General features: G+C 35.5%; 17 protein-coding genes across 25 annotated transcripts in view; 8 read left to right on the top strand and 9 right to left on the bottom strand.

Moving 5' to 3' along the window:
• LOC127799429 (phytyl ester synthase 2, chloroplastic-like) overlaps positions 1-9,312 on the bottom strand; it is a 15,244-nt gene extending 5,932 nt beyond the window's left edge. For 4 of the 5 annotated variants that reach the window (XR_008022624.1, XM_052333455.1, XM_052333456.1 and 1 more), the window contains exons 1-11: positions 8,673-9,312; positions 8,271-8,322; positions 8,062-8,117; positions 6,810-6,968; positions 6,599-6,703; positions 5,712-5,818; positions 5,229-5,350; positions 3,969-4,077; positions 2,752-2,882; positions 1,589-1,958; positions 1,024-1,137 (exon numbers count right to left, since the gene is read on the bottom strand). Coding sequence is in view for 4 of the 5 variants with exons in the window: in XM_052333455.1 (XP_052189415.1) it covers positions 1,024-1,137; positions 1,589-1,958; positions 2,752-2,882; positions 3,969-4,077; positions 5,229-5,350; positions 5,712-5,818; positions 6,599-6,703; positions 6,810-6,968; positions 8,062-8,117; positions 8,271-8,322; positions 8,673-9,081 (1,734 nt within the window). In the remaining variant the exon portion in view is untranslated. The remainder of the gene's footprint in view (positions 1-1,023; positions 1,138-1,588; positions 1,959-2,751; positions 2,883-3,968; positions 4,078-5,228; positions 5,351-5,711; positions 5,819-6,598; positions 6,704-6,809; positions 6,969-8,061; positions 8,118-8,270; positions 8,323-8,672) is intronic. The other variant, XM_052333458.1, reaches the window with a different exon arrangement.
• Positions 9,313-22,229: 12,917 nt separating this feature from the next.
• LOC127799440 (CASP-like protein 1F2) lies at positions 22,230-24,012 on the top strand. The gene is made up of 3 exons (XM_052333473.1): positions 22,230-22,574; positions 22,667-22,790; positions 23,535-24,012. Exons 1-3 carry the CDS (start codon positions 22,339-22,341, stop codon positions 23,790-23,792), a joined length of 618 nt encoding a protein of 205 aa, XP_052189433.1. The 5' UTR covers positions 22,230-22,338; the 3' UTR covers positions 23,793-24,012.
• A 580-nt stretch (positions 24,013-24,592) lies between these two features.
• Positions 24,593-30,028, bottom strand: LOC127799433 (zinc finger protein CONSTANS-LIKE 14-like). Its single transcript, XM_052333465.1, has 4 exons — positions 29,003-30,028; positions 27,724-27,927; positions 25,320-25,567; positions 24,593-25,067 (listed from the first exon to the last, which is right to left on the bottom strand). The coding sequence occupies exons 1-4, from the start codon at positions 29,807-29,809 to the stop codon at positions 24,953-24,955; spliced, it is 1,374 nt and encodes a 457-aa protein (XP_052189425.1). The 5' UTR covers positions 29,810-30,028; the 3' UTR covers positions 24,593-24,952.
• Positions 30,029-37,217: 7,189 nt separating this feature from the next.
• On the bottom strand, positions 37,218-42,541 carry LOC127799441 (uncharacterized). Of its 2 annotated transcripts, none has more exons than XR_008022625.1 (5): positions 42,076-42,541; positions 39,050-39,148; positions 38,827-38,935; positions 38,488-38,686; positions 37,218-37,636 (listed from the first exon to the last, which is right to left on the bottom strand). XR_008022625.1 is itself a non-coding variant. In XM_052333474.1 (5 exons), exons 1-5 carry the CDS (start codon positions 42,264-42,266, stop codon positions 37,517-37,519), a joined length of 597 nt encoding a protein of 198 aa, XP_052189434.1. In that variant the 5' UTR covers positions 42,267-42,528; the 3' UTR covers positions 37,218-37,516. The 2 variants fall into 2 exon arrangements, 1 of the variants encoding a protein (XP_052189434.1); XM_052333474.1 differs by having other exon boundaries at positions 38,609-38,686; positions 42,076-42,528.
• Positions 42,542-44,827: 2,286 nt separating this feature from the next.
• On the bottom strand, positions 44,828-46,313 carry LOC127799442 (NAC domain-containing protein 83-like). The gene is made up of 3 exons (XM_052333475.1): positions 45,988-46,313; positions 45,538-45,812; positions 44,828-45,315 (listed from the first exon to the last, which is right to left on the bottom strand). Exons 1-3 carry the CDS (start codon positions 46,178-46,180, stop codon positions 45,232-45,234), a joined length of 552 nt encoding a protein of 183 aa, XP_052189435.1. The 5' UTR covers positions 46,181-46,313; the 3' UTR covers positions 44,828-45,231.
• A 648-nt stretch (positions 46,314-46,961) lies between these two features.
• On the bottom strand, positions 46,962-65,266 carry LOC127799434 (probable protein S-acyltransferase 7). Its single transcript, XM_052333466.1, has 5 exons — positions 64,866-65,266; positions 63,431-63,613; positions 59,099-59,392; positions 48,033-48,266; positions 46,962-47,887 (listed from the first exon to the last, which is right to left on the bottom strand). The coding sequence occupies exons 1-5, from the start codon at positions 64,962-64,964 to the stop codon at positions 47,366-47,368; spliced, it is 1,332 nt and encodes a 443-aa protein (XP_052189426.1). The 5' UTR covers positions 64,965-65,266; the 3' UTR covers positions 46,962-47,365.
• A 2,128-nt stretch (positions 65,267-67,394) lies between these two features.
• LOC127799432 (uncharacterized) lies at positions 67,395-75,290 on the bottom strand. Its single transcript, XM_052333464.1, has 7 exons — positions 74,931-75,290; positions 71,543-71,705; positions 69,950-70,150; positions 69,628-69,873; positions 68,401-68,548; positions 67,945-68,173; positions 67,395-67,864 (listed from the first exon to the last, which is right to left on the bottom strand). The coding sequence occupies exons 1-7, from the start codon at positions 75,214-75,216 to the stop codon at positions 67,527-67,529; spliced, it is 1,611 nt and encodes a 536-aa protein (XP_052189424.1). The 5' UTR covers positions 75,217-75,290; the 3' UTR covers positions 67,395-67,526.
• A 3,056-nt stretch (positions 75,291-78,346) lies between these two features.
• On the bottom strand, positions 78,347-80,800 carry LOC127800411 (exocyst complex component EXO70B1-like). Its single transcript, XM_052335002.1, has one exon. The coding sequence runs from the start codon at positions 80,423-80,425 to the stop codon at positions 78,482-78,484; it is 1,944 nt and encodes a 647-aa protein (XP_052190962.1). The 5' UTR covers positions 80,426-80,800; the 3' UTR covers positions 78,347-78,481.
• Positions 80,801-93,062: 12,262 nt separating this feature from the next.
• On the top strand, positions 93,063-116,585 carry LOC127799050 (uncharacterized). Of its 4 annotated transcripts, none has more exons than XM_052332755.1 (8): positions 93,063-93,354; positions 100,088-100,187; positions 102,541-102,788; positions 107,553-107,672; positions 107,767-107,923; positions 109,389-109,522; positions 109,626-109,661; positions 115,539-116,585. In XM_052332755.1, the coding sequence occupies exons 2-8, from the start codon at positions 100,112-100,114 to the stop codon at positions 116,307-116,309; spliced, it is 1,542 nt and encodes a 513-aa protein (XP_052188715.1). In that variant the 5' UTR covers positions 93,063-93,354; positions 100,088-100,111; the 3' UTR covers positions 116,310-116,585. The 4 variants fall into 4 exon arrangements, with proteins under 4 accessions (XP_052188715.1, XP_052188716.1, XP_052188714.1 ...); XM_052332756.1 differs by having other exon boundaries at positions 100,051-100,187; XM_052332754.1 differs by lacking the exon at positions 93,063-93,354 and adding an exon at positions 99,560-99,844.
• A 4,402-nt stretch (positions 116,586-120,987) lies between these two features.
• On the top strand, positions 120,988-122,076 carry LOC127800258 (glutaredoxin-C1-like). The gene has a single exon (XM_052334769.1). It carries the CDS (start codon positions 121,166-121,168, stop codon positions 121,550-121,552), a length of 387 nt encoding a protein of 128 aa, XP_052190729.1. The 5' UTR covers positions 120,988-121,165; the 3' UTR covers positions 121,553-122,076.
• Positions 122,077-132,865: 10,789 nt separating this feature from the next.
• Positions 132,866-183,420, top strand: LOC127799370 (membrane-anchored ubiquitin-fold protein 4). Its single transcript, XM_052333353.1, has 4 exons — positions 132,866-133,030; positions 133,163-133,350; positions 161,538-161,708; positions 183,045-183,420. The coding sequence occupies exons 2-4, from the start codon at positions 133,221-133,223 to the stop codon at positions 183,098-183,100; spliced, it is 357 nt and encodes a 118-aa protein (XP_052189313.1). The 5' UTR covers positions 132,866-133,030; positions 133,163-133,220; the 3' UTR covers positions 183,101-183,420.
• Positions 183,421-193,833: 10,413 nt separating this feature from the next.
• LOC127800290 (uncharacterized) lies at positions 193,834-194,912 on the top strand. The gene is made up of 2 exons (XM_052334816.1): positions 193,834-194,409; positions 194,496-194,912. Exons 1-2 carry the CDS (start codon positions 194,238-194,240, stop codon positions 194,831-194,833), a joined length of 510 nt encoding a protein of 169 aa, XP_052190776.1. The 5' UTR covers positions 193,834-194,237; the 3' UTR covers positions 194,834-194,912.
• Positions 194,913-196,110: 1,198 nt separating this feature from the next.
• LOC127800288 (actin-related protein 2) lies at positions 196,111-221,502 on the bottom strand. The gene is made up of 15 exons (XM_052334815.1): positions 221,294-221,502; positions 220,662-220,772; positions 216,644-216,778; positions 216,442-216,513; positions 216,259-216,337; positions 215,992-216,041; positions 207,312-207,415; positions 207,145-207,213; positions 207,002-207,065; positions 205,706-205,774; positions 204,729-204,812; positions 204,066-204,124; positions 202,879-202,945; positions 196,868-196,951; positions 196,111-196,583 (listed from the first exon to the last, which is right to left on the bottom strand). Exons 1-15 carry the CDS (start codon positions 221,333-221,335, stop codon positions 196,503-196,505), a joined length of 1,170 nt encoding a protein of 389 aa, XP_052190775.1. The 5' UTR covers positions 221,336-221,502; the 3' UTR covers positions 196,111-196,502.
• A 6,054-nt stretch (positions 221,503-227,556) lies between these two features.
• LOC127800807 (60S ribosomal protein L7a-2-like) lies at positions 227,557-230,772 on the top strand. The gene is made up of 7 exons (XM_052335635.1): positions 227,557-227,676; positions 227,793-227,840; positions 227,933-228,134; positions 229,805-229,974; positions 230,074-230,202; positions 230,290-230,382; positions 230,482-230,772. The coding sequence occupies exons 1-7, from the start codon at positions 227,674-227,676 to the stop codon at positions 230,611-230,613; spliced, it is 777 nt and encodes a 258-aa protein (XP_052191595.1). The 5' UTR covers positions 227,557-227,673; the 3' UTR covers positions 230,614-230,772.
• Positions 230,773-233,510: 2,738 nt separating this feature from the next.
• Positions 233,511-234,398, bottom strand: LOC127800243 (transcription factor TCP20-like). The gene has a single exon (XM_052334751.1). The coding sequence runs from the start codon at positions 234,307-234,309 to the stop codon at positions 233,614-233,616; it is 696 nt and encodes a 231-aa protein (XP_052190711.1). The 5' UTR covers positions 234,310-234,398; the 3' UTR covers positions 233,511-233,613.
• Positions 234,399-245,895: 11,497 nt separating this feature from the next.
• Positions 245,896-250,813, top strand: LOC127799839 (protein LAZY 1-like). Its single transcript, XM_052334054.1, has 6 exons — positions 245,896-246,059; positions 246,148-246,211; positions 247,844-247,937; positions 248,398-249,149; positions 249,814-250,066; positions 250,413-250,813. The coding sequence occupies exons 1-6, from the start codon at positions 245,896-245,898 to the stop codon at positions 250,430-250,432; spliced, it is 1,347 nt and encodes a 448-aa protein (XP_052190014.1). The 3' UTR covers positions 250,433-250,813.
• Positions 250,814-270,929: 20,116 nt separating this feature from the next.
• On the top strand, positions 270,930-274,306 carry LOC127800308 (probable WRKY transcription factor 45). Its single transcript, XM_052334851.1, has 2 exons — positions 270,930-271,410; positions 273,604-274,306. The coding sequence occupies exons 1-2, from the start codon at positions 271,013-271,015 to the stop codon at positions 273,782-273,784; spliced, it is 579 nt and encodes a 192-aa protein (XP_052190811.1). The 5' UTR covers positions 270,930-271,012; the 3' UTR covers positions 273,785-274,306.
• Positions 274,307-288,358: the final 14,052 nt, after the last annotated feature.

The following is a 288,358-nucleotide window of genomic DNA, read 5'->3' as shown; positions in this document are numbered from 1 at the left end:
ACCGAAATAAAGCATGGATATTCAGTTCATTTCTGGTAATAGTCTATTAAAATACTGAGTCAAGGAAAGGTGAAAGGACAAGGGAACCTCAAGGAAGTTCTCCCCACTGCCCCACCCCAAGGGAGAAAAAGGAAAATAGACAAGATTTGGGATGAGGACCATTCAAAAAATAGAAAACAAAACTTTTCTTTAACTTTGTCAATAATCCTTCAAAATGTAAATGAATTTTTGAAAATCTGAGATTTGCTGCTTCTTCTTGGTTGTGTATGATTTTTCTTGATGAAATAATAGGAAACTTTCTCAAGTTTAATCAGAAGTATCTTCTGAGTTTTCCAAGAGTCCAAGACAGGCATACAATAATCCATTTCAGAAATTAAAAGAGTACATTTATTTAATTTTTCATCCTACATTCTTAGTAGGAGCTTTAGGTTCGATTATGTTTCCTTGCACTTTATTTGTTTCGTGATTTCTATCTTCTCTGATTCATAACTTCAAATTTATTTCTTATTTTCTCCATTAGTTGAACATTTACCAATTAAAATATGTTCGACAATAAAGAAAGATGCAAAAGACATGTATTTTGTTTATGTGTTCAGTCTATCAACAAATCACTTGGCCAATTATCACTAATAAACAATGAATGTTCTTGTCTCACTAACCTATCAAAAAATTAGCCAATGTTTTTTATTTTAGGTTGGTGTACTTACTTGAGCTGCACATATATACATTTTGTCAGATATATACATTATTGAAATTGATGAACTTCTTCCAGTTCTAATTCTTCCACACTTTTATTGCCAAAAATTAAGATACCTCGTGCCAATGATCCACAACTAAAACTCAATCCACTAGTAGGCAATTTGTGGTCTACTGATTAAGAATGGAGACCTACCATGGAAACTAAAAAAAAAAAAAAAATGAAAGCCAAGCTGTTGTATGAAATGGAAGCTAACTATTTGTACCAAAAGCACCAATTAAGTTTCTCTAACTATTTGTACCAAAAGCACCAATTAAGTTTCTTACCTCACCAAAATCATCTTCTCCAACAACACCAAAAGGTACAATTGTTGCTCCAAATCTGGCTGCCATCCTGACAAATTCAGACCGTTCTGGCCAGAATAGTTTGTATTCCTCACCCTGTTAAATATGAAGAGGAGTATTAGAGATCTAAAATAAAGTTCAAACATACAAATTAACTAACCATGTCTACATACCATAAATGTGTAGACAGGTAAGCACCTAATTTCTTTTTCTATGATAGGAGTCAAAGAACTTTTGGAAAAAGAAAATGAGAATAATCAAATTGATAAGATATAGTGCAGAGCTCATTATAAAGTTACTACTATTTTCCCTGATATTTTTGTTCCTTCAAACTTTGAACAAAAAACGAAGGCTACTATCCAGATGGGCAGTTTACTACTATAACCTTCTCAAGTGATAACACTATCCCATGAAGCAAGCAGGTGAAGAACCAAAGGATGGTATCACATACACAAACTAGTTGTAAATCTACCATCATAAAACGGACAAACTTGGATTTCCAAAAAAGGAAACATCAATAAAGGCAGTAAGACCACTAAAACATTACCTTGCGATGAAGAGCCTCACGAACACCTCCTGGATATAACAGTACATGAGACTTCGAAGAAAGAAGTTTATAGAAGTTAGTTGCTGACACAGGAACTGCTCCCATAATTCTAACGGCATCAAATGTTGATATATCAGGTAAGTTCCCATCTCTCAACCTCTTAAACAGCATTGGATGTGCTATCCCTCGTACAACCATGTTTCTTTCAGACCAGAATCTGGATATAAAAGGAACCACTTCGAACCCCAGTAACATGTGATAGCCAATAAACAAGACTGGTCCATTTGAAGGAATCCCTGAAAGGCCCAATGCAATATTCCCATCCTCTAAAGTTGAGAGCATGACTGGGGAAGTAGCCACCTCAATCCATCTAATCCATCACAATTATGAGGCAGTATTAAATCAACTGTCAATGTTATCACACCAGAGCACAGGTTCAACCTCCAAAGAGAAAAGTTAGGCCAACTATTATGTTAAGTATAATCATCACTCGGGAAAATCAAATTTCATCCACATCTGAATAATGATATCCACTGACAAGATTCCTAAAGTTCAATTCACAAGAATTTAAAAAAAAAAGAAAAAAGATAAGCATTAAAAAAAAAAAGAAACATAAGAAAACTTAATTCAACCAGCACTTTCAGTTTTAAATCAGAACATAAACTTAATGTTTTAGTTCCTTCAACAACATTTATGTATAAGATAAATCCCAAATAGCATATCTCATTCTTATAAGCACGCAATGATAGTCATTGATATACAAGTGGTATACCCAGAATCCCATAATAATAATACCACAACATTAATCTGATTAGAGATTGATTCAGATGTAACCGAGGAATATCAAATTTCATCCACATGTGAATAAGGATCCCATTGCCAGGATTCTCCACATACAAGTCTTGTGAACTCAAGACAAAAGGATAACCATTTAAAAAAAAAAGCATAAGAAAATACAAGTTAGCTCTTTCATTTCTTAATCAGAATGTAAACTAAATGTTTTAGCTCATCGAAAAACATGGACACAACATAAATCCCAAATAGCACATTCCATTCTCATGAGCATGTAGTGAGTCATTCATAGACAAGTCAGTAATCCAGAATCCCTATCATATTCATAGCATAACATAGTTTAAGTAGAGATTGCTTCAGAGATAACATACCTGCATGAATCCTGCAATTTTCTGAATTCAGAAGGGCTTGGTGGCAAGTAATCTGAGACATAGTCTAGGAACCTAGAACGACGATAGAAACTAGCACCCTTTATGACAGTCACTAGATCAATGTTATCTTCCTATTATATAAGGGAGAACAGTATATATCAACAACGAATTTGTAGGATGGAAAAATGGTCAAAGAGTAATTATAGTGAAAAATTAAAGCACAACTAAAAGAAACTATATAGTGCATGAAGCTGCATGTAACATATTCAAAGACAAGACAATGTTTGATTTGTACTTAATAGAAAAGCTAATTTACAACAGTAGCTTTGAATAATAGAAGCAATTATTCAAATGGACAAGATAAATAGATCAGGCAAATTGCTAGCGTGTATTTGCATGTAGCAGTGTGTTGTACAAACTTCAATAATCTCTCTCTCTCTCTCTCTCTCTCTCTCACACACACACACACACGCACAGCTATTTTTACTTGTTCAGTGCATGAATTTCTTCACTGTCTTGACACCTGACAAAAAAAAAGTTGAAGCTTGACAATATGTTTTACACTAATATCACAAATTGCAACTTTCTTGACCCCCTTAAAGTGTTTCATATATCTTTCCCTTCATGGAAACGTTCAACGCATTTCCCAGTATACACGAAAGTGCTATGATGTGATTGAAGACTTGGTACTTGTTAGCATACAAGGCAGTACAATGGATGGGCACTAAAACACTATCACAATGTCGAATAAAAGGCAAGCACACACCATGTAAAAATATAATTTCAAGCAATATATGCAACAATTGTCACTGCATCTTGCACATTGCTCTAGGAGGATTGAACATCTGAGACCTGAAGCTATGAGAATATATACTCTTGAAATAAAGATCCAAGGGGTTGCAAGATAAAAATGGCCCTTTGGGAAGTTATATACTAGAAGCAATAAATAGAACATCCATAAATGTGAGAATTAATACCATAATTTCTAGATTATTACTTACTATTGTTATTTTCCTTTACTAGTACAAAGTATGATGACTTCCTAGGATCATTAATGAAGGTAAACATATCATTTGGTATTAATCGACATGTGTCTCATGTTGCCTTTTTTTCTCATTCACCGTTTCCCCTTGGATTTTCTTATATAAATAAATTCAACATGGAAGGCAACCCAGAGTGTTCTCAAGGGGGGTGGGGTGAAGAAAGGGAGGTCATACCAAGAATAGTGCATGCTCGCTGTTGTCAAACTTGCGGATCTCACATTTTGGGAGAATATGAAGAAGTCTTTCACTTTCTTCATGACTTGGTAGTAGCTGATCCTTTCCACTGGCAGGATAAAAAACACATAACGTACAACAAAATATTTAGACAATTTCAAGAAAAAAATGAGAAAAAGTTATCTCTATTTTCAAGTTAGCTTTAGAAAATTCTCTAACTTAAGAGAACAAGGAGAGGCCTCTATACAATTGATTACACCAGGTAACACTTTCAGAGAATTGACATGCACCACAAACACATTAGTGTTATCTTAGAAGATATATAGCTCATTTTTCTTTCACCCTTTTAGTACGCAATATATAGCTGATAACAAGCCCATATGCAAACAGTTGTACTAGGTGCCTAATGAATAAAAAATCAAACATACAATATACCATTCAATAAATGAATAATAGTTCAAACAGTTGAAGCAGACAGTATGCTATTTTTAAGAAGTTGAAAAGGATCTAGTTTTACACTTGTGAATTTAATGCTCGAGCCTGGAAACAAAGTTCTATTCAATGTTCAATATTAGTAACCTAATCAAATTCTCGTCTCTAGATTCCAAGCAGAGGACGCAGTTGTTTGATAGAAAGCCAACTCTGAGGTCACTTTTCCAGGGCAATTACACAGATTAGAACTGCAGTAAATAAAGAGTTACTTCTTTTTTATTAAAAGAAAATATTGGACTTCAAAGAAAATCATAAATTTATTTAGCAGTAGACTTAAGGAGCTGAAAGGACGGTTAAAGTTTTAATCATTTTTTCCAAACATTTTTATATATTTCTATCATTTTATTGCTTTTCTTATATTTTTAAAATGGTTCAAAATATTTATATTTTCAAACTAACTGAAACAATACATTGCAAAATAATTTTGATCTCTGCAAGTAGCAATGTTCATGCCAAAAACAACTAAAAACGTCCTATCACTCTTCTAGTATCATCTTTTTAAGCACAAGTTCCAAACCTTCTCTGTTATAATACTATATATTGGGTCACTGATTTTTCTATGTATACAACCATATGTTTGTAATAGAAAACCCTATAAATTGATCACACAATTTGATAAATGGAAACTAGAAACCAACCAAATGATCTAAACATCATACAGGATTTTTCTCAAAGTTTGCACATGCAAAATGGACAATGACCTTCAGACAGAAAGATTTTACACCCTACATCATTTGAATAAAGCTGGAAATCCTAGCAAGGGGTAACCTGGAAAGAATTAATGTCTGCGCTTTCACAGCATGGAGACGTGAATTTGTATATGTTGCACCTGACCTAAGCATCTGAAACTTCCAAAGCAGCGTTTCTCCTGGCAAAACATCAGCAAGGACCTGTGACATCAACATCATCTCAATTAGCATACTGCACTGTATAAGAAATAAGTAGTATCAAGATAAAAGAAGTTGCATAAATATTGAACAGAAGCAGGCTACAGATTTCCTGCATTCATTATTCTGAGGGCAAAGCAAAAGTGAGTATTTCATCCATGTTGACAATAAGCACTCTTGATCCCAACAGATTTCTAATGGACATTTTTCCAATTTCATAAAATTTAAAAGAGCCATGAAAGGAGATGCCAAGAACAGTGTCCTTGTAGTGACCAAGAAAATGACAAGCTCCCTTCAGACCTTTGAACTAGAAGAAAAAATGCATCAGCAACCACTATATTAACATGCAAACATCGGATCTTACAGAAAGATAAGATGTTAATGCTACGACATCCTGTGATAGCTCTCCAACTGTTTGTTGCAGAGGAAGACCTTTCTCCATTGTAGCTGCCATCATATTCAGAGAGATGCCTACATGCAATAATTTCTTATTTCACTCTGAAATTATTCTGCACACCTAAATTACAAAAAGACATTCCTGCTTTAACCACTTTAAATAACTTTTAACTCTAAAGGGAGTGATGGAATGTGTGGTTTGCATTTAGTTCCTACAATCTATTTTCATCAGAAATAACAATGGCCTTTTGTTTTAGCATAAACCCTGCAGAGGTAAAAATTTATTTAGGTTATCAATGAATTTCTAGGATTAAAAGGATCAGAGAGCCAAGGCAGTCAGGGTTCATACGGCATAATGCCACTTTCCTACATTTTTAGTAAAACTTCTTAATATTGGTGCATCCATGCATGGAAGCCAAGGTAGGGCAATGAAAGCTTCAGCTTCGAGAGGTTCATCAATAGTTGATTTAGGTCTCACATCATTGTTCGAACATTTCTAATATGATAAAGCCGAATATGGTGAAACTTGAGTTAATTTCTGGCATTTTCTTTAGCTAAACCTCAGCAAGCTTGCATTTTGTGCTTCTACAGTACAGAGAAGAAAAAAGAAATACTTGCATAGTTTATTAATATTAGCATGGTCAATTAACTCTATCACAATCTTCCTAATACTGAATCATATATGCTAAAAATTAGGCAGTTTCAGACCATCCAATCTTCTGTGTGTTGAGTTTTAATCGGTACTTAAAAGGTTACAGTGAGCAGCTAGTAAAGGTGAAAGGAGATAAATTAACAAAAAAACAATAATAATAAAAATAAAGGTGAATGTGGTTATCACAAATAAGAAAAGTGAACCTGTCATTGAACTCAGTATATAGGGGATAATAAGATGCAATTGTTTGGGCATGATTTCCACAAAAGGTGTCAGTGCTTGCAGCTGCGACTTATTGAATGATGTAGCTGTCAAAGAAGCATTATGGAAAAGAAAATGGAAGTTTAAGACGTTATTATTTATCAGAGTGAATTTCAGAGCTCCACATGAAGACATGAAAAACAAGATTTTAACCTGGATTTGACAAAATCAATATGAGATCAATATCAGGGTTGTGAGCAGCAACAGCCAGTGCAAGGCATCCTCCAATAGATTCTCCAACAAGATATATAGGTCTGTCTGGTGAATAGTAATTCCCTAACCTCACTGTTCTCTCAACCAGCTTCACCAGTTCTAAATGATATGAAGTAGAATTAAATGACATGATTAGTATTTATGAAAGCATACCAAATAACCAAATGTACATAATAGGCAATTCAAGGTTTCTTAAAACAACAGATGTCCAAATCTGATTGATTAAAGAGATTTATGTGCCAAAAAAAGTCTCTCCTATGATTCTTCAAAACAAATATATATATTATATATATCTGCATCTCAGTCTTCTGATGAAATAATCTAAAATATCAAACAGGTACTAGAGAAAACTTTTCAAGAAATATGGTCCATACATGCAATATAATTTACTATATCACTAAAATTCTCTGGACATCATAACCAATCTAAGATAAATTGTCAAGAACTTAAAAAGTCACCTAAAATGATTTGCTCATGAATCTTTCTCCCTGTCCTCCATTGACAACATTCCCTTCCACAACTATCTAGCTGATATTTAAATGACCATACAATCACTTTAGTGATGCATGCCTTTTATTCAATATCTCTATCACTCCCACCCTCCTCCATCTCTTCTTATACATGCAAATGTATACTGAGTTTATCTCTCCATCATACATGATTCCTTACTTCTAGGTTCTGAACAATAGTAAAAAATGCATATAAATATTGTCATATAATGAATTGCTGCATTATATTATAATTAAACCCTAAATTATTTTAAGGATTTTGGCTCAATGAGTTTAATAATATATTTCAATATTGCAAAACTTTAAATAAAAATCAGTTAATTTTAGATGCGCATATCATAGGTTCACTTCCAATAAGAAGTTATGGACAGCGTTGGTCTAGGTATCTACAGCCATCTTTTTGGCCTCTTACAGCTCAGTTAATGTAGATAATTCAATGCTGCGCTTTTGAGCTCAACAAATTTTCCCAGGGACAGAGAGACAGGACATGCAACATTCAAATAGTGAAATACTTTGGAAAACCACTTATGCGGCTATGCCCATGCTATGTACATTGTATCTACTATAGTCTATACTATAAGTCTATAATAATGAACCCTAACCCTCTTTTGGGCTTTTTGATATTTGAAGAGCAAAAACAGAACACTGAAGGTAAAAGACTAAATAAAGATAAAGAGAATTACCTTTAAATGGTGTTCGATCCATAATGGGAACGTGCAAGCACCATGTTTCAAAAATCCTTCAAACATGAATTAAATACCATAATTAATTGTATTAACAAAATGATACATCAATTAAGATGAACAGTGATAAATGACAGTTATTTAACAACACTTTCCAATATTAACATTGGTACTGAACAGAATCCAAACGAGCAGAGTGCAAATATTACTTCCCAAGTCTTTGATGATGCAAAAAAAGTCCAAGTCCCGTACCATCAATCCCTGCCAATTCAGATTAAACATAACAATGCAAAAGAGTATTGAACAATCTGAATCACATTAGCAAGACCAGTTAATAAAAGGGCGCCTTGGTTAGCAATTTCGGTACTTGTTTTGGAGGGAAACAAGTTGTTTTCCTTCTACTCCATTTCTTCTTATTTTTCCTTTGTCCAAAGACTCCAAACTTCAAAGCTCCAAACAATTAAACAAATAATAATAACTAACCGATTTCCTTTCACCGATGAGTTGCTCAATTTTTTTTTTGCTTGATATACTCTTATTTTCTTTCGTATGCGACAAGTAGGAACCGTGGGGTCAATATACAGGGGAAATGTCCTAAGAAAGAAACTGACCAGGTAAATACAGCAATAGAGGAGAGTTGTTCGACGGCGGCCCGCATTCTAACGGCGAAAACCACCGCGGCGGCCCACAGTCGTTCGATCTGATCATCTCCACCGACATATCAAAGTAATCCTTCAAACTCGCGCACTCCGCATCCGATAACGCCACCGAGCCATCGCCACGTTGAACAACAGGCTGGACTTCAGACTTCATCTCGAACCTTCCACTCCTGGAGCCATTCCTCGATTCGGTCGGCGACGGAACGGATGGCCGGGCCGCAGTCGAACCTGAGGCCGGCACCTTAGCTGCCGGCTTGATTGTAGCAGTGGTGGTGGTCCGCCAGTGGCGAAGGGGTGGAAACCACGGAGCCGCCGAGGCTCCTGCGCCAGCAGCCGCCATGGAGACGAAGTCTAAGCGCATTCAATAAGTGGCCAAACCTGACCGATATCGTTTGTTTTCCCCCTTTCTAGTCCGACTATATCAATGCCTTTCAATGTGACGCAAAGCGGGCCATAATTTGGAGTTGGAAGATTCAGAGGAAAGAAACGGAAAGGATTTCAGTTCAGTAGAATGGACATGGAGAGGAAGAAGACGGAGAAGGTCAAGGACTCGTGGTGGCCGACTGGCTGGTGGGCCTTAACGGAAGTTGGACTTCCGTTCGTCTATTCATTGATTCAATCATTGGACCTTTTTCTACTCCTTACTGAATAATTTTTCACGGATTTTACTGTTCATAATTATATTTTATTAAAATTTAATATTACTAAAATAAAATAAAATAAAAAATTTATTTTTTCACTTTATTTACAGCCACAAATTTGTTCTTCTCCATTCATCATTGTCAAAAACTCTAGTCATTAACTTACTTTCTTAACAACAGCCACAAAGGTTATTAGTTGTCAAGGAAAAAGAAAATAAGGAGATCGACAACCATGAGGACGATGATGAGCAGAAGACTGAGATGCAACATATATAGAGAAGACGACAACAAGAACCACCATAGCAGTTGTCGGTGGCTGTCATGAACTTGTTCCAATATGACTCCATGGAAACATTCGAATCCCAGGGTTCGAATGTATCCTCGAACCCTAGGTTTCAAACACTATGAAGGCATCCCCAAATCTTGGGATTCGGATGCTTTCATGCATCCCCACGTTGTGAAAGCATCCCCAAACCCTATGGTTTGTAGCGTCCTCGAACACCAAAGTTTGGGGACATATATGTATATACATATATGTGTGTGCACATGTGAATGCACACTAACTTACACATATAACTTGCCCTCATATAGAATATAATATATGACTTACATATATAACTTGTGCACTAACTTACACGTAACTTTACAGAATATAATATAACTTACACACATAACTTGTCGAATATATATGCATAACTTGTCAGAATATAATATATGTAAATTAGGAATTATGCCTCTCGAACCATGGGGTTTAGGAGCGCTTTCATGACGTCTGAACCTCGAGGTTCGAAGGAATGCATTAGAACCCTAGAGTTCGGGGATGCATTCACGTGTCCGAACCCTAGGATTCAAACGTGTTCATGGCGTCAGGATTGGGACGCATTCAACACGACGGTCGCTATGGTGGCTGTTGTGTCGCTGTCGTCTTCTCCATGTAAGTCCCGGCCTGACAGTTCATGTTCCATTTTGGCCGACGCCTCTCAATCTTCTACTTGTTGTCCTGGGTCATCATTATACGTCGTTCGTTATCGCGATGGCTGTCAATTCCATCACTTCCTTCTTCCTTTACAATCGATAGCTTTTGTGGCTGTTGTTAAGGAAACAAGTCGACAACTAAAGCAGTTGGCGATGATGAACGAAGAAGAACAGATCGTGACTGCAAATAAAGGGCAAAAATGGGTTTTCTCTCTACTTTATTTTAGTGATATTAAATTTTAGTAAAATGTAGTTGTGGAGAGCAAAACACATGTAAATAGAATTTCCTTAATTTTTTGTTATGTGTTTTTTTTTTTGTTGCATATGTGTGTTTTGATGTGAAAATTTTGGTGGAACTTATATCAAGTGCATATTTGGCCAACCCCAAGCCTAAAAAAAAAAATGAAAGGTAAAATAAACAAAACTTATTATTTGGAATCATGATTTACATTTGGGTTCTTTATTGTGTTTAACATTGAGTCTTTGATTTGGAATTAACAATATCTTATAAAACAAGATTAAGCATATTTGGGTTTTTATGATCGTTGTAATACATGTTCTTTACGAAGTCGTGTAAGTTGTGTGACTAGGCATGAAAGATAAATGCAATGCTTTTCTTGTAATTGTTCCTTTGAGCTAGGCCTAAACAGGGTTTAAGTAAATACAGAGAATAATGCTGAGCGAGATGGAGCATAAAATGCACTCATTTGACAATTCAAAAAAAAAAAATGAATGAAAAAACGAGATGGAACATAAAATGCACTCGTTAAATATATATATATATATAATAAAAAAAGAACCCCTAATTTGCTACATTTGTTTGTAATAGTGAGAATGGATTATTACAAGAATGAGTGTTGCATTATTCAATTGTGCTAGGTACATGACAAAACATGATTGAGTTTAGAATTTTGTATAAATTCTTGAGCTAGGAAATGTGAGTACGCTCAATTTCTCTTTATTTGCTATTGTTGTATTCTTCATTGAGGATTTAGACGTGGACATAACAAAAAGCTTTGAATGTGATGAATAATTCTAAATACATGTTTTGTTCTTTTGAGTATGAAATTCCTCTGCTTTGCTTGAGGACAAGCAAAAGGATAAGTGTAGGGGTATTTGATAGGGTTTAATTGTATGCATATTTTTATTTATTTTTTATCTTAACTTTGTGTATGATTTTTCCTACATATAATGTGTGATTATATGGATTTTACATCATTTTAATCTCTTTTTGTAAGAACTCAGTAAAGATATTATTTCGAAGATTTGGGCGTGAAAAGAAAAGAAAAAGAAATATTATAAAGATAATTTCAAAATTAATATTTTAATGTAAACAAAAATAAATAAATATTTTATATAATTATTATTATTATAATATAATCAAAGTTATTATAATTAATAGTATATTAGATATTAGATATTATACTATATATTAAATTATAATATTTATATATATGTATTATATTATATATATTATCTTATATTATTTATATATATAATATTATTTATTTCTATATAATATGGTGGCAGTGGCGTGAGATTGAAAAATTTGGACTAGGGCTGCGACATTCATCTTATATATATATATATATATATTCTATATAATATAGCAGAACAGATTTTGAATTGTCTAAAATGTATAGACATTTCGATAGTTGAGATCAATTTCTGATACATTGATGGCTGGGATTAAAAGTTTTTCCGCCCAAAGTCAGGCAACCATCGTTCACCCACAGAGCAACCACATACACTCGGCTATATACACAGGCACACACTCACATACATCTATATACACACTCATAACGCAATCGCCCACACACAATCGACTATCTCTTTATATATACAGAGAGCAAGTAGTGGGCGAGGGAGTTGAAGGCCGAACGGTGGCCGGTGGCAGACGATATAGTGGCTGGGTGCGACGATCGGAGGCGCGGCCGATGGTGGTCGGACCATGCAACAGCAGGGTCGAACGGCGATGACGGTCCGTGCTGCGCAAGGTCGAACAGAGATGGTGGCCCGCGAAGGCGAACGACTGATGGCGATGGTGAGACGGCGACTGAGGACAACTGGCGAAGACGACGTTGGCCAAGGCGACGGCCGGCGAAGGCTGCGCAGGCTATGGCTGGTGCTATGTGTTGTGTTGCAGGCAGAAGAATCGGAAGAAAGCAGATGAACAGAGGAGGAAAAAATAAAAGAAAAATGTATTTTTTAATTAATACATTGTTGTGCACGAACTCCAAATTAATACGTTGCGTTGCTGTGCACGGAATGTATTTTTTATGTGTATTTTTATAGGTGCATGTTCCATTAATTTAATGTATTTTTTATGTGTGTATGTATATTTATAGTTGTATTCTCTTTGTGTATGTATGTTAATTTATTGGATTAATTAAATATATTTTTTTGTGTATGTATATATATTTTTTGTGTGTAACTGTCAATTAAAATTTTTGATAGAATATGTTGAGTTATGATTTATTAATTAATAAAAAATTAAATTTATCATTTAGGATGATTGTAAAAAATTAAAATTAATCTTATTTTTTGATTTCTTATTTTAAAATGTTACTATATTCTATAGAATTTTTCGTAATTATCTGTCATCATATATTTTAAAAACTTCAAACCCCAAACCAAACAAATCCTTTGCCCATAAACCCTCCTTACCCAACAAAAAAATATTCAATTATGTAACCAAAAAAAATAGAGGAATCGTTCTATCAATCAAATTTTATGATGAAATATGTTAGTGATGAAACAAAAAAAATGAGTATAGCATTGAGTTCAACTATGATTTATTATTTAATAAAAAATTAAATTTATCATATAGGACGATTGTAAATAACTAAAAATAATCTCTTCATAAAATAAAGATAAAATTAAATTTAAAAAAACCCTCATAATTTCTATAGGACAATTCATCTATTTTTTGATTTCTTATTTCAAATTTAAAATGTCATTATTTTATGTTAAAAATAACATTATTATTATAATTATCATCTATATAGTAAAGCAGAAGAATATTTAAAAATATGTAAAATATTTCAGAGACACATTTCAATAGCTGAGATGAATTTTAAATATATATCAATGGTTGAGATTAACTGAGATAATGATGTTCCCACCCATTCACTCCCCCACTCATTGCATCTCTCTCTTCCTTTGTCTTTTTCTCTCTCAGAGATCCACTCACCCACCCCTCATTCTCACAAACCCACCCACCCATGCCATCGGCAGGTGCAACGGCGGTGGGGGAAAGGGAGGGCCAGTTGTGGGTGGGGGGCCAATGGGTGCGACAACCACTCATTACCTTACTCTCTCTCCCTCTCTCTTTCTCTCTCGTAGACCCACCCACCCGTGCCATCGGCAAGTGCGACGACAGTGGGGGGAAAAGAGGGTCGATAGCGGGCGAGGGGCCGGTGAGTGTGATGGCAGTGAAGGAGACGGGAGGGATGACAGCATGTGGGGGGCCGACGGGTGCGACGACCACTCACTCCCTTATTCATTGCCTCTTTCTCCCCCTTTGTTGCACCATCTCTCCTATTCCATCACTCATTGCCTCTCTCCCTCTCCATCTCTTTTTTTTTTTTTTTTCTCTCACAAATCCACCCTACCCATGTCATTGACGGGTACGACAACGTGATGGGGGGAAGGGAGGGTTTACAGGTGGGTGGGGGGTCGGCGAATGAGGGTGAGGCATTACGAGGGATGGCGGGGGGCGATAGAGGTCCAAGATGACTCATGGGCCCCCGACCGGCCGCTGTCGGGGGCTCCAAGGGTCCTTGGCGACAATTGGTATGTATTGTTTGATATTTAATTTTTAATTTAATGTATTCAGATTGTAGAATACTTACTAATGTGCTTTATTATATGAATTTAGTAATTTTTTATTATAAAATGTTAACAAATCTATAATAATTTTAATTTCTGTATTTTGTTCGGTATTTACAACTTTTTTTTACAATATTAATGAATATTATTATATTTTTATTTTAATATTATTTATATCGTGATTTCAAGCATAGATATACGTTAGTATAATAATAATAATAATAATAATAATAATAAAGGCACTTGGAGAAAGGAATGAAGGGTAGCGGCCGTGCAACTTCTATATATATATATATATAGATAGATAGATAGATAAAGAGATTAAAAAAGAATTATGCTAGATGTACAATCATTTTGTATATCTTGGACTATATAAAGGGGTATTATGACTAAAATACCCTGCGCTTCATGCGCCTCTATGCGCCTCATAAGGGACTTTTTTATCATTGGTACACCTTTATGTAGCCCAAGGAGTACACAAAGGTGTACTAATAGCATTTTCCATTAAAAATGGGACTTGGAATGCTAGGAAGAGACTTGGGCGACAGAGGACGCAAGGAGTGAAAACAAGGCATTGAAAAGGAGAAATTGAGAAGCCAAGCGCACGGAATAGAAGAAGGCGGACGCAAGACCGCTGGAGCAGCAAGCACCCAGATTCGTTAGTTCATAATAGCGTTTGTTAAAATAAATAAAATAAGATTTATTAAAATAATTTATTTGCAAGGTCTAAGATAATTTATCCAAAGAGTAAAAAGATAAATTTATCTAAAAAGTTCAAGATAAGAAGTTATATGACTTTTTTTCAGATAAATTTAACAAATACAATAAAAAATAATTTTATCCAAAATATTTTTCATATCTCATTTTTTCAGCCTATATATTAATTAACAAACATTACCTACATAAAAAAGTAAATACAAAATCTAAATCCTTAAATTGAAAACAAAAAACATGCATCCGACCAATTGGTGGCTTTATACTAGGAGTGGGATTAGACTTGATTGTTCATAGGTTGAAAGAACCTTGGAGAAAGGGATGGATATGGATGATGTTGCCCATAAGAAACTCCCTATCATTGGTTACGAAAATGTTGCTATTAGTACCCAACAAAGCAATAATTTCATGTATTTGGGTTAATCTACTCCCAGCTGAATGCAAGTCTATTTAATTGCATCTTACCCCAAGCTTGCTTGAGAGTAAGGGAAAAGGACACTTCATTAATCATTGATTGAATTTCTATGTTTAATATTCAATAATTACTGTTCCCTTGATTCAATTGCCGTTAAGTACTTTGCTGCCTATTTCATCCCCAATTTCTTTTCTTCTTTTGTTTTTTTTCCTCTTTCTTTTAATTTTTATGCGATCTTAAATCTATTCTTCGATGCCACGAATTTAAAAATCACCCTCAACTAGTAGTTTTATTGGATAAGAACTATTGATATTACAAATGATGTATCGCAATTAACTATCAACTTGTTATGCCTAAAAAAATAGGCCCATGCCCATAGATAGGCCCAAAAACCTATCAAGAAAAAAAATCTATATAAACAAGTCACAGAAATATAAATGATTGAAAAATAGATATTGGTGAAAACTATCCTAAGTGATTGAGAGATTTAAAAGAAAGGCTCGTGAGAAACTTACTCACGAGAGACTTGCAAGAGACCTGTGCAAGACCCACGAGAAACTTACTCGTGAGAGACTTGCTTGCGAGAAACCCACGAGAAACTTGCTTGCGAGAGACTTGGCAGAGGAAACTGTATGGCTAAAGGGCTGGTGAGATTACCCAAGGACTAGCTAGTATGACTGAGTGGCAGAAGCCAAGACTAAGTAACCTCACTCGGGAGCCTCTCTTCATGCCATCGAGAGACTCTCCCAGAAATTCATAAGTCACTCGATAACTACTATTTAGAAGACCCTCATGCTTCGATATCCTTGCCTATAAATCTGAAAAGAGCTTGAAATGTCCGTCGAAAATTATGGTTCTACATCCACCTATTAGTCTTCTTTCTCCCCCCCCCCCAATAAATAGTAGACTCTTTCTCTAGCAAATGATACGTTCATTACTCTAGTCACACTACTTCTTATATTTAGGGCACGAGATTGACTTAAGCATTGAAAGGTCCACAGGTGAGGCTCACCTGGCCCCCTGACTGATTTCTTTCTTGCAGATCACTTGCAGATTGATCACTCGTAAACTTCTCAAGATATTCTCCTATACAAAAAAATTTATTATTATATTAGACAATAATAGATTAAAAAAAAATTTAAAATTAGCTTATGTCATATTAAAATATATGTTTTTTAACCTAATAACAACATTAAGAATGAGAGTAATTGAGCACGACGCATCCCAAGTCAATAAGTTTGTGAAAAATTAGAATATATCACTTTAGTCCCATAAATCTAAAAGTCACAAATATCTTAACAAAAGATTTTTAATTACCATACCAACCATAACACGAATAATTTTTCTTTTCGTGATTTTTAAAAAATAAGTCACGTAATTTATTATTTGAATTTTTTTAAGTAAATTTATCTCTTTCGTTTTAGATAAATTTATCTTAATTATTATAAATAAAAAAATAATGCATGTGTCTTTCAGTATATTCAAAAAAATTAATAAATAATTTGATAAAAATCTTAAAATACTTCCTACATTTATTCGGATTATTTCATATTTTAATGTAAAAAAATATTATAAATTTATCTTAATATAAATTTATCTTATTATTTTAATAAACGTTACCTAACTATAATAAATTTAGCCCACAAAGTAGATGCTATTTAGTATTTTTTCAATACTTGAACCTGTCGTCCGGTCCTCTCTATGGTTATTTGGGTTAGGCACCCTGCCTGACAAACTTTAATTTTCTCCATAATTAACTTTGTAAACTAAATAAGAGAAAGTCTTTGGTCAATAAGAGAAAGTGTTCTTATGTGGCACTAAAAACCTTTTGGCAAGATTGATTCTATTGGTATAATTTTTGACGTTCTAGTAAGTAATGACATTTAGAGAAAATAATAATAAATTTATAATCAAATGATTTTACGTGTAAGATAGGGTCCTTATATATAAATTGAAGGGGGTGAAATATTTAAAGTTATTTTTAAGATTTATTGGGATGATCGAGATTTTTTTTTAAGATTTTTGAGTCTAACTATTATCAGGTATTTGGAGTTACTCTCTAAATTTGTTTGACTTCTCAAGAGGTTTTTTTTTTTAATTCTTAATTTTGAGTATTATCAAATACCGAAATCTAAAATTTGAATTTAAATTCAAACAGATCTAATAGATGTATTTAAGATCTTCCTAGTTTAAGATTTAGGTTGATCTATTAGATTTAGATATAGATTAGATAACGCAACTCTATATTTTTTGTCTTTTAAATACTCTCGGATCGATAGTTTTAATAAAAACAATTTTGACAACATACAATTTAATTTTGCAATGATATATGCATGTATTGGCAGAGGTGAGCATTCGGTCGATTGAGTTATTAAATTGATCGAATTGTTCAAACTGAATAGATCAAATTTGTGTCAAAAACTAGATCAAGCTGATCAAATAGATTCTCAAATCGAACAGACTAAAAAACTCAAAAAAACTGAACCAAAGTGAAAAAACCAAAAAAACTTAAATAACAAAATACAAAAACGTCGTTTTTTATATTTTAGTTAGTTTGATTTTTTTTATCATGGAGACCAAATTAAACTTAAATAATCGAAATTGTCAAACTTAAAAACTAAATCAAACCAAATTACAATTTGAACTGAATCGAACTAACAATTTTGACTTATTCAATTTGATTATTTGATTTAATTAAAATATTTCTGAGATTACCACCCTTATGCGGTTCTCTGCCGCTTATGCCCTTAATTTTGACAGAGAAGCTAAATCGTAAATGGGCCTTTGACTTTTACCTAAATTAAGTATTGAACTCATCACTTATTAATATTAATCCCAACATATTACTTATTCGTTACTTGATCTATGTTTCGAGGACTAATTAAAATATCCCTCATCCCTAAGAACTGCCCTACGTACTGAGGATTCCATTATTTTAATTTAATTAAAATATTGCTGATTCGTAACCAGTAGTTGGATTAAATTAGAGAACTGCCAATGGAATTGACATTGCTTATTAGTTATTATATAAAAAATATATTTTCTTTTCTTCCAAGTAACCAGACGACGGACGGAGATAGAAACCGATGGATGGATGGATCCTCCATTGATTATTAATTTTTCTTCCGCTTTCCCCTTCTTTGTGGATAAACCAACTCCACCTCAGATCCTTCATCTGTTGATTCTATTTTTAATTCTATATCCCACTTTTAAATCATAATAATTTGATTTTTATGAATTATAATTCAAACCCACAATATTTCTTTTTGATTTTTATAATTTTGAGTATTGAAAACTTTGATTTTTACGGACACGAAAACATCGACACGACACAACATGACACGAATGTAAAATATAGTAAAAATCAAAACAAAATAAGACACACCGATACAGCATGGCATGACACGAATGTAAAATATAGTAAAAGTCAAAACAAAATAGGACACATCGACATAATTATATATACAAATGATTATCTTATTATTATTTTTATATAATTATAAAAAAATATAATTTATCATTCTAATGCTCAAGATATGTCTCTAAGTCAATGTTTGGAAGGTAATCGAGAATTGACATCACAAATATTAACACTTATATGAATGTATAATTCTAATGCTTAGGAACGAGTATGATTGGGAGTTAGATTTTTCGATCAAGATTTCCTTTGGCACTTATGCATAGTTGTATAGTTTTACTTTTCTTGTTTCTTTATTTGGAGAAAGTTTTTGTTCTCTTATTTAGTTTTTTTTCTATTTTAATCTTTCATTGTGATGCTTGGGGTATATCTTGGCATAAAGCTATAGTCGCTCTTGTAATTTTTTTGTTTAATAAAATTCTTATTTATAGAAAAAGAAATTATTATGAAGTATTATTAATTTTTAGTAAAAATTAGACGTGTTACTATAATAAGATAAATATTTAATATATTATTATTGTTGCTTAAAGAATTAAAAATATATGTTAATATATTTTTAATATTTAATTAGAGAATAATGAAATTTAAGCAGAAATCTCATTAATATTTAATTAGAATTCATTAAAATTTAAAGTTGCTTTAAATTATCTAAATTTAAGTTAAAAGTAAAATGAACTAAGATATTTAATAAAAATATATGAGCTAGGTTACATGAAAATTGGAAAACAGATACCATACGAAGTAGAAATGAAAAAAATGACATTTTTAAAAATGTAAGAAATAAAAACACAAAGAAATACATAAATAAAAAAAATAGAGGAATCTTTTCGTAAATATAATTTTTTAATATAAAAATTATAAAAAATAATTAATTCAATCTAAAAAAACATAAATTCAATAATGTATTCCAGATAATTTTGAGTTAGAGATGGAATTTTTTCTGTATGTGTTATACATATTTCTCACACCACTTCTTATGGGCTAGATTCAGTCTAATAGATTGACTCAATCGTCTAAAGCTAGTAGGCTCAGCCGAGCTCGTCAGGACAAGCTCATACATCGCTTAAATCTGATCTTAAATTGCGAAACCGATCGAGCTCACAGCAAGGCTTCCACCAAGCTCTTAGCGATATGCTCAACAAGCTCCCAGTAATGCTTCAAAATTGCTGACCTAACAGATCAACTCCCTGGTTAAACTGGATTCCTAGTAATACGGAGTCCACTCCCGATTTCATGGAAATGATAAGGACATGTTATCCCCCATGATATCATCCACTTTTATATTTTATACAACTGTAAACACTCCTCACTATAAATAGGGGTCAAAAACACCATTGTAAGAGAGAGAAAACACTAATAATACCATAATGTTACTATGCTGGAATAACTAGAGAACAATCATGGAGTAAGCATCGTTCTGGTCGAATCACGTAAAAATTCCTCGCGTACGTTATATTCTGTTCCTCCTCCTTGCATTTTGGGCTTATTTACTCATTGCGGACATATGAATCACGGTCGGCTAATCTTGAACGTCGACAATATGTAACTTTTCAACGATAGAAATGTACTTTTAAATTAGGAACGTGTTTTTGATATTTTTTTGAATATTATAAAACAATCTCAAAATATTTTAAAAATTAAAAAAAATAGTGTATAAACATTTTTTTTTGTTAATGTTTCTCAACATTTTGGGAACTCCCAAATAACACCCACAAGGTGTTTTAGTGTACCATAGTATATTAGTAATATTAATCATTGTCTTATTGTAAATTTTAGAATAACTTATTAATTAGTATAAATACATCTCATTTCATAATATTTATAAATAAAAATATTATTTAAATATTTAAACTTAAGTTTATGGTAACACTTTATATTAATATAATATTTTATATCGTACATGAATATAAAATATCAATATTTAAATAGGATTTGGTAACACAAAGGAGGGGGGGAGGGTCAGGCATGAGTGAGCAGACAAGGACAGGAGATGAGGGCCGGAGGGTCAGCCGTGAGTGAGCAGACAAGGACGGGTGACTGAGTGTGAGTGTGAGTGGACATGTTAACGCAGACGAGGGAAGCGAAGGGAAGCTTCGAGTGGTAAGCGAGGAGTTGTTTGAAAACGTAAAGGAAGCAAATCACCACAAGTTTTTACTTTGAAAGAGTGATTGTTCTTGACTATGACCGATTTGAAATGTGAAAAAAAAAAAAAATATGGTTGTTGAGGGTAATTTTGTCCTTTAAGTTTAATGAAATTTATTTGAAATTTTTACTTAATTTCAATAAAATTTGATTTAATTATATAACTTTTTTTTATATACTGTGTTTGAGTCAAATATATAGATTCAATAACTTAATTTCACCTTCTTGAGATAGATCAAGATAACGTAAGTGGTTCTCCGCATAAGATTCAGGTGCTAGGTATGTTAAAGTTTCGTATTCGAATAATGAACAATGCATGTGCATTAATTGTTGCTAATTGAGAGGACATGGTATGAGTTCTGATTCAAACTTACTTGATCTGGTCCCGCTTACTCGTGTGGGTCTAATTTGTGATTTATTGGGAGAATGTGACTGATCCTCACTAAAGATATTGTACAAGCTTCCTCAATTTCTACATTATAACAAAAATTATAATTAATTTTATGGATGGTTAGATGGAGAATGTGGGTAATGGCCGTCTTTACGTCACCTTATATGTGTATTTTTATTCTTATTTTCACATTTTTGTAATTATATTTTTAAAATATTTTTTTAATCTCAATATTTTACATTCATAGGGTATGGATTCCTTTATTTAATCTTTTATATTTGTAAGATAAGATATATGTGACGGACCTATCTCTGCCACTTTATCTATATTCAATTGATATTTTAAATTTTTTTAATGCATTCTCTATAAATATTTTTTGATTTCGAAATCCTCTTCATTGAGTGAGTAATATTCATTCCCATCTTTTCTTGATTTGATATTAATTATATTTAAAAATTAATTAAATTCAAATAAAAAAAATAAACATTTATATCAAACCAATTTAATATATCAAAATATATATAGAGAGTTATGTTCTGTTGTTCGCGTTGGATTTGCTTAACACAAACGAACAGAGATGGAGTCTACACCTATATTGCATGGAAACGAAAACGTGAAAACGAATATTTTTTTAAAAAGAAAGGCATAAATAGGTTCTGAAATAAGAATAGGAAACGTTTCAAAAACGTTTCCGAAATCAAGAAACGGTTCTTATAAGATGTTTCCGTACAATATAGGTCCACATTACCCATGCCAGTGGACAAGATAATATTTTCTTATATATATATATGTATTATTAATTCATATATATAATAATATATTCTCATTAATCATATTAATTAATTGGATTTAATTCTCTAATCTACCCTAAACCGATTATAAGCTATCAAAATCAAAATTGTTGATTATATTTCTAAAACCGTAATTATCACATTAAATTTCCGATAATTATGGCCGGAATTGGAATTGGAATTGGAATCCAAGTCCAGCGGAAATAGGCACAGAATCCTATATGAATCGACGGTCGCCTTCTCGCAATCCATTCTTCGCCTTCTGCTTCTCCCTCCCCCTCCAGAGCTGTTTGTACAGTAATGGCGTCCAAGACCACGAGCAGCGACAGGAACTCCTTCTCCTCCTTCAAGATCGGAACTCCGGTAATGTCCTGCCAAGCGCTGCACGGCCCCTTCGAGGTCGTCCAGGTCGTGCTCAGGCTTCTCGCCGTCGTCCTCTCAGCCGCGGCGATCGCCATCATGCTCAAGAGCCGGCAGTCTATACTGATCTTCGGGATCGAATTTGATGCTCGTTATAACTATTCGTCGGCGTTCAAGTAAGTGATCTGATTTTCACTCTAATTACACAATCGCATCGCATTCGACCGCACAAAGCTTTCTAGTGACATGCCTAGGGATCGTTTATCAGGTTCTTGGTCGGCGTGGACGTTGCGGCGTGCTTTTGTTCGGTGCTTTCACTCATCCTCGTGCTGCTGAGCAGCTCTTCGGAATCGAAGAAAACCAACTATTTCTCCGTGTTTTTGCATGATCTGGTAATCGATCGGAACCTTCTCGTTCTTGCACAAATACTACGGAAAATATTATTCGTATACAATTCATCTAGTAAGTACAGAATGGTTTGCCCAAGATATTTTTATAATTATAAACCTATTTTAATGAATTTCTGTTCTTTCTCAAAATATGGATATAAGGAATTATATAAATTTTATATGGATTAATCTGTTTGTATACTGCAAATTCATACAAAATTTTGGTATAAAAATTTATTAATTTAGAAGCGGAACTGGGATCCTATGAATATGAATAGACTACATCATTGTGCAACATAACAATTTCAGCATAAAAATTATATGTAACAATTAGTTTGTACAGCATCATCTTGTTTGCAACAGATTTTATGGCATGGTATAGGGTTTATTCTCTCTATACAATCAAGGTTTAAATTTTTTTTGGGCCAAACTCATACTATTGTAGATAGACTTTGAAATTTAACCATATTAAATAATTTATATCATTACGTTAAGGTTCTTATCGTTACCCAAAAAAGCTTATGGCCATGACGACTGCTAATGCATCAAAATCACAAACTGAAAACCAAGAATTCATTAGAATGACTCTGCCACCACCATATTACCACTACACTAAGACTTTTTGTGCACGAATACCATTTTGAGTTTTGACTCAATTGTGTTTGGGTAGTGACGATCTGATCTAGTGACGATCAGAAGCCATGTTGTTTATGGGTTTTAACCGGGATGAATTATATGTTGTTTCAGGTCATAACCCTGCTGGTGATGGCGGGATGCGCGGCGGCGACGGCCATCGGGATGGTGGGGCAGTACGGGCAAAACGCGTCCGGCTGGATGCCAATCTGTGATCGGGTGGGCAAATTCTGCCACAAAGCCACAGCCTCTGTCGCGTTGTCTTTCACGGTGTTGTTCTGCTACTTGGCTCTCACAGTCACGTCTGTCTGCAAGCTCAAGTCCTCTCCCACCCCAACAGCGGTGAATTTACAGGAAACCACTCCTTTTTAGGAGGAGATGCTTTTTAAGTTCTTTCTTCTTCTTCTTCTTCTTCTTCTTCTTCTTCTTCATGTAGATTATGAATTTGCAGCACTTCTGTCTCTCCCTTTCTACGCAGTTATGAACGTAGGCGTGTTTTTGCTTTAGGCTTCTTTATCTTATGGTTTTCGTTAGTTTTTGTAGATATGTGACGAATTCCAAAATTTTATTTGCGAAAGATGATATTCCTTCAGCCTGTTCAGTTCTCTTTTAAGTAAATTTGAAAGGAACAAGTGCAGCTAGCTTTGAAATACATAGTCTGATGATAACTCCTCCGAATCCGATGACAGAGCTCAATTCACATGTGAATCCATGTTCTAAATAGAAATAGAATGGCGTTTATGGCCGGATTTATTTGACAATTATTAATAACCCAACCAAAACAAAAAGGCGCATTTATTTGTCAAATATGATATCTCGAAATGCAATATATACAATTGAGACTATTATTTATTAATTTCCTTTTAACTTTCAATATAATATATATATATATATATATTTTAAAGTGTTACTCAAATCAGATCCTTAGACTTGACGGTCAAATATATATATATATATATATATTTTAAGATGGACAAAACCCAATGTCAAATTAAATCTAAAAAATTTAAACTAAAAATATTTTTCCTTCTTTCCTATAGCACACATCATAATTCCAATTCCCAAACGTATTGTTAAAGAAGTACCAGGACAGATCATCCACGATTAATAGCATTCATAAAGTGTTCAACATATGCTCTAATAATTTAAAAGAAACAACCAAACAGGGCACGGACAAAAGGACATCGCATCTCCAACGTCTTTCCATTATTACTGAACAGATCCATCCACGTATGAAGCCATCTTTTTTATCCATCCATCCCTCCCCCCCATGATCCAAAAACCCAACAGAAAATGACAAAAAAAATAAAATAAAATTGTACCATTCTGATTACTGCTGACGAAATAACAGATCAAGAAAATCAATACTCGGAAATACTACGTAGGAACTATGTACAAGTTTACAAGCAGAGGCAGCCCCAAAGAGAAAATTCTAAATGAACAACCACCGAGTATCTTAGCTACCTCAGCTATAACTCTTTGTTGGCATAATGCACGCATAGAGCTCAAGGTGGGCAACACCTGGAATAACTTCAGCAGCTGTTTTTAATTTCAGGCATTTCGCTTGCTTTCACGAATCGGCCCTTCACTCGCTTTCTACTGTCGGCTCTGGCCTTCCTCGACTCGTATCGGATATGCTTATCAAATCTGTCCATTATTCAAAACCAAGATTTTGTAAACACCGGCAACCATCTACCTCGATAAAGCAACCAAAACTATCTGATCATTCTGTTCATATCCTACCACCATGTATGTGTGTGTGTGTGTGTGGTTCTGATATCTTTACGGTCTATTTTATATTTTAGTTGTTCCAATTTTTTGCAATACGTCAATTGTTAGTCTGTGCCTTCTAATATTAGCCAGAAGAAACAAAAAGGAAATGAGAAAAGGGAAACATGCCTTCGAGATTTCTTTTTCTCTTGGTACCGCCTCATTGCGTTGCCTCTATTCTGTGCCATCAGCTCCATGTCAATGTTGTTGGGTACTGCCATTTGTCCAGCTCCAGACAGAAGATGATGTTCTTCAAACTGCATGCTGCTGATGTTGTTGTATGTATTCAGTTCATACAAACTAGATTCTGGCATAAGTACACTTCTGCATTGTCCTTCAGCCGGTCCACAGCTTGATGGCAGGCGCTTTGACTGATTCTGCAATGAGTCAAACCAAGCTTATTGAGAACTAGGGCAACCTAAGAAAACTACATAAATTGAAAGGTCCAATACTTTGAATATAATTGTATTAGATATTGTGAAAGGAACTCAGATCTACACGCCCATAAAAGCTCATTTCTTAGAGTGGCAGAAGAAGAACACAAAAGAAAATTAGACATGAAAAATTGCAATCAATTCATCCTTCAACCACAGATATGTTCTTCGTATCTATAACTGTTGGATTCTCCCTGGTCTTCATACTCTACATGAGAGAGATGTAACTTCTTCATATCACCATAGGCAGCTAGAGCTTGAGAATATTTGCCGATCTTGACCACATCAATATTGTATAACCACATTTTACATTTAGACAACAGAGTGGCATCCAACTAGGAAGTTGTTGCCTTCTAAGTTCAAAATCTTCGCTAGACTGAAAGACTTATTGCTTTGTGTAAACTGAATAGATGTAAGGCATAATATAAGTTCAGTAAACTCCAATGGTAATTTATAACAAATTATGCCACCTAAGAACCAATAAGAGCATGCTAAACTATGCTATGAATGGGGATTATTAGAACATGTATTTTGCAAACATCAAACTACATTGCTTCCAGAAAAAACATAATAATGAAAGTTGTTGGCCTTTAATATTGACACATCTATACAAAAGAAGAATACTTGTACAGGACAATTGATCATTTCAAGCAGGTTGCTCTCACCAACAAATATTTTATTATGGAACAATTTATAGAATGTAACATAACTGTCATTTACTTCTATCTTATCCCCCAGGGACAGGACATACGAGAAAAATATGATGAATAGGATTAAAAAACTTTCTGATGGGTAAAAACTGAACTGAACCCATAGTGCCCCAAACAAATCTCTCAATGTTCTCCCAAGTTCCAATGAAGTAAGTAGTCAAGGTAGAACTTTACCAATGTCTCACCAAAAAACTTAATGACATTCAGGTCCATGGTTAATAACAAAGTTCAACACGTCGTCATCTTTATTGGCACGCCTCTAGGTTAAGAACCGATTGCATCTGCTTTACTATCCACCACAAAGAAGAAATTTTTTCCCTTTTTGAAATCCAGGAACTACCCTTAAGAATTCCCATGTTAGAGGTGCCTAGATGAAAGCAAAATGCCCCAACCAAGTTCTGTCCTAAACAGAAAAACACATCACATTTTTTCCAACTTCAGAACTTGTGCAGATACCAAATTCATATTAAACAACTTCAATACCATAATGATTATAACATGCTCCAAAATCTCAACAGAATGTTTGTTATAGGATTCTTTCTCTCCTAAAATATTCATAGTTGATGATTACTGCTAGGTAATAACACTAGCATCAGCACTTTTGCAGATGTTATAGATGTTATGTTGCCAGTATAAAAATCCTTTTCCATCTTGCTAGAGGTGATATTTTCATTTTGAAAATCCATAATTCCATATCCAACCAATGAGATCGCATCCAAATTGAAAGCTGAATCATGAATTCAACATAGCGTCAAATCACGAACACAGCAGCTCCAACATTTTATACGCTTATATCTCTACTTCTATTTCTTGTGCTTCTTAAAATCGTACTATCTGTGTTATACTTCTCTATCAAACATCTTTAAATACAACTAGAGCATTCTGTCTCGCATTTCCTTTCTTTTCCCTGTTTTCCGTCTGTTCTCAAGTCGACTTTTTTTCATTACAGCCTCCTCTTCGCTTTCCTTATTACTGTAACATAAAAAAGAGTGGCCTTATCTCAAAATTAACTTTAAGTTAAATGAAATTGGTCCTTCATTGTCTCAAAGCACTCAAAATTCTGTGTATCATTTATGTTATATAGTTTACGAAAACATCTACTTGTATACCACAATTTATGACTAAACTTCTGGTCCATCTTTTGGCTCTTCCCCGAAATAAGTGTTATGGTTCAAATAGACATTCAAAAGTACTGCTTCATAGAAGTGCACATACTGAACAGAACAGCTATCAAGAGATATCAAGTAGCAAGCAGAATGATGAGCAAGCTATAGTACTCAATTGTCTAACTATAAAACTTCTGTATAGTTTACATATTATTTTGAGGTAATGAAAAATTATACCCATCAACTTAGCAGGAAAAAATGTAAGGCAGTTTCTACAGCTGACCTTTTGTGATGGCATGCCCTCATAAGTTGTAGAGAAATTAATGTCAAGCATATCTTCTAATATTTCTGTTGCTGCCAAAGAAGTTCTGTTGATAATGTCATCATAGGTCTCAATCAAAAAGCCAGAATTCTCTGGATCAAACTCAATCTTCAACCAGTCAGATTCTTCACAATCCCTTGATCTTCCTGAATGAAAATCCCAAATCTGCAGGCCATAAATGGAGGTCACTGAGCGTGCATCTTTATGTCGATGTTATGCTATTCTAGGTATGAACCCATTTCTATAGCTCTATAACAATAAAGTGGATAAGAAGTTCATGAACCTTAACTCCTTTTAACTAAGCAAATACTTATTATCGAAAAATAAGCTTCTAATAATTTTCATGCAGAAAGTTAAGTATGCAGCAATATGTCTTGGTCCAAAATATGAATGATTCCTTAATATTGATCTTTTAGAAGTCAAAAAAGTCAATTGAAAAAGAAAATCACAACTTCTTCCAATAACTCCAACCAAATGGTCAAAAAAATAGTCCAGCAGTTCTGGAACATGTTTGTCTGACTAAAAATGCATAAACTGGAAACCCATGCAATGCCTTTTCAACGTGGAAACCAATCTAGCATGCTGTATCAACAGCATAATATCATTCCTCTGTACAAGATCAGCCAAAAATATGATTAATAAAGGCAGCTCTGAAAACCCTAGTGCATGAGGCTGCCCTTTGCGAGAGTCAGCCTTTCCCTTGCTTTTTTGCAAAGAGGTTGTTTCCACAACTCAAATATGTGATATTCTAGTCACAAAGGGGCAATACTAACATTGCCACGATGGGTTGCCTCAAGAAATGTGATAAGTACCTAATTAAAAGTTCCTCATAGGCAAGAGCAGACACTGGTCTCTCCAGTCTGCACAACTACAAAATTAATCAGTAGAATTTTAATTCTGGTGCAGCTTCAGACCATGTGATGCAGAACCCAAAAGAAGAATCACATGAATAAACTAAAACTCAATCACTAATTAGAATCATGTTCTCCAAATATACTTTCTTTTATGCCCTTCATCACCGGGTAGTCAGATTTTCACTCAGCTTTAGAACTGGTTGCAGGCACAGTATATACAAATAGCTTATGGACGCTATGAACCAAACCGTGTATTATCTTCTTACCGTTGCTGCTGAAACTGGTGAGACGAAACTAGTGTTCGAATTTATCATAATAGAAGCTCTTCAAGAAATTGAAAACGCAAACAAACGAACAATTTATGCAAATCACGAAATTTAGTATACCTGCCGCGCTTGATATGTGGTATTACAGTTCCACATGTTATCAACTTCGGTGACACAAGCGCTCTCTCTGGAATCCATAGGTGTTGGCAACATAAGCAGAGACGTAAAAGGGGTTTGCTGTTGCTGCAGCAATTCCCTATCGTCCCCTTTATCAAATTCAAGACTCGCCAAATTCCCATGCTGGCCGGATCGATTCGGCGTCTTTGGTCCCAGTTCAGCCCCATCTCCATCCGCCCTGACCATCATTTGCCTCTTCGCCAACTCCACCAGCTGCATATACACCACGTTCTTGTACTTCCTGTAACACGACTTCCTCAGCTTCGACGTCCCCGGAATGTCAAAGCTCGGAACGGTGTCAAAACCAGGGCCCTCCTTGGGTATCGCCATCAAATCCTGAAAATCCAAGGCCGCGGAATACTCACCCGAATCCACCGATTTGAGAGGCTCCAAATCAAATCCCCAAGCAGAAGCGAGCTCGCCGGCCGACGGACATCCCGAGAACCCTTCCACCGGCACGCGGTCGTGCAAAGCCGAGACTGCGCAGCTCCCATGGGAGTCCCAATCGCATTCGCTGCACAGCACGACATTGTCCGTGGAACATCGGACCGAAACCACCTCCGATCTGCAATTGTCGCAGATCTGAGCGCGGACGTGCTTGAGAGAGAGCGCGTTCGCGGAGTGGACGTGCTGGTCGCAGAACAAACAGAGCTTCGCCGAATCCGCCTTACAGTACAGCACAGCAGCTTTCTCGTTGCAGAAATCGCACGTCTGCATCTCCGACGCCACCGATCTCGAGCAATTATCCATCTCCCCGAACAATTTCTCCTTCCACACAGCCGTATACGCGAATATATATAAATATAATATCGATGTGAAGTGAGTTGAAAACCCTAACAACAAAAGCTAAGTCCGAGATCGTAATTCGAGTGGCGGAACACGACAAGAAAAGCTTTTCATCAACAAGTCCGATGAGAGAGAGAGAGAGAGAGAGCACAAACAAAGTCACTTTTTTCAGTAATTCATCGATCTATACCTGTCTGCATCACAGAGAGATAGATATACATATATATATAGCTCTCTCCGGAGGTTGGTGGGGCCCACACCACACGTAATTCACAAGAACGTGATTATCGACACTTTTTGCCATCCTGGCATGCCCGCCCGCCCGGTTCATGCCCCGGTTCGGTTACCCTCCTCTTCTACCCGGTTTCCGTTAACTTACCGTCATTTGAAGAATGAACGTTAACTAGCAGCTTTGCACGTGGTCGTTTATAACCATTTTTTTGTATATTCCATTACATAATAATTACTTTAATTTATATTACATTTATATTATTTAACACATTTATCAATTATCCTAAGGAGTAGAATCGTAATTTTACTTCACCCACGTTTAAGATTGTTTGGCAGTTAAACTTCTTGTTTGGCGATCCCGATTCATATGCCCGTACATCCCGTAATATTATTTTCACGTGCTTTTTAATAGGAGAAAAAAAATAAGAACATTTTCACGTGCTAGCCAACACATGTATTTTATGCGGCAATCTATATCTAGATATAATGTTCTATTTTTGGAGCCAACTTTTTAGGCTTCAGCTCCCTGTTATTTTGGGCCACCTAACTACCCAAAATGGCACGTTCTTTTTACCATGTTGAGACCCTCTTTGTACGCGCGCCATTTTGAGATCTTGAAGCTGGGTGTTAGAAATATCTCTAAGAGGAGAGATTCTCTAGAATCTTCACCAATTATTCTAAGATTTTTTGTTATTATATATATTAAGTATTTCAAAATCTTTAATGATATATATATGTGTGTGTTTAATTTTACTAGCTAGGGGTTGAATTTTGATATCATGAATTTATTTTTTTTAATATGTGAATGTGTTCATTGTTTCACTTGCCACGTCGTGATTTGATAGGATGCAAGGGAGAATGATAAGAATAGAGTGTTTAAGATAGCGTGACTGATCGACGATCTCTAAATAATAGATATTTATACAATAATAACCAAATATTTAGGAGATACATAGATGTTAATGTGTCACGGAACGACCCAACTCCAGAAGATCGCAAGAGATCTCTGGCAAATGGCTAACATGGCTCATAGGCCAAGATAGGAGACCGCAAAGGGTCTTTGCAAAAGGCACCCTCGTAGCTTAGGGCAATCCCTAGGCCCCCAACAGCTTGGCTAGGCGGCCCTGCACATCCCTAGTCATAAGTTGGTTGCAACCTCAAAAGTGGTCTTCTCATTCAACAGGGTAATATCACTGCCAAAGCATTTCCCTGAATATAGGGACTCACGTAACATACAAACCAAATAATTGCGACATTCGAAAATTCATCTAGGAAAAGGATAGACAACCATTCCTAAATAATTTTATCCCCAAAAAGAGAAAAATAAACATCATTTATAAGAATGTTAATCTTAACTAGATTAGAAAAAGTCAATATAAACGTTATTTATAAAAGTCTTAATTCTGAACTATTTTGAATTATTCAATATTTCTCTATAAATAAACATGCACTCATTCTCGAAAATATATGTCTCTAATAATGGTATAAATACTCCTATCGAGCTTTTATCACTTTCAGTATCTAATTTAAATATCGAAATATTTGCATGGAGATCTTCTTGTGCCATTTGATTGTTTTCTTACTGACAGACTAAGGTAGCTTAACAGTGACGTTTTTCGTTAAATAAATTTATTTTTATATTTTCACAATAAAAATTATAATGTTTGAGAGAGATAAAATTTCAATTCAAGTTAAGAGTGAGTTGTAATGTATAAGAAAATGGACAGTTCTTTTGTTTTCCTTTTCTTTTCTCACAAAAATTTTTTAGGATAAAATCATGTAAAATTAGTGATATGCCTCTTTGAATTAAAATAGACAATACTTGATACAAAATGTAGACGTCTTTTTCATATAGAGAAATAACTCTAAATGTTCACACTAAGAATAATGAGAAGACTCAAACCCATATCATATTTGTCTAAAGGTGTTCATTCGATTTAAAGTAGACAAAAACCAAAATTGCAAGATTTTGTGAACACAACACTAAATAAAGAGATTGATTTGGTCTAACCTAAATTAGTTGGGTTTAGAAAAGTCTAAGCGAATTATTTTCCCCTCTCGTCGGTGCAAATGCCACTTTTATTTATTTTGTGCATATATACACGAGAATAGGGAATTCGGGAAATTGGGAGAATATTATTAATGTTTCATATTTTATTTTTTTATTTTATTTTATTTTTATCATTCGATTTTGGTCTAAAAGTGAGATCGAACGAGACTAAACCAATGACCAATTCTTCAATCTTTTCATATTGAATCGATTCAATCTTTGGATTGAACTAAATTTTTTTGTCCAATCCAATTCGATTTTTCAATTCAAACCAAAATATCAGCACTACAAAGTATTGGTGAAGTATAAAATAAGTCACTTCATTTTTAATTAGAGATCCAATTAATTATTATACTTTAAAACCAATCATATAAGGTATTATGTTTTTAGATTTAAGGTCAAATTAGCCATTGTGCTTTAAAAATGCCAAATTGCAACTAAGCCTGGTTTTTCATATCTAGATTTAGGGTTTGATTTGGGTGTTTAGAACTGTATGGGGTCAATCATTTCACTCAGTAAAATATAATTGATGAAGCCCCAAATTACAAATCACAGAATTATAAATTACAATAATCAAATTTACTAAAGATTTATGAGACCTGAATCTTACCACAGAACAGCCTATAAGTATAAAAATGCTGTAGTCATGTTGTTTTGTAAAAGATAGATCAATGACCAACTTAACGAACAATTATAATTTTATTTTTTAGATTGATTACATATTAGTATATATTAATATACTTTTTGTTAGCATTGTGAAATATTATTTTGTAGTATATATTTGTGTTATTGTCAAGATACAATATTAAATTTATAATTATGGGAGAGTTTTTAGTCTCCGAAAGACCTACAAAACAAAAAACAATTAGAGGGTCATGGCGTTTTGACGGGATCCCCTCGTGCCTAAGTTAAATTTATCAAAAATCAAAAGAAAAATAAAATAATGTATTTTATATGTATATTATTTTTCGCATACGTGAAGACTAGGGACTCATCCTTTATTTCAATTGATAGATGGGAGATGGGGAGACTATTTACATCTTTCGGGATAATTTATTTTATTTTTCAAATTATTAGCATGATTTTATGAGGAGGGGTCTCCAAGAGACCTTCAAGTCTTTTTATTTTGCCCTAGAAGGTAAGTCAATTGAGGAGGGCCTCTTTTATCAAAAAAATCTCCTAAGTCCTTTTTGGGTTTTTATGTCGTCTCTTAAGAAATCATGTTAAGAGTTATTATTAATGATAGTGTCATCAGTTATGTGACGTATTTTCGTTAGAAGATATTAAGAAGATTATGTGTCATTATTTTCCTTGTTTAGCACATCCTTCGATGAAAATGAGACATATAATTGATGATACTGTCATCGGTCATAATTCTTAATATTATTCATTATAATATTTTTTATTTTTTAAAAATCATATCATTTTTTTGTGTAGACATGAGATGTTAAACTTAGAGAAGGAACACATGGTAATTAAATGACACATAGAAGTCACCCATACCAAGGATCTGGAAATTATCTAGAAATTCAATCAATTTGACAAAAGATTCAACAAACTTTGCTGGCTCTTTCATGACAAGACCTTACCATAAAGTTAAAGTCAATTCAAAGCCAAAAGGGAGATGGATTGGCATTTCAAACATAACATATCACTCTCTGTCTCTTTCTCACGGCCCTGTAAGGGTCAAGCAAGCAATCTTTTAGATAGATTCCAAAGCACGGAGTATGTGAGAGAAAAATACCATATTTATGATCAAAACTGTAACTAAGAATATAAGCCACCTAACAATTACAAATTTTATAATACAATCGCTTAATATATACGGATGTGCGTTAATAATTAAAAAATATAATATTTAATTCTTAAAGTATAAAACATTAATAATTGATATTTAAATTATTAAAAAATATTATTTTAAATTTTTGTCCTGATAGTGAGTTAGTGCGTGCAAACATGCACCTGTTTCTGCGAATGAACGATATCTTAATAAGACATTTTAGATTATACTTAATATATAAATATAGTATTTGGTCTCTTAATAATTAAAAAATATATATATTTGATCCAGCAACAATTAAAAAAAATTGACATTTAGTCCCTAAGGAAAAAGACCAAATTTAATTATAAAAAACCTAAATTTTATACCAGACCTAAAAATATTCAAAAATAACTTAAGTTTCATAAAAAATCTAAAAATTTCATAAAAAATGCCTAAAGATTATAAAAAAAAAAAAAAGCTAAATTTCGTAACAAGACCAAAAAATTTCAAAAAGTGACCTAAATTTTATTTAAAAAAAAAACTAAAAATAACCACAAGAGTCCTAAATAAAACGTATCAAAATGAAATTTAGGTCTTTTATGAAATATAAAATGAAATTTAGGTTTTTTATTTTTTTTTTGTCTTTTAATAAAATTTGTAGGTCTTTTTTGAATATTTATAGGTCTTCTTTATGAAATTTGTAGGTGAAATTTAGGTCTTCTTTTGAATATTTTAAAGTCATTTTTATGAAATTTTTTGGTATTTTTATAAAATTTAGCTCTTTTTAAATATTTTTTAGTTTTTTATGAAATTTTTAGGTATTTCAAAGAAATTTGTAGATTTTTTATTAAATTTATGCTTTTTTATTATTTTTAGGTATTTTATGATATTTTTAGGTTTTTTTTATTAAATTTAAGTCATTTTTATTATATTTGATCTTTTTTTAGAGATCAAATATTAATTTTTTTAATTATTTAGAGACCAAATGTTATGTATTAAGCTTAATTTAATATATCTCACTTTTTTTATATGACACATCATCTTATATGACATAGACAACTAACTCGTTTACTTTCAGTTACAATAACTTAAAATTATAATTTTAATAATTAAAATATTAAATTTTTACATTTTACATTTTAAAATTAAATATCATATTTTTTTAATTATTAAAATAGTACCGTTTGTATTAAGTCACGATTGATGAGGCAGACCGACACATTGCAGTAGTCGCATTCGGGGCATTAACGAAGGAGCAGCTGCAGCTATCAGATGAGCTGGGCTATGGGCGTCCACCTTTCGAACGGGTTGAAAGGTCACACAATCTCAAGGTCTCAGAGCAACTTGCCCCGACTCTGCCAGACAGTCTGAACGCCGATAGCCATTTTCTTCTTCTTCTTTCTTTGAAAATCTAATCTCTCGCCGGCCCATCATTTAGAGAGAGAGAGGGAATATATTCTTCTGGATAGAGAAAGAGAGAAGACTTTAATGTTATGGGTAGCTGAAAAAGGCAAGTGCAGAATAGGGATGGGAAGAAAGCAAAATATACATACGGATGGGTGGGAGGCAAGCCATTATTAGGAACCTATTGGCTATTTTGGGATGGCTATAAATGGAGTGTGTGGGTGTGGGCGGAGGAAGGAGGCAACAGCCCTTGTTTTCAAATGAAGAGGAAGTGAGGCCATACATGAAGAGAAAGAGCCTTCGTTTGGTAGCCAAGGATGATTTGCCTGCAGCTCCTCCACCCCCAATGGGATTTAATTTCCTGCTGCCAGGGGGGCGGCGGTTGGATTGGATCCCTTGGTCGTCTGGTTTCAGGCAGTCTCCTTGGCTAACTTGACAGCCTCTTCTCTTTCATGCTTGGCCTTCTCTTTCATCCCATCCATCCCAATTATCCTTCTAATTTACAATAAAAGAGAGTCCTTCACGATGTTCTTCTTTTTGGGTCACCGGTCATTCACCGCCAAACATCTGTTTGGTTACATTACACCCAACTGCTCTCTCTAGCTAGCTAGCTACATGGTCACTCAATATACTAAACGACACACATTGCAGCTGCTTTTAGTCACCCATTGTTCTTTCTTTCTTTCTTTTGTCCCCCCCAAAACTTACTACTATTATTACGCCTTCTTTCCTACTTTCACACACACACACACACACACATATATGGTATGGTCTAATGGGTATGAAATCGTATTTTCATGCACGGGCTAGAATATTCTGCGCACTGATATAAATACATATACATATATATGTGCTATTATTGAGTTCAATCTCTCAACAGGGAAATCATGCTAGAAGACTTGATCGGCCATTAGTTGGGATTTTTAGAAAAAAAAAAATACAAAAAGAAAAGAGAAATTCAGTTTCTGAATCGGATTTGGTATCGAGCACCGGAGTGATAATCCCATTCCCATCAATAATCAAGGTTTCTAAAAAGGGCCCTGATGGAGAGAAGCCAATCAGTCTGGGGACGGTGGCCGGTGTTGGAGAAGATGACCGGGAAATATCTAGTAAGTCCGGCATTGCATAATAAGTCCCAAGTCTTAATTCGTCGGTAAAGGATTCCATTGGACGTGAGATTTAGGAGTGAAGTCTGTTCGGATTTCACAAATTGAGAAAAGAAAATGAATAATACATAAAAGAGTGAAAGATACTATATGCTTTACAAGTTACATTGCGTATATTTAAAGTTTACTTAGCTCACAATAATAACTACAACTTAACTCATATTTTAAGGAAGGTATGGAATGGTGAGATAAGTTTTAAATTGATTGATTAATATTAGAAACATGATGATGATGATGATGTGTCATCCCATCCAATTCTCCAAACTAAACCAATCATTGGGAAATCCATTTCACAAGTAAGAGATTGTAGAAATTTTAACAATAAAATTACTAAAATAAGTATTAATAAAATACTTATAATAAAAAAGAAAAACCTACCTTCTCAACACAAGGCCAATGAGGCCTTCTATGTTTGTTGTTTAAAGAAAAATCCCCACACTTCTTTTTATTTATTTTACAAACTCTAAATAACCACCACCCGCCAACCATTACTGGGGTGGGCCTACTGATCATTTCTGGTTATCAATCCAATCATTTGGGGCATAAAGCCTACCCTACCAAAAATAATATCAAACAATACCAATTTTCCGCGCACAAAATTATGGCATGCGACCAATAAGATAAAAGTTTAAATTATGAAAAAACACCCTCTTTCCAACACAAGCTTGTCATGTAGGTTAGGTAGAACCTTGGCATTTGAAATGGTCCAAAAGGCGATCATCCAGTGGCCATAATCTCATTCGACCAAAGCAAAAACAATAAATGAAGTTTATACTGTTACTGATCTGATGTCATGTCACTACTCACAAAACTAGAGATGGAGTTTCAACAGCAGCTTAAGGTGTTAAACTTAGTTCATGGCGTGCAAAACCTGTCCAAATAACTCTTATATCATCTCATTTGTAACTGCCGGCAACCTAGTAGAAGAATCCATAAAAAAAAGTCCTGGACCAAATAAGGAAACAAGAAAGCTACTGGGAACAAAGGCATCCAATTGCGAACCTACTGGGGAAGCTGTCATGGGGGAAGAGGGGGGGGGGGGGTTACTTTCTATGTCACTACCGCTTCTTTTTGCTTCCTTTTGCAGCGCCGGATTTTGATGGTGTTGCAACCAGGTATATGAACAAAGTGACAATGGAGATCACAGAGATCAAGGACCCGTACTTTGCAAATAACCTCTGCAGATTAGCATAAGCAGAGAGGATAAGAAAGTATGCAAATAGAAAAAGGGCATGGAGGATAAAACCAAAAAGTTACAACAGCAAAAGAAACAAACAGAAAGGGAGAGGAAGATTCCGGGGCAGTTCAAATGATTAATCTTTTCCTCGTTTGGGCAAAGGATCAATGGTGAGTCCACCCTTACTCCACTTACAACAAGAAACTTTAAATCCCACCGGGTAGATCAAACATATGAAATCTAAATTGTCATTCATCTTTATCCATAATTACATTCTCTCTAAAATTATATGTATCAATTGTACTTTAGGGTTTTCCACCAGTTTTCATTGGTTTTTCTCTATTTCTTCTATATAAACTTCACCCATTTCAACCACTCTTCTCAAGGTGCGTACATAGGTTTTCATCAATTCATATTAGATGTTCAAATCACCATAAATACATTTCGTGGATCTTATCTTCAATAGGCAAAATTCCAAGCATATTGATAATATCATTTCTGATTTTGTATTTTCTTGTACGGTCACATCCACCTTAACACATTCAACTGAGTTATATTTCTAACATGCTAATACATAATTGCCAGCTATTTTGTGCCATACAACAGAGCTGATCGTATCATTGTCCAGTAAAACTTCCTTTTTAGCTTTGAAGGTATTTTACATGTAAAAAACTGAAAAGAACTTTTTTACTTTTAGTCATCCTGTAGCCATATATATGTAGATGTTATAAATAATTTATGACAAGTGGCATATATCACTCCTAATATGTTCAATGCAAGTATAAGCAATGTAACAAGAAAAATGAAAACAGTAGTAGTAAAGTAATATGTTGTTACAAGACCAAGATGTACCTTTGCCTGAGACAATTTGGCAACCATGAACCACAAGGAACGATGCCATGAAACATAAGAGCACGCTTAGTAAACATGGAATAGCCAAAGAAATTGATTGATAGATCTATTGCTGTGAGACCCTTACCAGCTCAAGTTTCTTTTCTGGAGGTGTATCAGCAAGGATGTCTAGTGGCAAAATTGGAGTCGAATAAGCCTCCTGAAAATGACAGGAAAAAGATCATATATCATTAACATCAAACACACACACACACAGCCCATAACTTTTCATTTCACACACACATATATGTATGCATATATATAATTTCCAATATACATGAAATGGTAAGTATGACAAACCTGTAGAGCAGCCTTTGTGGGGACACGAAATTTGATAACCGCTGGTGCACCATAAAATAGGCCTTGTACTTTGGATTCCAATTCAAAAGCATGCGATACAAGAGCCCCACTGCAAATTATAGAGGTACCATGATAGAAGATATAGAAACTAATCTAACAAAGTGAGAAAACAAGTCTACTTCTTAGGGAGGAAACGGGAGCCTACTTCAAGAGCAACACTTACGTGTCAAGCCTTTCCCATGACATTGAGGTGTTTCCACTCACAATGTCAAAAACATCATTGGACCAGCTATCATCAGTAAGGCTTACATCATATGCAGTCCTAAAGGCAAGGAAGCACAAAAGTAAGACAGCAGAATCTAGCAAAGAAACTAAGATATTCTGGCCAACAAAAGTAACAATACCAAATATCAATAAATCTAGCATAGGATAGCTAACCATGCTTTCATTCCACAAGGTAACAATTTATCATGAGCTGATATATCAAATGGGTACCACCAGATTTTTGGCACACTCACAGATTAATGACTGTTGAGAATGATTGACCATGTCAAATACTGGCTACAAGAACTAATGTTTACATTCTCCTAGAAATAATAAAATTTACTGATAGCTAATAACATCATTATTCAAAACTCAAAGATCTGTAAGCAAGAGCAATGCTAGTGGCACATGACTAAATAGTAGCATATTTACCATTGCTTGCTACAAACTTTAAACATGCATCAGATTTTTTTTTGTTCTTCTTTTTCCCGTTATAGAAGGGATTAGCTTCCCCTTGCATAATATATGAGTGGAGAACTACTGATGCAAATGGATTCACCTTGCTAACCGTGTGTGAGACAAGCAAGTGGAAGAAGAACTCAATCTACTAAAAGTGATGCTTTTCCTAGTTACACATGTTCCACCACTGAGATAAAGACTCATGATTGTTATTGTAATAGAAAGATAAAGATGCCATTGATGAATGACAATACTGGTACATGGAAGTAATTGCCCGGATTTGACAATGATAGGAAAGGGAGAAAAGGCAACCTCACTGATGGGAAGAAGTGGGCAAAAAATACAAGGGCAATAAGTGTCAGGATCTGCACTTAGCGAGGGGTGAAGATGGTGAGTAAAGCAGTGGCATTGGTTAGGAAGGACAGGGAGATCCAGTCCACTGAATTAGTTAGAAGACTTCTTAAGAAGCAATGCCATTGGATTAGCTACTGCCCCAGGCTTGCTTGATTCCATCAGGTGATGCAGTAACCATGTTCCACAAGAATGGAAAAAGCGATAGAGGTTGCCAGACCTTGTTCTTACCCAACCAAGGCAGCTCCTCCTATGCCAATTTTCTGCCCTCATATTCTGTTAAAGGCGCAGTATCATCCAACTCCTGGGAAAGGAGTTTGGCGGAGGTGGGAGACAGCTCTATGGGAATTGGGGTCCATGGAATAAGAAAGGAGACAAGTTGTCAGGGACGGATTGGACAATGGGTGGCAGAAACTGGCTGGGGATTTCTTGCCCAGGGGCTGTTGTGAAGAAGAAGTGAAGCAAGGAGTTGGATGGTGGAAGAATGGGGGGTTAGCAGAGGAGTAAGGGATTGGGCGGTAGGCTTTGGGTGTGCAGTGCCGTTGGGGAAGGTGGGGGAGAAAACAGATTTGAATTAAAGGATATTTTGTTCATTTAACAGTTCTCTAATTTGTTTCACTTTTGGTTGATGGTGGAAGGCCAACAGGCACCACTGCACATCCTCACCAGGAAGCAACTGTTGGACAATGATGGAGGAAACAACTGTGCAAAGCTTTCCTCCAGCGGCAAACAGCTTTGGAAAGATTAACTAGTTCTCCAAGAAAGTTCACCAAACATTTTTGACAGCTACTAGGTCAAAGCCAAAAGTGGAAAATGATGAAGTAAAGCAATCTTTAAATTAAATTTCATTTATGTGTAAACTTAACAACAAACACCCAGTTAAATTTAATTATTAACTAGACAGCTTAAATGCATCGCATTAGCAAAACCACTTAATTCTTCATTTGCCTTGAATATCAGATGATTATCATGCTAAGAATAAAACTTGCCTTCAAGTTTTAAGAAAATGCAAGTCATAGCAATACTTATTACTCTGCATTAACTTTATTATCAAGCAAAAAACTTTATATGTGTTATTAAAGATGCGTCATTGATGGGAAAAAAACATGTCTTGGGATTTTTTTATGGTGATACCATGCCTTCTCTAATTACAATTAGAAGGATTGACACCAAACCCTTACCTCTTTCCCTTGATGGATGAACTCACAAAACACATTCAATAAAGCCTAAATACTAAACTTGAATTCAGGAGAGACACCACAGAATTTAAGTAAATAAAAAATTGATATATGACATGAAGATTAATAAAAATATGATAATGAACTATGCCATGGTGAGCCTTGAACATCAAGATATTCTTAGAAAATATCAGTTTAGAAATCTTGGATTAACTATTCAAAAAGAATGGAAGATTACGGAGGAAGTTACTCCCAAAAAAGAATACAAAATGATTAAGATGGAGAAATGACAACATTTTTCCAATCATAAAAACCCTTTAAAACTAAAAGGAAACTTCTATTGGCAATTATAAGACCATCTTTACGATATAACATGGATCATTGGCAGTTAATTACCAAGATGAGCCATATAAGAAAAGACCAAATTAGAAATAAAATTATACGTGACAAAGTTAGGGTGATGTTATTGAAGATAAGATGAACCAGATGCAACTAATATGATTTGAACATCTAAAAAGAAGACTGAGAATTAAAGAAATTTATAGGATGAGTTGGAGAAAAATCGAAGGAAACTTAATATCTGAGAGCATAGAATATAGCGGTGTTACATAGAATTCATGTAACCAATCCAGCTGAAGGAATTAAATCCTGTGATGGTGATAATAACGATATAGGCGAAGAACTGCCGTTTACAAATAATAAATTAAATAAACGCTCACAATTTGACACAAGCTTTGCAACCACTTGAAATCGAACGGTTCTGAGTATAAATCAAAAATAAAAACTAAGGTTTCAAATTAGTATACTGTTTAAATCCAAGTAACGAAACAGAGCGTACATAATTACACTATAAATCAAGAGTCAAAGGCCATCAACGCACAAGCTTCCACATATAGAACTAAACTTAGGTCTACAACGAGATCTCCAAGAGAACCTGAGCCGATCTACAGATGATCGGGAAAAATCAAGAAGAATGGAAATAGTAGGGGAAACATACACAGATCCTTGGTTGTAGATGTCGACGGCGACGGAAACGCGTTCGACGCCGGACTTGAGCCTGGTGAGAGTGGCCTTCTTGTGAGCGACGATGAAAGGGGAGGCGGAGCTAGCGAACGTCCAGGAAGAAGAGACGAGGAAGAGAGTTAAGAGAATGGAGAGGACGCATCTCGAGATCTGGAGATTCTCCATTGTTGGATGGATGGCACAGAGATCTGCCGCTCAGGCCGATGATATTTTGTTGGGGGCGCTGGACAGATTCGGCCACGAAGAAGAAGAATCAGAACTCGTTCTTGACCGGAAGGATCGATTAGGGCTCAGACCATAGTTAACTTCGTTTGAATTCTGACTTCTTCTGAAGCTCTAAAACGATGTCGTTGCCACGAGACATTGGGCTGGCCCGGTGGTAGCTAGTGCAGTTTGGTTATTGTATTTGTAGCTCATTTTTCTTTAATTTCATTAATAACTCCCTCTTAAATAAAGCCTAATACATATGAGTAGCCTCTAGGACATAGCTCCACTAGGAAAGAAAGAATCTTATGGAGTGATGCTCTGGGGCTCTCAAATTTTTACTTCGAACTCTAGTCAGGGAAAAAAGTTTAGCAGTCATAATAATTTTAAAAGTTGAAAATCGTTTATCGTCCTCACGTTTGTAGCGGGGTTAACGATCGAATTGGTCGCTGAGTTCTTTAATTTACATCTTTTGTTGATATCGTGGGGTCAAACAATGGGAAGCATTTATGTTAACAAAAAAAAAAAAGTACAAATGAGTAAAATAAAATTATATTCAAATAAAATTAAAATATTTTTTAAACTAACATGATCAAAATAAACTTAAGAAACATTCTAAGATTTTTATCAAATTATTTATTAAATTTTTTGAAATGCACTAAAGAATATATGCGTTATTTTTTTTATTTATAATATCTAAGATATGCTTATTTAGAGAGAAAAAGATATAGCATATCTAAAAAACGTCTTATAAGAAGTTACCTAACTTTTTTTTTTCAAAAATCATCAGATAAATTTAATAAATACATTGAAAAAATAAAAATTTGAAGTACTTTTTATATTTTACCCTTCCCAATTTATATGTTATTTAATAAACACTACCTTAGATAATATCATTCATAGTATTATGTTAAATGTGTTTGTAGGACTATTTATAATATTTTTGTGAGTCCATAAGAATATTTGAGATATGTGAATTTTTTAGAAATGATAATTAAATTAGAATAGGATGATCTTATATATAATGAGTGATGATAATAAGGTTAGTATTTCGTTAATTTTATTATGTAGAGCAAATAAAATATGTTGTCCGAAAACAACTCAACATGGTGAATTATGTATTATTAAATTTTAAGAATTTTTATCCTCTTTATATTTAAGATAAAATTTAAGATTCATTAGTTTTATATTTTATACTAATCCTTAATTAGCAATTAATTTTTTCTCAGGTCCGATTATTAAAACATTTACAAGGTAGTGTTTGTTAAAATAAATAAAATAAGATTGGAATACTCTCTGAATTAAGATATAGAATGATCAAGATAAAATTAGAAAATATTTCAAGATTTTTATTAAACTATTTGGTAAATTTTTTATAATGTACTGAAAGATATTCTTATCTCATGTATTATTATCCTCATGTATTATTATTTATCCTCATGAATTATTATTAATTTTTATTATTTATCCTCATGTAGATTTTTATTAATTTTTTATCTTCATGTATTATTATTTTTTATCTGTAAGGTACAAGATATTCTTATCTCGAGAGTGGAAATCTGAAAAATATTAGATAAAAATTATGTAATTTATTTTTTAAGGATCACTATATAAGTTTAACAACCACATTATAAAGGATAAAAGTTTGAAATATTTTTCATATCTTATCTTTTTCGATCTATATCTTAATTAACAAGCACTACCTTAATAAAAAAAATTTAAGTATCGAATTTTTGAATAATTGCACTAAAACCTTAAAATTTTTAATAATCATCTGTTAAGCTCATTTTTTACTATTGTTCTTCAAAAATTAACTTCCCAAAATGTTTGAAAAAGTTCTTGATAATTACCTTAGCACCCTAAACTTTCAATAATTGATACACCAAAATTATAACCATTTTAGATAATCCCACTAGTATCATTATTTTTAATTTATTCACCAATCACATTTATTTCAACTATTCTTCTCATAAATTAATGTTCTAAAATTCCGTAAAATTTTCAAGTGTTACACTCACATCCACTAAAAAGAATTTCGTTATCAAAATTAAATTTTTATTAATTATCGAGCCATCTATTTAACAAGTTTTTCTTGAAACTAACAACTAAAAATAATTTTAAGATATTACACTCGCATTTCCTAAAAATAATTTTGTCCTTACAATTCATTTTTGTTAATCTTTGAGGTACCATTTAATAAATTTTTTATAAAAAATTAACACTCCAAAATTTTTATAAAATTTTGAGTGTTACGTCATCTAACGACTTAAAGTTACACAACTATGTGGTTGAGCGAATGACGAATCGATATTAGATTATAGGGCTATTATATTTTATGTGATTATCATGAGTAAACATTTGATTGATGTGATAAAGATTATTTAAAACATAGATAATATTATTTTTTATGTAGATTATATTGTGTCAACCCTTGCAAGGGAAAAAAAAACTGTTATCAAGCAATATTTTAAGTTTTTATTTAGAGAAACACAAAAATTGAAAAAGGAAGAATGAAAGCTATATGATAAAGACCATTTTGCATTCATAGGGTGTCAATCTTATACACCTACAAAGTCTTAATTATTCTAATTTTGCAACTAGCTAGGGATCTGTATTAGTTGAGAGAGAGAGAGAGAGACTTAATTTTGATGATGATCATCTCCCAACTCTCATTGGTGACAGAACTAACAAGTGGTAGGGGTACAGAAGAAGTGGGGGAAAAGGGAAGAGAAACTACTACTGGGGCATGCAGGGACTGGTCTTAAAGGAAGAAGAAGAAGAAAGAAGAAGAAGAAGAAGAAGACTCATCAGGGACTTCACTTGAACATGACGATGATTGATGAAGCGCCTGTCAGCCTCAGCCTCACTGCTTTCTGCCACCATGTTAATATTAATTCTGCTGCTTTTCTCCAATGGCCTGTTTGTCTTAGCCCCCTTTATTCTTTCTGGGTTTCATTCTCCTCTGATATGTTCCACAAACGACCCACTCTTCTCTCTCTCCCCCAGATTTCTGCATGCACACCATCACACACACACACACACACAAATAAAGAAAATGTTTATTATATGTTGATATTTTCTTCAATTATATGTTTCTTCTAATTTCAAATATGAATCTTTATGTTTATTTTAGGCGTAAAAATTAGCAAAAAAAAATGAACTGCGGAGAGAATGAAAACATTAAACATGCAGAGCGGGGGGATCCATATAAAGGGTGAAGAAGACGCCGTACCTGAGATGATGATGAGTTGACGGTGGTTTCAGAGCCCAGAAGAAGGCGGTATTCATGCATGACCCACTGAGTTGTTGACTCGCGAGGTTGCCTCCCATGGCCATGGCGGAAAACCAGTGTTTTTCTGATCCCAAGCACCGCTTGCTGCTGCTTGCTCATAATATACTTCTCTTTGCCGACGGCTTTCCAGTGACCACAGCCCGTAGTAGTTCCCCTGCATCTGTTTGCATCCCATCTTCTTCTGCTGAAAAAGTACCTTTTCTCCCTCGGATCACCTGAGGGTAGGCACAACAACCATCAAGAACAAGAAGAGAGAGGACAGATGGACAGAGAGAATGAACTGAATTTTGTGAAAGATGGAACCAAATTAACTGAAAACTATGCGTTCGGCATTCGGTTTCAGGCCCCCAAGGAAGGAAACACAAGGATTAATGAACATTAATTAATAACCTGAGAGGTCCCAGGGATCGGTGTTGAAAACATCGTCGGCCTCGGGGATGACGGAAGCCGGCAGCGGAAGAGAATGGAACTTCGGCTTCAGGTAGCGAACCACGAGCTCTTCGTCGGTGGGACGGAAACGGAAGCCAACCGGCAGTTTGACTTCGCCATTTCCGGCGACGACGATCCGCTTCTCCGTAAACATCGATCGATCCAGATAGTAAGCTCGCTCGATTGAGTCTAGGGTTCGAAGAGGAAGGTGAGAGGGTGGAAGAGGGAAGGGTACTTATAGTGAGGGGAAGAGAGAGAGAGAGAGAGAGAGAGAAGGACTGAAGATGGCAGCTGCTTGCAGTGGGGGAAAGCGCTAAGAAGGGGGTTTGGGTTTGTTGTTGACTCTGGCGGGAACTAAACGAGTAAGAAAGAGGAAGGGGATCCATCTGGTTGCCAACGGGCAGGGAGGGACAGCCTGGTCAATGAGCACGCGGTCAAATTTACGCCGCGTGGCTTTGTCATTTCCTCGCCGGTCAATATTGCACGTTGCCTTGTGCCCGTGTCTCCGTTTGAATAACTGTAACGATGCTTTCAATTATTTTAGTACGGCTGAGTGCTGTTCCTGGCTGACTGACTTCAACCCAAATTCTTATTATATCTTGCAAAGAGGCTCACAAATAAATATAAAACACACAATTTTATCGAATTAACCGAAATTAGTTAGACCCAATGAAACACGAGGGATGAATAACTTTAAGTTACCCTGCGTCAACTGCAGGACTGGTCTTTATGAAATTAATCAATTTGATGATAGCATTATCTTAAGTCTATTGGTTCTTAAATCCCACTTGAGTTTGGCCAACAACCATATAAATGTATCTTGTATGGAGCAGAAGATTTAAACTTGAGACCTCTTTTAACTTAATTTTAATTCAGATTTTTAAAAGCAAAAGAACAAGTAAACTGACTCACCAAACAGACCCTAGGAACAATAGTAAGTAGTTCCACACTAGTTCTTTATTAAGATAGCAATCCAAGCTGGTTAGTGTACAAGGCAGCTTGGCAAATTCCCATTGCAGAGAGAGAGAGAGAGAGAGAGCACATAGACACTAAAATGACATCACAAATGCAATACACATGGGGGGGAAAAGAAAGCAACTCTCTCGCAGAACACCCACACCCAACACCCAATACATACCAATTTCCTTTCCTAACAATAATAAGAGCACAAAATGACCAAACCAATACTTGCAATACCCTATCAAAGCAAGTCCCAACACAGTGCATAAAAGCATAAGTAATTTGTGGAAGTTAGAATCAGCAAAGCATCAGACCTCGAATAACCATATCCTGCTTCAAACTCAGCACACTAGCTGCCTTCCCTTCACTTCCTCTTCTCTTATCTGTTGGTTGTCAAGCTCCCACTTGTGCCCCCAGTGCCGCCTGTACGGTTCTGCTCTCCGGCCCTCGAGGCCAAAGAAAGAACTTCCGGTGACATTTCCCAGCTTCCACTTTTCCTGCCCCAGCTTGACCGCCTTGGATGTATCCCGGCACGATCTGCCTCCTCTACCGTAGTCCTTATATCAGGAGAGGCTTCAACCAGACCACCACCACTCTTAAGATCGAGGCCGTCATTGCTGCCTAGTTGCCCTTCACAATGATCTAACTCGGTCCCGAGATCTCCCCAAACAGCTTTCCGGCCCATTTCTATGTCCTCCACTCCTTTCCCCATGCTTGGGCTCACAAAACCCCCGCTCACTGGTCGAGCTTGTATGCCTGGTTCCCTTGGCACCTTTGCCCTGAAATTGTTCTTCGAAGGTGGGATACTGCTGCAGAATATTTCCTTGAAATTCTGCATCACACCTTTGTTATAGGGGTTGGCTCGCCGATCATACCGATATCTGAAATTCTCGTAAGTAGTCTGCAAAGGCAAGGCACAAGTGATGTTCTTTTCATGCCTAAAGGGACTAATGTCAAGAACTAAAACTTATTGGTCAAATCAGAGATGAGCCCTGAAATTTAAAAGATAAAAAGAACACAAAGAAAAGAGGAGAAAAAGATCTCACTTGATTTGTGCTAATGAGATATAAATGGAAGGCAGTAAGGCCACCCACAAACCACACTGATATGAAGGTGTAGATTATTAGCACAATGGAAGCAGGGGTCTTAACCATAGCTTTCCAAATAGTTGCCTCCTCCAAATCCATAATCCTCTTAATATAAACCCAGCAAAAGCTAAAAACATATATACACAGCAGAGTTGTTGAGAACACAAACATGAAGAAGAATCGATAATTCCGCTGCAAGAACAAGGTTCAAAGTCAGATATCCAAATTTATTGAGTGTCCACAAAAAACAGAAAGTTCATCAACTAGCATGATCATTCTGGTGAAGAAAACAAGTGAAAAATCACTTGGCCATAACCCAAAAAAAAAAAAAACAAACCTCCATCCTGCTTTTAAGAATGTGACAATTGAGATAAGGATCTGTGGCAATGAAATGCTCTTCAGGTAAAGAAGCATGAGAATCTCAGAAGTAATATTGAGATGAAAGCCTGGGATTTAAGTCACTTCAACCAAAATAAAGAGAAGCTCAAATCTACCAAATTCCATTATTTCATGAATATGATGGGGCATAACCCTCTTAGCAATGCCTAAATGAAGTGAAAAATGAGGTAGGGCTGCTGCATTGACAGCCAAATGCAGTGTCAAATCTGCAAGGGTGCTTGCATTTTCATAGACCAATGGGTAAAGAAGTTGTCTAGGATCATAGGTCAAGAATTGGGTCGAGAATACTGGGACTTTGACAAAAGAATTTATGGAAGCGGTGGATGTTATCATTAGGAGAAAAATTAAGATTGTGTATTCAAGAGAAAAGATGGGTTGAAGAAAAGGCTAAAATGTTGGCATAGATAAGATATAAACTTTGGTACTCAAGAAAAGATGGTGCAAAGAATGGAGTGATGATTATTATGGATAATACTTTAAAGGGTGGGGTAGCAGATGTGAAGAGAATAGGAGACAAGATTATTGCTGCGGAAGTCATTCTAGGAGAAAAGATTAGGAATATTGTTAGTACATATAGACAGCAAGTTGGCATAGAAAAAGAAATAAAGACAATTTTGAAAAGATTCAGAAGGATTGATACAACGAATACCTAGAAGAGAGAAGATCATCATAGGAGGTAACTTAAATGGTCATATAAGAAAGGAATGGGAATTGGGTGGTACATGCAGTTCGTGGATTTGGAGAAAGAAATAATTTTGCTATGACATGAGCAACTCATAGCTAATTCCAGGTTTAAGAAGCAAGGCAAACACTCGTTCGCATAAAAATAACTTATCAACTACTCAAATAAACTATTTTCTTATGAGACAAGAGAACCACTTATATATTGGGAAAATGCCTAACCACTGAACATGGGTTTATGGTTACATCCATATCAAAAAGTAGATAATGAGGATTTTGCAATTACAATTGGATGGCATTAAGGATCAGCATTATTCCCTTACTTTTTTGCTCTTGTTATGAATGACCTCACAAACACATCCAAGAAGAAACTTTTTGCAATTACAATTGGATGGCATTAAGGATCAGCATTATTCCCTTACTTTTTTGCTCTTGTTATGAATGACCTCACAAACACATCCAAGAATAAACTTTTTGGTGTACTCTATTTGCACATCATACTGTCTTGGTAAATGAGATAAAAAGAAAAAGCATGAATAATAAACTTGAATTATGGAGAAATGCCTTCAGATCCAAAGGTTTTAAACTGAGTAGGGTGAAGTTGAGTAGACAAACTTACCGGAAAAAGAAAATGATTCTGTAAAATGTAAGCTCAGTAAAAATACAAATGAGGATGATATTATTGTGAAACTTGGAAATCAAATTATTAAAAAAAAAAGATTAATTTTGATATATTGGATCAGGTGTTCAAAAAGAGGGAATATTATGGAAAATATTACTTGTAGACTAAAGACAAGATAATTAAAGTGGAGATTTTATGCAATCTTAAGATTCTTTTAAAGTTAAACATAAAATTTATCAAATAACTACAAGACCATCTTCATTGTAAGGCTCAAAATGTTGGACAATTAAGTGCTAATATCTGCAAAATACAAGTGTAATTGAGATAAAAAAGATAAGGTAGATGCACAATCATACAAAAAGGACAATAAGAAACAAATTCATACACAATAAGGTAGGAGTTTAATCTATTGAAAAAAAGGAGAGAGAGTCGCAATTAAGATGGTTTGACCACATGAGAACATAACTGATATAATCACATGAGCACATGTGAGTCAGGCAGATGAAGAGGAAATCTATACCAAATGAGAGAGAGGAAGGCAAAAAGAAAAAGAAAAAACTCAGTGGGAAACCATTAGGCATGACATAGGATATAATGGCCCTTATAGAGGATATGGCCATGGATAGAAATAACTGAAAAGATCTAGAATACATTTAGCTGACCACACCTAGTGAGATTTAAGACTTATGATTATTGTTGTTGTATTTTGACACATTTTGACTTAATATCAATTTTGCATAATCTTTTCAAGGTAAAACACATGCCCAAAACATAGATTAGCTCATATTTTATCATGAAAACTATTCTGCATCTCCACTGCAAATTTTCAAGTATCCCCTGCCAGTCCAGATTATTAAAATACATATGTAACTTCATTTTCTAAAACATATTTTAGCATGAAAATTATTTGTGTTGAGTTTGTCTCGAGTTTGAGCGATAGAAGATCAGTTAAGTATTGGTGATTTATTGGATGGAAGATTTAGAACAATTAGGTTTCAAATTCAAAGTGTAATTTACATAGTTTTTGGGGTCTAATTGTAATATCCCAATGTCGGTTAGTTTCATCGGGGTGTCCACCCTTTCTATAAATAAGAGGGCAGGGGGCAGTCAAGAGAATCAATGGGAGTTCTCAATTTCATTTGTGATCAAGTGCTGTGTCATTCTTGAGAAAGAAAGGTTAAGTGATAAGGATTTAGTTCTTGTGTATTCTTGAGAGAATGAGGGTTTTGTACTCGGGGATATAAATGAAGGAGAGAGCTTGATGTACTGATCAAATTTCCAAAAGAACAAAGATTGCTCTGTGGGTGTTGGACTGCAGCATTCCGAACCAAGATAAATCTCGATTTCTTTGTGGTTTGATCTTTTTCATTTATTGTTCTTGTATATTCTTCTGTTATATCTGGTTGTTCTTACTGTTTTTCTAATTTCGTGAGTGTGCAAGGATTTGTGTGGAGTATTCTTCTCGTTGTTCCTGGTTTGTAAGTCCTAACAACAACAAATTGAAAAGGACACCACCATATCAAACAATGGCTAGCTCATCTTTCCAAAACAAACCCCCCCCCCCCAAAAAAAATAAAAACAGACAGCCACCAACTTACATTCTACTCCCCCTCAGCCTAAAACCCAACCCACCCAATCCCATCAATCTCACCAAGATCTGCAACCCCACGCCTATCCATCATCCCCGTACCACTGCCACCACCTCCCCCCCCACCTCCACACAATAAGAAAAGAAAAGAAAAAGAAAAACAGTTTTGGCTCCCATATCTTGATTAACAAGGCTGATGGTGCAACCAGTAGCCCCCAGCCCATCCAACAATCTCTCTCAGGCCAAAAACTCTTGGCACCCACTGCCACTCTTCACTGACCTTGTCCAACCCATTATGGTCATTTGTCTTTCATACCCAGAATAGATCACAGGAGGTTCAAACTCAAGTCGCCTGCTTGTTGGGCTAGGTTTCTGATAGGATACCAGATAGCAAGTTCAACAGCAATCAATATCAATGGTTTTTCAATAATTTGCAGCAAGGAAAATAAGAACAATAGGGCATTCGAGAAGCCCCAACTCTCCAATAATCTCCTACAAAATTCCACACCCCTCTCTCACTCTCTCTTATTTATACCCCATCCTACTCAGCATAACTGCCTCTGGCAGCACATGCTGGTTCGTTACAACAAACCAGCTATTTCCCCTACTATCCTCCACCCATTTTACCTTCTAGCCCCTGCTCCTTGTGCCGCCTTTGGTAGGTCCAATGGTGGCCTATCATTACCCCCCCCCCCCCCCCCCCCCGGCGCTCACTTTCACCTTGTCCTCAAGGTGGAAATCTGGAAATTGTTGCTGAAGAAGGTGAACTGGTTCCCATGTTGCTTCTAAAGGGGGCAGCCCCTTCCATTGAATTAAAACCTCCCTGCCTTGTAGATTACTTCCTGCTCCCGATCGAACCCCCAGAACTGCCTCGGGTTCCACCAACAGCTCCAAATCTGCACTCAGCTGGCTGGAAACTTGCACACTAGCCCTCAACGCCCCTCTGGCCTCGCGTAATTGGGACACGTGGAAGACGGGGGTGGATGTTGCAATGGGAGGGCAGTGTTAATTTGTAAGCAACCGGTCCTACCTCCTTTTCCACTTCAAATGGACCATAAAATCGAGGCGCCAATTTCTCATTGGAGCGACCAGCCAGCGATTTTCTACGATATGGCCGTAATTTCAAATAAACCAAGTCCCCCACTTTGAAGTTTACCTCTCTTCTCTTCATGTCAGCACCTCTCTTCATTGCTGATTGAGCCCTCAGCAATTGAATCTTCAAGTCATCCAAAATCTCATCCCGTTCAACTAATTGCCGCTCCACCATGGACACTGGCGTGGTACCTCCTTCAAACCTCACCAAGGCTAGAGGTTCTCTGCCATACACCACTTGAAAATGGGTCATCCTTGCAGCTATGTGGGTAGGATGTGTTGTACCATAGTTTAGCCCAAGGCAGCCACATGGACCAAGATTTCGGTTGAGAGGAAGCAAAACAATGCAAATATGTTTCCAAGGTCCGATTCAGCACCTCTGTTTGCCCATCAGTTTGTGGGTGATAGGCGGTGCTTCGATGTAGTTTAGTACCTTGGAGGCGGAACAATTCCTACCAAAATCGGCTCATGAAAATTTTGTCCCTATCCGATACAATGGACCTTGGGAGGCCATGTAACCTTACGATCTCCTTAACAAAATTTCCAGCCACTTCCCCGGCAGTAAATGGATGTTTCAGCCCGATAAAGTGCCCATATTTACTTAGTCGATCTACTACAACCAATATTGAATCTATTTTGCCCGACCTAGGTAACCCCTCAATAAAGTCCATAGCTATATCTTCCTAAACTTGGTTAGGGATGGGGAGAGGCTGCAGCAATCCCCCAGGTGTTAAAGCTGAAAATTTGTTCTGTTGGCAAGTAGCACAACTACTCACATAGTTGTGAATATCCTTCTTCATCCCTTGCCAATAAACACTAGCCGCCACTCGCTTGTAAGTCTTCAAGAACCCTGAATGCCCCCCGAGACTACCATCATGTCCCTCATGTAAAATCAATGGAATGAGAGATGACCCTTTCGGTATGTACAACCTCCCTTTGTATAGCAGTTGGCTGCCCATCCACTGAAAGTTGGGTTGGGAAGTAGGATCAGTGTGTAGATCCTTGATAATTTGCTGCACCCTGACATCTGCTCCTACTTCACGGGCCAATTGATCCAGTTGGATTACTTGTGGGATTGTCAAAGCCATGAAGGCTGCTGTATGGTTGATGCGTGATAACCCATCAGCGGCCTTGTTCTCCAAACCCGGCCTATAATGAATTTCAAATTGAAATCCCATTAGTTTCACCATCCATCTCTGATATTCGGGGCTTACCAACCGCTGTTCCATCAAGTATTTGAGGCTCTTTTGGTCAATCCAAACCTCAAATTTCCTTCCCAAAAGATAATGTCCCCATTTATGCACCGCAAAGACTATGGCCATCAATTCCCGCTCATAAACTGATTTTGTTCTCCCTAGTTGATTGAAAGCTTGACTGAAATAGGCAATGGGTCGGTGATTCTGCATTAAAAGAGCCCCCATGCCCTCCCCCGAGGCATCCGCCTCTACCACAAAAGGTTTATCAAAATCCGGCATAGCGAGCACGGGCAAGGAAACCATCTTCGCCTTAAGCTGTTGGAAAGCTTGCTCGGCTGCCACATCCCAATAGAAATTATTCTTCCTCAACCGTTCAGTTAAGGGCCTTGCCATCTTGCCATAGTCTTTCACAAAGCGCCGATAATACCCCGTGAGCCCCAAGAATCCTCTCAATTCCTTCATTGTTGTAGGAGTAGGCCACTCTTCCATCGCTTGCACCTTAGCGTGATCAGCTAATACACCATGTTGAGAAATGATGTGGCCTAAGTATTCAACCTTCGGCTGCCCAAACAAGCACTTTTTCCTGTTAGCAAGTAGCTGATTTTCTGCCAACACTTTTAAAACACAACGTAAGTGCTTTGCGTGTTGCTCTAAACTCTTACTATACACCAATATATCATCAAAAAAAACCAATACAAAGCGCCTTAAATACTCCCTGAAGATATCATTCATTAGTGATTGAAAGGTTGCGAGCGCATTTGTCAATCCGAACGGCATAACTAGGAACTCGTAGTGGCCCTCATGTGTCTAGAAAGCTGTTTTTGGAACATCTCCCTCCTTGACCCTAATCTGATGGTAACCAGATTTTAGATCCAGCTAGGAGAAAACCACAGCCCCATGCAGCTCGTCCAGCAACTCCTCAATCATAGGTATAGGGAATTTGTCGGGAATGGTGACCTTGTTCAAAACCCTATAGTCGACACAAAACCGCCACCCTCCATCTTTCTTCTTAACCAACAACACCGGGCTAGAGAATGGACTGCAACTTGGCTGCACAATCCCAGCTCCCAACATCTCGCCCACCAGGTTTTCAATCTCATTTTTTTGCGTGTAAGGATAACAGTAAGGTCTCACATGCACGGGTGTTGTTCCTGGAATCAAGTTAATAGCATGGTCTCTTTTTCTGCATGGAGGCAGCCCTTCCGGATTGGAAAATACCCCTTCAAACTCTTCCAGCACTCCTTGCAACAACCTTGGGATTACCCTCTGCTTTTCTTCAAATTTTGCGGTAATGGCGCCCAACTCCAGCAACATCCCCTCCCCACTTCCCTTAAAAGCTTTCAGCATGGCCTTCAAAGACACCATGGTTTTACTTAAGCTTGGATCGCCTTGCAGTGTTACTGCCATACCCCCCACTCGAAACTTCATTGTTAAAGTTTTCCAATCCACAACCATTTTCCCAACTGCGGCTAACCACTTCATTACTAAGATAACATCCGAGCTACCCAGCTCTAAAGGCAAAAAATCCTCCACAATTTGTAGGTTTTGTAGGTGCAACTTCACCCCCTTGCAAATGCCAGCCCCTTGCACTGCCATTCCCGTCCCCATAATCACCCCATACCCGGTCGTTTCTGTTCTTGGCATCCCCAATCGCTGCACCAACTCAGCTGCTATAAAATTATGTGTCGCTCCTCCATCAATGAATACTACCACTGGCTGCCCTTCAATGTCCCCTTGCAACTTCATGGTTTGTGGTGTTGTCAATCCCACAACTAAATTCATTGAGAGTTCAATGACCTCGCTGCCTTGCCCCGCTTCTTCTTCCCTCCCTTCCCCTGTTTCAGCCTCGACTACTTCCTCTTCCATCTCTTCATCATAAATCATCATAACTTGTAGCTCCCAATTCTTACACCGGTGGCCAATAGAGTATTTCTCATCACATCGGAAACATAGACCCTTCTCTCTTTTAGATTTCCACTCAGCCTCGCTGAGTCGTTTAAAAGGAACATTGCTGCCACTCCCAGCCACTGGCAGCTTGTTGCTCGCCTGGCTAACAACTCTCGAATGAGGAGTCGGGCTTCTTGATTGTATGAGAGGGGGTCGAAGAACGTTGGTTATAGAATGGGTAGAGAAACTACCCCTTGCTGACCCAAACGTCCTACTGCAGCTGAGCATGGCTGCATTCTTATCCTCGATGCATTGAGCTGTCGACATGATCCGATCCAACCCCCTTGGTTGCAGTAGCCTAATCTCAGCCCGTATTTCCGGCTTAAGGCCATTAATGAAATGGCCTTCCAGGAACGCCTCAGAAACTTCCAACACTGGCACGGCCAAAGTCTCTAACATCAACCGGTAATCCTTGACAGTCCCTTCTTGTCAGAGAGCCAAGAACCTCTCCTCTAGTGACCCCTCTTGGGTTGGGCGGAATCGGTTGAGGATACCTTGCTTGAGCCCCTCCCAACTGCGAATTCCCCTGCGCCTAGACTCCCACTGGAACCACGCGAGGGCCCCTGCCTCGAAGCACAACGCGGCGGACTCGATCTTCTCATCATCGGACAGTTGGTTGACCGTGAAGTACCTCTCAGCCCGAAAAATCCAGTCATCCGGATTGTCTCCCTCGAAGGTCGGCATCTCCAGCCGCCGACCTCTCTCGTCTTGCCTCCATCTGGCACTCGGGCCCCCCTCCATTCTTCGGTTCATGCCAACTCCAGGGGTCACTTCAGAATCTGGGGTAAACTCCGTTGGCCATTCGCCCTCATGGGTCTTCGCTTTCCTCTCCCGTTCCTATTCATCCCATCTTGTTCGCATGATGGCGAACTATTCGAGCATCTCCGCGACATTCCAGTCTATGGCTTGAATCTCTCCCCTCAACGTATCGACCTTCTCCTCCAGATCCCCCACTCTCTCGCTCAAGTTTACCATGGTGATCGGCAACTGCTCTGATACCAAATTGATAGGATACCAGATAGCAAGTTCAACAGCAATCAATATCAATGGTTTTTCAATAATTTGCAGCAAGGAAAATAAGAACAATAGGGCATTCGAGAAGCCCCAACTCTCCAATAATCTCCTACAAAATTCCACACCCCTCTCTCACTCTCTTTCTCTTATTTATACCCCATCCTACTCAGCATAACTGCCTCTGGCAGCACATGCTGGTTTGTTACAACAAACCAGCTATTTCCCCTACTATCCTCCACCCATTTTACCTTCTAGCCCCTGCTCCTTGTGCCGCCTTTGGTAGGTCCAATGGACCAAGGGCCTATCAGTTTCCATAGGGAAGGGCTTACAATCGTGCCAAAGTAAGGCTACTAAATTAAATATTTGCTTAGAAGACTAATGGGATACAGAGTAAAGCAGAGAAAATGAAAAAAGATTGGGTATAAAGGCCTCATGAATGGGTCAGATGAAAAGCAATTAACAAGCACAATCTAAGTTCCAAAGTAAATAGGCACTTCAAACTTTTGCTTGGATCAACATGCAATTAACATTGACCCAAGTGGCAACCATGGTTGAAGGAGAAGGAGGTGACTATACAGTGACATAAACTTGATGTAGAAATATATGTCTAAATGAATTATACATATTTAGATTTTTAGTGAGAATATTTATTTACGGGAAGTTATTTATGTTCTAGTGATGAAGTTATTTTTGTGGGGGAAATTAAGAGAATTTACATATGTTATAGTGGGAAAGTTATTTGTGCATGGGAAGTTCTTTTTTTATTAAGGTAGAACACGTGAAGGGCATTTCTGGGAATTGAAAAATTCTGACAGACCTTCATTGGATAGTAACACCAAAAAGTGGGCTTGCTTTTATATCAGAAGACGTATACAAAGAGATATATATATATCTATATATATATATGGGGAGAGAGAGAGAGAGAGAGAGAGAGAAACCAATTCTACTGTTTTTGTAGTGAGTTATAGCTTCACAAACCTATCTTCCTAGTAATTTTGCACTCACACTTTTTCCCTCTTCATTTTTGCTATTTTTCTACATAACCCATCAGCAATAAGACATTCAGATGCACAAACTACTATCTCTTTTAACATTTCCTTCTGTTTGATAAGGTTTTAAGGTTTCAAGGCTGAGTTTTATGATGAAGTAATGGCATGTTGGTTCTAATGATTAGTTCTTGGATGGATATCTGGCAACCAATGGTTTGGGTTGATCCATATTGAGTTGGTTAGAGTAGGATATGTTGCTTTGTAATGTAATTCAAGTGAAGAATGTGGGAGCAGAGCAGGGTTATGGTGGCAGTGTTACCAATGGCAGAGATGGCTCAGGGAGGTGGCAGGTTTTGTTAGAGAGTTGGAGAAGATAAGGGAGAAAAGGGGGATTTGTGGTGATGTGTTGTGTTCATGTTATATCCAACTTTCTAGAGTAGAAAGATTGTAGAAGCAATGGTGGACAATGGACATAATTAGATTGAGAGTTAATAACTAAAAAAATAACTCAATTAAGAAGTCATAAATAAAGTTAATCAATTTGATTATAAGAACTAAAAAACAGCTTTAATTGATTGTGAAGTATTACATACCTAATTAATTAATCGTATATTCATTATTCAAGGAAGATTTGGAAATAGGAGAAATTCCAGCTTAATTTAGTCAACAAAATATGACAACTAAAGGAACTGTGGCAGGACAAGTGTATATGTTACTAAAAGTTCAAACAATGGGAGATTACATAATTTATGGAACATGGGCAGCAGGGACTTGCTCTGGCAACTGTATGGAGGTTATGGTAATTTATCAAAAACGAGATATCAAAGGTTAAACACTGATTGATCTCAATTCAGAAATAAAGGTATGATAACAATACATCTAAAGTAATTAGGTATGACAGCTATATACCAAAACCATTTTCTTCTGAAAATTAATTACTGAGGACTCATTGTCAAGATTGAAGGAATGCAGGGACAATTAAAGTGTTAAACACTGATTGATCCTTGCGATTATGGATTCAGCTTAGAGATAGCTTATGCAGCAGAGGAAAGTATGGTAAGAATTTAAAAAGAGGCATAATGATGGACTCATTAAGACAAAAAAAGACAAAATAGCTATTCCTACAAGTACTATAACATCCAGGATCGATTTTCTACAGAATAAGAAAGAGAATGCAGTAAGTGGGGCTTTATGATCAATTTATTCCAAATCAGCATTGCATTTCTCTGCTTGTGTTGGACAAACAAGCTCCGGCCTTTGGTGTGCATTGATTCATATACTTACTCCTTTTGATATTTGTTGAAAAGGAAAAGAAAATAAAAGAAAGGAGAAGAAAAAGTTTAGAATCATATTCAAGATTATTGGCCTGATCCAAACCAATCAATCCAGTTCAAAGCCAATTTTGTCAGAGATTAAAAAAAAGACAGATAGCAAAAACGCATGATGATCAGACAACATTGTATGGTAAAATAAATTTGAAAGAATGTATTTCTTACCAGACCAATACACTGTCCAACCCAAGGGCAGTGGTGATCAAAACGTTCAACACAATTGTTGCAGATTGAACAATGAGAGCAACGGGGTGGTCTATATAGCATGCAGGTATCGCAATACTTAATTTTCACGGTAATCCCATTCACCTCTACTTCTTTGATGCGAGGCAGGCGCACCTGTGGAGTCTGCCCACCAGTATCTGCACTTCCATCATAGCCATCTGGTTCTGGAGGATGTGCATTTCGAGGAATGATCCCTGGATCTCTTCCAGATGTTAGCAGGAGAAGCACTACAACCTGAAAATCCCGACACAATTACCAGCTTAAAGTTCAACATTTTTCTTTTTTCTTTTTTTTTTTGTTTGGGATAAATCAGGTTATAAGTTCAATACTCCAGGCAGAAAGAACATTTTCCAACTTTTTAGATCAATTGTCTAGCAAAACATTTTGAATGTTAGTCACAAACTCACAGGTAAACTTTTTTCCAGTGGTTATTCTCGTGACCAAAAGGTTGTAAGCAAGACCCCACATACTCTCTATCAAGGAGTGTTTTAACATTTAACTGACCATGCACTATCCAATACCAAATCCAATTGATGCTCACTGGCCGCCCTTGATTTGGAAATTATGCCCGTGCTTCAGTGTGAATGATTATCATGCTATTTGGTCTTTCTGTCATCCCTCCAAAAAATGGCCAATTTTGGCCTAAGGAAGAAGCAGCCTCAATTTGGAAGTGGAATAAGTAAAGGACAGTGTAATGTCTCCCAAAAGAATGGTAACTAAAACCTTGATAATAAGACATACTAGTAAGTAGTAACCACGTCCAGCATGATAACTTCACACTTTGAAGCAGCCAACCGGCCCACTATCCCTGAGGTATTGAAAACTGACCATAATCTCCTGCCAATAATATAATGTGACTGTCGTAAGTATAGAGTAATTATTATGTGCTTTGCATGAGTAGACGACCCAAAAGTCCTTCCAAAAGTTGAGGGCCCGAACCTACCAAAATGTTATCTTGAGGAAGCAAATTCCTCAGGCAATACTTAGGGCAATGCAGTCTAGATGAGGATCTGAAGGGAATTTCACTAAGCCATTTAGCCTACTAGAAACTTCAAAAAACCAAGGAAGCTGGTTTTTATAAACAAACAGCATACAACAGAAATGCCATGTCATAGCTTAAAATCCTGGCTACACCCCTTACAAAACTCACAGCCATTACAACCTCCTGAGTTGTATTGCAGTTACTTAAGCAAGCTCCTCAAACAAATAACATTTCTAGATTGAACCTAATTTCAATCATGAGAAAACCTAAATACTTCCTAACGTATGTCCTGACAGTCATACTAAATAAAAGATTGGCTCAGTGAATCTGCGAATGGTGATTGGGAGGAGACTTGTCATGCTAAGGCATTCAGCCAGCACTCTGAACTGATAATTTGCCACACTAGTCATAATAATTAAAAATCATTAAATGATCAAAACAAAGTTAAAACACTCTTATAATAGGCAATCACTCTCCAAAGCTTTGTTAAAATACAATAATAGAAACACTAATCACTAATCACTAATCAACATCCAACATCTCAAAAAACAACCAACAATAAAAGAAAATAAAAGCAAAAGAAGCATAAATTGGACAAAGAAAATTCAGTAGGAACACATTAAAGTACAAACAAAATTATTAAAGTACATTACAACATCAAAAACCTTAATCCAAGCATCTCTATACATGGTTATATATCCTGTAAGATCATTATATCTCATGTCATATCCAAGAGTGTCCCACTAAGGTTTCTTTCATCTTGGTCAACCTCTTCTACTACAAACTTGTTCCATTTCATCCATTTTCCCCACGAGCTCATCTATTGGTCTTCTTCTTACATATTGAAAACATGTTAATTGTACCTCATACATCTTGTGTTCAGTAAGCACCACTTCAACTTTATTGCATGTAATCTCGCTTTTAATTTTGTTTCATTTTGTATGGCCACACATCCACCAATATTCCCATTTCAGTTACACTAATATTTTGCACATTCTAGTACTTAACTATCAAACATTCTATACCATACAACAAAAATGATCATGTAGTCCTCTAATAATTTTTTCTTTACTTCAAAGAAATTTTACAATTTTATCTTGCTTCTATGAATAGCATTCTCAATAATCTCTCCTTTCTGAATACTTGATATAAGATAACACTTCTATCTCAACTGCATTTTGGTACCCCTATTGCACCTTAGGTCCTTGTCCAATTTAAAGCATATTATATATAGAAATTAAATTGGACAAGAACCCAAGGTGCAACAATATGCACAAAAATGCAGTAATGAGTGGTGGGGATGGTGAGCTCTAAAATATAGGCAATAGACTTGATTGCTGTTTAAGAGCACAAAAAGTTTAACCAAACTTAGGCAGGAAGTGGACGAGACAAAGAGGAAGTGATGGAAGGCAATGAAGAGGAGAGACAAAAAGGGGGAGAGACAAAGAAGAGAGATGAGAGAAGGCATTTTGCACATATATCTAAAACAAGCTTCAAATATTTATTTTTTGCCCCTAGCGTTGTCCAGATCTCACCTGATTGCCAGACACACATGCCCCTAGCATTTCCAAAAGTTAGAAAGAGAAAAGACACACATCAAATGATATGTCGGACACATCCAATACACGTTGAACACAAAGTCAACATCCTAAGAAAAAAGACTATGGCGCTGTTTAGTTGTGGAAAACAAAAAATTACTCCACAGGAAACGGAAAACTATAAAATTTGTTCAACAACAACATATCCAGCCTTTATCCCACTATGTGGGGTCGGCTACATGAATTCTAGACTTCCATGTATTTCTGTCTTTTGTCATATTTTCATTTAGATCCATACACTTCATATCAAACTTTAATGTCTCTCCCAAAGTCTTCTTGGATCTGTCTCTACCTCTTTTTTTGACTAATTGTTTCATTTCATCAACTCTCCTCGCAGGAACGTCTCTTAGTCTCCTTCTCACATGACCAAACCATCTTAGTCTAGTCTCTCTCATCTTCTACTCGATTGGCACTACTCCTACCTTATTACGAATAACTTCATTTCTAATTTTATCCTTTCTTGTATGGCCGCATATCTATCTTAACATCCTCATCTCCGCTACACTCGTCTTTTGCTCATACCGGTATTTAACTACCCAACATTCTAAGCCATACAGCAAGACTGGTCTTATAACTGTCCTATAGAATTTTCCTTTCAATTTTAATGGGATTTTACCATCACATAACACCCTCGATGCATTTCTCCATTTTAGCCAACCTGCCTTAATTCTATGTGCGACATCCTCGTGAATTTCTCCATCTTTTTGAATCACTGATCCCAAATATCGAAAATGGTCTTTTCTTTGTAAGATTTGGTCTTCCAATTTTATTATAACATCATCCACTCTTGCATTCTTACTAAATTTACAAATTTTGTTCAAATACAAATATTATCCAAAATTAAGTAAACTAGGAAAACTACTAAAACAAGTTTTATAACTTTTCCTTGTTAATTTGGAGATTTGGAAAATGTGGTTTTCCACAAATCATCTTCATCTCATTCTCTAACACAAATTACATAAAAAAAAAAAACAAAACATCTTCCTTTTCTGAACATATTTTCTAATTTTCTAGATTGGAAATTAGTTTTTGTATTTCTGAACATTTGAATTTGTTCTCCAAATTTTATATAGAAAATAAAAACTAGAGATTCTATAGAAGATTGGAGAAAGAAAACTCGAAATCATTTTCCACAACTAAACAACCCACTATGCCTCTCAGTTCATAACCAACTCAATCAAAATTCAATTGTCATAATAAAATACCTCGGCATAAAGATTTCAATAACCAATAAATCTAAATCTAATATTACTATATAAGACAAATTTCTAGTCACAATATAAATACATAGAGCGTCTCAAACAGCAACCGGTAATCAAAATTTTTAATAGGAATGTTAGTTTTAACAGTACATCAATGAATTTGAAATTCAAGATCTTTTATTGCTAAGCAACATTGCCAACTTCTCCAGTCCCAACTAACCGGCTGATCCAACAAGAAGACATAGACAAAATGATTCTCACCTCCCATGACAAAATGATAAGCACTGTGAATGGACCTTTTGGCTGTCAAAATTTATTTCTACCTTGTATGAATAAAACAACCAAAGAGAACTGAGATACAATAGATGTATTATATGATGTCAACAACAATACACGTTCACAGATATAAGAGACGGAAAGTGATTCTCTAATAAACTTGCAAAAATTATTGCATTTACATAGGTGGTTGAGAAAGGAGGAGAGAACTTACATAAATGGTGAAAACAACAGCTACAACCATAACTGATGCCCCCAAATAGTGTGAGAAATCATCCATCAATTTTCTAGCAACAAAGATGCAAAAAATTGTGACAGGAGCAACAATGAGGAATATTGTGAGAACCAGTGACCTTACATCCGGTCCAAATATAAAACGCCCTTGAAGGAAAAATATCTGCAACCACACAAGTATAAATAATCAATTTCCTAAAATGAAACCATTCAAATATTGAAAGCCAAGTACATTGATAGTCCCTGTAATTTATGCTTCATTGCACTCTCATCTTTAAAAATCCTATTCCACCAATTTTGTCCTCTAATTTTCAGAAATATGAACAATCAATCAATCAACAATAGACATGAAGAAACTGGAAATAATTAAATTCACACTGCAGAGAGCACAAGGAACAAAATTGCAAAATCACTTGCATCTAAGATAACTTTAACAAGTAGAGGTATATCAACCCAGTTCTATCTACCCCCCCAAGACCAGCACACATCTCCTCAACATCACCCTACCATCAAATTCTAGCACCTTTCTATCACCTCCACCCCTCTTCTTCACCACAATACAGAAGAGTACTTCTCATTAACCACACCACCCAACAACAAAATTACCCCACTCCCTGTTCTACTCCACCACCCTCCACCCAACAACAAAATTACACCCCTCCCTCTTCTACTCCACCACCCTCCAACCTCTAACATCAAATCGAGTAATTCTCTATGAGACCTATTTTCTCCTACCTCCCCCAGCCCACCCACTTTCACCATGCCATCACACACAACCTCTATGATGTCGTCCCACAGGTGCAGTGGTAGAGATGGTGCTTCATCCATGTTAAGGGGTCTTAGTGATGAAACTGAGACAAATTAACCATCAGTGCTAAATGTGAGATTAAGTGGTAAGTTTAGCGTCCAGCCAGGATATTTACTCCAAAAATCCACCACATTGTTCGCACTGTTCCAGGAAAGCCGTTTTAATAGTTTCTTCAGTGGCTTGTTTTATGAAAACAACCTCACGTAATAGGAACCAGCAAATAGATTAATTGGGACCGCCTCAATTGGTTTTACCACATCCAACTAAAAAACGAAGCACTGACCGATTGCAAGCTCTAGCACACTTAGGCGAAAAAAGTGCAAATACACACAACATTATATAAATGCTACAGTCAGCCTCAGCTAAACCCTAATGGGAAAGTTCCTTGCGAATACATACCCGCTTCCGTTGTTTAAAGCTAAAAGAATGGAAGAGAAAAAGTTAAAAGACTGAAAAAACACGATTTCCGTAAATGTTTATGGTTTGACGACAGAACATACGAAAAGCAATTACCAAAAAGACTTGTCCTAGCCATCAACCGGACAAAACGGCAAGTAAGTACGCGAGTGAAACGAAACCCTAAAAGCAGACGCATCGAGTAACTCACATTGCTGCCTTTCCACGTCTGGTAAATCCGCAAATCATCCGACCCGCCGGTGGATCCGCCAATCGGATCGGAGCGCTTCGGAGGAGGAACGACGTACATCTCCGGGGAGCCTTCTCTCTCAACTCGAGATCTCGAATATACACTGAAGTGCACTGAGTGGACAAGAAGTACAAATACAGACGCCGATGGCTCAAAAGCCTAAAACGATCAAATCAAGGTTGTTTCAGGTTTGAACTCTTCGGTGATGCAATAAGCCGGAAGTAGGTCAGATTCCGGTGAGTCGCCGGCGGCGAGAGCACAACTGGTAGCTGGAATTTGGGCGACAAGCCATGAGAGGGATGGACGTGTGGAGAGAGGGAGTAAGGAGTGTTACTTTCCCTTTCGGTGGACACAGAGATTCTATTCTCCCCGCTTGGTGCAGCTTTACAGGATGTGAAAGCGACGTGGCGGGATGTGATTGGACAGCCAGTGACGAGACCAGATGGGGTTGGGTGGGGGTGTGGACAGCCTGCTTTTTTCTTTCTTTGTGTCCATCTGAGAAAATGACCCGACTGCCACGTGGCAAGATTCAACTTGACCAATTAATCACTTTTAATTTGTTTCTTTAGATTTACTTTGGCTTTTATCTTGAGGGCAAAGATTTTCTCCTTTCTCAATTTTTATTACTTAATTTTTAACTAAAAAAAGGTTTTAAAAAATTGTATTCTGCCCCCATGAGGGTAAGGCTAATTAAAAAAAAAAGTATTTTATAAATATGAGATTTATTTTAATTGTAATTATTTTTTACTAAATTGATTTTAACATTTTTTTTAAAAATTTGTTCTCCACATATTTTATTTTTTTATCTAATTTAAATATTAAATAATTATTATAAGGATGTCTCGAATGGTCTATTTTATATTAAATTACATGTCAATTCGAGTGATAATTGATGAGGATGATGGAGATCGGACCACCAACAAATCAAACTTAATAAATTATTATCTATCACTATACCTATGCTTTTTTAAAAATTCTTTTATGACATTTAAATTTAATTTTTTTTTTTGAATATTTCTCTATCTCTTTTAATTTATATGCTATCTTTTTAGGATCCTCTCACGGGGTCCATGTTTTAGAATAATGATGTAAAACAATAATTTAACACAAGATAATCTATTAATTATGTATTAAGTATCATATGTTAATGAAGAAGAAATCACTCCTCGCGGCGGTACAAAAATATGTTCAGAAGGGACAATCTCACGAAAGTACAAATTAAGGGTGAGTTGTGAATAAAAATAAAGAAATTCAAAATAAAATTGTACGATAATGATCGGTACTTAAAACATAACTATTTTTTTTATCATATCACATACATTGATTAGGGGTGTTCAAAAAAATTGATAAATCGTGAAAGTCGATATAACCAAACCACACCACACTGCACAATTTTTTAAGAAGGGTGATCCGGTAGGGTTTAAGAAATTCTCAAATCGTGTGATTTGAGAATTTCTCCATTCGGTTTGAATCGAATTGTTCGAGTATAATGTAATAATAAAAAAATTATAAAATAATTTATTTTAGTTCATAATATTTATATACATAAACCAAAATAGATTGTGTATATATAATTGAACAATCTTATTATATATATAATCTGAACCAAAACATATTGTTTATATACAATCTTTTATTTATTTTAGTTAATGGGTTAAATGGTTGATGAACAAAATTATGAAATTGTGGAAACCGCACCACAAAAATGGATAAATTAATATTTTGGATGTTTTGAAAAAATCGCACCGAACCGCACCACATTTTGCGGTGCAATTTCCATGCACCTCACAGTCTGATTTTATAGAAAAATCGCACAAATGATTTGCCGTACACAAAATGTCAAAAACTGACCAAATCGAACCGTAAACACCCCTAATAGTGATTAAGAATACCATATTTCTTGGCTTCAACACAAAAGGAAAAAAAAATGGGAGGGGTGGGGGGAAGAATAAACAAATTTGGAAGAGGGTGGAACACAAAACAGTTGACTGCAATGCAAATAGACTGCTATCATTTCCATAAGGCTGCTGGATGGGGGATGCATATGAACATCAAAAGGGATTAATCCCATTTGCCTATCACAATAGGAATGGGATTAAGCCATACAATGATGTGTTGGTTAAGTCTGCTCTGTAGCTTCAACAAACAGAGAAAAGTCGTCATGTTGATGGAACATCAAACAAATATCAATTAACTCGTTGGAGGACTCCTTCGATAATAAATGAAGAATAATGAACACATTTTCCAGAAGTTGGAAGCCCAAGAGAAGATCTTACAGGGGGGGGGGATAGTGTAGTCTCAATCTTCCTCGTGAAGGAAACAATAAACGACAAAACATCACATCCACGACTTTTGATACTTTATGTTTTTTACACACTGTGAAGAAAAAAAGTAAGATGATGGAAGAGAATTGAAGGATTTAATTTCTCTCCCTAAATCCCTTGATATTGATGATGGAGAAGAATTGTACGTTAATTTGATTTCCTGATGGAGCAGAAAGAAGAACAAACTCTTATTTATAGGTTTAGATATAGTCTTTGGTCAAAACTTATAAAGAGTTGTATAAATAATTCTTACACAGAGGCCCTTACAACGTGTAAATCGACGTGCAAGCTACAACTCCTATATTAGTGGAACAGTCCTTATGACGTTTTTCCTAGAGAGGCAGAACGAATGGAGGTAGTCGTCATCAGATGTGCCGAAACCAGAGAGTTGGATGCCATATGCTTGCATCCTCTTAACATCTCGCTTAATAGGGGACTGCCAAAGCCCATCCCACCAAGCAGGCGGGAGCAATGGGGTGAAAGCACATTGATTCGACTGGTTGTGGCAGCTTAAAGGACCGGCAAATCTATTCCATACGTGTCCCCAACCGACCTGGTTTCCTAGACCTTCTGAGAGCAAAGGACTGTGGAAGCTGCTGAAGAAGGAAAAACTCCAACTGGCAGAAGAATTCTCCTCTAAAAATTGAAATAAGAAGCGTCAAGAAACAAAACTACTTTTTGGATGGAACAAACTGAGATAGAGGCAGAGATAATACCAAGTTTGCATGCTGCAGCGAGTGCTGAAACTAGTTGAGCATAGGTGGTTCCTACACGCCTGTGAGCCCCTGAAACGACAGCATGTTTTGCACGAGCCGCAAGAAAGAAGTCAACAAATGCAACCCATCTTGGAGCTGGGCCCCAATCCTTAACTCTAAAATCTATGTTGTTCCCTGCACCCGCGCCAGAAATATTTCCTTTGAAGAGTTCATAATCAAAATGAAGGACCTGGATACACCAAAAAACGGATAGAAACATTTCGACATATCAAAACAAAAGTGAAGATTTTCATCTCAGAAGTTAGAAGTCATTCTGAAGATAGGTGAGAAAATTGTAAGATGGCTAATATGCTAATTTGGAATTCTCCTAAATTTTGGCATTCTTAAGTGATATAAACACGAAATTTATCTTTTTAGACATGCAACATACTTGACGATATGAAGCCCTATCATTACCTCTGCAAATTCACTTATATTCTGTGAGAATTCCTTTATAAAAGAAGGGGTATCTGAAACCAAAACCACCTTGGGTTTGGATTCCAATTGCAGATTTTCCATGGCTTTTCTGAGGCAATTTAATGCTGCTTGCGCTGTTCTCAAAGACCTGAAACAACAAACAGAAGAGCTAGTCTCATCGGTTTAAATTCCAATATATTCTTCAGTATGCATGTCTAAACATAGAATCTTAGTCAAATATTGACCGAATCATGCTAATAGACTAAAATCTAAGTCGTGAAATCCTAATTTTGAGAGACAGTCAATTTGGTATTCAAATTTTAGAAGCATATATTAATTGAGGATTCTAGTTTTTCATATTGAAGTCCCATATATTTATAACCCAACTATTTATTAGGCTTGTGGCATGACAATTTGTCAATATGAAATAAAGCCTCAACATATACAATCAACCCATGTTGATGTTGATCTATTAGAATGCATTGCAGCTGCATTATCCAGGATTGTTACCAACAAAAGGAGTGAGAAGACCCGGTACCTCATAAAGATAAAATTCACATGCACTTGCCACATGCCTTGATGACGGATAGAGCAAAGTGGGGCGCGGGGGGTTATGCCCACCCATTACCCCTGCCTTTTCTCGGTGCACTTTGGACACCCATTTTCTTTATTTAGTAATTTGATATTTTTAGCTTACTTTTAGAATTATAAAGAAATAAAATATTTAAATAATTTAAAGTGCTAAGGAAATTTATTTCAAAATAAATCTCTTTTTTTTTTTTCCCTTAACCTTTGTTTTTATGCATTTTCTATATTAAAAAATGTGATGATAACTCGTAATCTTAAGATTTCTAATTAACTTCTTCCTGAGCTTAATGCAGCCCATTGTTTACCAATCCCTATGAAATGTGTGTTTTCCCTTTCTTTATTATTATTATTTCATGTAAGGATGATAGAAGAGAAAAACATTCTCAAGAAATATATACTTCAAAAAGCTTAGCACAATGATTTATTAATTCAAAAATGACAAGAAGAAAGACATATAGATCTCTAATTTTTTTCTTCCCAACCTTTATAAAGAGCACTAGTCCTTCCAAAAAATGGATGTCTATATCTGTTAGTGATATTAATAAGTACAATGAATAAATGCATTAAGAGAAAACAAACAACGTCCTCTTCTACTGACCTCAACATAGTTGAGCAACAATGCATTGTTTATTAACATACCTGTTCATAAGCATTCGCATGTGCAATGAAATATCAGGATTGACCCCATCACCAAGAACCCAGTTCACAGCCTCTTTAACATTTTCCGAGGGAGCTATTAGAACTTTCATCAGCTCTCCAAATGTGTTGGGCCTATGTTGAAGATTTTCAGGCTGCCCAAATAGATCAGTAGCAGCATTCCTCATTTCACTGTGTATATTTTTCAAGAAAAATTGAGCTGCCACAGCATCTGTTGTGTTTTGCAACCTACCACAGTATGTTTCAGTGATTATTTCAGGTATTTCTAAGTACGAGCTAAGAACTTCTATTCTTCTCAGTTTACCATATGATAGGTTGTTCCCACTCCTTCCAGTTGCTACAAAGAACACTTGTTCGGGCTGGCTTTTGGAAATCATCAATCCTTATCACAAGATGCCTTCCATATTTAGTCAGACAGCCTTTCTGCCTCCATAGATGCTTGATTTCTTCCAGTGTAAAGGAAACATTGCTATAAGAAATGTAATCCTGGAAAGGATACTTTCCCCTGCAATTTTTCAATGAAGTAATGATTGAAACCAATAAAGCAGCAGTTTGACAGTAAATTTGTATTATTACTTCTCATCTAACCTAATTTATTTCTTGATGAGGACATTGAAGAACAGTGCCAGGAAAAGTTTAATAATGCAGACATCACCAAAAAAAAAAAAAACTCCTATATATCCATAGGGATGTTCATGTCACCAAAAAATTCTGAAGAATACAAAATAACAGGAGATCTTCCAAAGCTGAAAGCATACTGCCAATACAATGCCTTGTCAAGCCACCAGTAGCCAGTTAGCCTACTTTATGGCGTGTCCTGAACAAATACACAGAACATCTAAGCAAATGACTTACAAGTTTGCATTCCATAATTAACCCACTGTTCTAGTTCTTCATCCACTTCACAGATTTCACTGTACCAAAAAAAAAAAAAAAAAACATATATTGTGGTGCCTGGCATTACATTGGGCCTGTTTGTTGCAGCTTAAAAGCTACAACTTTTAGCTTCTAGCTTCAAAAAAGTGGATATGTAGTGTTTGTTTTAGCTTTTAGAATTCTAACTTATACCTTCTACTAGCTTTTAGAAGGGGTAAAAGCTGGCTTTTTCAAAACTGGGGTACCCCAGCTTTTACAACTTCTGATTAAACAGTTACATTTTTTTGATAATTTTGCCCTGTTTTTAACAAAGAATTACTCTTTTGTCTACACAATCAAGGGTCTCTCTTCTCCACCGCCATCTCCATTTTCAAATCTCTTCTTCTCACTCGCCATCTCCCTTTCTCTTTATACACTAATTAATTTTTTTATAACACTTAAAACTTATACATATACACTAATTAATTTTTAAATTATCATTCTATAACTATTAAGGGTATTATGGACAATTATACAAAAATAAGTTATTTTACAGCTTATGGTATCAAACACCACAACTGTTTAACTACAACTTCTGAGAAGTTATAACAAACAAGTTCACAACTTATTCTAAGTTTTAGAAGCTATAATCTAAGAAGTTAGAAACTATAATTTCTTTAATTAAGCTGCAACAAACGGGGCCATTATGGGGAGGTTTCATTTGTACACAATCTTCCCTTCATTTTTTTTTTTGCAAAGAGGCCACTTCCACATCTCAAACCCATGACCTTCTAGTCCACAAAGGAGCAACCATACTATTGCTACCAAGGTTTGATCTGTAACAAACAATATTATAATAATTTCATGAAAAGAACAAAAAAAACTACACAAGTTGGTAATTTCTTGCTAAGCCACAAAATGGTTTTCCTGAAGATTAGATATCTTAAAATAAGAGAAGATTAAAGTTGCTATTTGTTGTTTATTTTTCTAAATCGGATGTATCAAAACATAAACAGAAAGGCTTGAGAGAGAACCAATATGCCTGGATTGCCCAATTATGAGAGACCGATTCAACATTATACTCAATGCAGCAGCAGTTAATATCTTGTACATTTCATTCCCAAAACCCGCCTCTGATGCTTTCCCTAGGACAAAACCATGTCTGCAGAACTGGTCCGGAGGAAGGTCCCGAACTCTAGCAGCACCTGCAATAAGAATCATTAGTGTAAGAATATAGTTCATTATCTCCCATTAAATTGTGACATAATAACCCTTAGCTCATGAATTATGACAGGTCTTAGCCTATTCTTAGTCCACAACCCACCTCTTTCAGACTCTACTCTCTTCTCTATGCATCACAAGCGCCTAATTACACACAGATTACTCCCCAATGGTAGCCTCCCCTTTATCAATCTTTATCAAAACAATAACAATTTGTATGGTATTTATATTAACGTGTCAAGAACAATGCACTCTTCATTCACTCTTTCCCAATGAAAAGTCATTCTCAGCAATAGCTCCTTTCTGTGGTTTATGTTTGGCATCAACTAAATACTCTACAAAGTAATGAAGACGAAATCTCAAAATGGATTGAACTTGAAACGTGTTACATACACGGAGGGTAATGGTCTCGTGGACATGTTCACTGCTTCTGGGTTGAAGCAAGCGTAGGTCTTGGGTTAGGCATTCCCACTCACCTTAAAGGATAAGTCCTCTCTAGTACATGCAGCTGGCAATAGCTAAAACTGGATTGGAGCTTCAGTAGCCTGAAGGAAGCCCCTACTTAATGGAAGAAGAGAACAAAAAATGGAAAATCATTCAACATCATCAAAGGATGAAACTCAAAAATGAGAAACCAACATTTGAGACTTAAATAATTTTGAGAAATATCCTGCAATCATTTAGTTCACCAAAACCCTCTCTAGAAACACCAAGCATTGGTACCTACAAAGAACTTCAATATAAGATGTCAATGTCTAATATCTTGCAACGATAATCCTGCATTCCCCAACAACAGAAGCAAGTATCGGAGATGGCCACTTACTAATTGCTCAAAGGAGAGGGAGAAGGGAGAGGAGGGCACCACCAAGACTATTGGATTAGAGGAGGAGAGGACATGACAAGAAGCTGGAGAATTTCTGAATGAGGAACTGTTTTTTCCCTGATTTTGCTCAATTTTCCCTTACACAAATTATTGTTGTAGAGGTCTCAAGAATCAAGATGTAAACAACAGAAGTACTTAGAAGTGAGGACACGACCTGCATGATGCTGCACAAGGGGCTTTTTGGCTGCAATTGTAAACAGGGATATAAGGGTGAACGTGTGTGTTGTGAGACTTGAATGAAGATTACAGAGATCTCTACTTCTCAAATCTTCTTCTTCTTCTTCTCTTCTCACTAAACCCTGAGGGGTGATCACTGCCATCTCAGTGAAGCCATATCAACTCGGTGCTCTCGCTGAGGGAGATCCAACTTCTGACCAACATTCTGACAACATGGCTGAAAGTACCAGATCGGAGGCAGCAGAATCTAGAAAATAGACTCAGATGATCATGGAGAAGAAGGTAACCCAGCAATGTATCAAGATGAAGGAATCAATTCTAACAGAGGTGCAACCACGTCAAGCTACAACTGAGAATCGAATTCTCGTGGAAGTTCAGAATATGGCAGGCCACAACTGAAAACTGGGTGATCCAACTACAGATGCAGGTGCAAGAGAGTTTTGCATTGCTCTTTGAACACATCTACCAGAACAAAATTCAACCAAATACATCCAACTCCAGATCCCAATTGAGGGCGGAATGCCCCAGATTTGATGGTGTGGACATTTTGGATTGGCTCTTCAAGATCCACGAGTATTTTGAATTCTATGCAATTCCTGATACTCTGAAATTGGATCTAGTATCTCTACATGTTGATGGACCAGCTGCTAGTTGGTTTCAATGGATGCAGTACTGTAACTTGTTAAGTACCTGGGGTGTTTTTGAAACCTCAATTTTAACTAGATTTGGCCATACTGCTTATGATGATCCGAAGGATGCACTATCAAAACTAATTCAAACCCATGGTGTATTAGACCATCAAACAAAAAATTTGAGACTCTATCCACCAAAGTAGTGGGATTGCCAACTGATTTTCTAATTAGCTGCTTTATAGATGGATTGAAGCCTGATATACAGAGAGAGGTTGTTGCCCACCATAACATGGCTTTTGGCTTGGCAAGGCTCCATGAGAATTCAATCCCCTAAGGCACAGCCTATTCGAACTACGATCACCACCAGCCCCTCCATTTTAGGTCCCCCTCCTTCAGCTCCTAAGCCAGCACCACAAATACCAACCCCAAGGGCAAACCCCACCTGTTCCCTGCCTATAAGAAAGCTTACATCTAAGGATGTGAGAATTAAGAGGGAAAAGGGGCTATGCTACAATTGTGAAGAGAAATACACCGCTGGCCACAGATGCAAGGCAAGAAACATGTTTCTGATGGGGGAAGAACTAGAAGAAGATGATGAACTAGAGCAGGACCCTGAGACTGTCCATGAACAGCAACAGGACTCTTCAACCAACATCACCCCTGAAATCAGCAACCATGCTCTAGAGGGGCAATCCAATCCAAATCAGCTATCAGATTAGCTGGAACAGTAAATGGGCATTCTATTCAAATTTTAATTGTTTGTGGCAGCACCCACAACTTTATGCATAATCACACAGCCATAAGGTTAGGCCTCAAATAGAGAAATGCAAATCTTTTATGGTCACCATTGGTAATGGGGATCATCTCCATTGTGAGCATAGGTGTGATCAGATTCCTCTCCTAATTGAGCAGGTGTCCACCACCTTGAACTGCTATGTCTTGCAATAAAAGGGGCTGATCTGTAGCTTGAAATGCTAGGGGAAATAATCATGAACTTTAAGGCTTCAACTATCAGATTCTGGTGGGCAGGCACAGAGGTGAAATTTCAAGGAGGAACTAGAATTAAGGACCAACCATGGGAAGAAGACAACCCCAGAAAATGGAACACCATGGGGATATCTCAGAATTGTATCACCTAATAGAGAGCACCCAATCTCTAGACTCACAATGGGGAACAGCGCGGAAAGAATTAAAGGAGATTATTGGATAATACCACCAGGTCTATGAAGAGCCCCGAGGACTACCCCCCTTCAGAAAAATCATCATCAAATACCACTGGAGCCTGCTCAACTGGGATAGATAAGCTGGTTCAAGACATGCTGGAGCAAGAGATAATTCAACCTAGCACAACACAAGTCCTTTCTCCTCACCTGTTCTTCTTGTTAAGAAGAAGGATGGATCATGGAGGTTCTGTATAGATTGAAGGAACTATCCAGAAATAAGCCAACAGGCAAATGCACGCTAAAAATAAATAAAACCAGCAAGAAATGGAATCATTGCAGGCAAGTAAACAGTACCATTGAGAGCGAAGTGCCGATGTATTATTCTTCTGACTCTGAGACTTTCCCCCCAGAATCCGCCGCCAAAGGCTTCGCCCATTTCTTCGACGGTGGCGCATCCTTTGGCTCTGGAGGCCTCGACCTTTTCCTTGAGAACGGAGGGCAAATCCTCGGCCGATGGCGGAGGATCGACGGACCTCAGAGTGAGGACGACGAGGCCAACGCCGGTACAAAATGCACACGCCATCAGGAATCCATGTCGTATCGACGACAGTCGTCTTCTTCGCGATCCGGCGGATCTCATCTCATCCTGCTTCTTTATCCCACCGTGCAGCAAACGAACTTTTGTTTGTCGGTCCAGCTTGTTTAGAGCTTACACGCCAGATTTAGAATACATCTGCCTGTGCGTGTGCTATTAATAAACCAATTTAACCGTCTAACCATTCTCTGCCACGTGTTATTGCAATAATTTTTCTTAAAAAAATAAACATAAATGTAAAAAGTAAGTTTGATAAATAATCTTTACAAAGTAACACAGCACATTTCGAATACATCTCCAGATGTGTTTGATTTTTATGTTTGCAATCCGTTTGACTCAATCTATTGGATTTATCCTCTCAGGTGAAATAATACTTTTTTTGGATTTATCCTCTCACTTTTTTTATCCTCTCAGTTATACTTTTTTTTGGTTATGTTTAAATTTAATTATAATAAAAGTGTTGTGTCTTATGCAGGAGATCAAAAAAAAGTTTAAAAGTTTAAAATAATTTTATAGACTAAAAGATATAAATTTTTTCGTACTTGGGCCCTCACGCAATGCGTAAACTCGATAATTTTGAGATCTAAAAATTTATCCGAGAAGATAAATATTATCTATAAGAGATAAATATTATTCGGAAGAATTTTAATCTTAACAAAGTTATTGTCGACGTTTGGAATTGGTCGACCGTGATTCGTTGGCCTGCACTGGTGTAATGAATCTGAGAGAAAGAAATGGGGTTATCTGGTCTGGTTTGTTGACCCGCCGATTGGTCGGTCCTTGCAAAATACTCCGATACTCAAATCAGTAAGTAAGTAAGGAGATGCAGAGTATCAGTAAGTTGGCAGGAAAAAACTTACAATGGTTATGGGGAAAGCTGGCTGATATATAAGAGAAAGAGATGTCTTCCTGCATGTATTGTATGTCTGCAGGTGATGGGACATAATATTCGGCGCCGGTAGAAACACTCATGCAGCAGCAAGGTGCCGACGGGACCTTCATCAATATGGATGAGATCCGTCATTAATGAAGATGAGATCTAAGGTGGGTGCACGAAAGTCTAGAAATGGTTGTAATGATGCTGTTGCAAGGGGCCAGGATAAAATTGACATAAGCCAATCAAATGAGCCGAGAGGACAGGGCGAGGTTGGGCCAGAATGGCCCAACTGAGACAGCCCCTAGCCCATTAATATTCTCTAGCGTATGACATTCTCGTTATGCGAGCTAATCAGTTAGGTTGGCAAATTACAAGAGTCACTAGGAGTTAGCTCGAAGTGTAGTTGGGAGCTCGCTCGTATAAAGCCCGCTTGGTCCTACGATTTGAGCTCAGGCTCCAACAATATGCGAGCTCGCTTCGAAGAACTCAGTTTGGGGTCTATTGGGCTTTATGCGATTGGGTGGACCTGTTGGATTGAGCCTAGCCCATAAGAAGTAGAGCGGGAAATACTCGTAATAGTTATGAAAGGTTGTGTTATGGAAAATTTATGAACCACTTCTTATGAACTAGATTTTACCGAGTAGGTCAGCCCAACCTCCCGAAGCCCAATGGGCCTAAGGCAGATGACACCTCAACAAGATCACAGATTGTTGAAACCCGAGCTCTGATAGCGAGAGTAAGCGAGCTCCTAGCAAGGCCTTTAGTTTGCTGGCTAATCTGATCAACTCGCAGGACAAAAATGTAGCGTAATAATCGAAGGCAATGTCCGTCTGCCTTATCTAAAGCAAACCAAATCCCCGATAATGCGGAATCTATTCTTAATTTTATGGAACTGATAAGAACATATTATCCCCATAATATTGTTTTTCCATATTTAGAAACCATTCAAATTATAAACACCCCACTCTATAAATAGGGGTCGAAAAAATATTATATGGGCATGATCAATTACATATTGTTACTCTGCCGAAATTACCAGAGAACAGTCGTAAACTAGGCATCATTCTGGCCAAACCACGTAAAAACTCTCTTGCGTATCGTTTGTTATTGGTGCTAGTTGTTTATTCTCCTTGCATTCGTGTTCATTTTATATGTGCATGCCAACGGATCACGATCGACCAATTCTGAACATCAACAAGTTAAAATAGACATAATAATTATAATCAATAATTAAAAAAAATCAAGATAGACGTTATCTATGAGAATTATAATCCTAACATAGTTAAGAAAAGTCAAAATAGATATCGTCTATAAAAAATTCTAATTTTAGCAGGATTAAGATTAATCGAGATAAATGTTATTTGTAATAATTCTAATATTGAATTACTTAGGATTACTCAATACTCCTCTATAAATAGATAGATATTTATTATAAAAATGATACGTCTCTAATACTGGTTTTAATATAGTATTCGTAATTTTCAGTGTCTAACTTAAATATCAAAATATTTGTGCGAGAACCATCTCGTGCGACAACGTTTTCTATTAAATAAATATATTATTGCATTTCAATAAGAACACAAAGTTTGAGAGAAATTTAAAGAATGGTAAACTCAGAAACTATTAAAAAATAAAAATATAACATCTACCTTGTTTTTACATTTTAGATCCAATTTTTTAATTTTATCAATTGCATCATTAAAGTTGTTATTTAGTTTTAATTCTAACCTATCATTAAAGGTTTAGTATTAATTAACTTATTACTTCATTGAAAGTTCGTTAAAAAGTCCAAATCTTGGTTACAAAATTATAAATAATTTATAGAGTAAAAAGAATAATTTTTTTTTCACTTTTTATTAACACTTTTAAAAGGAATTTTTGGATTCTCAAGAAGCCAAAGCTAATGGTAAACAGTTTTTAATATTTTTATACTAAAAATTTTATAAATTTTTAATAAACAAGTTAAAAAAAAATCCATAAAATTAAGCTTACTATTTATCTTAAATCAAACCAAACAAATTCTAATTGTTGATCTGATAAACCAACGTGACAGACATATAACATCAAATATACGAGCAATTATGGACATAAGCTTGGCTTTTCATTAATTAAAAATATAACATGTATGATCAAGACAGCCTGAATTAGTTACTTATAAAATGCCACAAACACGTCCCTAATTCTTTCCATATAAAATAGAACTTAATTTGCTATTTCAGAATTCTAAAGAGAAAAAAGAGTACCTAGTCATGACTCATGATAGCTAGTCCAGTAAGCTAGCTAGCTAGGTATCCCAGCAAGGCAACGATCCAAGATCATCAATTAATCAAAGGCCGTTTGCTTGGTATATATGCACGTCTCTTAATTCACCCCCCTATTCCTTCTGTTCCGTTCGATCGAGTTCAATTTAATTATATATATGTGTGTGCATGGCTATGGCTTCTTCTTCCCAGTGGACGCTGCATTCCCGTCAAACAGATTCTCAATGGATGTCTCTATATCTTCAGGCTGGTGCTTAACGTACTTCTCCGTTTGTCTCCCCGGCGTGAAGGTCTGGCTGAACCTCGCCAAGAACGACCGGTATGCCGGAATCACCACCGATGATATCGAAACCCGCAGCTCCGACTGGAGCTGGTTGTCGCTCACCACCCATGTGCTTTGCGTCTTGTGAATCTCCTCGAACATGGCATTGAAGCTCTTAAACCTCTCCTTCAGCACCGGCTTCACCACCTTCCCGTTCACGCTCAATCCCTCCGGGTTCAGGCAATTCAGAGGCCTTCCCCACGTCTCCCGCACGTAGTTCTTGTGGTACTGTCGCAGATCCGACGACATCTTCCTCGTCCAGTTGTCTCCCATCAACTTGCTTATCTCCGGCAACCTCTTCATCTTCTGCATCACGTATCTCCCGTTGTTCATCATGAATATCAAGCTCAGCGAAGTGTCCTTGTACTGCTTCGATTTCTCTTCCAGGTTCGTATGCAGCAAATCCATCACTTTGTGAATCTGTATGGCGAAGGGCGGCGGCTTTGCCGTCTGATCGGCGTTGGAGTTCTGGCCGCCGCCGGCTCGTGCTGCGTTGTGTTCATAGTCCGATCCACCGACAGAGTCCGCTCGCTGGATCGTTTGGTGCTCTCGGAAGACTTGGTCTAGGGTTTCTCTGTACTCGAATGCGTATTGCAGATAATTCATGGTGTAGCTAGTCATCGGGTGAACGGCGCCGCCGGGCACAGGAGTCTTCCCGGTGTAGGCCTTGATCGAGTTTTCGAGCTCGCAGAACATGAGAACTATGGCCTCTCCGAGTTGGCTACAAATCAACAAAGCTTCAGATTTGAGCTCGTTCACGCTTTCTTCATGGCGTAAATTACCCGTGGCTGAAATTACATCTCGCAAGGTCTCATATATATCGAGAAACTTGAACAGCTTCTCCGAGGAACGCTTCGTCATCGCCACTGCTTCGGCAAAGTTGAGAAGCTGGATCATGACACTCCACGAGAGGTTGCCGAACAGGCGGTCGGCAACCGGCGTCCTGTCGGAGAACACCGCCTCCGAGAGCTTGTGTTCGCCGGGGAATATGACGGCGACATACTGCTTGATCAATTTGTTCCAGGATGCGATTTCTCTCTCCAATGGTTCCCATTGCATCTTCTGAACGTCATCGATACTCAACTTGTCAAACCCTAGCTTATGCACCGTGTTTTCCAATACAGTCCTCCTCGCCACAATGTAAACAAGAAAACACTCTGTTTCGAACCCTGCGCTTAGCATTGCCTTCGCTAATTTGTTCAGATTCAAAATAACCTCCTCCGAGTATCCTGGAAAATTGTTGTCACCGGCAGAGCCGGATTCCTCCGGCAAGGGTGGATCTCCTTCCTGATTCGAGTTGGACGACGACTGCTTCGTCTTGGATTCATGGTTGAGATCAAAATCAAGAAGCTTTGGATCTTCAAGGAGCGACCTGAATTCGTCTTGCAAGTACGACATTGATCGTTGCAGAATGCAGCCAATTCGATTGATCCACGGAGCGAACTTCGATTCCAACGAAAACTTCGCGAGCGAATTCAAAAGCTTCCATACTCGATCCACAGCATCCAAGAAGGAAGAGGAGTTCTCCTCCGGGAACCGACTCCATTTCACCGAAACACAACTTTCAATCTTCGCTTCAACGAGAACCGCAAACTGCTCCACGCATTCAGGAACATCCGGTTCTCCTCCGCTTGAGCTCGACACCGCCAAGATGAATCGATCTATCTCTTGACAGACTCGGCCGTAATCAGGCGGAGGATGAGACTCTTCCAAATCCACTTCAGCCCTAGGCCCCTCTTCGTCGATCTCGGGCTCCGCACTAGTCTTTGCTTCCGGCCGATCATCTTGATCCATAGTCAAATCGTCTGTAGTGGCGCCATCGTTCTCTTGGCTCTCTCCGTCGTAGAGATTCTTCTTCGATTGAGACTAATCCGGCTCGCTACCTCGATCCTGGTAATGGTGACGATCGCCGTCGTGTCTGATATTTTCTTGTCGGACAAAACTGCGGGATATTTCAGGAGGATGTTTGTCTTTCTCCTCATCCACCATTGTTGAGAATCAATCTAGATTCTTGGTACGTAATCCTGAACCTGCTGTTCGAAGCATCGAGAGATGAATCGATTCCTAGCTCCTTACATTTTTTTTTTCTATGTATCTTCGTCTTCCTTTGAGTTTCTTCAGATTGAAATGGTCGTTGGAAGAAAAAGACTTGCTTGGAGGGAATGAAACGCGGAGCCTTCTTCCTGGTTCAGAGAGGAGTTCGTTCAATCCGCCAGCTGTCGGGAGCGACCGTTTGCGGGGTCTACGACGCCGTTTTGTACATTAATTTTTTATAATGCGGAAATTAATGTCTTTGTCTCGTTTTTATATGTTAATTAATTTTGGGAAGAAGATTTTACAAAAATAAAAAAAAGGTAGAAATATAGTTTTTTTATATTTGTGATAGATTAGTTTTCAACAGCTCATTTATATCAAAAGAGCTTGTCATTATCCAACCACAATATAAATAGAAACACAAGAAAAATTCTAGAAAGCTCAATGAATTTATCGATCGAGTTATCAAAAAAAGACAAAAAAACGATTTTGCCCCCACACCCTGTTCTCTCATTTCCTCTCTTATGGATTGTCCTGCCCCTATTCTCTTGACTCCCCTGTCATGGTCATCACCTCGTCGCTTGCATTGACTGTTGGTGATCAGGGGAGGCAACGACGGCAGAGAGGCGACAAAGATGAGGCAAGACAACGGCAACGAGGCGCGGAGACGAGGCAAGGCGAGGGCAGCAACGAGGCGACGACCATGACAAATGAGACAAGAGAGCAGAGACAGTGACTTTCTTTGCAAATTTACAAAGTGAACAGAGATAAGATCGTCTTTTTATCCTCTATGTGAGAGGCTCAATAAATCCATCAGGCCTTATAAAACAAATAAGAAAGATAACACCAATTTAAATATCTTATAAAACAAATCAGAAAGATAACACCAATTTAAATATCAAAGAAGAGAGTGACATTGTCATCATCGTCTAACGTGATGTCATCTTCACAATCATGGTGTTGACGGCAACACCAGCCTAACGTTCAAGCATGTGAAATAGAACAAAGATGTCTGACGGCCATGCTTGTCACTAATGATAATGAGGGGTGGTCAAGTATGTAAGAAAAAATTAAAATACTGTAAGAGTAATACGAAAATACTGCAAAAGTAAAACGAGAGTATTGCAAGAGTAATATGGGAGCACCGCAATAATAAAATAGGAACATTGCAACGATAAAATCAAAGCATCACAAAAGTAAAATTGGAGTGCAGACAAAAACAATTCCAAAACAATAATTTGGTAGTACCGTAAGAATAAAATAGGAATATCAACAAATAAAATGAGAGCATCAGAAAATTAAAATAGAGTTACGATAAGACTAAAATAAGAATATTGAAATATTAAAATGGGAGCACTACAAAACTAAAATATTAGTATTGTAATAGGAAAATAAGAGCACCTTAAGACTAAAATAGAAATATCGCAAGATTAAAATAAGAGTGCTATAAGATTAAAAAAAGGGATGCCATAAGACTGAAATAAGAGCACTAAAGGATGAAAAGGTTAAAGGGATATCCAATCCCCTGACCATTCACCATTTAATCATTTTGTCTCTTTCAACTTAAACAAAAATTTATTAGTCTCCTTAACTTTTAATTTTGAACCGGATAAATACTTGGGTCAGCACACGTATTATACACGCAATTGAGATGCGTGCAACACCATCATATTCTTCTTCTTCTTCTTCTTTTTCCTTTCTTGTCGCCAACGACCTTTCGCTCGTTGCCTCTCTTTCGTTCTCACTCTCTATATGTCGGTGGTTTCTAGTGGCCTGGGAGGCGTCGACCGGGGTCGGGGGGCCGTCGATCGCAGCGGCTGGCCGTGGGGCGGGCAGATCTGGGCCAACGGCGTGGGAGATAAACGGTCGGTCGCTCGTTTACCTTCCTTGTGTGGGTGGTCGGTGAGGGCGTCGGGGGGAGGGGGTGCAGTGCAGGGGTCAATCTGGGTCAAGGGGGCGGCGATGGCATCGATTGGGGTCGAGGGGGCCGACGATGGCATCTATTGGGGTCTGAAGGGCTAGTAGGCAGCGACACTATGGCGTAAGAGGTCGATCCAGCAGCTAAGAGGTGGGTAGGCGGTTGTCTTCCTTTTCTGTCGTCGACGATTGTCTTCCACCTCTGTTGTTTTAGGCGACTATCCGCCGCTGACTCTCTTCCTCTCTTGCAGATCTAGACACGTGGCATGCTCTCATTGGCTTGGTTAAAGTGGGGCCCATGTCAAACCGCGTGTGTAACTCACACGCAATGCTTGCTGCACTAAGGTATGTAACTATTACAAAATTAGTAGTTGAGGTACATAATAGGTTTAAAATTGAAAGTTGAGGGAGCTAATAGGTCTTTGTTTAAGTTAAGGGAGCAAAATGGTTAAATGATGAAAGGTGAGCAGGCTAGATATGCCTTTAGCTGGATAAAAATGGTAGTATTGCAAAACTAAAATGGGAGCACCATAAGTGTAAAATAAGAGCACCACAAGACTAAAATAAAAGTATTACAAAAGTAGCTCTCATGGCATAGGTCAAGTGGTTTGATGAGTAATATGTCGGTGTCAATTCGGTAGGTTATGAGTTCGTCACCACTTTACGCAAGGGCTAAAGGTCTAACCTGTAATTTATCTCCCCTGACATAATCAATGACACGAGCATTGAAGGCCATGCAAAGACGATCGTCCCAAGTATTACAATAGTAAAATGAATGCAGTACAAGCTAAAAAAAAGAGCATTACAAAACTAAAATGGTAACGCTCTGATAGTAAAATAGGAATATTGTAAGTCTAAAATAGAAGTATCATAAGATTAAAATAGATGCACTACAAAAGTAATGGGAACGCATCACAAAATTAAAATGAAGGCTCAATAAGAATAAAATGGTAGCATCGAAAAAAGACTAAAACGAGAGCACTATAATAGTAAAATCAAAACACCACGAGAATAAAACAAAGGCATTGCAACTTGCAAGATTAAAACACGAGCACCATATGACTAGAACAGGACACCGTAAGATCAAAACATAAGCACTCCAACAGTAACATGGGAGCATAGCAATAGTAAAATGGAGCGCCACAAGAGTAAATTAAGAGCACTCTTAAAGTAAAATTAGAGCTACGCAAGTGTAAAATGAGAGCACATCATAACTAAAGTAAAAGTGACATATAAATGCCCTCGGGTCATAGGTTAACTGACAAAGGAAGAATTACTGGGTATTATTCTTTGGGCTCTTAGGTTCCATGTTCGAGTTATGGCTAGAGAAAAAAGCTTAGCAGCCAGGAGCTATCATGAAAATTGAAAAAATACTAGACTGTCCTCGCGTCAGCGAAAAAATACTAGGAATAGAAACTGGTTGCTGGTTTCCCGATTTATATTTCCTGCTGAAATCGTGGGGCCAAACAATAAGGGACACTCGTGATAGTGCGTTAATAAAAAAAAAATACACATAACTAAAAGGGGACCATCACAAAAATAAAATGAGAGTACTACAAAATAATTAAAAGAGAGAGAGAGAGTACTGTAACAATAAAAATAGGAATATTGTTATAGTAATATGGCAACACTGCAAGTGTAAAATCATAACATAACAAAGACTTAAATAAAAACATTTCAGGGGACAAATAAGAGCAGTGCAATATTAAAATTGAAGCACTGCAAGACAAAAATAATACATATTATATTTGTGTAGTTACACGCTAATGCATATTAGCAAATATTATACATCTTATGATATATAATGTATTATTATATATGAATGCTAATATTCTATATGTACAATATTATCATCATATAATAGTAAGGCTAAATATTAACTCAATAAAATTATTTTGACTTAAAAAATATGATGTAATAAATGAACATTTACTGAAAGTAAGGTGTATTTACTGAATTTTAAATATTGCCATTAAACCCTTAAAAGGTAGCACAGACGCTCCATTGCATGCGTTTGGGAATTTTTTGATATCGTAAAATTGTGAGTTTGATTTTTTTTTTTTTTTTGTACAAAATTGCATAATCGCATATGTTTGTCTTAAGGTAGGCTCCAGATTTCGATTCGTGGCCAAATTATCTCTACACCTAAATCGTGGTTAAGACAGATTCTGAGTTTTAAAAAAAATAAGACGATTTAAGCAAAAAACGATTTGTGATCAAAATCCTCTAATTTTCTACGTTATCTAAAAAAAAAAATACCATTAAGGCACAAGATAATCTACATTTATTGCCAATTAGTAATATGATGCAATAAATACACATATTCTAATATATTTTTCTATTAGGGCTCGAGATAAGCTACATATTTTTATGCATTAACACTTTATATTAGTTGCAAGTAAATTAAAAGCTTTTTTTTTTTTTTACCTGAACACTTCATGTTAGTTAAGGTATGGTAAATATATTTTATTTTTAAATAATGTACATTTATCATGCTTTACTTTCAATCACAAAATACTCTTATTAATTGATAAAATCTTATAGACACGATACATTAATTATCAACAAATAAAATTATTTGAATAAAGGTTCAAATTGGCTTTCTAATTATTTCAATTATGTCCATTGAGTTCAAAATTAAGTTTCCGACTTGATAAATCCAATCCTTTTATTTATAGGCCTATTGAGGCCAATTTTTGTTTGATTTCCATGTGTTACTTACATGCCCTAAATATAGGGCGTAAGAACGAGGGACATTTCTAGAAAATGAAAATAAATCAATGTGGTTGTTGGGATTGACCTTGGAATTGTTGGATAAGATTAATTCCAATGACGCAAAAGGGACTTGACCTTATTATTCTTTAAATATTAATAAAATGGCAAATTTATATTGTTATTTAAATTACAATATAATTTAAATTAAACATGTATCTTTTAGTATAATAAGGAGTGGATATTATTCTTAAGTATTGAGAATTTGAGTAACGATTAATCTCTAGTTTGTTATGCTATAAACAAATTCATAGCTATGGAATTCATGATTTTGATATTAACAACTCGTAAAGACTAGCATATCGTCTTTCTCATTGTTCAGTATGAGATACTGAAGATGAATGTTGGTGAGTTTCGTACCATTTTATATGAGATATGGAAGGAATATGAGTAGGTACTCATTACATGAACGAGTTCACTAAATGAGACTGTTAACATTGAACCACATGAGTTTTTGCTCATTGATCAATGATTCAATATTAGCTGCGAGTGCAACTAATCCTTAGACTTGAGATGACATAGATGTATGTGCATTGGTGAATTAGGATATCAACGATACTATATAATTGTTATAATCATAAATGATTATACGTATCTATGTGTCTAATTCAGTGATGCATGCAGTATGTGTGCATCAGATATGGAATATATCACCTCGAGGTTTGCGAAGAATATATCTTATGCGATCCGATAATCATTTGACGATAAATCTTTAGTCAATGTAATATGACGATGGAATGTGTGTTCCATAAGTTGTGTTATATTAGTTAATAATGATTTTGGATTTGGTCATATTATGATATTAAAAGATTTGACTTATTTACCGTGATTTCGTATTTTGTCGGGATATAGGATAATAGAGGAATCATATTGCACAGAAGTGAAGTAATAGGTTCACTACACCCGCTTCAAATTTAATTGGGTAGTTAATTAATCATGACATAATCATTCATGATTTACTATAATTAATAATAGATTATTTGCCTTGCTAATTTAATTGTGAATTCATAAAGTCCAACCCAAATAAGAAATCACTTTAAAGAAAAGAAAGATAAATTAGTAATTAACTTTGGCATATTTATTTATTAGATAAATAATAATAATAACATAATTTATTATGAATAAAATTATTAAGATTATTCATAATTGAATTGGCTTTAATGTTGTCATTTTAAGCGTGGCCTAATAGTACTTAGGGTTTCCATGTGGATTCCTATAAATAGAACCATAAACCATTAATAAAAAACAAGAGATCAATAAGAAATTTTGTAAAAAAAATGTGTACTTCTTCTCTCGAGATGATATTAGATTAAATATGGTTTCGGGTAGACTGACTCGGCATACTACGCATAGAGAATTTTACAACGGGTGACCTAATAGTGCAATCAAATTTCGTCAATAAGTATTCTTCCATTTTATTATTCGTTTTGTAAATTGTAAAATCTGAAAAACGTGATACCTGTAAAATCAATTTTTTTATTTTGCTGTTCATGATCATATATAATTCTAACAAGAAAATATACAATAAATGTAAGAAGTTAGGGTTATTGACAAAAGATTCAAGATAGGGATGAATTTAGAGTTTTGTTTCACTGAGTATATTGGAGAATGCATTATCCCATTTTTTAAATAATTAAATATAAAAATTCAATCGCAAGTTAGACCAAAATTTAGTACAATCACGTCATGGAAATGAGGTATGCCTCACTTTTATGTATTGTGATGTTAGGCATATGCCTTTCTTGTTGCTTTATTCTTTTATTTTATTTTTTCTTGAAGTTTAAGGCATGGGGTCTAGATTTTTTTTTTATCATTTTCTTGTGTGAAAATGATTTTATTTAACGATATTGAAAGGTATAGTTTATATGAAAAAATGGGTTGTAAGAGGTGTAAAATATGTTGGGTGTGAAGATTTCTATGTATGGCATAAAAATGTTGGTTGATTATGTGGTAAGAGCGAGATCTAAAAAATGGAGAACCCATTTATGTGGTCCTCCTGTTTGTTGGAATAGTGCTATAATTGCATTTTTTTGTCATTACTTTTTACATTTATTTATTTATTTTTATTTTTAATTGTCATTTTGCATTGGTGTAATTGACGGGATGAGAAAGAATGTGAGTGTGACAATTAGGTTTTTTCATGGGGGAATGTTTGTTCGGAATCCTCACATTTCATATGTAAGAGAATGGATAAAAGATTTCAATGTTAATGATATTGAGAAACTCAACAACATCATATTAAACATGATTAGACAGATTGTGTTACGGGCTTTTTTTGAACCATTTTGGGCTATTGATTGAACTGTTGTGGGTTAGGAATAACCCAATGATTGAGCCCAACCTTTCGAAGCCCAACGAACCTAAGGTCGAAAACATCTCAGCGAGATTGCATAATTGTTAAAGTACGAGCTCTAACTGTGATAGTAAGCGATTTCTCAGCGACGTTTCTAACTCGCTAGCCAACTCGATCAACTCGTAAAAAGAACCATAAAGCAGGATAATTGGAGATAATGTCCACCTGTCTTGTCCGTTGTAAATTAGGTCCCATATGGTGTGTAACGTTTTCTCCTGATTTTATGAAAATAATAAGGACACATTGTCCCCCACGATGTGGCCTACTGTTTTGAACTTCGTGTAAGTTATAAATACCTCACACTATAAATAGGGGGTCAAAAATCATTGTACAGACATATAAAAAAATTGCATATTGTTACTTTGTCAAAATTACCAGAGAATAGTCATGGACTAGGCACAATTCTGGCCGAACCACGTAAAAACTCTTGTATATTGTCTGATTTATAGTGCCATTACTTTCTTCTCATCGAGAGCGGGATAATTCTACCAAGACAGGCTGACGAATCACAATCGACCAATTCTAAACGTCGACAGATTAGTTATGCATAAAAAGTATGAGTTTATTGGTTGCCGGATGGGAAATACATTGCACATCAACTGAGAATAGTTTAAGACGATAATACAATTTATTACGTGGTCAAAGTGAGAAAGGTCAATGACATATTGGAGTTTGTTTTTGGAACATTACATCGATACACCTAATATTGCCTTCAGTAGTTTAAATATGGAATTCAACCTTATATATGTTAATGAATATAGTGTAATACTTGGTATTATATGGTATTGAAATAAATAAATTTTGATTATTTTGTCAGGATCTCGGGTGGTTCAGGAAACCCAAGAGTCAATTTCGAGTAATTAATTAATAAAATTACCGAACTGGCGGTTGGGAGTGCCTCGGGACTTGGATGTCCAAGGAAGAGAGCAAGGGATTGGTGAGCGTCTCGAGATGAGGATGATGACGCTGGAAGCGGTCCGATTGAGAATAATTTTTGAAATAAATTCTGTGTAAGCCCGAGTGGGTACCAATACCGAATAGTCGTAGAAGACCTCCTAGAAGCTGAGCGGACCCTAGGGGTGGTTCAGTTTTTTGAGTAAGGCAACCCTTAAGTGTTTTCAGGTCAAATTAAGGTCCCGTGCAGGCGTAGAGACAAAATTGGCTTTATCGAGTAAAAGTCAATTATTAATTTTGGAGAATTAAGATTTTGGTGGCTTTAGGGATAATTAATTAAAATCTTGGGAGGGTCCAAGTATAATTATTAGAATTCCCAAGTGCAATTGTCAAAAACCCTCAAGTGAGATTATGAGGAAATTGAGGGGCTAATGTGTAATATGTATAAATATATACATATATATGTACTGTGGGCGTGATGGAGCTTCCAGGAAGCTTCATTTGTCTCTGAAAATTGAAATGGCTGAGAGAGCAGAGAGAATAGAGGAGATTGAGAGGTTGTGAGAGCTCGAGAGAGAGCTTTGCCAAGAAATAGGGAGTCGGGTCGAGAGAGTGAGAGCATGAGAGAGAAAGAGAGAGTGAGATGGGGGAGAAGGTCGCTCGGCCATGGCAACAGTTTCCATGGCCGACGATGAAGCAGCGACGGCGGGGCAGCTGCAGTGAGCTGGGCTACGGTGGAGGCTGAAGCGACCGGTGGTGGCTGCGTGAGTAGCAACTGAGGCGATGGCCGGTGTCGGCAAAAGTTTCAGCAGTCGGAAATGGCCGCTGGTTGCAGCGGAGGCTGGTCGCGCGCAGGCGGTGGCGTGTGATAATGTTGGCCGCGGTGATGGCGACCAATGGCGGCGGAGGCGGGGCCGACAACAGCGGCTCGAGCAGCAGCAACAACCGGCGGACCAGGCGGCGGTGGGCAGTGGCTATACGCGGCAGCCCTGAGCGCGCGCAATGAAGAAGAATAACAGGGGTGCGCGGGAGAAGAATGAAGAAGTAAGAGGAAAAAAGGAAAATAAAAAGAAAAAGAAAAGAAAAATAAAAAATAAAAGGAAAATGAAAATGGGAGGAAAAATGTTAGAAAATTCCAAAACTTCCAGAAAAATTAGGGAAAGTTCTGGAAATTAATTTGGGGCCCGAGGAGCGTGCTAGAGGCCGAGAATGAGATTTGGGCGCAAGATTTGCAGCCAACGAGGCAACGCCGGGTGAGCATTTTCCCTATGTCTTCTCCAGAATTAATCGAGGTAAATTGAGTTAATAATTTCCTAGTTATTTTCATTAAATGAGATAATAAATGGTGTCATATTAGTTGGATTGAACCCTCGGTAGGGGTGATTGGAAATTGTTGTCGGGTGAGTTTTGCGATGTGTGGTGAAGTTGTGGGCATTGGTTTAATGTCGGATGTTAATGGAGTTGGGTTTGTGTGTATTTGCCTCTAGGTTCGACCGGGAATGCAGTGATTTTAGAAGAGCTCGGAGTTCGGGCTGGCGTTCATGCCGAGGCAAAGACTAGGTTTCGATCCAGGTAAGGGACGGTCCCATGTGGAAGTGGCCATGCAAGTTGGTAAATGTGTTTGATAATATTTTTATATTGCATTTGCATGTAGTGGTGAACATTTGCGTGATGCGAGATCTAGTGGACCTGTGGCCATATGAAGGACTAGTGTTGTGGGGGCTGATAGGTTGATGCCTCAAACCTTGGTGGGTTGTAAGGATAAGTGGGTCTAGCCTCATTTTCATGCATTTGGCATACATAAACATGGTTGTATTCATATTTACATGCATTGCACCTTTATTGAGTCTTTATGACTCATGAGGTTTTACCTCATGTGTAGATGTTGCAAGTCCAGATGCAAGCAGGGATGGCGTCGGGAGGCTATTGTGGCAACTAGTTGCGTTGCTTGAGTTGTGTATTTTATTATCTCTTGTACGTAGCCATGTGGTGTTATGTATGTATGCCCTTGTGAGTAAATTTATGTGTTGTTGAGCGTTAAATGTATTTAATTGTTGTAAACATCATAGTGTGATAAATGATTGTGAGATGGTTCGTTGTATATGGTTTAGTTGGAGAAGCCGAGTTTCGGACCGAGTAAATATCAGTAAGGTATGTTCTCATAAATCCTCAATGCTCAGCGAAGTGTTTGTATGCTAGCTTTGTGCCTGGGTCACCTCTGGCTTGCTATGGGGCGAGCTAAAGAAAGATGAAGCTCACTCGGGTTTCGGGTCTTGGTCCGTTGGATTTTTCTGTTTGAGTTGGGACCGATTCCTGAGTGGAGCAAAGGGAATGACGAAGCCTAGTTCCCACATAGGGCGTTTCCTGTTGAAACATAGTCCAACCCTTCAATTGTGATTCATTGGGTGAGTAATCCGGTCGATTATTTACCGGTGGCGCCTGTAAATGGGAGCGGGTCGTTACATATACTGATGAAGATAATGAACATTACATTGATATATTTAATTGTTGAAAATTTTGTGTTTTAATTTTATGAAAAATAGTTTTGGGTAAATATAAGTGTGAAAATATTTTTTAAATTTGGTCCGTTGATGATGCTAAAACTGTTTGAAATATTCTTAAGGGTGATAAATTTTTAATCGATTATAATATAATTGAGTATTTTATCAAAATATATGAATATTAATCGAGTAAACTATTTGTGAAAATCTTGTGAGCATATGAAAGCTTTTTGAAGAAAAATCAAATAGTAAGTTTGGAAAGTAATCTAAGTAATGCTCAACTTATTTTCAAATTAATCGATTTCACACACACGTGTATATATATATATACACACACAATTGAGTAAAAATGGGATATAGTTGAGTATCAAAATTCTTATACTTGAGTATGTTATGAAATTTTATATCATCTTAAATTTAATTAAGTCAGATATTTCAGTAATTGAGTAATAATTTTTCGTACTCGGGTGAATCTAGTTTTGTAGTTGAGTATATTTCTTTAAAAAATCTGAGCATCATTTTACTTGAGTATATAAATTATACAATCGAGTAAAGATGAGTTGAAAGCTGGCTAAGTTTTTTGACTTAAGTTTAATCGAGTAAATTTAGTTTTGTAATTGAGTGAAAAATGCAAGTTTTGGAGGCTCAAAAGTTAGTCAAGTAATGACTTAGTCATACTTGAGTAAACTTAAAACTTAGTAAGTATGGGCATATTTCAAAAAATATAGTCGTTGAATACATTTAATGTTGTTAGTTTCATTTTTCAGTTCATTAAATGCATTTCAGATAACTTGGACTTACTTTTGTGAATTAATACCAGCTATTTAATGCTCATAGAGACAAAAAAAGACATTTCACATTTGTGACTCAATCAAAACATTCAAATTATCAATTGCCATGTCAATTAACATTAAATGCAGTAAATCTATAGAAAACTGTGTGGAATACGGAAGAAAAAAAGAAAAAACAACACCACACTAAATACTCACGAGAGCTTGAGCAAGTACTAAAAAATTTATCAAAAACTTTTTGCTTAACATGAGCTTATCTACATTATCTTTCTAAGATATTCAAATAGATAAAGTCTCGTAACTTAATTATTTTTAAACTTTTTTTTGTTTAATAAAATATCTGCAATCCCTGTTTTATCTACACTATCTTTATAGTTTTATTTTAATTCAATTATTTGAGTTTTATTTAAAAAATGGTGAAAAAGTTTAATTCATCGTTTTTAAGCTAACAAAGTTATCAATCTAATATTGCCCCCAATAGTTGATACACCTAATTTAGTGATAAAGAAAAACAATAATATTTTTGCAAACAAATACCATTGAATAGTTGAATATTCTATCTTAATTGCTAATATTTCAAAATACTATCTTGGTGTCTTTATACCATAATGGCAATACCTAGCATGCCTCTTATAGTTGAAGTTAGGTTGACCGATATTTCAGCATCGTCATGATGCAATGGAAACATTTGAAGCCAATCTTGTCGGTGAGTCCATCAATTCTATGATATTTGATTTTGGGTGGAAGACGAGAAAAGTTATAATTTTTATTTTATGATATCATTAAATAAAGAGAAATTTTTTTATTTGTTTTTAGGAATAGCAAAGCGTGTAAGTCACATACAAGAATCAGACCAAAATTAGACTTAATAGACTTGTAAAATAAAATGATTGGGTTTATTAAGTTGAAAACTTAATTTTAGGCTCAATAAATATAATTGAAATACGTGGAGGGCCCTTAGACCTTTGTTTAAAATTATTTTGTAACTAAAAAAGATGTCCTAATTTATCTAAAAATAAGATATATTTATTATACTTTTAACTGTTGTGATTAGCATTATCAGAAAAAAAAAGTGAGAGACTGATCGGGAAAGTGTAATTTAGGTATAAATGAGGGGCGATGAGTGTAAATTGGTGAATCCAAAATTGGCCACACGTACACGTAGCGTGAGGGAAGCGAAGGCGAAGGTTAAGGCTAAGCGGCAACATTAGGAAACGCGACGACAAGACCAGTCGTCTCCTTCACTTCCTTCCTTCCTTCCAGCCAGCCATAGTAGCAGCCGCTCGTCTCTCTCTCTTGCCCTTTCGCTGCCTCAAAACTTACTTCCCGCTGTTTCTCTTCTTCGATTCTCACAACCAATCCCTTCCGTGTGTGTGTTTAAATTCGCCATTCCGAACACCTGTGCTCCCGACGATTTATGAGGAAACCCAGCGAGCATTCTCCGCGTCTTTCTTGAGAAAGGTTTTCCGTTTAATCTCTGCTATTTGTAGCTATTCTGGTCTTAAATTTTAGGTTTTGCTGCAAACCCCTTTGTTTTTTTGTGTTATCGTTTTTTGCTGCATGTTCTTGCAATGCGAATTAGGGCTTTCGCTTAAATCAGGGAAAATTACATAATCAGGAGTCGGAATCTCGTAGTTTTTTTCTTGGTGATGTTCTGTATGAAGATTCTTTTGCTGCCTTCATGTGTAGTTTCCTTGGCGGAAAACACTGTCCCCCCCCCCCCCCCCCCCCGGGGGGGGCTGCCCCTCCCCCTTTTCCATTCATCGTACACTGTCTGGAATGGCAGGATTTCATGGAATTTAGAATTGAAAATAGAATTTACTGCTTTTGCAGTGAATGGAATTCAAAATGGGAATTCATAGGAAAATAAAGGGCCTTTTAATCCTATGAAATATGGTTGGATTTTATGCTAAACGGATTTTTTGAAACTTGATTATTTTTGTTTCCCACGTTACTCTTTATTTTTCCTTACGTTACCGTTGAAGGCTGGCCACACATGAACGCATGGAATAATAAGATACTTATATTCTTAAATTGTGGGTGCTGTACATCATTTATAAGATGTATATGGCTAAATATTTTCAGTAACCCCCGAGGTCTATTTTTATTATGTAGTCTCTTACTAGATAATAACTACTCTTAAGCTCCTATATTACAGTCATGATGAATAAGATTGCAGTTGCACTCGATAGATTTACTGTTGTGGTCCAGCAAGCTAGATGATGTGTTTATTTTTGAAAATAACGTGGGGAGTTGACATGGAATTCTACTTTTTGTTTTCTATTCTGAAGTCAAATTCCAGTGGACTTGTTTCCAAGCATAGCATTAAGGAGGCAATGCTTTGATTCTGAAAGATGTAGAGCGTCTCTCTAAGGACTAGGTTTCTTTTCTTTTTCCCCGTTTAACTCCTAACTTGGTTAATTCGCTTTATTTGATTCAGAACTTTGGCCTGTTAATTCAGAGCCAAAGATTAACTGTTGATGCATAACATTGAATGATGTGAAGTTTGAGCAAGTAAAGAACTAATATGAATCTGTTTCCTTTTGACCTTAATCTCGCACATTTTTCAGTGTGTTTTTCCATGTGAATCTATTTGGGATTATGGACAAGGTAACAACACCTTGTAAAAGACTTTGGATTGGTTGGGAGGTTTGGATGAAAAGAAGTGGGGAGGGCTTTCCATGTTTTCTGCGAAGCTCTACAGGGAAGGATTGTCTAAAAGGGCTGCTGGAAAAGAAATGGTTTGGCTGCTGGAAAAGAAATGGTTTGCTCCCTTATGAGGGCAGATCGGACGGGAGGGGGGAAGAAAGAATTTTTTTTTACCAAACCACATTATTTTATATGCCTTGATGAACGGGAGAGTTACTTTTCAAATCTGAGCGAGTTTTACTTGTTTAACGAAGTTATAATTTACCGTGATTCTGAAGCATAGCTTAAACTATGAAGTTGTGTTAACGCTATGTTTGGAGTTGTGTTTTCTGATATCAGCTTGAAGCTAAGATATAGAAACAGTTTTTGGATGCTAGACTTAAACCTCTGAATGGTGCTTCAAAACATTGAAATATATTGGTTGTATAAATAAGCAAAAACCACATGGTTTTGGGACATAACTTTCTCAACAATAAGTTTTTAGAGGGTACTCATCAGGGGAAAAAAAAAAGAAAGTCTTGGGAATACCATAATTTTGCCTTTTTGAACATTTCTTTAAGCTATGTAGTTACCAAGGCTGGAATAGTAGATTAATTTGGAAAGAGAGTGAGTGTTACTTAATATGTTCTTAGGGATTGATTTCTGTTCCTTCTATGTGTCCCGGCCATCATATTTTCCTTATTTTAGAAAACAGCATTGAGTTTTTACTTTGGAGGATTTCTGCTTCCACATATATGTGCAAATAACCTAGCCTTTGGTATGACCATAATTGCAAGCACTTTTGCTAAGTTGTACTTTCTTGTTTGTGCATTCTTAACCTTAAAATTATTACCAATGTTGGAAACCTAGGTTGTTATGCACCTAATAAAAACCTTTGTTCTTTAATTTCCTTCTTTTGCAACAATTGCTTTCCATTCCTTCTTTATCTACCTAGTGGTGGACCTTTTACTCTTTTATATACTAAAGCATATGTTTTCTGTTTAATGACAAGATTTTGAGATTCTTTGGTTCTTGAAATGGTGGGCTCATTTCATGAAACTCATGTTTTTATGTTTTCTTTGTAATTTATTTATCTCACGCTTTTGGGACTTGTTTCAAACTTTTATATGGTCTTAATGGCATTCTCTTCATAATTTTGCAAGCTTGTTTTTTTTTTTTAAATATTTTTTTCTGTTTTGCTTTTTCCCTGATAAGTGGAAGGATTTTTGCAAGCTCATGAGGCATCATTACACGCTTTGTTATGATTTAATACATTTGCAAATTGGCAAAATTTATGGTTTGATTAATTAGAATTAGTATTTTGTGCTGCTAAAACATGTCTTTCCATGTGCTTGAGAGCCTTAGAATTTCATTGACCTTGAGTGCCTTAGAGACTGTTATGACTTGGTTCTTTTTAATCCTTTTGTGTTCTCACATTTGGGCTTTTTCAAACCTTGATGACCGGTAAGCAATAAGCAATAAAAAACTTGGGCTATCACATGTTTCTTGTAGCATTGCAATATTTTTCAAGTTTATGTTTTAGATTCTAGGATATGATAGATGTTTGCTCCATGTTTTAGAACCTAACAAATAATCAATAGTTGCACAAAAAGATAAATAATTGTAGTATTTTACTCTTTCCAAGTATTGTTCTCTCATTCATTGTTCTCTCTCCAGTGTATCTAACTCATATACTCCCTAAATTTCAGGTTTTGTTCATTTGTGATATTGTGACATTGTTTGGTCATTATCCAAATGTTACTTGCCTTGTTGTTGGGGTGGAATCAGTTGCATCTCACAACTTGCCATAATAGACTTTGAGGCTTCTTGCACTTTCTTAGTCATATGATAATTGTTGCGTTATGCTGAGAATATTGCTATTCTTCTTTCTAGTCAAGAATGGCTATGATCATCACTGGCCGAATATGATCTTCATGATTTCTCATTAGTGGTTACTACTGTCACCAATAACCAATTTATGTTGATTATCTATAAAATACTCCTCAACTCTGTCCAGTGCAGGCTTCTAGTAAATATTCCAACAACAACAACAACAACATATCCAGCCTTTATCCCACTATGTGGGGTCGGCTACATGAATTTTAGACTTCCATGTATTTCTGTCTTTTGTCATATCCTCATTTAGATCCATATATTTCATATCAAATTTTAATGTCTCTCCCAAAGTCTTTTTATGTCTATCTCTACCTCTTTTTGTGACTAATTGTTCCATTTCATCAACTCTCCTCACAGGGGCGTCTCTTAGTCTCCTTCTCACATGACCAAACCATCTTAGTCTAGTCTCTCTCATCTTCTCCTCGATTGGCACTACTCCTACCTTATTACGAATAACTTCATTTCTAATTTTATCCTTTCTTGTATGTCCGCACATCCATCTTAACATCCTCATCTCCGCTACACTCGTCTTTTGCTCATGCTGGTATTTGACTGCGCAACATTCTGAGCCATACAGCAAGACTGGTCTTATAGCTGTCTTATAAAATTTTCCTTTCAATTTTAATGGGATTTTACCATCACATAACACCCTCGATGCATTTCTCCATTTTAGCCAACCTGCCTTAATTCTATGTGCGACATCCTCGTGGATTTCTCCATCTTTTTGAATCACTGATCCCAAATATTGAAAATGGTCTTTTCTTTGTAAGATTTGGTCTTTTAATTTTATTATAACATCATCCACTCTTGCATTTTTACTAAATTTGCATTCCATATATTCTGTTTTCTTTCTACTTAATTTAAATCCCTTAGATTCTAAATTGTTTCTCCACAACTCAAGCTTAGTGTTCACTCCTTCTTTTATTTCATCTACCAACACTATGTCGTTTGCAAATAGCATACACCATGGCACATCTGTCTGAATATTTTTAGTGAGTTCATCCATTACTAGGGCAAATAAGTATGGACTTAGTGCAAAACCTTGATGCAGTCCTATTGTAGTTGTAAATGGTTCAGTATCCCCTCCGCATGTTCTGACCCTTGTCTCTACACCATGATACATGTCCTTAAGGGCTTGTATATAGGCTATTTTGACTCATTTCTTCTCTAAAACCCTCCATAATACTTCTCTAGGGACTCTATCATAGGCCTTTTCTAGATCTATAAACACCATATGTAGGTCCTTCTGATGATCTCGATACCTTTCCATTAGACGCCTCAATAAATATATAGCTTCCATTGTTGACCTACCAGGCATGAAACCAAACTGATTTTCTGACACCTTTGTTTCCTTTCTGAGCCTCTGCTCTATTACTCTCTCCCAGAGTTTCATGGTATGACTCATTAACTTAATTCCTCTATAATTTTCACAATTTTGAACATCTGATTTGTTCTTGTATATAGGAACCAAAGTACTCTTCCTCCACTCATCTGACATCTTTTTTGATTTAAGGATGGCGTTAAATAGTTGCGTTAGCCAAGAGATGCCCTCTTCTCCCATGCATTTCCATGCTTCTATTGGTATATTATCTGGTCCCACTGCCTTATGATTTTTCATCTTTTTTAAAGCTTGCCTTATTTCATTTGAACTTATGCGTCGATAGAATGTGTAGCTCACATTCCCTTCGGAGTTACTAAGATGTCCCAACCTAACCCTTGTGTCACCACCATCATTGAATAATTTTGTGAAATACTCATTCCATCTCTCCTTAATCGCTCCCTCATTTACTAAAACATTTTGATTGTCATCTTTTATGCATTTCACTTGATTTAAATCCCGTGTTTTTCTTTCTCTTGCTTTAGCTAATTTATATATATTCCTTTCTTCATCTTTTGTATCAAGTCGTTTATATAGATTCTCATATGCTTTTGACATTGCTTCACTAACAGCTCTTTTTGCTGTCTTTTTTGCTTCTTTATAATTTTTTTGATTTTCTTCATTGTTGCATTAATATACCGCCTTATAGCAAGTTTTCTTATTTTTAATTTTCAATTGTACCTTTTCATTCCACCACCAAGACTCCTTAAGGTTAGGGGCTCTACCATTTGTCTCTCCAAGGACTACCTTTGCCGTGCTTCTCAGAGCATTAGCCATTTCTTTCCACATTTGGTTTGTCTGTCTTTCTCCATTCCATTCCCTTCTATCCCTTAATTTTTCTTTGAAGATTAGTTCTTTCTCCCCTTTTAAATTCCACCACCTGATTCTTGGATTTTGTTTTATGTGATTTTTTCTCTTCCAATTTCTTACTTGGATGTCAAGTACTAGAAGTCTATGTTGAGTAGTCAAACACTCTCCCGGTATCACCTTACAATTCCTACAACATAACCGATCCTCTTGTCTCATGAGGAAGTAATCTATTTGGGTGCTTGAGATGATATTTTTATATGTGATTAAGTGTTCGTCCCGTTTTTTGAACCTAGTATTGGTTATAATGAGCCCATATGCCATAGCAAAATCTAGGATAGATTTACCCTCATTATTAATTTCCCCGAATCCATACCCTCCATGTACCTCTCTATATCCGTTTCCGTCTCTACCCACGTGCCCATTTAAGTTACCTCCTATAATCACTTTCTCTCATCTTGGTATCATTTGTATGAGTCCCTGTAGGTCCTCCCAGAATTTTGCTTTTATCCCATCACCTAACCTCGCTTGTGGTGCATATGTACTAAAGATATTCATAGTCATTCCTCCTAGACTAATCTTCACCATAATAATCCCATCCCCTATTCTCTTTACATCCACTACCTCATCTATTAAGCTTTTATCCATAATAATTCCCACTCCATTTTTCGCTGGATCAGTTCCTGTGTACCATATTTTATATCCAGCTTCTGATAAAGTTTTTGCTTTTTTCCCTACCCATCTCGTCTCTTGAAGGCACATAATATTAATTTTTCTTCTAATCATCACATCCACCACTTCCATAGCTTTGCCTGTTAATGTTCCTATGTTCTATGACCCAATCCTTAATCTATGATTTTGTTTTTGGCCTTGACTTTGGATTTGATTTTGTTTTTGACCTTGACTTTGAATTTGATTTTGTTTTTGATTTTGATTTTGATTTTGATTTTGGACTAGCTTCTTTACCCACATCCGTCCAAGCAAATGCGGGAACCCTTGCTCATTTATCACTACATCCGGGCGCCGATGCAGCGGCCCTAGCTCACTTGTCACTACACGGGGGCAGTGTAGCGCGTCGCTATGAAGGGTTACGCCCACGCCCAAACGATTTTTCATAATTTGTCTAGAGTTCATGTTTTGGATCCGACTAAGTTTTACGTTGGCTATCGGCTACCTAACACAACCCTCCTCCTTTATCCGGGCTTGGGACCGGCAGTGGATAACATCCCCAGGCGGAGTTTGGTAAATATTCCATTGACTTAAATTTTTATTGACAGGGTATTTTTTTATTGTGAAGCACATGTATTTTGTTGCTGCAACGGACTCTTGTTTGTGGTTCTGTTTGATGTGATAAGCATGTCTAGTCTTGCGTTAAATTATATCTACTTCTCTGTCATTACTAGGTGCTTGATCCATTTTAATTTGGTTCTATACCTTCTCTTGTAAAGGTTACTTGTTCAAAAAGTCTGCCCTGTGTTCTATTAGGTGGGCGGACTTTTATCTCAAACAATGGGCAGCACATTTAATCCGCAGATTCTGGTGGACAAGCTGGCAAAGCTCAATGGCTCACAGCAGAGCATTGAGAGTATCCTTTTATCTGGATTGCTGTTTTTCTTCATTAAATTTCTTAGTTATTTTCACTTCTATGGGGTAATTTTTGTTTTTATGTCTGAATTTCCATTGAGAACTAAGTTTGGCATCATGATTTACTGCCAGAAGCTTTTAATTAATAAAAAAACTAAGTTTTAGGTCATGTTTCATTACTTCTAAGAGAAGGTTGATTTTTGCAATCGAATGTTTTCTACTTTGAAGGTTCATGTAATTCTTGCTTTCATTAGTTTATTTGTTGTATTAATTTTTTCTTTTCATAAAAAAATAATGAAACTGGATACAGGTTTAGTTGTCATTCACTCCCCTAGGCTTCTTGGACTATTAATTCATAACTGGTTTATGTTGTTCACTTCAACATTTGTATCCTAAGACCCATGTGCACATGTATGAAGATGTCATATAGCGTCTGACATTGACACTCACCGGATACCTCTAAATGTTTATGACACACTTGCCTCAACTTGGTCCATTTATTTTTAATATTTTTTTTGTCACTGAGCACTTTATGGACACTTGGGGGACTTCAATGTGCATTACATGGTTTTGTGTATTTATCACTTAATCAAAGTAAAACTGCATTTTATGTTCAAAAAATTAAGTTGATAATTGTTTCAAAATAATATTATTATAAATTTTATCTATCAGTCCTCACTTCTTTGAACTTTTTTATTTCAATAATTTTGAATTCTGAAACTTTTTATGAATAGAGTATCTCTAAAAAGCATATTAAACTTCTCTAAAAAGAATTTTGAATTTTTGAAAATTCACAACCATATTTTTCTCACCAGATGTTTAACATCATAGATTACTTCTAATATTTTAAAACAGAAATAATGCTGAAAATATATTGGCAAATAAAGTAGTTGTAAATGGGAAGGATCATAAGGTTAAATATGTTCTCAAAGGCGCGCGAGCAAAGCACTGTGCTTGGGATGCTACCTAGACGCACGAGGCATGGTTGAAGGCGCATGACTTGTATATATAAGTGTATTAAGACCTCATTTCTTGTTCATTTGTCATCTTAGATATTATTTCTTTTTGATTTGATTGCATATTCTTATATATCAGCGAGAGGCAAACCTACAGTGTAAGGTAGAGGTTTGCCGAATGCCCCACTCTCTGGGATCATTTGGTAGTGATGTTCACTCGCTAGAGAACTATTCATGTCTGCGTTTCTGCTTCATTTTTGTTTCTGTCTTCTAATTTCTTCAGCAATTTAGAGAAAACTAATTCTATGTTGACTGTCCTACTCTAATTTTTTTTCTCTCTCTTCTAATTTCTGTTGCTAAGAAACAAATGTTTTCATTGTGTGATCTACTATTTTTTTTTCTCTCTCTTCAAATTCTTTTGCAATTTGAAAGAAACTAATTGTTTTTCTATAACTTTTTTGTGTTGTGTGTTTTGTTGTAATTTTTTTATTTCTTCTAATTGCAAAAGAAATTAGAAGAAACTAAATGTTTCCTGTAATTGTTTTTAACAGTGTATTTTGCTATAATTTTTTCTTTCCTCTAGTCTCTTTTGAAGTTAGAAGAAACTAATTGTTTTTTTTGCGATTATATTAGTTGTTATTATAAGGTTGGTTAGTTGTCATTTATGATTTTATGAGTTTGCATCTACCTCCTTATAGGTACATATTGAAAAGAATAGTATATAAATATTTTATAAGCATTTTGAATAAATGTGTGCCTCATGTGTCCAAGGCTCACGCTTCACCTTGCCCTTTTGTCTAGGCCCCAAGCACTAATTTGCATCTCAGTGTGCCTTGCACCTTTGACAACTATGATATAGATAGAAAAAAATAAAATTGTAAGTAAATAGAATAAAACAAAATTATTTAGAATTATTTGTGGGTCAAGACTCCTATACCCGTCCCTGGTCCGGTATTTTTTTCATCCGTACCTACCCTAACACCATCGGGGAAAATTTTATGTTCACCTGCCCATTTGAGGCGGGTATCCATTGCCATCCCTAATGAGTCTGTTCCTGTGGTCATATCTGTACTTCTCAGTTCTCACCTAATTCTTGTCAAATAGATATTTAGTTGTTTAGATTTACATTAATCTAGTTCTTACATATTTGGGCTTCCTTTTTATCTAATGGCATTGTCCACTATTATGATGCTTCTAAAAGCTTTGATTTTGATAGTACTGAAAAGTACAGGCAGCTTACAATTTTTTGTTAATTTTATTCAGTAATTTGCCACATTAATTCTTCATTTATGTTATTTGGAATATTCTTGAACTATTCTGTCAGTTGTTCCCATCTCATATAATTTATGCCTAATGATTAAGATGCTGTGCCTAGGTGATATCCTTAACACAATTAAGCTCTTTCACACTGGTGTATTTTTCATATGAACAAGGCAAAACAAGTCGTGGAGACATGGGAGAGACAATTCCATTGCTCCCCACGTGAGCAGCGATTGGCTTTTTTGTATCTGGCAAATGACATTCTTCAGAATAGTAGGCGAAAGGGTTCGGAGTTTGTTGGTGAGTTTTGGAAGGTTCTTCCAGGTGCACTTCATGATGTAATTGAGAATGGAGATGATACTGGAAGGAATGCTGCACTACGGCTGGTATTTTGGACTAGCGCATCATGCTTCTTTAGTATTTTCATACATGTTTGGTCTGAAAATATGTACGTTTTAAAGGATTTGTAGGTTCTTTCAGATTTCCAAACTGTGTGTGTAAATGAAAATTCACGTTAGAGATGCTAGATTCAAAGGCTTATTGCAGGCGAAACCAGTGTTTAAAAATGGTGGTTAAGTGCAAAGCGCAGCTTGCTTTAGGGCTTATTGTGTGTGAATCTTAGCAACTTTAGCTGAGCATGATTAAAGAACCCTTCGGAAATACACTTGTTTTTTTTTTATCAGTCAATATAAATGGTTGGATTTATTTAAATTTTTGCAGATGTGGCTTGAATGGAAACCTTACCAAAAAAAGCTGTTTAAGATCTGATAAAATTGTATATACATTTAAAAAAAAAAAAAAAAAAAGAAGACTTGACTGTATTTACCAAGCGAAAAGTATTGATTTGTAATTAGGTGTAAATTAGGGATTGCTAATATATTCTTAATTGTTGTAAACTAGAGATTGATGATTGATTCCTAATTGCTTTAAATTATGGATTGTTGATTGATTGTAAATTAGGGATTGATTGTTTGGGAATTGTTGTAAATTAGGTGTTGTGTCATTTGTATTAGATTAGGATAGATGTGTAAACGGGAACATTGTTTTGCAACATTTGTATGTTATATTTGTCTGTTGTAAAGTTAGATGTGTAATACTTCTAGAAGGACTGTTTTCTAGAAGGATGACTAACCGGTTAAGTTAGTTATTTCCAGTCAGTTGGCCAGTTAGTTATCTCTTTGTAAATCACGGCCCTATAGCTTATAAATAGGGATCATGGGATAAGGGTATGGTCATCAGCGTTGTGCGCTTCATTTCGAGAAGGGTTATTTTCGGTTTCTATCTTGTGTTTGGGATTGAGCAAGAGGTTGAGAGGAAGGCTGGGTATAGTCTTGTCATCTCGGAATTCTGCTAGCTTTTAGGGTATATGGGCCGGGTAGAATTAAGGTTCTCTTTGTAATCGTCTTGAAGGGTTTTCAAGATAGTGGATTGGAGGTGCATTAGCAATCTGGACGTAGGTTTCATTCTGAGATCGAACCAGGATAAATTTCTCTGTGTTCTTGTTGTTTCTTTTATTCTCTTGTGTGTTTCATATATCGGTTGTGTTCTTGGGTGCGAGAGTGATTAAGGTGAGCTATTGAGTTGAGGAAATCTGTGGGAGTCCTGTGTTCATCTCTAACATTAGGGATTGATTGATTGGGCATGGGTGTAAATTAGGGATGATTTTTTTTCCTTATGCTTTTTTAATGATTGTACGAACTTGTAAACATATATAAAATATAAATGAAAAATGGTATCTCATCATTTGTTAAATTTGCAACCCTCATTCTTATTTAGCTTTTTTTAATGATTGTTTTTTAATAGTTTATATGTTTTATGCTTACAATTTTTTTTTCTCTTTATTCATTTATGTGTGCTTTGCTTCACACTTAAGCTCTGTAGACCTTCTGCGCTTAGCGCTTTTGAAAACACTGGGTGAAACTTCATGAGCATAAGAATATGAGCACGAAGAAGGGTGAGCAAACCAAAATTAGTCAAAATTGTGATGTAATTTGTGCAAGCCCTGGATGATTGTGAATTGGCCCAGCAGCTTAAATTTACTGTTTTATGGTGTAGCACTAGTTCTGCTAATAAATTTTTCTCAACTGCAGTATTACTTTAAATTGAAGTGTGACTACTTTACTGGTTTGTTATGGACACATATTAATGAGTTCCCTGCATTGTACAATAATATTATAAGAAATGAGAATATTCTCGTGAGAACACTCATCAGTTTGACTGCATTCCTCCGAAAAATAGACTTGAATATTTTCTTACAAAAAAAAGAGTTCAGAAAACTTTTTTCTTCCGTGTTGTATTGTTAAAGGGATTTCTAATTCATTGTGATATTATTTTGTAAAGAATATGCAGTTGCAGAACTTTTTTATAATTCATGTCAAATGATGTTATTCTCAAGATTACACTGATGGATGGGTTTAGTGTTTTGCAAGTCCTTATCACTATAATGTGTATATGTAAATTGCTCACCCTATGTCTTACCATGATTTGAAACTCTGTTGATCCATTACTTTTCACAAGCATATTGGTGGTTGTTGCTAAGAATTCCATCATCCCTCTTGTTTGGGCACATGTGTACATGTTTAATGCATTAGGCTTTTCTTTTTTTGTTGATTTTGAACTGATATGAGTAACTAATAGCAAGTTATAAACCATCATGTCAAAAGCAATCTTCATTAGGTTGGATATGTTTATGGGCTTGAATCAGTGATTTATTTGCATTGTGTTTCTTTTAACATAATACTGTTGAATTAGCAATGTTCATTGCATTTGATGTTGTTTTCTCAAACTATTGAGATATGACTTGTTAAGAAAGATATATTTAGGTAGATATCTTGAATTTTTCATTTGACTGCACTCCCCTGCTAAAGAGACTTGAATTTTTCGAGTTAAGAGAACTTTTATGTTCCATGTTGTTATTGTTAAAGGAAATTCTAATTTATTGTGATATTATTTTGTAAAGAATATGCACTTGCAGAACTTTTTTATAATTCATGTCGAATGATGTTAATCTCGAGACTAGACTGATGGTTGGGTTTAGTGTTTTGCAAATCCTTTTCATTATGATGTGTATAGTTAAATTGCTTATCCTATGTCTTACCATGATTTGAAACTCTGTTGGGCCATTATAGTTCCTTTTCACTGGCATATTGGTGTTTGTTGCCAAGAATTCTGACATCCCTCTTGTTTGGGCATATATGCACATGTTTAATGCATTAAGCTTTTCAACTTTTGTTTATTTTGAGCTGATATGAGTAACTAATAGCAAGTTATAAACCATCATGTCAAAACTAATCTTCATTAGCTTCGGTTTATGTTTATGGGCTTTCATTGGTTATTTATTTGCATTGTGTTGCTTTTAACATAATACTTTTGAATTAGCAATGTCCATTGCTTTTCTTTTCTCAAACCATTGAGGTATGACTTGTTAAGAAAGATAAATTAGGTTGGTATCTGAAATTTTTCCTTTGATAAAGATATGTGTTTCCAGGCAGAGGTGTTGTGATTTGCATATGACATAGTGTTGATGGATGAGACAAAAAAAAGAGGATATTATGAGATGTAAATGTTTTAAGTTAATTAGAGGGAAAATGGTATATATGATATGTAAGTCTTGTAAAAGTATAATTGTGGATGATGTTAACGATAAAACTGGAAGAGTGGAAGATCAAGTTATTCCAAGAAAGTATCAGTTCAGATATTTTGGATCAATCATGCAAAAAAATGGGGAGATTAATGTAGTTGTTACCGTAGAATTAATGCAAGATGATTAAAATGAAAGAGTGCATCCAATGTTTCATATGATGTAAGATTTCATTAAAGCTAAAAGGAAAATTTTATAAAACAACTGTAAAACTAGCTTTGTTATATGGCATAGAATGTTGTGCCCCAAAGCATTGATATGTGCAAACTATGAGTGTGATGGAGATGAGAATGCTAAGATGTATGGGTAGACATAGAAAAAAGAGAATTAGAAATGAAATTATTTGTAATAAGGTTGGAGTGGCTTCTATTAAAGATAAGATGTGTGAGACACAATTGAAGATGGCTTAGTTGTGTGAGAAGACCAAGTATTTATCTAAAGAGAGAACAAGAGTAGGTGGAATCATGGAATGGAATAGGTATTTATCTAGAGGTAGAGGAAGACCAAGAAAAACTTGGTGAGACATTTAGGTATAATATTAGTTATATTGGCCTTCCAGAAGATAAGGCTATAGATAGAAATGATTGGAGAGTTAGAATTCATGTAGCCGGCCCCATATAACGGGACAAAGGCTTGGTACATTGTAGTAGGAGTCCCTCTTTCAGTTTGGCCTTATGGATCAGAAAGGATTGTGGATGTTTGCAAAAAAGAAGGTGAGTGTTTTAACCTAAAACTTTTAGGTCTGGGTCTGAGATGCTGCATTGAAAGGTTGTAACTGACTAGCATTTCTGGCCAGTTAGTTTAAACTAGTTTACTTCACCCGGACAACTGGATCATCTGGACATGTTCTAGAAACAAAGTAGTTTCTGATTTTTATTTGAAATGTTTTCCAGATCTGACAGTTGATGGCCAGTCAGTTTATCATGTAAATAATTGTTTATTTTGGTACCACAGAATTTGGCGAAGTATCTCTCATCAAAGTACTGAAAGCAGAAATCATGAACTGTATCTTGTTAATGATGTTGTTGGATGGATGTGCAAGTAAAAGGACATGACTTGTACAAGTCCTAGTAGGGGACAAATGTGCTTCAATTTTTTTTTCTAAAGGGATGCAGGGTATTCTGAAATGAATTGGTAGTATACTATGTTCTTCCCCTCATCACATCCCAAATTTTGCTTTGGCACATGTGCTTGTGCATCCCTGTGCTTGTCTGCATACTCTTAGTAGCAAAGGTAAGGTTGCTTCTTTGTGACTGGAAAGTCACAGGTTTGAGTTGTGGAAAAAACCTCTTTGCAAAGCATGGGTAAGGTTGTGTAAAAAAGCAATCCTCCTCCAACACCCCCCCCCCCTCCCAAAGTGGGGAACCTTGTGCACTAGGGACAGTAGTTTTGTTTTATTTGTATTCAGACTCTTTACTCTTACTTCCTCTATGGCTTGTCAGGCTTTGAAATTGTTTATCTGAAACTTTGAGTGAAATATTATTTACATTGAGTTTCATTTTACATCCAGATCACTATTTGGGAGGAAAGAAAGGTTTTTGGTTCTCGAGGGCAGATTCTCAAGGAGGAGCTTTTGGGAAGGCACGTGGACAATAATAATAGAAATGGAAAGAATTCAGGATTGAGATTGGTATCTAGTTTCCATTCTTAGGTGAATTGTTTTTATGGTTGTTCTTCATATTTTGAGGATACTAACATTTGGCATCCTCGATTCTTTTGAACAGAGACATTCTGCTGGAAATGCATTGGATAAAATAGTTTCAGGTTATCATGCAGTTTATGGTGGGCAACTGGATGAAGATGCTATATTGGGAAAATGTACAAATGCTATTAGCTGTATTCAGAAAGTGGACAAGGAAATTGGTGGTGATATTAATTCTGGTATGTTTTTCATGCTGACTGTTGGTAAAGTGCAGAGTTCCCTATTGCTTATATGTGGATAATATGGTATCCGAAAATGCTTCAGAGCATTCCTTTTCCAATATCCTTCTCAATCTGTAATTTCTTTGTTGTTATTTTTCCCATTTGTTCCTCCAGAGGAATTCCTTGTGCCCTTTGCATATTAAAATAACTGAAGGTGTAATATGTGCTATATTGTATATTGCCTTCGAATAATGTGCTGTACAAATTCATACCATTTTCACCATATGTAATGAAAAATTGAAACCTTGTGGCATGTGCACTTAACTAAATTTATAAAAATGTGATATTAAGTTGGATGGACAATGGTAATTTCATGTCTGTTTATGTTTACTTATTTTACACATGATTGTGTGTTGGAGCATCAGAGATCTAATTCTCATTTTCAAGGACACAGCCAAGTTTCATGCATCTTAATTTTTTTTTCCATTTATATTGAACACACGTCTCTCATGTTTTAAGTGTCTGACATGTGTACTTCATAAATTTGGAAAACTGTTCTACAGAAGAGCTGTATGTTTCTGCTGTGAGTGCCTTTTGATGGATGATCCTAATTAATGCCATTTAATTTGAGAAAAATTGCAATGAACATATTATCTGAATTATTGGTTTTTCCTTCTTTTTTTTCGTCTCAAGAATCAATTTAATGTGATTGATGGACTTCCTTTACTGAATATCATCATCTTCATCGTTTTTTTGGTTGATGACCAAAATGATATTGTCACAACCCCAAGGATCCCCAAAGGCTATGTCATTATAATAGTAGTTAGTTTACATGCATTACACAATAATTGTAATTTTCCTTTCTTTTCTGTTATAGATAACTGCCCTTAGCTATAGGCAGTTAGGCATATCGTTTGTACTGCACATGGGTGCATGTGGGAGGCTGCTAGGCTATTTATAAGCCACAGCTGAGGATGAGAAGGCATGTTTGAATTGATGAATGAATTCTCTCACAATCTCCCTCCAATTTCCCTCTGATCCCTCTCTCTCCTGATCTTTCTGATTTCCCTCTCCTTGCTGTTCTTTCTGTATTCCTCCCCATTTCTTGCTGCCTTTTCCTCCCTCTACGTCTAATTCCCCCTCGGATTTCTCTCAATTTCCTATCAAAACACTAGGTACATGACAGATATTTGGGAATGGAAACATGATTATAATCTTCCAGTCGAGATTGAATTCCTGAGTTTATGTATGACTTGTTGCTTGAAATCATATTGGTGTTTGGCCGAGTCCATGGGTTTCTGGTCCTGTTCAGTATGACCCCAATTTACTTTTGGTAAATTCTTCCCCTTTCAGAGTACCTCCAGTGCCTGTATTTGCTAAATCTTATTGAGCTCCCCCTCCCTCTCTCATCATCATCATCATGAATTCGGCCTCCCTCCCTCCCTCTCTCTAATCTTTGTCGTCATCATCATGAATTGGGCAGGGAACCACAACAGTTCTGTGGAGGAACTTCAAGGGCAGCATGCTATATTGACGGACTGTATTGAACAGATGGCAGCAGTTGAATCATCAAAAGCCATTCTTGTGTCCCATCTGAAGGAAGCTCTTCAGGAGCAGGTTGGCTGGCAAGCATATCTTATTTAAGCAAGTGTTCTAGCTTATTTTTCCTTATCACTTGTTCCTTCTGTTTTGTGATGAAAGCTGTCTTTTTTTTTTTCAGGAGTTTAAGCTGGATCAAATCCGCAATCAGTTACAGGTGATTCTGTTGCCCCTTGGATTACCCCTAACTTTTAGATTGTATTTTAATTTTATACATAGTTATTCTTCTTGGTTTTTGGTTCAACTGGATTTAGATGCACATGAGATTTTGTTACAGTATCTATAAAATAGAAGAAACCAGGTTTAGCATTTCTTGATGTTTGAATGTACATGGAGACCCAGGAAACTGGCAAAAGATGTCCCTTTGCGAAGACCAAAACATAAAATTAGCTAGGTAGTATTGCTTTATGGATTTGATAATTAGCTTGAGAAGATGAGATTTAGCTATGAGATCCATCTGTGATTTATGCGCAAAGAGAAACAAGAGATGGCAGGATTTTGTGTGTGCATGTGTGTTTGAATAGGCACATGATCCATTGAATAAAAAAAACCAAAAAAGGGTGAACCCTGTACAGAAGAACCAAAAAGACCTTCCAAGCTACTTGCTTATAGGAGAAAATCACCCAAAAGGAAAAAGAAAAAGAATTTAAAGCAAATGGACATCCATGCACAACCACTAAAAAGGGGGAACTAGAACAGTCACCTTAATACTGTGGATTTGTCTCTCTATGCACTTAAAAGCCTGTGTTATTCTCCTTCCACATAAATCACATCATACAAAAAGTATGGTTATCTTGCTTCGTCTCAGCCTTCAATTAAGGTAAGCTTGGCCACAGGAACAAAGGACCTCTAAAATATTTGTTGTCCCACTAAACACCAAAAATAAGAAAAAGCTCCTAGACCCAGCCATTGTACAGTGAGAGAGGGGGGGGGGGGGGGGGGGAACCAGTGGTTTGTGGATTTCCCATCCTTTTTGCACAAAAAGCTGCAATCCAAAACCATAACCTAATCAGATGGAAACAATCTTCTAGATTAAGCTGCCTGAAGTAGTAATGCACCTTTTCACTTTGAGTGGAAATATACTTAAATCTGACTTGGCCTTTAATTAAGCATTGGTCAATCATAAAACAGGTGAAATCTAATGAAAGGAGAGAAATTGTGTGAAATAATTTGGATTGGTAGCTTACCTGAAAAAAAGGGATAATTACACTAACCTCCCTTGAGGTTCAGTGAAACTACACATGGTTTCTCTGTGTTTTGGGAAATTACAATTATCTCCCTTGACATTGGTAACTTGAAACACTTGCTCCAATGCCCCCCTGCTAGTTAATTGCTGTTAATTTTTTGAAAATATCTAAAATGCCCTTGTCTCTCTTACTTATCTCTATCTCTCCCTCCCTCCGTCTTTCATCTTCATAGGCCATCAGCGATAACACTGCTGCCCATCAATGAAGACCCCGGTTGCCATCTCTGTCCCTAGTCTCTCTTCTTTTTTTCTTTTTTTTCCCCTTTTTGGCTCTAATCACCAATTTGAACCCCATCAGATTGCGTGATATATGTACATCTTTATAAACAAATATATTTACTTGTTAAAATCTTTATATATTTTTATTTATACTTATATGCATTTTTTATTATTGATATTTTAGAAACATATGTATATTTATATTAAAATATAATTTCTGTAATTAAACAATAAATTTTCTGTCAGTATATATATTTAGTTCATATTTGTATTTTAAAAAATATATATTTTAGTTTATTGTTTCATGTTTGTAATTAAAATATATTTTATGTAAGAGAGGAGAGAGAAAAAGGGGAGAGAGAGATGTTAGAGGAAGGGGATAGTGTAAAAATCAGGGGCAAAATGATCAATTTACACAAGTTAACAGCAGGAGAGGTTCTTGTAATTTTCACAAATATAGGGGTACCATGTGTAACTTCACTAAACTTCAGGGGGAGATCAGTGTAATTATCTCCCCTCCCCATACCCAAAAAAAAAAAAAAAAACACTGAACCATTAAACTTCAATAACTGGATTGATCCAAGACAGGAAGGAAATGCAGTGAAATGTGATATTTCAGCATGATGACCAGACTCATTGAACTGCAGAACTGTAGAACCAGTCAAATATAGTACAGTGAACTGTTGATTGAGTACACACTTCTGAATGAACTACCTTGAATGATGCCAAACTCATGAAGATTGAAAATTTGAAGTCAGTGAAGAGAGAAGAGAAGAAGAGACCTAGAGATTAGGTAAAATAAGTAGCCAAGGGGTTGAAATAAGAGTGAAACTGAGAAAGATGGTAGCAGACATGAGAATTCCAGAAAACAGACAATTATAGTGGGAGAGAATAATGGATAAAACAGCCAACTAGAATTTCCAATATGTAACCTAAGAACTTTCCTCCAAAAAATCCCCTCAGATTTATAGTTGCTAAGAATTTATTCAGCCAACCAGAATTTCCAATATGTAACCTAAGAACCTTCCTCCAAAAAATCCCCTCAGATTTATAGTTGCTAATAATTCATTCATCTATCTATCTTTCTTGCTTTGGTGTCACCGTTCTATGGGTCAAAGTGTTTTCTGCTCATCTGTCCTTAAGTAGTGTATACAGATATCCCCACAACATAGGCGCTAAATGAAGTAATTTGAGGTAGACAAAATAACCTAATTTATTCGAAGCAGAATTAATTAAAATGTTTCTAAGAGTTTTAACTGCATCTAAGACTTGCTAAGAAAGACCAGTGCAAATACATTGAATGCTCATGTATCATTGTAAAAAAACTAGTTTTTTTTTTTTGTTTTTGAGATGCAGTGTTGTGTGAGAGATACAACTTGAAATGTGTTGTAAAATCAAATTGATTTGTTGGCCACATACTCCTGTTCCCCAAAGAAAGATGTTAACGAGATTCAAATGTGGTGGGAACCAGTGATGTGGTGGGATTAAGGTTTGTGATAATGATGATGCTCAAAGCATCCCTGTACTAGGCGCCAGTGATGTGGCGGGATTAAAGCCTGTGATAATAATGATGATGATGCTCAAAGCCTTAAACCATCCGTAAGACTTTCAGGGATGCTCAGCGTCCCTCTTAACTGTTAAGCAACCCTGTTCCAGCACTATGTACATGTATAAAATATACATGTACATTATGGTTTTAAAATGAAGTTTATGCGCAATATATACATATATATCATTTATATACATGTAATCCTACAGAGGTGCTCAGTGTCCCTGTAAATGTTAATATCCCTGTTCCTGCACTATATGCATATAAATATATTATGGTTTGAAAATGAAATTTATGCACTGTATATACATACAAAGATATGTGTAGTGGTTTGGAGATGAAATTGTGGCTGGATACAAAGTCCATAGCATCTTTGTAATTTTATGGTCAAGGAATCTTGTGAAAAAACAAAATGAATTATCACTATATTGTATTTGAATTTTGATGGAAAAAACAAAAGTGAAGATTATCATTATATTGTATTCGAATTTTGATAGAAAAGACAACTGTAGACAAAGAATGATTTTCAATGTATTGTATTTGAATTTTGATAGAAAACTTATTTTGCAAACAAGAGCTAAGGGCCTATTTACTTGTGTAAAACTAGAGTAGTTTTTTAGAAAATATCTCTACAGAGATAGAAAATTGGAAATTGTGCTCAAAATAGTTTTATTTTTCTAAATTGGAGAATAGAAAACAAATTTTTTGTTTCTAAAATTATATAAGACTTTAGAAAACATCTTAAAGATGTTATCTAGGGAAAACACACCTGCTCACCACACCTTCCTCTCCTCTTCCCTGCTGCCCTCTACCACTGCGATAGTGAGCACAACTGCTCTCTTCTCTTGCCGTCTTCATACCTGCCCCTGCGACGGTGAGCACCACCGACCCCTTCTTCCCCGCTGCCCTTTCCTTTTCCTCTTCTTTTGCCTTCCTCATCCCTCGACCAACACCACTGCTCCTCCCTGTGCCACTGCAATGGCCATAGCTCCTCTCTTCATCAAGCCACCCTGACCATTCATCTCTTCCCTTGCCATCGATCTCTACATCCCTTTTTCTGCATGATTTTGAACACATTCTCTCATTTTCTAAAGTCAAATTAGTTTTATATTTAATAGAAATGAACATGTTTTCCATTTTTCTCTGATTTTTTGTAGAAATGGAATCATGAAAAGTGAAAATAGAGATGAAATTGGAGATTGAAAACAGAAAATATTCTCCACAAGTAAACATGCCCAAATTTTTTCTTATTTTGTATTTCTTTGGTACAACTTAATTTTTATTTTACATTTATTTGTTTCATATTTTACATTTTGTATTTTTTTAATATGAGTTACAATTTTCCTTTTTATCATTTGTGATAGTTTGTTATGCTTCTATAATTTCATTTTGTATAGGAAAGTTTTATATATTTTTGTATTATATATTATTAATTCATTATAATGACGTACCTGAAATGGGACCTTGGTACCATCCTTTACCATTGATAGATTGGATAGAGTGTCTACATATATTCATTTTGAAGTTGGTGGAAATAGTTTTTTTTTTGTGCAAAACACGGTTAAGACTATATGCAAAACTCTCCCCTACTTTTGCAAACAGGGAGTTTCGTGCACTAGGGGTATCCATTTTAAAACAAACTAGTAATAACCCCCCCAACCACAAACGACAACACACAGAGAAAAAAAAACAATGGTGATGAAGGCAGAAAATGAAAACTGGGACAGACCCTTAAGCACTTACTTTACTTGTTGGGTATTAAATACTGGTGGGAGGTTGAAAGCATGCATATAGTTTAAGAAATCATGTGTCTCAAATTCTTTACTGTGATGCATTTCCCTATTGCATGTATTATGATACAACAAACAGATCATATCATAAGCACAAAAGTTGAAGAACACTAGGATCTGTGAATGATATTACCCTACTCTCTTGCAGTGTTATGGAGTTCATCTTTGTTGGTGTGCTTGATATTATTACTTTTAGGGATAATTAGAAAAACTTGCCTAAGGTTTGTTATAATATTCACTCTCTATTAAACTTCATATCAAAGCCTACTTGAAAGCGTGTTTAACTTAACACTACCTAAGGTGTGGATTCCCATTCTCTTTCACTAATCTTGCTAGCAGCTCTAAAATCACATTTATGACCTGTGTGCTATTTTATTTAGTTTTTTTTCATGGATTTTTCTTAGTCTAAACTAGTTTTTGGTTTATAATGACATTTTTCCATTTGAGACAGTTCTAAAAGTATCCTCATAGTTGAATTTTTTATACCTAAAACCACTTAAAATGAATTTTTACTAACTTTACCAGCATTTTTTTCTATTCTTGAAAAATGTGGACTATTTTACCAAAATTTTCTCCATGAAGATCTTGACCTTATGTAGGTCTCTATTTGGTTGAAAATGGTCCACCTAGGTTTCTATAAGGGTACAGTAATGTCGCGACCCTAGGGGTGAATCAGTAAATGGTCGTTAATAACTACTTGTATGTGCCATTAGTTGCTAACTAGATGGGGGTTAAGTGGTTAGGGAATTAGCTTACTGTTTTGGCTGTTATGTTTGTTAGCTGTTATATTGTTAGAATGTTGTTATGGTTGTTGGAGGCTCTATAAGAGACCTACAGCAGTATGAGGAAGTAGGATTGGAGAATAATACAAAAGTCTCTCATTTCTGTCTCTCTCTCTCTCTCTCTCGTTCTCTCTTTCATTCCCTCTCATTCTCTCTTTTTCCCCTCCCTCTTTCTATCTATCTTCCTACATTCATTTCTTTCTCGGAATTCAATCGGAATTCCCTCAATTGTCCAGCCCATAATCTGAGGGCTTGACAAGTAAGTTTAATAGAAAGTGAATATTTTGACACACTTGGGCAGGTTTATGTAACAGCCCTTATTTTTATGGGGCACAGGTTGTGGGTTGTTAAAAATACGTAGCATTCTGTTCAAAGATATATCAATCAATTTGACTGAAACTGATGAATCTTATCCCACGTGCTCTTGCTTCCATGTTTGTTGTCTCAGGCAGCTCAGTCCCAGTCAGAACAGGCAGAAAATTTGTGTAGGCAGTTACACAATGACAATGTGCAGTTAAGAGCTGAACATGTTATGAAAGAAACTAATACGTCCAAAGCGCCCCACAGTTTTCTGACAGGCAGTGGAGAACAATCAGCTCCAGTAATGTATACGCGGCAGGTGTCTTTTGCTGAGAAGTCTGGAGATGATCCCAAAGCTGCAGCAGCTGCCGTGGCTGCTAAGCTTACTGCATCGACATCTTCAGCTCAGATGCTGACTTATGTCCTCTCTTCTCTAGCATCCGAGGGAGTCATAGGCAGTAGGATGAAAGAATCTCCCAGTGATTATCCTTCTGAAAAGCGAACTAAGCTAGAGAATGACCATCCATCTTATGTTCCGCCGCAGAATCCTCAATTACCACCTTATCCGCATCCTGATTCACTGCAGGCCAGTGTACCGGTAACAACACAAGAATTGGCTGCAAATGAACAACCACCTCCCCCGTCCTCTCCTCCGCCCCTGCCGCCACTACCACCTCCCATGCAGCCATATCCTGTGCCTCAATTCCCCCAGACCGTGGGATCAATGAATGTGCCCTATGGCTACGGCCCAACCCAACAGCAGCCCCTGCCAATTCCTGGCTATTCCCCTGTAGCCCCCATGAACGGTGTTTCTCCCTTCGCTGCTCCTTCAAATCCCTACCAAACTTTTCAAGGATCCGAAGGCGGTTTCTACAGCCAGCCGTCATCCGTGCCAATGGCACCAATATCTCGGCAGTGAAATTATGGGTCTTGTTTGGTGTCCAAGTAGCTAGAGGTCTTCTAGAGATGGAATTTAAAGGCAACCTGGAGAATGTGGAGTTTTTTTTTTTTTTAGCCTGGAAGCCCAAATGCTTGTATGATGCAGTTGTGGCACTTGATAACCCTCATATAAGTAGATTTTGCACATGGTAAGTAAATGCTTGTAACCATATTTACATTATGTTGGAAATTGATGTAGCTCAAAACAGTTTTAGTGGGAGGTTGAATATGAGAAATTTAACTATGTTTATCTGGATTTGGGTAATGAATTGATGTGGGATTTGTTTGTGGCACTAGAGTATCTTTTCCTCAATTGTTTGCATTATATAGCTGAATGCCTTGACGGGTAGCAATAGCTTGGTCTAGTAGTAGTAGTCAAGCGTTGGAAGCTATTGCGTCGTCCAAATCACTATCTTAATGATAATGATTATGGATGCAATGTAAGGGCATTTTAGTCGTTTCCTTGCATTGAGCTATGCATCCGTCTTGAAAATTGGGATGCAATGTCATTATTCTTAACAGAATTATTTGTTCATTTTTCATCAAAATGTTGTGTGTACAGCCTCTCTGTGTTGGTGTCTTCTACTTGTAAGAACAATAATGGGATGACTGCGGATGTTTTGTTTATGGCTATGGATAAGGTCCATGAGTGATGAGTGTGCCTGCTGAGTGAGGGAAGCTAAGTTGAGACATTAGAAGAAATGAATGGAAAGTATGGAAAGAGCAGCGATTACTGATTAATTAAATAATCAATGTTGCTAAAAAGGTGAAGAAGAGGCGCCCCATTAATCCGACATCATCTGCTTGCCACGTGCCCGTGGGGGGGGGGGGGGGACAGATGAGAAGACAAAGTTCACCCACTTTAATCACCAACCCAACCCCACCCATGTCATTTTTAAATTCCAAACTGCTTTTTACACTTATTATTACGTAATAAATAATCAAGTTTCATTCAATATTTATCAATAAATTATTATGTCTGACAACAATATATTATTAGAGTAATGCTAACAGTCTCGTCATCTACTCTTTCTATTCCTGTCGGTCACCTCATCATAATGAGGTTCATTCTGGATAAAAAAAAAGAAGTTGAATTATTAAAAAATTTAAAGGATAGAAGTGACCCAATGATGGTGAGATCGTAGCATGAGAGAGAGAGAGAGAGTAAGAGAGAATGGAGGGAAGGGCTAACGTCAGCCGGGAGAAGGGGCGGGGGGGGACAAAGGCTGAGAAAAGCCGTCATGATGTCGTAGCAGCACAGCACGGCCTCCTTCTACAGCTTCAGGCTTGGCCTTGCCGGCTGGGATCAAAAAGCTAAAGCTAGCGGAGCCGCGCGCTCTCTCTGCTGCTGCTGCTGCTGCTATATATATAAAATAATATATATATAGATATCACATACATGAAGCATCATCAAGATATCCTCGTATCTATCTATCCATCTATCCAAAAGATACACTTTATGCGCTCACCCGTACATAATAAAATAATGTACCGTTTGTTGTTAAAACGGGTAGGGTGAACGCATAAATACACGTTTGTATTTTGATAAAGAAAAAAATTTATGATATCTTAACCTTTTAAAATATTTCATTAGATATTTCTATTTTTAAAAAGTAAAATTATTAAATTTTTTAAATTTATATTAAATTAAATTTACTTTTCTACTTTATCAAAAATATCTGATGTCACTCAAATTTATTTAAAAAGTATTTAATAATTTTACTTATTAAATATTTTTTAAAAAATTTAAAGTGTCATGGAATATTATTTGATAAAGTATAGGAATATATTTAATTTAATATAAATTAAAAAAATTAATAATTCTATTTTTTTAAAGTGGAGATGTTTAATAGGATGTTTTAAAAGTTTGAGACATCACAAGATTTTTTTTGCTAAAGTACAGGGATGTATTTATATCTTCACACAAATGAGTAAGATAAGGTTAAAATATTTTTTAAATTAAGATATAGAATGATCAAGATAAACTTGGAAAGTATTCTAAAATTTTTATCAAATTGTTTGTTAAATTTTTTAGAATACACTGAAGAACATATGTGTCATTTTTTTTATCTATAAAGTTTAAAATAGAGATAAGCATATATGAAAAATGTTAGATAAAAAATCACGTGATTTTTTTTCTGAAACTCTCCGAATAAGTTTAACAAATACATTAAAATGGATAAAAGTTTAAAATATTTTTTATATTCTATCTTTTTCTATTTATATCTTAATTAACAAATACTACGTAAATCAACTAAAAAACTTGGCAAACTACGACACTTATTGATATTGTATTTGATGAATTATTTAATAATTGAAAAATGCTACTTTGTTCGAACGAGAGTGATTGAAGACGCCAAATGAAAAAAATATCCTCGCCCAATTTACAGATTCGCCATTATTGCCTTTTGTCACATTCTCTCTTATATGCCACGGCCACCTTCAGCAAGCTCTGCCTTGCTTCATTATCGCCCCGGTACAGCACCTCGTGCAATCGTCGTTGCATCTTGTTGCCGTCTGTTACAGCGCCTTGCATGATTGTCGTTGCATCTTATCGTCGTATCGTCACAGTGTCTCACGCCGACTGCTATTGTTGTCTCTGGTCAGACTTCATCCTGGATGAAAGCCCAAACTTATCTTATTCGTAACGTTGATGAAGTTTGATCGGATTTCATGAAACCCGAGCTTCTCTCGTCCACGATAGCTTGATGATCGGACTTTATCGATGATGAAGTCTAACGGTGAAGTTCGATTTAGTCATTGAGCTTATCATTTCGTCGGTATAAATAATATGGTCCTTAATAATTTATGTTTTGCTGACAATATTTAAATTTAACAAAAATCTAGTCATAATGTACAATTCTTAATTGAACCTCCACCATAGAGTTTGTATAATCAATCAATCAACGTAAAGATCTCGCAATTAAGAGTTCAGAATCTCAATTTCCAATGCAACTCAACTGAGTTTGGCAATTTTCTTAATTATTTGCACTAAAAGCTTACTTTCTTTGTCGAGGTTTATTAAAATCGCCTTCGTACGCACTGGTTACGCGGCGTCCGTACTGTCACGGGCCGGCCCGCCGGCCACCTGCTCACGTGCCATTGGCCAGAACTTTGTCCCCCCAAAATTTCGAAACTGCCCCTCAAAATAATTTCAATCTGGTCCTCTACTTGAAATTATTTGTTATAGACTTTTGGAGCAATAAATTGCTCCTTTTTTAACACAATACTTTTTAAAATTGTAACATTGTGAGTAATGTTAGAGATGAATAAACGGTCATATGATAATTCATATGAATTATATAGTTATTTGTAGAGATAGATATGGGGGAATTAATGGACAATAAGTCACGTGATGTGAATAGAAATGCAGATGATTGCATGATTGTCTAGAAATAATGTAATACTGACAATTTTGTGTACCTATATATATATAAGTTGATATTTGGTCCGAGACTAGTATGGGTTGAAGGTCAATTCAGTTTTTCTCTGAACAAGTCCCTAGTTACTTGAGATAGATGAAAGGACATTTAACAGATTTTATTTTTTATATTTTAAGTAAATGTGTAGTGTCAATTATACAATTTATATGACCTATCACATCATTGCTATTCATCTCTACTAGAGGTGAATAACATTACTTAAAACATTTTTCATCGAGTAAAAATGTTTGCAATTTTTAAAAACTAAAAAAGTGTTTATAATTTTTAAAAAAGGTAATGCTAATAAATACTAATAAATGAATATTATTTTTAAATAAGATGCATTTATTATATCTTATTTTTGAAGTTGAAATAATTGTATAGACTCGTTCAATAGTTCAAGATATAATGTATTTTTTATTTAAAAATAAAGTATATTTAATGAGATTTAAAATTACTCTTATTTTAGGGCAATGATTATCATTTTTTTTAATATGGTTGATAATTTATAAAAAAAAATATTTATAACTAATATTAAAATTAAATGTCAAAATTAAATTTCAGCCTAATATTAGTGAAGTAAAGAAAGAAAGAAGCAAAATCAACCCTGCATTCGATTCAGATCTGATCGTACTCGTGGGAAGATATAAAGGCAGATGGCACGAGCCGCCTCGTCGGTGTTCGCCGGCTTTTTGCGGCGCCATGTTCCTCCTCTCGCCGGCACCATTATTCACCGGCGACATCCATCCATCCATCTCTCTCTCTCTCTCTCTCTCTCTCAACTTCAACGCAACAGCCTTTAGCCAGCATGCGTACTGTGTCCCCGCGCGACTCCTGATTCTCTTTCTCTGCCGCTCGTACCTCCTTTATTATATATATATATAAACTCACTATTAATAACCCTCTTAACTTCACTAAATTTAGAATTAAGATGATATAATAAGTGAATGCAATAATGTGCAGACAACAGGACAGGATAAAGCATCGTCTCCCCGACAATACTGTTCTCATGCACAGACCAACTCTGTTAATCTTTCATCACTTTAGAATTATTATATTTTAAAGTCAAGTTATATATGTCGTCATTAATGGCTACCTCCTAGTTGACGTCAACTTTACTTGTTTCGTGTCAGTATTTAATTAATGGGTCTTGTCCCAATTTTTGGCTCACGATAATAATTAAAATGAATTATGTTAATTACCACTCATGGGAAAACTAAAATGCGATTTATTGTTTGGTAATTGGACTTTTTTTTGTTGAGATAATCTGATGCTGACGTGCTGTGGCGTATTGGGATCCTCTTGCTTGTCTCTCTTCTATAAATACCATGCAGCCCCGCCGAGAGTCTCCGCAGTAGTAGTTCATATATCTACATACACATCGTTATAGATCTTTGTCTAAATTGAAGCCCGGATGGACATGCACTGCCAGACGACGCGGCCTTGGGGAGCCTATTTCCCGGCGAGATCAAGCGGCGGCGAGGACCCGGTGGAGCGAATAGAGAGGCTGGCGGCCGAGAACGCGGTGGTGATATTCAGCCAGAGCACGTGCTGCATGTGCCACGCCGTGAAGCGGCTGTTCTGCGGCATGGGCGTGAACCCCACCGTGTACGAGCTGGACGAAGACCCCCGAGGCCAGGAACTGGAGACGGCGCTCATGCTGCTCCTCGGCGGAGCCTCCTCCTTGCCGGTGGTGTTCGTGGGCGGTAAACTGGTCGGAGCCATGGACCGAGTCATGGCCTCCCACATCAACGGCTCCCTCGTGCCGCTCCTCAAAGAAGCCGGCGCTCTCTGGCTCTAACTACGACTACTTCGCTTTCTAATTCATATATATATAATAATTAGATATAGGCATAGTTACCCCAGAGGAACAAGAGAGGAGGAGTGCTTTATTGAGTTTTTTTTTAGTTGTTTTCGTATGGTTCTCTTCTCTTCCATCGCTCCTCGGTTGTTGCTTAATTTGTTTTAACCAGTACTCTACTCTGATATAATATTGTGCTCTCCTCTTCTCCTCCCCCCATCTGTATAGAGAGCTAAACAGGGATGATGAATGATGTGTTTTAACTTAATTAGCGTTGCAGAGAAGTCGTTGCTTCGCCATTGTCGGTGGCTTTGTTTCTTCCAACTTTTTCGCAGCTACGTGGAAGGAGAAGAGGAGGGACGATGTAGAAGAGAAGAAGGGGAATGCCACGTAAACCGTATAAAGTTACAACTATCAAAAATCATCGTACATATTATATTATGAGCTTTGCTGTTCATCCAGTGCCCATGTTGACATGCTAATTTGGGCCTGGAGTCCACAAATAAATAATGTTGTAATTTTAATTTAATAAATCCATAATACCCTAAACTTAGATCAAAAATGTTTTTCTGTCGGCCTCGGGAAAGGGGGTGGGGCTCACGCCGATCCCATGCCTTCTCTTTGAATTTGTCTGTACCGAGCAAATGTTATGTTGAGGTATGTATTGTAAGGATATGGAGAATTTTTTATGTTTTTCAAATGTCAAGAAAAATCCACCCTAAAATAGGTCAAGAATTTCATTTTCGATTTTTTTTTCAACATGCTTACACGAAGTTATGTTCTAATTAAGATATGTTCTAATTAAGAAAGGAAATAATGTTAATTATTAGTACATCTTTGTGTACACCTTGAGTTATATGAAGGTCAATATTTTTGTAAATACTATTCAATACAATGATATTACATTTAGAAAAATTTCACTAATCGAGAAAAATGTTGCTCTTTAGACTAATTCTTAGCTTTGTAAATGTCAAAAAATTCCAACCCGAATATCGGGGAATTTCGTGAGGTTTGCGTTTGTTCACTTGTATTTTAAATTTCAGGATAAAACGTTATGAGATGGTTTTACAAACACTGTAATTGGTGTAGTGATAAGTAATGTGTAATAATATTAACATTATATAAGTCTATATCGCGAGTCATGAAATTTTATATATTTATAAGAATTTTTTTAAATTGTATCTAATAGAGGAAAGGTTAGTGTAAATTTTAGAACTATGAAGGGCACATGTAGTAATTTTATTATAATCATGGTTAAAATGTATTTATTATAATGACTAACGTGACTATTGATATAAAAATATGGTGGTTTATTTGGCAAGTTTTAAAATATAATAACTAAATTAGTTCCAAATTGAAAAATAAAAAAACTTATTTATTTATTTTAAAATTACAATAACTCATTGAGGACAGTGTTTGCAGATCTCCTATTTTATTATTTTATTAAATGTTAATTATTAAATATTAAAATGTATACAATTTACTAAAACCCTAATAAATTTGAGAACAGAGAGAAATGGGCTTGGTGAATGGGATTTTGCCTTGACCCAACCAACTCCAATTGGCCCAACTCTTCTTCTCTTCCCATGGAGAGGGAAGCTTAGTAGCTATTTAGCAAATTTCTATCTTTAATTTTTATTCTTATAAAAAATTTTAAAAAATATGTTTAGATGTTAGAAATTAAAAAATATATATATATCATTTTTTAATATAAAAAATTAAAACATTATTATAAAAATAAATAAATATATATATTTAATTTCCTTCCTATAATTATATTAGAGAAAAAGAATCATAATTAGCATGGTATTGTTGCCTTCCACACGATACCATTTTAAGTTCATAAATTATTTTAAGCTTTTGAGGTTTTTTAATCTTTTAGTGATCTTTTGGCCCACGACACATTAATAAGAGTAGTTGTAATTTCTTATATTTATTTTTAAGCCAAATCCCGAGGGCATGGAGTATGTTTTTTCCTAAATTATTTTGTTTTGGATTATTTTTCACCTTGATTATTTTTAAGAATTAATTAAACAACTAAAAATATTGGCAATAAGGGTCATAAAATAAAATAGTTTAAAATTGCTTTTAGAAACTTCAGTGGGCTTACTAGCATCAGTTTATCCTAATCTCATATATGTAGGCTAGGGTTTGGTAGAAGAGTGCACCTCCCTAACACCATCAGTAAATACATTAAGCAAATATAGGCCCCTCTCTACATACCCTAAACATTTAGGGCTCTAAATATTTGAACTCAGTCATTCTGATAATTTCACTAGGGCCCAAAAACAATATCAAACCCTTAACACGGCCATCTAAAAGGCCATTTGATTATAATTTCAATTTTAATTCTTTATTTCAAATATTAGATTGCATGCACTTGTTAGATTAAAAACGACTCTCTCTTGAGTGTAAAAGATGGTGGCTCTATGTTTAAATATAACGACTCTCCCTTACCATATGTTTTATATGAGTTTGAAGAAGAAAAAAAAGGAAGAACACTATTATTAAATAACTCCTAATATGGGTTATTTTAGAATGATTTTTACATGATTAGTATATTGAACCCCATTGAAATAAAAGATAGAATAAAGTACTCATTGTATATATATTGAGCACAAAAGATCTAAAGAGAATGATTCAATTGTGAATTTTGAATATTGTATAATATAATTGATGAGAATAAATGAATGGAGATTGTGTTAAGCTATTTAAGACAAGTTTTTAGTGGTAATAAAATATGAAATGTGGACAAAGCTAAATATAAAATAATAGATACTTCAAAAATGTTATTTAGACAATTAAATTTAACATTATATCTTATATTAATGTTTTGTACATTTACATTGATAAAACATAAAATATAAGATATTAATATAAAATATTATTACAAGTATCAAACTTAACTGTTAAAAAAACATTTTAGTAGATATTTAAAACAAGCTATCTTCTTAATTAGCTCTCATTGTTCTCGAGGGCATGGTCAGATTGCAATTAAAATATTTTCTTAAATGTTACCATTATTAGTTTCCCTATCTTCCACTTCTAATCATATCTTTTAATCATTACTCGTTATTATATAAACAATGATACAACCTATTTTTTTAAATTAAAGAATGGTCATTTTTTTAATGTACTTTTATGTTTATTTTATAAAAATATTATTTTTATAATCTGAATATGTAATTTTTCAATTACAGAAACATTGTTGCTTAGATACAACAATAGAATTTATTTGTTGGGAAAATCATTTTCATGCCATCAAAATGCTACAAGAGAAAAGTCGATTAAAGGGTATAGGTCATTTCTTCCACAAACACTTTGATACTCAACTTAGATTTATGAGAATGCTAAAGAATTTGCAGAACTCTTGAATTAGTATTAGAGGTATACATTTTCTAAATATGGGCTCACTTATTTATTAGGGAATTTGAGGGTTTGTGATAAACATTCCTAATAATTTGAGGTCGACTAGTATTTAGACTCTAAAGATTTTTAGAGTTATTTTGTTTGTTTGCCCCCATAGAGAACTCTTCTGAGAGATTTTAAGGTCTCCCAGATACCCTTTTTGCAATAGTCTACCAAAACTCTCTTGGGAAACCCTCGGCTTGGAGGGTGTCTTGGGATCTTTTGGGCTGAAACTCTTCTTTTGGCTCTTTTGCTTTATATTCAACTTCTAAGCTTTGTTCCTTTGTGTGCTTTGTGATTGAATCGATTTGTATTCATTAAGTGAATCATTTTTCCCCAAGTCTTTTTGCGTTAGGGTTTCTTTTTGGGTTTTCCTCTAAATTTTCCTCTAAGTCTTCCATTGGGTTTATTTTATTGGGTCTTGGTCCACATATATACATGAATTACTCCCTACTAATATTTCCCCTTGGTTTTCAAGAGGGAAAAATAGCTTTTGTAGTTAGATTTCCCTCTTAAGTTAGGGTTCGCTCCCCATTCTTTTGGAGGATTTCTCTTGTCGAAGGATTCTTGCAATGTTTACCTTTAGTGGGTTTTCATTTTCTAAAACTTCTTGTTGTTAGGACCATTCTCATGGTTTTATGTTTTGGTTTTAAAATTGTTTTCATGCTTTTGCGCATCAATTTTAGATTGTTCTCATGCTTTTGCGTTTTCAACATTTGGACCGTTTTCACATTTTTATGTTTTAGTTTTTTGGATGATATTCTCTAGATCATTCTCATGATTTTATCACTTTTGATTTTGGTTTATCTTAGGTCTAGCGCTTTTGCGTTTTTTATTTTTAATCCAGTCTCATGCATTGAGCATTTTTTATGTTGAGTTTTCCTTCTTTCATTCTTATGATTTTTTACTAGTTTTATGTTGGATGATGACTCTTAGATCATTACCACGCTTTTGTGTTTACAGTTTTAATCTAGTCTCATATATTGTGCGCTTCTAATTCTAAATTTTTGGGGATGATGAATCCTAGATCATTCTCAAACTTTTGCATTTTCGGTTTTAATTCAATCTTACACACTTTGCACTTTTGATATTCTAGGCTTGCCCATCCATCCTTTTATTCTTCTTGGTGAACTCTAGGTTGTTCTTGCATGTTTTTCTCTTTTGATGCCAGGTTTTCTTGTTCACCAAAATTTTAGTATTTTTTCATACACTTATTATCTGAAAAACAAAGTACACAAAAAGGAAAATGTAACAAGGTAAAAGTTATTTTATTCAAGCATATATATTGAAACATAACTCACTAGTATTTCAATTTTTTGCCTTTTTAGTATTTCTCTATAACATTTGCAAAATACAAGTGTTTCCATGGTTTCATTTGTGGACTTTTGTCTTAGGGTGATTTGGCTTTTTTGTGGGCCTAAACACTTGAGTGGTGAATTATACTTCTCAGACCTTGCTTGTTGAGCTACTCTTTTTGCATTAGATTGTATCCCCTACTCTCAAGGTAATTTGTCTAGACCTTGGTGTCCAAAAATCTTCTTAGTTTCTTTATTTGATCCATCAACTCGTGACATTTGTTAATAGGGTATTCATGGGTTTTGTGGAATAAGCTGAAAGATTTTCTTTTTCTCCAAGAATTTTGTTGGTCTCCATGGAAAATTTGACGAGGCCTGATCTTTCGACAACTACTAGGATAAATGATCGTGGTTCTATGACAAAAGTATAGTTTCCAAATTAGAGCCTATGAGAGTCATCAATCTTTTTTTATTTTTCTTCCCCCTTGTTTGTCCTTTCATTAAGATCCTTTCTTTTCTCATTTTTAATCATTTTCTTCTTTTCCTTCATCTATCTTTATTATCTTACCCTGCAAAACATATTTGTTGGCTCCAACAAATAGGTCTGCTAATGTTGTGGGTTGATTTAGAGCAAATGATTCTTGTAGTGGTATCGACTTTGTCCTTTGGAGCCTTACGACAACTACCACACCCACTTACAAGTCTCAAATCTTTAGGGTTGCGCTTTTGAACCGTTTGCCATATTGTTTGAAAGTGACTTTGCCACTTTGTTAAATGCTAGGCAAATATGTAGAATTTTCTTTTGTGTTGATAATAAAGACACTAATGACCTTTATTCTCAATTACTCAAAATATGAGATAGGCTTTTTAGTCAAACTATTAAACCATGTGCAAGCATAACCAATCAGAGTTAAAAGATAAAGTTTGGTACATGATACCATACTCCTAGCCATGTAGTAGCATCACAAACTCATAGTTTTGGATGTAATTGAAGGAATCTCTTATTCCCGAATAAGTAGTAAGTTGGGTCATCTTAAATTTAAGAGAAGATAAGTTTATCCATGATTTCACGAGTAAAGGGAATATTTTTCTTGTGTTGGTTCTCTTTTATGGGTAGTAGCTTCTTTTGTTCCAGCTTGTTCAACCTTTTTTTTTCATGTCAACAACTTCAAGATTATTGAAAATAGATTGACTGATTGACAAAGGGTTAGGTTAGGTGTCTTGAGAAATATTTTGATAGAGTTTTGTGTATTTTCTCACCTAAAAAATCGAGTGTCACCAAATATTGTCGGTGTTATAGTATGGATACAACAATAAATTTGTAGAATGGAAACGTCGTCTTCAAATTGCCTGAGCCTGCAAAAATAAAAAAACAGTCCTGCGCAAATACTCTGACGCTTCAATTAGATATTGAATATAATGAAAGAAACGGTATTGAAATAGTATCAAAGACATTCCCCATCCTCAGGAATGCATAATTGCCTATTTATAGATAAATATATAATGATTTAAAATGTAACAGAATTGTAGATAATGCTTATCCTGATAGATGATGTTTATCTTATCCTTTTTTAATGATATAATTTCTTAGGGATAATGACCATTTTAAAATTTAGAATTTACTATGGATAATTATCTATCATCTTCTTAGAATATTCAAAAGAATTTTTAAATATCGGACTTATCGTGTTTGCGCGCTTTGTGTGGGACCTCCTCGCATATGAAAAATTTATGCCTTTTACCCCAAAAAGACATTTTGGGCTTACTTGACCATTTAATGGGCTTTTACTTATGACACAACAATTGCTCCCCACTCTTGCCTTTGACTGCAAGACAAAGGGAAGAGTACAGTGACTATGCCTCACCGCTGTCGAGCTGCTCGCAAAACAACGATTTTATTTTCTCCTCATTGCTTGGCTATGTGCAGGACAATGAGCCTTTTGTTTTTCCCCGATTATTGAGCTATATATAAGCAAGATAACGGATTTGTTTTTCCCTTGTTGCCTGGCTATGCGCAGGGTAATGGGCTTTGTTTTCCCTTCATTACCTGGCCATGTGTGGGTCAATTGATTTGTTGTTTTTCCCTCGTTGCCGGGCTATGTGCGGGACAATAGATTTGTTGTTTTTCCTTCGTTACCGGGCTATGTGCAGAGCAACAGGTCTTTTGTTTTTGCCATAATATTGAGGCTCCCCAGTTTCGTGTGTATATACTTGCTGAAATAATTATGGGCAACGTCTACAATTTGAAATAATATCAATATTTTTTTTTTGTGGTTCGGCATACCACCTACATCCGCAATCCGAGAGTATTTTTTTTTCATGGTTCGACGTAATGCCTACGTTCGCACTGAGAGAGAATATCCATATTTTATTTTCGCAGTTCGACGTAATGCCTACGTCTGCACTGAGAGAAAATATCCATATTTTGTTTTCGCGGTTTAGCGTAATACCTACATCCGCAATTAAAGAATAACAATATTTTTTTTCACGGTTCGGCGTAACGCCTACATCTGCAATTAAAGAATAATAATATTTTATTTTTGCGATTCGGCGTAACGCCTACATCTGTATGTGTTCAGGGCGAATCATTCGTCTGCTCACATTTATTGACCCCCAAACATTTTAACAAAATTAATTAAAATTTAAATCAATGGTACGGGCATAAAGAAATTAATTAAACAGGGAGGAAGAATAGAAAACTCCATGCCCAGATCTAGGTGTCGAATCTTCCTACTGTTTCTCGCCCGTGTTGCTTTTTGCCTGGCTGCTTAGACGTGATTTGACTTGCTTTTTCCTCCCTTGCTTTCTGGATTTACACCATTTTTTCCAGGGAAAAGCTTCATCCAGAAGCTCTCATAATAATAATATAATATGCATAAGATATGCTTAATAATAAATTTGTTTTTCTCCCTAGCTTTCACGAGAAGGTTTATGATATAATATATATATATATCATTTATACAATGCTTGCTGTTTCTGCTTCCACGAGAAGCCAAATATATACAAATTGATGATTGCACACATAAATTAATGGCTGATACATATAATGTCTCTTGACATTTTTTTTTTAATTTTCTTTTTCTGCTAAGCCTCCACGCAAAGCTTTTTCATATATATAGAGAGAGATTTCTCTTTTTTTTTTCAATTATTTTTATTTTTAAATAAAATAATAATTGAAAAATGAAACAGTGAGAGATGTAAAAATATTAACTGAATGAACATACCATTGATGCAATTATCACATACATGTAATGTCTTCTTTCCCAATTGATTTGATTTGGTTTCATGCGACTTGAGATTGTGTAAAAGCCGTTGTAGTATTAATAGGCTTTTTGGACGTTTTCCATAGATTGTGCCAATTGTTGTAGTATGGATACAACAATAAATTTGTAAAATGGAAATGTCGTCTTCAAACCGCCTGAGCCTGCAAAAATAAAAAAACAGTCAGAGGATACGGGGAGGTCCCCACGCAAACACTCTGACGCTTCAATTAGATATTGAATATAATGAAAGAAACGGTATTGAAATAGTATCAAAGACATTCCCCCTTCTCAGGAATGCATAATTGCCTATTTATAGATAAATATATAATGATTTAAAATGTAACAGAATTACAGATAACATTTATCTCGATAGATGATATTTATCTTATCCTTTTTAGGGATAGAATTTCTTAGGAATAATGCTTATCCAAATATTTCATAACCATTTTAAAATTTAGAATTCGCTATGGATAATTATCTATCATTTTCTTGGAATATTCAAAAGGATTTTTAAATGTCGGATTTATCGTGTTTGTGCACTTTGTGTGGGACCCTCCCGCATATGGGAAATTTATATCTTTTAGCCCAAAAAGACATTTTGGGCTTTTGAGCTTACTTGACCCTTTAATAGGCTTTTACCTATGACACAACAAATGCTAACCATTGCCCCTAAATACCCATATTACACTTTGTTTTCAATTTTAAAATAATTTTAGTCGATCTATATCTTTTACTTATTTAAGGATATTTTAAGTACAAAATTTTAAATTAGAGGTGAAAATATCTAAATTATTTGTTATTTCATTTTCATGCGTCAATATATAAGAAAAATAAGAAAAGAAATAAAGTATTTTTTGAATATTAAATATATCTTAATTTTCATATTTGAATTATTATTAAAATCTAAATTGACCTAAATAATTTAAGAGAAAATTCAAATATATTTTTTTTCTAAGGAGCTATGGTATGGAGAAGCCTTAAATGGGCAAGTATATAATTCTCTTTAGACAGTTTTCTTCAAGGTATAATTTGGATAATTTGGGTGTATTTGAAATTTCTAAATTTGAGAGACTCAATAATTGTGTTTCTTTAATTTCTTTACAGTGAAATTGTTTGCCTTTTTTTGTAGATACAGATCATATATTGTAATAGAACCACGTATATCTTATATTCTAGTTTTACCTTTTCTTTTATATTCTATTGTTTTTCTTGACATTAAGGTAATGTTTATTAACTAAGATATAAATTGAAAAAAATGGAACATGAAAAGCATTCTGAATAAAAATGTTTTCTATTATATTTGTTAAATTTATCTACCAACCTTTTAAAAAAAGTCACGTGACCTTTTATTTGAGATTTTTTAGATAAATTTACCTCTCTCACCTCTAGATAAATTTATCTTGGATCTTGTAGATAAGAAAAAAATGACTCATATGTCCTTCAGTGTGTTTCAAAAAATTCAATAAACAGTTTGATAAAAATATTAGAATACTTCACAGTTTTATCTTGAGCATTATATATATTGGTATAGAAAGCATTCTAATTTTATCTTGATACAGTTTTATCTTACTCATTTTAACAAATGCTACATAAGAGAAAAAGAAATAAGAGTAAATTGCACTCGTATATCTCTTCTTTGAAAACAATGTTAATTAAACTCTAATTAAACTAAATTAAGTTAAATAATTTTAATAAAAGTATATTAAATTAAATTTAACAGAAACTAAAGCATAAAAATAAAAAATAAAAAATATTGCAATTTGATGACCATTATTTTGAGCACGAGTTCCTTGTTCTTCAAAGTGAGGTGAAAACCCCTTGTTAGAAATTTTATGGCATTTTGGTATTGTCGGAGATGATAATTTCTAGCAAAACTATTTGGGGAAGAATAAGAATATTTAGCAAATTTTGTTGGAACAAGTTTACATTTGAAGGGAAATTTACAAAAATAAATAACGATTTGGTAAAAAAATTTCATATCTGTTAATCAAAGAATGATGAAAAAGATAATTTTATATAGCAAGTTTCAATTATTAATCTTTCATCATTATTGTGGTTGAAACTCAAACCACTATCAATTATGAAGGAGATTCAACATTCGAGATTGATGAATTAAATTAGTGATAGAAGAATCATGTATATGATGGATGCCACAACGAAGCTTTGATTAAAAAAGAGTAGACTTAAAATGAGCCAAAGTTTCAACAAATCCTTCACCAAAGATGATGGATTTTAAAATTAGGTGAGTAGAGATATGGGTTTTCTCACAAATGGTTTTTGGCATACTCATCACCAGGATACAATAGAATATTTTTAACCATGGGTATTCATCCATCGTTGTAGGAAATAATAATTAACAAATGGATAATGCTATTTGTAAGGAAGGAAGTGTACATATTGCTTTATACATTAGTAAAATGACCAACTTGCCATTCTCATAAATGACCCAAAAGATCCAAAACAACTTTCTCTCTCTCTCTCTCGCATTTTCCCTGGTCGTTCGTCTACCTTGCCATTGCCCTCGTCACCGCTCACTGCATCCTCGGTTGGTATGGGTGGTCGCCGATTGCTGAAGAATGCAGCGGTGAGGAGGCAATGCGGCAAAGCGGCGGTGATGACAAGATGAAGCGAGACAACAAAAACGGTAGAGACGAAAGGTGAGATGCGACAGATGCAAGGCGATGAGAAGCGAGAGGAGGCAAGACGACGAGAGGCAGCGAAACAATGAGGTTGCTGTGGTGAGAGGCGGCAATAAGAGCAAGTGGGGAGAAAGAGAGAATAGGTGAACAAAATTGTGATATTTTAATGGCAAAATATCACGATATTTTGTGCCAATAATGGGTTTGATGAACTATTTTGTATACAATTAGCGCGGTCAATCGACAGATTGTAATATTTTACCTTTTATGTTTTAGTTAAATTTTATTTAATATAATTTAAGTAATTTAATTTAGTTTAATTAACATTATTGATAGTGAAATAGATATTTGAGTAAAAAATATAAATCACAAATATTTGCGGGCCTATTTACAAAACACAACAAAATTCTGTCCCAAGTCTCAAAAAATAAATTTGGAGTCAAAATGAGCAGGCGGGTGTCATCATTTCAAAGTATGTCGGCACGTCTCCAATGGACCGCCAGATTGCAAGAACCGCAGGGAGGAGAACCGGTTGGCCTTAAAGCCAAAGGTCGGTCAATCAGGCAGGCTAACGGTACCGGGTGATGCACCAAAGTTGCCTGCAATTCACTGACAAGATTCGAAATCATTCCTGTTCGGCAAAAAGCCCCAGCAATAATAAATAATAAATAGTAAATAATGGAAAACCATATATACAAAAGGCAAATTAAAACTCTCACTGGCTTTACTTCCATTCCGAACCAAACTTCTCCATACACGCACAGTAAATAGCAGTGAGAGAGCCTCAAGATCGGGTCTAGGGTTCCTCAATTTCAGCTCAAGCCCTCGCCCTCGCTGCAATCTACACTTCAACTTGTCGCTTCGTCTTCTCTGGTGATTAATTTGTTTATCATCTCACTTTAGCTGCTTGTAAATTACTTGATTTTCTGTACCGATTTTCGATCGATTCGGCGGAGGTGTTGTTATGCGTACGTCTCTGTTGTTTTTGATATTGTGTGTTTGTAGCTGCGGTTTGGTAATTCGATCGGAGGGGCTCGGATAGCCGAGATTTTGGTGGTTGCAAATGCCGGACGAGGACTTGGTGGAGCTTAAGTTCCGACTGTATGATGGAACAGACATCGGCCCGTTTCGGTACTCGCCAGCTTCGACTGTTGCTATGCTTAAGGAGAGAATCGTTGCCGAGTGGCCTAAAGGTCGGGTGTTCGAACTCTTGTTCTCAGTATTCTCTTAGTCCATGCAATGGTGTCTATGCATTTGTTTCTGTCATCTTTTATTTGTTTTGTGCAGTGTTTCAGTGGAGTTGATTGTTAGATGCTAATAAATTACATTCTTGTCTTTTTTGTGAGATTTGTGCAAAGAGAATAACATCACGAAGTTTAACGTGCATACATTCAGATGAATAAACAAATTTTGCCCAAAGCTTATGGTGATTTTTTGTCTGTTAAGGGGAGTGGGGTTTGCATTTATTGTGCAGGCTTAGGTGATGTGAATTGTATACATGTTTGAGGCTAGGACTATCTTAATCCACTCAAATATTTGATTTAAGTGTCTAATTTTTATTGTTACCACTCTAGAATATGCTTGAGTTTTCGATATATGTATTAAGTTTCCTTATCCCCTTCCTGGAGTAAGTAAGACAAAATTGTTATTGCCGTTCTTCAGGGGTCAATTATAGTTACCTTTTCCAGTATATATTAACCCAGAAAAAGAAAAAAGAAAAACATTGAATTGGCAAAAAGTTGTTGGTTTGCGCCAACTTTTAGTCAGCGGAGCAGCTGGAGTCCTTTGAATATGAGCAAATGAAGGGTTGCAATTTGTAATTTTTTTGGAATTGTTTCTTCCCAAATAGCTTTCATCCAAATTGAAAATGTTCTTGCTTTTGCTGTATTTTTCCACTGGTTGCTTCAGGCCAACTGTGGCTGTTTCATAGAGGAGGAGGATATAACTAGTGGGAATGTTTGAATCCTAGCAAGAAGTGCATATTTATATATGGTGAATTTGCCCATCATCATGTGTATCCACATAACTAATACACTGTCTCACATTCAGTATAATCACACACTATATGTCATAAAATCTGCAAATATGATTAATTGCACTTTATAGAGTAAATATATGGTGCATCTTGTTTTCAGGAAAAACAGTATTGGTGGTACTGAAATATTTAATAGCCATTCCTACTGTATCATGCCATGTGATAATGTTGTGTTGTCTACATTGTTTAGTTGTAGATGGGCAAGGGCTCATTGTTTTTGAATTGTTCAGTTTTTTAAGTAAATAAGCTTACTTAGTCTGATAAGATAAGAAATTGCTATTTAACACTTAGTATTATCTAATCACTAGATTTTTTTCTTCATTTTCAAGATATTGATTCCCCCGTGACTTTGGTAAAGTAGGGAGTCTCGTGCCCCTTTTTTCAAGTTATTGATTTCTTGCCTATGTGGTTGTTCGGGAAAATTCAAATAAGCCCTTTTTTAAATAAATGCACTTTGTTGAGTTTTTTGGTGTTTGACCAAAATTAAAAAGCGCTTTTACTGGGAAAAAAACTTTTTCTTCTTACTTTGAATCAAAGTAGAAGCAGAAAGTAAAATTATTTTGTCAAAATTACCCTTAACCAACATTTAAAATTGCAAATATTACACTTATCAATCATATCTAATTCTTTTTCCATCTCTTCACAAATCAATCAACAAAGAATCTATATCATCAGGAACCACCCAACATAAAATCATATATTGTGCTCCTTTCACCCACCCTTATCATAGTTTTGAAATTTGTTCTGCAGAAGAAAGAGACACTCTGATGATCAAATAATTTTTCGTTAACATTTGTAGATGTAGATATCCTTAAAAGAGCTTGTTCAATTAGTCATATTTTTGTCATAATCTTTAAAATTTTGATACATTTCTCTCAAAAGATCATCAATTCATCATGTAGTTTGAATGTTTTTGCTATATTTTTAATTATTTATGGAAAAGAAAAATTGATGTCAATTTTCATAAAATTGTGTTGTTGCTTAAATGTGATTTCTTAGTTTAGCTCATTTTTTAAAAATAAAGTAATATTTAATCATAAAAATGAAAAAGCTAAAAATAATTATATATCCAAGTAGTTTAGTTAACTACATAAGCACTTTATCAATGTCGTTTTTGGTAACTTGGTTGTTGAAAGCATGTTTTTTATCATTGCCCAAACATATATAAAAATATTGGAAGTGGTTCAGATAATTTTGACAAATGTTTTTCCTTAAAGTGATTCATACAAAAGCTTTTTTCACAAAAGTAATTCTCACAACAACAGAAATTTCACAATAAAGGCAAACAGGCACTTCCACAAGGTTCTTTTCTCCCTTCAGACTGTTTTCCCCCTCTTCTATATGGTCTCTCTCCCCCCCCCCCCCAAAAAAAAAAAACTGTGTGTGCCTGTCTAATTCTTCTCTAGCAGATGATCTTTGTGCACTCCTTAAATTTGCGGGCCCTTGTATCATTTAGTGTTGTCAAGCATATGCATGGTGCTTGAATGGATCCACAAGCTCCCCCTTTTAGACTGAGCATGTCTTTATGATTATCTTTAACCACAAGCTCACCTACATGAACTAGATAATAGTAATTGTATATCATGCCTTATCGATTGGTTCCAGTCTGGGCACTTGCAATCCCTCCCTTTGGGCCCAGGATTTCTTCACTGAGTAATGCCTGCTTGCTAAAATAATGTTTAACCTCTTGGCTGAAGGAATTCTTTGTCAAAACACCTTTCTAATTGCCTCCAGGACCAATGCACATTGGAACATGATCTGCATTTATACTTAAAAGCTCCTACAGACTGCTCCTAAAGGCCACTCATGAATACATCATAGGAACACTCTTAGTGTCTCCCTTATGACCGATGGCTCTTACATCTTGTGGCCCTAACAGCTTTAACAACTTAGGCTGAGGCAGGGTATGGGCTCATTTCTGCATGGGGACTTTAGGGGCTAGAATTGAGGGTTCATGAAGGATGTATTCTTTACTCAAGAGTATCCTTACCTTGATTGTTCTATAGACAAAGGATTTGAAGATGAAATTGTTTGACCCACTTGCCTGCCCTGGATCATGATTCCGCGATCTACAAGATCTAGTAACACACGTGTCACTCTTCCATTATTAGTGCCTCTCTGTACCATTGGTGTGGTCTCCCTACCTACTACTACAATTTTAGGCCGTGAAAATTACCACTTCCTTTAGATGTTGGTTCTCTAACCTAATCCCTACTCCTCCACTATAAATATGGGTTATTTAATTTCTGTAGATCTATAATAATTCCTTGGTACACTAGTCAAATTATCTGTTGTTGCTCTCTTTTGAGCTGCCTTAGTTCTCGCCCTGCTTGACTTTTGTGGTTCTAAACCAGCATGCTGTTGTCCATATGTCTCAAAAGGCTGTCAACCAATCTCAACCTTTAGGTCACCTTGCTCAAAAATTCTGCCACAATTTCTTTTGGGAGGGAAAATTTAAAATCTACAAAATAAGCTAATGAAAACTGTATTAGTTTTGTAGCATCAATTTTGTAGGACCACCACAGAAAACTTAGCCCAGTGGAATCTGCACTTGGTCTTCTAATGTGTTTAGGTTGGCTTATGATTTGGAGCCTGCTTTCCATAACATTGTGCAGGTTCATTTTGAAATATCGGCCTTATTGATCATAATCTCTTAAAGCTATGTTTGGAAAAGGGATTTCTTAATGGGAAAAAAACATAATTTATTTACACAAGAACTTTTTTTTTTTCTTTTGCTTGTGCAAATCCTAGTTCCAAATGAAGCATAAAAATGTTATCTGAGGAGGGAAAAATCAATATAGTAAGCTAAAGGCTAGATGTAGTAGAGTTTTGGCACAACAAAGTACAAAAAAAATTGTTACCATTTTCTGCACAGTGGTGATATAATCAATTTGACAAAACCATATATTGTCTTGAATTCTAGCACTTTGTATGCCAACTGCCCCTATCATACCATGTGCAGAACAAGTGGTTACCACATTGTTCCAATTTAGCAAATCCAATTGATTTGTCTCCCAAGCATAATTTTAGGGAGGATTGGGTTCTAGATTGATTAGGATTTGTAGATGGAAAACATAGTAGTCTTGTTTTTTAAAAAGAGCTAATTGCGTGATTTCTTTCAAAATAGTTGATATTTATTATGCAACAAGGATAAGGTTACAAAGGATATCCATGATGAGCTTGGAATTATAGCTAGTGTTGAGCAGTCAAAGGCTGTTAGTGTGGAAAAGGAGAGATCCAGGTGATAGTGGATAGATAGATAGGAGCCATTGAGGTCCCCTAAATATAGTGGAGCATTAGACCATAATGTCAATCTCCAAGAGATACCGGTAGCGGTAAGGAATTAATACTCCATTAATGGGATATTATGGAAATAGTTGCGGTAGTAGCTCTTTGATTGTGGGAGCAACGTAGGAGACCCTATTTATAGCAAAAACCTCAAGCATACTGTTAATTATCCATTAATGGGGTATTATCGAAATAGTAGCAATAATAGCACTATGTCTTTGATCATGAGAGTAATATAAGGGACTTGTATCCTAGTTGAATTCTCTCTTAGGATTTGTTAGAAGGATGTAGCTTAGTAGTGTTGTACATAATGCTGTTTCTCTCAGTTGTACAGAGTGAGTTTGTTTTCAGTTGTATATAAACCTAACAGTGAATAGAGAATTTAGATCTTTTTCCTCCATATCATTCCCCCCCCCCCCCCCCCCCCCCCCCCTCTCTCTCTCTCTCTCCCTCTCTTCTTCATGTAGAGCCGTAGCGTGAGAGAGAAGTTCATAATATAGGGTTTCTGTGTTACTCTAGCTGTTCTGTTGTGAGAGATCAGTCTTGGCCCAGTAATCAATCTGATCTGACCTAGAACTGAGATGTGATCTGACCTAGAACTGGAATGATCTGGTCTGTAGATTTGGAATTCATGAGATCTGGTCTGGAGCAATCTGATCTTGATCTGATATGTTGATTCTTCTTTAATGTGAGATTTTGCACCAGGCTTCTGTCTCAGCTGATTCCCAATCAGTGTATATTCAGTCAATTTTGTGGTCTCAGGTTTGAGCCATGACTTCATCAAATTCAGGAGTGGTGAGTTCATATTATCCTGTAACTGTACCATTGTTTTCTGGTATTCCTGCCATTACAACTGATAAATTGAATGGCAAGAAATATCTTTCCCAGTTTGCCTCTATCCGGATGATGTTTTGAGGGCATGGTGTAAGTGATCATCTAACTAAGCAGCTACCTGACATAGCTGAATCAGATATGAATTTATGGGATAGAGTGGATGCACAGTTGGTTACAATGCTGTGGCAGTCAATAGATGCTGATTTATGTCAAGGGATGAACCAGCTGGATCCGAATCTTTTTTTTCTTAGTAGCCAAATATTATATTACTGCTTATTTCTGTATTTTCTGTTATGGGTTAGTTTTAGGTCCCACGTGCAAGGGGCGAATAGGACAAAGAGGTTGTTGTAACTGCCTGAGGGAGGGAATCTGTTATGACAGACTTACCTTACCACCAGCTAGTTTATATCCTCTCCAAGGTTCTCTGGAGAAGGCATCTATGAATTGAATCAGAATTTCCTTCTACAACTCATTTCCTTCCCATTTCTTCTATTCTTCCTTCCTGTCTCATTCTTCTATCCTTCTCATCCTGCTCCTTTTCTTATCCGGAGCTAAAACCAGCTTGTCACAAACCAGGTTGTGACAATTTAATCCCTTTATTTCATCTTTATGAGACCTGTTTTGATATTTGGTCTCATGCACAGCTGCTGTACACTAATAATATAGTGTGTCTATATAGTATTATTAGTAATCTGTTCTATATTCAGAGGAAAGATTCAGATGTGGCTACTTATTTGGGTAGAATCCAGTCTGCTTTGACAGATTTTAATGCTATGCTCCCTATTACAGCTGATCTTGCTAAGAAGAAGAAACAAAGGGATGAATTGTTTATGGTGCTTACCCTAGCTGGTCTTGAGGCTGAAATGGAAGGGATTCATGCTCAGATTTTGATTAGTCCAGCTGTACCTACTATGGAAGATGTATTTTCCAGGATTCTTCATAGCATGTGGACCTTTTCTTAGGATTCAATTGGAGAGTGGTCTGTTCTTGCTTCTTAGATGACGCAGCAAATAGCGAGTGTGTAAAGTAGGGGTGTCAACGGTTCGGATTAGTCCGGTTCTATAAGAGCCCAGTAATCGAACCATTTTTAACGGTTCCAAAAAAATAAGAATCGTAACCGAACCATTACATATATAAAACCAAACCATGACTAATCCATCGCATCGGACCGGTTTCGGTTCATCGGTTCTATCCAATTAATATTTAGCTTCTAAATATTTTTGCAAAATATGAAATTACAAACAAATTTGTTAATTAAAATAAACCCATAACTTCATTAATGCTTCAAATCTTGAAGTAAAAGTAGAACAAAATAATTCATAGACTACCTCATCAAATTAGATTACATCGACTATTTAGTATAGCAATAGCGCATAAAAGTCTAGAAATAAAAGAGTTCATGAATAACAATAACCAACAACAAAAAAGAAAGAAACAAAAACTAGCAGATTAAAATTGCAAGTAATAATATATTTATGCGTATGTATATATATACCCAAAAAATTATAATATATATACAAGTATAATATCGGTTCCGGTTCGGTTCGAACCACGGTTTAAAAAGAAAAACCAGTACCCAAACCAAATAAATCGGTTTTTAATTTTTTAGAACCAGAACCTAACCGTTGAAGCATAGAACCAATCCAAAAGTTCGGTTCGGTTTGGTTCGGTTCACCGGTTTTCGAATATTTTTTGACACCCCTAGTGTAAAGAAACACACGAAAGAAACCCTTGGAAACAAGCTTCAATGGCTGAAGCTTGACTTTCAAAGAGGCGCAAAACTGAACCTATTTTGCTGGAAAGAAACCCGAATAGGCTGTTGTAATTGAATTGATAAAAAGTTGATTACAAACCCTAGTTTCTAAGCATATATATATAGTGTTTGGCTAATCCATCTAATACTTGTAAATAAAATTCAACTAGAATCCTAATAGAAGTAAAACTCTAACAAATATGAAATAGAATTAACACCTTAAAACATATGAAGTATTAAAATTCTAAAAACTTATGAAGTTTTGGCCTTATGGAATTCGCCCCCCCCCCCGGGGACTGTTTCGCTATTGTTTGGGCCATTTTGGATTGCCCAGTTTAGGTTGGGTTGGCCTTGGGCCTAGTTGTCAGCCTTGGGTCGGGTCTTCAAATAGGAACAGTGACCGCATCATTCATCTCCACTTGAGAAGAATTTGACCTCGAATTATGATCCGAGTATGACAATACAACATCTGACAAATACAAAGAAAGATCAACAACATTAAAGGTTTTGGAAATACCCATATGATTAGGTAAATCCACAACATAAGTCATTGATCTTCTTTACAATCTTGCAAGGACCATACTTCTTTGGCTTGAGTTTGTTAATTGTTGTGCTTTCCTATTAGAATCCTTTCCTTCTTCAAGAATACCATGATTTCATCTCCAACCTCAAATACCTTGTGCTTCCTAAACAAAAACAAATAAAACCTAAGCGTAACAGCCTTAGGTATGGATGGAGGATGGAATCAATCAAACTTGCTGTTTGTATTAAATAAAGTCCTATATACAGGTGAAGTCTACGACCTTTAACTCCTAATCCTATGAGATATAGACAAAGTTTGAATAAGTTATAGATAAACTAGGATATAAAAGACTTAATCTTCAAATCAAACTTATCTTCTTCTTTATCAGCTTCCGATTTATTAGGCATCTTGATCGGCTGCTTTATCCTTCTTTTATTCAAACACAAACTGTAACACCCGAGATTTTTAGACTCAAATATTATGTAATACCCGAGATTTTTAGATTCAGATACTTGAGGAAATATGATATTTCAAGAGATTGTGGAAGTCTTGAGGCAAAAGTTCAGTTTTTGAACCATGGGCAAAATTGTAATTATCCAGGTTTAGGTAAAAGTGTAATTTACCTAAAATCTTGGGGTATTAACGTAATTTATCCATTCTCCATAGGCTAAAATGCAATTAAAAATTTGCACGAGGACCAAATTGCAGGGGTCTAAGTGTAATTACCCGAAAAGTTCGAGTCAAGGTTTAGTTCTTGGAACTTCGCGACTAGATCATTAAGGTAACGAACTGAGCTAGCTAGTCGTTAGAAGTCATGATGAGACACATAAATTAAAGCATGAGGTGGCAGGGCAAATGTGTAAATGGCAGAGAAGGTGCGTATGTGAGTTTACATTTCAATTCAGCTTTGGATTTCAAACAACGTTAAATCCACATTTGAATCACTTTGGAATCCAAGACTTAGCCTCCAAGTTTGCTTAGTTTCCAAGTTTGGGACATGTGGCAAACACTCATGATGACTTTAGAGATAGAATAAAAGCTCATAATGACCCCACAAGGTGGCAACGTTTGATTGGTTATAAAAGTTTGTTTAGCCTCTAAGTCTCCAAAATCTTATCCTTAAAGACGCGTGGCAAGCAACCATTGGATTTCTTGGAAGCAAAGATAAGGCCTCATGATGATGCATAATGACTCCCTTGAGGTGATAGATAAGACTTATGATGACCTTTGAGGTGGCAACATGTGATTGGCCAGAAAAGTTTATAGATTTCCGTGGGTGGATTTGAACTAAAGTGTTCCAATTCAGTTTAGCTTGGGATTTCAAGTCCATGGCTATAAATACCCTTCTCCTTTCCATTTACTCCTCCAATTTTCTTACTTGTTACAACTTAGATAACAAGGTCCGAGGGTTTTGTTAAGAGAGAAAGCATTAAGATCTATTTTCTCGTCCAGCCAAGTTTGAAGGTAAGTACACTATGAACTATCTACGATGTTTAAGCACGCTCATGAATCATGTTTATGTGGTCCTTCATGTTATGTTTCAAGCAAGTTTCATGTTCTCAAGTAAGTTACGAAATCGGGGTTTAGTAGCGCTACGCACGGAGATTCTTACCCCTGCAAGTTGGTAGAACCTATCGTGTCCCCTTATGTTATATGTTCATGTTTCAAGTTCATATCATGTCATGTTTAAATATGCTTGATGGTTCTCTTGTACTTACTGAGATTTTGGAGACTTGGAGGCTAAGCAAACTTCTATAGCCAATCACGGTTGCCACCTTGCGGGGTTATCATGAGCTTTTATCCTATCTCTGAAGTCATCATGAGTGCTTGCCACATGTCCCAAACTTGGAGACTAAGCAAACTTGGAGGCTAAGTCTTGGATTCTAAAGTGATTCAAAGGTGGATTTAATGTTGTTTGAAATCCAAAGCTAAATTAAAATGTAAACTCACATACGCACCTTTTTTGCTATTTACACCTTTGCCCTGCCATCTCATGCTTTAATTTGTGTCTCATCATGACTTTTAACAGTTAGCTGGTCCAGTTCGTTATCCTAATGATCCAATCGCGAAGTTCCAAGAACTACACATTGGCTCGAACTTTTTGGGTACTTGCACCTAGACCCCTTGCAACTTGGTCTTCGGATCAATTTTTAATTGCATTTTAGCCCATGGAGAAATGATAAATTACACTAATACTCCAAGATTTTAGGTAAATTACACTTTTACCCGAATCTCAATAATTACGATTTTGCCTCTGGTTCAAAAACTGAACTTTTGCCTCAAAACTTCTACTATCCCTTGAAATGTCCTATTTCCTCAAGTATCTGAATATAAAAATTTGGGGTATTACATTATATTTGAGTTTAAAAATCTCGGGTGTTACACCAACACTCTTAATCCAACCCGGATCTCTAACACCCCGCTCAAGATGGTAAATAGGTATCTCTCATTCCAAGTTTGTCAATTAGTGACTCAAATCCAGGTCTTGACATGACCTTTGTAAATATATCAGCTTCTTGACTTGCTGTAGGTAGATAGGTTAGTTTTATGCCTCGTTGCTTAATCTTTCTTTGAATAAAATTCCTATCAATCCGAACATGCTTCATCCTATTATGCTGGATAGGATTGTTCACAATACTTATAGCTGACTTACTGTCACTATAAAGTTTGGTTGGTAGTGTTAGAGGCATTCGTAGGTCTTCCATCAACCTTTCACAAATCCCTTGGCAATTGCCCTAAACTTTGCTTTAGCACTACTCCTTGCCATAACTGACTGTTTCTTGCTTCACTATGTGACTAAGTTGCCCCAAAGTTTAGTGTAAAACCTAGATGTCAATCCATTGTCCATTATGGATCTTGCTCAATCAGCATCAACAAATCCTTCAGCTCATCTGTTATCATTCTTTTGAAATAGTAATCCTTTTCCTGGTGCCCCCTTTAGGTATCTTAAGATATGGTAGACTGCATTTATATGTTGTTGAGTAGGTGAGTGCATAAATTGACTCACAATGCTCACGGCATATGCAATATTCGTGCAAGTGAGTGAGAGGTGGATTAACCTCCCAACTAGCCTTTGATACTTTCCTTTATCAACAAGAGGATCCTTATCAGTTATTGCACACTTCCAATTTCTTTCAAGAGGTGTATAAGTGGGCTTACTCCCTAACATTCCAGTATCTCTTAGGAGATCAAGAGTATACTTCCTTTGAAAGATTAAAATGCATTGTTTGCTCCTTGCAACTTCCATCCCGAGAAAGTACTTCATTGTTCCCAAATCTTTAACCTCAAATTCCTCCCTTAATCTGTGTTTAAGTGCAGTAATCTCTTGAATATCATCTCTAGTGATAATAATATCATCTACATACACAATCAAAATGGCCCTCTTTCCATCTGCTCCATGGTTAGTAAAGAAAGTATGATCTGCCTCCCCTTGTTTGTACCCAAATTTGATAAGAGTAGAATTAAACTTCTTAAACCATGCTCTTGGTGATTGTTTTAATCCATAGAGCGATCGGTACAGTTTGCAAACCTTGCCCACGTTCTCTCCTTACTCAAATTCGGGTGGAATCTTCATATAGATTTCTTCCTTTAACTCTCCATTTAGGAAAGCATTCTTTATATCTAATTGAAATAATTCCCAATCAAGGTTAACATCAAGAGATAACAGTACTCTTATAGAATTTAGTTTTGCCACATGAGCAAATGTCTCCTCATAATCTATTCCATATTTGAGAGAATCCTTGTATCACCAACCTTGCTTTATACCTGTCTATGCTTCTATCTGACCTATATTTGACAGAAAAACCCACTTACAGCCAGCAATCTTTTTATTCTTTAGAATTTCAACAATATCCCATATATGATTGCCAATGAGGGCTTTCATTTCTTCCATAACAACATCCTTCCATCTAGAGTCTTTCATAGCTTCTTGAATATTCTGTGGGACTGCCACTTCATCAATTGTTGTGGTGAATGCCCTGAATTGGGGCGACAATCTAGAGTATGTTAAGTAGTTAGAGATATGATACTTAACACAAGATCTTACCCTCTTTCGAATAGCAATAGGAACATCCAGCAGGTCACTGTCAGCTTTGGTGCTCTCCTCTCTTGTTGGACCATCCTTCGGTTCCAATAATTAGCTGAGTTGAGGAGCAGGACCTTTTGGTCTTCTAGAATAGACCTTTATAGGTTTATTTGGGAGAGCTTCTTCTTTCGGATTAGTTGGCTGAGTGATAGGCTGGTTGAAAGAATAATCAGAAGAGGAGGTAGGTTCTAGACTATCTGATTGTTTAGTTGTAACTGATGGAGGTAAATTAGCTACGCCAAGGGTTAGATTAGCACCTGAGGAGGGTGAGAGAGAGGAAGGAAGAGATGTAGGCATAGAGACAGTGGGATTCCAATGGCCTCCCTCCACTACTGTTTCCCTTTGAACGGATACACTTGAGTAATAGGGTTCATGCTCAACAAATTTTACATCACAAGAGACAAAGAACCTTTGTGATAGAGGGCAATAGCATTTTGTACCCCTTTTGGGTTGGTGAGTAACCAAGGAAGATACATTTAATAGCTTTTGGTTCAAGTTTATGATGATTAGGATTGATGTGATGAACATATAAAATGCAACCAAATATTTTTGGAGGAAGGGAGCTTAGGATTTGAGCATGAGGAAAGATGCTTAGCAAATTGTTTAGAGGGGTATGAAAATTGAGTACCTTAGATGACATCTGGTTTATCAAATAGGAGGCCGTTAGAATGGCTTTTCCCCAATACCTATTAGGAATGAAACTAGTGAACATCAAGGAACGGACAATCTCAAGTAGATGTCGATTTTTCCTCTCAGCCACCCCATTTTGTTGAGGGGTATAGGGGGCATGTATTTTGATGAAAAATTCCATGTGTGGTAAGGTATTGGGTAAATGAATGAGAAAAGTACTCCCGGCCATTGTCAGTTCTAAGAATACTAATAGAAGACTGAAATACATTAAGAATCAGCTTATGAAAGCTTTGAAACACAACATGCACCTCAAATTTTTCTTTCATAAGGTATACCCAACAAACCCTAGTGTGGTCATCAATGAAAGTAACAAACTATCGAGTACAAGACAAGCTTGAAACTCTTGCTAGTCCCAATATGTCACTGTGGATCAAATAAAAGGGTATGGATGGTGTATGTGGATGAGGTAGATAGGTGCTATGTGTTTGTTTGACAAGAATACAATGTTCACATTGAAGAACTAGCTTTTCTTTATTGATAAATAAACTTGGATACAAACGTCTTAGATATGAAAAGTTTGGATGGCCAAGGCGTTTGTGTCACAACAAAATTTCAGAATTAGAACTAACAGTAGCAAAAGAAGACTTATGTAGTAACTGATTGGTAGTAGAAGCCTTGTTCTCTAAAATTCAATAGAGCCCATCCTTTTCCTCACCACTGCCAATCACCTTCCCCGAAGACTGGTCCTGAAAAACACAATGAGAGGAGGAAAATATCATGCTGCAATTCATGTCCTTGGTTAATTTGCTAACAGCCAGCAAATTACACTTTAAATTTGGCACATATAGGATAGATTTAAGTTGCAAACCAGACACATATACATCCCCTTTCCCCCTAACTGAAGCCATAGTACCATCTGCCATTAGAACTTTCAACTCCTTGTCATTGAGCTGGAGTTGATTGAATGTGGTTCTTAGACTGCAAAGAGTATGTTAGATTACCTTTTTGGGCCACTGATGTTGTAGAGTTGTTGGCTGATGTATCTAACTCTTTTGCAATCTGGGAGTTGTTTAGAAGATTCTGCAAAAAATCCACCTATTCAGTAGTTAGGTTTAGATTTATACCTTTATTCATGTTAGGGCTATTGCTGAGACATAAGCTGGTTTTTCCTTCTCCCTTTTACTCCTTGGCTTCCAGTTTGCTGGCTTCCCATGCAATTTCCAGCATGTATCTTTAGTGTGGTAGGGCCTATTACGGTATTCACTCCACTGTTTTTCCTTAGGAGGATCTTCACGTTTGGTTGAAATCAGTGCTGAACTTGCCCCTGGTTCAACTGCTGCCTGGAGCATCACTCGCTTCCTGTTTTCCTCCCTTCTAACTTCAGCAAACACTTCCCGAAGAGATGGAAGTGGTTTAGTACCTAGTAACCGGCCCCGAACTCCATCTAGGTCAGCATTAAGGCCTTGGAGGAAGTCAAAAACCATCTCCTTTTCCAACATCTTGCTGTATTTTAGGTTGTTTATAGAACATGGCTAACTTGGATCACAGAAGAGATCCATCTCCTGCCATAACTCCATTAATGCATTATAATATTCGGTAACCCCAAGAGTACCTTGTTTAGTGGTCCTTATGGCTGATCTGATCTCAAAACACTAGGCTGTGTTTTCAAGATCAGAATAAATCTCTTGGACAACATCCCATATTTCTTTGGCAGTCTGGTAGAATAGATAAGTGCCACCAATCTTTGGCTCCATCGAGTTTATAAGCCATGCCATGATGATCGAGTTTTCTGCCTCCCATCTTTGATATTCAATCGTATCTTTTGGTGGAGAAGAAATGTCCCCTGATAGATAGCCAAACTTGCCTTTGCCTTTAATCGCCTGCTTAACAGATTGAAACCATTCTCGGAAGTTTCTTCCATTCAATTTGTGTTGTGTGATTTGCAAGCTGTAACTATCGATTGATAGAGGAATAATTGAAATTGTTGTTGCAGTTGGAACTGCTGCAAGTTGTGGGTTTGGAGTAAGGGAGGATTCTGCAATTGCATGAACTGCATCCTTAGGATTAGAAGAAGCCATAATATCTTGATTCTCGGCTAATAGAAACCGAGCTTTGATACCATGAACAAAAACAAATAAAACCTAAGCGTAACAACCTTAGGTATGGAAGTAGGGTGGAATCAATCAAACTTGCTGCTTGTATTGAATAAAGTCCTATATATACAGGTGAAGTTTACGGCCTTTAACTCCTAATCCTATGAGATATAGATAAAGTTTGAATAAGTTATAGATAAACAAGGATATAAAAGACTTAATCTTCAAATCAGACTTATCTTCTTCTTTATCAGCTTCCGATTTATTAGGCATCTTGATCGACTGCTTTATCCTTCTTTTATTCAAACACCAACACTCCTAATCCAACCCGGATCTCTAACATCTTGTGCTTGTCAGTTGCCGCCTTGTACTTCTCATTTGCTTTGTGCAACTTTTGCTTGACATCTTCCCGAACCGCTTGAACTTGCTTGACTAAGTCGGTAGCTGCAACACACATCCTCCAACTCCCATATTTCTTTGGTGTCAATAATGCTGACACTTCACATGGACTCATACTAGCTTGAATGTGCCATTTTCTCAACAATTCCTTTACTTGCTCCCGCAAAATCTCATTATCCCTATGACTCATCCTGTAGTGCAGCAGGTTAGGTAAATTAGCATCAGGAACCAAATCAATGTGTTGTTGAATATTCCTCGTAGGAGGTAGCTCATTAATCAACTCCTTAGGAACTACATCGTGAAATTCCTCCAACAATCCCTGCACCTCCATTGGAATTTGATTCATCTTAAGTGGCTCACTCTTGCATTCCCCATTTACGACCAACAAGTGAACCTCTCGGGTATCCTTACACTCCCTCACAAACTCAGAGTGTTTATGTGTGATGGTAAGAAAATTCCTCCCCTCCACTTTAGAAGCTTTGGTTTGTTCTTTTCCACCATAGGTAACAAGGTATAATGTACACCCTCTTTCTTAAGTTGATATGTGTTTTTCCTACCTAAGTGCTTAGCATCTGCATCAAATTACCAAGGCCTCCCAAATAAAATATGGCTAGCATCCATATCAACAATATCATAATAAGCTTCATCAGAGTACTTACTAATAGAGAAAGACACACTGCAGCGTTCATCCACACGTATGTCACTTACTTTTTTGATCCATCCGATCGTGTAAGGGTTTGGATGTTTTTCAGGGGTTAGCTGCAACTTTTCCACCACATCTCTTCCTATAATGTTCTCTTGGCTTCCATTATCAATAATCAGCTCTAAGATCTTTCCTTTCACTATACACCTCGTGCAAAAAAGCTTATGCCGATCTTCATTCTTTTCGGATAGCATTAGCTTTCTCACTACACGTGTATACGCTTCATGGTCATACTCTTCTTTGTCATCCTCCCCATAGACTTCCTTGTCAGCCACATCTTCCTCCTTCCATTCTACAATGTTAATTGTTTTCCTTCTTGGGCAATCACTAGATTGATACCCAACCTCATTGCACTTGAAACACTTTAAAAGAATAGGCTTTGCATAAGGATTAGGGGCTTTTGGAAGATTAGAAGTAGTACCTCGAATGATTCCCCCCGTTGTAGGCTTATTAGGGTTGACTGTATGAGGTGGATTGGAGGGTTGTGTTCCTTGAACCGACTTGCTTCTATTCTAAGATGTTTGTTTATTGTCATTCCCACTGTACCGGAGGCAATTGTCATTGCGGGCTTTCTCACTCAACATTAACTCAACCTCTAAGGCTAAGTTCCTTGCTTTTACCACTCTCATAACCATCTGAACCTCAATTTTATCACAAATAGCAGGTTTCAACCCATTCAAATAATGAGCTGCTTGTTGATTGTGACTTTTTGACAATTGGTTTCTCTCCGCCAATCTCAGAAACTCAGAGGTATACTCATTCACATTCCTCATTCCCTGTGCACATCTTTGATAAGCTTCAAACATGTATTGTTCATAGTCAGGGAGTAAAAATCTACCTCTTAATAGCTGCTTCATTCGTCTCTATGTCTGAACTTGATGTCGGCCTTCCCTCAATGGAGTCTCTCTCAATCGTTCCCACCAAATGTATGCCCCTCCCTTCAATCGATAGGCCACTAGCTTGACTTGTCTTTCTTCTGGGATCTTCATGTATTCGAAAAAACGGTCAACCTCAATGATCCAATCCAAGAACCCTTCAATATCAAGATCTCCATTAAAGGTAGGAATATCAACTTTTAGTTTATACTTATTGTTTTCCCAATGGTTGTGCTATTGCGCATTCTTCCTAACCCCACTACCACCAGGGTTAGCTATTACATGACCAAGATCATTTTCATCATCGCTATCCTCCATCATTGGTCTTCTAGGATTAATAGGGACATGATTAATGGCTGATCTTCTTGGGTTAACTCTTTCGCCATGATTCATTCCATTATTCTGGTTCCTGTTATCATCACCTCATAATAAAGTACCCAATTGGTTGCTGATCTGCTCCAATTGCTGTTACATATTACAAGTTATTTCCCATTGTTCTTTGATTGCTCTCCAAACTGCAGGCAATCCCTGTTCACCATCATGAGGCTAGTTACTACTGTTACCGTCAAGATTGGTCATCTGATTGGTTCATTAACCGCTCTGATATCACTTGACGCAACAGATAGTGAGTGTGTAAATAAACACACGAAAGAAACCCTTGAAAACAAACTTCAATGGCTGAAGCTTGGCTTTCAAAGAGGCACAAAATTAAATTTGTTTTGTTGGAAAGAAACCCGAATAGGCTGTTGTAATTGAATTGATAAAAAGTTGATTACAAACCTTAGTTTCTAAGCGCGCGCACGTGCACACACACATATATAGATATATATATATATATAATGTTTGGTTAATCCATCTAATTCTTGTAAATAAAATCTAACTAGAATCCTAATAGAAGTAAAACCCTAACAAACATGAAATAAAATTAACATCCTAAAGCATATTAAGTACTAAAATCTTAAAAACTTATGAAGTTTCGGCCCTATGGACTATTTCGCTACTGTTTGGGCTGTTCTGGACTCTGCCCAATTTAGGTCGAGTCAACCTTGGGCCGGGTTTTGGACAAGCCTAGTCTTCAAATAGGAACAGTGACTGCATCATTAGACTCATGGCTCTTCATTTGAGTCATAGTTTTGGTGGTGGTTGTGGTAGAGGTGTGGGATGTTGCCAGAGTGGTAAATGACCTTTCTATAATTACTATTGTCACCTTGGTCATGATAAGGAGATTGCAATGTCCTCCATGGTCAGCCTCCTAAGGCCAATGTTGTAGCCCTTGAGAGTACGAAAAAGCAATCAGTGACGCCTGATACTTCTACTCATACTGATAGACCAACCCCTACTTAATACTCTCTTTGTTGAGGAATTGGCAAAGTATCGTCAAGTGCAGACAGCTAGGTAGGCATCCTTTCTTGTAGTTTCTATTGTCTAGGCTTCTTTTTCCACCATCGTGTCATCCATTGGTAATTCTTGTATGTCTTTCACATGCCTCTCTTAGTCCTTGAATTCTTGATTCTGCCTTTTCAAAACACATTTTTAGTAATAAATCTCTACTTTCTCACGTTAATTCATTTGCTTCCCTTCCTCCTATTACTATGGTTGATGGTTGTAAAATCTTTCCCCTAGGTATAGGTAAGGCTGATCCACTTCCATCTTTTTCTCTTAATTCTGTATTACATATTCCTAGTTGTCCATATAATCTCATTGCTATTAGTTGCCTCACTCGGTCCCTTCATTGTTGTGCGATTTTTTATTTTGATTCCGTTCTTATGCAGGACCAGGGTACTGGACGGATGATTGGCATTGGACATGAGTTTGAGGGACTTTACCATCTTGCCTTCACCATCTATGACAACTGCTTGTGCTATTACAGTGGCATCTCCTCTTCAGATTCATTCCTAGCTTGGTTATCCTCACCTATCCGCTCTTCAACAAATGGTTTCCTTCCTTGCCTTCATTGATTGTTCTAGAGTGCGAGTCTTGTTAGTTAGGCAAGCATACCCATTCTTCTTATTCTAGTTGTCTTAGTAAATGAGTAAATGCTCCTTTTGATCTTGTACACTTTGATATTTGGGGTCCTAGTGGAGTCAGGTCTAGACAGGGTTTCACTTATTTTGTTATATTCATTGATGATCATTCTTGTTGTACTTGGATCTACTTAACGAAAGATCATATTGAGTTGCTTTATTTGTCCACTACTTTTTTGTAATGAGATTACTACTCAATTTGGTGGTTCTATTCGTATTCTTTGGAGTGATAATGCCAAGGACTATTGTTTTATAGCTTTTAAAGCTTTTTTCTGATCTCGAGGTATGTTCATTAATCTTCTTGTCCTTATACTTAGTGACAAAATGGGTGGTAGAAGTAAAAATCATCATCTCATTGAGATTGCGAACTCTTATACTTCATATGCATGTTCCTATTTCTTTTTGGGAAGTAGCTATTCTCATGTCTTGTTATTTGATCAACTGGATGCCATCCTCTATTTTAGATGGATCCATTCCATGCACTTTACTTTTTCTTTGTGATCCTGCTTATCCTATTCCCCCTCATGTCTTTGAATCTACTTGTTTTGTCCATCTTCTCTCACTTGGTCGTAATAAATTGTCTCCTTGCTATGTTAAATGTGGGTTTATGTGGTACTCTTGTCTTTAGAAGGGATGTAAGTGCTAGTCTCTTGATCTTGGTAGATACTCTCTCTCTTTTGATGTGACCTTCTTTGAGTTTACTCCCTTTTTCTCTTCTCTATTTGATTCTTTTTCCCATCATGATGTTGTTTTTCCTGTCCCATTTTTTCATCCTCCAGTCCCAATCTCATTAATTGTCTAAAGGCCTAATTGATTTCTATACTTAGATTTTTGGGTTGGATTATGGTGATACCTTTTCTCTAGTGGCTAAGATTGTTTCTATTCTTGTCTTTCTTGCTATGATTGCTATTCAGTAGTGGCCTCTTTACCAAGTAGACATAAAGAATGCTTTTCTTCATGGCGACCTTTAGGATGTGGTGCATATCGAGCAACCTCCTAGGTTTTGTTGTTTAGGGGGACTCTAGATAGTTGCTTGAAGAAGACATAGCAATCTCCTCTGTGTTGGTTTGGCCACTTTAGTTATGCCATATGGTCCTTGGTATGACTAGAAGCAAAGTTCATAATTTGGTTTTCCATTAGCATTCTATTAGTGGAGTTATATACTTGGTAGTGTATGTGGATGATATTGTTATTACCAGTAATGATGAGGTTGGTATTGGATAGTTGAAGGTTCATATGCACCTTCATTTTCATACCAAGGATTTGGGCAAGTTGAAGCATTTCCTTGGCATTGAGGTAGCTCAAGCTATACATGGTGTGTGCATTTCTCAATGAAGGCATGTCTTGGATAGCTTCGAGGAGACTAGTATGGTTGATTCTTGATGTATAGATACTCTTATGGATCTTAATGTGAAGCTTGTACCTGGATAGGGAACCATAGGCAGATCCTTGGTGATATAAGAGATTGGTTAGGAAGCTTAATTACCTTACTATTACATGGTTAGACATCTCTTTTGTTATTAATGTTGTGTCAATTTTTGGACAACCCTTGTGACAACCATTGGCACGCCTTAGCGTGTATCTTGAGGTACATAAAGACTAAATATAGTGATGTTGATTGGGTTGGTTGTCCCATAGATAGATGCTTTACCTTAGGCTATTGCGTCTTGGTTAGACATAATTTGGTGTCTTGGAAGAGTAAGAAGTAGAATGTTGTGGTTAGATCTAGTGTTGAAGTAGAGTATCATGCCATGGCTTTAGCCACCTATGAGTTGATTTGGCTTTAATAACTTCTTAAAAAGTTGAGATTTAGAGATTTAGGCCCCATGTAACTTATTTGCGATAATCAAGCAACCCTATGCCTATAATCCTATTTTTCATGAACAAACTAAACACATGGAGATAGATTGTTATTTTGTGAGACAAAAGTTGGTTTTTGGAGAAATTAGTACCTCATTTGTTGACTTTAATGATCGGCTAGCTTCCCTTCTTACAAAGGCATTACAGGGTCCACAGCTTGACTACTTGACCAAGCTAGGCACATACGATATATATGTGCTTCCTTGAGGGGGAAGTGTTAGAAAGATATAGCTTAATAATGTTGTACATAGTGCTATTTCTCTTAGTTGTATAGAGTGAGTTAGTTTGTTTTGAGTTGTATATAAACCTAATAGTGAATAGAGAATTTAAATCATCTTTTTCCTCCATATCATTGCTTCCGATCTCTCTCTCTCTCTCTCTCTTTTCTCTTCATGGGGTTGATTGAAACCAACCTCCTTCGAGACATGGAGGAACCTACCTCAGGCTAGGGTGTTGAAGTTGGATATTGGTGTAACTTTCTAGAGAAATTAGTAAGAGGCAACAAACATTATTGTAGACTTTTCTTGCTCATAGAAATGGTGAGCAAATTACTTAGGCGGAGAGTTCCATTAGTCAAGCTATCATGACCCAATCCCACATCTATAGTCTATTGGGGAGGTTTTGGATATATTATTTGATCTTATGAACTCATAAGTCACCCTTAGCTAGCACTTTTGGAAGATGGCTCATTGGTATTATAAGTGGTATTAGAGTCAACCAAGGATTTGTACCACCTTTAGCTAGCACTTTTGGAAGATGACTCATGGTGTTACAAGTGGTATTAGAGTTAACTAGGGATTTGTACCATGTGCGAGCTAGGAAGGTGTTCAGAATTTGACTTGGGTCAGATTGATCAGTATGCAATTTTTGGCCTGGTGAGGACTCTATGTATTGAAGGAAGGAAGTTTGTTATGACCCAATTACACATTGGTAGTCTAATGGGGAGGTTTTGGGTATATTACTTGGTCTCATGATCCCATAAATCACATTTAGCTAAAACTTTTGGATAAGGACCTGTGGTGTTATAAGTAGTATCAAAACCAACCTTGTAATGATACCATGTGGGCACTGTAGGTCGTTATCCAAAAGTACTAGCTAAAGGTGACTTATGGGCTCATGGGACCACAAGTAACATACCCAAGACCTCTTCAGTAGATTACCAATGTGCAATTAGGTCATGACACGAACTGACGATGTGTTACTATCAAGAGTCTTGATCCATGAAGGGAAAAATCATGGAGATGTGATGTGCCCCTTCATGAGGTTGGTAATAGGAGAAATATAATGGAGAACTTAATCCCTAAAGGGAGATCATGAAGATTCATTCACACTTTACCCTTGATTAGACACTTGGAAATGCATAAAGGAGGCTTAATCCCCAGATGAGGAGATTGGAGATTAATGTGCCACCTTGATAGGGTGGCATTTGGAGAAGATAAACAAGGAGGTTTATGGAAGAACATGTTACAACTTCAAGTTGTTTGTAATCATGTTGTTGTTATTAAATTAATTGTTGTTTGTTGTATGTTTATTATCGTTTGTTGGTTATGTATTAGTGTGATGTTTAGTTAAGCGATTGCTTGTAGGCTCATTGAGTATATAAACTTAGATGTGCCTTCTCCCTGATATATCTTTCATTTTCTAGTGAATTACGAGAGTTTCTTTCTTCTCTCTTAATTGTGCCCTAGCCTTCTGTTACATGGTATTAAAGCCACTAATATATGTCCATGGCATCTAATCTCAATCTTAGTGCCTATTCTTCCCTTCCACCTCGTTCTTCTTCATCTTTATCATTTGTCTTGTAGTCTGATTTTGCTGTGGTGGCAAAGGCTTTTAGTTTTGTACCAATTAAGTTGGATTCGAGCAACTACATCTTTTGGAAGGCTCAAATCTTAGCTACAATCAGAGCCTTCAACCTCCTTCAATTTCTCAACAAGGCACCGCCTCCAGTGAAGTATGTGATAGATCTTGTTGTTGGTGAAGCTGGATCTCCGGTGGTGAATCTAGAATACCTGAATTGGATGAGGTCGGACCACTTGCTACTAGCTGGCTCTTTTCTACGATCAACAAGGAGGTTTTAGCACAGGTGATTCATTGTGAATCATTTACTGAGGTATGTGTCACGACCTCACTCTTGTGATAGGAATTACTCCTATTCCTGTAGGAATTGAGGAGCGATTTTAGAGGATAGAATAGAGAGTGGTGGGAAAGGAAATTAGAGAGAGAGAATAGAAAGTAGGAAGGGAAACAGAATTCGATATTCTCATTCATGCCCCTTCATTGTGGAGGGGAGCAGATATATATGGGCTGTTTGGAGGAGATATTCTCCTATCAGAGGTGGGCCCACACCTAGTACAATTCTAACAAACTATATTCCCTTTGCCTCCCTTGCACCTGGCCGGTTCTCACTCTAATTTGGCTAATACATAAATAACAAAATGGCAACGCTTCAGTGCTTAGGCTACAAACTACTACAGAAATAAGATAACTGCAGAATTTAAATAATGGAACGGAAATAGGTGCTGGTAATTGGATCATTTCGTGACAATATAGTCTTCTCTTGAGAGTTTATATTCACGTCGAATTATTGCAAAGTCATTTCAATTAAAGCAGCAGTTAAGGTCGGTTAAGAAGGATTCTTTGTCTATCATTGATTTTATTCTTAAAATTAAGACCATAGGCCATGCTCTTCTGCTATAGGTGAGCCTTTAAATGACAAGGATTTGCGCAATCCTTAATGGATTAGATCATTAGTATGAGACAGTTGTTAGTCTCATTACTTACTAGATGGACGATACTAATCTAGAAAAAGTGCAATATTTGTTGCTGATGCATAAACAGAGGTTAGTCTCTAAGAATTTGCCACAGTCATCGGTCAATTTTGAGTTGCTAATGCCATCTTCTAAGCATGTTAACATGATTGCATATATGCCAAGAGGTGCTAGTGGTTCTATGAACAATAGAGGTGGCTTTGCACAAAGAGGAGGTGGTTATATAAACAAAGGGGGAAGAGGTCATGGCAGACAGTCTGGTAGGAGGATCTACTGCCAATTGTGTGGCAAGCCAGGGCACTTTGTTGATAGGTGTTATCACTGTTTTGATAGGAATTTTCAGAGAACACCTACACCTAGTCAAAAATTTGGAAACACTCTAGTTGTTCCTCAATCAGATTCAAGAGCATTTTTAGCCTCCCTCAGTGATTCTAATGAGGCCTACATAAGTGACATAGGTTCGGCTCAAGGGGCTCATTATAGTCATTTTTCTTAGCCACTTGAAAACTTATCCCAGTCTTTTTTGTCAGATCCCTCTTGGTTTGTTGACTTTAGAGAAACAAATCATATTACTTCTAATCTCAGCAACTTGTCCTTGCATGCTCCTTACAGCGGTGGTGATAAGGTTTCCGCTGGTAATGGTAAGTAGCTTTCATCTCTAATGTTGGTCTTGGACGGTTACATACTCAAACTAAACCTACATCTATTATTTCATTGCCAAATGTCCTACATGTCCCTAACATGAAGAAAAATTTGATTAGTCTCACAACTTACAAGAGACCATAATCTTGTTATTGAATTTAATTCTCATTCCTGTTTGATTTAAGGATAAGAATTCCGAGCAGGTGCTATTCCGAGGACATCTTAAGGTTGGGCTTTACCAGCTAAATTCAGCATTTGATCATGCTGCTCACAGCACTCCAGCCCAACCTATCAAGCCTAAACAACTTGTTAGCAATACGTCTTTTTACAATTGTAATGATTTCTCTTTAGACAACTGTAAAAGACATCATCCATTTTGTCATGGACTGTCTCCTAGTGTTCATGTTGCCCAAAATAATAATGTGTGCCAACAATGGCATGCAAAGTTAGGGCATTCGTCATTCAATCTACTACAATTGATCCTAAATAAAATTCAGATTCCTTGTTCTCGTTCAATTCTTCCTTTTTGTGATTCTTGTAAAATTGGGAAACTTCATCTACCATTTGCTGGTTGTAAAATTACAGCACATAAACCACTTGAGTTGATTTATTCAGACCTATGGGTCATTCTCCTAATTTGTCTATTGAAGGGTACATATATTACATCATTTTTGTTGATGCATACACAAGATATACATGGCTATACCCTTTGAAGTTGAAGTTTGATGCCTTGTCTACCTTTGTTACCTTTCATAAACTTACTGAACTTCAATATCAGACCAAAATTAAGGCTTTACAAACTGACTATGGGTGGGGGGTGGGGGAATTCAATGCATTCTTGCCTTATCTTCATAGCCATGGCATACAACCACATTTCACTTGTCCCTATACCCATCAACAAAATGGTGTAACTGAGAGGAAACATAGACATATAACAGAGATGAGACTTACTCTATTAGCCCATGCTCACATGCCACTCAAATTTTGGGTTGAAGCCTTTCAAACAACAGTAGTTCACACCATTAATTTGCTTCCTTTTTCACCTCTCAAATTTAGCACACCATTTGAATTGATATATCACAAACAACCTAATTACCTAATGCTACAACTTTTTGGATGTGCTTGTTTTCCCTACCTAAGACCTTATATCAAGTACAAGTTTGATTTTCACTCAACCAAATGTGTTTTTCTTGGGTATAGTCATGCTCAAGTTGGTTACAAGTGTTTACATTCTTCGGGAAGGGTTTATGTTTCAAGGCATGCGAGATTTAATCCTGATAATTTTCCTTTTCCTAATTTGTTCTCATCTTCTTCTTCTTCTACTTCTTAGTCAATTTCTGGTGGTTTTTCTACTCAATACTTCCAGTCTCTTCCTTCCTGTACTTCCTCTCAAGTAGCACAATCCCCAAATTCCTCCTTATCAAATATTGTTTTCACTGCTTCTTCTTCTTCACCTACTAATTCTTTGTCCGATGTTTCTGTCACATAGCCTGTGCAGTCTTCTTCCAAACTTGCAGCTCGTGTCCCTAAACACACAGCTGCTCCAGCCCCTTCTTCCCATCCTATGCTTACTAGGTCCAAGGCTAAGCAACTCCTAATTACTTCTCCCCATGCCCTAGTGAGTTCCCTAGAGTCTAGGTCTGTTCATGAGGCCTTTTTAAGACTCACGATGGATTAAGGCTATGGAGGAAGAGTTTGCAGCCTTGCAACGCAATCATACCTGGGATTTGGTTCCCTTCTCTAAGGATATGAATCTTATTGGCTGTTAATGGGTTTTTAGAATCAAGTATAACTCTGATGGGACAGTGCTTAAGCACAAGGGTTGGTTAGTAGCCAATGAGTTTCTTCAAACTCCAGGAATTGATTATGCATAGACATTTAACCCTGTTGTTTAGGCTCTTACTATTCGAGTTCTATTCTCATTGGCTGTTACATTTGGTTGGGATATACAACAGTGGATGTAAATAATGCTTTTCTGAATGGTGGTCTCACTGAGGAGGTTTTTATGTCTCAGCCAAAGGGGTTTGTGGATTCTCGGTATCCTTCACATGTATGTAAGCTGACAAAGTCTCTCTATGGCCTTAAGCAAGCTCCTCGAGCTTGGTACGCCAAATTGAGGACTGCTCTACAGTCTTGGGGGTTTACATGGGTTGTGTCTGATGCTTCTTTGCTTATCAAACGAACTTCTAAGTTTGTGTTGTTCCTTTTGGTGTATGTAGATGATATCCTAGTTACGGGATCTAATACCACAACCCTTAGAGCTTGTATTCAGGATTTGAATACTCATTTTGCTCTAAAAGCTCTAGGATTTGTAAATTATTTCTTAGGGTTTGAAGCACACAGGGATCATAGTGGCATTTATCTCACTCAATCTAAGTACACTTTGGATCTATTGAGGAAGGCAGCTATGCAAGAGTGTAAGCCTTGTGCAACCCCTATGAATACAATTGTTTCTTTAACTAATGAGGGTGATCTTTTCTCTAATCCATCATTATACTGAACCGTTATTGGATCCTTGCAATATTTGACCTATACTAGATCGGATATTACCTTTGTAGTCAATAAGCTAAGCCAGTTTCTATCTTCCCCTAAGCAACAACATTGGTTGGGTTGTAAGAGACTATCACAAGGGTACTCTTGGTTTGGGTTTGTTGTTTTCTCCTTCACCTACAGATTTGCCCTTAATTGTGTACACCGATGTTGATCATGTTGGTTGTATTGTTACCAAGTGATCAACTAGTGGCATATGTGTGTTTCTTGGAAATAATTTGATAGTTTGGGGTTCTCAGAAATAGCTAGTGGTTGCAAGGTTTGTTGGGGAAGCTGAATATAGAGCTATTACTCTGGGTGTAACTGAAATTCTGTGGCTGAAATCCTTATTTTTAGAGTTGGGGTATTCATGTGTTCATACACCAATTGTATGGAGTGACAATCTAGTTGCTAAGAGTATTGCTAGAAATCCGGTTTTTCATTCTCGCACTAAGCACATTGAGATTAATGTGCATTTTGTGCGAGAAAAAGTGGAGAATGGTTAAATTGAGATGCGCTATGTTCCTACTTCTCATCAGCTGGCTGATATCATTACTAAGGGCTTATCAAGGAGCAGGTTTCAGTTTTTGTGTGACAAGCTCAATCTTAAGTTGTCACCAGTTCAGACAGCTTGTCAAGGATTTTTAGATAAACAGCTGTCCAAGAGGGAGTCTAGTTTGAGGGGGAATGTGGAAGAACATGTTACTTGAAGTTGTTTGTAATCATGTTATTGTTATTAAATTAATTGTTGTTTGCTGTAATGTTTACTATCATTTGTTGGTTATGTATTAGTTTGACGTTTAGTTAAGCGGTTGCTTGTAGGCTTGAGTATATAAACTCATGAGTGCCTTCTCCCTGGTGTATCTTTCATTTTCATTTTGATCATTTCATTTTGTAGTGAATTACGAGTGTTTCTTTCTTATCTCTTGATTGTGCCCTAGCTATCTTTTGTGCCCTAGCCTTCTGTTACAAGGTTCTCCCCTGATAGAAAAATTATGAAGATATAAATAATTTACATGGAACTGATTTTCCATTCCACCTCAACATATATAATACATGTACCTAAATGGGCAAATTGTCCAAGATATTTTGTGCTTCATTGCTAAGGTTTTGGCATTAATGGATGGTAGTGTTAAGGCATTAGGCAATAGCATGAGGATAATTATATGAGATAAGGACACAAGAAAAGAGAGCGCCCCCCCCCCCCCCCCAAAAAAAAAAAAAAAAAAAAAAATCCAGAAAAAAGAAACCGAAGATGGATTGCTTTAGACATGGATTCAACTCTTAGTTCCTTTAAACGCTATCTTATTCCTCTAATGTTAGATGGGCCCCATGACCATAAAAGGAATGTTCACACACTTAACACTTGCTTATGGGTAGAACCAAACTCAAGAATGCAAAAATTTAGACACTTACTTTTTACTAGAAAAATGCATGCTTAGTGACTCTAAGCAAAGCACTACATATCGAAAATGCATAACATGTAGAATTCCAGATGTTTCCTTTTTATTCTTCCCCTTCTTTTATAGGTCACTTATCTTGATTTGTTAATTGACTTGTAGCCATCTTATGGAAACCAAGTTCAGCATGCAATGTGAAGTTTGCATGAATTTGTTGCTTGATCAGGTGGGCACCTCTGTGGGCCTGAACTGTTGGTGCATGCAGCACTTTTCTGGACCAAAATGTGACACATCCAACCAAATGTCTGAACTCTAAAGATTCCCTGTGCCATGGGGAGAGAGAGGGAGAAAGAGATCTTTGTAGTCCATTACAGAGATTCCAATGAACATTTGATAAGGCATGCTACATCAGATAATCATAGTGGCGTGCCATATTTAATGATGTGTTCAACTGTAATCCTGTTAGTTAATCCATGGTCACCCCGATGAAAAGTTGCTAATGACTTTCAATATGGTTGGGATGGCTAAGTTTTCTCTGTCAGGGGTACAGTGCACTCCTTTCAAGCATCAACCCTAACTCTTATGACATCAACGATCGGTTTTTATTCTACATATACTAGGAAGCTAAAATACATGTTCTGTGTGTTCTTTATTATCTGAAATCATGTCTTGAGAAAGATGTTGGTAATTTTATTTCCATGATTGCATTAACAAAATACTTGATACTAGTTCTCACTATCAAGTTGCTTTCAGCTCAAATTTGGCCTTGATATGGTTCTTTTAATGACAATTTGATGCAGTTAGTTCGCTTACATTGATAACCTCTGCCATTTTTCATCTTTCTTCTCTCCAATGTCTTCATCTTAACTAGTCCTTTTAGTTAGTTTGATAGTGCTTCTCAAATATTTGATGCAATCATTGTACTGGTTTACCTCAGATAAAAAGATTGCACCAAAGGCAGCAAATGATGTCAAATTGATAAATGCTGGCAAAATTTTGGAGAACAGCAAAACCGTTGGACAATGCAGAATACCTTTCGGAGAGCTTCCAAAAAGTGTCATCACCATGCATGTAGTGGTGCAGCCATCTTTAGCTAAAGCAAAAACAGGTAGTTTCAAGATTGCTAGTAAACTTTTGGGTGTAATATCTCCTCCCATTTTAATTTCTTGTGGGGTGACTTGGTGCTTGTATATGTGTGTTCTTTTGGTAAATGCTAGATATTTTTGCGTATACTTGGGTTATTTAGATAAAATTCCATCATACTGATGGGGGTAACTCAGCAATATGTTTAAGATCATGTTTGGGGGATAGAGATAAACATTTTTCTTGTGAGAACTGTTAAAAAAAAGTCTATTCCTCTTCTTTTTCTGGTATTTATCTGTATTAGATCATGGATTAGAAGGAATTGATACTGTTAGATGATAGATCATGGGTTTTAACTTCTAATTTTATTATGATTAACTGATACCGTTAGATGATAGATTCATTGGTACCATTTACTTGTTCGGTAATGCTGTCTTAACTCTTGGAACCTATAAATTTTTGCTGTATGCTCAATAACCCTTACCTTGTTTCCTTTTTAAAAATATTGAGAACTCTTGGAAAACGGTGGAGACACAAAAAATTTGTCCACAATTTACATTTCGTTTTTATTTTTTTCCTGCCCCTTCCCTCTCCACAGATCTTTCTCTTCCAATTACTGGTGATATTCACTGTCATTGTTAGTGATTCTCATTGGAAAAAGAGGAAGAGGGAAAAGAAAGAAGAAGACGAAAATAAAAATCAAAACCAAAACTGGAACTAAACAAATTGCTAGAAATAACATGTTAAAGTTTTCATTTTTTTTAACTCAAAATGGAAACACGCACACACGCACAAAGGCAAAAAGAAAACATAATATGATGAAGTGAGGCTTGTGGGACTATGAAGAAAATAAAAGAGGAACACTTTTACTTTTTTTCTTGGGCAATTACCTTAATGTCCATGATCATAGCAAGCCAGTTTATCATGTATGCCTTCTTTGATACACAGAGGGGAGTCAATTTAGGGTCTAAGTAACCACCAGAGGTGGACTATTATTTCAGCCAATTATATTTACCAAACCCTAAAAACAATAGCTACTATGGCATCCACTCGATAATCCCAAAGTGACCCTTGTCACGGTCCTAAGGGTAGGATAGTCCAAAATTTTTGTAAGTTGCTAGGGTTGTACCTAGGCAGTTATTAGCTAGCTTCTCTTGGTGTACATTCTAGAAGATACAATAGCTAACAGATTATAAATACATGTACTGTGGCTCAGCCAAAAATCATGAAATGAAAAGAATCTAATTTTCTCTCCAAATTTTGTTATACTCTCTGTCTCTCTCTCTCCTCCTTTCTTTCTTCTCCAAATTCCTTTAGGATTCTTGCATCAGAATCCTAAAATACCCTCGTCAGCTTTGAGAAGTTGACAATTGGTATTAAAGCAAGGCAATCAACGACTTGAGGCAACATTTCGGTAAACCACACAGTCTGGTCGAATGAAGTGGACATCACACTGATCGGAATTATAGATCGATCAAGTTGGGTAGGACTCAGTCATGAAAGAGGGTACAACAGGGGGTTTAGGAATGGAGACCTGGGTTAGGTGATTCTGACCAACAAAGGAGTAGGTGCGGTGAGTAATGGAGAGAAGGATGGCGGAAGGCGCAAGGATGAAACAGTTGGAGACGAGGTTGGTTGCCAAGGAATTGGGCCTCTGGCAAAACCATAAGCAAGTAGATGAGAGTCTAGACATGGTCGAGGCAAGAATCTGACACTTGGGAAGAAGTCAGGCACATCCGAGCAAATATGTCTATGATGGAGAGGAACCTTCGAGAAGAATTCTCAGAGTTATGCTAGCAGCTGAGTGATGCCCTCGCCATGTTTTCCTGGTAGCCTAACGCAAGCATGCTGGTGGACTTTCCATCGTGAGCCACAACTACACCCATCTTCGCCGGACCAAGAGGTCGGCTAGAAGTGGACAAATGAACAGAGTATACTGCTGAAGGCTCTTGTCGGGGATCCCTGGCAAACTAGAATAATCCACCTATGCTGAGGCTAGAAATTCTGGTGTTTGAAGGAGATAAACCCCGATGGTGGATCAGACGTTGTGAACGTTTCTTTTACCACTATCGAATAGCTAAAGGAAGCAAGGTTAACATGGCAGCTGTCTATCTAAATGATGTGGTAGATTCATGGTTTCAAAGGTGGAGTGAGTAGAGAACGGAATGGAGGTGGCTCGAATTCGTAGAGGAATTATGCACTCGTTTCAGGGAGCGAAACCTAACTGACGTGGTGGAAGAGTTTAACAAACTGAAGCAAGAAGGAACAATGGAAGAATATTAGGTAAGGTTTGAGGCTCTTAGGTCTATAATAAGACAAGCTCACCCGACTGTAGATGAACATTATTTCATGTCTAGCTTCATCAGTGGGCTGAGTGATGAACTAAGACCGATGGTCAAGATGCTGCAACCTACTTCTGTAAGACAAGCGGCTGAAAAGGCCCACTTGCATGAATTGTCATTGGACACATTTGTTAAGAAGCAGAAGATAAAAACAAAGGGATATGGGGGAAGTAATTGGCAGGGCAGTGTAGGGGGAAATTTCAAGGGCAACAACTTACTAGTCACAAAAGGGACCTATGCACCCCTCAATCAAGCCCCCTTAAAGCTCCTCACAATAGAGTAGAAGCGACAAATGGGGCTGTGCTTTAGATGCGGGGAGAAGTTTGTACCCGAACATCAATGTAGAAATTAGCTAATGCAGATGGAAGGGCAAGAGGAAGACGTAGAAGAAACTGGGGAGCAAGAAAAGGTGGACATATATCCATACACACCCTAGAAGGTTGCCCATCAGAGAAAATAATCAAAGATTAGGGGGACGGTGGGAAAGAAGAGGGTGGTGATCCTTATTGATAGCGGAAGCGCACACAACTTGCTGGACGAGGACACAACCAAAGAGTTGCAATGCCCCTTGCAAGCCACCCTTCCTCTATTAGTTACAGTTGCAAATGGTAGCAAAATGATCAGTAAGTACAGGTGCAAAAACTTCACATGGAGGATGCAAGGGCATGAGTTTGCCACTAATTTAAGAATTCTATATTTGGGAGGCTGCCATATTGTGTTAGGCGTTGATTGGATGAGAACAACGAGTCCGTTGATATTTGATTTTAATACATTGGAAGTGACTTTTGAAAGGGAAGGTAAGAGATTGACGGTAACCGGTTACTTGGAGGAGGGAGAATGTAAAGTGGTATCTGGCAAAAATTTAAAAAAATTGTTCAAGCATGGAAAGGCTGCCATAGCTCAATTGCACTCCTTGTATGCAATCGAGTTGGAGGAGAAACAAGGGGATACTGAGGGAATGATGGCAACTAATAATTATTGGTTGAAATTGGTTGCTACAGTGACCCCTTCAAGCGAGGTACAATCTTATGACTTGTACACTCATTACTAGTTGAATTTGAGGGTTTGTTTGTTGAGCCCTCTACCTTACCTCCAAATCGATTCCTAGAACACACCATCCATTTACAACCCAATATCAAACCTATTAATGTCAGGTCCTACCAATATTCCCCTTTCTAAAAAGCAGAGATCGAAAGATACAAAGAGATGTTGTCCAAATCAATAATACTACCGAGCCAGAGCCCATTTGCCTCCCTTGTCCTTCTCGTAAAAAAGAAGGATGGATCATGGAGATTCTATGTTGATTATAGCCAACTAAACTCTCATACAATCAAAAACAAATTTCCCATTCCTATCATAGAGGACCTCCTTGATGAATTGTCTGGGGCCACCATATTTTCGAAGCTTGATAAGGTCTGGGTACCACCAGATTAGGATGAGCCCCAAAGACATCCCTAAAATCGCATTCAGAACCCATTAAGGCCTATATGAATTCTTTGTTATGCCATTTGGTCTAACCAATATACCCGCCACTTTCCAAATCCTAATGAATCACATCTTTAGTCCTCACCTTAGAAAATTCATTCTTGCCTTTTTTGACGACATACTCATATACAACCCTAATTTCGATTGGCACTTGAGCCACCTACGAACCGCCTTTCAAATTCTCAGATCTAACCAATTGTTTGTGAAGAGGTCTAAATGTACCTTTGCAGAGAAGAAGGTAGAGTATTTGGGTCACGTAGTCAACACCGATCCAAGAAAAATTGCAACCATGGTGGAATGGCCGACACCGCAAACGGTGAAGGAACTGCAGGGATTCCTTGGATTGACAAGGGACTACAGAAAATTTATCAAGAATTATGGGATTATCAGCAAAATCCTTACTGAGTTGCTCAAGAAGAATAGTTTTGAATGGAATTCTAGGGCAGAGACAGCATTTTGGACCCTTAAAGAGTCCATGACACAAGCTCCAATCCTAGCTTTACTTGACTTCTCTAAACCCTTTACATTAGAGACAGATGCTTGTGAGTTGGGGGTGGGCGTCGTGCTCGTACAAGAAGGAAAACCAATAGCCTTTCTCTGCTAAGCCTTGGCCCCAAAACACTTTGGAGCATCCATGACAAGGAATTAATCGCAGTACTCATGGTAGTGGAGAAGTGGAGATATTATTTGGAAGGGAGTCCATTCGTGATAAAAACGGACCATGAGAGCCTCAAGTTCTTAATGCAACATAAGTTGCACACTCAGTTACAAAAAAAAGGAGTAACCAAACTGTTGGGATTGGATTACACAATGCAATACAGAAAAAGAAAGGAGAATATAGTGGCTGATGCACTGTCAAGAAGGGAGGAGGGAGGGGAATGTCGGGTAGTTTCAGCCTTGGTGCCAGATTGGGTGAAAAAGTGCTAGACAGCTATGAACAAACCCCTTGGGCAAAGGATCTTATGACCCAATTGGCTGCTCGACCAACTTAATATAAAGGATACAGTTTAAAAGCTAGACTGCTGTGATACAAAGGGGGAGTTGGTTATAGGAGATGATGCTCAACTCAAAAGGAGGATTTTACAATCCTTACATGACTCCCCCATTGGAGGACATTCAGGTATCAATGTCACTTACAACATGGTCAGATAGCTCTTTCACTAGCCGGGATTGAAGAAGGATGTGACCGAGTTTGTGCTGGAGTGTTCCATTTGCCAGCATTATAAACACGAGCAAGTTCCTTACCCGGGCCTACTCCAACCTACATTTCAGAGTAGGCGTGGCAGCAGATTTCCATGGGTTTTGTGGAAGGATTGCCTAGATCAGAGGGAAAGAATACAATACTGGTGGTAGGTCACTCAAGGATGCTATAAGCACATACTAAAACAGCCTTTGAACTCTTTGGTTAACCAAATGGTACTCCATTAGAGCATGCTATTCTATCCCTCACTACCTTTATTAGTTTATCTCCAATGGCAACTTGATGTTCATATGGAAGGTCGGGTGTAGGCCTAAAGAATTCACAGATTGTGTTGCAGTCATGCATGCTTTGAGCAACTCTCATGTGAGGTTTTCTGGAGATATGTTGCTTAGTGGCTAGAGTTGAGTGTTTTGAAGTGCACTTGGACCTGTATCTTGAAGGTATTTGCACCTTCCTTGATTTTTTTTTTTTTTGGTGGTGTTTGTGTGTATGGAGATAGAGATAATGTCAATAACACCGCAGCCTCTGCTTCTATTGGTGGCTGGCACAACACTTAGTTTGATGGGGTCAGGGAGCTCTACCTGTGATCTTTTCACCGTAATTTATGTTGGAATGCTGCAAGCTAGCTTTAGGACATTACTTATATATGTAGTGAGGACAACCTTTGCTAGCAATGGTAAGGTTGCCCTTCAATGACAAGGTCATTGGTTCGAGTTGTGGAAACCACCTATACCAAAAAAAAGATTTTTCTTTTTTGTTTTTGGGGGTGGGGGGTGGGGATGCATACAAATATATATCCCCCCCAACCCTCAAAACATCTTATTGGTTACATAAGTACTCACTCTAGATTCTTATAGCATACAAGTGTTTATTTATTAATAAATAATTACCATCATTATTCAATGAGAGAGTGTTTCCATAACTTGTTAAAAGTAGGAGTTATGTAGATTTCTATTTTCATGACCATACTTTTTAGTATTGAAAGAAGAAAAACATGCACTATACTCGACAAAAAGAAAAATGTACTATATTCATAACTATTATATTAAATAATTGTTTTCAAACAGTGTTCAACATATTGTAAATGTCCTCATACAAAAAAAAAGTCATCAATGGAGACTCATAAAAAATATATATGTTGTAAATGTCAAATAGTTTATAGGGTAAATTTCACAGATACCATTGAGATTTGCCTACATTGCATTGACTACTCCCATCTTTTGAAAAATAGCACCATCCTCCCTTACTGATAACATAGCATGAAAAATGACCATTTACCCTTAGTATTATCCCCTCTCCCTCTCTCTCTCTCTCTCTCACTCTCGCGCGCGCGTGCGCACACATTGAGGAACTGAAAATGGGTTCCACAGCAGTGGATACCCGGTAGGTTCATCAGTGATAGGAAGAAACCCCATCACCGGCTGTCTCTTTGTCTCTCTTTCTATATATATCTGTGAAGACAAGACAACGTCATGATGACCATTCAGGCAGTAAGTGTCTCTATCCCTCTCTTTGTTTGAATTCCTTTAAACTCATTTATGGGTTCAATTAAGACCTAGAAATGGGTTTGAATCTATTTGATCATTCAAATCCATTTCTTGGTTCGATTCAAACCTAGAAATGAGGTAGATTTGAACCTTCTGGGTTTGAATTGTACCCAGAAAGGTTCGAAAATCTGTTTCTAGGTTCAATGGTGGTGGTGGTCAGCTGTTGGCTGGCTGACCACCATTAATTGTAATTTTTTTATTTTTTATTTGTTTTTCTCTGTATTTACATTGAAATAGAGAGTTAATTTGTTTTTCTCTGCATTTTGGGAATTTACAGAGAGTTAATAGCTGTTTGTTAATGGCAGAGGACAGTAATTCAAGGTCATAAAACTCAGGAGAGGTGCGTGTCAATTCCAAAAATATGGATGGTAGGTGCAATTTAGGCAAACCTCAACTGTGGTTTGTGAAATTTACCCATAGTTTATACATACACCAAAATATAACTCAAATCATATTAAAAAATGTTTTAACATTTTAGTGACTCAAATTGTTATATTAGATTTTCTTTTTTATGTATTTCTTTTGGAACCTGGAATATTCAACTACAGTATTATATGAATAAACTATGATTATTGTACAATATAACTGATTTTATCAAGTAACTAGTGGTCAAAATTCATTATGTTGCAAGCGTTAGATTACTATACATTACTTAGTAATGGTCAAAATTCATCTGTCAAAAGCATTGTTATTCAAATAATTAGCAAGAAAGAAAAAAAAAAGAAAGATGGAGCAAAAATATGAAAGACATGGTTAAATCTAATTTTTTCTTAGTTACAAGACAAATTGAAAATATTAGAACGGGTACTAATTAGGGACTTCTAGGTTTTTCTTTCCTTTTTATTTCTTTTGAGGGTTTCTTTCCTTTTTATTTCTTTTTTTTGGGGGGGGGGGGGGGGGGGGGGGGAATGGGTGTTAACCCTCTTGATGCCTTTCCCTTCTTCTTTTTCTTGGATTGCCCATCAGTCAAGAGTCATCCACTAATGATGGGTGATGCTATTTAGAGGCAACATTACCAGGTTAGGCATGTAAACTCTTCAATCCCTTGCTTGAACCTTTTCACATTGTGGGCTTCTGGCTTTGTCCATATTCGTTTCTAAGAAAGCATTCTCCTTTGTGACTTAGGTAGTTGGGCTCACCTTTGGTTATCAGTTGTTGCCTTTCTTCATCTGCTTGCTCTTTCTATATTGTATTATCCCTTCCACTTGGTGGGTTGTTTTATCATTCTTATGTCTAAGTAGTAAGCACTAACCCTTTATTTTGGGGGATGTACTTGTGTTTGATGCATGTTGGACATGAATACTTGAACACTTTAGATACTGGTTTGACATGCCAAATGGCGACTCTAATTTTTATTATTATTTTCATTTTATACATGTCTAGAATACGTGATGTGCACAAGTTTCCAATGGTTGAATGTGAGACGAACCTAACTAAGGAGACAAAAGTTCTTTTCGTAGAGCTTTTAAATTTGTTTTAGGGTATTGATAAGACAACTGAGCCTAGCTACCATTTTAACAAGAATATGTAATGTTTTCTGTTTTCTTTCTTTCTATATGTTAAATAGTGTTTGTTATTAGACACGTATCCCAAAATAAAAATTTGTGTTAGGAGTTGTGGAGAAATACTAGAAGTTTCTTAATTAAAGTCAGATTGTATCAAGGATTTGCACTAAATCCCTTATTTTGGCTAGATTTTTCTATTGCTTGCCTTCATGGCTTGGTACATGTTATTTACAGACGAAATTGTTTTAGTAGATGAGACCCAAAAAGCATGAATACTAACTCAAATTGTGGTGAGGCTTGAAGATCAAACCATTCTAAGAAGCACAAATTATGAAAAAAATTTATTGACATTTTCACTTTGTTTTAATTTTAGCATGTGCTTCTGTACGAATAAGAGTGTGTGTGTATATATTCATCACTGGTATGTACATCAATTTATATACATATATTCTAGTCCTAGATTAGGAATCTACATTAATGACAAATCTATACAATAATAGGAAGCAACAGGAGTAGGAAACCGCTAATTACAGTTATACATGTTCTATTTCCTATTAGACCAAGCTATATTTAGTAACACAGAATAAAAGAGAGAGCTAGTGATTCGGTCATGTGGAGAGCTGAATCATTCTTGATTTTTCACGCTCCCCCTCAAGCTGGTCTAAAGATATCTTCCATGACCAGATTGCTTATCAGTTTGTCGAACTGTCTTCTATGTAGCCCCTTTGTAAGTATATCCACTATTTCATCATTGGTTGGAATGTAAGGCATACAAGTCAGCTTGTTGTCAAGCTTTTCTTTGATAAAATGTTTGTCAACTTGCACATGTTTGGTTTTGTCATGGAGAACTGGGTTGTGGGCAATAGAGATTGCAGCTTTGTTGTCACAATATATTTTCATAGGAGATTTAGATGCTTTCAATTCTTCCAGCAGTCTTTTGATCCATATACCCTCACATATCCCTTGAGCAACTGCCCTAAACTCAACTTTTGCACTACTTCGTGCCACCACATTATGTTTTTTACTTCACCACGTAACAAGATTTCCTCCCACAAAGGCACACTAACTTGAGGTTGATCTTTTGTCAACAACATTGCCAGCCCAATCAGCATCAGTATAGACCTCAATCTGCAGATGCCCATGTCTTTTAAACAATAACCCTTTTGTAAGGGTCCCCTTTAGGTACCTCAAGATTCTGTACGCCAATGTTATTAAAGGCCCAAGGCGCACTAAGGCGCACAAGGGTCTTGGAGCTTGAGGCACAAGTCAAGAAGTGCGCCTAGTTGAACTATGTGCATGCTAACAAAAAAGAAAAAAGAAAAAATATATGTTCTAGTTGAAGAATAAGGTATAAAATAGGTCCTAACTCCTAATAATATATTCACAAGAATGTTATAAAAAAAAAAAAAATTCAACATATACTAACTAAGAAAAATATTAAAACAAGTTATATACTTGTAAATTCCAGTAAAACACATCCAATCATATTTCATAAATCGACATATAAACATCACAAAAGTTAAAAGAATTTGTAAGAAAAATCTTTAACTAAACTTAGATTAATTCTTAAACAATTTGTAGATCTTAAATCCTAATTAAGATTAACTAATTATAAATTTTTAAATAATCTAAAAATCATCCTCATCGTCAATCCCATCATTAGCAACATCATCTCTAATATCCTCTTCTTCCATATCATATCCCTCTTCCTCTTCGTCTTCATCATATCCCTCTTCCTCTCCATCTTCAATTAGTGTTTAGTTATAATTGGAATTGGAATTTGAGAACTTTCCTTTTCCTTTTAGGATTGGATTCTATTAAAAAATACAACAATAAATAAAATACCAATTTCAATTAGTATTTACTTGGAATATGAAAAGTTTCCTTTTCTTATTAGGATTCCATTAAAAGTTACAATAATAAACATTTAAAAGATAAAACAATCAAAATTTTATTAAAAACAGCTAGGCGCGCCTAAGCCCAAGGTTGCACCTGAGGGCCTAGGCACACCCCTGCACACTTTGCTAGCATTTGCCTGCCTGGGACCCTTCCAGGCACCAAAATTGTGCCTTGGTGCACCTTGCGCCTAGATGCACCTTTAATAACACTGTTGTACATAGCTTCAAAGTGTTCAGGACCTTGTGAATGCATAAATTGACTCACCTTGCTTACAACAAAGGAAGTATTGAGTCGCGTATGAGATAAATAGATCAACCTTCCAACTACTAGATGCTGATATTGTTCCATATTGACCACCTTTTTAGCTTGGGCTGGTTGTAACTTTAGGTTGGCTTCAATTGGAGTTTCCATTGCTTTGTAACCTAATAAACTTGTCTTACCAAGTAGATCAAGAATATATTTGTGTTAGCAAACAAAAATACCTTCTTTCGATCTAGCAAAATCCATTCCGAGAAAGTACTTTAGCTTGCCCATGTTCTTAATTTCAAAGTCACTGACAAGATCTTTTTTTAACTTCTCCATTTTAGCTACATCATTACCAATTGGGATTATGTCGTCCACATAAACAATCAAGATAACAATTTTACCTTCTCTTGAATGCTTATAGAACAAGGTATGGTCTATTTGACTTTGGCAATAATCGTGGCCTTTTACAGCCTTTCCAAAGCATTCAAACCATACTTTGGGTGATTGTTTTCCTTAACCTGCATGCTTTCCTGCTGCCAAATTTCTCTTCAAATCTAGGAGGCAAGCTCATAAATACTTCCTCTTCCAAGTCTCCATTCAAGAAGGCATTTTTCACATCCAATTGGTGTAGAGACCAGTTGAAATTTACAGCCAGACTCTGATTGAATTTAACTTTGCGACAGGGACGAAAGTCTCATGGTAATCAATTCCATAAATTTGTGTAAATCCCTTGGCCATTAGTCTCGCCTCGTTTCTTTCTATACCTCCATCTGTATTGCATTTTATATTAAACATCAGTTTGCATCCCACTGTTTTCTTACCCCTTTGTAGGTCAACTATCTCCCAAGTATGATTTTTCCTTGGAGCATTCATCTCTTCCAAAACTGCAGATTTCCAATTTTGATCATCTAGAGCTTCCTGTATGTTTCTTGGGACAAATAGGTGAGAGCTCTTAGCAGTAAAAGTTTTATGGTTGTTAGAGGTTTTCATATGACAAGTATTTTGAAGTGGGATGATTAGTACAGGAATGAATACCTGAGCTATTGGGATGTCAAGATCTGAGGGCTCATTAGGAATGGAATTAGAATTTGAAGAAGTAGGAGTTGGAATCAAGGAATTACCTGGAAGATTCCTAGGCCCACACTTTGAGATTCGGATTGGCCTTGTGCTAGTGTAATAGGAAGACCCCTTTCTTTTTGTATGATTTTTCCTTTTAGTATAAATCTGAAGTTCAGAATCCAGGTTTTGTTGTAGTATTCCTCCACCTGAATCTGGATCAATGATATTTGGCAAACATAGACTGGGATTGGGAGCATTTTGTTTCTCTAAAACCTGATTTGTTGCAGGCTATTCCAGAATTGTATTGGGTAGAGATATATCACTCTAAAAATTATCTTCCCCTATCTCATTCTCCCCCGAGGAGAATTTTTAAAAAATGGTTCATGTTCAACAAAGGTCACATCCTTACTTGCATTTTTTTGGTTTTCAGATTGTAGCATTTGTACCCCTTTTTGTTAGGTGCATACCCTATGAAAACACATTTTCCTGCCCTAGGGTCTAGTTTGGACCTGAATTTAGCAGGTATGTGAACATAAACTGCGCAACCAAACACCTTAAGAGGAACACCTCCTGAAATTTTAAATTCTGGAAAAACAAGTTTCAAACAATCCAATGGAGTTGTATATTTTAAGATCCTAGTAGGCATCCTATTAATCAAATAAGCTTCTGTCAATGCTACCTTACCCCATAAATATTTTGGTAAGTTTGCTGAAAACATAATAGAGCAACTTCAAGTAAATGTTTGTTTTTCGTTCAGCAATTCTATTTTGTTTCAGGGCATCTCGTTTCTTTTTCCTTTAAATTTTTTTCCAATTCTTCATTGAAATATTCCGTTATTCCAATTTTGGTTTGGAATTGATTTTCAATCATGTTAGAAAAATCTTTAAATAATCTTGCTACTTCAGTTTTTTCACTCATCAAAAAAATCCAACACAATCGTGTATGATCATCAATGGAAGTGTCAAACCATTTTTTGCCAATTAAAGTTGTGACTTTAGAGGGACCCCCAAACATCACTATGAACCAATTAAAAAGGTTTTGAGGCACAATATGGTTTTGCAACATGCGTAGAACGATGACTTTTAGACAAGTAGCAGCTTAAAGCTTTCACATTGAAATAAAGAAACATCCATATTTTTAAACAACCTAGGAAATAAATGTTTTAAGATATTGAAAAATGGAATGTCCTAGTCTACGATGTCAAAGCATTATTTGATTGTAAAGAGGAATGGAGCAAACACTGCTCAAACTCAAACCTTGAGCACTAGATTTTTTTACTGAAGGAGCTGCCATCAAAATAGTAGAGTCCATTTATCATCCTAGCACTGCCAATCATTCTCCCAGAGTTTTGGTCCTGGAATTTACAATGAGATTTGTAAAAGATAACATAGCAGTTAGATTCTTCGGATAGTTTACTCACAGATAAAAGGTTACTGCCAAGGTACATGAAGGACAGATTTAAGGTAGATATTCTCTGAAATTTTGATTGAGCCTTTTCCAGCAATAGATGAGAAATTATCATCAGCAATTCTGACATTTTCATTTCCAGGACAAGTAGAATAAGTATCAAATAAGTGGGATGAACTAGTCTTATAATCAAATGCACCTGAATCTACAATCCAAGGTGCGAAATTTGAAAAACAAGATAGAATGATAGGATCACTACCTGTTTGAGCAACTGACACACTAGGAATACTAGATGAGGAATTGGACTTCAGCAACCTTAGAAGATGATCCATCTGCTCCTTGGTGAATGAATTGGTTTCAGCTTCATGTGCAGTAGGGTAAGTACAACCAGGTTTCTCGCTGTTCTTGGGTTTTCAGTTTTCTGGTTTCCCATGGATAACCCAACAGGTCTCCTGTGTATGATGGGGTTTATTACAATGATCGCACCAAACTTTAGGTTTCTCCTGCTGGCTCACCTTATGCACCTTAGCATCAACCACCATTGTCGAGGTTTCAGTGTGTCTCAGTTTTTTTCCCAAGCATAACCTGCCTCCGACTTTCTTCCCTTTGGACTTCAGGAAACACTTCACTAAGAGGTGGGAGGGGTTGCTTACTGAGTAGTCAACCTCTAACTTCATCAAACTTGATGTTGAGCCTAGCCAGGAACTTGAAAATCCGGTGGTTTTCTACCGTCTTCTTGTAGTAGTTGTAGTCTTCAGGAGATTTCCATTCATAGTCATTGAATAGATCTAGATCTTGCCACAACCTTTTCAGTGAATTGAAAATCTGGTGGTTTTCTGGATAAAAACCTTCTATGCAAACTAATAGTAAAAAAATTGCTTATATAAAATTTTCTTGTATAAAATTTATTTGATCAAAGTTTCATTTGTATGAACTTTTTTATATAAATTTATAATTTTTTGTGCCATGAGAAGAAAAATAGTTTTTAAATTTTAGTATTTGCTACCTCATCTAAATCAATGATGTGACAGATGATGTCATCCCCACGTCATCTTTCTTCTAACGGTGGATTTGGATAGAGGGTGATGATGGTCCAATGATCAAAACAAGCAATAATCTAGCCATAAAAAAAAGGTTTTATCAAGCTATTGGAAAAAATTAAAAACACGTTCTAAAATAGAAATGAAGTGAAAAGTCAGTAAGATCAGTACTTTTTCCATTATTTGTCGTTCTAAGAAAATATTAACTTTAGATATCATGGATCACGTATTTAAAAATGAAAAAGTTGTTGAGGATGTTACTCACAAAACTAATGTAGGATGGTTAAAATGAGAATTGCTTTTATCATTTTATGCAATGCTGAAATTCCTTTTAAGCACAAAAAAGAAGTGTGTTATTGGAAGGTTTTTAGACCAGTTTTGTTGTATGACACCAAAAAAAGGGTAGTCAAACAACCAATAGGTACAAAAAAATGAATATAATTGAGATGGTAATGTTATGGTAGATATACAACGTTACAAGAAAATAAAAAAATAGAAGAAATGCCTATCAAAAATATAATGCATGAGATGTGTTTAAAATGATTTTAACATTGAGGGAAAAAAATGCTATATCGAATGTATTGAAGCAAGTTGTGGAAAAATGAAGAATGGTAAACCAATTAAATCGATTATTGTAATGGTAGAAGCATGAAAATACATGGGAAAAAGAACTATTAAACGAAACAGGATGTTGGAAAAGTGGAGAAAGATCAAGCTAATGAGTCATATCATAAAACTTTGGAAGCTAATGATTTAGCAAATATTAAAGAGAGAAACTAAGGTCTTTGAAAACCAATTTAGTTTTATGTCTAATAGGTCAACAATGAAAGATATTATTGTCTTGTGACAAGGGTAACTGTGTAATAGCCTTCTATTAGAAGAAGGGTAATAGTGTAAATAAAAGGGACAGGCAGTTAGAAGGATAGAAGAATGTAGAAGCTCGGTAGTTAGTAGCATGTAATTCAAATATTGGCGCCACTCCTCGAGGAGGGTACATAAGCCAACACACGCTCCAATATTGGCATCACTCCTCGAGGAGGGTACAGAAGCCAACACACGCTGTTGGAGTGGGCATGATTGAATACAATTGAATCTCATTTCTCTCTTTTATATTCTCTCTCGACTCCCTCTCTCTTTTCTCTGTATTCTCTCCCTTTCCTTGATTCGGAATTCCCGCGCAATTCATCCAAAATTGCGAGAGAATTCCTTGTCAGAATCGAGTTATGACAATTTGGTATTAGAGCAAGTTCTTGGGCGATTGGGTAGACCATGGCAGATGGAACACGGATGAAGCAGATGGAGGCGCAACTCCAGCAGGTGATGGCGTCGGTATCGGTGATGCAAAATAGGATGAATATGTTTGAAAATTTGGTGGAAAGAAGGATCGAGCGGTGAATGTATGGCGTGAGGAAAGTAGAACACAGGCTGCTCGATTGGAGGAGTTGATGAGAGAACAAAACCAAACCCCCTAAGATCACATGTATCAGTTTATGCTGATGCTCTCGCGCTAAACTCAAGTACACATCTAACTTGAGTTCCCTCCGAGGGAGCACTCTAAATCGATCCTAAATGGCTAGAGAGGTAATTCCAGATCAGAGGGATTTGCCGAAGTGGAAATAGAGCAATCGATGATGGAGGAAATGCGGGAATTAGGAGGCTAAGCGTGGCACACAGATCGAACTAGATCGGCTCGCTTATTCCTTGAATGGAGATTCCACTATTTGATGGCTAGAACCTGAGGTGGTGGGTGAGGCGATGTGAGAGAGTGTTTAGCCTCTACAATATGGCCGAACAACAGAAGGTAATAATTGCTGCAGCCTACCTTAACGATGCAGGAGACACATAGTATCAAGGTTGGATGGGAGTGAAGGAACAGTGCGCCTGGGAAGAATTCGTGGAGGGGTTATGTGGGAGATTTGGGGAGAGAGGAATGTTAGATGTGGTGGAAGAATTTAATAAGCTTAGACAAGGGGGGTTTGTGCAAGCTTACCAAAAGAGGTTTGAGGAGTTGAAGGCCCTCATGCTAATCTCCAATCCCACCCTTACCGAGGGATATTTCGTGTCAAGTTTCATTAGCGGCTTAAACGAGGAGATTCACCCCACTGTGAAAATATTCCAACCCAAAACAGTACAAGCAGCCACGGAGTGTGCTAACTTGCAAGAGTTTACAGTAGAGGCATTAACAAAGAAGCAAAAGGGGGTGACCAAAGGATGGCAGGCGATGCCTCTGCAACAGAGTAATCGGGGTGGAATAAGGAGGGTGAAACATGGGGACAAAGTAGCAAGGGGTTAGCTTTCCCGGCTCCATCTCAATCATTCAGAGACAATTTGAGGGAGCAGAGGAGGTTGGCAAGGCTTTGCTTTAGATGTGGGGACAAGTACACCCCGGGTCATCAGTGCAAACGCCAATTACTACTACTAGAAGGAACATAGGAAGAGGAGGAAGAGGTTAGCCCAACAGATAACCAAGAGAAAGAAGAAGAGTATGAGAAAATGGAGATTTCCCTTCATGCTCTAAGGGGAGTGTCCACAAGTAAGATAATAAAAGTAGATGGTAAAGCATAGGAGAATGACCTATCAATACTCATTGACAATGGAAGCACACATAGCTTCCTCGATGAAGGCGTAGCTAAGAGGGTTCAATGCAGACTAACAGGGACTCAACCGTTGTCCGTCACTATCGCGAATGGACAAAAAGTAATTTGCAAATCAGCCTGTATGGGATTCTGTTGGTAGATGCAGGGAGAAGTCTTCGAAGCTGACTTAAGACTTCTTAGATTAGGAGGCTGTGACATGGTCTTGGGCGTGGACTGGATGAGAGAAGTAAGCCCCATTTGCTTTGATTTCAAGAAAATGGAAGTTACTTTCGAGAAAGGGGGAAAAATAATGACTATCACGGGCAATGCAGCGGTTGGTACTTGCAAGCTTATCTCAGGAAAGAGATTGCATAAGCTATTCAAAAACAAGTGGACACAGGTGATTCAATTGTTCTCGATACAAGCAGTTAACCAGGAGGAGGAAGAACCAGACTATGGTGGGAAACTTATGCTGGACTCAAAAGAGGAATGGCTCCATTCCCTGGGAGATAAACCAATTGGACTTACTGGATGTACTCTTAGGGTGCGTTTGATAGGGGTGGAAAATGAGGGTGGAATTCATTTTCCATCTAAATTCCAGGAAATTCTATCAAACAGCTTTTTAATTCCATGGAATTCGAATTCCATCTTAGTTCAAAAAGTGAAGATTTTTCTTGAAATCAAGGAATTGGAATTCCTAGCGGTTGGGGTGAGAATTGAAATTCCATAGAATTGAAATTCTACTCTCATTTTTCATCTCTATCAAACGCACCCTTAGTTGAATTTGAAGATTTGTTTGAGGAGCCTAAGGTTCTGCCACCCCCTAGACCTTTGGACCATACTATAAACCTTAAACCTAATGCCGAGCCAGTTAACATTCGTTCTTATCGGTACCCCCCAAAACAAAAGGCTGAGATCGAACGCATGATAAAAGAAATGTTACACCAATCAGTTATAAGACCTAGCATCAGCCCATATGCCTCCCCTCTACTCTTAGTAAAAAAGAAAGATGACAGTTGGCGGTTTTGTATTGACTACCGCTAACTCAACTCTCTTACGATTAAGAACAAGTTCCCCATTCCCATCATCGAGGACCTATTAGATGGATTACATGGGGCCAAAGTTTTCTCTAAACTCGACCTCTATTCAGGGTATCATCAAATTTGTATGAACCCCCAAGATATCCATAAAACAACCTTTAGAACCCACCAAGAGCACTACTAATTCTTGGTAATACCCTTTGAATTGACCAACACACCTGCAACCTTCCAAGTCCTCATGAACCAGACATTTGAGCCTTACCTACGCCAATTCATTTTGGTCTTCTTTGATGATATCCTAATTTACAGCCCCAATTTTCCTAAGCACCTAGAGCACTTAAGGACAACTCTGCAAATCCTCAGATTCAATAAGTTGTTCATCAAGAAATCTAAATATGCCTTTGCATAGACCCAGGTGGAATATCTTGGCCACATTATATCTGAAAAGAGAGTGAGCACGGACCCTCAGAAGATGGCAACAATGATTGCTTGGCCAAGGCCGACGAACGTGAAGGCATTACGGGGATTTTTGGGCCTTACAGGCTGTTACAGAAGGTTTGTTAAAAATTACAGCATCATCAGTAAGCCATTAACTGAGTTGCTGAAGGAGGGGTTCCTTTGGGGTGAGGAAGCTGAAGTCACCTTTGATAGGCTGAAGAAGGCCATGAGTGAGGTTCCTACATTCGGCCTCCTTGATTTCAACCAGTTGTTTGTATTAGAGACCAATGCCTGCAATTATGGGGTTGGAGCAATGTTGGCACTAGGGGGTAGACCGTTGGCCTTTATCAGTCAGGCTTTATCACTCGAGCACTGGGGCCTCAGTGTGTACGAGAAAGAACTACTGGTTGTTCTAATAGTGGTAGAGAAATGGAGACACTATTTGGAGGGGAGTAAAGTCATTATCCAAATGGACCATGAAAGTCTAAAGTTCTTATTGTAACAGAAACTCCACACACACCTCCAAAGGAAATGTATGTCTAAACTAATGGGTCGTGGTTATATTATCTAATACAGGAAGGGACATGAGAACAAAGCAATAAACGCCCTTTCCTGCTGCATGGAAGAGGGGACTTCGACGACAATGACTTCTATTGTACCCGAATGGTATTTGGAAGTGGCATCTAGTTATGAGAAGGAAGAATGGACTAGAGAGCTAATGGAGCAATTGACTCTAGACCCTAGACCCAACTAGCAGAATGGGCTATTCATTAAAGAATGGACTGCTAAAGTATAAAGAAAAATTGGTGATTGGGGATGATGAGTTGCTACGAAGAAAGATCTTGACAGCCCTACATGATTCTCCTGTGGGAGGCCACTTAGGGGTTCAGAGTACTTACAACAGAGTCCATTAGTTATTCTATTGTCTGGGGCTGAAGAAGGCGGTGCAAGAATACGTGAAGGGCTTTGATATTTGCAGCCGGTGTAAGCATGAGAATATCCACCCATAGGGCTATTACAACCGTTGCCTATGTTGGAGCAGTCTTGGTCAAGCATCAACATGGACTTTGTGGAAGCATTGCCCAAGTCAAAGGGCAAGGACTGCATACTGGTAGTCGTGGATAGACTTATGAAGTACGGCCACTTTCTAAGCCTAGCACATCCCTTCACGACCCAAGAAGTTGCACGGGTGTTTCTAGGCCAGGTGGGTAAATTGCATGGATTGCCCCAAGTCATTGTGATAGATCGGGACAAAGTCTTCACAAGCCTACTTTGGAGGGAGCTAATGAGGTCACTGGGCACACAATTCCATATGTCATCTGCCTACCACTCAGAAACAAATGGACAGACAGAATGGGTCAATCAGTGTCTTGAAACCTATCTCCGGTGCGTGTGCTTAGTGCACTCGACGGGGTGGCACAAATGGCTACCCTTGGCATAATGGTGGTACAACAGCAATCGCCATTTCATTCTAAAGATGACTCCATTCGAGGCACTATTCGGGTACAAACCACCAGTACTACACATTAGTGGAGATATCCTAATTTGGTGGCCATAGTTGATGACTATTTGGATCAGCAGCAGCAAGTCATGCAAACTCTAAAAAAGGAATGGGCAAGTGCCCAAAACCGGATGAAATAGTATGCTGATAAGAAAAGGAGCGAACGATCCTTCTCAGTTGGGGACCGGGTATATTTGAAACTCAGGCAAGCACAATTAAAGATTCTCTCCTCAAAGGTAGTGACTAAACTCAGTCCCAAGTTTTATGAACCTTATGAGGTGCTAGCCTGGGTGGGAAAGGTGGTGTATAGACTACAGTTACTAGAAGAGACCTCTATCCATCCAATTTTTCATGTATCTCTGCTCAAACCCTCTCCAGGCAGTAGTCCGGTGAGTGCTACCCTACCCCCGACAATTCCAGAGATCCAACAGGTGGCTGAACCTATAGCTATTGTGGGCGAAAGAGTGATCTACAAACAGAACCTACCCCTTACACAGGTGCTAGTGCGATGGTCCACCCTACACTTGGAGAATAACACATGGGAGTACTTACCGGACTTACTCCAACAATTCCCAAAGGTGGTAGGACTACTCTTAACTCTTTTTGAAGACAAGAAGAATTGCAAGGGGAGGGGAATTGTCACGTGACAAGGGTAACCGTATAATAGCCTATTAGAAGAAGGGAAGGGTAATAGTGTAAATAAAAGGGGCAGGTAGTTAGAAGGATAGAAGAATGTGGAAGCTCGGTAGTTAGTAGCATGTAATTCAAATATTGGTGCCACTCCTTAAGGAGGGTACATAAGCCAACACACGATGTTGGAGCGGGCATAATTGAATACAATTGAATCTCATTTCTCTCTTTTATATTCTCTCTCGACTCCCTCTCTCTTTTCTCTATATTCTCTCCCTCTCCTTGATTTGCAATTCCCGCGCAATTCAGGATGAATTGCGAGAGAATTCCTTGTCAGAATCGAGTTCTGACAATTACTTACTTGGACGTCTAATGAAAAGGTTCACAAAAAGATAGAAAGAGTTGTATATGATATTTATAGAATTATAAAATAACCTATAACAAAGTCTTCAAAGAAATCTTGTGAAGAGTTCTAGAGAAAAAAGAAGCCAAAATTGCTTATATACAGGTTATTAAAGACGTATTATCAAGAAAAAAAAAGTGTGTTATGACTCCTACGGGGCATTTTCAATTACAGTTGGATTATATGAAGTTTCTTCACTGAGCTAATACCTCTTTACTGTTGTGAAACATGAACTTACATGGTACATGAAAGAAGAGGTAACCTGGTGTTTGTTATTTTGTAGACTATATTGTCTGTGTGGATGAGACAAGGAAGAAGGGAATAATAAGCTTGCATTATGGAGTAACACCGTAAATTTGAACACTTCAAATTGAGCATATTGAAAATTGAATATATATATATATATATATATATGAAATGTAAATTTAGCAGAAAACAGTAGTGTGGATGGTGTGTTGGTGAGATTTGAAGATAAAGTTATCTTATTAAAAATCATTTTAAATATATTTAATTCATTGTCAAAAAAGAAGGAAATTGCTATTGAGGGTGTTGTGCATAGAATCAAGGAATAGTTAAAGTAGATAAGTGTGGTCAACATTTTATGCAATTGTATAATGTATAATCTCTTCAAGAAGTTAGAAAAGTTTTGTTGTACGGTTACAAGACCATCTTTGTTATGTTGGGTAAAAATGTTAAATAGTTAAGTATATTAACATGGGCAGAATATGATTGCACTTGAGATGAAGATATTGTATTGGATGTGCAGATGTACAAAACAAAACAATTAAAACTGAGATTATCCTTAATAAGGTTGGACTAGTGTTTATTATCATTATTATTATTATTTAAAATTGTTTCAAATGGTATAGATTGAGTGAGTTTTTATCTATCTACCAAGTCAGTAGACAATGTAATCAAAGTGCAATTTGTTTGTAAGATGTATTGCTATGCAGTTTTTGTGATCTGGTTGCTGAATGCTGCAACTTTTTTGGGTTTTTTGGTTTATAATATGTTTTTTTTTTTTTTTGGTTGTCATGAACAGAGAAGAAGGTTGACGAGGCTCCCAAGAAAAACATATGTGCATGTTCCATATTGTGAAAAGTTAAAAAAGGAAAAGGGTTGACTGAGAATAGCTTTGTGGAGTCACGGAGAATCAGCCGGTCTGTCCGAATTGAGAAGTTGGAAAAGACAATAATATTCATAAAACAGTACATTCCTCATTTATCACATATATGTTTGTTGGAGTTGGAGTTAGAGTTAGGGTTGGAGGGAAGTTCATATGTGTAAAAGCCCACTACTACTTTGGTTATGATGTATCTCTGCCTGTTCTTATGAATTCTTGTGGTTGTTGTTGTGTACATTTTTAGCTGGGAAAAGGGATCCTCTCCTATAAATATTAAAATACAAGCTCTTCATCATATCATGCTGCCCAAGCTAAGCCTCTGCAGTGTGGTACAGCAAATGATTTGTGGCCTTTTATTTGATGAATGGGCGCTTCCCCAGGCACCCCATCTGTTAACCGACCTCTTTTGCTCGACTCGACCTCGATCGTTCCGTTGGCTTAATATGCAGGATTCTTCTTCCTCTTTACTTCTCTTTCTGCACAAACTGTTGTGTGGAGTTCGTAATAAATCATCATCCTCCAAAGGTCCTAAAAGTTACTGTGTGTGTGTGTGTTGAAATCATTCGATGTCGAGATGCAAGCACGGATGGGATCCAGTTTATAGTAACTTGTGGCACCTCTCTCTCTCTCTCTCTCTCTCTCTCTCTCTCTCTATATATATATATATATATATATCTTTTTTAGGTCTGAGTCCTTGCTCCAATGATTAATGCAACAATAATGAGAACGTGGACTGTTTCTTCCGTTCTTTCCATTTTTGTGATGTGATCGATGCATTATTATCGCAGTTAACCAAGTGTCTTACACAGTTTCTTTTAATGTGTGGGCCGGCGTCTCCATAACATTAGTAAAATATTAAACTTTAGTTCGATTAGGGCTTTATTTTATTTTGTTAAATGGGTTTGGTCACAGGTGGGTAATAAGTATATATAGATATAGATAATTGCCTTACTTTATTCTTATTATTATTAGCTACGGAAGCGTTTTCTCTTAAGCATTCAAATCTCGAACAATGTAATAGTAGCAAGTTAGAAAACATACAGATTTTGTCATGCGTTGATGAGTTATCTAATTTGCCGTCCAAGTGCTATTATCCTCTTTGAAAATCTTATGTTTCTAAGGATGTTAGGTTTTTAGAAATTAATCATTTTTTAAAGTCCACACCTGAAATTCTATGTCAGGATATGTTCTTCATTTAGATTTCTCTCTAGGAAAGTAATATCTTTAGAAACATGAAATTTACAGAAAGAGAATAATAACACTTATATCCCTTTTTTTGTATTAAAAGTAGGCAAGAAAGATGCACTAAAGGGTTGAGGATCAAATTTGTCTCTATATTGTTTATGAATATGAATAAAGGACATGCATCCAAAAACTTCAAGGGAAAAGACTAAAATTTGAAAAGTAGGAAAAGAGACACTCTCGTGAACTTCGGTGCTGGTGCTAGAGAATTTTAAAAGGAACCTTACTGATGAGGTGAGCTACAATTAGAATTACTTCTTTTCCCCCCCCCCCCCCCCCCCCCCCCAACCTCTAAAAAAAAAAAAAAATTTGAAACACGAAGATGATATAATAGGGCTCGAGTAGATGTCACATTTTTCTTTCGACAATTCTATTTTGTGGGGGTGTATTAATGTAGGATGATTTATGAATAATGTTTTTTTGCTGAAAGAAGCTATGAATGCATTGATTAAAATAGCATTATCAGTACAAAATCTCCTAATAGGAGACCCAAACTAGGTAGAAACCATCTCATGAAACAAATGATAGAATGATACTAATTTATGCCTTATCTTTTAAGATATACATTTAGATCATTCGGGTACAATCATCAATTAATAAAATAAACCATCTAGTCATAGATCAATTAGAAATCTTAAATAGTCCACAAACATCATAATATACAAAAAAGAAAAAAGAAAAAAAAGAAATGGATGAAAGTTTATTAGTGACTAGATAGGATACATGATAATGTTTGGAGAATTACAAACGTCACAATGAATTCATTAGCATTTAAATAAAGAAGAAAACATAATTTGTAGTAGATTGAAAAGATGACGGCCTAAACGAAAATAATGGAGATAGATTTCATTCATGAAGGTGTAGTTTGTGGTGACTAGGCAATAATAGATTGGTTCCCTTTAGAAGTATCACAACCTATGTTGCACAAAAACAGAAACGAGAAACGTTTTCGATAGGAAACATAATCGTGGAAACGGACATTCTTCTAAAAAAATATGGATAAATAGGGTCCGAAACAAAAATAGGAAACGTTTTGAAAACGGGGAAACGATTCCTATGAAGTGTTTCCGTGCAACATAGATCACAACCCCTCCTTAGATAATATAGTCCATTTTGTTCCTCAACAGCCCTAATCTTCTTCCTTGAGCCTAGTTTCTGAAAAAACTGTCATGTAGAGAAAAGAAAAAAAAAACACGACAGTTAAGATTTTTAGTTGGCTAATGAATAGAAATAAGGTTGATGGAGAGGTTAGGGAGATGGGCATTTTGAATAGGGAGTGATGCATTGAGTTTAACACCTCCCCAACCTATTATTGGAATTGTGTGATCATTGGTTATAGTTATTCTTTTGAAACTAAACATAGATTTATAGGTTTCAAAATCAATAGCCCCTAATTCAATAATCTATAAGCCATTTTTAACAGTTTGTGAATGTTGTTTTGTTTTTGTTAAAATATTTTGATGAAAGAAAAATTTCTTCAAAATTTGAAAATGATTAGTGAGATTAATTTGTAAAAAACCTAAAATGGTTTTGATACCTTTATATATTCCAATGATGCCAAAGGATAAAAATCCTAAATATTCTTTCAGTATAAAATCCTTTGTGAGAAATATTTCATCTTGAAAAATAATATTACGGCATCAAAGAAAAGTTATTTTGAAACCAAATGAATTGAAGTATGAAATGTTTGAAATGTGTCAAAATTATTTTGCTTTCGATATTATTTTGATGATGAAAAAACTTCATGTTTTCTTATTGATGAAAATTATCATGTTGAATATCTTTGATAAAAAATATTTTGATAATGAATATCTTCATTTTTTATGATGAAAAATATTTTAGGTCATCTTTATTTTTAAAATAAAAATAAAGTATATATTCTTGAAAGTAGAAAATAAAAAAATTATTTATTACCTAAGGATGTTGTTTCAATCATTTTGTCAAATCATATAAACTCCTTAGTGACAATCTTTAGGAAAATATTTACACAATTTTTTTTTTTTAGAAAAATATCTTTTTGTCATTTAATATATGTTAATCAAATAAATGAGTATATGAGGTTTGTTGGAAATTTGTTTTAACATTTGTCTTAACCTCTTTTAAGAGTTAAAGCAAACCTGTCAACCTTTTCGAGTCCATATGTCGACCGTTTTGTACCTTAGTTGTTTTGACTGCTTAAAAGAGTCAACAATTTTTATTTTTTTTTGTAGAAGTGTTGATAGTTTAAAAGAGTTGACCATTTTTAAGAAAAAGTCAACTACTTAAAGTTTTAGATATATGAAAAGCCAAAAATAGTCGACCATTTTAGCTTGGATATGCAAAAATTGTCAACCATTCTTGTGAACTGCTGACCGAGCAATTTTTCACTCTATGTTATTTTCATGTAAGTTAAAAAAATATCGACATTAACTAAATAGTGTCGATTTTCTTTTAAAACTATCAACTTGTTGCTTCAAACTATCGACCATTTATCAAAGAAGACAATATTTTTTATGAAAGAGTCAACCATTTGCCCAGATCCATTCCGTGCTTCAATTTTTTCAAAGAAAAATGTCGAGTAGTTTTCTAAAATTGTCGACCGTTTCCTTTACTTATATGTTTTAACAGTTAGTTTTTACAGATTCCAATGGCTATTAATGGCTAGTTTTCTTCAATGCTCATGGAAACTTATAAATACCAGCCCAAGAATGCACTAAAGAAGACTAATGGATGGGAATAAATTGATTTTAGCTTACAAGAATTATTCATCTTCTCACTAGTGCTTTAGCTTTCATTTTTCTCTCAAAAGACTAATAGATATCATTTGTATTATATTATTCTTAGCCTTCATTTGTATATTTGAGAGATATTATAACTGAGAGTGTTAACTCTTAGATCTTTTCATTTGTATTTTTATCATTGTAATTCCTAATTTGTGTGCTAGAAGGCATACTATGTTTGACAAGAGGATTATATTCCTAGTTATTTGTGTTAAAGGGCATACTTGGTAAAGTATGAGATTTTAGTGGATTTGAAAATTCTTAGTGAGGAGGTAAGGTAGTGGAGTAGGTTAGGTTTAGTCGAACCACTATAAATTTCTTGTGTCATTTTTCATTATTGCTTTATATCTTTCAAGCATTGCATTTGACATTTGACATTTTTTATTTTAACTCTCTAAAACCTCATTTCAAGCAAAGATTTTCACATTTCAAGCAAATTTTTAGAACACCAAATTCACCCTTCCTCCCATGGTTTTGCGGTGCCATACTTGAGCCAACTCAACAGTAAAGCATTAAAGTTCTCAAAATTTAGACACGTACATGTCTGTGCTAGAGAGCAAGAACCAATTTGAATAGTTTTTAGAAATAAATGCAGCTTACTAATTTCTTTTTCATTAAGCTCACCTAGTTCAGAAGTTGTAGAACTTGTCTTTCTAGGGTTCTCTCAAGTTCCTTGGTTGTGAGATGGACTTAAGCTTGATCTTTAGCCTGTAGATTCCGGAAGCCTCCTATTCTGATTAGAAAAGTCTCATTTCCATGAAGCTTGAAACATGTGTCTTTAGTGTGCTTTGGTTTCTTGTAGTATGAACACCACAAGGAAAAGGCATATCTTCCTTGTTGTGGCCTAGAATGTGTGACCTCCATCTTGTTAGAAATCATGGCTGACCCCTCAGGATTAGGTTCATTTAACATAGCTATTTTATATGTTTTTTTATTACGGATCATTGAGAAAGCTTCTTTCAAGGATGAAAGTTTTTTCTTACCAAGGATCTGGATTCTTACTTAATCATACTCAAAATTGAGACCAGGAAAAAACTCCACAATCCTATCCCTTTTAAACATGGACGTAAGAATGGCAGCATTTTCACTACACTACATCTTCATATCTTGATAGTGATCTAACTCAAGTCAATAACCATTCATTTTATTGTAATAGTCAGTCATCGACAAATATCCCTATTTGATACTGGTTATTTTTGTCTTTATCTCAAAGATAACATAGAAATCTTGCACTTAAAAATAGGTTATTTTTATTGTTTCCCAAATATACTTGATTGTAGACAAAAACATATATTTTCTACTTACCTTTGGCAACATAGAACTCCAAAGCCAGGACATCGACATTAAGTCCTCAACATCCTAGGTAGTAAATGCAGGATTAGAGGCCTGGGGTGCTAGTCTAATCAAATTGGCTATCTTTCCTTGGCCTTTTAGAAAGGTTCTTACTAGCTGTTGATGTTCAATTTCAGCTGACCTGTGATTCGTTTTTGGGCCGCGATGAGTTAGTCCGAAATGCCAAGAATAAGAAAACCAAGATCCCAGATATGAATGAACACAAACAATTTTCACATGGTTCGGTCAGAACGTTGCCTACTCTACGACCGCACTCTGATTATTCCTTTTGAATGGCGGTGTCTGATTATTCTCCTTACCCCCCTTATGGTATCTCTGACTCTTATTTATATTGAGGGGCTTTTACAATTTGGATAACATATAGAAATATAAAAATGATATAACGGGGGACAAACAGTCCTTATCATCTATACAAAACTGGGAGTGAGATTCTCATTACGAGGAGCATGGGCCGTTGTAGATAAAGTAAATGGACCCTACCTTTGACTTTTCAGCAGCTTTGCCATTTATGCGAGCTTGGAGGTTTTAGGCCAGCGATCTGGATGGTCCAGCGAACTGAGGGTTTTACTGGGAGCTCGTTAGTCAATTGTTGAGAGCTCACTAGAAGCTTCACCGGAAGCTCGCAAGGAGCTCGTTTTATGAGCTTCGGATTTCGGTGGTGCATGAGCTCCCTTTGATGAGTTCGCTTAGATCTTCTGGGCTTTTAGGCGTTTGGGCCGACCCGTAAGAAACGGTGCGAAAAATACTCATAACACTAGCTGAAACCATTAGAGATAGTTTTTGTCATCCAATTAGTATGAGTGGCGCATTCTTTGTAACTCACTAGTAGGAATATTAAAGGGTTGTTGTTCAAATGGAGCAGCATATATTGTAGCCATAACAGTTGTCTCAAAGATTTCAGAACAGCCATTATCGCCACTTACTATCAGATTTAAAGGATCTCCCAATGTTTTAAGAAAAGATCCCAGCCCATTTTAGATTCCCAACATGTGCTAATTTATGCTTCTTGTCTAGGTATTGAAATAACTAATTCACCTACTTATATCAATTCTATTCTTAGTGATTTGGAGTTATCTATTGCTATTAGAAAAGGAACTAGACATTGTACTCAACATCCACTAGCCAATTATATCTCCTATCATCGGCTCTCGCCGCAACATAAAAGCTTCTTATCTTCTCTTACTGCCATTATCATTCCTAACAACAGATAAAGATGCATTAAAGGATTAGAATTGGACACAAGCCATGGAAAAGGATATGAGAGCCTTGGAAAAGAACCAAACTTGGGATATGGTGCCTAGGCCAAATGGAGTAAGACTTGTAAGTTGCATATGGGTGTTTAACTTAAAATATAAGATAGATGGCACATTGGAGATATTTAAGGCACAGTTGGTTGCTAAGGGATACACAAATCGATGGCATAGATTATTTGTGGCAAGGGTGAAAACTATACAGACTCTCTTATCATTGGTTGCATGTTGTGGATGGCATTTACAACAATTTAAAAATGCCTTTCTCCATGGAGATTTAGAGGATGATGTATTCATTAAGCCACCACCAAGGTTTAATAAAGAAGCTTCAAGCAAGGTCTATAAGCTAAAAAAGGCTCTCTATGGGCTTAAGCAGTCTCGCAGAGCATGGTTTGACATGTTAACTAAAGTTATGAGAGATGGGATATCAATAGAATATAGGAGATCATATTCTCTTTATTAAACATTCAACATAAGGGAAGGTTACAACCTTGTTTATGTATGCGAATGATATCATAGTAATTGGAAATGATGCTGAGGAGCAACAAAAGCTTAAAGAAAGCTTTACAAGAGAATTCAAGATTAAGGGTCTAGGTAAACTCAAGTATTTTTTGAAATAGAAGTAGCATACTCCAAAGAAATAATCTTATTTTCCCAAGGAAAGTATGTCTTCGACATATTGAAAAAGATTGGACTATTAAGAGGAAAAACCACCAGCACACCAATGGAATCAAACCTCAAACTAGGTAAGAATTCAGACTATCAGCTGGTGAACAAAGAAAGGTATCAAAGGTTGGTTGGTCACCTTATATACCTATCTCATAGTAGACCTTGCATTGCATTTGTTGTCAATCAATTTATGTATAATTCAAATGAAAAATATATGCAGCCAGTCAGAAAAATTCTAAGTTATATAAAGTCCACACTTAAAAAAGGAATTTTATTTAGTTCAGGTAATGAACTGGCTATTGCACGCTACACAAATATAGGCCTTGCTGGTTCTTTGGTTAATAAACGGTCTACTATTGGTTATTATGTATTTCTAGAGGGAATCTAGTGTCTTGGAGAAGTAAAAAATAGGATATAGTTGCAAGGTCCAGTGCTGAGGCAAAATTTCAAGTTATAACCCTTGAAATGTGAATTATTATAGCTGAAGATCATTTTAGATGACCTAAGAAATACTAGAAGTATAACTAATCAAGTTGTTCTATGATAACAAGTCTACCATCAATATTGTACATAATTTAGTGCAAAATGATAGAGCAAAACATGTTGAGATAGATTGACATTTTATAAAAGAGAAGCTGGAAGCTGGACTAATTTGTATTCCCTTTGTATCATATGAAAAAAGTTGGCAAATGTATTGACAAAGGGATTGCCTACAAAAAGATTTGAGGAGTTGTATTCACCAACTTGAGGGGAGTGTTGATTCCCGTTAGAAATATAAGAAATGATTCAGTACTGAAATCATTTTTGATTTGTAGGTTGATTTTAGGGATAAGTTACCAGCCTAGTTACTTTAATTTATTTCCTATTTTTTGTACATTTAACCTTTTCTATTATTGTACGTATGAAATATTTTCTATTTGTGTAAATCTCTAACCCTATAAATGGGGTTGTATCAAACATGTAAGTAAGTTGAATACAATCATTTTTTCTTTCTTTCTTCATGGGTTCAACCTTACATTGAGTAGAAGATTCATATTTAAAAAAAAAAAAAACGACATGGATATCTATTTGGCATGATGGGGAGAAGTGGGTTTGGATAGAATGACTCAGAAAAGATGATAGCATGCGATGATGATGCTTGACAACGATATTTGAAAGTATGTTTTTTTTATTTATTTTGTTGTTGAATTTTACTTTAATTATTTGAAATTGCATTTTATAGCTGGAAGCTTGTGTTTTGTGGCTTGGAATACTTTGTTTTTATTTATAGTTTGAACCCAAGGCGCAAGGAATGAGGTACAAACAATGGTCATTCTATGATAATTGGTGTGAGATATTTGGTAAGGACAGGGCAACTAGAGAAAATGTTGAGGCCATAGTTGATGTGGCTAAAGAGATAGAGAAGCAGATGAATCAAGTTACCAGTGACAAAGGAAAACAGATTAGGTGGTTTTAGATTTTAACTGCATTTTTTCGACTCAAAATGATGTCGAAATTTCTATATTAGTTAGTCAAAAATCCTTCCGAAGCCAACATGAAACAAGGAGTAAAGATAAGAAGATCAATTGAAGATGGCAATGAGCAATTGTTGGAAGCTTTGAAATTATTCACAAAAACGCACAAAGGATTGGCCGTGACTTTGATGTGGCAAGGGAAAGGAAAGAAGTGTATACAGCAGTCGGTAAGATAGTTGATGCATCCATTGAAGATAAGCTAAGGGCTGTCAAGATTTTTTGCAGCGATATAATGAATGTGAACCTTTTCTTTAGCCTTTCGACTAAAAATAAAGCACCTATGGTTAGGATGCTACTGCGAGAAGATCTTTAATGCTCGCTCTTAATTACTTATTCCCTTATTTCTTGGACTAATTTCAAGTGTGCTATAGACAATTATCATGGATGCTAACTTCTATATTTGATACGAATAGTTATCATTGATGCTAACTTTTAGGGCTTGTACATAGCATTTATTTCAAGAAAATTAAGACACGACTGGTACAATGTAAGCGAAACATGATTATATTGTTAGATTCTATTTAGATGCAATTCTTATATTATTTTATTTTACCATATTTAAACTCGACCTTTAGAATCATGATTGTTGGCTAGCAGAATTCCTTTGTGATCTCCCATCAAAAAATATTAAAAAAATAGATATTTTGATCATTTTCACATTATTTGGTGTTTATTCTTGCATTAACCTAACAAAAAATATGATTAAATACAAAATATCTTATAATGTAGTCCTACTAACTAAATATTTGAAATTCCAAGACTAAAAATTAGGAGTGTTCAAAAAAGCTACTAGACCGCGGTTTCTGGTTGAACCGAACCTGACCGAATCGAACCGGCCAATTTTTTGAATTGACGATCCAATTTGGTTTGGAAAACTGTCAAATCGAGCGGTTCATGATTTGTCAGACCGACGGTTCGATTCAAAACCGAACCGCCAGTAAATGATATATAGTTTTAAAATATATATATAATTTATATATTATATACAATATATATAATATTTTAAAATCGTGAAAACCGAATCGCATCGAACCGCAAAATGCAGTGCAGTTCGGTTTGGTTTTTCGCACTAAATCAAACCGCTCAATTTAATTTGGTAGAAATCCGAACTTGCGGTTTGACGCATTAAATCGACTCAAAATCGACCAAAGCGAACCGCGAACAGCCCCTGTTAAAAATCATAAAAATCATAAGGATAAATAATAAGTCATTGATTGTTTATCCCTCTATATCTTGTCTGCTAACCAGATGCACCTTAATGAAGCTTTTAAAACTCAGAACTTTCTTTTTTTTCTTGGTATCAATAATAATCCTGGGTAATGCTTTACACACCTATCATCCTCAAACAACTATCACAAACTAACTTAAAAGCAGATAAAATTAGCAATAAATCTATTGATATAAAAAAAAAATTCATAGTACTTCCATCCAAAATTAATAATAAGTCTCCTTATATTAAAGAAACTTCATAAATTAACGATAAATTAATATTTTTAATTAATTTTATCCAAAAATAACAATAAATTTAAAACTGCATGACCTCCTCTGCTACCATAAAATAAAATTATCATCATAACGGTAATAAAATAAATTACTACGGCAGATTTATTTATTTTATTAAATATTTAGAAAAAGCTTGTATTGTATTGTATCGAAATAATTTAAACATTTTTCATTAATGGCTGGAAGAGGGATATAATAAGATGTGCTGGCCCTTATTCCCACACATTGTATATAACAGTTTTTCTTTTTGGTTTCCCGAGTTTCATGAATTTCATTTTGAGCATTAAGTTGACAACTTTGAGCATGCACGTGACAAGCTTCGTCCTCATAAATTTACTCTGCCCTTCACACACTTGAAATGAGAATATTAATTGATACCAACAGATGACCCACACATCAGCTGTATATTTACACACAGTAGCTCAAGTTGTTCCTAAAGCAATAGTGTCCTTAGTTGTGTCTTCTTCTCCTCCAAAAGAAGGAAAGAGAGCTTCTTCACCCAGTTGAGCTATAAATCCACAATTTGGCTTCTGTTTCTGAGCTTGAGAAACCTACAAAAGCAACTGGTTTTTTCCCCTGATCATGTCCTTCAGATCCACTCCACTACCTGCCAAAAGACATTCACATGCCTTGGCTTGTTCTGAATAGAAAATTTCCTTACAACCCTTTTTGGATACAGTAGTGCTAAGGATAGGCCCCATTGTCCACACCATTTTTCAACTCCATAATCATGCTCAGAAAGATCTAGCTAGCTAGTTATTGCAGGTGCACAAGCTCAGAGATCAAGTTTTTCCCGTTCTTTTTCTCTTCCAGAAATTCATAATGGTTATGGGTTCAAAAGTTTTATCTCTTATACTTTCATGCTTGTTAATCGCGCCGCTGTCTCGGGAGGTTGAAGCGGCAAAGGCCAACCCCCAAATCACTGTCATGGGTTTTGTTTACTGTGATACTTGCTCCAACAACACCTTCTCCAGGCACAGCTATTTCTTACCAGGTTCTATGTTTCAAGTAACTCATAACTATATATCCTTTCTGTGGCTATGGTTTTCTAGGTGTTCATGCATTCAATGGTATTACCAGGTGTGGGAGTAAGAGTAGATTGCACATTCAAGGCAGTTTCTCCAAGAACCACAGAACAGATCTCATTTTCAGTCAACAGAACCACAAACAGACACGGAGTTTATAGATTGGAGATACCGGCTGTTGACGGAATTGAATGTGCAAGAGACAGAGCAATAGCTTCTTCCTGCCGGGCGAGCTTGATGTGGAGCTCAGCTTCTTCTTGCAATGTTCCTGGTCACAGAACCACATCAGATGAGATCACAATCAAGTCAAGACAAGCTAATGTCTGCATTTACAGTTTAAATGCACTGAGTTACAGACCATCCAGGAAAGATATTACCTTATGTGGGAATTAGGATGTGCACATCTAAAGATGTTCCAATGGTGCTAGTTCTTAACTTGCCTGCTTTTAATTTAATGCCTTCTCCCGCTGCATTCTTCATTTTCGCCCTTCTCTTCTTAATGATTTCAAGTTCCAAGGCCTTTCAAAACAAAACTACCCACAAATCTTTCCAGTAAATGTGCCTGGATATACATTCAGGTTCTTCCTTTGTCTAGAATTTATGCTAACGCATATGAAATTTTCAACACAATTATCATACAAAGACACAGAAAAGATATATGATTAATATTCAAGACTCTGTTGCAAGCATACATTGTCGAGAAAATAACATCTGAAGTCGAAATTATGTAATTATATGACCATGTTACTAATTAGACTCCAATGTGCAGAATTTAAAATATATACCAGCCTAGATTCCGAAGAAACAAAAATAATTTCTTTTTCTTTTTACTGGTCATGAGAAAGTTAATAAACTCTAACTATGAGGTTCCAACTGCAGAAAGACGATTTACCAGAGGTGCTTCATATCATATCAGCAACTAAATCTACTATATCTGCTCTGGGTGTGAGAGAGAGTAGGCAGATAGACACAACCAGAGCCCAAAGTTTAGCTGAAGGCCCCCACTGGCCCTTATTTTCAGTATCCGAACTTTGGTTGCATGAAACTCTCCTTTACTCCTACCCAAATATCCATTTTCCTTCTCTATTCAAATACAGGCATCACGGCAACAAGGACCTTTCCAACACCTCCATCCATAAAATTGTTCATGCTCCCCATCATACAAGTAGGGGTACCCTTTTTTTTTTTCTTGGGGGGAGGGGGCGCTGAATGAGAGTACCTTCATTTTTGCTATAGAAAGTCTCAAATTCAAGCTCATCATGACCCTAGGCAATCACCAATCCTCTTCCCAAACGTCATTGGATCTGGATTAGCATAACCTTTGATTGACATGCAATCATCCTCATCAACTAATAGGAAGGCATAAAGAACCTTGAATAAGGAAGCAATTTGGATCAACAGTTCTGCAACAGAGAAATGCACCTAAAAGTTTTGACAGTTTTGAGAATGAAAACCAGTAGTATAAACAAGTACAGAAAAAACTCAGCTGTAAACAGTGCTCAGATATGAGATTCCTTCTGATTAACACTCTCCTACAGTCCAACTAACCATACAGTATGTGCAAACATGCCTATATAATTAATAACCATGGATGTGATGGCTGGACGATGCAATACTAACTGATACAGAAAGAGAAGAAAACACACCACAAATTTCAAGAATGCTCAGGCTGGCAGGAAAAAAATTCCAAGACAGTTCATTTCCTCCGCTGTATTTTACATGACCAAATGGCAAAAGTGTCAAAAGGAAAAATTTTGGAGTAATAGTTTATACAAAGATATAAATGTCCACCAATACAGAGATACATAGTATAAAATGCAAAATTATTTAAAATACCACCTTTTTCTGACATCAAGATGTGGCATTGTGAAGCTTTTGCTAAGTCAAATCACAAAAGCAGATCATAGCATTCACCACTGAACTTTTGACGGATATTCATTGTTCCTTTCTTCTCTAACTTTATGGGTTTTGCCATTTTATCCCCATCTCCTCTTGCTGGAGAAAGTAACAGTCTAGAAGTTCCCCTTCAACAGCAAACTGAGAACATATTAACCACCAAAACTCATGCCTGGCCGCACTTGCTTAGACAAGCAATTCCCTCTTCTAGGTAATCTTCTCTGCTAATCCAAAACTCTGGTGAATCCTGCATGTGTAATCAAATTTCCAGCAGAATTAATCTCTAAATTTGTAGCATTTCTTTTTACAAATTTTTCCCTACCCCCCCACCCCAACACACACACACACTCAAACCAGTCCTTAACTCAGTTGCTTTCTCAAATCTGAAATAAATGCATTTTCTCCAAAAATTGTGCTTTGTTTTTGGAAGCTTATAACATAACTAAGATGGTGAAGAAAATTCCAGAGGGCAGAACATATCACAGAAACCGCTGGGCATTGATGTAAATGAATGGACGGATGAGAGAGTACCTTCATAATTCCTGCAAGGACTGCACCTCCAAGGTACACCATATGCTTCCTGCGTGGTGGATCCTCTATTCGCAACCGTAGTTTCTGTTGAAGGGGACAAAGTTATTTACTAAAATCAGATTGAAGGAAAGTGGGGAAGATTCTAAAGTAACCTCAAATTGTTAGCTTGGCTGTATCATTACCCACCCTCAACCAAAGAGGGGCAGAGTTAATCAAAATGAGCCATGGTCTGCATCTTAATTGACAGACAAAAAAACAAGAAAAAAGTCATATGCCTACGGTACTATAGGCCAGTATCTAAAAAGGGGTATAAACAAAATTTACAACTTCAATGACAAGCCACAGGTCATTGCTATATTTGTTAGCAGACCATTAGGAACCTTAATGATAGCAATGTTAAACAGCGACATCATAGTGGCAAAGAAAGATGATTTTGTAGTATGCTAACAAAATTTAAAACCAGGAAAAAGGGTGTATAGTAGCTCATAATATCTCAAGGCTTGAGAAAGACCAACACTTTCCTACATTTGGGAAGATTAGATGGGGAGGAATGTCAACCCTGGACATTGGAAGAGAAAGATACATTGAAATTGAAATCAAGGAATTCTTGGGAAAAGTAACAGATTCCATTTCAAAAAAGAGCTTCTCAAGTGTCTTCCACTTCTATTTCATGCCTTGGGAGATATTTGAAGGTAAATTTTTGTGCAGTGGTACAATGAGTTTAATGCAGAGAATATGCATCTTAAATTTTACTTGCATATGGTTGTATCTTGAGAAGCAGAATATGGACATGGGACATGGACATGACACAACATGACAAGGGCAGACTACATGGTATTTTTCAAAAAAAAAAATTAAGACATGACACAGCAGGAACTCCTCAAAAAATAAATTTTATATTTTACACATGCATAAAAATAAGTCACATTCTATATAATGGAAAATAAACATGACTAAACAGTTTTTAACATATATTGCCAAAAACTCTTATTTCAAACTTCTGGAGTCTAGATTCTCAAAATAAAAAACATTGAGGGAATGCAATGAATAAAAGCCTAAATATTTTTATTTCATTATTGATTTTTAACATGCTTTTAAAATTAGGTGGTCTTAATTTGTTCAATTGAAGGACATGCTAGATGCTTAAATTGGAGAAATACTTCCACCATTTTACGTGATTGTAAACTCTTCTTAAAACCAAAAAGAAAGTTTTATTGAAAAGGTATAAGACCGACTTTTGTTATACAAAATGGGTATGCGGCAATTAAGTATCAATATATCTAAAATATAAGTGTAACTAGATGACGGTGTCATAGTGGATGCACACAATCCAGTCACCATGAAAAGAAAAAATTAGAAAAAAAATAATTGCCATAAGGTTGGAGTAACGTCTACCATAAATAAGATGCAAGATACAAGATACATTAGCTTCATCAATAACTACATCTTATCCTAGTCAAGTTAGGGTTTGTCGTATAGTATTCATAATGTTAATTAACTTTAAAGTCACATTGATAATGCAAATCCATATAAAAAAATAATGTGGCAACATTTTGTATTGGATGCCCTTTCTGATGCAACTCTCCAGTGAGGAAATGATGAAATAAAGTTCCAACACCATCAACATATGGAAAAGTTTCATGTGATGGTGGACTAGTAGTGAATGAAGATAATTGTTGCAGCCATGCCCCATCACACAGTTGGTATTGAGAAACAAACCTCTACAACATAAAAACACAATACATGATTAAGATAGTTACCAAACTAGGAGATGGCAACTATCTCTGTGGAAGTCTTGGACATGCTAGAGAAGTATCAAGACATCATGCCCCAGAGTTGCCAAAACAACTACCACTAAGAGGAGAAGTTGATAATTGCATCGAGTTGATCCCTAACACTCAACCCCCACCATGGACCCACCAAAGTTAGAACAGTTGCAAAGGTAGCTTGACGTGCTAGATGCCAGGTTTATTCACCCCTCAAACTCCTCGTCCAACACGCCTGTATTGTTCCAACACAAGCATGATGGTTCGTTAAGGTTTTGCATTGATTGAGCCCCCAACAAACTTACTGTTAAGAACAAGTACCCAACGCCTCCTATTGCAAATGTTTGATCAATTAGGGAAAGCCTACTGGCTTACAAAGATAGAGCTAAGGTCGGGATACTATCAAGTACGCATAGCAAAAGGGGACAAGGCCAAGACTGCGTGTGTTACTAGATATGCGGCTATGAGTTCTTCATGATACCATTTGGCTTAACCAATACCCTCGCTACGTTTTGCACTCTCATGAACAAGGTACTCCAACCCTTCCTTGACCAATTTGCAGTTGTTTACCTTGATGATATTGTGGGATACAATAAAAACGTTAGTTGAGTATGTGGCCCATTTGCGAAGTGTTTTCAAGGTCTTAAGGCAACACCAACTCTTCATCAAAAGGGAGAAGTGTGAGCTGGCCAAACCTAAGGTGACCTTCTTGGGGCATATTATGGGGGGTGACAAGATCCAAATGGACCCAGCCAAGGTACAAGCCATAGGCAACTTGGAGGCACCAACAAGGGTTTCAAAGCTGAGGTCCTTTCTTGGTTTGGCCAATTACTATCGATGGTTCATAGCAGGTTACTCCCACATAATAGTGCCCTTGACTGACTTGCTAAAGAGTCCCATTCGTGGGATTAGTCCAAGGCCTGCCAGCAAGCTTTTGATAAGTTGAAGAGTGCAGTGACTGAAGAACCTGTTTTGGCGTTGCCCGACCACTCAACCTAATGAGGTACAGACAGACGCCTCTAACTTTGCTATCAGGGGGGGTGTGGGTGTAGCAAGGTCATCTAGTGGCATTTGAAAGCAAAAAAAAATTGAACAAGACCAATCAACATTACATACACGGTGAAAGAGAAAGAGATGACCGTTGTGGTACATTGCCTATGGACTTAGCGCCATTACCTCCTGGGCTAATTCCAAACCCAATGCAAACTTAACCCAAAACAAGCACGGTGGCAAACTTTTTTGGCTGAGTTTGACTATGTGTTGGAGTATAAACCAAGTCGGGTCAACCTGGTTGTTGATGCCCTAAGCCAAAAGGTAAGTTTAATGGCCATCTGCAAGCCTGAGTGTGGGCAGTTGGATCAAGTTCGCAGTGGACTACAGCAAGATCCCACTGCCAAAGCCATCATGTAGCAATGCAAGGAAGGTAAGACCCATGGGTTTTGGGTTGGAGATGGGCTGTTGTATGCCAAGGGACACAACATCTTCATGCCATCTTACAAGAACCTGTGTCAAGAGGTGCTGCGAGGGTGCCATGACTCACCATGGCTCTTGTCAAAGAACGTTATTATTGGCAGTGGCTAAGGGATGAAGTGGAGGCCTATGTGCGTACTTGCCTTGTCTTCCAGCAAGACAAGTTCAAACAACAACCTTCTATCAACCATTTGGAGCAGCTGCCAGTTCCCGAAGCCCTTGGGAGTTTGTCTCACTAGACTTTATCACGTGCCTGCCCAAGTCTGAAGGCTACAAGAGCATCCTTGTGGTGGTGGACAGGTTCTCAAAATACAGAACCTTCATGCCCGCCCCAAAAAACTGCCCCACGGAGACCAGTGGCCAACTGTTATTCTCTCTTGTGGCCAAGAACTGGGGCTATCGAGGTCCATCATAAGTAACCAAGACACATGGTTCGCAGGCAACCTGTGGACGGAATTATTTAATCTGATAGGGTCCAAATTAAACTTCTCAACCATCTTCCACCCCAGACCAACAGGAAAACTGAGCATGTTAATGCTTTATTGGGGCTGTATCTGTGGCATTATGTGAGTGCCAACCAGCAAGATTGGTCCAAGTACTTAGACATCGCACAGTTCACCCATAATTTGCAGCGCAATGAAGCGACCAGACGGTCCCCCTTTGAGATTGTCACCAGCTAGCAGCCTTCAAATTCAACTGGGCCTGCCTACACAAGGCAGCTAAACACATGAAGAAATGGTATGATCTCAAGTGGCAGCTAAGAGAGTTTCAGGTTGGGGTGGGGACCTTGTACTAGTGAAGGTCTATTCCTCGCAGTGACTTCCTGGGCTACACAAGGGGCTAGTGCGACCTACGAAGGGCCTTTTCAAGTACTAAAGTGCATCCATAATCCTTCTTACTAGCTGGACCTGCCACCAAAAAGCAAGCTTCACTCGGTATTTCATGTCAGCTTGCTTAAGCCATGCCATGCAGATAAAGAGGATGCTTGCCAGCTGAAGCTAGTCAAAGCACACACTCGTGGGCATGCAACAATCATATGACAAAGATGTAGAGGCCATCTTAGCAGAACATGAGGGACGAATGGGACACCTGTGGACCAAGGAATACTTGGTGTTGTAGCATACCCTCTGCGAGGTTCCCTCTAGAGGGCACCCGAGGGAGTTCCCCCAAAGAAGTATGCTTGGGCCCGAGAGAATCTTCTCTCCTAGAGGGGTCTTCCGTGCCATTCCCTCCCAAAGAGTCCATTTGAAGACCCATCGGGGGTTAGCTCCCCTGAAGGCCACGTCCTCCCGAAGCCTAATCCAGTGGCATCCAGACGCCCTTGCCCAAAGGGTCGTGCCACGTGCCCTCGTGCATGTGTGTCACATGTCCGGATTTGCCACGTGTCCCAATCCTCAAGGGGTATTAAATACCCCCTAACCCTTCATCTTTTGGACCTTCTCCGAAAACCCAAGGACCCTCTTCCAACTCTTCCATGCACAACTCTTCCGAAGAGTCCCTACTCTTCTGAAGGCACCATCCACATTGCACTACATTTGCATAGCCTCTTCCACACCATGACTATATCTGACTTAGGCATCGGAGGGCTTACGCGGGAGAGATCCTCACATGCCTTCTGATTGTCTTCCGATCTACAATTGTCTTCTTCCTCGCAAATCAGAAGACTTGAAGCACCCAAAGACCCCTTCAGGAGACTCTCTATAAGACCCTCAAAAGACCCTTCAGTAGTCCGAAGACCCTTCCGGAGCCACCCTTCCGCAGGACCCTTCAAATGACTCTTTCAGAGAAAACCTTGCTCTTCCATCTAGCTCTACAAACTTTTTGTTGAGCTTCCCCCGAGAAAAACAAGTTGTGATTGTTGTATTATGACAACAACACTTGGTGAAGTGGAAAGGGCAATTGAATAGTGAGACAAGCTAGGAACTAGAGGCGGCATTGTGACAACTCCGACGCCAAATTGAGAGATTTCATGCCGAGGCGTCGATGGTGACGCCAGTTTAGGTGGGGAAGAATTGTCATGGACCGCCAAAGTGTTAGCCAATTTTCGGTGCCCATGACCCCAACACGAGCCAACAATTTCAATCAAGACAAGTGGAGGCTCATCCAATAGCAGCACCAATCAGCAGTCTAGTGTAATAATGTGCTGCTAGAAGGAGATGGGGGTGCAAGCATCCTAGTGTGAGCCTCCATTTCAAATTAAGGCAAGCTGGCAAGGTGCACGCACAACATCCAAACTAGGTGAGCAAGTAAGTATGCACGACTTGGCTAATGCAGGCGCGCAAAGCACTGCATGTCAAAAGTTTAAAAAACAACTTTGGGCCAATTTTTGCCGCCTCCAATCTTAAGAAGTGAGTTTAGATTAGTCTCCGCTAGAATAAGATATTTTAAGGGAGGCCACAATATGCTCACTTCTCAAAGGTATTATGCATACATAAAAGGGGCATCCCCTAGTGCATGAGGCTCCCGCTTAGTGAGGGTCAATAGAGGATCACATTTATGTGAAGCCTTTCCCTTGCTCTATTTCTTTTTTTGGTAAAGAGGTTGTTTCCACAACTCGTACCCATGGCATTCCAATCACAAAAGAGAAACCCTAACATTTACTATTAAAGCTCGCCCTCTAACATTACTACAAGCATACATAATAGGCTTAAATAGAGCAAATTTGAATATTAAATGAAACCCTTAGTTATCAGATTAGGAAAAGAAAATCAGGAACATGGTATTCTTTTCTTTTGCCATTTTTATTATCTTTCCATACCACAATTCATATCTTACCTTTAATCCGTCCTTGTTTCCCTTCAAAACAACTTCAAGGTAACGCTCTAAAATTTCTTTCTCCAGGCTGAGAAAAACAAAATGACAATATTTAGAAATATCACGCATGAGCAATAATTAAAAGCACAACTACTACAGTAATGATGCTCATAAGAAAAGAAAAATGGTTTATTAGACCACTCTTTGAAGGCCAAGAAAGTCCTACTATGTTCCAATATGCATAACCACATTTCTGGACAGCTAAATGGATCAAATAGAAGAGAGCAACGAAAATCAAAGTGGCATTACAATGTTTAGATGGATTCATATTAATATGAAAATCTTGATGCCATCAGATAACAATCAAAATAAGCACTAAAACAACAACATATGCATACACCTTAATTCATATATAAATCAAAAAACTCCATATTGAATCTCCCTGCCCTGGCAAGTTCATTTTTTGAATTTTATAACTACTGATACACTATGAGAACTCTGGTTTGAACTGCTGCATTAAGTATTTTTATCATCTTAATTTACTAAAAGCATTTTCTAAGTAAGGGTGTATTAAATAGAATAGGTACCAAACCAAAATCAATAACGGCTTTAGAATGTTCCAGTGATAGAAAAGTGACCTAAACTGCCAGTTCAGAATTACAGTTTTAATCACATTTTAGTTACGCTTTAGTTTACAATTTTAAATTGAAAGCATTTACCTCAACACTAAGAGAGTGTTGTAGATAGAGAAGAGAAGGAATTGGTCCTAAATTCCTGATCTGACAAGTGGATTGAACCATATACATAATGCCACTGAATGGTTTAGGGACCAACCAGGGTTGCAATTTCATGTATTGAAACATCAAAAAACGCAATATATAGCTTTACAATTGTATCAGGACTAGAAAAGGCATATTTGTTAAGTTCTTGCACAACTAAATTTGTGGTTCATCATTGGAATCACCAAGCATGGATGATTATGTGAAAAAAATTATGGTTACCAGCTAGAAATCACAAGGATAGATGACTACATCTAACAGAACTTTGTCTAAATTCCAAAAGAAGAACCTCAAGCAATTAATTATGCAGGGCAAGTGAAGTCCGTGCAAATATAACTTGGGAGAGAGAGAGTGTTTTATGGTAAGATATGACAAACAAGAAAGCAATATACTGGTTTTATTGAATGCAAAAGGATTTAAATTTATTACCGACTGGGCAATCCAGGGTACATAGTACTCCCTCCACTTAAAACTATGTGTTGATAGAGCTGCAAAAAATCAAACAAATAGAGAGTTAAAAATTACATGAAACAAACCCAAGTACAGTCTGAATGACAAAAGGAAAGTAGTAGTCCCGTGGCAAAAGAAGCTGCCCATAAAGCTGCTTTTCTTTTTTTCTGGTAAGTAAGAATATACCACTTGGGACCTAGTGGGGGAGCAATTGAGGCTCATGAGACTCAAGGTCAAGACCCCAGGCTCACCAACACTACCACCTACCACTAGGCTACAACTCCAGTTATTCTGCTAAAAAATTCTGCCTTCTCTCTGTTGGTGCGACATCTTTTGGTTGTATTAGAAAGTATACAAACCAACAGTTTCACCATTTCAACAATCTTATTGGTAAAACACTTGTGTAAGCAGAGTGTGACCACAACTGAATTAACTCAAAAGCTCTTGTAGAGCGGAATAAATAGTAACAAATATTCAAGACAAACAATAAGCATAGAAGTAGTCCAAAGCATGACGACTGTGTCTTGATCAAACTTTTAACATATGTATGCCACTACCAAAGCTATTAAGAAAATAGTAAATTCTTAAAGTTAAAAAAAAAAAGAAATAAAGGTATTGATGCTTGCAAATTGATCTGCATACCATCATCCGGTTATCAATATCCATTTCTTGGATACAACGAAATACCATGTCAGCCATTCCATCACCTTCAACATCTATGAGTTCCTGCAAGAAGACAGCTTCTGAACCCGTTAAAGCAATATTTCAAGTGGTTAGCCAAAAAAAATAAAAAAGCAATATTACAAGTGTATGACTTCCGCTCCTAAATACAAGTATAAAGCTCTAGAAATAGAAATGCACAAGTTCAGAATGCTCCCAGAGTATTATAGTTTACACTCAACTCTGCCAATGAACTGTCTACTAGGTCAACACCTATGATTGAATAGTTTTATCAGCAGACTTAGCTAATTATAAACAATCTGATTCCGTTAATTTTCATTATTAAAATTGCAATTATTTAGTAGAGAAGCAACATTATACCATATAGTTTCCACAAACCTGAGATTTGAGAGTTCACCTTTTCAGAAAATGTAAATTGTTATGATCAAAGGTATAAATGATGCCATTACTCATGAAAATCAGCAATCCTATATTGAATTGAAGCTACTCTTACGTGCATAACTAGCATCATTTTTTTGTCTCATAAAGCTCACATCTGCATCGTGTTTTGTATTTGATCCAGAACCACATATCAGCAGCACAAATTTGTTCACGTTGCGTGGATGCATCTTATTCAAATGCATTCTATTTAGGTCCATTTGTTAATGTGGTAAGCTGTAAGCCAAACAGAATCAGATAAGTATCTCAAAATCTACACAGGAGCAAGATGACACTTCCATAATAACAGAAAATAGCACAAAACATAGGGTAGGCAGCAAGTAAAGACCCAGTTTACAACAAAGCACACCAAAGACAGACAGCATGGCAACAATCTGTTTCTAAAAGAAAACAAGTAAAACAAAGAGAAGTTATTTGCATGAACCAGAGACTTTAAGTAGAGAGAAATCCCAAGTTCTCATTTTGCTCTTGAAGATAAGGAACTATGAGAACAGACTTACAGGAGTAAAAAGAGCCTCAGGAGCCTGGAATCTCTCTGTGCCAACTTTGATAACCCTTCCATCTGGCAACTGATTAAATGAGTTATTTAATAAATTAACATAGACTACATAACATTTTAATAAGAGAAAGAATTACCTAGATAATAATATGCGTGTTGAAGTCCAAGAAAATGAACATAATAATGAGAAAACATCCAACAGATTTTGACAATTTTAACACATACATAGACACGCATATACATATACAGCCAAACCGTTCAGCATACAAAGGACACAAAAAATAGACATGAAACAACTATGCTAGAAATGGTAATAGACTGGATATGGACCGAGTGCACGCACCATTCCCAGTACCCATACTCATATCTCCTTCCTAGCACTCGTACCTGTCAGGTAATATACTTGGTCCCCCATCCCGTCCCATCAAGTAACAAATATCCATCAGATACCCATACCCATCCAATTTAAATTTTAAAAAAATCTGTTTGTTCATTTCTTATCACAAGTTCTCAATCAAAATTAATGGTTGCTATGTTTTTAGGTTATGATTGTTGTTGAATGTTGATTTTTTATTAGGTTAAGTTAGATCCCAGTTGCAAGCTACCTGACTAGAGTGAGTGTGGGCTTAGAGAGTAGCCAATAACTAGTTTTCCTTAGGTAGGCAATGGAGCCTAAAGCCTTATGTGCATAATGCGCTAACACTATGTTAAACAAATATATATACATGCAAGTTGGGTATGTGTCATGGCCCTTGTACTTGTATCCATGTTGGTATTCCTCCACCCCCCCCCCCCCCCCCTCTCAGGTACCTGCCCCATTTGACAAAATTTTAGATCCATGCCTATAGAAAATGGACTGGATGGGTTGGATTTTCATTGGTTTAGGTAAAAATTGCCATCCCTAACTATTATATAATTGGGAAAAAAACAGCTAAAAAAAAAAGGAAAAAAGAGTTCACAATAACACTTGAAACCTCCTGACTTAGAACCAATTATGTCATAGTGTGATACATCCATCGACCATTGTAATTCAATATTTCAGAAAACAATTGATAAAATTATACACATGAAGGTAGTGTTTGTTAAAATGAGTAAAATAAGGTTGTATCAAGATAACTTATCTGAAGGGGGAAAGAGATAAATTTATCTTGAAAGTTCAAAATAAGAAGTCATGTGACTTTTTTCCAGAAAATTTAACAAACACAATGTAAAGCACTTTTGTTCAGGATGTTTTCCTTATCCCACCCTTTCCGGTCTATATCTTGATAAATAAACGCTACCTAAGAGAATAACTCACAGTATAATTCTTCACAAGGATGGTAGTCTCAAGCCCCAACTGGTACTCCCTTTTGTAATCATAACTGCAGAGAACTAGATCCAATAAATTGCAATGAAAAAAATTCTTGGCAAGCATACCAACCTATTATGTTAGTTGTTCACCTTATGTAGCAAAGCTTCTCCTTGATATCTCTAACAGTCTCAAAGTCAGCAGTCCTATTCATTGCATACCTTCAGAGAAAAAATGTATAATTCCAACAAAAGTGTAAGTAATTATTGTGAAGAACAGTAATCTTAGAAAGACAACTTAGAAAGGTGTTGACCAATACCCTCTACGTAGAAGCAAATCCACAAGATAAGATGTAATGTGCCGACCTGCTACATTCATTCGTTTTGTAAGATGAGGGAATGAATAGCCATCAACAACAGGAACCTGAAGACAAGATTTAGCCATCAAAAACTGAGACCCCAAGAGAAGATTCAAGTTATTATCCCCAAGAACTGTTCTATCTCTAGACTTACAGAGCTATAAGCTCCATTCTATGCAAATTGCAAGTCCACATTTTACTAGGATTTATAGATAGTTTAGGATTCTATTTAAATTATGATTAGGAACTACTATGTATTTGTTCCTTTTTCCCTTCACCTCCACTATGAAAAAGGCCCATAACCATGGAACAAAACCAGTATTATCATGATGAATGGTATGAATAAAGTAAAATAAAGCAAACCTTCTTCAAGTGTGACAAATAACTTGAATGCATTCTAGAAATTCCATAATAAGCGTGGTTTAAATAAAGAACCATAGCATATGATTGTCAATTGCATTTTGGATTGTGAAAAGAGCTAAGGGTGTACTACTCTTGCATTCCCCAGGCCATTGAACAGTGCAAGAAGCTTAATTACAGCTTTAGAATGATGAGATTCAGTTCTATTCTGACTAAATCTCATAAGTTAGAGAATCCACTCATTGAAGATATTTTCATAAAGTTAAACCTCTAGAATTTGAAAAATGGATGTAAGGAGGACCTTGAAAATGTCAATAATTGAAGATAAAGCATTCCTTAACTCACACAACTTGGACTCATATATATGTCAAACTGGACACATATGGCTGTAATTTTCTGATTGTGGAAGATTTCTGTTGCTTTAAGCTTCATATATGTAAGATACAAGGGCATTAATAGGTCAACGGTTATCAATGTGGGAAATATAGTTCCTGCCACCTTGAATGCCAAAAATAGTCTCCCGTGTTGCAGACCATCAAGGGACAGATTTCCCCCTCCACACTCATAAAATATATAAGCACCAAATGAGAACCCTTACTTGGATTCCTCTTCTATCATGCAAAGTGTAAGGCTCAAACTTTTTTCTCACGGAACAACCTTTGTCATCATGTCAGTTAGATTCTTTGTCAGTGTGAATCATCTTAAGTTATATAAGTTATATAAGTTGATTGTTCATTAACTTATATAACTTAAGATTGGAAAGGTGGCCCACCAGCTGCAACTTCCTGAAGGGTCATGAATGCATCCCATCTTCCATGTGTCTCTCTTAAAAAGGTCATCAGGCAAGGAGCAGGTCAATCTCGAGCTGCCATCCTTGCCTAAGGAAAAGAAAAGGGAGGAAGAACCAAAAGCAATATTGTATAGGAGAGTGATCCATAACCATGGGGTCCCTCTCATTCAGGTGCTGGTCAAGTGGCAGGGTGAGGACAAGGGAAGCAGCACCTGGGAATATTTAACAAGCCTCCTTCAGCGATTCCCCATGGCAGCCAGCCCCCTCAGCAATCCTTCAAGGGATGGGCAATTGTAACACATGGTGACAATGGCGCGACATCATCCGTTCATTAATGAATTTAAATTGTCTTAGTAGTCTTTTCTTTATGCTATGTTGTTATGTTTTCATTTACTTTATGCATTTGTATTCATTTGGATATTGCAACTGTAAAGGATAGGATATTTTAGGGGAATGGTCCATGTGTAAAGGGGCCTAGGAAAAGACAAAAGAGTTGGTTGGTTATTAGGGGTTGAATCTGTTGTGGCAGCACCCATGCTAGAGGCTTATATACCCTCTAGACTCAACTTGTAGCGACTATGAAAAGTCAGAAGAATTCTATCCCCTTTCTCTGTTAACTTCTCTTTGTTTTCTCTTCTCTCTTTTTCTTCCTCTCCACTTGCTTCGTCTTCTCCTAAGATCCCTACTGACCTTTCTAATTCATATTGAATTAGAAGGCGGCTTACATTGTTACTTTCGGGTTTGTGACAAACTAGTATCGGAGTACTGGTCCTAGGCATATCAGTAGAAGCAAGGATAGCGGATGGAACCCACATGAGGAATTTTGAAACGCAACTGCAGTAGGTTAGCTCGACGATGACTGATCTCCAAAATAGGATGGGCTAGATGGAGGCTGGGGAAGCCCAGAATCAAGAGGCAATCCAGGCTATGGATAGGCAGGATGGAAGGGGCCTTGGAAGAAATGGGGCAAAGATTGGAAGGTATGGAGCAGAGGCAGGATGGATCAATGGCTAGACTGTGGGATGACATGCAACAATTTATGGTAATGTTCACACGACAAAACCAGGTAAGGATGGCTGAAAACTTTCCCCCTAGAGATAGAAATGAGGCTGTACTGCATAGAAATGAGGGAAATAGGGGTCGTGCCAATGTAGAAATAGAGGCTGACCCATAAGAAATGTTGGAAGGAGTGATGGTAACGATAGGAATGGCGCACCTAATGGGCAACACCAAGGGTTCACCATGCCCCAGATAGAGATTCCTATCTTTGAAGGGGTCAACCCCCGGTGGTGGATAAGGAAATGTAAGAGGGTCTTTGAGTGGAACAATGTACCAATAAGGCAACAAGTACTACTCGTTGCAGCCTACTTTAATGAGGCTATCGATGCCTCGTTCTAGGGGTGTATAAGTGTGCAGAACGAATTCACCTGGGAAGAGTTTGTGGCCAAACTATGTGAAAGATTTGGAGAAAGAAATAGGGTGGACACCATTGAAGAGTTCAACAAGCTAAGACAAACTAGGAAGTGTAGAAGTGTACTAAAAGAGATTTGAGGATTTGAGGATTTGAGGTCCTATATGACTCAACAAAATCCACACCTTACTGAAGCTTATTTCATGTCAAGCTTCTTGAGTGGGCGCTTAGTGAGGATATAAGGCCAATGGTAAAGATGATTAGGCCCCAAACAGTAGAACAAGCGGCTGAGAGTGCAAGGTTACAAGAAATGATTGTAGAAGCACTTATGAAAAAGCAACGGCAACAACACAAGGGGTTATTGGTGGGACCAGCTAATGGGGGAGGTAAGTAAGTTAGCCAAGAAGTTGGCAAGAGTGGAGGAAGTACGAAACAAGGGATAGGGCCCAGCACAGTGCCTTATGGGGAGCAATTAAGAGAGCAAAGAAGATTAGTTGGCCTCTGTTTTAGATGTGGGGATAAGAACCATTTCGGGCATCAATGTAAAAGGCAAATTCTATTGCTGGAAAAGGAAGAGGAGGATGAAGCTGAGGGGTCAAAAGAGGAAGCAGAGGAGAGTGGTGAATCAGAAGAAGAGAACAACTGAGAAATTTCATTGCATGCACTTAAGGGAGTGACTAACAACAAGATAATTAAGGTAACAGGGAGTATAAAGAATCATGGCTTATTGATCCTAATTAATAGTGGAAGCACACATAGCTTCCTTGATGAAGGGACAACTAAGAGGCTAAAATGTCACTCCAAGGGACTCAACCCCTAAGTGTGACAGTCGCAAATGGCAGTAGAGTACTTAGCAAATCAGCATGCTTGGATTTACTTGGGAGATGCAAGGAGAGAAATTTGAGGCGAATTTGAGGCTACTACAATTAAGGGGATGTGATGTGGTGTTAGGGGTTGTCTGGATGAAGGGGGTAAGCCTCATCAGTTTTAACTTCAATAGGATGGAGGTTTAGTTTGACAAGAGAGGAAGGAAAATGACACTGACCGGGAAAAGGGAATCGGGATCCTACAAGATGATCTCAGGAAAGAAATTGCACAAAATGCTTAAGAACAAATAGTGTCAACTGTCCCAATTGTTCTCACTGGTGGTTGTGGGGAAGGTTCACTTGTGGCAATGGAGGGAGAGCCTGAAAAAGAGCTGCATGGGGAGGTGCACGTGATAGTCACATCTTAGCCCTAGAAGCTTGACCGGGTACATTCTCAACACCTAATTGACGAATTGTTGGATAGTTACAAGGACTTATTTGTTGAACCCACAACCTTACCTCCTACCCGAACCTTAGATCACTCCATAAACCTGAAGCCTAATACGGAACCCATCAACATCAGGTCCTATAGGTACTCCCCAACCCAGAAAAACGAAATTGAAAAGATGGTGAAGGATATGTTAAACCAATCTTTCATAAGACATAACCAAAGCCCTTTTGCCTCGCCAGTCCTCCTAGTTAAAAAGAAGAATGGATCTTGGTGTTTTTGTGTTGACTATCGCAAATTAAATTCCTTAACCATTAGAGATAAAATCCCTATACCCTTAGTTGAGGACTTGATGGATGAACTACATGATGCCCATTTCTTTTCAAAACTTGACCTTAGGTCCGACTACCATCAGATCAAAATAAAGCTTGAAGAGGTCCCTAAAATTGCTTTTAGGACACACCACGGCCATTTTGAATTTTTGGCAATGCCATTCGAGCTCACCAATGCCCCACCTACGTTTCAGTCTCTCATGGACCAAATTTTTTAGCCTTACCTAAGGAAATTTGTCCTAGTATTCTTTGATGACATCCTTATATATAGCCCCACCTTAGACCAACATATATCTCACCTCAAAGCCACCCTAGAGGTCCTTAGAGCTAACCAACTTTTCATCAAAAGGTCAAAATGTGCATTTGGGTAGAATCAAATGGAGTATTTAGGGCATTTAATTTTTGGGGCAGGAGTTAGCACCAACCCTAAACAAGTGGAAGCCATGTTGGCTTGGTCCAAACCCACAACCGTGAGGGCCTTGAGAGGATTCCTTGGGCTAATGGGTTATTATCATCGATTTGTTAAAGGATATGGAACTATAAGCAAACCTTTAACCGAACTCTTAAAGATGGGAAGCTTTAATTGAGGGCAAGAGGTCGAGACAACCTTTGAAAAGTTGAAGAGGGCAGTGAGTAAGGTTCCAGTTTTGGGGCTACCCGATTTTAGCCAACCGTTTGTGGTAGAAACAAATGCTTGTGAGAGTGACATTGGGGCAGGTACTATCCCAGAAAGACCCTTAGCCTTCTTAAGTCGAGCTCTAAGTGGTAGACATGTGGACCTAAGTATATATGAGAAAGAATTCTTGGTTGTTCTAATGGCAGTGGATAAATGGCGTCATTACTTAGAAGGGGGTAAATTTATAATTAAGACAAATCATGAGAGTTTGAAATTCTTGTTGCAACAAAAATTGCAAACTCAACTAAAAAAAAGGGGGATGGTTCAATTAATAGGGTTAGACTATTCGATACAATATCAAAAGGGCAATGAGAATGTGGCAGCAGATGCCCTCTCAAGGTGTTATGAAGACAAGAATTTGGCATCAATTACTATGGTAGTGCCGGATTGGTGTAAGGAGGTAGTGGATAGTTATGAAGGGGATGAGCAAGTGCAAGAACTCATACAAGGAATGGCTATGAGACCACAAGGAATTGGGGGGTTATACTCTAAGAGAGGGATGTTGCGACTACAGGGCAGAGTGGTCATAGGTAGTAAGGGGGACCTGAGGAAAAAAATATTATAGTCGCTGCATGAGTCTCCCTTAGGGGGACATTCAAGAGTCTAAAACACTTATTTAAGGGTGAAGCAGCTATTCCACTGGCCAAAATTAAAGACTGATGTGAGGGAGTTTGTATTATCTTATAATACTTGCAAGAGGTGCAAGTATGAAAATGTTGCTTACCCCAGGTTGCTCCAGCCCTTACTAGTACCCGACCAAGCTTGGACTAGTGTGTCCATGAATTTCATTGAGGGATTACCCAAATCAAAAGGGAAGAATAGTGTGCTAGTGGTGGTCGATAGGTTCACTAAATTTGCACACTTTATAGGGTTGGTTCATCCCTATACAGCCCAAGAGGTGGCCAGAGCTTTCATGGACATAATATTGGCTTTGCATGGGGTGCCAAGTGTTATCATATCAAACAGGGACAAGATATTCACCAGCACCGTTTGGCAAGAACTGACGAGGTCGATTGGGATAAAACTCAACATGTCAACTACCTACCACCCTCAAACGGATGGGCAAACGGAGAGGGTTAATCAGAGTTTAGAAACCTATCTTAGGTGCATTTGTATCCTACACCCTAACCAGTGGCACAGATGGTTTGCTTTGCCCAGTGGTGGTACAACTCTACCCATCACACCACCCTAAAAATGTCTCCATTTGAAGCTAATTACGATTACAAACCCCCAATATTACTAGCCATAGGAAGGCATACTACAGTTTCTTCAGTGGAAGAATATTTGCAACAAAGGAGGGTGGTACTTAGACCGCTCAAGCAGGAATTGGCCTCGACTAGAGTTGGGCCCTCCCAGCCGGCTCGCCTCCCAGCCCAGCCTAGCTGGGCCTGGTACTATAGCAAGCGGGTCGGGCCGGCCCGGTCCCAAGAACGCGGGTCGTGCCGAGCCAGTGCTTTGTGGCCTGCGGCTCAGTCCGGCAAATATTTTCCTTATTGCAAGCCCTCAAATGCCCTACTTGCAAGTCCATAGCCCGACCTGGCCCGCCTTGGCCTGTTTATTAAGGGCCATAGGGTCATGTCAGGCCCCCATTTCCCATTGCCCAGTCCGGCCCGGCTTGGCCCAGCCCGCCTCCCTCGAGGGCCAAATTCGAGGCCCACGAAATGGGTGGGCCAAGCAGGAGGTGGGCCGGGCAGCCCGCCCATTTTCCAACTCTAGCCTCAACTCAAAATAGAATGAAACAATATGCAGAGTGGAGTAAAAGCGACAGAGAATTGGAGGTTGGAGAGAAGGTTTATTTGCAGTTGAGGCACCCCCATTTGAAGTCCCTTACTCAAGGACCGGTTACTAAACTGACTCCCCCGTATTTTGGTCCGTTCACTATCATAGCTAAGGTTGAAAAGGTGGCCTACCAGTTGTAACTTCCTAAAGGGTCCCGAATGCATCCCATCTTCCATGTGTCTCTCTTAAAATGGTCATTAGGCAAGGAGCAGGTCAATCCCGAGCGGCCATCCTTGCCTAAGGAAAAGAAAAGGGTGGAAGAATCAAAAGCAATATTGGATAGGAGAGTGATCCATAACCATGGGGTCCCTCTCATTCAAGTGTTAGTCAAGTGGCAGGGAGAGGACAAGGGAAGCAACACCTGGGAATATTTGACAAGACTCCTTTAGCGATTCCCCAGGGCAGCCAGCCTCCTCAACATTTCTTAAGGATAAGAAATCCTTCAAGGGAGGGGCAATTGTCACACACAGTGACAATGGTGTGACATCGGCCGTTTATTAATGAATTTAAACTGCCTTAGTAGTTTTTTCTTTTAGGCTATGTTGTTATGTTTTCATTTACTTTATGCATTTGTATTCATTTGGATATTGTAGCTATAAAGGATAGGATATTTTAGGGGAATGGTCCATGTGTAAAGGGGTCTGGGAAAAGACAAAAGAGTTGGTTATTAGGGGTGGGATATGCTATGGCAGCGCCCATGCTAGAGACTTATATACCCTCTAGACTCAACTTGTAGTGATTATGAAAAATCAAGAAGAATTTTATCCCCTTTCTCTGTTAACTTTTGTCACGAGAAGAGCCCTCTAAGCCTATTTTTAAATTTTTTGTTATTTACTGTTGCTATTTACTGTTCTGTTGTTGTAGTTCCTTAGATAGTAATAGCCTCTTATTTTTTACTGTTGTAAGTTCTAAAAGAAGGTAGTTACTGCCATGTGCAAAGATGGTTAGAGAATCTCAAGTTTGTTAGAAGAGTAGGGCCCACCTGGCAGGAGAATCTCTCCTCCTAGACGCTGGGGTATATCTGCCTACACAAACGAGAGAAATGGTATGAATGAAAAATCAGAATTCCTATTGTTCTCCCCTCCAACTCTCAGTTCTCTCTCTCATTCTATCTCTATGTTCTTTCTCCCGTTCTTCGCTCTGATTGCTCTCACTCTTCTTTTCTCTCTATTATTGCTTCCTGTTCAGGTATTGGGTTCTCTTAATTCATATTGGAATTGGGAGATAGAATATTGCCAAGCCAGGCCGTGACAACTTCTCTTTTTTTCTCTTCTCTCTTTTCCTCCCTCTCTAATCTCTCTCACACCTATTTCGTCTTCTCCTAAGATCCCTACTGACATTTCTAATTCATATCGAATTAGAACGCGGCTTACATTGTCACTTTCGGGTTTGTGACAATCAAATTCGTCAATGACGCTTGTGTTGATTTATCACCTACTAGTGTTTATTATCCAATTCACACTTTGGCAAGCATTGCTAATTTTCACCAATATTCTAAATTGGCAGATGTCTCCTTTATTCTCCAAAGGAACGTTCCACTTGTCCAAGAAAAAAGATAGAGATCATAACTCCACATTTCACTAGGATTTATAATAGAATTCTAAGAATTTTTATTAAATTAATATTTGGCGATCATTTTAATTATGTCTTTGGAAAAATTGTGCCTATTCACAAATAAATAGAAACCTGTGTAATGGATTATACAGACTTTGGTATTAAATGTTATAATTGAATATGAAAATCGATATCCTCTTTCTCTCTGTCTCAATTCTTCTTCCATCAATGTGCTCTTCAAGAAGCCCTTAAAGAAGTTGTTACAAAAAATAACAGTAAAACAAGACACAATGATCAAAGAAACTCCAGATGGGCCAACGTCCTTACAGGATACAGCTGACAGAACAATTTTTTTACTATTACAGATAATATAGACAACTTATTTGATAAGAGAAGGAGAAATAATCCCAAGAGAATTAAATAAGTAAAAAGTAGTGACTGATACTTCAAAATCATATAGCAGAAATGATTTTTGAGTGATTTACCACATGAGTGACACCATCACCCGAGTCTATCACAAGTCCAGTTAGCAAACCTACAAGATTAAAATAATTCTTTTGATGAAATCATTCGCAAGTTGGACATTATTGTTAACAACAGGAACAACAGAAATGAGGATTATCTCTAAAAAAATAATAAAATAAAATTGAGGCATGTTAGTGTGTACATTTGTAGTTTAACTTCATTGAATTTTAAAACTAAGAAATTAATGTCACTGAAGGGAGAGGGTGCCGAATCATTTCTACAGTCACCTTGAGCATACAATGTTAAAACAGCTTGAATTTGAATGAAGACACCAGCAAAGTTGTACTTCTCAAACATAGTCTCAACCTGTGATGCCAAGTTAAATTCAGATCAAAAGCAGTGTACTAAGTCATAACTGTAATTATTTTAACAAGATGAAATACAACTATTTAAGAAGGATGATCTCAAACCATCTTTTCACGATTTTTGGATGGATTAAGAGGAGGGTCTGTGAGTAAAATTTTACATTCAGTTGGATCTATCTGTTCAGAGAGAATGTGCATTGCAACAGAGTTAGTTGTCAATTGAAAAACCAGAAAAGAAAATTAAAATCCAGAAAGCATTGTTGCTGGAGCCTGGAATCAGAATACAGCAGGAGGTAAAAGAGTTCACCTTCAACTCGTTAAAAAATGCATGGTCCCACACATGACCCATATCATCCCAGTTTTGCACAATACCATTATTGACTGGATAAGAAACATCTAATTGATGCCGCAAGTCTAAGCAACCTTCTCCAACAACAATATCCTAGATAAAGAAGAGGCATACTACATTATGTCAGAAATCAGAAGGCAAACAAAAAGTTGCAGGTGTGAAGCCATGCAGCCAAGACTAATGATGCACCATTTAATCGGTGTACAAAAATTTTAGTAGATATTAACACCCAATGAGTGGACAATGTTTCCTTTACAGAAAAAACTCCATCACAGGAATGTGTATAAACTTGGTGCAGTCCACCATAACATGAACAAACAACAGTGGCAGCAACAATATATCAAGCCTGAATCCAACTATATGGGGTTGGCTACATGAATTCTAACTCGGTATTTATTAGTATCTATGAACTTATCTTCTATAAGGCCCTTATAATTCATATCACACCTAAAAGTCTCCTAACAAGTTGTTTTTGGTCTTCCTCTTATCTCTTTTGATAAATACTTGTTTTATTCCATCTACTCTTCTCAAAAGAGTTTATTGGTATTTTTCTCACTTGTACAAACCATTTTAATTGTATCTTACCTTCAATATGAGCCACTCTAGCCTTATTACAAATAACCTCATTTCTAATTTTGTATTTTCTTGAATGTCTCTGCACATCCATCTTAATATTTTCATCTCAATTACCTTCACACTTTGCACGTGCGGGTGTTTTACTACCCAACATTATGTGCCATACCATAAAACCAATTTTGTATTTTTTTTTTTAATTTTCTTTTTAGCTTTAACAAAATCTTACTATCACATAAAACTACAGATGCACTTTTTCACTTTAGTCATCCTACTTTATTTTATGGGTAATATCCTCATTAATTTCCCCATCTTTTTGAATAATTAACCAAGATATCTAATTAATCTTTTCTTGATATAACTTGGTCTTCAAGTTTTTCCATAACATTATCCTATATTCCATGTATTTGGTTTTCAATCTACTTAACTTAAAACCTTCAAATTATACAATATTCCTCCATATCTCAAACTTAGTGTTCATGCCTATTGTCTCATCCACCAAACAATGTCATATGCAAATAACATATACCGAGTCACCTTTGCATGGATATGTTTAGTGAGTACTTCCATTACTAAGCAAAGAGGTAAGGGCAATAATATCTTTGATTTAATCCAATTATAATAGAAAAAGTTTCAGTAACTTTTTCACATGTCCTGACATGTGTTCTTGCTCCATGATACATGCATTTAATCACCTGTATATAAGCAGTTCAAACCCATTTCTTCCCTAAAACCTTCCATAGAACTTCTCTAATAACTTTGTCATCAGCATTTTATAAATCTCTCCCAAAGTTTCATAGTGTGGCTCAATAGTTTGGTCCTCTATAAGATGAACAAGTAAAAGAAAATTCACCTATTCTATATTTCTGGTGAATTTTTTTAATCATCTAAACTTTTCTATGCATCAGGTACAGGGTTGCCCAAAGGTTATAATAGTGTCTTAGTGTCAGCACGTATAATGTAGAAGAAATTATTGAGTTGTAGACGTCAAAATCATAGTAAAAAAAATGCAGGTAAACAGTACATAGGTTAGAAGTTCTTAGAAATCTGCTCCAAGCTCTCGTGATTCTAGTTGAATTGAGAAGAAATCCCAAAGAATTTTCTATGGGATTGTTTAATGCAATCTGATCCTAAGACTGGGTTAGTGTTTCTTCTTTTCTTTATTTTCTGCAAATTTTACTCTTTTTAACACCCCAAACCAGATGTGAAAGCTCCTTTTCTAACTACCAATCATTTTATTGAACAAGGCAAACTGATTCCTCCCATCTTACAAACTTTAGCTTCTAGCCAAAAGAGAGAGAGAGAGAGAGAGAAATTCCCTTGTATTGTTCACAACACCGTAGAACAGACCTGAATTTTCATCTTCAAACATTTACCACAATTTATTTGTCCACACAAAGCCTAACATACCACATAGTTTTAGCAACTTTTGAAAAGTGAAACTAGACAGAATTCAGCTCTAAGTCAGTGTACACACATAGCCATTACTAGAATGCCTGCTGCACTTTGTCCTACATCTTTTCCTGCAACTTAAATTGCTTAATAGTATTAGTACATAGATATGCATGCATACTTCCATTTATGAAATTATTGTCAGATAAGACTATTAAATTGGCAAGAGTATGCAAAGAAGTTTAAGTCTCTAGACCATGAATTGCAAATAAATATTTTGTATTGGCAACACAACTAAGTCATTAAGGTGTCCAACACACAAATAAGTTGTTAGAACTAGTGAACATACCATTAATGTTCATTTTGTATTGCCAATCTTATAGAGTTGCTTTTACTATGTCATTAGATTTTGGATAGGCTATTAGTTGATAGTTTTAGTGCTTGGAAGTATGTTTGAAGTGCTTCCAGTCACATTAAGGCTTAAAAGAATAATATTAAGAACAAGGAAAACCAGTTTGGAGCAAAATAGATGAACATAGAAAACTCTTGTCACGAATGTTGGTGACAGTAGGATTACACTTCTCAATCTGGGTGGTATTGAAGAAATGTAATCGGCGTTAACAGAGAAATGGGAGAGATTGAGAGTGAAATAGTGAAGAAGAGAAGGAAGAGCAAGAAGATAGATAGAAATCAGAATGTAGAATTCATATTCGATACCTCCCCAAGAGAGTCCTGGGTTGATATAGCTGGGTGGCCGTGCCCACAGGCGATCCTCACCCTCCTAACGGTTGTAACCACAAGTTTTGTCCTATTCTAGCCCCCCTCCACGTGGGGAATCTTAGCTAACAAACTGATACTAGAAATTACAATAATAACCAGAAAAGGAAGCGGTAAAGAAAAATTACAATGCAAAGAAATTTTAAAAATTCTGCTAATCAGAGACGGTCGTGACAACTCTCGGCAACAATAATTTTGTCATGACATTTTATACTGTTGTCCAACCAAACGGAATTGAAATGTGTGCCCCTAGAAAGAAGACCTAAGAGTTGCAATTTTTGGCCTATGACAATTTTCAAATTCAATTCAGGGTCAAAATCAGAATTAAAGTCATTGCTGCAGAATACACTGAAAATTCAAACTGCTGTTCAAACTTCAAATGGCCCATGACCTATTTGAATGGACTGAGACCCAAAGAACCAATTTTTGGTTTTCTGATTCTCAGTGTATTTCAATGCCATTTTTCCATTCAAATGTTAGCATACAATTTTTGATGGGATTTGTTCTACTTTGGAAATCTAATGATTTTAACATCTTTCCTCATTTATACAAGGTTATGAAAGTCATTTCATACATTTGGAGAGACGTGCAAAACAAGAGAGATTTTAAAATTCTTCTGCAAGTATCCAAGGTTTCATTCTTGTTCTTCATATATATATTTTTGTTCAAGTAGTTTAGTTAACTCCAAAGCAAAGATCAAAATGACATGCTCGGTTTGGTGTATGAAGGTCTCACATGAGGAATAGAGTAGAAGAATTTGGCAAGCAATTAAAAGTAGATCGTGAGACTCTATATTAGTCAAGGGATTAGGCAAATCTATAGTCAAGATTCTAGCACAAGCTTCTATACCCGAAGGCAGCACTCTGGTCTTCTTCCTAGTTTTCAAATTTCCAAAGCAACCCCAAAAAATCAACATCCAAAATTATATTTAATGCTAACACAGCATGCTAAACTTTTTGAATACAATTAATTTGAGGAGACTAGATGGAACAGAAGAAATTCTTAACAAAAGAGGCAGAGCAAGACCAAGAAAATTTTGATGAGAAACTTATATAAGAGATGCCCATAGATGAAGAAAATTGGTGAGCTTGAATCCATGTAGCAGATCCCATTTAGTGGGATTAAGCCTTGATGCGTTATTGTTTGTTGATGCTGTTGTTTAAGTTATAATTGAGTCACCTTGCAATGTAGAACTAAAAATGCAAGTGCGCTAATGTACAATAGATATATGCACCTTCAGCTCTTGCTCCATGAGCGATTCTTCATATCTTAGCATTGGCCTTCCCACCACACATGGGAACACAGAAGTTGGAAAATTTTCCCCAGCGAAACCACACTTGACATACTGCATGGAATAAGTACAGACTCGACAAGTGAAAAATCAAGTATGAAGCTTAAAAGAAATGAATTGTAGCGTGATACAAAGAAACAAAATTAAGAACTGCAGCATGTTGTATTCTGCAGTCAGCATAGCATTAGCAGTTTGAATGCCGAGACATTATTATAAATCACGCCAAAGGGCACTTGCAATCGCCGATTTCACGTGATTACTTGAGTCTGTAATTCAATTTCTCGTCTATGCTTCTAATATAATTAAATCTATTGGTTTAGTTTGGATTCTACATTTATCCAATAATTTGTCAGGGATGTTGGAGATCAAGGGAAAAAAATCAGAGAAAAACAACTCCGTTTCAATCAATAAACTTGAGAAGCTGATTTGCAGAGAATTGAACATAACAAAATCCCGCTCTGTCTAAAAGGCAACGATTCTAAATGAAATTCGATCCGAAAAAGTTGAACAACAGCAAGAAATCAAGAGATTGAGAAGGCAAAATTGGGAAGGGGACGAAGGGAAGGATAAATTACACCGGTGCCATTGTCGCAGACCACGACGTTTCTATTGTCCATGCCCCAGCTTCTCCAGTTGGAATTGTTTCATCAAATCCAGAGCACACTTTTCTTTCTCTTCGGATTCAAGAATCAGGATGATGCTTCAAGGAACAGGAAGGCAGCTCAGCTCCGCCCCTGTTGGCTGTTGCCGACGCAGTAATGCTCTCCTCTCCACTCCAAGTTCTCTCTTCTTTAACCTTTAATTACGAAAGTAAATTATTCTGGTTGTATTTTAATTTTGTATTTTGTAAAAAATTTAATTACTATATTTTAATTTTTTTTATTATGTCTATTAAAATTTTGACGTAATATAAGTTAATATAACGTGTAATATTATTTAATTGCAAGATTTAAACTAATTTTAACATTAAATATTTTTAACATTTATATTAATGTAAATTGCGTCAATTTTTATTAATAGAATTTTTATTAATAGAATTTGACAAAAGGTCAAAAGTAAAATTAATGAAATATTATTAATGAGATATTATTACATCCGAAAAATATTTGAGTTTTAATCACTCTTATATTTTGGTAGAATTAAGTAATGTTATTTAGCTAGACTATAGATATTTAGACTAGAGTTCCAGTTTAAATAAATAGCATTATTCAGTAAAATTAAGCATCTTGCATAATATTATTTTATCGTTCATCTTTATTTTTTTTATTTTTTGGACTAATCATGAAAGTAAATCTAGCTGTTTTAGGTAGTATTTGTTAATTAATATATGGATTGAAAAAAGTGGATTATGGAAAGCATTACAATCAAAAGTATTTTTCATTATATTTGTTAATACTTAAAAAATAAGTCACATGACTTTTTATTTATAATTGTTCAAATAAATTTATCACTTATTTTTTTCGAATAAATTTATTTTGGACCTTACAAATAAAAAAAATGACCCATATGCCCTTCAATACATTATAAAAAATTTAACAAACAATTTAATAAAAATCTTAAAATGCTTAACAACTTTATCTTAACAATTCCATATATTGATTCATAAAGTATTTAAATCTTATCTTAATACAACTTTATATTGCTAATTTTAACAAACGTTACCTTAGCAAATTTGTAATTTTATTCAATTATTTTAATTTTAACTATATGCTCCAAATTGGTTCAATTTGGTGTAATTTTATCTAACATGTAAAATAGATTTAGACGAAGTATATTCATACTGACTTGACATGTTAAGTTAATATAATAATAATATTTATAAAATTCATGTGTATATATAAATAAAAAATATACATGTAAATTATCGTACATAATCTATTTTTTTAATTTTTTCCTTCTTACATGTTATATATATATATACATTACTTATGTTACCCATAATCGATTTACATTTTTTCTTTTAAAATCTTCAATTATTTCTTCAAGCTTCCCTTTGTCAAAAGGGCCGAGTGGCCAAATGGGTCGGGCTAGGCCAAAGAATTTGGGCTCACGACCTGGCTCATCTAAGGCCCTAGCCCAGCTCGGCCCGGCCTGTGGCCTACTAGGCCAGGGACCATTGGGATCTTATGGGCCAAGCCGGTTGGTTAACGAAAAATTATTTATTAAAATATTTTCATATTTTTCTGTAAATGGACTATCATTACTTGAATGTTTAATTGTGAAAAATAAATTCATAAAACTAGTAAACTCGCTAAAGTAATCCAATAAAGATCCAGAGCTAATGTCAATTTCAACATGTAATTATGTGTGACATTTATTTAAACTTTATGTCATAAGCATCATAAAGTGCTTATGACATGTGTTTTATGTCTTTATGTCACAAATATCAATGTTTGAAATTTAAATTTGCAGTCTTGCAAGTCCCTGTCAGTGATTGTCTATAAATAGAAGAACGGATATGAGTTATTTTCATTTATTTTCGAATTTCATGCAATTCAGTTGTTCGATTGTTCTTGAGTTTAAATTCTTAATTCTTACTTATTTTTGCCTTTATATTTTATAAGTTTTATCCATTCACAAGTTAGATATTATTCTTATTTTTAAACAATTTATATTTTTTATTTTTAACAATCAATAATAATATCTTTCGTTTGTTGCTCAAAATCCACTCGTTTTTCTCATGGGACTTCTTATAGTTTTATGAATCCATCTCGGTCTAGCACATTTAATCCCATAATCCGTCCATCTCGTCGTCCTCAGCCCTAACCCCCAATGGATTTCATTCTTGATTTGTATAACACAAATTATGCAGATTAAGATGAAGCACTTCCACCTGACTCACTAGGAGATGATGACAACATCAACTTTGTTGGCCCTGTTGATTTTCCACCTTGACCAACACCCAAAGAGGACGAAGAAGAGAATGCAAGTCCGTAAAATTTGAAAGTTGTTAGGAAAAGACAGCGGACAAGCGTTGTTTGAAACTATTATGAAATAGTTAAAGTTGAAGGTGAGGGTGAAAGGCCTAATATAAGGTATGTAAAAAACATATTGTGTATAGCGATGCAATATGTCATCTAAAAAGGCACGCGACAAAACATGAGGAGACAATGGCCTGTAATGAAAAGGGTAGTACACAAACGCAATTAAATATTTTAGGTAATATTCATCACTATAATCCAGAACTAGACAATAAGTGCTTAGCTAAAATGATAATTAAATCAGAATGCACTTTTTTGTTTGCATAAGATTCGGCTTTAAGTGGTATTTTAAAACTATATACAATTCACAGTCTAGAGATTTCTCTAGGAACACTATTAGAAATAAAACAATGAGATTATTTTTAATATATAAAGATAAACTAAAAAATGTATTTAATCAAGTTACTAGTAAAATCTCAATTACGTTCGACATATGATATGACGGATTAACAAATAATTATTGTTTATGTGTGATAGTTTATTGGATAGATGACATGTGGGTCATTCAAAACAGAATAATTACTTTTAAATAACTTATAAAAGAACACTGTAAAAATTACATTGCTCAAGCGATTTCACAGTCCATATTATATTACAATATTCTAGAAAATTTATTTACTATTTCTCTTGATAATACTAGTAATAATAATGTCGCAGTGGAACAATTAAAACTCTATGTGCCCTTAATTTTAGGACAAAAATTATTCCACAATAGATGTACATGTCACATTTTAAATTTATATATTTAAGATGGTCTTCGTATAAGTTCAGAGTCATTAGAAATAGTAAGTTGTTTAAAAGTCATGCACACTAAAATGTCTAGACTTAGAGAATGGAAATAATTAGTTCATACTTATCAACTACTCTATAAAAAATGTTCAAAAGATATTGAAACTAGATAAAATTCAATATTTTTGTTATTACAAATGATAACACCATATAGAGAACTTTTAACAATGTTTTGGAATAAATAAATGCCCCCATCTCATCACATAACTAAACTTGATTGGAATTTGTTAGATATACTTATTTTTATATTAGAACAATTTTATCATGCTATAGTTATATTTTATAGTTGTAAATACCGAACAACTTACCTTTTTTTAAGAGAAATATATAGTATAGTAAATTATTTTAATGAATATAAAGAACATCAAAGTTACATGCCATTTCTTGACCCAATGGAAGCAAAATTTAGGAAATATTGGATGCAAATTTCATCACTTTAGCTAATAGCTAGTACGTTAGATTCCACACAAAAGTAGAATACTATAGATGATTTTTTAAATTTTTATGGTGATGCCGTGAACATTAATATAGATGATACGAAACATAAAGTTAAACAATTAATATATAAAATGTATAATTTGTACGAATTTTATTTTAAACCTAGACAACAAGTTGAAGACTCATCAATACAAACAAAATGTAAAGGAAATTTAAAATTTGAATTTTCAAAAATTTTTGAGAAGTAAACAATAAAAAAAAAACTACAACGTCAAGTAGTGCATTTAATGAATTAGACTTTTATTTAAATATAGATATGCAATTTTTTGATGATGAAATAAATAATTTTGATATTTTGGCTTGATGGCACCTAAATTAACACACATATCCCGTTTTGGCTACCATGGCCCGTGATGTGCCAACTCCTCTGGTGTCACAGAACCATCGGAGTTTGCTTTCTCTGCAGATAATAGGGTGTTAGATTAAAAAGATCAAGCTTATCACAAAAAAATATTGGAAATGTGTGTTTGCTTTAAAGATTGACTTGACGTGGAGTTCGAACAACAAGAGATCAACTTAGTAGATGAATCAAGTGAAAATGATGTTGATAACTAGCTGAAGCCACTTTACCTTTGTAATTTTTTATTATTTTATTTTATTTAATCGAAAAGATGTAAAAATTTAATTCAACTATTGTACTCCCTCATCAATCAGTATTAACAATCACCATTTGAGTGATGAGAGTTTTTTTGCTACCTGCAAGATAATGATCTTGCTGCAGCAACAGATTTAAAAATTTCCTACCTCCAAAAAAAGACTAGGATTATTATGGATGATTGCTACCTCATGTAAAAGGGTTAATTTTATTTTATTTTTTTATTGAACTTCTTCAAGTGATGGCTTGAAGAGAGAGGAGTAAACCATTTGTTTACCAAACGACTCGAACCTCTATAAATTGCAGTGTCTCTTGTTCATTTATTTTTTTAATTATGTTATTCTTTATTAATTATTGATACTAGATGTTAAAAAATTTACATTTCGCAATATATACAAATAATAACCATCAATACATTTAAAATTCTCAAGCTAAATTTTATATATATTTAAATTATAAATAAACATTCTCCTTTTTATATGTGAATTATTTTTCATATCAATTCACAAAGAAAATTTACAAAGTATATAGAATTTTGAAATATAAAATGATAAGATAATATTTAAAACTTAAGATAGAAAATTATTTAAATAAAATTAATTTTTGTATATACATTATTTTGATATTTATATATGCATTATTTTTAAAAAAAATATAAAAAAAAAGGTTAGGTTCGGTGGGCTCGGCTTACCAGAGCCTATGGGCCAGGCCCATCAAGCCCGGCCCACTAGGCCCTTTGGGCTAAGGGCCCTGCTCGACCCCTCTAAGGGGGGGCCGTGAGTTGGGCCGGGCCCTACCTATGGCAAAAAGACTGGACCGAGCGTAACCATTTTAGTAAATAGGCCGGCTAGTCCATTTAAAAAGCCCGTGAGTCGACTCTTTTGACATCTCTACCTCTAGGCCCACTAATTTTGCTAAACTACCATTAGGCTCTATATTTTTATTTAATTCCCATTAATTCTCAAAATTTTAGTTAATATCTAAAAATATTTTAATTTTTTTTAGATATTATATATCTCTCTAAATGTCTTAATATTATTAGACATTTGAATGTTATTATTCAGACGTCTAAAACACTTCAGGTTGTTTATAACCCCATTTTAAGATTATGTTTTTCTATTAAAAGTATTTTGCTATCATCAAAACCCAAATACTAGGGATCAATGGTTGCTTTTTTTCAATTAAATAAATTGATTTTTAGATAATTTTTAATTAACTTTTTATTTGCTATTTCTTCATACTTCAAAAGAAAAAATCGAATGGAAAAAAAAAACTTAAAAGTTTAAATAAATTTCAATATTAAATAAAAAATACATATATTTTAAAATATTTAATATTAAATTAGTTTTATTGTAATATGAAAAATATTTAGTCAATATATCAAAAAATGAGTAAATAAATTAGAAAGGAAAATTAATAAAATTCCCAAGTAAATTAATATCAAAATCCCCTTATATTTCTACAAATAAAATTATTTATATATTTTAAATTTATTATATTTAAGATTTATAATTATTATATTTAAAATTAGTATTTTTGGATAAATCTTATTTATATTTATCCAAACAATTTTAACAAATAGAAAATCAAAATAAAAAATTTAAAGATAACATAAGAAAGGAACTACCATCTAAGGGTAACATAATGACTATAATAATTTATCAAAAGAATAAGAAAAATTATAATTTTAATGAAACATTGTACAAACCCAATTTAAATTAAAAAAATAATAAATTCTGAAGAAATTAATTAAACTAAATTATTTTCTTCTACAAAATTTAAAATAATTATAATATAACTAATATGACAATAAATTATAAAAAAATAATTTCAACCTAGGGGATTGCCCTGAGTTGGGCTGTCCAAAGCCCAAACCAGTCTGAGGAATTAGGGCTCTCTAATTGTAAAACCAAGACGGGGTGTGCCGTATGCGGATGACAAACGACAGCGTTTCATATGGTTTATCCAGAGTAGTATATAAAAAACTCCTCCATGTTTCGTTCCTGTATAGGACGTAGGGTTTTCGCCGTCCCCAAGCCCTAACAGTCCAGTGAGCCGAGCGGAAGAGCGGCGGCAACCGAATCTCGCAGAAATGGTGAGCCAGATGGATTTCCCTTTCGTTCTCTTCGTGTTCTTCTAGCTTTCGGTTTTTGATCCGTTATTTAGGTGAGACTGATTCTATTATCGTTTTGATCGATTTCTACTTTGAAGGCTCCGAAGAAAGGCATCAAACCAGCTACGGGGGCTAAGAAGAAACCGGTGCGCAATCACATGATTCATTTACTTACGTACACACGGTGTACAGTTTGTTTGCCGAGAAATTTTTGTAAATGTGTATCTACATTGTATAGGAGAAGGTGGTAAACCCACTGTTCGAGAAGCGGCCGAAGCAGTTTGGAATAGGTGGGGCACTGCCTCCGAAGAAAGATCTGCATCGGTTCGTGAAGTGGCCCAAGGTTGTTCAAATCCAGAGGAAGAGAAGGATCCTTAGCCAGCGCCTGAAGGTTCCCCCGCCCTTGAACCAATTCACCAAGACCCTTGATAAGAACTTGGGTGAGGTTCACAAGCATTAATCTATTAAGCTCATAAACTTTTACGCTGATCCAAGTATTGACTTATTGGAACAGATCTAATGATTCAATGACGTGAGCTGTTTGGACCTTGGAATTAATTTAGTTCTGTTATTTACTTTCAATTGCTAGCTTATATATAATATTGGAAGGAATGCGCTATTCTCTGAATAGATAGTAGTGATTTTTTATCGTGTAACTGTAATCAAAATTATGTGCATGTGTTGATGTGTTATGCTGTTCCCTGTTGGAATGATTATTGCCACATCTTAGGTGGTTTCTAAGCACAATGGCATTTGTTAGGATGCAAATGCTGGTTGCTATTGGGTTTTTTGAGTTGGTTTTATGCATTACGAGTTGTGATAGATGCCTGCCAGAGTGGTGTCTATTCCATGTTTATAGCATTTCCCATGGAAAATACCAGATCACTTGTCTTTCTAAGCTAATGATAGTACGGTAGTGATGCATTAACCACTTAAAGTTTTATGATCTATGTTTAGAGCTGGGGGTGTCTCTACTGGCGATGGAGATTACTGTGTTTTGTTTTGTACCATTACCATAGTGGATGCTTGGTGTATGGATAGTTGTTATTGGAGCATAAACTTTAGGGAATGCATTGCCTTCTCATGTTATGGGGCCCGATGTTCTCTTTGTGTGTGTATAATTTAGGCATTTGGAAAGGATGGATACTAATATTTTTTGCTGACTGAAGCTTTTGAATTGTGTGTGTGACATTTTTTTGGTAAGCTTTGAGAGTTATGAGGAGCCAAAGTCTTTGTGTTAAGATATCAAATTGGATGGTATCTTCTACATTATACCAATGTTATCATGCACATACGCACAAGTGTTTCTGGCAAGTTGCTGTTGCATATATTTTGTCTAATAGAATTTCCTCACCCTTGCTAGGTTAATGTCTTCTGATGATCTCCAACATAGATGCAGTTCTTAATTTAGGAATCAAAATTATACAACCTGCTCATGTTCGATTTTAAATGTGGTTTAATATCGTATACATGCAGAAAACTACCAAGCTCACATCAGTGTTTTGTTATGGAAAAGGAAAATTATTGTTCAAATGATTATTGGTTATGTTGAATCATGTATTTTTGAATATTATTTTCCTGATTTTAAAACTGTTGATATAGACATTTTGAGAAAGTGAAAATCAATAGGAATCCTTGTTATTCTGTTACAAGTTTTACATTAAACCTCTATTGCATATGTAGCTCTTGGGAAAAATGTTGTTCATCTTGGTGCTTAAATCTTCATACTGATGTTATCATATTATGACATGTCACACCACTGCTCTCATCAAAGTTAGGTTGCTCTCACCTTTTATATGGACTAAATTATTGGCTAGAATTGTTTTTTTCTATATCCAGAAGATGAATTTGAATCATAAATAGCCCTCATGATTTACCAGTCAATCTTCGTATCCTTGTATTAAGCACCATATGTATCTCATTGGTATGACTCTAATTAGTTTCATCTACTGGAGTACTTTTAGGTTCTTAGTTTTATTTCAGCCAATGCAAGTTTAAACTAACAATAGGCTTTTAATTCTTGCATTTGTGATGAACTATTTCTTAATGATTGTATTGTTCCTGGTTGGATTACACTTACATTTGCTTGACTATGTTTGCAAATATGCAGCCACAAGTCTATTTAAGATGCTCCTTAAGTACAGGCCTGAGGATAAAGCAGCTAAAAGGGAGCGCCTTTTGAAAAGGGCTCAGGCTGAGGCTGAAGGAAAGCCTGTTGAATCTAAAAAGCCTATTGTTGTGAAATATGGTCTCAACCATGTCACTTACCTCATTGAGCAGGTGAGGACTGTTGTTCCGCATTTTCTGAGTTAAAAGGAAAATGGCAGCCTACTTGTTGCCTTTTTGATAGATAACTGCCATTACATGTGCTTCTTGCAGAACAAAGCGCAATTAGTTGTCATTGCTCATGATGTGGACCCAATTGAGCTGGTTGTCTGGCTTCCTGCATTATGCAGAAAAATGGAGATCCCATACTGCATTGTGAAGGGGAAATCTCGATTGGGAACCGTAAGTGTTTCAGATGTATTTTCATAAAATGCTTTGTTAAGCAGGAAACGGGATCCATGTATTAATTTGTGCGAGCTTCCCTGACAGATTGTCCATAAGAAAAAAGCTGCTGTTCTCTGCTTGACCACTGTCAAGAATGAAGACAAGTTGGAATTCAGCAAAATCTTGGAGGCTATCAAGGTGGTGAAATGTTTAATTTCCAATAAATCTGGTCACCGGTGTTGTGGATCGTCAGTGGTACTTCTTGTTTATTTCTTATTTGCTATTATTTCATTTCAGGCCAACTTCAACGATAAGTATGACGAGTACAGGAAGAAGTGGGGTGGTGGCATCATGGGTTCCAAATCCCAAGCCAAAACCAAGGCCAAAGAGAAGCTTCTAGCCAAGGAAGCTGCTCAGAGGATGAGTTAAGAGACCATATAGATCTCACTTCCTAGGATGACGATACAAGGATATTTGAGAACTTTATTATTTCTTTGGATCCCGAATTTTTGTCATTCCAAGTGTTTCTTTGTTAAGAGAACATGCATGGTTGAACGATGGCGATTCTCATTTGAATTCCTTCCATAATTCTGTCTGTTCGGTAAATTTTCTGGAGGAAAACGTAACTGTCGCAAGAATCCGGCAATTTGGGTTTCTGAAGGTTGGATCTCTAACCAAGCTAATGTCATTGCAGCAGGGTTGTTATGTTTCCTGTGTCTTCACCTCGGTGTTCACGGGTAAAGCAACATTTTCAGTCTTTGGTAAGATGGTATTTATTAAATTAAATAAGATAAGATTATATTAAGATAAGTTATTTATAAAATTTAAAATAATTTATTTAATGGAGAGATAAATTTATTTAAAAAATTTAAAATATTGGATAAATTTAACAAATAAATGAAAAGTATTTTTGTTTAAAATATTTTTTATATTTTATTTTTTAATTAACAAACAAACTTGAGTAGTAGGGCTTGAGTGGTAGTTGGATCAAATGGGTTCTCTCCTCTCCAGAGTACGGAACGAAATTGTCCTAGCTTTTCCCACCTTTCTTCAACATTGCTGATCTTTCTCGTTTTTAATGCCCGATGCCTTCACTACGAAGATACGTGCATTTCTAGCTTTTTCCCATTTTTTTTTTCTGTCAAATTTCAAATCTATTGTAATATCCAATGGCTGATAGGGGGGACCACCGGAGGTGAGACCCTTTTCTTTGTCATTTACAGGTCAAATCCTATTACTAATTGAAGAAATAGCAAAGATTTGCGGAGTGTGGCCATGGCCCAGCCTTGCAATCAAAGAAAGGAAAGGAAAGCGGTGAAGATTGCGTGGGGTTGAGACTGACGAAGATATTTAATACATTTCAATCAGAATTAGAAACACAAAGCTGACAAAGATATTTAGTACATACATTTGATTTGTATTACAGTAGACATGTTTTTTAAAAATTGACACCCAGACAGGGTGTGAGAATGACCCAAAATCCTTCTAATTGCTGAGATTTGTTGGTTGTTACCACTTACCTTACCAAAATGGCGATCCGCTCGAACGTGGGGTCCCTCCTGCAAGAAGGCACCCACATGGTGGGTTGAGGAGTCTCTTCTGCTGCCCATCCGATTGCAATAAGATTCGTACGGAACTTGTCATCCTTATTTTATTCATTTTTAATTCTTCTGTTAATACATCATCTGATTGTATTAAACTCGAAATTTATTTTGAAGTTAGCATTTTTTAATAAAAAATTCATAGTGTTAAAGGTGATATTAGAAAATTCGGGATCAATTTTATATAGGTTTAGGGTATGAGAGAGTGTTTTAAAAAAATTAAAAGAAAATATTTATTAAAACCGAATCTATCATCAACAGACATATAATTAATGTTTTTATATATATATATATTAATTAATCTCATAAATTCAATGATCATATTTAGTTATCATTTTAAGTGAAGATTATAATGTTACTTACAATTCTTCAACGCAGTTTCGTATTAGAACTGGTGGGTTCATTACTGGTAGGCCTTACCACTTGATGAACCTTACTAAGACCACGGAGGGCACGCCAAGGCAATAAGAGTATGTTTAATTTTTCGTTTAATAAAAAGACAAAATAAAGAAACGACGAAATAAAAAAACGACAACATACAAAAATTATCATTTTTATATGTAAAATAAGGAATCTTGTACATTAATAATTTATCGTTATTAAGATTACGTCATAATAACGTACCGTATTAATGTAATTTTTGTTTTATTTTGTTTTGTTTTTTAGATTACGTCATAATAACGTACCGTATTAATGTAATTTTTGTTTTATTTTGTTTTATTTTTTTGCATGTAAAAAAATCGTTATATTACTCACGTTAAATAACATAACAGCTGTTTGACTTGAACAATTATGAGAATGAGTGCGTGAGCCTAACCATAGGCCCCACCCGCACTCACTTTCTCTTGCTAGATCTCGCTCGACGCAAACAACGTATGAGCACTGATCATGCAATCTGAATTGCAGCTAAATCTGAGTGGGATGAAAAAGAGAATAAAAAAGCCTACAATGGCTGCCCATTGCAGCTACAAAATAGGCTTCAACCCTCTAACACCGCATCTGGCCATATCTTTTCACTCACCAAAACTGGACCAATCCAATACCCATGTCTCTTTTCAATGTACTAAGAGCTTTTGTTTTGTAAGAGAAAGAGAGGATCCTAAGCATATCACCTTAGTAATTTTATTGTATTTTTTGTTTAATCTCTTCAACGAATTCATCTTTTCACACTCTCTATTGTGTTCTTCATGGGGTCCCTTGGACCCTCCACCATTTCCTAACTTGAGCGTCGGAGGGCCCCTTTCAAGCCGACCTTGGTTGGTCTCAATCTTTGTTTTGAGATTGACACGCGCGAGAAATGAAAGAGAAAAGAATAAGAAATAAGAAAAAGGATTCCAAGAGTGATAAAATAAAATATGAAGAACATTGACAAAGAAAAGACTCATTGGAGCTTTTGAAACCAACGAGTTGTAAGAGCAATAATCAAATTAGAGAGCATCATCCACCAGACAGATAGTCAGACAGACAGACAGCAACAGCAAGATGTAGTAGTTATGAGGAATATTTTCCTCTTCTGTGCAAAGACTTCTGTCTCTCTGCAACTATATATACATATATATATATTATGCATCATCACTGAAACATTAATTCAACACAAAGCTGCTCCTGCTCTGTTCATGATCAAATGGATCAAACCATACCTAATAAATTAATAATAATTACTTTCTATCATCAACACACCATTGAAAATTAAAGATAGAAGAAGAAGAAGAAGAACCATGCATCTCTTTAAAGCTGCAGCTAAATTTAATGTTCCAGCCAAGTTGAATTACATATATATATATATCTATCTTTATCCATTACTGTCCTGCTGAACCTTGAGGATTAATTAATTATCCTTGGAAGAAGATGGCTGCTGCAGCATTCGGGACTGGTACATCTGGTTCAAGGCACGAGGACTCAGAACCCCAAGCTGGCCGTCTTGAGAGAGCCCAAGATCCAGCCCAGCGCAAATGGAGTTGAAACTTATCGCATACGGACACAAATCACCCCCACAAACCCCCATCTTATGCATGTCATCATTTGATGGGCCTCCACTTCCCAAGTAATTAGCTACCGCCGACGATGACGACGTGTTCTGAAACCCAAAATCTCCACCACCAGCCGCCGGCACAGAGCTTCCAGGGTGGGAAAGAGCGGCGCCGCCGGCGGAGGACACAAGCGAGGCCGGCATAGTGCCGCTGCCGGTGGCGGCGATTATGGAGGGCTCGGCCATCTGCAACAGCCACTGGATGGTCTCTCCGTCGGATTTGTGGCCCAATTCTCTGGTCAATTGGAAGATTCTGGCAGCGCAGGTCGCCGGCATCCTGATCCGGCGCCCTCGGCCCTCGACCTTTGTGTGCCGGTCTTTGTTGGAGCCTCTCTTTGGGGCCAGGGCCAACTGTTTCTTGGCGGCGGCGGCGGCGGCGGCGGCCTCCTTGTCTGCAGTCAGAATCTGGACATCCGTGATTTCCGGGGGGCTGTTCTGATCGGCGTCGGGCATGGCGATGATGATGGCGCCGTCGTTTGAGCTGTCGGGATCCATGAGAGGGGCTTTGAAGTGAATAGTACGACAAGGGTTAATTGGGTGGTTAATTTGAAGAAGAAAGGAGGGGAAAAGCCATAAAAATAACCCTAAAATTTGTTACTTTAGTAGGCGTGTGACACCTCACCTTAAATTTATATTATATATGTCAACTTTCAATTTTATAATAATTACACATTCAACGTGTGAAGGCTAAAATGGCAAAATGGCAAAGTTGAGGGGTGGGTGAATAGTATGAAAACGGCTAATTTGAATAGGGGTGATGCTACTTTGTTATCTCAAAAATATCTTCTAATATTTTAGATAAAAAATAAAGATTAATATGTTAAGAAGATTTAAATTTATGAAATTTTATTTTATTTAAAATTTTGTATAAAAATAAAAATTATACTACCATTACAAATATTATCTAATGAAAATTTATTTAATTTTTTTTTATTTGCACACACATAGCACGAACCACTTTTTAGTTAAAAAAGATTATAACAAATTGATAAAGTAGTTTTAGAAGAAAATTTGTCATTCCAAACTACTTGACTAGGCAAATGAGCCCTTAATTGAGTGAAAAAAATGAGTTTCTTGATTTTCATCATAACAAATGTGTTGAATGATAATTTCTTGACAATTATCTCATAGATTAAGAATAAATTAAATATAATAATAATATAAAATCCAAATGTGAGATCAGTTAATTAGGCTCAAAATCACACTGTTAGGATCTCTTTCTGATGTTTTGCATTTGATATGGTTTTGGTGATGAAAAATAATTGTATTTTGATGATGAAATTATTTTGTTAATGGTTATTAATTTAGTGCTCTAAATTATTTTTATATGTTCTATTAACCACCAAAATAAAAATAAATTTCATCATGCAATCCAATGCAAAAATTTTTTTATGGCATTTGAAATATTATGTTTTATTTGGTTAAAATATGTAAAAATTTATTTAAAAGTATTTTTTATAGTTGCTACAGAAATTTTACCGTTGTTACAGTCATTTTACTGTTACTATAGTATTTTTACTGTTGCTACAATAATTCGACCGTTGCTACAGTGATTCGACCGTTTGCTATAGTGATTCTAACTGTTTGCTACAGTACGACTAATTTTTTGAAAGCTCTCATGAAGCTCTATAAATAGAGGGATAGAGGTTCATTCAAGCATCACAAGAGAATTCATTACAAGCTTTCAAGTGCTCAATTTTTTATATTCTCATTTGTTCTTCATTTTTCTCTCAAAAGGCTTTGATTATTATTTGTATAATTTTGTTCAAGTCTTGTGTTTATTTTGAGAAATCTTGTAATTAAGAATGTCTATTATTAGATCATCTCTTTTGTATCATTCTCAGTTTTCATAACTTGAATAACTAAAGACCCTACATTGTTTGTATGAGGTTTGTATTTTTTATCTTATGAGCTAGAGGGTCTGCTTCTAAAGTAAGAGGTTGTAATTCCTAGTAAGGTTGCTAGAAGGCCTACCAAATGTGGTATGAAGTTTTATTGAATTGTTTCAAATCTTTAGTGAGGAGTTAAGGTAGTGGATTAGACTTAGTTTAGCATAACCACTATAAATCCTTTTGTCCATGTTGCATTTATTTTGGTTGTGTTTTATTATTTTTATATTTTGTTTTCAAAACCTTCTATAAAGTTTTTAAATTTCTCAAACACCCAATTCACTCCCCTTTTAGGTTGTAGTGCTATTGCTATACGATTATAACACTTTCAACATGTAAATGATCAACAACTAAATCAATTACTATATGTAAACCTTCTAGAAAAACTTGAGCTTATAGGAATCACCATCAATAACAAGCTTGCCATAATGGTTATGTATCACTTGCCCCCATACTTGCAACCTATGGTTGTTAAAATGACTTGAACATGTGGGCACTTTCCCTACCTTACCCTGGTTAGGTTTGAGTTAAAGGTTGTTCAATTGAGGTTAGGTTGGGTTTGGGAAATCGCTAGTTCAATATGGGTAGAGGTGAGGATTGCTCAACTTCTTCTTTAGATCCAACTAAGACACATGAGATTGGATCTTCTTAGAATCAATGCTCATTAAGAAGAATAACCTTATCGAACTAAAGAAGCCCAATGTTGCTCTTTTTCATTCTGATGGGACCCGGGGGTTCAAAGGACTTTGATAACTAAAAGAGGACAGTTTGTGTTTGTGAAGCCCTGAAATATTAATCTTGCAATTGGAGTTTGGGTGATTTCCAATGAATGAAGGATGTTAGACAAATACAAACGTTTGGATTTGGAAGGTATTTAGGCCAAGGTTGCTTGAATGTTGATTGTGAGTCAAAATTTTTAGAACGATTTGCTCTAAGGGTTAGGCCATCTCCAACGCAAAGGCAAAATTCTCCCCAAGCCAAAATTTGGAGAGTCATCCCCACAATTTCTGCTCCAATGTTGCTCTCTACTTGTCTTGTCACTAGCTAAATTTTTGTGGAGCTTCAAATTGCTCCACAAAGATGGAGAGCCAAATATTGCTCTCCAAATTCACCACAATGTTACTTCTTCACCCAATGGCTCACTCGCAGATCTGGAACAAGGAGAAGACGGCCGACGACGAGTAGCAGTATGATCGGTGACAAGTAGTGGCGCCAGCGAGGGCGAAACAAATCAAGGAAGACTGATCCGTAATAGCAGTGGTCGGTGATGAGCAGTGACAATGGCGATGGGGAAGTAGATTAAGGAAGACCGAGCAGAACAAACTACTCTTTCGAGAATTTTGTGTATTTAATTATTGATTTTGTGTATGTGTATATTTGATTATTTTGTATATTTAATTATTAATTTTGTTTATGTGTGTATCTGATTATTTTGTGTATTTGATTATTAATTTGTGTATTTGATTATTAATTTTGTATGTGTAAAAATTATAGATAAAGTAAAATAAATAAAATTAAAGTTTATTAAAATAAATAAATAAAATAGAAAGTGAAATAGAGAGGAGAATAGGGCTAGATTGGAACACGCACACTTTTAGAGACAAGTTAAAAATAGAGAGTGATTTATTTATAATATAATAGGGAATGAAATAAGGAAATGGGTTGGAGGTGGTGTTAAATCTTAGTGGCTTTAGACTTGATGGCCCTAACTATAAGTTTCTCAATCTCTCTTTATTTCCCTTTCTTCTTATTCCTTGTTGCTTATCTTCATCACTTATTTTGCAATGGGTTGTGTTCTTTACCATAGACTTGGCCAGGAAGATCTCGGACTTTCCATAGTTCCTTGATGAGATGCTACCACAACTGTTGTTCGATAAGGTAATGGCAAATGGATTTGAAGACTTTTGAGGCCATTGAGCCCTTCTTAAAGAGGCAAGCAACAGTATGACCACAGGTCTCGACCTCTAGTCCTCGGGACATGGTTCTGTATAAAAAGGTGACAGAGGTTCCTGAAGCTTGAGGCATCCGAGGCTTAAATGGGGGTCTCATTTGGGTAGCTAAAGGTTAGAAGGCTACTATGGGTCGATGAAGCCTTTCTCAAAGTCTAGTAAAGGTAAGGTCTCATTCCCCATGATTTCTTCTATTGCGATTTCTCAAGTGTTTTGGCATCTTGACTTCCCATTGTTTCCTAAAGATCATATTACTATGGAGAAGATGTGGACACTTTTAGAGTAGGTGTTGTGATCTCGGTTGTTGCTGATTCAACATACCCTGAAGAAGAAGGATGAAGCTGGACCTTTTATATATGGTCGGTTTAGGGGATATGAGTTTGGTTCTTGTTGCTATTTTAAATGTGGTTTATTTTGATAGAAGGCCTTTACTAGGGAATTGGCTCTAGTTCCTCACCCCAAGGTCAAAAGAGATGTTCGAGGTAAGGTTTAAAAAGACCATTTTCACATTCTAGAGGGAATGACTAAAAAGAAGAAGCTCCAGATAAGGTCCTAGAAAAAAATTGTCATGCGAATTATCCATAGGTAAGATTTTTCCTTTCTTTTTTGTATATTTTTTTTCTTATATAAACTTTCCATTCTATAACATTGGTCTTATCTTAGGATTATCGTCTTTGCATGGTTCCTTGCCGCTCGTGTCTTCAATTTTGGTAGAGAAAGTAAATCGCAGGTGAAAGTTTTGGCTTACTACCGAGAGAAGGAATTGAACCTATGACCTATTGGTGCAAATCTTAATTTATCATGACCCAACCACTTGACTTGTGCCCTAGAGAATCCATTGGTCTCATCTTATTAGCATAATATGGTTGTTTGTAGAAATAAGGTGACTCTCCAAGAGATTAAACTAGAGATTAAAGTTGGCTTGGTGAATTCTTAAGCTGTTGAGCTCCAACAATGCTTTCAAAGGTTGGGAGCTTAATCGAAGCTATCCCACTAACTCCGAGAACAAGATTAGTTCAAGATTAGAACACCTTCACACACACAGTAATAACAAGATATAAACCATCATCACATTACTCAAGTTTTGGGACTTTGATGATTGATGGTTTCAATGTTTTTCCCTCTTTGTGCAATTAATTTTTTTTTATTGTTATAAAGGACAAGCAAAGCTAAAATTTCACTTGACAATGCGGATTATTATTTTTTTTTCACCTTTTAAACTTAATTAATAGTAGAAAGAGATTAAAACATACAATACTTAAACTCATGATCCCAAGTACAATTATTTATAAAAATTATTTTTTATCTTCCTCATCTATTCTAGTAAATATGTAAACACTAGATTTAGTGTGTGAAGTTATATTAAACTGTTTTTTTATTTCTAGACCCTCTAATATCTTAGATAAAAAATAAAAAATAATATATTAATAATATTTAAACTTATGATTTTATGAACAATTTTACCACTACATCAAAATTTATGTTATTTAAAATTTTGTCTAAAAAATAAAAACCAAACTATAACAGTTAAATACTATTTGGTGAACCTTCATTTGAAATTTTTTATTTTTTTATTTGCACGTACATAGCACGACCCACTCCTTTAGTTAAAAAAAATTATAACAAGCTAACAAAATAGTTTGAGGAAATTTATCCTTCCAGATTATTTGACTAGAAAATTAACCCTAATTGAGTAAAAACAATGACCTTCTTGATTCTTGTTTTTGTGGCATAGTCTCTGGGATAGTTCCTCCTGGAGAAGTCCTTGGGATTCGTGCCCATAGTTATTAAGAAGTGTTCCACCAGTCCTCGAGATGTGTATACCTGGTCCTTGGGAAGCATGCCGTAGTCCTTGAGAAGCATGCTTGTGGTTGGACATTTGTTCGTTGGGGTATCGCTTTTCGAAGCCAAGGGAAAGAGCCAAATATATCAAAATATATCATAGGAGGAAAAAGAAAAGGCAAGGTAGCTAGCCTTATAAAAGGAGTCGGTCGTGCCACAGTGCCTTCTTCTTGGCCTTTTGTGTGCCAGCCAGCATGCATGTCTTCCGGACGTTTGAGAGACTCTCTTTCTTAGACACCCGCTGCTAGCCTTGGCTATGTGTGGCCTTGGAGGCCCATCTAGCCTCAAAGCTTCCCAGTATTCAAACCCCGAAAACTTGACCATCAGTGTGCTCGCCTTGGCCATCCTTGGCCATGTGTGGTCATATGGAGTCCCAGAGACCTTTCTGGCCTTGAAGACTCTCTCGAGTCCAGAAGACCCGACTCGAAAACCCATCTAGGTCTTGGAGACCCATTTGAGTCATCCGATGACCCGACCTTAAAGAGTGCCTCATGGACTCAACCATGCATGGCCCATCTGCACCATACGCAGCCATGTGTGGCATTGTGTGCTCCCCAGTGGGCTAGCCATGCCTCTACCTTGCTCACTCGCTCCCCAGCACGCCATACTTGGCCCATTTGGGCCCTAGTGTGCCATGTGCGACCCTAGTCGCTCCCATCTACACCATGCCGAGCCCATGTGTGCCATGGGCTGCCCTCTAAAGTACCAGCAGCGCCCATATGTGCCACAAAGTCACAAATTTTCAATCAATCATCTTAAATACATAAATTAATTATTTTTATTTTTCAAAACACTAAGATGTCACAAAAGGTCTATTAATCGTGTTCCATTATTTGAAACTATAATGCCTAAGACTCTAAATTGATAGAGGATTGGCTAATTCAAGAAGTCTCTACCCTTCCATGCGATGATCTTTGCAAGTGGTTATACTTTTGCCCATTTAATGAAATAACCAAACACAACTATCAGGTATCACCTTTGACCAATTACCTGAGAAAGAGGTTCAACAAGATTAATGCCTCATTGATTGAATGACTTTGGTGAAGGTAAATGCTTCATCAGTTACAATGGTCGATGAATTCAATTTAAATGTCTCTGGCAACTATCATAGTTTGAGACTAGTTCTTTAGCCTCTATAAAGAGAGTTGGTTATAATAACCTTGTTAAAGGATTTTGAATGTAAGAAGCCTCCTATCGAGATGATGCTAGCAATTCCTTTGGTGGATTTTCCAGGGTACGTAGTTAGCTTCACTTGGTCCTAGGAATTGAAGAAATGGCAGGCTATGTGATATTCTATAAAGTTGATCCATTTCTATTACATAGTGGGCAACTTTAATGCATATCCATTTGACTTCCATGGGGTCTTTCAAAAGTTTTCCTTTGCAAAAAGTGAATATAGGGTTAATCTAGTTGGATATCTTCTTTAAAACTGGGTCTTGCTAACGTTTCAAATATTTGGTTCACCACTAATTGGGAATCGCTATATGCCTTAAGGTTTATCACTTTCAATTCATGAACCAACTTAAGTCCGGTTAAGAGGGTTTCATATTCTATTTCAATATTAGTTGCTTGGAAATTGAATCTTAGGGCGTACTTGAAAGTGTTACCTTTTAGACTTTTAAGCAATATCTTAGTCCCATTGCCTTTCTTGCTTAATGTGCCATCAGAGTACAAAGTCCACTAGGTTGAGACTTCAGAGTTTGTCTTTGTTTTTTTCTTACCTAAAGTTGGATTAGGCTTGGTAAGTTCAAACATAAAATATGCCAGGATTTGGGATTTCAGTGTTAGTAAGGGCTTATACTAAACATCAAATTCATGGAATTATATCATCCATGCCAACATTCTCCTTGCAAGATCTAGTTTCTGTAGGACTTTCCTGAGAGGTATGTTTGTTAGGATAACCATAGTGTGCACTTGAAAATAATGCCTTATCTTTTAAGCCATCATCATAAGAGCAAGTGTAAGTTTTTTGACGATGTAATATCAAGATTCAACCCTATGAAATATTTTGCTAATATAGTAGATAGGTCACTAATGCTTACCATATTCTTGAACTAATACCTCACTTAGGGTTTGTTTGCTTGTTGAAAGATACATTAATAGTTGAGGATTCAACCCTATGAAATATTTTGCTAAAATGTTTGAGGGTTGTGATTCTTACAATTAGACACTTGGTACTTTTGGGTTCTAGCATGTTGAGGATGTCCCTGATCTTTTTGGAGTTTGCTTCTATTCACCAATGTGTCATTGTATACCCAAGGAATTTTTTCAAAGTTACTACAAAGGGACACTTATTTGGGTTGAGACTTATTCTGTAGCATCTTAAGTGTTTTAAAAGTTTCGCATAGATCATGTACATGATCTTCGACCTTTACATTTCAGGTTAGGAGGCCATCAACGTTGACCTCCATATTCCTTCCTATTTGAGGCTTGAACATTGCATTTATAAGTTGTTGGTATGTGACTAACTCCTGTATTATTGAGATCGAAAGGCATGACTATATAATAGTACAATTCTTAGTCCTCGACAAAATGTTATACACTTTTCATCATCTCGAAGCATCCATAAAGCTCATATGTTGGTTACCTGATGTTGTATCTACTAATTGATCGGTCTTTGGGAACAAGAAAGGGTTTTTTGAAGTTTTATTATGATCGATAAAATCTACATACATTCTTCAATCACAGTTAGATTTCTTCACAAGAACAACATTAGACACCCAAGTTGAAGAATTAGCTCCTCTAATGAAGCATGTCCCTAAAAGCTTATCAATTTCCTTCTTAATAGCCTTTTTATTTGATTATGGAGAAAATTCTCCTTTTTTGAACCATGATTTTATCTTTGGGTCAAGCTTTAGGCAATGTTTGATGACTATTCTATTTATACCGAGAATGTATGATGGTTACCACATGGAACAATTTGAATAGTTGTGAAGCAATTGCGAAAGTATTGATATGACTTTGGTGGATAAAGTTGCCCTAAGCTTTATTGTCTCTAGGGCTTGACTCAATTGTTGTCATTAGGATTATATCCTTGATTGGAGAGGAGAAAAATTGTTGGTAATCCTTAGGCATCATCACTCATTTCGATTAAAGGCTGTAATGTCTTGTCATGTTTTGATCTCCGACATCCCACACCTTTAGGGATCGAACACTTGAACTTTAGATGGAAGGCTGATACAACAACTTCAAGAGTATTTAGAGTGGGCCTTCCAAAATAACATTTTAATTGTTATCCCTCATATTATCACAAAATTTTTCATAATAGTCCTTCATTAGGGTTTAGTTCCCATGACGAGGGGTAGGGTAATGACTTCACTTGGAGTTATAGCTTACTAGTTGAATTTGATGAGCGATCCCGAGCGTTATAACTACTTTTGATAAGTGTTATAACTACTTTTGATTTAAATTCAACTAGTGGAAAACTTAATTTGAAGAATAAAATATTAACTAAACTACCAATATCTATAAGAATACAAAATACCTTTGGACGCAGAAGTCATACATTTGGCTCACCCCTCAAGGCCTTTTTATACCTTTTGGGTTGGGCTTTATGATAAAAATCACGATGAGAATTAATAGTCCCTCCTATGTCACGAAGAATTAATTGATTCCTCCTAGTTTGGGAAGTTCAAGATTGATTTGGATTGGAATGATTGGTTAAGTGTGGAAAACCTTGTCTTAAGCTTATGAAGATTAGGACATGTGGCATCAGATAGATTTAAAATGTCTATCTTGTGCTTTTCTATAGTAAAATTGAATTTATTTATTCCTTTGATCCTAGGAGTTACCTCATATTAAGGGTTTATCCTATCGGAATTGCCTTCAAAGAATGGTTTAACGGATAAAGTGCTTGGACAAAGGTCTTACATGAATTATGCATGTAAGGATTATCCATATTCTACCTTGGAAAATGCTTCTATTTTCATCTCCTGCATGGATTAGGTTATTTTACCTTGTTTATCTTCAGGTATTTTGTGAGTACAATTTGCTTGGGATCAGGGCATTCAAAGTCAAACCATGAGTTGATTGGGTGTTTTGACTTCCAGCGTAGTGTCCAAAGTGACTTTGATGACTTGACACTTTGTCCAGTGTAGATTTCCTTATTTTTCCTAACATCATCACCTTCCTTAGCTAACCTTATGCTCTTCGATCCTCCACCAAACTCTAACTCATTATCTTCCCTAATCAAAACCCAAGGATGGAGTTGAACTAGCTAGGCTACCTCGATGATGACCTTGATGAAGGTGAACTGCCGATTTTCAAGATGTTGGCTTAACATATGTCAACAAGGGCAAAAGGATAGAGAGGCAATGGAGAGGTGATCAAAGCATTGTTGGCGACCACCCATTTTCTTTATTTCAATACAGTGGAGGGGTGATTAGGGCCATCTTTCATGGTGGTCAAAGCTCTCTCTCTCTCTCTCTCTCTCTCTCTCAGTGTTGTCGATGGTAGCTTTACTTACCATTGCTAATGTCATATCTTCTTCATTTTTTTTTTCTCTTTTTATTTATTATAATTAGATATTGGTTAGCATAATATTAAATGAATATAACTTAATTAGCATTATCTTTACTTAAAACTAATAGAAAGGGTATCTAAGAAACAAAAGTAAACCACAGGCACCTCCAAAACTGTTTTTAACCCGCATGAAATTTCTACACGATTAACCCAAATCACATAGAATTTAACTACAATTTACCTATTTTTTTTCTTATTTTTATATTTTGGGACCAATTTGGCTTTGCCTCCTTACATTGGTTAACCTATCACAATTATGATATTAACTTAAAGTGCAAAACCAACCCCGTTCACTCAAGACCAAATCCAATCCAATCCAGCCCACATGATGTTATTGCATTTGGGCCCAAATTAGTTCCAATCGAACCACTTTACAAATTAGTTTGGATGGTGGGAGCAAATTCTCGAGAGGTTTCGAGATTAGGAAGACAGATGGAGTGAGTCGAAAGGCTCCTCACATTACACTTTTGTGCACCTGTCATCCTAAAGATTCAGAAGCCAATTGGAGGGGGAGGAGAATCAGACTGGAAACCAAGTTCCCAAGTGACTGGCAACAGCTTTAGCGAGAGATGGTTAGTGTTTGTTTGGAGCATGCATGGGGGATTGGATTGGAACGGACGAATCACGCTTTGTCTCCAGCCTTCCTGAAAGTGGCAAAGGCCTCGTTTGTTAGTCCATTGTTGCTTAGCTTAAACAGAGGATCCCTTGGCTGGCCCTACGCACCACCACCATTTCTATTTCTATACTTGCAACCAATAATGGAGGCTTGGCTTAAGCTTCCCCGCCTTCATGTGAAAGCCAAACGCTGCCTAACCTAGAATATTTCAAGTATGGGACACGCGTACGTTAGTGGTATATAATGAGAAAAATAAGAATGAATAATAACAGTTATCCGACAGAATCTAACTATCAGACCATGGACAGTCAGCAGGATCTACACATTAGGAAAGGGTGAATTCTATAAATGTTCAACACTGGGTTAACTCCAAACAAGTCAATCCAACAACCCTTTCATCATAATTAAATTTAACACAGAAGACTGAGTGAACTTCCCAACAGCTAGACATTTGTATTGTGGCATATGATTTCTTATACAATCCACCCCACCCTTCCCCTCCAAAGGGCGATTTTAATAAAAAATCATCAAATGAAGATGCACAAGATGCGGAATAGAAGACAGTGTTATAATTGTGATCTACAATGTAAAATTTATTATGATTAAAATGTTGTTAAATTTGATTTTAATTGAGATTTATCTTATCTTTGGATAAATATATAATCATTTTCTAATTAAAATACATTTTTTATGTATATTTATAAATAATTTTAAATTTATAAATAAATATCTAATACCCTGAAATTAATGCAGCAATATTACTTTTATAATACCAATATCATATTAGTGATATTTTATTCTCTGTACTCATGATTTTTCTTAATTTAAAATTTTTACGTTAAATTCTATATTCATGATAATAGTTTAATTATGATTTGTTTTCAATCTAAACTCCTAACAGATGGGATGGCAAAGAAATGAACGACATAATCAACAGCATATCAAGCCTATATCCTCCATTAAACAAGCAGAAATTAAACAAACAAGTTATTTATCGTTGATGGAGGCCACAGGCCGCCTCCCTAGAACGGCCGAGATCTACACAAGGGGCATAGTAACGTAAGCACTGTACTTTATCTACAAATCAGATGTCTATTCCAATGGACACGTTGCACACAAGCAATGGCATACTGGTGGTTACCTTGTATAAAAATGAACAGGCTTGTGAAAAAGTAAAAACAATAACTTGAAATCAAGAAAGGTTACAAGGCTTTGTCAGTAAGCTTGCAGTTGCTTTCTCCTTGGTGCACTTTTGTGCTCAGGAATGGACGTGGGGCATACAAAGCTTACTCCAAACCGACAGCTCTATCTTCATGGGCTCCTCTATGGGAAAAGACCTTTCCATGATCATCAGCACAGGCTACTGCTTTCTGATGGCAGCTCGGAGAAGAGAGTCATTCCGGCGCTTGAATCTATCCACAGACTACAGTACAGGCCAGCTTAAGAACTATAATCTACATATAAATAAAAACTAGGCTGCAGAGTGAACTATACTCTCTGTGCATTTGGTTCACAGCTCTCAAAATAGAGTTCAGCTTTATGATAACAAAACAGCGATAACAACCGTCTATAAACCCATCGTATAATTAAAAGATACTGCTTCAAAATACATTCGAGTAATAATTCATCAATGCAGTACAATACTATCATTATCATACTGCACCTTATCCTAAGTTAGGGCTGCTGTAACATGGCATTCATTTTGTCAATTGACCTTATTTGATCACATTGACAGTACAAATCTATCCAAAAGAACAATGTGGCAAAATTTGAAGCTGAATGCCCTTCTTGAGGCAACCCTCTAGGTTTTAGTGAGAGAATTATGTGATAAAATTTCAAACCATCTTCAATGCAGCAGAATACTAGATAAAAAACGTGAGTTTTTTCAACCAAGGATAAGGGATTCCAATAGAAGAACTAGAAGCATAATTTGAGTAATAATTCATCAAAGCAGCACAATACTAAAATGGTAATAAAAAACATGAAAATCATTCAATCAAGGATAATGACTTTCAATATAAGAACTAGAAGCTAGCATACCTACCTGCAAGTATTGGAAAAATTTAAGTGCTAGAAAAATGAAAGCCAAATGTTGAAACTACAAAATCTTTAAGCTGGTTTCTGACACTAACTACATGCAGTTACAACAATTTTACATTCATTAATCGGAAATGATATTTCTGACAAATTTAACACAAAATATTTAGTGGTAAACATTTTTGCAATGGGTCTTTCATTTCTTTTTACTCTTTTTAAAATATATATAGATATGTAATGCTTGTTTACTATCAGCTATAGCATTCAAAAGCATTCCTGGTGAAGTGTTAGCATTCATCAATCAAAAGCAGTAGCAGCCACTTGGCTGAGGCAGATAAGGATTCTCGAGGAAAGTCTCAACCTAAAGTTTGACCTACCAAAACCTTTGAAGACACATATCAGTCCCCCTAGGTGACCCCATTGATTAAAATATCTGTAGACTTTAATCATCTTTGCAATCAACACATCCATCTAATATATTTTTTATAGCCCTACACTTAATGGTGGGCTTCTTCTCGCTACTACCTCATAGAATAATTCAAGATAGATTACATGCTCAACATGTTTGCATGCAAAAAAAAAAAAGGGTCCAAATGGATCTGGTGAAACGCTTATCTGCTCTCTCATCATCTGTATCCTTCAGCAGTTGAATACTCTATTGCACCCTGATGCATGCAAATTCATGATATTGTACACTTGTTTTTTCACTTCCCTTGACAAATGGCCAACTGCACAAACAAAAATGTATTATGCAACCAAACTCCAAGTATACACAACCACTAAGGCAGATGGTTGCCAACGTGTGGGTCTCAAACCCACTCAATTTGCCTATACAATTTGATCGTGACAAAAATGGCAATCAAGATCTTGTATCTTTCTTTATGTATTTCTCTGATCCCCTCTATTTGAGAACATTCAAGCAATCACTGGATTCCATAACCATTATGATGAAAGCAACCTCCATGGTTCCCTCTTACACCATTTCCAAGTCTTCTCCCTTTTAAAACTCCTCTCCCTAGCCTATCTCTATCCGTGTCTCCTTCAACAAAGAAAGCAATCTATCGTCAAGCCCTCAATAAGAAAGTTGGAGATGAAGGTGAGTCCAAAATTCTTCTAAATTTAGAATCAATATCATCAACTCTTTCTTTTGCTTGAGACATCATCAACTCTTTTAGTTTATTTTTAATTTGACAATCTTGCAGATATTGAGCTGGGTGCACCGTAAACTAAGGCAAAATAGCATCGAACCATTCAAAGAATTCACAAATGGTACTTTGACTGTCCTTATCCACTCTAATTCCCACTAAAACAAATCCTTAATCTTCTTATTCACTCTAATTCCTACTAAGACTTCCCTCTCTTCTTTCCTTCTTTCTTTTTTCTTCACCATCCAATTGCCTTCTTTATTATTTCTGAGACTACATCTAAGGAATTGAATTAAATGTAATGAGCTTTTCCTGACTATATATAGAGTTGCTTAAGAAAGAAACTACAACATTCCATGTCTGCAGAAATGGTCCTAAAAGATGGCGTCAACCTGTGCTATGGTCGCTTTATGATAACATTATATTAGGTCATTCCAGTTCTATCTCCCTCACAAAAAAAGTCCATGTGTAATGGAGGATTGCAGCAACTTCATTGGTTCCTATTCCCATTTACTGCAAAGAGACACCATAGTAAACACCAGCCATAAGTACTGTTAAAAACTGCTTTTGCTGTCTGGTTCCAGGGAATTCATGTGCACACTTCTCAGCTCAGTCTTCAGCTTATGAACAACAATACTATCCAAAGCCAACCTTCAGCCATGCAAACTCAAGGCAAGTCCAAGGGGGATGCCAAAAAGTTTCCAGTGAAGAGCTCAATAACAAGAAAGCGGAGGAGCTTCATGAAGAAGATAAATATTTTACGATAAATACACCTTTTGATGGCTTTCTCACGATTGGAACCCTTGGATCAGAACCGATCGGCACAGAGCCTTCAACACCAACATTTCCCATGCCTTTTGAGAAAACGACCAAGGAAGAAACAGACATAACTGAGAATGATTTGAAGCTTATCAGTGATGAGCTGGAGAAGTTCCTTCAAGCTGAAGCTAAAGAGGTGGGTGATGAATCACCAGAGAGAAGCAGTCATGTTAGCATCATTACTCTCTGTGAAAAGCAAACTCAAGGCATGGACACAAAAGAGTGTGGAGATTCTGCAGTGTGTCCACTGCAGGGATACCTTTTTAACTCTGCAATTGAACTGCCTGAAACAAGCACACAGGTAAAGAAAGAAAGGACATCACTGGAGCAGCTGTTTAACAGGAATAACATAGCACCAGAACATTTCAAAAGTAAATGTGAGAAAGTGGAGAACCACACCAAGGGAATATATGCTAAGCGTCTAGTCAGGAAGATGCTAAAAACACTCCATTGCTCTTCAAAAAGCTGCGCGCCTCCAGCTGCTGATCCTGTTCCTCCCAAGAGGAAACTCCCCAAGGTAACCTCGTTGTTACTACACACTCTGAGAGCCCATCAAACAGCAGGTTTCACTAGTGTGGTCATTATATATTAGGTAAACATAACATGTCATTCAAGACCTGCAGTCTTGTTAAATTGAAATGTTAAAATGTAGTGCTACAGAATGAAGCTCAATGACATGCAGCTGCCAAAACCATTTTGACTGAATCAGATGGTACAAACTGCTTAATCTATTGCTTCTTTACCAGAAAAAAACTCCATATTGGTGAGTTTTTTCATTAGTGTTTCCCTGTTCTGTGCATTCCCTATTGGTGTCACATCAGAATGGTCCTATCAAAGCCAATTATAATTGGCATGCTATGGGGAACTATCCATGTGATTTAATGCATATAAGCTCCATCTACCAAGTCTGATGCTAAGGTGTACTTGTATGGCTCATAGATTTTGTTCTATGGGATTTGGCAGTCTCACAGATTTTGTTTTTTTTTTTTTTTTGTGGGGCCGGGGGGGGTGAGGGGGGAATGAGAGGCTCCTGGGCAATAGTGATGCATACCACCATGGAAGTGGAAACACCTACAATTCAGTAGAAAAACATTGCCTTTTTTTATAATTTTTTCCTAACCAGTAGGAAAACATTGTTACTGCCTTTTTTTACATCTTATGTGTGAGCCTGTGTCATGCAGGTTTTAAGAATGTTCCACAAAAAGGTCCATCCTGAAAGATCAACAGCAGAAGAGTTCACAAAATCACATGATTGTGAAATAGAAAAATGTTCCATTAATGGTGGCTGTAACAAGGGAAATCTGACTCTGCAGGGCCAACACAACAGAGCTTTGTTTAATAAGGAAATCACCAACATCAACCCAACCAATAAGAGGCTCAGCAGCAGTGGATTGACACAGAAAAGGGAGCACTGGATCAAAACTGATGCAGACTGTAAGTATAAAAGCACCTCCATCTCATGCTTTATAAACATCTCAATTAAAATCATTCAAGAGCATCTATTGTCAGATACAATAAAAAACAAATAAATATGTGCATATATTATACTCATTGCAATTTGGGACTGTCTAAATAACTTTAAATCTTTTGCAACACCACTCATACATTTAACATACAATATATCTACTGATGTCATTAAGTATGAACAGTCCTAATATGCAGTGTAACTTGCATGGGAGAACACAACTTCCCTTTGCTAGAGATTATTTCTCCCAGAATGCATGAAACCACTAAAATGATGAGAACTGCTCCTGAGTCTTTCTTATGGTTTACATTGTAGACCTGGTGTTAGAGCTGTAGAGCAGAAGAAGCTGAAAGAAGTTGCAATATGCTCTCATGCTTTTCAAGTAAGAAGTGTTCATGTGCCATTTAATCTGTATGCTGGTGACTACTTGGCTATTTTTAAGTGATGGAAGTGGTGATGACATCAAGTAAAAAGAGAAGAATAAAAGAGGTGTCCTTCTCTCACCTCACTCAGTGTGATTAGTTGTGGCTTTCAGGATTATATTTCAGTGCTTGTACTAAATAGCATGAACAAATACAATTACTGAAAATGTCCACTAAATTGTTAGTACTGATTTTTTTCTTGCTGTTAATTAAACAATACTCCATTGAACAAATATGTTATTGGACTATCTAAACACATAACAGATCTGTCCTAGAACACAACAAGATAGTATTTAAGCACCAAGTAGCTATTCTGAGAAATCATGTAGACCAATGAGCATCCCAAGCAGCATAATAAGTACACTAATCTACAAGTGTATTTGCATTATAACAATATCATATGTAAGTGAATGCACGAAACAAATTAAACTAATTCCTATTCAAAGGCATTGGCTTATGCAGCTAAGAGTTAACAAGGAGTGTACTTTGTGATAATAATTAAGCTTTTTGCAAATACAAAGCAATGTGAACCACAAAATTAATCATTTTAATTTGCCCTGAAATATTGATTAGTGGCAAAATAAAAACTAACAGAGTCAGTTTTAACATGAAAAAATAGCTTTTAACATAGTTTACATTTTGACTTTGCTGAGTAGAAAAAAAAAGGGTAAATTACTATTTCCCCTCCCCTCTAAGGTTAGGTGAAATTGGCGATCACATCCCTATGTTTTGAAAATACCCCTATTATCCCCCCCCCCTTTCAATTTTGTATCCTTTTAACGGAGATTAGGAAAAGACTATATTGCCCATCCTTATTAACAAAGTATAAATGTTCATATAATTTTGTATTAATTGTTTGATAATAATGAACTTGTAAGATGTTTAAATTTATTGCATCATCCTTTAGCATAATATTTTATATTTTTTTATCAAAATAAATTAATCATACACTATAGTAACCAGAATATATGTGGACTTACCTAAGTTTCTTATAATTAATATCATATTTAACTATTTCTCATCAATTTCCTTTTTTTTTTTGTTGTGTATCTTTTTCTTGTTAAGAAACAAATATTTATCCATTTTCCTTCACAAGATTAAATATTTATGTGTAAAGTTTATCTATAGATATTTTTTTCTTTAAATTTTTGTTTTCAAAATTATGCATATATATATATATATTAGAGGAGTAACTCACATGTAAAAAAATAAAAAATTATAAATAATTTTTTTTGATGATTATGGTTTAATTTTAAATTTTAATTTACCCTTATGTAGTACCATATTACCAATATCAATCACTTTTGTATTATTAAAATAAGCTACGTAAAGTTTAAACCTTATTAATATTTTTTTTTGTTTAATCTTTTTACAACTTTTCCTTTTTTTCTCCTATTAAAAGAAAGAGCATTTGTGGGATTATTGGTAAATTATTTTAGGGCCCATTTGCCACGTCAGTAATTTTCTAACGGATATTGACATAATTGAAATGTAAGGAGGTAATAGGGATATTTTCAAAACATAGGGATGTGATCACGAATTTCACCTAACTGCAAGGGGGAAATAGAAATTTACCCCCCCAAAAAATTTACATTTTAAACTTAAACTTGAAGAGACTAACTTTACCACCTCTAAATGGGTCCACTTTGCCAAGTCAAAGTTGTGAATTTCATCCAGGACAAAGGAACTTGGATCTTGCCTACTAAACATGGGACCTTCCCACAGATTGGATGCAAGGATTTCTAGTGCTGATGAAATTCATTGATCATGAATGTAATTGGGTGGGAAGAAATCAAGTGAATTAGTGATAGAAGACAAAACTGAAAAGAGTAGCCTAGAGATCTATTTACAAGCTTGCGAAGAGTCAGCTCATAAAAGTAGTTCAGCTTGACTGGATATATTTTGGGCTGAGGGAACTTCTTATGCACATCAAAAATCAAGAAACCAAAGAGTTCCACTTGAAACTCACTCAAGGAAAGTCCTGTGAGGTAGAAACTGATTTAAACAACTTTCCAGACCAAGAAATCAGTTCTTGATCATTTGGACTATAAGGGGCATAGATATTATCAGGGGTAGGTTTAAACAGAACTGTCAATTCAGAGAAAGCACCTTGTTCTGTCTGTTGAAAAACCTTTTCATGAAGGTGAAGATCACAATAGAAAAGATGATAACCGTGAGTGGGTGGACCTTGTTTAGTTCTAAGTGGAATACTTGATGAAGTATTAAATAACCTGTCAGAACAGGGATCTATAAGCATGAGTTGGTTACAAATGGGACGAAAAAGCAAGGGGAAAAAGGAATACGGAATTTTACATGGTTTGTTGGTATGCATGTCTAAAAAAAAAGCAGCAGCAATCTTTACAGCATATCAGAAATAGGGTACACCCTGTACCAATGGCCATAATTACAAAGTACCCTTTATCATACCTTGGTGGCCTACACCCCTTTGCGCTCCCCAACCTATTATCACTTCCCCCAAAGTTCTGATTAATTCCATTCAATTGGTCACTTGACAGAGGAGCGGTTATTGTTCTCTGCTGGAACTGGCCCTTATTTCACCACCAATATCAAACTAAGATATGAACCACTTCTAGGGATCCTCATTGTGGTGATCTGCTACATGATTGCTCGGTACAAGGAGGATGCCCTTTGAATGCATGGATGTGTACTTAAGGGGCACTCTTTCCACTTGGATGTGGTTCTAAGTTATGTCCTTTGACAAGAGTCCTGTGGTTTTTCACCTGCAAAGATTTTCCATGTTAAATCTTGTGCCTTGTGTGTTTGTTTCTGTATTACATTGTGGCATATAATTGATCACGACATAAATGCACTAACTTAATCGTGATATTGACACTGTTAACTAGGTTGGTTGGGTAATTCCAATCCTTAAAACTTACATTCGGTTAACTCTTATTTCCTTGTTAGTTGTAGTAAATCTACATATGTATCAGATGCCAGAACATGTGCATAACAATTAAGTCTCCAAGTTCAAAATTTAAACCAATGCTAAGATTTTGGAAATTATAAGCAGCTCTGTCTGTAGCACATTTCAAACTTGAAGCTACAGATATTAAGAGGTTTTATTTCAAAAGTAATACACCTGCAGATTTGATGCCAAGATAGAGTTCATTTCTACAAATAGAACTGAAGGCTACTAAAGCCGAGCTCAAAAAACTCATGTCAATCATATTAGCCTTCCAGGTGCCTCCTATCACAATTGAAAAATGTAGAATGCTTCTCAATGATAATTACTTGTCAGCCTCATAAAAGTAACACTAGGCTTCCTCCCTATGCTTAGCCACATAAAAGCAACACATGTATTGTTGAAATTGTTCTAAAGAATGTGAAGTAAAGAATGCAAGTCACTAGATAAAACTTGAGGTATCTACTATTGAGGCTATCATTCTATTTAAGCACCACATCATTTGATTCATGATGCCACCATATGGTAAAACTAGGTCTTGGAGAAGAACTGTAACAAAAAGCAGGAGAAACCAATCTGAATTATGTATAACCAATAACAATAACAATGTAAATAGTCCATGCATCTCTCTTCTATATATACAAGAGAGATGACCCAATTAGGGAATGAAAAGCAAAATTTTAAAAGCACTATATTTCCAAAATTCTGTAAATGCTAAACAACTACCAACTGTATGCTGATTAGGCTCCTTGCCATCTAATCTTCCTTTTTTTCTCCTAAAACAATTCTGAAATTGTCGATCACTGTCACTTTGTGTCTAGAAGCCTAAAATGCCATGTCATGACTCATGGGGCCTCCAGATAGTTGTGAGATGGAGGCTAGATTTATGAAAACTTCAAGGCAAGTATTGGAGGACTCTGTGACCAGAAGCTTACTAGCTGTCCAAATGTAATTGGACAAGTAGATTTTTCAGGCATGTCTAAGCCCCCACCCGACAAACCAATAGAAAGGTCTTTGAGAAAAGAAGATAATGATTTGGTGCCCAACCATTATACATATAGATGTAGGTTTTTCCATTAATGCAAATCCAGCTGCCATGACTGCTAGATTTAGAGTATCTGCATAATCTCCTCTCTCTCTTTGTTACACCAGCTCTTCACTGCATCCTCCTTAGGGTTCAAGAACAAGCTCAATCTCTGCCATCTTCCCAGATGATTCGCTCATTGTGTAGTATGCTAAACAGGGCACTCATGTTGTAGCCCAAACTAGCAAAAAACTTGTCGGAGGGCACAACTAGATCAAGTGAGCCTCACATAAGCAACAATTTAGTGTGGTAAGTAAAAAGGTTTGTGGTCAATATGGTCAGGTGGGTGAACAATTTTGTGCTTAGCCATTTCCTAAAGCCCTCATATAGGTATAGTGTGATAAGTAAGCTACACCAAAGAACCAACCATAAGGGCTTCTCCAGCCTGTTGCATCCATGCCACCCTAAAGCTTCTCCAAATCCTCAAAGGTCATATCCAGCCTCAAATTGCCTACTTCAAAGCTAAACAATCTCTAAAAGATAAGACCAAAAGAGTACAGTCCTCCTGAGTAGACATTATAATATTGTATCATTTGCCACTAGATGAAGTGAGCCTGATGGAACATTCTAAGCAACCTCTAAAGAATTTTAAGAAGCATCTTAAAATTGGTTCTAAGGCCCAAACATTGACTTTGGGATGATTTTATGAGAAAAAAGCCCTCCTAGAAGCTTTGCTAAATTTTGATAATGTTTCCTAAAGTCTTTATTGGTAACTCTAATTATGTTAGGATTTTATTGAGTCTTTTCCTAATCTCATTATTAATAGTTTTAGATTTTATTTATTTTTCTAATAGGAAAAGGAAGGATCCATATTGTTCAGTTTCCTAATAGGAAAAGGAAAGATTTCCATTTTAGTTTAGCTTCCTAATAGGAAAGGATTTCCTAGTCTTAGTAAGAATAGGGTTACTAAACTCTATAAATATTATTGCAATCTCTCTTTCTCATTAGTGAATGAATAATTTCAGTTTTCCCTAAGTGTTGATGCTTTCTTTGAATTGTGAGATGCAATTCTAACCCTAGGAATGATGCCTAGAAGATATTTCTTTCTTTCTCTCTAATCTTTCAACCTCATCTTCTTATTTTCGTAACTCTAGTTCCAACCATATTCTTATCCCTCAAAGCTCATATTTTGAGCCATATTTTACTTCTAAATTGTCCCAACCCATTGCATATCAAAACCCTAGCCTTTTCTACAATTTTCCCTGGTGTTCTAACCCACATAAGCCTCCAATCAGTCAATATTAGTAGGATTCCAGATCTGTCTTACATCAAAGCCTCACTGGAAGAATCAAACCTCATCTATATTAGAGGGCATGATCTATCAAGAATAATCTTCTGAGTCTGTTTAAATATCATAGAGCCGTTAGTCCATTAAACGGTGTATCACCAGAAAGAAAAAGATTATTCATATGATTCTCATGGTCAGAACCCTAAGTGTCCAAAATTCCAATCCCTTCACACATCACAAAGTTTTCATAACTCTCATAAAAACACCCCTTGATTTGATCTAGAATTCTACTGGGGACAGAAGAATTAATTATTATCATTATTACCATGACCAACCTATAACTATTGCCATGATGAATTATTTCAAAGCATACTTTTGAACAAAGAACAACATTCCAATATAAGAAGTTCAAACAAGGCAACAGCTGGGTCTGGCAGGGTCCCAGCTAAAGGTCAAATCTCCTCAACCAACAAGAATCTTCATCCTCAAACCTCCAACCACTACCTTCAGTTTTCTTTTCAATCAACCCAAGAACACTTTGAAGGCGAAGAGTAAAATCAGTTCCCAAGTCCTTCGGATAATTTCAGAAAATGAAAGTCACATCTCCTTGATGGTTGAGGGAAACAACCAATAAAACATCATGTTGCCTAAAAAAAATCAAATAACAGCTTAAACATAATGCCACCAATTGTCATGTTCTCTGTTGGGGATCAATGTGGTGGTGCTTTCAATTGATCACATGCTAACTAACTTTGACAAGGTCACAGACTTCCCCAATGCCTATCTTTTATTCCAATAAAGGTAATATGCATGCCTCAACATGCTCTAAGTGCCATGTGCCAAACTCATAAGGGTGACATGCAGATGATCGACATCATTCTGGAGAATGGATGATAAAGAATGTAGCCAGCTAGAGATAATGCTCAAGTCATCTCCCATCAAGTTCAATACCTCTATTTTTGAGCACCCATCCTCAAGCCATACCTCACCATATTAAGAAACCAATATTGGAGGACTCCTCTAGAAACCTTATACACATGGGCATAAAACCATTAGGCATTGAAGAATGGAGATCAGAGTTAAGAAGCATCTAGAAAAAAGGACCCTGAGGCCACTAATGCCTTAAGCTGCTAGATGAGACCTTCAGCATTTGATGCCCATTAACATGAGTGCTAACAATTAGATAGCCATTCATCCAAACTTGGTTGGAAAAGCTAGGCATGTTTAATCACCATTCAGTTGACCAATACCAAGTAGACTCCTAAAAATGATGAATAATTTGTGGTGCCAAGATTCACTAAAGTAAACCTATAAATAAGGAGGTTTCTCCATTAATGCACATTCAACTACCATTGTCCTAGATGAGGAATCTCTCCATTTCCTTTGTATGGGTGTCCCCTTAGGTCCCATTAGATGTCACAGTTGCAAACTTGATTCTTGCTATATTTGCAAAGGGCTCCACTCAGCCTATACCTAACGCAAAGTCAGGTTTATAACAAAATTACCTAAAGAACATCAATAACCTACTGAAATAGGCATTCAACTACACATTTCAGAAATAGGGCAAATTTTCATTCTAAAATGGTGAATTTAACAATTTAAAGGGATAATGAAGTTTTCTTTTTGTGAGTGAGTCTTCTTAATGTTCTCTCAAGAAGGAAGCTTAACAAAGAACAATAAAGTAACATCTTAGTTTAGATATTGGTGTTTTAGTATAAATAAGAAAGAAAAGCCTATTGATTTTGGAATTGTATTTATACATGATTAATTTGAATAATCAACTACTATATGTATAATTATTGAAAAAATAAAACCCCAAATCAGAAACACATTATTTCACTATATGATCTGTACAAGTCTACTGGCTGTGCCTTCTGGACCACATTTTGAAGAGAAGTGCATGCCCTCATTGGTCATACTGGAATTGAATGGCAATAACAGCAATGATCACAATAATAATAATAATGTGAAACCAACATAATGAAAAGTGAAAAAAGGCCATTCAATCTTCTGTGTGTGATTAAATCTGTTCAGAGAACAGGCTGAAGGAACGAATAACCAGAAAAGAATGTAATGCCTCACACATTTCATCTGGTCTTTGCAAGGGATTCAGTAGTATCCTAATTTCAAATAGATCAGGATATTCCTTGAGCACTCCACCTATTTCCATCTTCCAAGATCAATCAATTAGTTAGGATATGATGGCTCCTTAGGCACAGTGCATCTCCATTTTAGAAAAGTTTTTACATCACTAAGTGATAAAACTATATAGCAGCTACTAATTCGTGCAGTACAAGGTTGAGGTTCTTATGATTTGACAAAGTAATAAATTTTATACGTAAATGATTCATTGAACTTCATTGAAAATGTTCAGTAAAATGCTAGTAGAAATTCAGAAAGATATCAATATTCTCAGAGCCATCCCAGCAATTATTTCTCATGGGTTTGGATCATTCCAAGTGTGTTGTTACTTATAGTGTTTTAGAAAAGGTTGGGTAGTTCTTACCACCTACCCCGGCATGCACACCCAAGTTTGCAATACAATTGGTTTCTGAATAAAGTAACTTAACATTACAACTTCAAAACTATGCTCTGTTCATAATTACTAGTCACCTAAATGAAGTAACTTGGTGAAAATTCCATGTAGAAGCCCATTAGAACAATTTAATTGGCATTGGCATTAAATGCCACAAGATTATTCCGCATTGTTTTGTCCTTGACTGTGTTAGAAATAATCATAGTAGCCTTGAAGTAACAGATAACAATCCAACAGCCAATAAATTATAGACAGAAAACTTGCTTGAGTTGAGGCCTGTAAATGCTTCAACATCTTTACACACACACACACAACACAGATGCCATGGTAAAGGGTATTCAGAGTAAAAATGATAATATAAAAGATAAAAACCCTCTATCTAACAGCTTAAACTTTTACATAAAATGGTGGCTGACAACAATTACAAGAAAGCATTTTCTGCAAATATTTGAACATGTTATACAACATTTGGACTGAGTTATAAGAGTCTTACAGAAGATACGGCCATAGATAGAAATGATGGGCAACCTAGAATTTATGTGCCTAACCTTACTTTATGGGATTAAGGATTGATAGGTTGTTGCTGTCACTTGTCGTATGGCATTTGCGCATGCCTTGTGACCCAAATTTTAGAGAAGCAGAAAACAAACTATTAGCAGTTTCAACACCAGATTCAACGCATGCAATACTAGTTAAGAGAAGAAACCATTGAATAAATTATTTTTGATAACTCATTTTCAGGAAAACATGCAGTGAGAAAAGATATATATATATATATATATATGGTCAATCAATAGCTGGAATCGATGTTGAAAAAAAAAAAAAAAACATAATTGAAAAACTATGGTCAAGATGTAGCTAGCCAAAAACAAAGGATCTTAGATTTAAAAGCAAGATCCTTAACTTCATGTATAAGGGAATTTCTCCTGAAACTAGTTGCAAAAAAAAATAATCTCCCCGAAATCAAGGAGACTGGGGCAATGTGAGCTAAGGTATGATATCTCTTCCATTCAACTAGAAGAAGAAAAGGCCAAAACAAGAAATTTTTCGCTGGAGCATTAGAGCATGAAGAAGTTGCATATAATTTAATTTTCAATCCATTATGGGAAACAGAAAATATGCTCAATAATTGTTCCTTTTGTTTGAATACCACATCTCACACCCTGCAAGCAATTTGGGTTGATATCAGGATCTAAGGCTACAGGATTAAAGAGCATAAAGTACATAACCAATCTGTTATGAAATGAGTAAATTCGGGATCTATGCTGCATAAAGTCAGGAGTCCTCAAGAAGCCATTTTGAGCAGTAATGGTAAACAACCAAAAATAATTAACCTTGTCAGAATCATGTAAATCTGTTGTTTCCGGGGAAAGGAGTAATCTTCATCTACTGATATCCCAAGCAGACTAACCTAATTAATTATTTACACAAAAATGGTGTTAAATTTTCCAAACATCTAATATGCAACCAATAGCCGGAAATCAGAAATGGGGATGCAAAAAGGTAAAGGACTAGACTTAAAAGAAAGGTTCTCCCATATGAAGGAAACCTATTTACCAAAGAAGTAGCTCTTCATCAGAGTCTTGAAGCAAGCAAGAAGCTCTTTCAAGTTTCGTGGCCACCCAAAGGTAACTTCATCCAAAACACAGTACTCTGACATAGCAAATAAACAAAATATTTCCCCCATAATTCAGATGAATAAGTTTACCAAATAAACTAAAGCAAAAAAAAAAACGGAAGAAGAAAAGAAAAGCCCAGCCTTTTGGCTATCCTGTGTGGAAAATGAATAAACAAACCCCTAAAAAGTAAAACCGAAGAGACGAATGCAGGATTCAGAAAGTAAAAGAAATATGTATGTATGTATGTATGAATGATGGGTACAAACAAACCAAAAGTTAGCAGAGACCGTCTGGTGATCTTGCGATTCCCGTGCGTTGGTTCCAGAGAGTGCCAATTCGTAAGCCCAATCCATTTGAATACGGGAAACTGATAGATAGAAAAAGGCTATTTGGCTTAGGCTTTTTTATTTCAGCTTTTAAGTTAATTGACTTTTAGTATAAAAATTGTGTAACATTTAAGTTAATAATGTGTTTAAATAAATGTATTTTTAAATTATTAATTAATAGTTATATATTTAGTTCGTAAAAGTTGATAAACTGTAAAACTTGATAAAAAGACTAAAATAGATATGGTATTAAATAATATAAATAAAATTTATAAAAATATTAATTTTTATAAAAAAATTATAAATTAATTTCTAAATGTTAGATGAGTTATATATATTTATTAAAAAATATATTAATACAATATATATTACATCTTTTATTTTTATCTTAAAAAATATTATCATTAATATATATACAATTATATGTATATATAATATATATACACTTACAGTCGATTAGGGATGCCACCAATGATGGCGGAGGCAGCGACTGATGGTGACGACGACGACGACCGTAATGGAGGAGGGTCGACGACGCTAGGTGGCGGATCTTGATCTGGAAGAAAGACCGGTGGTGGCGCATTGCGGCGGCTCAATTGGGTAACGACAAGCGACGGTGGCAGCGACAGCGGTGGTAAAAGGAAAAAGAGAGATTCTGGAGAATATGATGGAAGAAGAGAGCTTCTGAGGGTAGAATAGTATTTTTCTTGGTCAACGTAATAACTTTTTTTGTCAAAGTCGGGGGTACTAGCTTTTCCTAAACGCTGTTATAACATCTTTTCAACCATATAACGTTTAAGCTAATTATTCAGGCCAAACGTTTAACCGCCATAAGCTATATAGCTTATATGCTGCTTGTGCAACTTATAAACGGTTAAACCGCTAAGGCAAACAGGCTCAAAGACTCGCTAATTGCCACAGTAAACTAAAAAATGCGATCCAAATGGTTCCCGAGAAATTCAAGACAACTCGTAGAAGCTACCAATGTTAAGAAAATTAATCAATCAAGTTCAAATTCATTTTCAAGTTCAACTTATTATTGATTTCTTTCGATTAATCAACATGATTTAAGATAGAGTTATTATCTTGTCCGCGTTGGATAACATAACATTTGTCTAACATGAACAAATTGAGAGGGGATGAGTGTTAGCCCGCGTCGGATACGAACAAAAAATCATTTCTCTAACTCAAGAATCTAAGTTTGTTTTCATTCTAAATAAAAAAATAAAAATATTATTTAAATATTTAATTTTGATAGCAGAATGATGTTCTATATTAATGTATTATATTATATGATATTTATATAACATATAATATAATACATTAACGTGCAAGTATCACTTCATATGTCAGAATTAAGTGTTCAAATTGACTTGCATTGAATACAAGACCATCAGCCTCGTCATTATCTATGAAGCTTTTCTTATGGTCATCTTCTTCTACCTTGACCCTTTAATGCTTTCTTTTTCTTAATATGCGAAAATCTAAGTGTATTCTCTCTTCTTTCCAACCTAATGTCAATCAAAGAATAGGGAAGAGCCCTACCACTAGACCAATTCCTTGTGAAAAAAAGAGAAGTTGGACCTCCTTGGTTAGTGTTAGTCATCAAGCCTTTTTTTTTGGGGGGGGGGGGGGGGGGGTTAATGCTTCACATTTATTAAATAAATGCACACTAATGGCCAAATGTCATCTTCTCCTTCTCCGACAATCTTGGGTCTTATTTTTTTTTCCCTAGTAACAACTTATTTTCATCAGGTGAACCACTACATTGGCAGCAATGGAGACCACAAATAAAGGCCCGCACCCTCTTTTGGTTTTCCTCGCAATTATTTTTTCTTCATGAGGCTTCATGGTGGCAAGGAAAACCGAACCAAACCTTCAATGGCTGCCTCTAGGTTGCAACTCTCTCTCCTTTAAGAATAATGATAGCGATCCTCTTCCCAACTTATCTTTTAACATAAATTGTTAGAAAATATAATCTCCTACCAATAACCCAATAAACCTTCTAACACAACCGCTAGGAATTATAAGAATGAATTACAAAGAGAATATTTGAAAATTGACACTCTCAATTACAATGTCTTTCAATGAAAACACAACGGGTAAAACAAATTAATACAAATGATATCTATAATCTTTTGAGAGAAAAATGAAAGGTTAAGCACTAATGAGAATGATTAATACAATAATAATCTCTTAACACTTCATTTCTATTCATTAGTCTTCTCGCATCCATAGGCTGTGTTTATAGATTTTTCTTGAGCTTGAAGAAAAACTAGTCATTTTTAGTCGTTAAAGTCTACAAAAATTAGTCATTACAGAATGTCAATGAAGGAAATGATTGACAATTTTCTTCGGCAATTTTGAAGCAAACATTGGGCTTTGGCAAACGGTCGATTCTTTTACAAAAGAGGTTGACATTTTTCAACAAACGGTTGACAGTTTGAATCAACAAGTCGATAATTTTATAAGAAAGTCGACACTATACAAGTATGGTTGACTAAAAACGAACTTAATTCAAAACAATAGATAGTATAAAAAATGCTTGTTGATAGTTTATAGAGACTGTCGACTGTTTTTGCTGAAAGTTTTAAAATGATTGACAATTTTTCCTTACTTAATAACCAAAAAATCAAAAGCACAAAACGGTTGACTGACACATTAACATGGTTAACAATTTTGACTTAAAAAAGAGTATTCATGATAAGGAAAATATTTTGACACTGTTACACATTTAATTTCAAAACAAATACAAAAATTTGATTTCAAAATAAATATAAAAGATTTTATAAACATTAAAAACATATATATCTTTTGGCATTTATTGAATAGATTATTTTCCATTTCCAAAGATAAAATGTAATTTATTTTCAAATTTCAAATATATAAATTTTTTTATCATCAAAGATAAAACAATAAAATAACAATCCATTATGAATTCCAAAAAATAAGTTGGTTTATTGGAAAATTAAAAAAAATAATTTAAAATTAAAAATATAATTATAATCTAATATTTTTTTTTGGATGATTTATCCTAAAAAAATAGTTTATAGGGTTTGTTTAAGTTTGGAGTATAGGCCCATTAAAATACTTGTAGAGCTGGCTTCCTCATTATTATGTTTGATATTTAAAATACTGTGTACACAGATCACATACACCTTTATTTCTTCAATAAATCTAAAAATAAAAATAAAGTTTATACACCCTGCTTTCATGTATTCAAAGTTAGAATTATAATATCTTTGTTATTGTCTAAATATAACGATAGATTTCTTTGTGCGAGAGAGTGTCTCGATCAAGATTTACTAGTGACCTTTGAGGAACTTGTGACCTGCAAAGAAGAAATCGGTTAGGGGAGTGAAAAATCTTCTACGTAGCCCCTCTGATGCTTAAGTCAGTATTTTGATGAGTGTGTAGAATGTAGAAAACAAGTAGAGTTGTAATCTAAATAAGATTGTGAAAGTACATGAATAAGAGGATGGTTCTCTTATTTATAGAGAGGAGAATACTAGAAACTCTACATGCTTTAGCAAACATCTTAGACACCCTTTGTAGGGGGCATATTGGAGGTAAGTATGACTCATTATTTATGGTCTCATGTTTAGATATTAGGTCTCTGAAGTCTGTAGTCTTCCGAAAGTGTTTCTTACGTAGTTTGGAGAGGCTTTCGGGTCTGCATGACTCATGAGAGTCTCCTGCATATCTTCTTATAAGTAAGTGACCTATGAAGTACTCTAAAAAAGTCTCTCAATGATGTCTCAAGAAAGGCTTCAAGAGGGTCACTCGATGAGGTCAATCAGTCTTCGGCCATGTCTTTCACTCACTTGATTAGTCAACTATCCTCTTGGTGTTATTCGAGTAATATCTCAGTATCGGTTAGTCTCTTGATGGTCACTTGACTAACTTCATTTGATCATTCAACTATCGCTTCAATTACTCCCTTGGTCACTCGACTAACCTCTCTAATTAGTTGACTAACCCTCTCAACTTGGTAGTCTCTCGATTATTTGACTAACCTTTAATTCTTGATCATTCACTCGATTAGTCTTTCGCCTAAGTCCATCGCCTAAGTCTATCAGTTACTCGATTAACCTTTCTTGATCAATCACTCAATTAGTCCCTTGCTTAAATCTCTTGAAAGTCTCCCATCTAGGTCATCTTTCTTAGACTTAGACTTGTCATTGGGTATAACAATCATGTTAATATAATGGAATAATATTGAAGAGTCATTCACTTGGTATTAAAATGAAAATAACTTTGCACGTCGAGCTAAAATTTAAGTCAAAAAACACTAAGGATGCGTTCTCTTTACTTTTCAATTTTCAGTTTTGAGTTTTGAATTTATTTTCAGTTTTCTGTTTTGGTACTCTGTTTTTAGAAAATTAAAAATGCGTTCTCTTTGTCATTTTGAAAAATCATTTTTCAAAATAGAAAATTAGAAAATGTGTTCTCTTTGAAATTTTGAAAATATTTTTTAATGATATTTTATTCAATAAATTTGATTATTAAGTAAATTATAAATATTTAATATTAATATATTATTAAAAAAATATATACATTTTAAAGTTAATGAATTTTATAATATTTTTTCCCATTACAATAATAAAATATGAATAAATAAATAAATAAATATGTTTTGAGTTTTAAGTTTATTTTGAATGAAAACACTCAAAACAACTTTTTGTTGTTTTGAGTTTTCTTTACAATTTTTTTTTGTTTTCAAAAATGTATTTTTAAAAATAGCAAAAAGAACGCGTTTTCATTATTTTAAAAAAATCAAAAATTAAAAATGACTTGAAAACAATAAAGAGAACGTAACCTAAAGTTCTTTTTTTTTTGGTCAAAATATCTTTACGTATATGTTTATTTATAAATAAATACATATATACATAATACTTATTCATACATATGTATTCATGTACATATATATAAATACATAGATATATATATATATATATGCACGTATACACACACATATATTTACACATGCATATACATTCATAATTCACACACACACGCACATACATATATGTTTATTTATTCATACAACTAATTTTTTTAAAATATTTTATAATATACAAAATATTGAAAAACAAGATAAAAAATAACGAATAATACTAACCATTGTCCTAAGTGCACCCATTATTTTCAGACAATATGTATTTATTAGCTCTTATTCTTAGCTTTCAAAAAATTTAATTAGTTGATTAAATATTTCAAAATATAATTTATTTATCATCAATTAATCTGATTGTTTAAATGATAAAAATAAGATATAATAAATACATATTATCTGAAAACAATGTATGTTTATTATTACCTATAAGGATTGCAAAAATAATTTATTTTATGTAAAATATTTTCGATCCAAACAAACAAAACCTAAATAAAAATTATTTTTAAGAATAACAAAGAATAGAAATTTGCCACATCTATAAGTATGGGAATGAATGAATATATACATAGATGTGTTAACCTAGGATGATGGAACATGACAATTAGGGATATATAAATAGTTGATTTAGTAACTTAAATTGATGAGCAAAATCAAACCAAACCCATTGATTAACTTGAAAAATTGAACTAACTGATTATCAAAAAAATCGAATCCAAACCGTATAAACCGAACTAAATCCATTAAATCAAAGAAATGCAAAAAAATCGAAAAACTAAAATAATTAATAGAAAACACACAAAATCAAAGAAAACAACATCATTTATAGACATCAAAATAACATCATTTTAAAGTTCTATCGGTTCGGCTAGTTCAGTTCTTCCAACCAAAAACTCAAACCGAAAATTGAAAATCAAACTTTTAGAAAAATTACTGAATGAAATTGATGTAAGAAAAAACTCAAACCGAACCAATAAATTCGATCGATCCGGTTCAGTTAGTTCCAATAAATCAAATTTTTACTTTTCTCGATAATTATTATAATAAATAAATAATCACATGAGGGCAGCCATGATGTTTTGCCGTTCTGGATGCTTCAAGCAAAACGCGAAACGGAACGGCCGGAGAGACATCAACGTGGGGGGCACGTGCTCAAACAAAGTCGGGCTGCACCGATATACCTACCAACCAAATAAACAAGCGAAAATTATTCTTGTCCATTTTTCCAATCACGTGTTTTATTTTCGTATTAGAAACTTTACATGGAAAATCCGCAAACAAATTAAAGCTTCAAATAAGGATTTTAACCAAATAGAAAGAAGCACCTATATATGTGTTTATGCAAATCAAAGCTTGAAGCTATCTTAGACAAAGCACTTGCCACAATTTGTGTGTATATATGCCAAGAGACTTGAGTTCAATATGGAAGATTTAGAATAAATGATAAAAAAAACTAAGACAATTTAATATACACTTTAAATAATTAAAAGAAAATGAATTTTAACTTGACAAACTAAATATAATAATTTATTTTTAGTAATTGTGACCTTTGAACATTCAATTTTGATTTTGATTGTATCGAGATATTCTTTTTAAAGTTTTAACTTTTTCGAATCCATGCATGCGCGAAGAAATTTACTCTTTGAGTTTGGAAAATTTTAAATCTATTCAATCCTACAATAATATATGTATTTAGGCAAATTAATCAAAGCTTGAAGCTCTCTTAGACAAAGCACTTGCTACAATTTGTGTATGCCAAGGGACATGAGTTCAATGGAAGATTTAAAATAAATGATAAAAAAACTAAGATAATTTTATGAACACTTTAAATAATTAGATTTTGGTCTATTTTTTACGGTCAAACCAAGAAGAAAATGAATTTTGACTTGATAAATCAAATATGATAATCTATTTTTAATAATTGTGATATTTAGGTTTGAACATTCAATTTCGATTTTGGTCGTAGTATCAAGAAATTCTTTTTAAAGTTTCAACTTTTTCGAATTCATGCGCGAAGAAATTTACTCTCTAAGTTTGAAAATTTTCAAATCTATTCAATAGTACAATAATTTATTTCAATTTTTTTTCCATTTTTGACTTTAGAAATAAATAAATATATATATTAGAATTCGTCAAATTCTATGCTTTTGTATCGAGGTAGGCTAAAACGAACTCATTCTAATACTAGCATACATATTGATGATTATGTAGCAAAAGTTTAATTAAATGTATAATCTCCACCTTATTAGACATTCTTTTGTTAGTTAATAATGATATATAACTATAAATAATATATGTGTTTATGCAAATCAAAGCTTGAAGCTCTCTTAGACAAATCACTTGCTACAATTTGGGCGTATGCCAAGAGACTTGAGTTCAATGAAAGATTTAAAATAAATGATAAAAAATTAAGACAATTTAATATACACTTTAAGTAATAATTAGATTGCAAGAATTAATTGGGATATCAATTCCGGTTTATTTCTTATGGTCGAACCAAAAAGAAAATGAATTTTGATTTGACAAACTAAATACGATAATTTATTTTTAATAATTGTGACATTTAGTTTTGAACATTCAATTTCGATTTTAATCGTAGTATCGAGATATTCCTTTTAAAGTTTTAATTTTCTCGAATTCACACGTGAAGAAACTTACTCTCTAAGTTTGAAAATTTTCAAATCTACTCAATTGTACAATAATTCATTTCAAAATTTTCATCACCTTTGACTTCTTTGTTAACTATAGAAATAAATAAATTAATATATGTATATATTAGAATTCGTCAAATTTTATGCTTTTGTAACGAGATAGGTTAAAACGAATTCATTCTAATGCTAGCATACGTATTGATGATTATGTAGCAAAACTTTAACTAAATGTATAATCTCGGCCAACTTATTAGACATTCTTTTGTTCATTAATAATGATATATAATCATAAATAATATAATCTCAATCTATAAATGATTCATAGTAATCTCAATGTTTATCTCTCATTAGCTAATCCAATTTTAATTTCAGCAAATTAAATGTGCATGCTCAATTAGTAAACCTCTATTTGGAAACATGAATTTAATGGTATTGATGGCAATTGGCATCACAATTAATGCTGGTCTTAGGGTAAAATGTAACCGCAATCAATGGTAATTAAGAAATAAAATTAAACACCATAATTAATAAAATTAAAAATTGAGTCCAAAATTAAAAAAACAATGTGTAAGTTAAGTTTATTTATTTTTATAATTTCCCCCAAAAAGTGAAAATGAGAAAAAGATAAAAAAAAAAGCATAAAAATGATTCACTTAGAAAAAAATAAAACCGACTCTGAGTGGAGATTTCCCTATTTTGCCCCTTCTTTTTTCGAAAATTTTTAAAAATAAAAAAAAGAAGAGGTAAAATGGGGAAATCCCAAAAATGATAATATATATATAATAATAATAATTAAGATGATATATCACTTATAATTTAATAGAAGAGTAAGTGAGACCCATAAAAATTGAACTAATTATACATTAAGATCACTAATGTTAATTATCACTTACTATTAAACACCGTTATGCTACCAATCTGTTAATATATAGCATGATATGTTATAGCTTTCAAGCCCTATGGTTCTAATTTTTTTTAAATAAATAAGATTATACTATTCAAAATTTAGTGAAAGAGTCGTAATTGTGAGTCACGAAACTTAAATTCAAAACTTTAGGTTAATATTATGCATTTACAAAACCAAACACTTTTGGCTTATTCATGCATTTATAAGCATGACCTTTTTTAATTTTTACTACAAATAAACTATACATTTTTTTGGTAAGTATGATTATACCATTTAAGATTTGTGAATAAACAATCGAGATATATAAAACTCAAATTTTAAATCTAAAATTCATGGATGTTACCACCTCTCATTAAGTTACAGCTTTGATAATAAAGGGTTTTGAATGAATCTCAAATTAGTCTCAAAGAGTTTCAATTTTTTATCACAATGCCCTAATTAATATGAAGCGATTACACACAATTCTATTATTATAAATTAGTTAAAAGTAAAAATATCAAATTTGCCTTTAAGCGGAGAAAAGTGATGCTAATTGATGATTTGAGAGGGAAAATAAAGAAAAAGGTAGAAAAATATAACCATTAACCCTAATCAAATTTTAAACCCAAACAAAATTCGAATTTATCTCTCAAGAAATTTAATTCATTTTTGAACCATAGAAGCAAATTAGTTTCTAATTTATCTTTAAATCATAAAAGCAAAGTAATCTTCAAGTAATTGATTTTTTTTTTTTGGGTTTTTCCTCATTAACTATGATTTTTTTATTGAATTTTCAAACACAATATTTTAAATTTAAATATTTTTCTTCGATAAATATGATTTCTGATATTGAATTTTCAAACACTATATTTATGCTTCTAATCATAAAAGTTGAAAATTACTTTAATTCTTGGCTACAATTATGGAAAAACATAGCTATAAACTATGGCAGAGTCCGTCTTAAGCAATGAAAATATTTAAAAATACTCATTCTCAGATCATCAATTCTATTTTTTGATTTATTGCAAATAAAAAATAAATTAAAGAATTGCATGTAATGGTTTAACATTAATGGAGACATTATGATCATGTTTTTCAATATGTAAATCTATTTTTTATCATTAAGAAATATGTCAAAGAGAATTTGTGATACAAATAATTAAAATTACAAAAAATTAAATATTTAAATTATAATCTTAAAAAGAGTTTAATGAATTTTAACATACAATTAACAGACAAGTGATGTAGGGCGCGCCACGACCCTTGGACTCTTTATATTATTATTATTATTCCTATTCCTATTCCTATATATGCACAAACCCTAACCCTTAATTGAAGTCTTAATCTTAATGACGACCGTCGACGAAGCCGCCACCATCTTTCAACCTTACTTTCTCCGCTGTCATGTCAATAGATGAAATGCAACTTTTTTCCAACCTCACAAACATTAACCTAATCTTCTTTTTCCGGATCTATCAACAAATTTCACACTAATCAGCTCTCTAATTACCCTATATTCTTCATTGGGACTATAGTCTATAGTTTTTGTTATTTTTATATAATAAGATAATATAAGACTGATGATGCTTTTATATATAGTTTTGATTTATTTTCACTTGGGTTTTTATGGGTCTTCATTGGGACTATAGTCTATAGTTTTTGTTATTTTTATATAATAAGATAATATAAGACTGATGATGCTTTTATATATAGTTTTGATTTATTTTCACTTGGGTTTTTATGGATCTTCATTGGTTGATTAGATACAAATGAATTATATCATACCCAACAAGAACTTTCATTTGTATAGTGTTACCTCTTCCCTAATGTAAAATGATTTTATTTTTAGAATCTTTGTAATGTTTTATAAATCATGATAGTCCAAAATTCTTATCTGGTTATCTCGTTTTGTATGAATATGACGTGACATATTTTTTAATGAACAACGAATTTCTTGTCGAATATTTTATACAAAAAATTTATCAAAAAATATATGTAACTTCTATATACATGGAATCTAATTTATCTATTGTAGAATTTTACATCTTTATCACTCCCGGTGGCTTTGCATAGGCACCCCACTAAATGTATTGAAAGATTTTTTTTTGGGTGGAAATTAATGTATTAATAGTTGTGAGAGTGATGTTGTGATAGGCATGTAGTTCATTAACGTTTAATGTTGAAGAAGAAAGGAAAAAAGTCACGATTTCTTAATGGGTGGTTTGGCAAGCCGCCAATATAAGTTCTTTCTCATCAACTAACCCTCAACCTTCGTAGACAATTCCATTCTAGCTATACGTCTTTCTTTCGTCTTCTTCTTCTTCTGGTTCCTCTGTTTGCTTTTCAATGGAGAACAGTAATTATCACATGCTTCCTTGTGCATCGGCAGCCATGCCATCTTCTTCTTCTTTACCCCCAAATCTGATGAAAATTGCTTGCTTTCCTCGTGGCTTATATAATGAAAACCCTAGAGGGTCCTCATCATCATCAGAGATCATCATTAATACTAATAAAGAGAAGCATCGCCCTGCAGCAGCATCGGAAGCTGAAGGTGTCTCAAACAATGGAGGTTTTATTCAACTGCCTGCAAACGAAGCAAAATCGGGGAAGAATAAGAAAGCTGAGGCCAAAATTAGGAAGCCCAGATTCGCGTTTCAAACAAGGACCCAGGTTGATATACTGGAAGATGGGTATCGATGGAGAAAATATGGGCAAAAAGCAGTGAAGAACAATAAGTTTCCAAGGTCAGTTGTTCAACTCTACCTATATATATGTATATGTACATAGCTTCTCGGATCAACCCACCTTTGATTTGATCAAGATGTTGCTGATATATTAGTTTGTCTGCAAGTTTGAGAACAACAAATCTCCAAGGTTGGTTGAATTCTATATATGTTTATAATTTTCTTAGATCTCTATATGTAGTATGTGTAGTTTGGCAAATTAAGATGATCTTTTAAGTGATGATGAATCTTATCATTAATTAATTCCAGACTTCATTGAAAATAAAAAATACCCCCATTTGATACTGATTAATTAATTCCTTGTTGAGGACTAGTGAAAACCTAGTGAAGCTATAATCACTTCAAAGGATCATGAATTTTTTTTACTCATTCCCTTGATATATAAGAAATAAGAGAATAACAAACCTATAAACATAATCTAACACAGGGAAAGACTAATTGCACCAAATCATCCTTTAAGAGAGGGAAGTGCGAGGTGAGAAATTTAGGCCGTATAAGACTTAATTAAGAAAACACGTCTATTTTCTCTCACTTAACACCTAGAAATGTACAATTTTTTTTAGAGATAAACGTATTTTTACATCTTAATCTGAAATGATTGGTTGGATAGGATAATCGTCAAAATATAAGATGCTCATTAAATGATAAGAAACAAATCTTCACTTCAACATATCCAATTTTTTCTTTTTTATTTTTTTTTTTGTTTCTCTTTGAATCAAACTTTTCTTTGCAACTGAGGCATCCTAGTAGACCACTTAAGTTAGAACCTCGTTCCTATGCATGATCCGATCAATTCGATTAGGTGGTCACCATACTCTATTCGAGATTTATCAGTACTTATAAAATCTCTTCGAATTAAACAGAAGACTACTGAAACAAATGATAGAAATGCAAATCAAATGAAAAAAACTTAGGTTGTATAAGGCTCAACATAACACAAAAAGACAAAGCGAAACTACCTAGCTCGGCCAAAAAACACAAACCAAAGCAGAACAACATTAATAATCAAAAGGTGGCACAAGCTAATTAAGGAACAGCAACAATAGAAACTAAGCACTAGGCCAAGGCACAAAGGAGACAAATAAGCTAAAAGATCGACCAAGGCCCAGGCTAGCACAACCAAGAAAAAACACGAGGGGTTGAAAGTATATGTTGCAAGGATGGTTGAATGGGGCAATAAGAAATCCCGAGGAGAGCCTCATAATTAAGCTGAAACAAGGACCATTAATACAAGTCCAACCACAGAGAGCAATGGATATAGATATATATATATATATGTTGACGGGTTTCCATGGGAGTGGATGGCGGAGTGAAGGTGATCATATGTATCACTTGAGGCGCATATATGGCATGGGCTTGAATTGGATTAATTCTTGAAAGTAAGTAATTAATTAATGATGCATAATCGCAGTATACATTCAGTTACCTACATATATATATATATATATATAGATCACAAATTACAAACAAGCGGCCAGCTACCAGCTAGTTCTTGCTTAATTTCATATTAATTAGGCATAGCTACCGTTCTGGGGGAAGGCAGGCGAAACTCCACTGTATTCTTACAGGTGCATGAATGGATCTAATTAAAGAGGATGTTACTTAATCTCATTATTAAGATAATATATTTGATTATATATTTAGAGGATGACACTACATTTAAATAATTTTTAAATCAAAACATAATTATTGTATAAGTGAATACCTGTTTTTATCTGTTATATTATATGAGTGATATAATATAACAGATATGAGTGATATAATATAACTGATAATAAATTATTATGGATAATATATATATAATTAAAGAGGTATATATATATATATACACACACACGCATGCGTTGTGCTATGAATGCATGCAACAATTAAAAGCAATTAATTACGGCCGTTATTGTGCATATATATATAGTTTTGCATGCCAGCATATAATTAACATTTATGAGAATTATATATAATGGTAATTTGGATTCTGGTTTTAACATATTTTTGAAGCAATCGTTTTGTCTTCTCCTGAGCTCTTGCAGTTTTAGAATGATCTGTAGAAATATTTTTCATCATATCTTGGCTGGTCGAATTAATAAGTAAGAAATATTCATCTTAATATTACTTGGGGGTTGAAGAAAAGCTTGAACTAATTAACTTAATTAGTGGGCAGCATGTTAAATTAATTAATTAATTGTTGTGTTGCAGAAGCTACTACCGCTGCAGTCATCAGGGGTGCAGTGTGAAGAAGCAAATCCAGCGCCAGTCCCCAGACGAAGGTGTGGTGGTGACAACTTACGAAGGAGTTCACACACATCCAACAGAGAAGCCTGCCGATAATTTCGAACAGATCTTGAGCGGCATGCACATTTACCCTTTTCAAAACTAAAAAGGTTTTTCGTGTTATATACCAAACCTCCTTGTATTATATATATTATTATGGGGATTGTGTTATTATTTTTATCTACTAATAACTATTCATATTCATATTGAGACCTAAAAGGAATATTATGATACCCGCCCAATTGGACGTGTGAGCAGTTAAAACTGCTACCATGAGCTTGGAAACCCCATTTCAAACCTTAGACCATCTCCAATCCTTTGCCTCAAATTTTGGGTAAAACTTACCCCAAATTTGGGGTAAGCATAAAATTCTCTCCAATCCTTCACCCCAAATTTGGGGTAAAGGAATACTATTTTTTTTGTTATTATAAACATTTATTTTATTTTCAAAATTATTTACTTATTATATTTCGATGATATTAGATAATTCAAAAATGATCTATTGAATTATTAAATTATTATCTTTGTTTATGTAATATTTAAATCTTTAAAATTTTAGTTTTCAAGATTTATGATGTTATAATATTCATTCAGCTCATTTTTAATAATCGTAACTTTTATTTAATAATTTTTAATTTAGTGTATTTAATAATTATTATTCATTAATTAATTATAATTTATCAATATTATTTAAATATTATTAATACTAATAATAAATAAATAAAAAGATGTAAAAATATATTAAAAAAGGATACAAAAGAAATTAAAATTTGTTATATTTAAAATGGAAGGAAAAAATGAAAATAAACACATTATCTCCAATTTGGAGTAAGTGAATACTATTACCCAATTTGAGGTGGGATTTGGGGGTGGGTTGGAGATGGCCACTACACCCCTAGTGTAGCTAGCTTGTGATATATGTTCTTTTTAGATTTTTTTATTCAATCTTCATCTCAAACTTTAGAAAAAACTTCACTGGATGCTCTTAGATTTAGGGTTATTTGAAAAAGTACTCTGACATTTGATAAAATATTGAGAGTATCATTGAAATTTAATGTTAGATTGCAATTTTTCTTTGTCATTAATTAACTCTTGTTAAATATTAAAAAATAACTAAAATGCTATTATGTTTAAACACATACACATTTTCTCTTTTTCTTCTTAAACTCTTTTTCTTCAACCCAAATCTAGATTTATCATCCACTTTCTCTTCTTTCTTCTTTTGTTCATTTTTTCTCTCATTCTCTTCTTAAATCTAGATTCTCTCTCTCACACACACACACTCCATAAACCCAAATTTGGGTTTTGCTTTTTCGACCTAGATATCTATTATCGACTTTTTCTTTTTCTTCTTTTGTTCATCATTATTATTATCTTCTTTTTCTTTTACTCTTTCTTAAACTTAGATTTGGGCTTATCACTGCATGTCGATGATAAACCATGATCCATCGCCAACTTCTTCTTCTTCTTCTCTTTCTTTTCGAACTTAATGGCAATAAACTCAAATTTGAGTTCGTCATTGGTGTCTTCTTTTTGTTCTTTCTCTTTTCTCAAATTTAGAAATAACAAATTTAGTTCCTCAAGTATTTGTGTTAAGTGTGAAAAATGGTATAAATCAAGGACCTTGCTATTTGGATAGAATCTATCCGAATAGAATTGTCCTTTTTTGTCATTTTAATTATTAACATTAGGATAATTATGTCATTTAATATTTTTTTTACCAACTATACCTTTTCCGGTCATAATTCAAAACTAGTGAATCACCCGTGCGATGCACGGATATTGCAAGAAAAAAAAAATCATTAATACGGAAGTTATATAATTTAGTAATTATAATAAATTAACATCATAATAAAGAAGTAGAAAATAATCATGTTACAATCATGAGAAATGAACAAACATACAACAAAATTAATTATTCAATTATTCCAGAATATGTATGTCTCTTTTTGTCTGACCTTTTTTATTTTTTGACAATTTTTATGCTTTTATTATGGTCTTTTTACTAACACATATGTGTGCCTTTAACTAAAGATTGTATCCAACGTCTATAGTATTCGTGACTTATTACAGTGAGGTTAACGTCTACTATTTCTAACACACTATTTTCACTTTGATTCACAAAATACTAAAAATATGACATGTCTTATTTTGAACTCTCAGTAGCAAGGTAGTTGATTACTCGGTATAAATGATGATTTCTCGATTCATTTTATTAATTATTTGATTGAAAATGTTTCTCGTTCGTTATGATTTCAATATTGTATGTGTTATTAAACTATAGCTCAATTATGATAAATTTTCGTGCAATATGCTACAAAGAATAATTTGTGCAGTGAAAAAAAAGAAAAAGAATGCATGTAAGAATGTAGGAACGTTAAACACCCACTATAAATTAGTGGACTAAAAAAAATATACAAATAAATAGAAGTGAAAGAATATAAAAAATGAGCAAATACATAAGTATGAATCAGTAAAAAAAAATAATAATAAAAGAAAACAAAAACATGTAGATCAAACAAATTGCCTAGATATAAATCCAGAAATAACCAAAATATTTAGAAATAAAAAATTAGCAAACCAAGTTTGCCTTGGGTAAGAAATTATAACAAAAGCCAACAAATAAAATTCAGTAGCAATTAATAAAACAACCTCAAAAGTTTTATAGGAATAGGTCATAACAAAGAAAAAAAAAACATTGTAATTCGAAGCCAATCAAATAAATTTTTTTCAGTTATCCTCCTTCTTGATCATCAATTGAATTTTCTTAGTTACATTTGTCAAGAAATCGCTAAAGAGAGCCTTTTTGGCAAAACACCTTTGATAGTTTTTCAATGTATGTATAACTTACAACTCGACTTCAGCAACGTAGTAACTTCCTCATTAGATGAAGAAATTTAGAATATAATGTCATTAATTAGTACTTACATCATACATATTAGGAATCCCCAAACTTATTTTACAAATATAAATATTAAATTCTGAAAATTGATTAAGCATATTTTCCCACTCAATTTCGATCTTTTCAATCTTTCAATAAAGATCAGACTCTTGCTGTTGAGAAATGTGAGCATAACACGTTAGAACATGTTTTAGCACATAATCATTCTTAATACATTGCAAATATTAAAACCTTAAACACTATACTAATTTAACTTGCTCCTAGCATACACGTGCACTTAGAAATCAAATTAAGGTTAATTACCAACTTCATCACACTAAAAACTTCATTACGTTTGCAAATTAAGTTATACATAAAATTAGAACATTTAAAATTATAAAAAATAAATTTAAATTAATTAAGCTATATATAAAATAAAGATAATTTAAATAATCAATTAATTATATAAATGATAATAATCAAATTTTTAAAGTTGATTATCCATATATGACTTCATATATTCCTCCTGTCAATCAATTACCACATTCAAGATATGTTAAATTTTTAAGAAAGTAATAAAAAAATAATGTTAAAATATAAAATTATAACATTTAATTATATATAAAATGATAACATTTAAAATTATAAAAAAAACCTTACTCCTAGCATACACGTGCACATAGAGATCAAATTAAGATTAATTACCAACTTCATCACACTAAAAACTTCACTACGTTTGCAAATAAAGTTAAAAATAAAATTATAACATTTAAGTTATACATAAAATTATAACATTTAAAATTATAAAAAATAAATTTAAATTAATTAAGCTATATATAAAATAAAGATAATTTAAATAATCAATTAATTATATAAATGATAATAATCAAATTTTTAAAGTTGATTATCCATATATAACTTCATATATTCCTCTTGTCAATCAATTACCACATTCAAGATATGTCAAATTTTTAAGAAAGTAATAAAAAAAATAATGTTAAAAAATAAAATTATAACATTTAGTTATATATAAAATGATAACATTTAAAATTATAAAAAAATAAATTTAAATTAATTAAACTATATATAAAATAAAGATAATTTAAATGATTAATTAATTATGTAAATGATAATAATCAAATTTTCAAAATTGCTTATCCATACATGACTTCACATATTCTTCTTGACAATCAATTACCACATTCAAAAATATGTCAATTTTTTAAAAAATCAACAAAAAAAAGGTTAAAAAATAAAATGATAACATTTAAGTTATATATAAAATTATAACATTTAAAATTTAAAAACTAAATTTAAATTAATTAAATTATATATATATATAATAAAGATAATTTAAACAATCAATTAATTATATAAATTATAATAATCAAATTTTCAAAATTGATTATCTATACATGATTTCACATCTTTTTCTTGACAATTAATTACCGGATTCAAGATAAGTCAAAATTTTTAGAAAGCAACTAAATAAATAAATTAAAAACTAACTATTAACTGAAAAACTTAATGTTATGACGACTTCAAAAAAATTAAACTGTTACACAAAATCTGTTCATATTAACATGATTTTATATATTGATTATCCATACAAAATCTGTTCATACATGACTTTACATATTCCTCTTATAATTAATCACCACATTCAAGATAGGTCAAATATTTAAGAAAGTAACCAAAAAAAAAAGTTAAAAAATAAAATTATAACATTTAAGCTATATATAAAATTATAACATTTAAAATTATAAAAAAATAAATTTAAATTAATTAAACTGTATATATAAAAAATAAAGATAATGTAAATAATTAATTAATTATATAAATGATAATAATCAAAATTTTAAAATTAATTATCCATATGTTACTTTACGTATTTTTCTTGCCAATAATAAAAATATAAAACATAATAAATTTTTCAAAAGAAATATGACAACATATGATAAATATAAATAGCCTATACAAAATATTTTTATTTAAAATTATAAAAAATAAATTTAAATTAATTAAACTATATATATAAAAAAATTTAAAAAATTAAATAATTAATTAATTATATAAATGATAATAATCAAATTTTTAAAATTAATTATCTATATATAACTTCACATATTTTTTCTATCGATAATAAAAATATAAAACATAAGAAATTTTTCAAAAGAAATATGAGAACATATGATAAATATAAATAGTCTATACAAAATATTAATTTTGTCAAAATAACTTAAACAGCTTATTTAAAAAATAAATTTAAATTAATTAAATGATATATATAAAGTAAAGATAATTTAAATATTTAATTAATTATATAAATTATAATAATCAAATTTTTAAAATTGATTATCTATACATGATTTCACATCTTCTCCCTGACAATTAATTACATTTAAGATAGGTCAATTTTTTTTGAAAAAAACAAAAAAAATAAAGTTAAAAAATAACTATTAACTGGAAAACTTAATGTTAGGACGACTTTCAAAAAATTAAGTTGTTACACAAAACCTATTTACATTGGTAAATCGAAAATACGATTAAAATTAATTGATTGACAACCAAAAGCCTAGTTAAACTAATTAAATAAATGATAATAATCAATTAAGTTATATATAAAATTATAACATTTAAAATTAAAAACAATAAATTAAATTAATTAAACTATAAAATTATATAGAACTATAACATTTAAAATTATAAAAAAATAAATTAATTAAACTATATATAAAATACAAATAATTTAAATAATCAATTAATTATATAAATGATAATAATCAAATTTTCAAAATTGATTATCCATACATAATTTTACATATTTCTCTTAGAAAACTTAAAGTTAAAAAATAACTATTAATTAAAAATTTTAATACTGAGACAACTTCCAAAGAATTAAACTAAATAATAAATAAATAATAATAAATAATTCATTTACATTGACAAACCGGAAACATGGTTAAAATTAATTGGTTCAAAATAAGAAAATACAGTTAAACTAATTAAATAAATGATAATTATTAATTAAGTTATATATAAAATTATACTAAAATAAATTAAAATTAATTACAAATATATATAAAATAAAGATAATTTAAATAATTAATTAATTATATAAATGATAATAATCAAATTTTTGAAATTGATTATCCATACATGACTTCACATATTTCTTCTAACAATCAATTACCACATTTAAGACAGGTCAAATTTTTAAGAAAGTAACAAAAAAAATAAAGTTAAAAAATAAAATTATAATATTTAAAATTATAAAAAATAAATTTAAATTAATTAAATTATATATAAAATAAAGATAATTTAAATAATCAATTAATTATATAAATGATAATATTAAATTTTTGAAATTGATTATCCATACATGACTTTATATATTTCTCTTGGTAATCAATTAGCACATTCAAGAGAGGTCAAATTTTTAAGAAAGCAACAAAAAAAAATAAATTTAAAAAATAAAATTATAATATTTAAGTTATATACAAAATTATAACATTTAAGATTATAAAAAGATAAATTTAAATTAATTAAACTATATATAAAAAAATAAAGATAATTTAAATAATCAATTAATTATATAAATAATAATAATCAAAATTTTAAAATTAATTATCCATATATGACTTCACATATTCCTGCTATCTATAATAAAAATATAAAACATAATAAATTTTTCAAAAGAAATATAACAACATATGATAAATATAAATAATCTATACAAAATATTAATTTTGTCAAAATAACTTAAACGACTTATTTAAAATAATCCAATTTTTCCTAAATAACTAATTTAACATTTTAACATAACCTACCAATTAATTATTTTTCAAAATTAAGTAATAACATATACATATATAAGATTTGTATTTTTTTTTGCATGATTTTGAAACAAATTAAAGGTTTTAGAGTTTTGAGTGGTGGTTTTATTGAGAGATAAATTATGAAAAATAAAATAAAAAATTAAATTTATTTTTTAAAAAAATTTACTTGGCAGTCGGTATGTGATGGTATTACCTGATATCTCAAGATTTTTTTTGATTTAAAAAAGTTTTATTTTTCTGTAATTTATTTCAATTAAAATTTTATATTAATATTTAAAAATTAATAATATGTATTAAATCTTGTCTCTTCATATACCATGCTTACACATTTTTCAAGCATTTTTCAGTTGAAAAAAATTATTTACAGATTCCAAGAACTACACGTTTTTCACAAATTTAGACTTAATTAATGATCTACAAAAATTCTATTTCGGGTAAGAAAAAAAATAAACAAAACATAATAAAATATCAAAATAGAAACTAAAAATGAGCTGGAAAAAGATATGACGGCTGTTTTGTTATAATATATATATATATATAGATTTCTTTCTCTCTCTTTCTTGTAAATTTAAATTTTAATCTCTCACTTAATTTAATGAATTTTTAGAATCCCAAAAGTCATAATGACTTTAAATACAGATTATTCTACTTTGTTCGAATTGATTGACGCACAAAATCATTAAAAATATCAAATAACAAAAATATCAATAATAAAACCCGCTCAATAATTCAAGCAAACCCTAATTTCTGAGACTGCATTTAAGATGCAACTGCTGGCGAGTTGCATTTGGGATGCACCTGCAGCCTGCCAGCATGCAGTTCGCTGGGATGCAGCCGCAGCCCACCAGCATCCCAGCGGACTGCAGCTGGGATGCAGTCGCTGGCGGGCTGCATTTAGATGCAGCCCGCCAGCATCCCAGCGGACTGCAAAACGCTGGGATGCAGCCCACCAACATCCCAGTCCGCTGGGATGCAGCTGCTGGCATCCCAGTGGACTGTAAGACGCTGGGATGCAGCCAGCCAACATCCCAGCAGATGAAGTCCGCTGGGATGGCAGGCTACATCCTGCCAGCATCCAACGGACTGCAGTCCGCCAGATAGAGAACTACATCATCTGGCGGACTGCATTTTTTGCCTAGTATGGGCGGACTTCAATATAGATGAAGTCCGCCCGTTCAACTCGAGGCAAGGCGATAATTTTAAGATGAGATATTTTTATCATTTGATATCTTTAGTCATCCATGCATCAATTAATTCGGATAAAATAAAATAATCTATGAATGAAATAAAATAAAAAAAGAATGCAAAGAGAATATATTAATTATAGCCAATGGTGTGCTGCCACCTAAGTGTCATGATTGTCATTATTCATTTTCATAACTAATTTTTTTTGCTTTGGAAATATGCAACTTTAATGTGTTAGATAGTAATTTTAGGCGGAAATTTTAGAGAGAGAAAATACAAGTGAAGAGTTAGAATTTTTATAAGGTTAAAATTGTATTTCTGTTTTGTTTAATATAATTAAATTATTATAAAATAATATAAAACAAGTATTAAATGCTTTTCTATCCATATAGATTCTATCCAACTAGATTTACGGATAAATCAAATCTAAATCAAAAGTGTAATATAACATTCATGTAACATTTATTACATTATGTTGATTGGATGTTCATCACTTTATCAGCGCAATTTATAAAGCAATTATGACAGGATAAGAATCATTATTTCATGAATTCCCATAAAAATGTAATTACGACAGTGATAAAGTTCAAAATTACAAAAATGCCTTTCCCATTGAAGGAGTCATTCATCATTTTTTTTTTCTCTTTATTTAAATCCCTTGACATATTTGAATTTATTGAATTAAATGTTGAATTATTTAATTAATAAGAGTTCAAAATGATTTTCATATGTATAGATGCAAATGATGCCATTGTTTTTTCTCATATTTAATGATGCAAAGATAAAATTACCCATGTTGAACATTATTTTATATGGTCTTCATTCTTAGATTAGGAGAGATTTAAGTCAATCGCCTTTGATGTCTCATCCCGTTGTCACTAAATCACATGAATAAATTGAAGCTCGTCAATGGCATTCCAACAATTGTAGTGCTCACACTTTATAACTTCTAGAATTTGCACTTTTGCCTTTAAATTTTTTTTCTTTTTTTCACTTTACCATCTATTTTTTGAAAATGGCATGAAGCATTATGGTTTTGGGTATTCAAATTTAACCCCTTATAATTTGGGAAAATCTTATCAATTCATAGAAACTTTGAATAAATTGCAATTTGTCCATAAAATTTAGAATTTTATTTCACTTGGGTTCTTTTCAAAATTTTCAAACAATCCCTCATGAATTTCTTTCCTTCAAATTTATCATAATACCCTTACTCCAAAAATAATATATGAAATTACTTAAAAAATTTTGGTAATATATATAAACGCCAACAAGATAAGTAGCAGTAATAAGGGAATCATAACTCCTATAACTTTAAATAAGCGTAGCACCAATCGAAATAGGAAGCCTACATCATTTTTCCTTCCTAAGAAGGCAAGACTCCATAAGAAAGGCGATTCCAACTTGAAAAGAACGTTTTTGAGTTGAAGAAGAAAACTAAATTAAAAGCTTTGATCCATAGACTAAGTCAATCATTAAGACGAGCCATCATGGACGAAGTCCCTTTAGACAAGTGCCACTTTTTGATCACCAAGGTTTATGATGAAACCTATCGACCCTACCAACCATATGAAGTTTTCTCTTCCAACTATAAGAGTGTTCAAAAAAATTGTCAAACCACGGTTTTCGATCGAACCAGCCGACTTTTTTGAAGTAGCGGTCCGATTCGGTTTGGAAAACTGCTAAACCGCACGGTTCGCGATTTGGCAGACCAACGGTTTGGTTTTAAATTGAACCGCCCGTATATATAATATATAATTTTTAAAAAAATATAATTTAGATATTATAAATATAAAAAGAGGTAGGCGGTCTTCGACTCTTCCTCTCATCTCTCTCTCATTTCCCCTCCAATCAAACCCTAACCCTAAGCCTCACTCTCACTGCCACTGCCTCCCATTGCCACGAGCTCCATCGCCGACCACCGTCGCCATCCACAACATTGTAGCCGATGGTTGCTGACTCGTTGCATTTAACTCTCTGCTGGTGGTCTGGTCGTTGCGGCGCTCGATCTGCCTTTTTGTCGCTCTCGACTTTGGTTCATTGCACGTTGACCACTCTCTTGCTATGGCCATTGACTTCGAACAACTCTGTGGCTGACGGTCGCTATTGTGCGAGCTGCCCAATGCCCCTGCCTCTCTTTCGCTCTCGCTCACTACCACTGTAAGTTCTCTCATTTACTGCTCTATTGGGTTCTGAGTGACTATTCTATGGGTTTGGTTGTTGGCATATTAGGGTTTCTTGTTTCACAAATCGCAAAAACAGACCGCTCGGTCTGTTAAGATGTGTAAACCGCATTTGGTGCATTTTTTTGGCCAAACCTTTGCTTTTTATCAATATTGCATCAGACCGTGAAACTGCACCAGACCGGTGCGGTTTGGCGTGTTGAAAATTGTCCAAATCATTCAAACCACACCGTGAACACCCATACTTCCAACATACTTGTTCAAAGTGCCACTAATGCCATGTAGTACCGAGCATTCTCAGCGACTTTGGAAAGAGATGCTAGGGCATGGTATTCAAACCTTCCACATCGTTCAATATCCAAATTTGAGCAATTAAAGACGTGTTTCTAGGCTTACTTTGGACCTTTGAAGCGTCACCACAAATCCTCAATAACCTTGATTATTGTTAAGCAAAACCAAGGGGATTCATTAAAAAATTTTGTGGGTCAATTGAATAAAGAAGTGTTGAGCATTGAAGACTTTGATAGATCACTATAATAGCCTTCAAAAATACAATCAAGATGGGACCATTTGTGCAGTCCTTGGCTAAGACACCCCTAAGAACCTTCATTGAAATATTTGCACGCACAAATACATTAATGCCTAGGAGGTAATGATTACAAAAAGGGTTGAGTAACTTGATAAAAAAGAGAAGTAACCCAAGCAAACTATCAAGTAGTGGATGGATGATCGCAGGGTAAGAGCCAATGATAGATTGGGCTCGAGCAATACTTGAAGGAGCCCAATTCCCTTCATTCCATTTAATAACAACTGATTGAATGTGTTAATGGCCATTGAGGTTAATGATTACCTCAAGAAGCCTCATCCCATGAAGATGTCGACTTACAAAACATGAATAAGTGTTATCATTTCTATTGCGATCATGGGCATGATTTAGGCATGATTTAAATGAGTATCAACAACTCTAAAAAGAAATCCAAGTTGATCGATTGGGGTTTCCTTAGTGATTTTGTGGCTAATAAAGGTGATCACCCTTAGAAGATTGAGCCAAATAGAAAGATGAGTCATTGCAAACTGTGGGGACACTCCCAGTGTATAGATTACACCAAGAAGAAAATGGAAGCAACTAGGGATGAGTGGCAACAACTGTTCAACATTTACTCCTTAGTTGTGGGTATTGTATTTGTAAAAAACACCGAGCAAATATCTAACACCTACCCCACCTACAAGTTACGCTTCAAAAGATTATGCTAAGGCAAAGTGATCTCATTCATCGATGAGAACTTGCAGAGCCACCCAAGCTACAAAGACCCTCTAGTTATCTTGACTATGATAGGGAGATGGGAGTTAAGAAAGATCTTGGCGGACCTAAGAGTCCCTTAGAGATCTTGTTTAAAAAAGCCTTTCTTAGTATGGGCTACAAGATAGAGCAACTTAAGAAAACCTAGGTACCTTCAATGGGATTTGATGGAGAGGTGGTTCACACTGAATGACTCATCTAACTACCCTTATTTGTGGGTAGTGGTTCTCAAAAAGCAAAGGTGGAGCTTGATTTCTTGGTAGTAAATGTCCTTTTCACATATAACATAATCTTGGGATGATTAAGACTTGGCAAACTACAAGTCATACCAAGCACCTACCATATGGTCATGAAATTCTCTATCCCTAACAAGATTAGAGAGGTATTAAGAGATCATAAAATAGCTTGAAAATGTTATGTGACATCTCTTAATACCTTTAAAATCGAGCTTGAATCAAAGTAAGGAATAAGCCAAGAGCCTAGGCAGGGATCAAATCTTGGGCTCAAGAAGACCCTTAAAGCAACACAACAACCAAAAGTGACAACCAGCTTTATCTTGGGGGTTTGGAAGAATCCAAGACATTTAAGCTAGTGGATGAGTTCATAAAAGTACCACTAACACTACAAAAAATCAAGCATTTAGTGACAAAAAAATTCATCGCTAAAGCTTCAAATTCCGTCACTAAAATTAGCATCGCTAAATTTTAGTGACGAAGCAATTTAGTGACGAAATTTTTTTCGTTGCTAAATTAACGACGAATTAATTCTGTCGCTAAACGGCGACGAAATATTCCCCGTTGCTGTTTAGCAACGGAATTTTTGTCACTAAACAACGACAAAAAAAAATAAATAAATAAAAGCAACACCCGTACTCCAACCGTGTAGGCGCCGCGTGGCCTCGCCACTTAGTGAGCCCACCAGCAACGACATGGCGACGCTGTGAATTAATTTCCCAGCAAGCACTTTATTCATGCCTTTTTCCAGGGATTGAACCCTGGACCTCCCAACCTCACCCCTACGTGTGCGACCAGCTGATTTGGAAGACTCCTTGGTTTATCTTGCGCATAAAATATATTTATAGTATTTTTATTTAAACTTTTCAGAATTACATTTGCACCTCAAAAATTTTTAAACTTATTTTCAAAATATTCCATTACTCATTTTGAATTTAATTTGTAATTTTATTTTTATTAATTTCAACTTAACAACGGAATATTCTGTCACTAATTTTGAATTTAATTAAAATTTTTATAAATTCTACATTTAACTATGAAAATTTTCATTATCAAAACAAATTTTAAATTTAATTTAAATATTTTATGAATTTTACATTAAATTTTTATAAATATTTTGTTAAAGGTTATTTTCAGTAACATTACTAAGTTTCTGTGTAAACTTTTGAATTATATAGCGTGACATTAAAACAAGTGAAATGTATCATCTCAACATCGTGGATATTAAAAATTTTATCTGCATATTATTCAATTAAAAAGAAGGGTATCCGGTAAATGACAACATATTACTCAATAATGAAGATCTATATCTTTCAAAAATATGTGTATATTGGGAAAATCTAGATTTTTATTTATTTACTTTTACGATTTTTTTTTGTTCAGTCACTTGAATTTTTATTATTTAATTACACTTCTTTATTTATATTTTTAACTTAATTTAATTTTTATATTTGTATTTTTTAATCAATTTAACTACTTTACTTTGATGTGTAAAAAAAAAAAGATAAATACAAGTACATAAATATAATTAAAATATCAAAAAATTTAAATTATCATACAAAAATAAAATATATTTAATTAAATTGACTCAAAATTATAAATTTAGTTGCTAAAATATTTTTTTTTCTTTTTTTAACAACGGATTTATTCTGTTGCTAACTTTTAAAATTTTTAATTTTTTTTTTTGGTGATGGATTTATTCCATCACTAACGCTTTTAATTTTTAATTTATTTTTTCTTTCTTAGTTACGGATATTTTCGTCGCTAAAATTTTAACTTTTTAATTTTTTTTTAACGACGGATATCTTCTATTGCTAAAGTTTTTAAAAATTAATTAATTATTTTTTATTTTTAGTGACAGAAAAATCCGTCACTAAATTTTTTTTTTCTTTTTTTAGCGACGGATATTTTCCGTCGCTAAAGTTTTTAATTTTTATTTTATTTATTTTTTCATTTTTAAAGACATATTTTTCATCGCTAAAGTTTTTTTTTAATTTTTTTCTAGTGATGAATATTTTTCGTTGCTAAATTTTTTAATTTTTAATTTAATTTTTTCTATTGTGCTAAATGTTTTATTTTTATTTTCTTTTTTTAGCGACGGATATTTTCTGTCGCTAAAGTTTATTACTTTTATTTTTTTTCTATATTTTAGCTTTGGATATTTTTCGTTGCTAAATTTAAAAATTTATTAAAAATTATTTAGTGACAAGGTTTCCGTCGGTAAATTTAAAAAATATTAGCGAAGGAATAAAGCATGACAAATCCGTTGCAAAACTTAGCGACAAATATCCGTCGCTAATTAGTGACGGAATTATTCCATCATTAAATTTCGTTGCGAATTTTTTTTTTTCTTGTAGTGTAAGGGAAGAACAACCTTATCGAGTTGTAAAAATTAGTGTTGAGTTAAAGGAATCAATCAAGACCAAAATAATCTCTTAGCTCCAATGATATGCAGACATCTTCGCTTAGTCAGTCCGAGACATGTTGAGGATAGACCCTGGCATCATCACCTATAGGCTTGGGATTAAGTTGAGTAGTTCTCCAGTGAAATAGAAAAAAAGGCAATTTTCCCCTAAAGGGGCGAAGGTAATTAACGAAAAAGTAAAAAAGCTAATGGTGACTCAGTATGTCCAAGAGGTAGATTATCTCGATTACTAACGAATGTGGTTGTGTTGTCTAAAGGATCAAGTAAGCAAAGATTTTGCATAGACTTCATTGACTTAAACAATGCCATGCCCAAATGATAGCTACTCTTGGCCAGGTATCGACGCCCTGATTGATATAAGTTTCTTGGACAACTTCTAAAGATATCATCAAATCCCACTACACCTAAAGGACCAAGAGAAGATGGCTTTTATAACAGATAAAACCATCTATTGCTATCGGGTAATGTTTTTTGGGTTGAAGAATTTAAGTGCCACATACCAACTGTTGGTCAACAAACTATTCCAAATCTAGCTCGAGTGTAACATGAAGGCATACATGGACGATTTGCTTGTCAAGAGCAGCTTGGTCAAGTAGTATTTGAGTGACTTAGAAGAGTGATTCCAGATCCTAAG

The sequence above is a fragment of the Diospyros lotus genome, chromosome 4 (assembly GCF_014633365.1).
Source record: "Diospyros lotus cultivar Yz01 chromosome 4, ASM1463336v1, whole genome shotgun sequence".
NCBI lineage: Eukaryota > Viridiplantae > Streptophyta > Magnoliopsida > Ericales > Ebenaceae > Diospyros > Diospyros lotus.
Note: the sequence above shows the minus strand (reverse complement) of the source record. Positions and strands in the feature narration are given on the sequence as shown.

Bases quoted from the DNA above. Each gene is read 5' to 3' on its own strand.
- LOC127800807 (XM_052335635.1), top strand. The intron at 229,975-230,073 runs GTGAGGACTGTT...TGCTTCTTGCAG, and splicing joins TCACTTACCTCATTGAGCAG to AACAAAGCGCAATTAGTTGT. The intron at 230,383-230,481 runs GTGGTGAAATGT...ATTTCATTTCAG, and splicing joins AAATCTTGGAGGCTATCAAG to GCCAACTTCAACGATAAGTA.
- LOC127799434 (XM_052333466.1), bottom strand. From the start codon at position 64,964: ATGTACGTCGTTCCTCCTCCGAAGCGCTCCGATCCGATTGGCGGATCC. The intron at 63,614-64,865 runs GTGAGTTACTCG...GTGTGGTTGCAG, and splicing joins AGACGTGGAAAGGCAGCAAT to ATATTTTTCCTTCAAGGGCG. The intron at 48,267-59,098 runs GTAAGAAATACA...TTGTTCTTGCAG, and splicing joins TTGGACAGTGTATTGGTCTG to CGGAATTATCGATTCTTCTT.
- LOC127799432 (XM_052333464.1), bottom strand. From the start codon at position 75,216: ATGAGATCCGCCGGATCGCGAAGAAGACGACTGTCGTCGATACGACAT. The intron at 68,174-68,400 runs GTAATGATAGGG...TGGTGTATCCAG, and splicing joins ATATAAGTGAATTTGCAGAG to GTCCTTCATTTTGATTATGA. The intron at 67,865-67,944 runs GTATTATCTCTG...TTCAATTTTTAG, and splicing joins CGCTGCAGCATGCAAACTTG to AGGAGAATTCTTCTGCCAGT.
- LOC127799370 (XM_052333353.1), top strand. From the start codon at position 133,221: ATGCCGGACGAGGACTTGGTGGAGCTTAAGTTCCGACTGTATGATGGA. The intron at 133,351-161,537 runs GTCGGGTGTTCG...GGTTTACCTCAG, and splicing joins CGTTGCCGAGTGGCCTAAAG to ATAAAAAGATTGCACCAAAG. The intron at 161,709-183,044 runs GTAGTTTCAAGA...TGTCATGAACAG, and splicing joins TTTAGCTAAAGCAAAAACAG to AGAAGAAGGTTGACGAGGCT.
- LOC127799441 (XM_052333474.1), bottom strand. From the start codon at position 42,266: ATGGAGAATCTCCAGATCTCGAGATGCGTCCTCTCCATTCTCTTAACT. The intron at 38,936-39,049 runs GTAAGTGTTGCT...TATAATTTGCAG, and splicing joins TCATGGGAAAGGCTTGACAC to TGGGGCTCTTGTATCGCATG. The intron at 38,687-38,826 runs GTTTGTCATACT...TGTCATTTTCAG, and splicing joins CCACAAAGGCTGCTCTACAG to GAGGCTTATTCGACTCCAAT.
- LOC127800411 (XM_052335002.1), bottom strand. From the start codon at position 80,425: ATGGATCAAGATGATCGGCCGGAAGCAAAGACTAGTGCGGAGCCCGAG.
- LOC127800308 (XM_052334851.1), top strand. From the start codon at position 271,013: ATGGAGAACAGTAATTATCACATGCTTCCTTGTGCATCGGCAGCCATG. The intron at 271,411-273,603 runs GTCAGTTGTTCA...GTTGTGTTGCAG, and splicing joins AAGAACAATAAGTTTCCAAG to AAGCTACTACCGCTGCAGTC.
- LOC127800243 (XM_052334751.1), bottom strand. From the start codon at position 234,309: ATGGATCCCGACAGCTCAAACGACGGCGCCATCATCATCGCCATGCCC.
- LOC127799839 (XM_052334054.1), top strand. From the start codon at position 245,896: ATGGACGTGGGGCATACAAAGCTTACTCCAAACCGACAGCTCTATCTT. The intron at 246,212-247,843 runs GTATAATTAAAA...CAACTCTTTTAG, and splicing joins CAACCGTCTATAAACCCATC to TTTATTTTTAATTTGACAAT. The intron at 247,938-248,397 runs GTACTTTGACTG...GTCTGGTTCCAG, and splicing joins ATTCAAAGAATTCACAAATG to GGAATTCATGTGCACACTTC.
- LOC127799440 (XM_052333473.1), top strand. From the start codon at position 22,339: ATGGCGTCCAAGACCACGAGCAGCGACAGGAACTCCTTCTCCTCCTTC. The intron at 22,575-22,666 runs GTAAGTGATCTG...ATCGTTTATCAG, and splicing joins AACTATTCGTCGGCGTTCAA to GTTCTTGGTCGGCGTGGACG. The intron at 22,791-23,534 runs GTAATCGATCGG...ATGTTGTTTCAG, and splicing joins CCGTGTTTTTGCATGATCTG to GTCATAACCCTGCTGGTGAT.
- LOC127799050 (XM_052332754.1), top strand. From the start codon at position 99,683: ATGAAGGGTTACGCCCACGCCCAAACGATTTTTCATAATTTGTCTAGA. The intron at 100,188-102,540 runs GTATCCTTTTAT...AACACAATTAAG, and splicing joins CTCACAGCAGAGCATTGAGA to CTCTTTCACACTGGTGTATT. The intron at 107,673-107,766 runs GTATCTAGTTTC...TCTTTTGAACAG, and splicing joins AGAATTCAGGATTGAGATTG to AGACATTCTGCTGGAAATGC.
- LOC127799442 (XM_052333475.1), bottom strand. From the start codon at position 46,180: ATGTTTACGGAGAAGCGGATCGTCGTCGCCGGAAATGGCGAAGTCAAA. The intron at 45,813-45,987 runs GTTATTAATTAA...GCCTACCCTCAG, and splicing joins CGATCCCTGGGACCTCTCAG to GTGATCCGAGGGAGAAAAGG. The intron at 45,316-45,537 runs GTACGGCGTCTT...GTGTGCATGCAG, and splicing joins TCAACTCATCATCATCTCAG to AAATCTGGGGGAGAGAGAGA.
- LOC127799433 (XM_052333465.1), bottom strand. From the start codon at position 29,809: ATGGATAATTGCTCGAGATCGGTGGCGTCGGAGATGCAGACGTGCGAT. The intron at 27,928-29,002 runs GTATACTAAATT...TATGGCCTGCAG, and splicing joins CCACATATCAAGCGCGGCAG to ATTTGGGATTTTCATTCAGG. The intron at 25,068-25,319 runs GCATGTTTCCCT...AATAATGGACAG, and splicing joins GAGAAAAAGAAATCTCGAAG to ATTTGATAAGCATATCCGAT.
- LOC127800258 (XM_052334769.1), top strand. From the start codon at position 121,166: ATGGACATGCACTGCCAGACGACGCGGCCTTGGGGAGCCTATTTCCCG.
- LOC127800288 (XM_052334815.1), bottom strand. From the start codon at position 221,335: ATGGACAATAGAAACGTCGTGGTCTGCGACAATGGCACCGGT. The intron at 220,773-221,293 runs GTAATTTATCCT...TATTCCATGCAG, and splicing joins TCTGCGACAATGGCACCGGT to TATGTCAAGTGTGGTTTCGC. The intron at 196,952-202,878 runs GTAAGATATGAA...CCCCTTCAACAG, and splicing joins GAAACAAGGACGGATTAAAG to AAACTACGGTTGCGAATAGA.
- LOC127800290 (XM_052334816.1), top strand. From the start codon at position 194,238: ATGGTTATGGGTTCAAAAGTTTTATCTCTTATACTTTCATGCTTGTTA. The intron at 194,410-194,495 runs GTTCTATGTTTC...TGGTATTACCAG, and splicing joins GCACAGCTATTTCTTACCAG to GTGTGGGAGTAAGAGTAGAT.